The sequence below is a fragment of the Sorex fumeus genome, unplaced genomic scaffold (assembly GCF_029834395.1).
Source record: "Sorex fumeus unplaced genomic scaffold, SorFum_2.1 ptg000131l, whole genome shotgun sequence".
Taxonomy (NCBI): domain Eukaryota; kingdom Metazoa; phylum Chordata; class Mammalia; order Eulipotyphla; family Soricidae; genus Sorex; species Sorex fumeus.
The window spans coordinates 34,099,283-34,350,000 of NW_026606188.1; the positions used below are offsets into that span (position 1 = coordinate 34,099,283).

At 35.8% G+C, this 250,718-nt stretch overlaps 1 protein-coding gene and 1 pseudogene across 1 annotated transcript; both read right to left on the reverse strand.

Annotated features, from left to right (window-relative positions):
* Positions 1 to 20,732: 20,732 nt before the first annotated feature.
* LOC130046101 (protein SET-like) lies at positions 20,733 to 21,555 on the reverse strand (annotated as a pseudogene).
* Positions 21,556 to 34,691: 13,136 nt separating this feature from the next.
* Positions 34,692 to 242,965, reverse strand: COL11A1 (collagen type XI alpha 1 chain). The gene is made up of 67 exons (XM_056139025.1): positions 242,860 to 242,965; positions 219,167 to 219,334; positions 215,771 to 215,984; positions 210,939 to 211,101; positions 188,005 to 188,133; positions 181,893 to 182,009; positions 181,202 to 181,294; positions 179,081 to 179,326; positions 178,218 to 178,280; positions 175,810 to 175,851; positions 174,894 to 174,956; positions 172,634 to 172,708; positions 171,349 to 171,432; positions 170,303 to 170,359; positions 168,294 to 168,347; positions 164,930 to 164,983; positions 164,773 to 164,826; positions 164,549 to 164,602; positions 162,565 to 162,618; positions 162,402 to 162,446; positions 155,364 to 155,417; positions 154,866 to 154,910; positions 154,339 to 154,392; positions 153,856 to 153,900; positions 150,286 to 150,339; positions 149,061 to 149,105; positions 147,237 to 147,290; positions 147,112 to 147,156; positions 140,871 to 140,924; positions 138,828 to 138,935; positions 134,970 to 135,023; positions 128,672 to 128,725; positions 128,497 to 128,541; positions 128,337 to 128,390; positions 127,890 to 127,934; positions 125,808 to 125,861; positions 116,848 to 116,901; positions 113,198 to 113,251; positions 109,808 to 109,915; positions 108,788 to 108,877; positions 108,474 to 108,527; positions 92,155 to 92,262; positions 88,260 to 88,367; positions 87,355 to 87,408; positions 85,848 to 85,901; positions 85,265 to 85,372; positions 79,584 to 79,637; positions 77,883 to 77,936; positions 76,063 to 76,116; positions 65,726 to 65,779; positions 64,491 to 64,598; positions 64,175 to 64,228; positions 63,728 to 63,781; positions 62,332 to 62,385; positions 53,276 to 53,329; positions 53,041 to 53,148; positions 52,759 to 52,812; positions 47,937 to 47,990; positions 46,953 to 47,060; positions 46,406 to 46,459; positions 46,263 to 46,298; positions 46,116 to 46,169; positions 45,665 to 45,914; positions 42,570 to 42,682; positions 41,059 to 41,127; positions 37,459 to 37,692; positions 34,692 to 35,673 (listed from the first exon to the last, which is right to left on the reverse strand). The coding sequence occupies exons 1-67, from the start codon at positions 242,963 to 242,965 to the stop codon at positions 35,527 to 35,529; spliced, it is 5,412 nt and encodes a 1,803-aa protein (XP_055995000.1). The 3' UTR covers positions 34,692 to 35,526.
* Positions 242,966 to 250,718: the final 7,753 nt, after the last annotated feature.

Sequence of the window (250,718 nt, forward strand, 5' to 3'; positions counted from 1 at the left end):
TATTTGCTGTTTTATTGCTCTGGCCCCTTGCATGTAGGTTTTAATACATGAAAGTGATCCCTCCCTTAATCTATTTAAGTTTGGGTTTCTTTAAAAATATGAAAGGCTATTTAATTTTGTCCAATACTTTTCCTGCAGTTATAATATGATTATTTTTAATTGTTGACGCATGCATTATATCACAGTGCTTGACCTGTGCATAATGAACTATCCTTGATTACTGAAAATAATCACCTCTTCATTGTGCTTGGTTTTAATGTCATTCCTTTTATTAATATATTACAGATATTTGATTTCATATTTATCATTAATATTGCCTTGTATTTTTTCCTATAGCGTTTGATCTTGAAAGTAAGATAATACCAGCCATATCAAGTGAGTTTGTAATTTCTCTCTCTTAAATTTTGAAAGAGCTGAAAAATTATTCGTATTAATTCTTCTTTTAAAATGTGGTAGAATTAATCAGAGAAATTGGTCATTGACTTTTGTTTGTTTCAAGAATTTTCATTCCTAATTAAATCTGTTCTAAAATAACTGGTCACTCAGATATATCATTTCACTCTTCAATCATTGCATTCTGTTTCTAGGAATTTATTCATTTATTTTAGCTTATATTGTAGTGAACATATTATTGTAAACATATAATTTTGATAGTAGTGTCACTTTTCCTTGCATATGTATCCTTATAATTTCTCTTCTTTTGTTTATAAATATTATAGGCCTAGTTTTAAAAGTTCCATTGATACATATTTTAATTTTTTTTCCTTTTTGGGTTACACCCGGCGATGCACAGGAGTTACTCCTTGCTCATGCACTCAGGAATTACTCCTGGCGGTGTTCAGGGGACCATATGGGATGCTGGGAATCAAACCTGGGGCAGCCGGTTGCAAGGCGAACGCCCTACCCCCTATACTATTGCTCCAGCCCCCATATTTTAATTTTTATTTAAAAAAACTTTTAATTTTATTTTTCTTTTCAGTTATCTTTCTAGTTTTCATTTCATTTACTGCTGCTTGGATATTTGTTATTTTCTTCCTACAATTGACTTTTGGCTTAATTTGTTAGTATTTTTCTATTTATTTCCCTTTCTCTATTTCAACTAACAAGTTAGACTGTTAATTGAGCTGTTACTTTTCTTTTTTTTTTTCTAAGTGGAGGAAGTATTAAAAACTTAAAGTTCCACATAGAACTTATTTGCTACAAACTCAGCTTTTAGTTTGTTGTATTTTCATTCTCATTTGTTTCAAGATTTCTTTTTGGCAGGGGGAGAACACTTTAGAGATAAAATAAATTAGTTTAAAATGAGGACAATGGTAGAGGGAAGGTTATTCAGGTGGTGGAATCGGTGTTGGAACATCCAAAGTCAGTGTAGCAACTGCGTTATGAACAATTTCATAACCATTGTATTAAAATGAAGTAAAAAAAATAAAGTAAATAACTAAGGCAATAGTACTTATATATGTTATAATGTTTTATAAAATTCAAAGATTTCTTAATTGAAAGACACATGTGAAAATATTGATTAGACTTACTACACAGGATTTAATTAGATGGAAGTATATTAGGGTTCTAGATTTGATGTATTAAAGCTTATTGGGGCATAATTAAAATCTTCATTTTTACAAGAAAGAAAATAAAGTTCAGAAGTATAGACCGCATTTTGATTTTTATTTCCTTACAGTTATTTTTATGGTTTAGATTTCCTCACTTGAAGGGAATTTGTAATTCTGTTTGCAGCTGGCACCTGGAAAACTAATATCATACATCATTCTCTTCTGTTTTATAAACTGGAAAATGATACAGAAGAAAGAGATTCTCCACTCTAATTATGCGTGTAAAATTATTCCCAAGAATAAAGGGGATCATATTTTTAATTGCACAAACTAATATATTAAAAACTATTAAGACACAAGTTGTTCAGAATAGAGTTGCTTTATGTACACAATGTTCTAACACCCATCCCACCACAGTATGCTCTTCCCTCCACCAACGTCCCCAGGTTCTCTCCCACAAGCCTGTCTGCCCATCAGCCGATATAAAACAAATTAATTTTTTTAGAATGTTAAATTGAATTATTAGAGAATTGAGTTATAAAATGAATCAAGAAGTCAATTTGCTGTGAATAATTTCTATATAATCTTAGCCTATATAAAGAAAGAAATTCAAACCATTTAATGTAATATAATGCTTATTCTCATAAATATGTTTTTAACACTGGGCATCTTAAACATATTGCATTAAATTTTACCCTGTCCTTGAATCTTATAAAAATTATAATATCGGGGCTGGAATGATAGCACAGCGGGTAGGGCGTTTGCCTTGCACGCAGACAACATGACCGACCCAGGTTCAATTCCCAGCATCCCATATGGTCCCGCGAGCACCACCAGGAGTAATTCCTGAGTGCATAAGCCAGGAGTAACTCCTGAGCATCGCTGGTGTGACCCAAAAAGCAAAAAAAAAAAAATTATAATCTCTTCCCTGTCATAAATAGAACTTTCCTTTTAATTCCAAAAAAAAGGTGTGTGCAAGATTAGAATTCAAAGTGAAGAAAATAACGTGGTAATGCTATAAGGTAGCATAATATTTTTAAGCAAAAGAATAAGAAAGAAAGAAAGAAAGAAAGAAAGAAAGAAAGAAAGAAAGAAAGAAAGAAATTGGAGTTGGGTTTATAAACATGGATAAATATAACAGCAGAATATGGAGCAACTGCTAAAGTAAGACATATCACTTAACATCCACTGCTTGACTAGAACTTATTCTATAGCAAAAGTCCTTGATGTATTTTAAACAATTTTAAGAATTTTTGAAGTATATGTTGCACACACACACACACACACACACACACACACACATACACAATGTAGTCCAATGGCATCTGTTTGTTCTAGGAACACGAAGAGCCTGAATGATCTGTTTGAGGCTCTTCGTGTTCCTAGAATGAACAGACACTATTGGGCTACACTAGCACGCGACAAGGACAAATGGAGACATTACTGGCACCCGCACGAGCAAATCGATGATTAACGGGAAGTCAAGTGATCAAGTGACACACATACACATAGACACCAAAAAAAAAAAAACACAACGCAGCACAAAAAGAGAATAATCCAACTAGATCATTAGTAGTTATTGAGATGACACAGGGAGAAAAAAAAATGATTCAAGTAGGAGGATGATTTAGACAAGAATTACATATATTTATCAGAAGAGAGTGTACTGTTGGACTGACATAGTGGAGGCCTCCAGAGAAACAGGCCTGGTTATGTTGTGGGTCTCTGGGCTACTTAGGCAAGAGGTTTCTGCTTTCTATGCACTAGTTCATTTTGAGAAGTGAGTGAACAAGAGAGATACAACCAATTTGGAAAAAGACTAGGTCATATAAAAAAAAGATCCAATTATGTGAGGAAAGTAAGATGTATGTAAAATAATTTGAGTGAATTCAGGGGAAAGAGTGGCTAGGCAAATTCTAGAAATTGAGCAGCAGAATTGAGTTTCAATGGAGCTATGTGAGTAGGGACATCTTGGCTGATTGTTAGCACGTCAGACATTGCCACATGAGAATTGCGAGGCATCTTTTCAAATGGCTTATGTTAGAAATCTTAATTTAGTGCATGTAATCTTTCTAGGTTTCAAATGTAAATTTCTTCATTATGTAGTCAGTTTTAAATTCAAATTGTCCTTAAACACATACTACCTACTAAAATTTATGCTATGGATTGTGGCTTCAGGATGATTCAAATTCTTCAATGATATTGTCCTTGCAAAACTGTTCAAAGAAACAAATGTTTTCAGCGAAGCAGATTTATAAGCAAATGAATTGGAAATAAACATGGGTGCAGCAACAGGCTAAGATGAGCAAAAGAAATTGCCATACCAAAAAGTATGTATTCATTCTTAATTAATACATTAATTTATAATATACAAATGATTAATTTATAATGGATTAATGCTATTTATTTAATAATATAATTCATTGTATTGATTTATTCTTATGTATTATAGCAAGACTTCTTAATATTATACATGATTTTTAGTGTTTCTTATTTCAACTAATTTTAGTGAAGTGTGAATAAGTATTTTTTTCCCTTTATTTTATTTTATTTTTTTTAAGTTGTAGATTTACAATTTTTTGTGCTTTGGTTTCAATTATACAATGATCAGATACCCATCCCTCCACCAGTGCCCATTTTCCACCACCATGGATAATATCCCTCCCACCCCCATCCCCCCATCCCCCCTGTCTCTGTGGCAGGGAAATCCCCTGTGTTCTCTCTCTCCTTTTGGGTGTTGTGGTCTGCAAAAGAGGCATTGAGTGGCAAACATGTTCAGTCCATAGTCTACTTTCGACATGCATCTCCCCTCCTGGGAGGATCCTCCAAACATCCTTTATTTGGTGCTCCCTTCTCTATCTGAACAGCCCTTTCCTCTAGGATACCCGGCTGGCCTCTAAGTTATGGAGTAATCCTCCTGGTGCTGATCTCAGCTATTCTTGGGTATTAATCTCATACTTTGTTACTTTATATCCCCCAGATGAATGCAATCTTTCTATGTCTATCCCTCTCTTTCTGACTCATTTCGCTTAGCATGATACTTTCCATATTGTACCACTTGTATGTAAATTTCATGACTTCATCTTTTCTAACAGCTACATAGTACTCCATTGTGTAGATGTACCAAAGTTTCTTTAACCAGTCATCTGTTCTTGGGCATTCAGGTTTCTTCCAGTTTCTGGCTATTGTAAAGAGGGCTGCAATGAACAAACAAGTGCAGATGTCACTTCGACTATACATTTTTGCCTCTCTGGGATATATTCCCAGGAGTGGTATTGCTGGGTCAAATGGGAGCTCAATTTCTAATTTTTTGAGAATCGTCCATACTGTTTTCCAGAAGGGCTGAACCAGTGGACATTCCCACCAACAGTGAAGGAGTGTCCCTTTCTCGCCACATCCACGCCAGCATCGGTTGCTTTTGTTCTTTTGAATGTGGGCCAGTCTCTGAGGTGTGAGATGGTATCTCATTGTGGTTTTGATCTGCATCTCCCTGATGATTAATGATGTAGAGCATTTTCTCATGTGCTTTTTTGCCATTCGGATTTCTTCTTTGAGAAAGTTTCTGTTCATTTCATTGCCCCATTTTTGGATGGGGTTGGATGTTTTCTTCTTGTGGAGTTTAACCAGTATTTTGTATATCCTGGATATCAACCCCTTGTCAGATGTGTATTCGGTGAATATCCTTTCCCATTCTGTAGACTGTCTTTGTATTTTGGTCACTGTTTCTTTGGAGGTGCAGAAGCTTCTTAGTTTAAGATAGTCCCATTTATCTATCTCTGTTTTCACTTGCTCGGCCAGTGGCGTGGCATCTTTGAAGATACCATTAGCTTCAATGTCATGGAGGGTTTTGCCAACTTTACCTTCAATGTACCTTATGGTTTCTGGTCTGATGTTGAGGTCTTTAATCCATTTTGATCTTACTTTTGTACATGGTGTTAGGCAGAGTTCTGAGCCTATTTTTTTGCATGTAGCCGTCCAGTGATGCCAACACAATTTATTAAAGAGGCTTTCCTTACTCCACTTCACATTACTTGCACCTTTATCAAAGATTAGATGAGCATATGATTGAGGAGAGATGTCAGTGTATTCAACCCTGTTCCATTGGTCTGCAGTTCTGCCTTTGTTCCAGTACCATGCTGTTTTAATTATTACTGCTTTGTAGTACAGTTTGAAGTTCGGGAGGTTGATTCGTCCCATTTTCTTTTTCCTAAGAATTGATTTAGCTATTCGTGGGGGCTTATTGTTCCATATAAATTTCAAGAGTGTTTGCTCCATTTCTTTGAAGAATGTCATGGGTATCCTTATAGGGATTGCATTGAATTTATACAATGCTTTCGGTAGTATTGCCATTTTGACAATGTTAAGTCTCCCGACCCATGAGCAGGGGATATCTTTCCATTTCCTCATGTTCTCTTTTATTTCCAGAAGTGGCGTTTTGTAGTTTTCTTTGTACAGGTCCTTTACTTCCTTAGTTAAGCTGATTCCTAGGTACTTGATTTTCTGGGGCACAATTGTGAATGGGATTGTTTTTTTCATGTTGCTTTCTTCTCTCTCACTGTTTGCGTATAGGAAAGCCATGGACTTTTGGGTATTGATTTTATAACCTGCAACTTTACTATACGAGTCTATTGTTTCTAGGAGTTTTTTGGTGGAAGTTATTGGGTTCTCTAAGTAGAGTATCATATCATCTGCGAATAGTGAGAGCTTGATTTCTTCCTTTCCTACCTGAATGCCCTTAATATCTTTTTCCTGCCTAATCGCTATTGCAAGTACTTCCAGTACTATATTGAACAGCAGTGGAGAGAGTGGGCATCCCTGTCTCGTCCCTGATCTTAGAGGGAAGGCTCTCAGTTTTTCCCCATTGAGGATGATGCTTGCTGTAGGCTTGTGGTAGATGGCTTTAATTATGTTGAGGAAGGTCCCCTCTATACCCATTTTGGCTAGGGTTTTCATCATAAAGGGGTGCTGGATCTTATCAAATGCTTTCTCTGCATCTATTGATATAATCATATGCTTTTTATCTTTTCTTTTGTTGATATGGTGGATTATGTTGATTGATTTCCGAATGTTAAACCATCCTTGCATCCCTGGGATGAATCCTACTTGGTCATGGTGTATGATCTTTTTGATGAGTAGTTGGATTCTATTTGCTAGTAGTTTGTTGAGGATCTTTGCATCTGTGTTCATCAGGGATATCGGCCTGTAATTCTCTTTCTTTGTGGTATCTCTGTCTGCTTTTGGTATCAGTGTGATATTTGCTTCGTAGAAACTGTTTGGAAGTGTTTTTGATATTTCAATTTCGTGGAAAAGCTTAAAGAGCATTGGGAGTAAGTCTTTTTTAAAGATTTGGAAGAATTCACTAGTGAATCCATCCGGGCCAGGACTTTTGTGCTTGGGTAGACTTTTTATTACAAGTTCAATTTCCTTGATGGTGATAGGTCTGTTCAGGTATTCCAGGTCTTCTTGGTTCAGCCTTGGGAGTTTGTAGGAGTCTAGGAATTTATCCATTTCCTCGAGGTTTTGATGTTCCGTGGCATAAAGCTTCTCAAAGTACTCCCTGAGGATCCTCTGAATTTCTGTGGTTTCTGTTGTAATGACCCCCTTTTCATTTCTGATTCGGTTTATTAGGGTTTTCTGTCTCCCTTTCTTTGTGAGTTTTGCTAGAGGCTTATCGATCTTGTTAATTTTCTCGAAGAACCAGCTCTTGGTTTCATTGATCTTTCGGATTGTTTTTTGGGTTTCCATCTCGTTAATCTCTGCTCTGAGTTTTATTATTTCCTTTTTCCTGTTCGGGTTGTGCTCCTTTTTTTGGTCCTTCTCCAAGCTCTTAAGCTGTGAGGTTAGGTTACTTATGTGTGCTCGCTCCTCCTTCCTGAGGAATGCTTGTAGAGCTATAAACTTTCCTCTTAACACAGCCTTTGCTGTGTCCCATAAGTTTTGGTAACTCGTGTTCTCATTTTCATTCGTTTCTAGGAATCTTTTGATTTCCTCTTTGATTTCCTGTCTAATCCACTCGTTGTTCAATAGTGCACTGTTTAATTTCCAGGTGTTTGATTTAGTTTTCTGTTTTTGTGTGTGATTTACTTCTAATTTCAGCGCATTATGGTCTGAGAACATTGTTGATACAATCTCTACCTTCTTAATTTTATGGAGGCATGTTTTGTGGCACAGCATGTGGTCTATCTTGGAGAATGTTCCATGTACGCTTGAGAAGAATGTGTATTCAGCTTTTTGTGGATGAAGTGTCCTGTATATATCTACTAAGTCCCTTTCTTCCATTGTTTCCCTCAAATGAAGTATGTCCTTGCTAAGCTTGAGTCTGGTTGATCTATCAAGAGGTGACAAAGCAGTGTTGAAGTCTCCCACTAGTATTGTGTTGCTATTGATGTCTTTTTCCAAATCTATGAGTAGTTGTTTTAAGTACTTTGCTGGTCTCTCATTAGGTGCATATACATTTATTATTGTAAGTTCTTCCTGTTGTACAGATCCTCTGATCAATAAGAAATGGCCTTCACTGTCTCTTATGACCTTCCTCACTCTGAAATCGATGTGGTCTGATATAAGGATGGCTACCCCAGCTTTTTTATGGGAGCTGTTTGCCTGTAGGATTGTTTTCCAGCCTTTGACTCTGAGTCTGTGTTTGCTTTGACTATTGAGATGCGTTTCTTGCAGGCAGCAGAATGTTGGGTTCAATTTTCTAATCCATCCTGCCACTCTATGTCTTTTAATTGGTGCGTTTAGCCCATTGACATTGAGAGAGATTATTGTTATGGGATTTTGTCCCATTGTTCTGTTGAAATTTGGTGTATTTGAGGGGCCTTTCTTGCCTTAAAATAGCCCATTTAGTTGTTCTTGTAACCATGGTTTTGAGTCTATGAAGTTCCTGAGCTCTTGTTTGTCTGTGAAACTGTGTGTTGTTCCTTCTATTATGAATGAGAGTCTTGCTGGGAAAAGTATTTTGGGGGAGGCATTTATTTCATTGAGTTTTTTTACTATGTCCCACCACTGTTTTCGGGCCATGAGGGTTTCATCAGAAAAATCAGCTGTGAATTTTAAGGATGCTCCTTTGTAAGAGATTTCTTTCTTCGATCTTGCTGCTTTCAGAATTTTGTCTCTGTCTAAGGTTTTGGTCATTTTGATCAGAATGTGTCTTGGGGTATTTTTATTCGGATTTCTTCTAGCTGGTACCCTTCGGGCCTCCTGAATGTGGTCACAAGTTTTCTTCAGCTCTGGAAATGTTGTAGCAATGATGTCTTTGACAGTTTCTTCTTCATCGAGGTTTTCTTCCTGTCCCTCTGGGACTCCAATAATTCTTATGTTACCCCTCTTGGCTTCATCACAATCTTCTCTTGCCATCTGTTCCCGAATTGTGAGTCTCTTTTCCATTTTCTGCTCTTTTCTGGAGAGTCTCTGAACTTCATCTTCGAGCTCACTGATTCTGTTCTCAGCCGCTCTTACTCTGCTGCTGAGGCCTTCCACTGAGCTTTTCAATTCGCCTACGAGATTTTTCAGGTCTGACATTTCTGATTGCATTTTCCTCATTTCTGCCTTCAGATCCTCTTGTCTTCTATTGGCATTGCTTTCCATTGTTTCTTTTAATTCCCTAAGCATCCTAAGTAGCTCCCTTCTGAATTCCTTGTCAGAGAGGTTGTCTAACACTACAGTACTGTTGGTGTCATCTGGGCTAGACTCTTCAATGTGAATGTTTGGTGGGCTTTTGCGTTGCTTTACCATTGTGAGAGGTGTGGTTTAGTCCTTCACGTTCAGTGTTACTATTCTGCTTGATATGCAGTGTGAGTTAAGATAGGCTTATGAGTTATTGGCAACTGTGTTTCTAGTGGCTGAGCTAAAATAGAGAAGTTTCCATCTAAGAAGTTAGCTTATGGTTCGTATGGCATATGTAGTGAGAAAATATTTCGCGGCCGCGTCAGCGGCCGCGGCTCCGGAAAGAGTCCCTGGCACTGGGCGAGGAGTTGGGAATGTCTCCTGTTTGGAATTGGAGCCGTTCAGCTTTGTTGCCCAGAGCTGGGCCTCTGTGCCCGTCCCACGCAGATCAGGGGTTGAAAACCGGCTGTCTAGGGGCTGTTTCTAGCTGCGCGTGCCCAGAGAGGAACCCAGGCCCTTGGGGGCGGGCTGTACCTGTTGGAATTGGAGCCGTTCAGCTTTGTTGCCCAGAGCTGGGCCTCTGTGCCCGTCCTACGCAGATCAGGGGTTGAAAACCGGCTGTCTAGGGGCTGTTTCTAGCTGCGCGTGCCCAGAGAGGAACCCAGGCCCTTGGGGGCGGGCTGTACCTGTTGGAATTGGAGCCGTTCAGCTTTGTTGCCCAGAGCTGGGCCTCTGTGCCCGTCCCACGCAGATCAGGGGTTGAAAACTTGAATAAGTATTTTAAGACATATTTGATTGATGCAGCACATGCCCAGTCAGGACTACAGGCATTTAATAGTTCTGAGAGAGGTAGTAAGTTCCTTTGACCCACATAGTAAATGATTGAAGCAGATCAGAGATTATGAAATGCTATAAGTATATACTCTTTGTAAGCCTATTTCTGAGTAAGTAGCACTCTCTCCACACAAATTTCTAGTTTACATAGATGTAGGACTAGGGAAAATTTATTATGAGTGGAATATTTATGATTTTTTTCATGGAAGAAGGACTTTGGGATGATTTACTGGAGTCAAAGTACTGCCCACCAAAATTCTCGCCATATTTGGTCACTCCCAGGGGTTGTCATGGCATTATAAATTGTCATGACAATTTTAAATTGTCATGCCACAGGTGGGTGTGATTTATATTACCCAAACTCAGTATAATAAGAACTTTACCAAGAAATTTCTTGAGTCCAACCGTATAGTTCAAGACTTTGTCATTGTTCTCTCTTAGGCTATTAAACATCTAGGCGATATTAAATCTTCTAACAAGACATCATTTTGTTCGCATATTGAATAGGATAATTTCAAAGAATTGATGATCTCTGCCTAAGATAATATTTTTTATCTATGAAATCTTCTATAACTTTTATAACTCAGATCATTTGTAAGTCAGACTTACACCAGTCATTATGTTCAGTACTTAGACTATAGATAGAGTCACTGATTTCAGGTACATTGTATATTACAATGTAGATCCTATGCTGTCAGTAACCTCCTACAATTCTGTATCATTTCTTGCTAGCTGTTTCCCTGTCTTTCTTTTTTTTTTTCTTCCCGCTTCTTGGGTCACATCTTGCAATGCTCATGGGTTACTTCTGGCTCTGCATTCAGGAATTACTCCTGGATGTGCTCAGGGGACCATATGGGATGCTGGGAATTAAACCTGGTTCAGCCGCGTGCAAGGCAAATGCCCTACCCTCTGTGCTATCACTCCAGTTCCATGTTTCCCTGTGTTTGATTTAATCTCATGCTGTTTGTTCTTCATTGACCTAAAAATATCAAACACACTGATAAAATTTTCAATGAGAAAACAAGCAGTGATTGATCTAGAAATAAAATTAGAATTGACTAGGAACCACAAAAGTGGAAAAACAGGGATAGCTATTGCTCACAAGTAAGGCATGTCACATTCCATGACAGCTAAAATCTTGAATACTTAGAACGAAGTGATTAAAGTTGTTAAAGGATCTTTTTCACTACTAAAAGTTCAAGCACTGCCTAAATTAGATATGGGAAACTCCTAATGACATCAGTTAAAGATCAAGAAAAAGAAATGCATCTCTATGAGCACCATAAAACAAAAAATATTTGGGATATTAAAACTCAACTGAGATGCTGAATTCACTGCTACTTCTGTGTGGTTTAGTAGATTAAGGTGGTGCAAACCAAATAAATTTGGGAAATTTTGACTTAGATCATTGTTTGTATTCATAGTTTGTCTTCTACTAATGGAATTTTAAAGTATAGATAGGCAATTCTTATTTAAAACTTAACTTATTTAACATTGGATATGTTAAAACTGAGACTACGGGTTCCCAAGTGGCGAGATAGAGACATTAACTCGATAATGCAAAATAAGTAGGAGTTTTATTCCAGTATACTTGGGTCAATAAAGAGTTTCAATGAAATGGTATCATCCTGCCAAACTCCTCTCTTTATATCCATGATCACTTCCTTGTAGAATGGTGAGATCCTGGTGGAATATCCCTAATACAGCTCACAGAGTATCCTGATGTATTGAGTTTGAATGCCCTGATTGGCTACGGCTTCGATGACTGCTTCACTCTCAACAGAATCAAAGGCCTTCTTTAAATCAATGAACATTAGACAGAGAAGCATCTTGAACTCCCGAGAAACCTCAGTGAACTTGGTCGGATATGGTTGATCATGATGAATCCTTTTCGGAACCTGGCCTGCTCGCATGGTTGTCCTTCATCTAGTGTCCTACCAATCCTATTCAGGATGAATTGAGTGAACAGCCTGTAGATGACAGACAACAGGCAGATTGGGCAATATTGCCAATGTCATGGATGTCTCCCTTCTTGTACAGTAGAACAGTTCTGCTGATTTTCCACTGTAACAGAACATTGCATTCAGATAGGTAGCGTGTGAAGAGTCAAACCAGTGTATTGATGAGTACTGATGAGAGGTTCTTCAGGTGTTTGGGTCTGACCTTTTCTAGGCTGGGTACTGCTCACTTCTTTACAGACGAAATGGCATGTCGGATTTCAGAAGGGAGAACATTGGGAATGAAAAATCCATTCTGCACAATTTGGTATGTGGGCAGGTGGACGTGGCTATCAAAGAGATCCAAATAGAAGTCATGGATAATCTTCTCCATTGCCCATCTGGAAGATATGATAGGTCTATCAGGATATTGGAGGACAGTCATCTTGGACTTGTAGTTGGCTGGCAAAGGACGGGGGGCGTGGCTAATGCTTTTCCCAGCTTCTGCCTCATGAGCCAGCACTGCTGCTTTTCTCTCTTTAAGGTAGGTCTTCCTTTATTGCTTCTCTGCACTGATTTGCGAGCTCACAATGCAAGCTTGTGGTTGCCTGAGGCTTGTGCCCAGCCACATTGGCGAATGAGCTGTTTTTGGCTATCAAATACTCCATGGGTAGCTTGCTTAATAGGATAATTAGCATATCTCAGTAGGATATGTCACATAACTAAGGCATGAGATCGTTATAAATTTTACATTTTAATTTTTGTGTTTTATTACTTTTGGTGTCATATTTAGGAAAATTCAGGCTTAGATCTCACAAAGATTTTCTCCAAAAATTTTCCTACATAAATTTTGTAGTTTTATATAGGTAAAAAGGTAAAGGCCCTCCCATTGTTCGTTGATTTGCTCAAGTGGGCCCAGTAACGTCTCCATTGGAGACTTTTGTTGTTACTGTGTTTGGCATATCGAATACGTCACGGGGAGCTTGCCAGGCTCTGCAGTGCAGGGTAGTTTTATATAGATAGGACATTTCATGATGTTAGTTTCAATGATGTGTTTGGAGATTACTACAAAAGCAAGGGAAACATGACAGAAATAAACAAAGGGAATTTAGAGTGAACTAAAAAACTCCACAGTGAAAGAAGAAACAAAAAACTCACAACTTTTATTGAATGGGAGAAAATATTCACAAACCATAATTCTAATAAAATGCTAATAATGAGGTTATATAACAAATTCACAAAACTCATAAACAAAAAAGAGATCAGTGAAAAATGGGATTTTCTGAATAACACATTACCAAAGAATACAAAAATGGCTAATAAATATATTAAAAATTGTTATTACTATAGATGCCGTTGGATTCACCAGGTGATTTGTTAAGGGGGGTAGTGAGACAGCAGCTTGGAAAGGGAATCTGCTCCTTTCTCTCTATCTACCTCTGCCACCAGGCAACAGCTGGGGAAATCTAGGACTGATGAGTCAGTTGTGAGCCTTGCTCTCTGCAGGAAAGGAAAGTCTGTCCTAGACCTTACCCAATGCCTTTTGGATCCTCACCTTTCCCTCACAGAAAAGAATTTCTGGAGGAGAGGAACAGTGAAGTTAAAACAGATTTTAATTGGAAGTCTTGAGGAATGGGAGGGTGGGAAAGAGAGAGAACAAAAATAATACATTCAAGAGAGAACATAGAACATGGGCTTCTCCAGAGTAGAGAGGGAGCCCCAGTACACATCCCAGCAGTAGGTATGAAAGTATGAAAGTGTATGTATCAAGAGGGGAGATGTGGATGATACCTTCTCCACCACCTCATGTGCTGAGCAGCAACATATGGGCCCAGACAGCACATGGGCCCAGGCAGCATATATGTGCTTTCTTTGTTCATTTTGGCATTATATAGGGTTTCTTCCAAGCAGCACCGCATGGCATTTTCTACCTAGATAAGTGTCCATTGCTAGGGTGCTTGCTAAGGAATAGAGTTGGGAGTAGTGATGGTCTTCTTAGATAATTTGTTTCCAGGTTTTCATTCCTGCTAGAGCTTCTCTTGGGAGAGGCTAGAGGGGGTGGGGGGGATGGGGAGGTGTCTAACTTCTCTGGTTTGTGCTGCTGCCAGGTAAAGGTCTTATCAGGCTTTAGGTCATGTGTCTACAAGATGAATTTTTAGCAGCCTTAGGGCTAGTTGGTTTTATTACATCCCAAGTATCCATTGACATGGGTGTGGCCCTTTCTGCACCTGCCTGCCTCACTATCATGGAAGTGCAAATGGAAAATACAAGAAGTTATAACCTCACTCCTTCAGAATGGCCTGTATAAGAAAGACTGGAAACAAGTGATTGCACTGTGTGGAGAAAAAAACCCGAGTTCTTATTATTCAATATGAATGTGAACTAGTACAGAATCTGTGGAAGATGGTATGGAGATTTCTCAAAATATTAGAAATATCTACCGGGTGACTTGGGGCTCAGTGCAGATGTTTGACCTGGCACAGACCCTCCGCAATGGGGTCCTGCTCTGCCAGCTGCTCGACAACCTCTGGGCATACTCCATCAACCTCAAGGAGATCAACTTGAGGCTGCAGATGTCCCAGGTGCCGCCCAGAGATGCAGGCAGGTGCGTATTTGTCAGTGTGCAGATCATTACAACAAGACAGTCGACCAAAAGCTTGCATCTGGTAGACTGGGAACACCTGTAAAAGTGATTAGAGGTTGCCTCAAAAGCCTCCGTCCCTCTAGGAGAGCCAAGCAAGCTACCGAGAGTATCCCCCTGGACACTGCAGGGCCTGGCAAGATACCCATGGCGTATTCGATATGCCAAAAACAGTAACAATAACAGGTCTCATTCCCCTGACCTTGAAAGAACCTCCAATATGGCAGCATTGGGAATGTTAAGCAAGGAAAGACTTCAAAAATCTCAGGGCTGGGATGAATAGAGACGTTACTGGTGCCTGCTCAAGTAAATTGATGAACAACGGATGACAATGACAGTGATGATTTACCCCAGATAAATACTCTACAAAAAAAGAGTAAAACACAGATATAAAAAAAAAATCTGCACACCTACGTTCACTGTAGCAGTATTTATGATAGCCCAAATCTGGAAAATACTCTGGAAAATACTCTAACACAAAGTTGAGTAGATAAAAAAAAAAAAGATGTTGAATACATGTACAATGGAGTATTTCTCAACTTCAAGAAAAGATGAAATTTTTTTTTGATGACAGTGTAGATGGCCCTGAAAGGGAACATGCTAAGTAAAATCAAAGAGTGAAAGAAAAATATAGAGTGTTGTCACTTGTGGTAAATACAAAAACAAATCAAGGGAGCAGGCCAAGGCATAGGGAAATGAAACAGTGGGCAAGAGAGATAGTACCTCTGGTAAGGCACATGCCCTGCAGGTGGGTGACCCTTGGTCAATCCTTTGAACTCCAGTTGTTCTCTAGGACCCTACCCAGAGTGATCTCTGGGCTTAGAGATAAGGAGCTGTGGTAGAAAGATGATGGTACTTAATGGTAAGTGTGATGTATTAACACATATTTTTGAAAAAGTGAGAAATTGTATCCCTAGTGCATATACAGTGATGTAAAAATCAATATTGCCTCAATTAAAAGAAATAGAACAATGCAAAAATAAGTTATAATTTTAAGCCTTAAATTTAATCCACAATAAATGGTGATTGCTTTTTATAAAATGGGGAACAATTTTTGCCAGTGGAAGTCCATCTAGTTGCTTATTATTTGTAGATAGGTTATCATTTTTCTACTAAATATTTTCATACTTTTGCTTAACAAAATCACTAGGCTATATTTTTGAGTTTTATTGATCTCCACTGATCTATTTATCTGTTTTTCTCCCCCAAACATGACTATTGATTTGAGTTGTTCTAATTAAGTTTGAGAATCAGACAAGTAAATTTTCCTATATCACACACGTTTTTGGGCTGGAGTGATAGCACAGCGGGTAGGGCATTTGCCTTGCTCGCTGCTGCCCCAGGCGACCCGCATTCTATTCCTCCGCCCCTCCCAGAGAACCCTGAAAGCTACCGAGTGTATCTTGCCCGCATGGCAGAAAGTCTGGTAAGCTCCCAGTGACCTATTCCACTGTCATCTCATTATTCATTGATTTCCTCGAACAGGCACCAGTAATGTCTCCATTCGTCCTAGCCCTGAGATTTTAGCAAGTGCCACAGTGGAGGCTCTCCAGGGTCAGGGGAATGCGACCTATCATGGTTACTATTATTATAATGATACTTCAAGCCCCAAACACAATATCCACTTTCATTCTTATAGATTTTCTTTGCATTATGTCCCATATGTAGAGAAGTTGACAACCCAGAGGTATCCAGAGACATAGGCATAAAGAATCCACCATATCCCTGTTTTCTCTATCAAAATCTATAAATGGGGAACTCTAGTAAGTAAGAAATCATTAAAACAATAACTGCTTTACTCTACTCCAAACCGATTTTCCTAAATTCAGTGACAGCAGACATGTTTGGGTAAGAAACAAAAACTTCTATCATGATAAGGTTATAACAAGGATCCTCAATATACCTGTTAATACATTGTCACAGAAAACCAAATAGAATTTTCTTTTGTGTTGGCTAATGCTGTGCTTTTCCTATTGTTAGAGTGCTTGGATGCTTGTACTCAGGCAGTCAAAACTAAAAGCAGAGTATCACAAAATGGCTGAATTCAATAAAAAAATTTTTTTGAGGGGGAAAAAAGGAAAGGATAGGGAAACTGGGCTACAGAGTATTTTTAAGTTGATGTACCTCTTTTTTACAGTCTCTTCACTAGGGTTAGGGGTGAGCACTCTGCATTGGGTTTAAGACATACAAGATTGTAAAATAAAGGGGTTGGGAAAGAGAAGGATGTTTGAGGGGAGTTTTCTTCTGCATATCCTGGGCTCATTCTCTAGAACTTTTCTTTGGCGTCATTTTTCTTTCTGATATCATCCATTTTCTCTCCTTCCCCATATTGCACCATCACTCTAATCCTTGCCACCTCCCCTGTAGTTTTTCCCCAGTAAATTTATATTGTTGGGGCTGGAGCAATAGTACAGCAGGGAGGGTATTTGCCTTGCAAACAATCGAACCCGACCCAGGTTCTATTTCCAGAATCCCATATAGTCCCCCCAAGCACTACCAGGAGTAATTCGTGAGTGCAAAGCCAGGAATAACCCCTGTTCATTGTCGAGTGTGAACCAAATATCAAATAAATAAATAAATAAATAAATTTATATTGCTATATACACTTGACCTCAGTCATTAAGGGAAACCTGCCTTGATCTGTTCTCTTAGCTATCAACTATAGCTAGTAGTTGGCTCTATTTCCCTGAAATCCAAGTATTGTAACTTTCATTATCAGGAGTCAAGGTGAAAGATAGCATTATATAAGATAGATTTAATGGAGATTGTTATGAACTGAATGATTTTTCCCCACCCTCTAAAAGCTGCGAATTCTTAATATCTGCCTTGAACTTTTCTTTTTTGACTTTTGCTGTCACACCCCGTGATGCTCAGTGGTTAGTCCTGGGTCTACACTCAGCAATTAGTCCTGTTGGTTCTCAGTCGATCATATGGAATGCCTTACACGGTCTTAACACCTAAAGTGCTGGTATGGAGTTATGAAAGTAAGACTCTCATACTCTTAATGCCCCCAGAGGAAGAAACACGAGATAATCTTTTCTCTCTTGCCCTTTTCTGCAACCTCCTCTCTCTTTCTCTCACTCTCTCTCTCTCTCATATAAATGTACATTGAAGAGGGTATGTGTCAGGAAGAGGGCACTCACTTGTAATTAACTGTGGTGGCCACCCTGATCTCAAACATCTTTCCTTCAGAACTATGTGAAAATAATTTTCAATAGTCTACGTCAGGCAATCTCTTATATTTCTCATGTAGTCTATAAATCACTTGACTTTACTTTGACTGGTTGTTTGGGGGATTTTGGCTACCATACCCACTATATGGCCAGTTATCTCTCTTTTAGTCACATACTTTATGAGATCTGAGTTTTTTCTTTATACTGGATAATGAGCTTAATTTCTTTGAAGTTATTAAGATAGCTTTTAGCCTTTACTTTTTTCCTCCCTTTCTGTTCAAGGAACTCACTCTCTAATTGATATTTTCTAACCTCTAGCTTCTTTTTCCTCCCATTTGTTAAAAGTCTTAGTTTTTTTTTTTAATATTTGTAGTGAATCACCGTGAGGTACAGTTACAGACTTACAAACTTTCATGCTTGTTTCAGTCATACAATAATCGAGTACCCATTCCTCCACCACTGCCCATTCTCCACCACCAATGTTCCCAGTATCCCTCCCACCACCACTCCATCTCTCCCCTCTCCCACTTTTAAAGGTATATTCCCTATTACTCTCTCCTTTTGGGTATTATGGTTTGTAATACAGGTATTAAGTGGCCATCATGCTCTGTCTATACTCTACTTTCAGCACCCATTTCTCCTCCATATCAGGCCTTCCAAGCATCCTTTGTCTGGTGGCCACTTCTCTATTTGAGCTTCCTTTTCCCCCAGCATGTGTCAAGGTCTCAGTTGCTCCAGTACCAAGAAGGATCCGCCAACAAATGGAGAGAAGCAAAATGGAGATTAAGCAAAATGATAGAGATGAATTGGAGAACACAACAAGTGAGAGAAGGCTTGTGTCCCTGGAAAAGATGTAGTGGGCATTTACTTACATTTACTTTGTCAGATCCTTCCAATTTTCAACAGGAGCCAGAAATTAAAAGTTTTGTTTTTAATGCTTAGAACTAATTAAAGGGACTTAAAAATATGTATGTGAGCCAAAATTATTCAGGCCAACCAACACAGGTCTGAGGGCTGGTTTTGCCTCTTTGGTCTCTAATTTCAGACTTCCACTATAATCTTCTTAATGATTCTCCCAGGGGCACTAGGGCTATTATGCAAATAGTTCTGCTGGCTCATATTATTCTTCTTAGAAGGCTTTGACAATCAGGCCAAGCTAAAGCCCGCTTATGGTGGAATCATGTTTCATGTCTATTTTTTTCACCTCTATCTGGCAAACAGTTCCCCTCGTTTTACAGAATCACTGCCCAGTTGATTATTGGCAGCAGCGTTCTCTCAATAACAGAAGGGGGGAAACTGCCCATATTACTGTGTCCTGGGAAAGAAACTGTACTAAATGGTTTATGTTGCCACAAGTTGGTACACAGTTCTATAGTCACTCCTGCAATGGCATCCTAGGACATCTTTTATGCAGAATCAACAGACATCAATATTATTGTGATCTTAGGTGCTAGGATTTTATTTTATTTTGTTTTATTTATTCCATTGAACAATATTGAATTTTCGTCTCTCTGAGTAGGGTTGTGAGATGAAATCATCTGCAGGTGTTTTAAATTGTTCTCTGGGTAATTGTTTCTATTTCTGGTATCAGTTTATCATGTAAGTACTGCTTTTGGATTTTCAGTGTTGGTAGTCTATCGGCCTGTGTTTTTCTTCATTGCAGAAGTTAAAGCAAGTCTCTGGGCACGTCTTATTATTTGATTCCTGTTTCTAAGGTGCCAGGGCAGGGTCAGGAGCAGCCTACAGAGTCATTGCATGTTTCCCAGCAAACTTCAGAACTACACCAGAGAAACATCACAGAAAGTTTTTGAACCACAACAGAAAACACTGTGCTGTATTGAAAGAAGGAAGAATTTTAAAAGCCTTTCTAACCACATATTTAAAAAAAGCATTTAAGTTCTCAGTAATAGTTTGTCTTCCTCTGTCTCCCAAGTTTATGATAAAATTATTATCTTTTTAAATTATTTAAGTAATTCTATTTAAGTACTGTGATTTACAGATATTTTAATAATAAACTTTGGGGCATATAATCAGAATTTTAACATACTTTCTTTTGTTGTCATATAGGTAGAATGTGTTTGTGTATGTGTGTGTGTATACCTTTAGTTTTGTTGTAACAAAGCAACTTGTACATATTTTAAAGTTTAAAACTGAGCATCTTTCCAGTGAAACAAAAAGAAAATTTAAAAATAAAACAGAAACAAAATTACAACAGAGAATTCTCAGTTCCAAATAAAATCCTACAGTTTCTGCTGATTCCCTCATCAAGTGGCAGGGCTCAAATCATCCTTAGGAGAAAATTTTATTTTAAAAGTGTCATCTTAAACTGCGAGGACGTCAGTTAAACATCACAATTAAAGATGCCAAAGGAGAAGCCATGTTGTCAGAATGTCCACTTAGTCTACCTAAATACCTCGTTGTCAAAATGTCCACCTAGTCCACCTAAACACCTCAAACCCACCCTTTGGTGACCTTCTATAACCCCATATTTTAAAGATTTTTTTTTCTTTTTTTAAGAGAAAATTAACAGTTGTATGTTGGTAAATGCTAACTGTCTGTATTCACATGGAGACACAGTGTCACATCTGAGCCCAATATATAGAGAAAGAAGAAAAATAGAATTCTATGAACTACTACACAGAGGCCTAGCCCCTCCAGCTTCCAAAAGAGCTAAGGGTGCTAAGATATTTTCCCCCACAGTTTACAGTGGTGTGGATTCCATAAACTCTGTGTTGAGACGAGAAGTGATCAACATTCATTTGGAATAGAAATCAGTGGAGGGTCTTTCCCCCACTTAATTTTTGTCCAAGGTATTTCTCCAAGTTAAGTTGAGAATGCTGATGCAAATGAGAAAAAAAGAGACCTCAAAAACAGGGCGACTGAGAACAGGGAGTCAGGGATGGGGGGAGGGGGAGCAAATAAAAAAGATTTCAACTTGCTCCCAGGAACTGGAGAGAATTTAAAAAGATTGGGATCCACCAGTGTTCCATTAGTCATCTTCTCCTTCATCCTCCTCTCCTTCCTTCCCCTCATCATCTTCTTCATCTTCATCCCTTTATTCATCAATATCTTCCAATCCTTCTTTCTCCTCCTCCTCATCGTCATCTTTGTTTCGTTCCCCTTCTTCATTATCTCTGTCAGGAGCCAAGTAGGACTGCAATGGGTTTGGCCAGATGTTATTTTTAATGACTTCCCCGAGCTCAGTTTGCACCCACATCTGAATGGTCAGTGAACGCGGTGAGGAAGCTCTCATGTTCCTCGTGCTGTCTCTTCCTGCTGGCCTTGTTCTGTGTTTGATTTGAGCGTTTCGTCAAAACCTTTTCATATTTCCTTGAAGATGCATCACCACCTCATGCAGATGAAATTCTTTGGGGAAGACTTTATTTTCAAAGTAAGGGTTTTCATCAAAATAAAAATCTTTCTATAATCTGATTTAAAATGTTCAAATTCTGTCACTTCAACTCTTGTCAAATAACGCAGCGTCTCTTCGTCCTCCTCCTGAAACACCTCAGACACTTGTGGACGGTTGACAACCGGTTATTATACAAAAGTTAAAGATTTGGGCTATCAATTTCGACCTCTTCTGAAAAAAAATGATTGGTGAGGTTTGTTATTTTTCTGTTCTACTTTCAAAATCTCCTCACTGGCTTGCTCATTAATTCTATTTCATTTTGCACTTCATCAGTATGTTCAATAGCTTCCTGCTGCTATTTTTCTCCCTTGCACACTCTCAAAAAGTTCAAGACCCACTCTGCCTTGGATAGTAGTACCCCCGCACCCGTATCTTTATCTGTGGCAGTGTGGGCTGGCATCTGGGGGTCGGCTGAAAGGCAGACGGGGTGTGGGCATGTGGGCTGTGGAGTCGGTCGCTACATCGTAGACTATTTCAATACATTCTGTAGGCCCCATATTAAAAGTCACAGATATTCTCCTAGAAGTTCTTAAGAAGAATTAGGATTTCTGCTATAGGATATGTCTGCTTATATTTTACGTTATGATGAATAACCTATCATTACTATAATTTATCAACATCATCATTATTAATTTTGTATTTTCTTGCTTTATGGTATTCATCTAAATTCTCAGTGGAGAGGGTTCTATCTCTTTTACCACTGTAAACCCAGAAGAAGAAAAGTAAATGAATGTTTCCACTAAGCATATTTCATTTTTTACTTTTATATTTATATTTAATTTAAATTTCATACACTTCATTAATATTTAGCCTCTGATTTCTACTTCATGTTTTATAGTTGCAATGAGCAAATAGAGTCTCCTGCTTCCATCTTCATTTGTTTCTTCACATGTCTAAATGATATCATTTAGAGAATTTCAACTATGAGAATTTAGTTTAACTGGCCAATATTTAAATATTAAATATTAGCACACAAACAAAATTATTTATTTTATATATTTTTCTGACTTCAACTGTGAGTGTGGAAAGGTCGGACTACAGCTGAATCTTACAAAGACAATGTTTATGAGAAACAACTTTGTTCCTGACACTCAATTTGCTCTCAACGTAACGCCATCTCCGAATGTAACAGTTATGTGTACCTGGTCAAGAAGTCAACATGACAAATGACCTGGCACCTCAGTTGCGCAGGAGGAAGAGAGCGGCTTGGAATGCCTTCAAGAGCATCGAAGAAATAGCTAAGAAGACGAAGAACCTCCGGCTCTTTGATTCCACCATGCTGAGACCATTCTCCACACGCACGAAGGTACCGTCAGAGGAACAAAGGTATGTGGGTCCCGGGGCTGAGATTGCCAAGCCTGCTCGGATCGGGGCTGAGCATCCTCCACCCAGATTCTCCATCTTCCAGTAGGCAGTGGCCACACCCACCAACTGGCCCCTTGGCGTCGTGTAATCCCATCAACAGCCAAGACCCAGAGACTATAAAACCCAGCTCCCGGAAGTGCCCGGCTACATCTTATTATCCCATTCTTACTTTGGACAACCTGGCAGGCTACCGAATGTAACCTGTCCACATGGCAGAGTCTGGCAAACTCCCCATGGCGTACCCAATATGCCAAATACCAGTAACAATGATGGGTCTCATTCTCCTAACCCTGATAGAGCCTTGTATACGGCACTCTTTAAAATCTCAGGGCTAGGACGAAGGAGACATTACTGGAGCCTGCTCGAGGCAATCGACGAACAACAGGATGATCGTGATCGTGATCATTCTTCCTGCATTAACATACGCCTCAGAAACCTGGGCCCTACACAAACAGAATGAGAACGCTATTCGAGTCTCCCAAACAGGAATCAAAAGAGCTATGCTTGGAGTATAACGTTTCATTTGAGAGAAAGAATCCGAAATTGTGACCTCAATTGACGATCAAGAATCAGGAACGCTGTCTCGTTTGCCAAGGCATCAAAATTCAGATGGGCTGGACACGTAATGAGATTTAGAGATGACCGCTGGACTGAAGCTGTTACCGGCTGGATTCCACAGGACTTCAAAAGACCACATGGCCGCCCACCTACCACATGATCATACTTTTTCATCAAGATCATGAACGATTGGTTTGAGGCTCTTCTTGTTCTTAGAACAAACATATGCCATTGGGCTACACTAGCACGCGACAGGGACAAATGGAGACGTTACTGGTGCCTGCTCGAGCAACGGAAAGTCAAGTGATCAAGTGATATATTTTCTGATTTGGAAATTTTAATTTTCTAACAGTTTAGTAAATTTGTATGTTTTATGTATCAAACATAAAATTAGGGACTTATATTTATAGATCTTTCATTTACTGAATAATCAGAAACAGTTTGAAGTTGGGGAAGGTGATGCCACCCATCTTCTTTTTCCCAAGGATTGCTTTAGCTATTCATGAGGGTTTATTGTTCCATATCAATTTTAGGAGTGTTTTGTCTACTTTGCACCCATATGTTGATTGCAGCACTGTTCACAATAGCCAAAATCTGGAAACAACCTAAGTGTCCAAGAACAGACGACTGCTTAAAGAAACTTTGGTACATCTACACAATGGAATACTTTGCAGCTGTTAGGAAAGATGAAGTCATGAAATTTACGCATAAGTGTTTAGATATGGAGAGTATCATGTTAAGTGAAATGAGTCAGAAAGAGAGGTACAAATACAGAAGGATTGCACTCATTTGTGGAGTATAAAATAACATAATATGATACTGACACCCAAGGACAGTAGACACAAGGGCCAGGAAGATTGCTCCATGTCTGGAAGCCTGCCTCATGAACAGGAGAGAGGGGGAAGGAGAAGGCAGCTGGAATAGAGAAGGGATCAAGAAAATGAGGGTTGGAGGAATTGGTCAGGAGTGGAGATGTGTGCTGAAAGTAGATAAAGGACCAAACATGACAACCTCTCAGTATCTGTTTTGCAAACCATAATGACCAAAAGTAGAGAGTATTGGGAATATTGTCTGCCATGGAGGCAGTGGGAGGGTAGGAAAGGGGGTAGATACTGGGGATATTGGGATGGGGAATGTGCATTGGTGGAGGGTTGGGTGTTTGATCATTGTGTGTTGTAACTCAAACATGACAGCTTGTAACTATATCTCACGCTGATTCAATAAAATAAAAAAAATCAGAAACAAATTAAACAATCCTAATATTAGTTTCCTAGTGTTATTTCAACAAAAAATAGCAAACTGAGTGGATTAAGTAAAAAAATTTTGCAGTGACTCACAATTTCAGATAATTTGAGCCCAATATTCAGATGTTGGTTCCTCCTGAGAACAGAGGGAATGATCTATTACGAGTATCTTTCTGACTTCTAGACACCTAGCTCTCACTGTGAGTTTTCACAGTTTCTTGACTCCGTGAGTCTGTTGTGTGTACATATTACTTTGTATGAAGATGCCAGGCAAATGAGATTTGAGCCCACACTATTTCAAATACTTCATTTCAAAGTTATTAACTCTGTAATGAGTCTGTCTGCAAATAAGACCACATTCTGATGTACCAGGATTAAGGATTCGAACAACAGAATTTTGAGTATAAAATTTAACCCTTAGCAATACCCATCATATGATTAGGACTATTTATAGTTCTTAACGAATACATATTTTATACTTTGACTAGATCAAGTTAACACACAAATTAATTCTCAATAAAGATAATATATATAATACAAGAAACTGTATCTAACTGCTGAAATTACATAGAATCTATGTTTATATTGGGGGATATAGACTTTTCTACTCCATTTGGGATTTTCTGAGTTTGGTAGCAAATATCTGATAGATTAATAGCTAAAAAAATTGAGCATATGTAGAGACAATTTATATGAAGGTAAATTCTCAAGAAAAATATAGTTAAGGGTACCAGAGATAAACATCCTTGTGCCAAGTGGTCTGGGGCATCAAAAAGCGAGGAAAAATCTTCACATGACAAAGGAAGATTACTTCATGTTATCTTGAGCAAAGATAAGATTGTCAGATAGAGAAGAAATATTTACACCAGAATAATAATCTTCAAAGTATGTATATTTTAGGTCACAAAAATGAGGGCAGCGACTGCTTGTTTAAATAGACGAAGGTAAAGGAACAAGCTTCTTTTCAGACTCTAGGCTTTCTTATTCTTTGGTGGAGACTATTTTCTATTTCCTATTGATGTAGTGATGTGTTAATAATCTTGGCTAATAGAATGTGGCCTCGTTGACTTCAAGAAGGTTTGACTATGATCTCAAATAAATGGCTGTATATAATTTTTCTTTCTCTGTCTATCTCGGACTCCTTCTCTATACAGATAGAGTTATAATGTTATAACCTTTGTTATTTTACTCTAAAATATTTCTAAAGTAATTTTTAAGCCTGGCAGTGATAGCTTGGCTGAAGAATAAAAAATGATGCAAAGGAAATGAGTCAGAGAGAGAACTTTCTTGATTCCCAGACTAAGCGTATGTTTGCTGGCCTGTCTATCAGTGTATAAGTATAAGCAAGCATACCCTAACCTAACACAAGTCAAAACAGACTGTCATTTAATCCATAGACTCATGAGCCATAATGAAGCCTCTATATTTATAATATTAAGTTTTCTAGTTGATTGATAGGCAATGTTATTTTGTAGACAATACGTCAAAGTATGACACTTGAGTAATTCAAGGAAGATGAACCTGACAGCAATAGTAGTATTGATTGTAGTATTTGTGTGAGAAAAGTAGAGGTGGGAAATTACAATCAGGAGTATATGTTAGGACACTAATCTAGAAAAGAATTTTTATTAGGCTACCAGTTATTGCGTTATATAGCAAGGAGACATGAAAAGCATTTTGATATAATTTGAAAAAAAACATTTTCAATAAAAAATATGAGTGTAGGGAGAAATAAGAACATTGTTTTCTCTTACCAAACTTTATACTGTTACTGTCACTGTCCTCCCATTGCTCATCGATTTGCTGGAGCAGGCCCAGTAAAGTCTCCATTGTGACAATTGTTAATGTGTTTGGCATATTAAATACCTCACAGGTAGCTTGCCAGACTTTGCTGTGCGGGGAAGATACTCTTAATATCTTGCCGGGCTCTTCGAGAGGGGTGAGGGAATCGAACTCAGGTCGGTCATGCTGGCCGCTTGCAAGGCAAATGCCCTACCTGCTGTGCTACCACTCGAGGCCAAGCATTATACATGTACATATATATATATATATGTTCATATATATATTTGTGGGCTGGAGCAATAGCACAGCAGTAGGGCGTTTGCCTTGCATGCAGCCAACATGGCCGACCCGAGTTCGATTCCTCCGCCCCTCTCGGAGAGCCCGGCAAGCTACCGAGAGTATCTCACCTGCACGGCAAAGCCTGGCAAGCTCCCCGTGATGTATTCGATGGAGATGTTACTGGGCCCGCTCGAGCAAATCGATGAACAACAGGAGGACCGTGATATATATTTGTAACTTTTGTCATTTTACTCTAAAATATTTCTAAAGTAAATTTTTTGTGACTCAAATGAGAAAGCTCTTCAAGCTACTTAATGTTTGTCAAAATATGTATATCCATTTTTGGGTTTTAAGAATGGTAAATTGAAACACATTTTTATGTGTGATGGCTAAAATGTCACAATGAAAGCTCTTCACTTAGGATGATTTGTATAAAACATAAATATCAGGGACTGGAGTGATAGAACAGCGGGTAGGGCATTTGCCTTGCACGTGGCCTACCTGGATTCGATTCCCAGCATTCCTTATGGTCCCCCAAGCACTGCCAAGAGTAATTCCTGAGTGCAAATCCAGGAGTAACCCCTGTGCATCACCAGGTGTGTGTGACCCAAAAATAAAAATAAATAAATAAATATCAAATATATTCTGCTCCCAAGGATAGCAGCTTAGCTTTATGTTACAGTAAGAACTAAGAAATTGCAAAAGTAAATATTTTTTGATTAGTTTCATAACTTTCTACCAAACTCATGGTGCTTCATAATACCATTTTTTAAAAATCTAGACTAAATCCTTTCTATTCTTACTCAAAAGAATGGATCAAAGAGGGAAAGATCTTATGTTAAAGTATCTGCGCACAGTCCTATATACATAAAAACTGTGAAAACGTAGAAGTTAAGGCTACTTTTACTTTTGATTTTAGTGGTCAAGTATAAAAAAGAATAAAATTAATGAAAAAAATTCATAGTTGAATGCTCAACAGCTATGATACATGTTTGCTAAATACAGAGGAATAAAAATAGGCTATTCAAATAATTATTATCATTGATATACATAATGTAACTTTTTCAACAAACTGTTTTAAAATTATATTTTATTTATAAAAATCTTTCAGACAAATTATCCATTGAAACTGAACACATTAGATTATAGTTATTTTTATAATTTATTATAATTATTATATATAGTTCTATATAATATGTAGTTATAGTTATTATATATACTTATTATTTGATTAGGGTTAGAGTGATAGCCTAGGGTGTAGGGCATTTGCCTTCCACGAAGCCGACCTGACCAACCGGGTTCGATTCCTACACCCCTCTTGGAGAGACCAGTAAGCTACTGAGAGTATCTCTCCCGCACGGCAAAGCCTGGCAAGCTCTCTGTGACATATTCGATATGCCAAACACAATAACAAGTCTCACAATGGAGACGTTACTGGGCCCGCTTGAGCAAATCGATGAACAATGGGAGGACAGAGCTACAGTGCAGTGCATTATTTGATTATATATAATAATACATAATATATGTATATTATATATACATACTAATATATCCATAATATATTTTATAATATATAACATATAATATATTATAACATATACTATAGTATATATTTTATAATATGTTATACATGTATTTGTTACATATTAGGTAATATAATACAATTATAGTTATTATTTATTAGATTATGGTTATTATAGTTATTATTAGTTAATACTATTGAGTAATAGGCTGGAGAGTTAGTATAGTTGTTAAAACGCTTGGCTCTATCCAGAGCACCCCCTATTGTTCCCATATAAGCTCAGATCCCTGAGCACCACCTGGTGAGTCTCCAAACAAACAAAATTAGTGGCTGAAAAGGAGTCTATCTAGTTTAGCAAATACAATCTTTATCCAGTTCTTTTGTCTTTGTTATTCTCCCAGGACCTTTATCATTGATATATCAACCTTTTCTTTTGTTAAACAAATGTGTTGCTAAGGCAACTTGTAGTCTTCAAGATTCTAATGCTTTGGATGACAAAATGAGTGATTTTGATACAGACCAGTATTACTATGGATACAACACCAGCCCTGCTGTACCATCTCTCTTGCCCCCATTGAGTAAATTCTTTTATAAATTTTTTTCTTTTATAAATTGTTGTATAAATCAGTACACACCATGGTGGTGCTAAAATATATTTATAATTAAATGATCCTCCTGTTTTCTGGGATAAATGGCTCATGTTTCGATGATTTAGAACTACTTAACACCATATATAGCCAGGGATAGATTTTAGGGCTCGAACATACAGAGTATGCTCTACATCCGTGCCCCAGTCCTTTATGTCACCTTTTAAAAATGTTTAAATATGCACTTCAGAGCCTGGCAAGCTACCAGTGGAGTATTTAATATGCCAAAAACAGTAACAATAACAGGTCAGAGACAGGGTGGACCTGAAAGAGCCTCTTACTGCAGTGTTTGGAAAGGCAAGTAAGGACAGGCTCCTAAAATCTCAGGGCTGGGGCGAATGGATATGTTACTGGCGCCCACTTGAGTAAATCAATGAACAATGGGTGACAGTGATACAATGATATAGTGATGCTGATAAGAATTTTAATTAGTGCCCCAAGTTTTTAAAAGAAAACAGTATATAGCCACATCACTTTCTACCTTTAGACACTAATATATTTAGTGTATTATGTTGCTACTGTTTCTCTTCTTTTTCTCCCATGCTTCCACAGTAGTCATGCAGAAAACTCTACATAACCAGGTAATCATGTTCTCTAATGTGAATTCTATTTTTATATAGTCAAGTATTTTTAATCACATAAAAATACAGTTTAGGATTTTGTTTGTTTTTGGACCACCGCTGGCAGTGCTCTGGACTTACTCCTGACTCTGTGCTAAGGGATCACACCTATAGGGCTCGGGGAACCATCTGGGATGCTGGGGTTTGAACGCAAATCATCTGTGTGCAAGGCAAACACCCTATACACCATGCTATTGCTCCAACCCTCAGGTCAGGTTTTTAAATGCATTTAAACTTATAAAAAGATAGAGTGACAAATTTTATTCTTAAAACATGGTCAGTGGTTAGAAGCTTACCACAAGGGTGTGGGGCCAAAGGTCAGTTAGGATAGAGAAGGGACCAGTATGACAATAATTAGAAATGATCAATCTGGGCAAGAATAGAGTTGAAATTAGGGATATACATGATAACGTTTCAGTATCTGTGTTGCAAACCATAATGCCCAAAAGAGGTGGGGGGAGAGAGACAGACAGACAGACAGGACAGACAGGACAGACAGACAGAGACAGAGAAGTCCCTGCCATAGAGACAATCTGGGGGCAGGGAGGGTAACTGGGGACATTGATGGTGAGAAATGTACATTGATGAATAGATGGGTATTGGAATACTGTATGACTGAAATCTAATCATGAACAGCTTTGTAAGGGTCTGTGTCAGTGATTCAAGAAAATAAATAAATGCTAAAAATAATTAAAAAGTAAAAGCATTCCATTTACAAAAAAATGTTTTTCTTAAATAGGTAAGGTGACAAAGCCCATATTATTTGGTAATTTTTCTCATTGACCTTTTTACCATCTTAGCTTGTGGAATGTACAAATTAGTTTCTTAGTGGACTTTTTGGATTCTATTTAACTTGTTCGTATCACCCCGCATAGAATTAAATACAGAGAAGTGCATGTCATTTTAGGTAAATTTTTCTTGTGCCTTATAAATCCTGCGTGAGTCAAAATATAGCAGGCAAACATCTTAGTTTCACAAGACTGGAACTTGATGGTTAATAAAGCCAGATTTATTTTCTGTTAATTTAATTTTTTCTAGAGGTTTTTACTGGAATAAGATTAAGACACACGGCTTTCTTTCTCTCTTTCTTTCTTTCTTTCTTTCTTTCTTTCTTTCTTTCTTTCTGTAATTTTTACAAAAGGCAAATCTGTACATTGCAGTCAATACAAATCTTTTAAAAAACAAATCTAATTCCTTTGTGGTAACATAAAATAAGAATTAGTGTACTTGATGTAATTTTACGTAGAGTATTTGTAGGTAGCCATGCCATTATAGCATGTCATTACTGTTACATTATTCATTTCTAAAATAATTTTAATTTATACATTTGAAAGTAGAGTTAACAGTGGGTCTAAAACTCTTCTCACTGCTTTAACCCTCACCAATATTCACATAAATATTGACTGGTGGATTCACCTGATAAAACTAAATGAGTATCCTGCAAGGGCTGGTAAGATCAATTACTAAGTTAGGAAAGCTTTTAGAGGACATTTTTTGGACAAATAATTTAATTGCAAAAGCCTCAAATTTCTGACTGCACCAAAAAGTCTGTCTGAAATTTCCACTGCTCCTACTAATCATTACAAAATCAGAATAAAGATTCTGGGACTAACATGTGAGGAACCACAGACCTTCTCAGTCCATTCACTGTGTTGTTATTGTTTGGAGGGTCACACCCAAATGTTGCTGGGGGCCACTCAGGGAACCAAGAATGGTGGGGGATCAAAATCAGGACACTCACATGCATAGCATGTGATCATCCCATTGTGCCATTTATCTGGCTCTCAAATGTATTGTAAAAGAAGATTTATAACCTGTGTTTAATGAATATGGATTTCAGGATATTTATATTGTCCATTCTACTCTTCCTGTTTATTATTTGTGAGTCATTTGTAAAACTTGTGTTCTGTATCAACCAGTTCAATGTTTTGAACACAGTAATCATGCAATTTATATATGTATATATGCATCTCTATATATTTATATACTTTTTAATTTTTGATATAACTGAGATGAGGAAGCACCTGTGTCATAAATAGCTTTTTAGGAATGAATGTATGCTATGATAATGATAGCAGTAGTAAAAAAATCTAGAATAGCAGGAACTAGTTGTTTGGTGTGTATCTCTTAGCATATATCAGTATATTAGGTCATTAACTCACATAGTTTACAGTTATTTACTATGTGTAAGACTAATTACCTGAAGCTCATAAAACTAAAGCTTCAAAACATCTTTCCTTCTTTTTTATTTCTTCTTTTTTCCCCCCTCACTTGTTTGGGCTACACCCAGAGGTGCTCAGGGCTTACTTCTGGCTCTGGGCAGGGATCACTGCTGGCAGGCTCAGGAGTCATATAGCATACCAAGGATGGGACCCAAATCAGCCATGTGCAGGGGAAGCACACTACCCCCTATACTGTCTCTCCAGCCCCTTCAAGATATATTTATAAATGCCCTATATCTAGATCTTGCGAGAACCAACTCTCTCAAGGGGCCAGTATGACAGGCAAAATTGGTTTAAGTGAGATTCCTCAACAATGGTCAGGTAAGAACATATCTACTCATTTTTTGAGGGGATGAGCGTTTGCACCGCAGCCTGTGGTGCTCAGGCACTCTCCTGGCTCTGTACTCAAGGTGAATCCTGATGATACTCAGACTGTGGTGTCAGAGATTCAAGCTAGGTTTTTGGACACAGATGCATGCAAGGAATTTACTTTATATCCTGTCCTGTTTCTCTAACCCTTGCCAATTCCTTTTTTGACACTGTTCCTTATATTGAGTAATTTGGAGAGAGGCAGCAAGGAGATTTGGTTAGGGATTCACTTATTTGACCTTTCTGGAATATATTTACTTAGTGGAAAATTATTGTATGGCTTATAGGTAATATTTATGTATAATAAATATTAATAAAGCTGATATAGTATTTTAAGGTGAGTAAAAGTTACAAGGCCAGAGTTTGCTCTGTGTATGCATGTAACTTATGGTGCCCAGAACCTGATCTACTGGTAATGGAGAACTACGAAGATAGAGTCAGAATGCAGTGCAGAAAATTTTCACAGATTTATAGTGCTTTATGAAAAGAATGTAATAGAATTCTTACTTACTAAAAGTAAAGTATTTGAAATGCTGATGATAAAATGTGAAAATTTATTTATAATATGGACTTATTCTTATATAGCACATTGGAAAAGTTCTTTCTTAGAGAAAGTTAAATTACAAAACTTTCACAAAAAGAGGCCCCAGAGATTGCAAGAAAAATTTATAAAATAACTTAATAGGGTTTAAGATTTACTGTAGTATTTCAGAGAGAATAAAAGCACTGATACTTTCCTGATTTTGCTATGTCTTTGGTATGGTCCATTTTTGAATCATCATTTTAAAATTTACTCATTTTAAGTTGTAGTTATTACATATTGGTATTTTGAAAATTTGCATTATTCTCTTTGAAAAACAATGCAAAATTTAATGTCAATTTTGTTCTCCATATTGGCATACATTTTGCCTTTGTATCACATCTGTCAGTGCTCAGGGACTATTCCCAGCTATTCACATTTGGTGGTGCTCATGGGACCAAATAAATCTGGGGATCAACCCTTGGTCTCTCACATGCAAAACGTGCATTCCATTCCTCTGAGTCATCTCTTGGATCTTATCTCCATATGAATAACTTAACCAACTACAAGGGAACAACAAGAAAAAAACTCTGGTGTTATACCAAGGAACAGAAGCAAACACGAAAGGACTAGAAGATGATATGTACATAGTTATGTATGCACTCATTCTGTTTTGTACCAAAAGTGAATCTATTTTTTTTAAAATGAACAAATAAGACAGCTTCTCCACTGCAGGCTAATATATACAATATTCTTATTGATAAAAATTCACTAATGTTTGCAGAGGAATTATCATTATCATTATTATCAGTATTGCCTTTTGAGGCTACATCCAGCAATGATCACACTTACTGCTGGCTCTGAACTCAGGAATCACTCCTGGCAGTGGGCTGGGGATCATTTGGGAGGCTGGAGATTGAACCCTGGTAGACTGTGTGCGAGGCAAGTGCCATACCCACTGTACTATCTCTCCAAACTGAATTTTTGGCTTAAGGATCCCTCCTAGAAAAACAGTATGAGAGGCTAGTGATATGCAACAACAAGGAGAATGCTTGCCTTGATGAAGATGATGTGGATTTGATTCCCAGCATCAAATATGGTCTCCCAAGCTTTGCCAAGTGTGATTCCTAAGTGCAGAGTCAGGAGTAAGACCTGAGCATGACTTAAAAACCAAACAAGAAATGCTAAAACAAACCCCAAAGCCACACGATATGAGTTTATTTATGATTTAGAGAATGTATTGTTTTTGAGTGGGTGTGGGCTTGGGATTGGTGCTCAGTAGGTTAATCTTGGGTCCATGTTCAGCAGGGTCCCTGGGAGTGATCAGGGGAACATGTTAAGGTTTAAACCAGGGTCAGCTGGATGTGAAGCACCCATCTTAACTGCTGCTAACTCTCTGTTTCCAAAGACTGTGTCTCAAGTAACAAGTTCTGGAAATATTTCTGTTAAAATTATGAACATTTGAAAATATAAAATTTTAAGTATAAAATGTGTTTCAGAAATTTAAAGTATAATCAAACTTAATTTTAACAATGAGTAAATCATCAATAAATTGTCAACCTGTATTTATTGTATTTATTATTCTAGACATGTGACTAGTTTGAACAACATATCTATCAAAGATATCTCTCAAATAATATGATTATTTCAAAGTGTAAAACTGTTCTATTCTGGATGGTCAAATATCAAATTGAAAGCATTTTCTGCAATAAAGGATAATTTGAAAGCTACTTAAGAAAGAGAATGACCAATCCAGTTAAACAATGTTTGAGTTTATTTATATGATTCATATCTGCCTTCTTGAAAGGACATATACAAACTTGATTTCAAAATTAAAGAACTTTTGAATGACAAACGTTCACGTTTTACTGTCAATATTACAGGTACGCTCTTTTTTGGTGAATAATTATCAGTTGAAAATGTACCAGTTGGAATCTATAATCAAGTAATTTAACACTTCAAAAAAGAAATAAACATTCATTTTCAAATCTTACATATATTATTTAAATAGATACAAAGTTCAATTTAATAGTTTAAAATATTATTGTTATTCCCTGAAAAAAAATACCTTGGTCAAAATAAATGTTTTGATTATTTTTAAAATGTATGACTCTTTAAATAAGCACTGTTAGTAACAGTACACCATATATTATTTAGCAATGAAGGTACATCAAATAATGTATATAATATTTGTTGAAAGAAAAATGTATAATTTGTTGGGAAGTTGCAGGCAAAATATTTTAGGTTATTATAATATGCAACTTAGACTCAAATTCAAGGAGTTGGTTATTAAAATAAAAGATGAACAAATTCATAAATAATCCCTAAATTTCCATTTTTTAATATTAATCTGTATGACTGATGCATGCTGACAGTAACAAGGTATCATAAATTTAAATGGCTTCTCATATACAATTCCCTGTCCATTTATACAAGTATCCTGTTAAATCCTGGACTCCAAAAAGAAAACTTTGAGGTATAGCATTAAATATAACATAAAAATGCATGATATTTTTGGCTGAAGTTCAGCAAAGCTAAAGTCAGTTGAGAAGTGTTGACTGGGATGCTTCCAAAGTCTTCCAGATTTATGCCCTCTGAGAAATTTGTTGGAGACATCAAATAATTCAACTCTTCCACATCAATATATACAAAGGCGTTTTTTTATTAATCAAAGAAAGGGAATTAGAGTCATCAGAAATTATTTTTAATAATACATATATTTATTGCCATCATAGTTCTGCAAATTGTCATAAAATTAAAGTCAGATGAATTCAGAAACATGTGCAAGTTTGAGACATGGACACAAATAACAGCATGGAACTGTACATAAAATAATTACAATTTATTAAACACACTATTTTAGCACATCCATGATGGATGGAAATGAGCACCATATCTTTTATGAATATATATATATTTTTTGTTTTTTCTCTACAGCACCAAAGAAATCCAAATAGAAAAAAGGAGGGATTAAAACCTAGACTTCAAGAATTAGTTGTTTCCATTTCAGCCACACTATCTTATTTTTTTTCTTGATTTTCAAAGCTTTTATAATATCACAGAGCTCCCACGAGAGCATTGATATTTCCTAGTACATATATATATAAAGACTTATATATATGTATATATATGTAGCAAACTGTTTTCTATACCATTCTTATTTAAACCTTGCATGTGGCATAAAATGGATTGGTGGCACCAAAGTATATTTTCTGTTGAATTCATATTTTCTTTGTCCTAATCTCAGCCAAGAAAACAAACAGCACCAACTTCAAATCCAAACTTTTGATTTTGATCACCAAAGTCATTGATCATTACATCAACTATAGGTACTTGATCAATTTTTGGTGTGTTGATTTCAATCACAGTCTTTTCATATCCTTTTCTGGACTGTAAATGAAACAGAAAAATAAGTTAATCATTGATTTTTTAACATACTTTTTCTTTAACTTTCTTAATCCTTTAACTTTACCCTTAAGGGGTAAAGTTTTTACGGGATAAAGTTAACACATAAAGAGTAGAAAATCAAATTTATCTTTATGTGGTAACTGACACCTTTTATTTTTCTTGCTGTAATAATTTTAAATTTGAATTGATGGACATTACATTTCATATTTATATTTAATTCAATTAGTGCAATATTCTAATATATATACTGTCCAAGAGAAAAAGATACAACCTGATAGTTGAAATAAAAATTGATATTGTATAATATCCATAAATAAGCAATATATCTGCATGTATGTAAAGTTTTTTGTAAAATGTAAATATAGCATAAAAAATTTTAAAACTGGAGTTAAAATAAAAGCACCATTTATTAGTATAGGAAATAATTATGCATACTTTACAATTAGAAAACCCTTTTGAAACATTTATCTTTTAATTTGTTTTTCATGTTTTTGTATTTTGCTTGGAGGTCACACCCATTTGCAAAATATATGTTTCAGGTCTTTCATCTATCTCCCTAGCCCATGTTTGGTTTATTACCTTTTAAAGGTTTACTTGTGGTCTCTTTTACTGAAGGGATGAGTCAGTTTATCTGTAATTGTGATTTCTCCTTAATGGTTAACACTTTAGCCAAACAATGAGCATTCTTTGTGCTCTATGGATCACTTTTTTAAATGGAATTTTCTCTTGCTTGAATAAGATAGTTCCACAGGAAAAAAGGGTGCCTGAGACAATACAGCAGGGAAGGGCCTTGCCTACCCAGGTTCGAGCCTCAGCACTCTGAGAACACCAGAGTGATATCAGAATTCAGAACAGGGAGAAAGTCCTGAGCATTGTGGGTTTGCCCCCAAAACAAACAAACAAAAAAAGTAGAAATGATTGTGCTTCCTAATTTGGTCTAGTATAGTACCAATCAATGAGCAACACAACATATAGGAAAGAAAGATCCTCATGTTTCTGAGTTCTTTTCCAATAGTGATTCCCATCCTGTGGCCCTGGTCCTACTGGGGTTCCTGTAGTAGCATAATGTGTCCCCCAACTCACCCATTTACACAATTTTCACCTTTGGCCAACTTAAAATATCCTCAGAGCCCACAGGGTACTCTCTGGCCTTTGTTTGAGAAACAATGATCTGAGATATAAGTAATGATTACTTTAGCTGTAATGTGAGGAGGAACACGGAAAAATGTTTTTTTTTATTTAACTAGTTGCCATACTGTTTTAATGTCACATATAATTTCATAAAATAACGTGATCTAGAGTACCTTCTTTTAAGTATTTAAATATGTACTTATCTCTATATTTCCAGGTTTTTCTGAGTACTGGTGTGTGTGCGGGATGGAGTGAGGTTGGGTCTGTGTTCACAGTATTGATGGTTTCTAATATAAGACGTCTGAATATTCCAGTGGCTTTTGGTTTTTTGTTTGTTTGTTTGTTTGGTTAGTTGGTTATTGTATTTTGGGCTACACCCAGTGGTTCTCAGGAATTATTCTTGGTTCTGCACTCCTGGCCAGTATAGTGGACCATGTGGGATTTCGGAGATTGAACCCAGGTGTGCTGCATGCAAGACAAATGTCCTATCTTTCTGGTCCCTGAATATTTCCATTCAAGCATCCAACTTAGTAACAGAAGACATCTTTCTTGAGACCAATTGTATTCAGCACAAAATTGAGAATGGCCCTTGCCCCATGCACCTCTATTAACTCAGGCAATAGAGATGATACTTACAGCACAGCCATCATACAATGCTTTGATGTAAGGGTTGTTATCATAGGATATCTCCTCATCATTTGATCCCAAAAATCTAAGTGCTTTGTCATAACTTCCTGTTAACGCATCATACCAGGCTGCTGACTGATGACAGTTGTAGGTGAAATTTTGCCTTGCAGAGGCAGTCAGCAGTTTCAGGAATGTCATTTGCACCATATTAATAGAATTGCCTTCAATATCCAAGTATGAAAGCTGAGAATTAAAGAATAAAATGACATGTAAGGATTCTTTTCTTCTTTTATGTTACAAAAAAATAAAGTCAAAAGTAAGAATTTGTTATGGAGACAATGAAAGTAAAAAATAAAAAAGAAAGAAAAACACTAGTGAAAGTGAACTGTAATCCCAGAAGCAGGCAGATGAATCAACAATCCACTGAACTTGATGAAAATGTGCATTGAGTGTTAGAAGACTCAGATAGGAGTTTATAAAATCAGAATTGTTTTCCACCTGAATTAATGCATGTACCACTTACCTTCGATTAGACACTATTTCCTATGCTGTAGTTTCCTAACATTATAAAAATTACCAAAAAAAAGTACAGCTTCACAAAGTATTTCATTTTTTGATATTTTTCATTCTTTTAAAATCTATTTTGTTTGGTGTCGGAGTCTGTCAGGCAGTACTCAAGAGTCAGAGGGACTGAGTTTCCCTCTGATACTCATGACTGACTCAATGCTAAGGTTGGAGGATCTAAAGTTGTTTGGTTCCTGAGGTGCCAGGGTCTACCAGGGTCACTTTTGCAGTGCTAAGGGAACTCCAGGGTTATATCTGATGGTGCCACGTGGCCACATGGTGTCACAGTTTTAACATGGATCCCAGGGCTTGCACGGCATATGTCCCTGACCACTGAGATATCTCCCTAATTTGATCTTTGTTTATCTTTTAAAATAACAATGGAGGGGCTGGAGCAAGCACAGCAGGTAGGGCATTTGCCTTGCACTTGGCCGACCCGGGTTTGATTCCCAGCATCCCATATGGTCCCCTGAGCACCGCCAGGGGTGATTCCTGAGCGCAGAGCCAGGAATAACCCCTGTGCATCTCCAGATGTGACCCAAAAAACAAAAAAAAAATTTAAAAAATAACAAACAATGGTAACTGAAAATCAGTGAAATGCAAAGACTACTTTATGCTGTCTGATTTCATCTAGTTTTTTTGATCTTTTAAGAATATGCAAAGACTACTTTATGTTGTCTGATTTCATCTAATATTTTTAATCTTTTAAGAATATATATATATATATATATATATATATACTATTTGCCCAGATTTTTGTTTGGCTTATTTTTTTTTTTGAGTCTTAACTGGTGAAACTCATACAATATACAATAATGGCTGCATGCAAGGCAAGCACCAATCACCTTGACATAAGTAATATCTCTCAAGCCCTGGGTCAAACTTTATAGATATTTCTGCAATAATTTTTTTGTTGCCATATTTTTCTATGGTGTTTTCAATACTTTCATTTTCAGCACAGAACTGCCTATATGTTCATTTCTGGATGGTGAGGTTATTCATCTTTATATCACCTACTCTAAGAAAAATACAACTACAATGAAGTGACTGAGTCATCAAATTCATTATTCTGTACTTAAAGCAGGAAAAAGTACTAATTGAAATCTATTACAAATCATATATTCAATAAAATTTATAATTGTTTTATTGAACATAATTGAAATATGAGGAGACATGAAATATAAGGAAATTATAAGTATTAAATACCTAGATTTAAAATAATTAAGAACATCTTCCAAAATATAAATTGAGTCATTGTAAATACAGTTACTTATGATTTTCTCTTTTGAAATACATTTCATCTATATTTTCCTGATGAAGAGCACAGATGATAAGGATTATGATGAGATTGAAGGGAAAAAATTGGGGAGAAGATTCACTAAGGAAAGAAAAGAACAAAAAAGATAACTAAATATTCTGTGTATGTTTAGCACAGTGGTAGGGCGTTCGCCTTACAAGCGGCCAACATGGCCGACCCGAGTTCAATTCCTCCTCCCCTCTCGGAGAGCCCGGCAAGCTACTGAGAGTATTCGATATGCCAGACACAGTAACAACAAAGTCTCCAATGGAGACGTTACTGGGCCCGCTCGAGCAAATCGACGATCAACGGGAGGGCCTTTACCTTTACCTTTACCTGTGTATGTTTTTAGTGCATAGAGAAACAAATATGTAAAATGGGAGTCAGGGAGATGACTTAGTGATCAGGGACACATATATAGACCCAAGTTCAATATCGAGTTCTGCATGTCCCTCAAGCAGTATCAATGTTGTTCTGGAAGACTCACACATATCCAGGGGTAGCCCTGGAGACTCTCAATCCCATTCGGCTCCAGGATTACCATATCCCTGTGCCCAGAAATCAACCCATTTGATTCTGCCTCAATGGACCAAATATCATTAGATCTGGTCTATATATATATATATATATATATATATATATATATATATACCTCCAAGGAGCTTCTTTGAAGGTTTTCTTCTTTTAAAAAATGATGAAAAAAATGCAAGATGAATATTTGATATATAACTTGAAGATTGAAGTAAATAATTGTATCCAGTAGATAATTTTGCAAGAAGTTATTAAATAACATATTCAGATTTCTATAGAAAAAGTCATTCTATAAAGGGCCATTAATAGAAAATAATAGCTTTAAAAATAATATGAAAATTGAGTAATTATCTGGATAAGTGAGAAATTTTTATTTGAGTTTCTTTTTTTTTCATGAAGCAAGACAGTTTTTTATTGAAACTTACTTAGAAAGATGTGAGGAAAGAGAATGAGAGGAAGTACATGTTCAGGAGATAACAACCGCTTCTCCAGAGTGAAAAAAAACAAAGACATAGAGAACAAGAAAGGTAAGTAAGTGTTCAAGGGAGAACATGAGCATGAAGAACAAGCCTCATTTGAGTGATCTGATCAAAATTATTAACCACATATATTTTAAAATGTTTTTAAACCCAAACTTGGTTGTGGTATCTAATCATAAAATATCTAAAAATTAATTACAGTTAACTAACAATTGTACAGAGATATTAAAGCAAACTTGTGCTATAATTAAAATAAATGAACCAGCGAGTCAGTTCACATTATTTTCAAATGAAGCGATCAGTAAAACATTTCACATTCCAAAGTTCTAATTAAAATGGAGAACACAGAATACACGTAGGCTTCAAGAAAAAAACAAAATGATTATAGAGACAATAAATATATATAATGTTCTCTATACCTGACATTTATAACAATCTCATTTTTACTATGTCCCTTTCTAGTACTTCATGATATTCTTATTTCACTTGATCTATAATATATTAGTAACAATATATTTTAATTTATTTTGATTCAAACATTTTAGGCTTTTCTAAAAATGGAAATATTCTAAAAGATACAGATGGATCTTTTGTATGTGTATGGATACACACACATACTATTTTTGTTGATCCATTTATATATTTTTTAACTTATATATACATATATATATAAATCTGGGATACACTTCACTTATAAAGTTTAAGACAAACCACTTTATTATGAGGTAAATAACATACCAGTTTTCCTCTCTTAAATTCACTAAACCAGCTTCCCGGTTTCTCCTTTGGCCATGATGAAAGTCTTACCTAATACAAAAGAACAGGAAAATTAGAAAGTAAGCAATTATGGATTGCATTGTTTTTTTATCCACCAGTAATTTCCAGTTAGACTCCAGTGCCAAAGAGCTTTAAAATGGCACCAACGCTGGACTGTGCAGAATGAGATAAGAAGCAAAATTTGACACACATCCTTTGAATTCACATTTGCTGACAATTGATACAATTTCCCCCCTACTTTATTTTCTGCTCAAAAAGAAAAACAGCATGGTAAGTCGGGGGGAGGGGTGAACAGGGAGAGAAGTAGGTGATAACACTAGAAATTTTAGGTAGTTTTGTAAAAAGTGCACCCCCACTGCGGCAGGTGGATGCAATCCGCATTCTAGAGCCATGAGAAATCTTTAAGTCCTGAAAGTAGGGAACAAAAGCTAAGGATGGGAAAAAAGAAAAGACATTTACAGGAAGCAAATCTATTTCTTATTGGGAAGAATATTTGGAGCCTTTTATAGAATCCACATTATTGTCTCAATTTAAAATGATTAGTAAAATATAAGGGTATATAGGACCTAACTACAGGAATTTGAATCATCTGTGCAACTGAAAGCATTTTACATTTCTCCCAATTTTGTTTGGAGCAAAATGAACTTGGTTAGTCCCTCCTGCCTGCCAAAAATTAGCTGGGAAATTGCTGCTTTATTTTATTTCCCTATTATTTATACTTTACAATCTCAACTTCTCTCCCAAAGAGAGTAGCCAAACCCAAAGAATAGATTTTTGATATATTTTAAGAAATTACTTTCTTCCTATATGCACACCTCATTGACTAAAAATAATTGACTAAAAAGAACTGACTAAAAAAAGATGTAATTTATTAAAAGAACGAAAGTAAAAACAATACACTCCAACAATCAGATGTTGGAATTATAATCAATTATAATGTGTGAAAAATCCTTCCACACATTAGATGATAAGCAGTTAGTTTTAAAGAAAGAATGTCAAAATAGGTACTGCTAGGTAAAAACAAGACAGTGTTTAAGGAGTCGATAATCATTTAATAAATATTTAAGTTCAAGAATACTTTTATGGAAGAATGAATTCTTAGCAAAATTGCATATTTTCAGAATAATACACAGCTGTGAATTCTATCATATGGTAATTGCAAGGAAAAATACTATATATGCGCTAAAATTTGAGAATCAGCTGTGCTGTACCATGGAAAGCTAGAAATTTTAGAGAGCAAGCAGGTGCATAAAGGATTCATCTGGGTAAAAAAATAAAGGAGAGATGCATTTGTTAACTCTATGTATCACTTTGGTGACTTATTCATGTTTATGCAAATTAAATGCTCTAATTACACTGTAAGAAAAGCAGATAAATGAAAATATGACAGTATAATTTTACTGTTTAGTTCAATATTGCAAAAACATGGCAGGAACTGTCAACAGCCAACACCAAAACAGATTGGTACTTACTCCCTCAGATTTTTTGTCTGGATAAATGCAAGTCTCACCACCAGATGTGAAATTACAATAAACTTTGAAGGAATCTCCTGAGCAGCCTTGATTAGGGTCAATCCAATATTCACCTAAAAGTTTAAAAGAGTAATATACAAATTTCCATATTAAAATTGAATATATATACATAACACTTTTAGAACTAGAAATAAGGAAAAAGAATATTAATAGATCTTTCTTCACATGATGGGGGCATATATTTGAATAAAAAATGTGGTCATTTGCTTTCTACGTATCAAAGCTGGCAAATGCTCTTTTACACTCTGCATGGAAAAATTTTTCTTGTTTGTAGCATGCCTATTAGTTTTTAGGTTTTTAACATTTAATGTCATCTAATCAAAGACTGACATTCAATTTATTTATAAGCTACATGGATAATGAAATCAAATATATTCAACTTTTAATAATACACATATTCCACACTAAGTAATATAAGTATAATGATAAACACTTTTTTCTTGGTCTCTTTTCTAGAATCACAGATAATTTAGGGATAGTCTTTACTTATCCTCAAGGATCAGACTTCTGCATCACTTCACAAAAGGAAAAATATTTTAATAAATGTGCTCTTCCTTTCAATGGGATACTAAATACTTTATATAATATACACACATATACACACAGATACATATTTGTATAGTTTGCCCTTAAAGTAAAGTAAAGTAAAGGCCCTCCTGTTGATCATCGATTTGCTCGAGCGGGCCCAGTAAGGTCTCCATTGGAGACTTTGTTGTTACTGTGTTTGGCATATCGAATACGTCACGGGGAGCTTGTCAGGCTCTGCCTTGCGGGCGAGATACTCTCGGTAGCTTGCAGGGCTCTCCGAGAGGGGCGGAGGAATCGAACTTGGGTCGGCCATGTTGGCTGCGTGCAAGGCAAACGCCCTACCGCTGTGCTATCATTCCAAACCTCCATAGTTTGCCCTTAATGTCATTATATAAATACTACAGGAATCATTATCATATTTATGATCATAGTACTTAATTTGAGATTTTTTTTCTCTATGGGCCAAACCTGGTGATACTCAGGGCTTACTCATGGCTCTGCACTCAGGAATCACTCTGGCAATGCTCAGATCATATAGGATGCTAGAGATAAAACCTGATTCAGCCACAAGCATAGCAAGAGCCCTACATGCTGTACTATTGCTCAGACTTTTAAGTTTAGATGAAAAAATATGATTAGTGGGATAGAAAAATATAATTTTATTTTAAAATTATTTTTAAATTGAAGTCCATGGCTTATAATTCTATGAAAGTTCTTTGATCAACAATACAGAATTTAGTAATTATATATGAGAAAAGAATTGGTGAACATTGATACTGGTTACTTTGCTTTCCTCCTACCATCTTAATGCTGCCATTTCAAAAATTAATTTGAATTATGAAGAAGCACTGGTTAAAACTTTTAACATTTTTTAAATATTTAAAAATTGTCTTTAGTTTTTTTTTTGTGTGTGTGTGTATGTGTGTGTATGTTTTGGGGTCACCCCAGCATTGCTCAGGAGATATTTCTTGCTCTGTCATCAGGACTGACACCATATACAATTACAGGAATCAAACTGTGGTTGGCCAGTGCCTTACACCCTGTATTATTTCTCCTGAACTTTAACATTTAAAAAGAACTTACTGTTTATGTTAGTACTAGAATTCTTAAAAATTCCAATGCTAATCTGCTGTATTTTTCACGATTGCTCTACGTAATTAGGAAAAGACCCTAAAAATCAATAAACTTCTACTAGAATAAGTGAAATTAAAATACGATAGCACAGCGGGTAGGGCGTCTGCCTTGCACACAGCCAACATGGCCAACCCGAGTTCGATTCCTCCGTCCCTCTCAGAGAGCCCGGCAAGCTACCGAGAGTATTCGATATGCCAGACACAGTAACAACAAAGTCTCCAATGGAGACGTTACTGGGCCCGCTCGAGCAAATCGACGATCAACAGGAGGGCCTTTACCTTTACCTTTACTGAAAAATTCCTAGTTTCATCTTTCTTCTGCTAATGAAAATATATATGAAATAAAGTGAAATTATCAGGAAATATATACAAAGTTTTCTGAGTACAGAATATATAACTATTAATCACAGTCACTGTCCTCCTGTTGTTCATCAATTTGCTCGAGCGGGCCCAGTAACATCTCCAGTGTGAGACCTGTTGTAACTGTGTTTGGCATATAAATACATCACGGGTAGCTTGCCAGGCTTTGCCATGCAGGTGAGATACTCTCGGTAGCTTGCTGGGCTTCACGAAAGGAGCGAAGGAATTGAACTTGGGTCAGCCGGCAATCTACTGAGAGTATCTCGCCTGCACGGCAAAGTCTGGCAAGCTACCCGTGACGTATTTGATGTGCCAAACACAGTAACAAGTGTCACAACGGAGATGTTACTGGGCCTGCTCAAGCAAATCGGTAACTATTAATACTAACAAATTAATCTTATTTGTAGACTAAAAACATCATTTATTTAGCTACCTGAAATTTTAAATATTCTTTCAACAAGTTTCTAACATGGCACCTCAAATATGATTTAGAAATGATCTTTAATCATATTGAATTTATTTATCCCAGTCATATGTGGTACATGTATAAAACCTATTCTATAATTTCTATTGAAACATAAAATTCATTTGGATAAGGCTGAAAAGATAGTACAATGAGCAGCATGCTTGCCTCATATGCAACTGTCCCATGTTCAATCCCTGGCACCACGTATGGTCCCCCAACCCACCAGGAATGATCCCTGAATATTGTCGAATATGGAGCAAATACACTCACACACACACACACACACAACAGATTTGTGTTACCATATCAATCCAAAAGTGTTCCTGCCGTAATTGAATAAAGTCTCACTTAACAAACAGAGACTTTTCTAAGCAGATCTTGAATTATGCAGTGTAAATTACTTTTTATGTCTATAAGATCAGAATTAATAAGCAGTTAGTTTTATTTGGAGACTATATTAAACATTTAACTAGAATTAATGAGCTGACAAAGCATCTTAGTAACTTAGGAGCTGAGTACATTTGCTTTGTCATGTATTATTAACATACCATCTGGGAAGTCAGGATGACTTAGCTGCAGATCTTTGCAAGTCCGAGCAGGGTTGGTCTGAGTGCCCATTGGAAATTTCATATGTTCAATGTCTTGTTTCAGGGAATCGAGAGAACCAAATATTTCCTCCATTCCATCTGAGTAGTCAAGAATATTATCACTTGCATCTGCTTGCATGCTTTCAGCATGTCTTCTTGCTTTTTTTGGTGACAAAATTGGTAAAGGCTGAATGACTTCACCAGGTGGGCCCTGTAAAAAAGTGGATGGACACGTAATTGTTTCTATAGGCAAATTATTCCACAGATGCTAGTTATTACAGGCTATACCACTGTAAGAAGAACTTCTAAGTTAGCTTTTCCACACCACATCTTCAAAAAATAAATGAGATAGATTATAGATAGTCTCTAGATGCTAACTTCTGGGATATCTTGCTTGGTACCATGAACTTACAGGAGGCCCTGGGGGCCCAGGAAGACCACCGTCACCCTTCTGGCCAGCAGGTCCCTGTTAGAAAGGAAGGTCAAGATATAATAGAGGACAAAGGATTTCAGTAGGCTTGAAATGTTCAAAAGGCAAAAGGACACAAGAAGCACTTACAGTAGAACCTTTGTTACCCTTTGGACCTTGAGGACCCTAGAAAATGAATAAGCAAAAAGTGCAGATTAAAAGGAGGAAACTTTGTCTTAACTGTATTTGTAAGTTCTATACTACTTTATAAAATTACATTGTTTTTTACTTACTGGTAAACCCGGAGGACCAGGTGGACCTATGGGACCAGCAGGTCCTGGAATTCCCTGTAAAGAGAACCACATAATCAGTCTTCATTTGTGTGTTGTGTTTTAGCATAATAGCAAATTTTCCTTAGATTCAAAGAATATGTTACATGGCAGGATTATGTAATAGCCTACAATTTATATTGCAAATCAAAAACATAATTTAAGCAGAATTATCTAATTTTTTGTTGTGTTGCATTTTCTATTCTTTATGCAAATGTATGCATACATGTGTACATATATTTTGTATATATATTTATACTATTGCCACTTCATAATTATATGGATCAGGGAGTTACCAAATGTTCTGTGGTAAACTACTGCATTTTAAATGTTTTGATTTCTGACTTGTCTATAGACTTCAGGATTAATAAATTTCTCTTCGAAAACACCATTGACCTAAGGAGATTAGAATAAAGAGGTTCTAATCTGAGGCTCTGTCAATTTTAAAGGAGTGGGTACAAGGCATGTGTGTTTGTGTTGGGGGTGGGGGTGTCATTTATAGCTTACTCACCCCATCTCCCTTTGCTCCTGGAGATCCTTGAGTTCCAGGAAGTCCTCTGTCACCCTTTTCGCCTTGCTCTCCTGGAGGACCAATCAAGCCAATTAAACCAGGATGTCCCTTTAGAAGGCAGAGAAAAGAAGTGTTTAGCAAGATCTAAATTGTAACCATATTATTTATAAAATTACTTATTACTGTAACAAAATATTAAAGCAAGAAACTTAAGTAGGAATTTGAAGATAACCTTTCTGTATAAAATATAAGATCATCATGTATTTGCCCAAAGGGCCATCTATTGCATACATTCGTAGTTCATTTAAAAACAGTCGGAAGTATTATGAAGCATAATACATTCAAAAAGTATGATCTCCAGTGTTCTATCAGTTACAGGGAAAGTGCTCAATTAAAAAACCTACAATGACCATAGTAATACGGATAGAGAAATAAGTGAGCATCCATCATTTTAATAAGTTTCTAACTTGATATAAAAAGGTTTCTAACCTTAGAAAAAATTGCAATCTTTAAAAGATAATGAGACTTAAAATTTAAAAATAAACACACTTATAAAAAGAATGATTTGTAAATAAATGATTTTGCATTTGCAATTACTTTCATGCAGCTCAGCACATACTTTAAAAGATACAATTAAGAGATATTTGAATAATATTCTAGATTATTAAACATTTATGATTAAAGACATAAAATAGCATTTTATTACTTTCTTATCTATGGATAATTATTTGAGTCTAATAATATGCTTTCTCTATGTAGTTCATGTAAGGAGACACAGAAAATAATGACACTGAATTCTCATATAATTTTTACTATTGCTCTACATATTTTCCTGTCTCATCATGACAGCAAAGAATACAGATTTTTTTCTATAGTTAGAATGACTATGTTTTTCTTTATATATCCCTTTTAAATGATTTCAACTTTACAATTTCTTTCCTCTATTATTAACAAAATAGTAAAAATGTATTATTTTAATCTTACCTTTTCACCCTTGGATCCAGGATCTCCTTTGAGACCAGGCAAGCCAGGAGGTCCCTAAAAATGAGAAACATAAATACATAGAGTAGGCAGGAATTCAGAATAGTATTAATAGTCATACAACAAGTTTGATTTAGGTAATGTTACAGTTAAAATAATAACCACTATTTAGTTTTTGGATTCTAAGTATCTGTGTGTTTTTAAGACTTTGCAATTCATTATTTTATAATTTGTTATATAACATCAAATATGGTATAATAAATTTGATTAAATAAATATGAACTTATAAATGAAACAGGCCACATACAGTTTTTCAGTTAGGAAGACACAGTAAACTTTAATTATAATAATTTTAATAGGGGCATACATACGAATTATACATCCATTCAATTAAATATCTTGGTATTAGAGCAAAAGGTAACAATTTGTTCACCATTTATCTTCTGGCCCCTGAATCTTTATAACCAAATTTTGTTCTGATATGCTACAAAGAAGTCAGTTTTCTCACCACTTTCTCATAGTATAATCCACAATAGAAAAAAAAGAAGCTATTAAGATTTCTAATTGCTTGAGCTTAATGAGAAATACACTAGTCATTATTTGGAATGTTAATGTATTTTAAATAATTTTTATAAATATTATTCATGAAGGAATTAGAAGAAATGAGCATTAATTCCTCTAAGCTAATATTCCTTATGAAATTATGAATATATCTAAGGATGAATTTACCAAGCCAAATCAGTTTATCATTTTTTATGAGCTGCAGATAGAAACTGGTAAGGTTATGGAATGGTGGGAATTATAATTAATTTACTAAATCTGGAAGGTACTAAAAATATTGCCTCTGCATATAAAAATGGTTTTCCAAGTATCTCATTTTCTATATACCCTTTATAATATTATAAATTATACACTCCTAGGAAAATATATAATTCATAAGTAATAAATCTAAAATAAAAACAAGGATGGTACACTTTTAACTGTATAGGCTATACAACCATTGTGTACATTGTACAGTATATATACAACCATTGTATAGCCTAGACAATGCTGCAGGATAGTAAATATATACCTGCAATACTATAGTATATGCTTTTTACTGTTAGACTTTTAGTCACATTAAATTAAGAAGTTACTCATGATTGGGTTTCAGGCATACAATGTTTCAACACCAATCCTTTTACAAGGCCCACTTCTCTCCATCAAAACTCCAGACCCCAGTTTGGCTCTCACCCACCCGGTCTGTCTCTAGAAGAGGCACTTGTTTTTTGTTTTTTTGTTTTTTAAGTTTTTTATGTATGCTGCGGTTTGAAGTACTGTTACTGATAGGGTGTCATGGGTATCTTTACCACCTTTTGGCAGCCCCTCCTCTTCCTGGTTGAATATGTCTATTCCCCTGTAGATGTGATCCCCTCCCCTGTCCCACCCACCTCAGCCCTCCAAGCGGCATGTTTCCTAACGAAGATCAATTCATTCATGTTCCTTGTTGTCATTACCTTCGGAAAAATTTTTGCTTTGAGATGCATTTCAAAACCCCAATGATTGAAGTTAAAAGAAACTACGGTTCTTACTCTATTACGTATGTAAACTTTTGAAATAATGTTTAACACGATTAAAGGCAACGTTTTACTCTTTAGATCCGCTTAATCATGATGGATCTCAGTGCCAGAGACACATAGCTAGAGGGTAGCATTTTAAACAACTCTTAAGTGTAATTCATTATGCCATTCTAACTTTTTAATGCAGGCAAACACAGATTATTTGAAAAATAAAACCATCAGATATTTTGTTTGTCAGTTCATGAGGAGAATGTATGACAATACTGAGGTAAACTGATTTTGAGATAAGTCCTGAGCAATCTGTCAGTGACAGTGAAAGAAACATTATTAAAATGAAAGCAAACACTTAAAATAGATGTCAATCCTGCCTTCAGAAGCTTAAATATAGGGACAGAAAATGATCTCAACGGTTTAAGTGCATGCTTTGCAGGCAGGAGGCTAAGGTTTGCTCTCCAGCGCTGCATGAGTTTGGATGCAGTACCATGGACCCCCAAGCACTGAGTCAAGAGTAGCCCCTGGGTACTACCAGGTGTGGCCTCACCAAAATTAACTTAAAAATTTTCAGTCATGTTAACTTTTACTAAACAGCCGAAGATATAATGCAGCTTAATATATACCTTAGCTTTCAATCTTATTTCCATTCAATGTCTAAGTATCCAAAAATATTGATTTTGAGAAGTTTATAAGGATTTTTTTCTTCACTCTACTATTCTAGTTAATTTTCACCTTAGTGCTCATAGACGATTGTTCAATAACTAACCAAATTTGTAATTGACACTTTATTAGAAAGAATTGAAGTGTCCATGAGTAGCTGGAATGCTAATCTGGAATGCTAATTTGGAATGATCAAAGCAGAGAAAGTTACTGAATAGGAAAAAATGTACTCAAAAACTGAGGGATAGAAGAATTTCACAAGCTTTTTTCTTTTCTTCTTGTCTTCTTAATAGTAGAAATTACAAGCAGATGATTAAAGTGGAAAGAAAAGAGACCCAAGAGTCAGCTGAAGGATTTAAGTGATAAGCTGAAAATATTGCGTGACATACTTAAATCATCAGGACAGAATTATAGAAAATAGAACTTCACCAGGATTAATTTCAGGGATGAATGTAAACTTGTAGAAGTTATCAGACATCTATTATTTTCACCTTTCACATTTTACTCACATTTAAGTCTCATTCCTCCTTATTTTATAATTTTGCCTTACTCCTAACCAGGGAAAGATCTCACAGATAATATTCTCTAAGCAGATCTAATATCTCTTGTGTCACTGTCACTGTCCTCCCGTTGTCAATTGATTTGCTCGAGCGGGCCCCGTAACGTCTCCATTGTGACAATTGTTATTGTATTTGGCATATCGAATATGTCACGGGTAACTTGCCAGGCTTTGCTGTGCGGGCGAGATACTCTCGGTAGCTGCCGGGCTCTCCGAGAGGGGTGGAGAAATCGAACTCAGGTCGGCCATGTTGGTCGCTTGCAAGGCAAAAACGCCCTACCCGCTGTGCCACCGCTCCAGCCCATCTCCTGTGTAAATCTTTTTTAGTTCTTATTCTAGATTATAGCTGCTTCTGTAAACTTAACTATTTTCTGATATTTTCCATTTATTTTCATAATAAAAGACTTGGAAATAAGTTTATTGATAATGCATATGCATGAACAAGGTCAAAATAAACTTTTCACTAGGAATTAACTTAGTTTTCAAAAAATTATCACTGTTTTAAATTTAATAACTATTTGTTGCTATTACTGAAAACCAATGGTCTAAGTGCTTTATAATTGACTCATTCAATTAACATAAGAACCCCTGGGTGGAACATATGATTGCCCCCATTTAATTCACTTAAACTTCACAACATCCCATGAGTTGCATACTATTGATAATCTCATTTCACTGATGAGGATACTAAAGTTAAAAGAGAAATTAGGCAACTTTTCCAAAGTCATTTAGCAAGTTAGTAAGCAGAAGTTCTGGTTTTCAGAACATGGTTGGCTTGTGAGTTAATGATTATAATCACATATTCTTCTCACTCTGTTCAAAAATTGTCTGCTCAAAAAAATAGTGGAAAAGTATGTAAAGTGATATAAGAAGCATTCTAAAAATGATTTCTCTGCCCGCCATCACCTCATAAGGATTAAGGAGCATATTAATACAGATACCATAATCAAAATATGTGAGACTACATACAATATATTTACATTGTAAAAACTCAAATAAAATAAATAACTGAGAAAAAAGTGATGACTAAACTAGCCCTTTCTGAAGTTCTCATTTCACTTGTTTGAAAGGGTTTGACTCAATGAGCCCTTCACTCTGTAAGTTCTTATTCCCTAGAGAGTCACAAATAGAAGGTCTTGTAAGCAACAACAAGGTGTATGTCTGATGGTTTTATTTTCAATACTAGCTGAAGGAAATATTCAATATGATTTTGTTGTTTTTTTATTTCATCTGGAGAAAGGTCACAACACTTATTGGAAAATATGAAATACCAAAGAAAAATATCTTTAGGAAATTTTATTGTGACATTAAGGCAAAATCTTTTTTTTTTCCAGTCTCTCACTCTGTACAGTTAGGAGTTAAAAAAATATAAGGATATCCTGCTTTCACTAGGTCCCTGATCCCATACAAATTGAACAAGATGCAGATGTGATCATCTACTTGAAATGTGACTTTTATTCAGTTATCATAGGAAATAATTTATAAAATTATGTGGCATGCTATATGGATTTTGGAAAACTGTGACTTTATAAAGTCATTTGATTTAAACTCTAATGATTAAAAAGGGGAAAAATGAGGATTAGTATTTTAGTATTTTATATTTCAGTTTGTATGAATAAATAAGAATATGGTTTTTTTGGTAAAGGAATCACTCTATAGTCATGTTAATTTTATTCTTTTAAACAAAGAGTCAGGATACTATATGCGATTTCACATATTTGGGGAAACCATACCTTTTGGAGAAAGAACTGTAAACCATTACTAGCATTTTATTCAGAGTGAAAATATTTTAGCTGTTGTTTAAAGGTATTTTATTGAGGTAACATTAACTTACAAGTCTTTATATACTATTTAAAACCAGAGGACACTGGAGAGATCTTCAGATCAATGACAATCTTTTGGAAACAACTTGCCTTTTTCTAGTTAAACACATTTCCTATTGTACAAAACATAATAGATTTATAAGAAACATAGAGATGTTCTAGGTCTAGGTTTTAAACCTTATAGCTTTAGGGATACTTTCATTCTGAATAACAGAAAAGATGACACTCACCATGGGCCCAGGTGGTCCGTCTTGGCCAGCAGCTCCAGGGAGACCTTGCTCTCCCTATGGAAAACAAACACGCTGTTATTACTGGTGTCCACTCGAGCAAATCGATGAACAACTGGACAACAGTGCTACAGTGCTACACTTTTAGCCATTTCACAATATTTATAGACATTCTGTAATGTAGTTACACAATAATCTATGAAGTAAGCTTATGACAATATACGTATTTGTTCATATATACACAGTGCTACTTTCAGATCAGAGCCTTTTAGCAAAGACTCTTACCACAGGACCAGGGATGCCTCGAAGCCCTTCTGGACCAGGCTTTCCTGCAGGTCCCTGAGGACCAACTGGGCCAGTTTTTCCAACGGGACCTTCAGCACCTGCTTCACCCTGTAGAAGGCAAAATATGTGAACATGTGTCAGAAATACAGATACTTTATTTAAAAACTGAAATATATGTTCTTCAATATATGCATCAATTAGAAGAATATAATTACTCTAAAATAATTTTTTTTACCTTAGCACCCTTTTCGCCTTGTCTTCCCTCTGAACCTGTAGCTCCAGGCGGACCCTATAAATATAAAATTCCATTATAATATGTATCATGCATAAATGCAATGCCAGTGAAACCAATTTTAAACATCTCAAGTTGTCATAAATTCTAATAAGCTGTGGTATTATATAGTTTGGTGGAAACACAATGAGATAAAAATTTTATGAACAAATTTTCAGTTCAGTTGTATAAAAAATAGGTGAATCACAGATTGTCTGATTAGACCTGATATAATGGAAATATGGTATTACAATACACGGTAAATGATAAATATACATTTTGTTTCTGTTTTGTTTCAGGTCACACCACAGTGTGTTCTACGCTTATTCCAGGCTCTGCACACAGGGATCACTACTGGTTGTCTTCAAGGACCCATACACCATACTGGGCATCAAATCTGGGTTGGTCACATGCAAGGAAAAGCCTTAACTCCTGTATTATTTTTCCAGATAGGATTTTTAAAGAAATGTTGTTCACTAGCTACCCTGTGTTAAACAGCTATATTTTATTATGAGCATCAATAGGAAGTAATTGAGTATATCAAATTTTACTGTAATCTTTACATGTTATTTAATAGTGTCTCTTAATTTTAGATGTCGATTCTTATTTGCTCGAGCGGGCACCAGTAATGTCTCCATTGTGAGACTTGTTGTTACTGTTTTTGGCATATTGAATATGTCACGGGTAGCTTGCGAGGCTCTGCTGTGTGGGTGGAATGCTCTCGGTAGCTTGCTGGGCTCTCCAAGAAGTATGGAGGAATCGAACCTGGATCGGCCACTTGCAAGGCAAATGACCTATCCGCTCTGCTATCGCTCCAGCCCTGTTGATTGTTATAAGATTTGCACCAAAACATAGTATTTAAATGATTAATGGCCAACAAGCAGTATTTTCATTTTCTGGGGCCATATAATCCACATAAGTTGTATAAGAATGCCATCACTTTTAAAAACATTTTAAATAATTTTTAATAAAATCACTTTGACAGTATTAGCATGAAATTAAAGTCTTCATGTTCAAGAGGGCTGGAGCGATAGCACAGTGGGTAAGGCGTTTGCCTTGCAAGCGGCCAATATGGTCGACCCAAGTTCGATTCCTCCGCCCCTCTCGGAGAGCCCGGCAAGCTACCGAGAGTATCTCGCCTGCATGGCAAAGCCTGGCAAGCTACCCATGATGTATTCAATAGGCCAAACACAGTAACACAAGTCTCACGATGGAGATGTTACTGGGCCCGAGCAAATCGATGAAAAACAGAAGGACCGTGACCGTATGTTCAAGAAGCTTAAGAAAATATTCTGAGGTTTGCATTACACTTATATAACTGAATTGAAAGAATATTCTAATTCTAGTTCACCCTTGGACAAGGGGAGGTGTGGTAGGGATCAGGACCATGCTTTCCGCCAATTAAAAAAATACATATATCTTACACCCAGTCCTCCAGTATAAACAAACTGCCATTCCCGGGACTGAATTAACGAACATTTTCAGTGTGTTGAAACTGTGAATTTGGAAACTTAGATAGAAAAAAAGGTCCACTTGGAAAGGGAACTTGCTTAATTCAAACCCAGGTTGTTTAAGGGGCAATGGTATGTGAGTATATTTGCATATTCATATATACATGTAGACACAAAATTTCCTTTGTATAAGGGGTTTACCCTTTTCATTGTTTTAGCTCTGTTTTTTATAACAATTTTTTTATATTTCTAAACATGTTCAGCAAAAATTCTTTTGCTACAGAAATTAAAAAAAAGTCATGACAAATGTATAGGTTTTCTCAAAATATACAGCATATAAGCATCCAATTTGCTCGAGCAGCCCCAGTAATGTCTCCATCGAGAGGAATCCAACTCCGGTCGTCCATGTTGGCTGCATGCAAGGCAAACGCCCTACCGCTGTGCTATCGCTCTAGCCCAAGCATCCAATATGAACATGCAAATGTACTTTGCTACAGAAATTAAAAAAAAGTCATGACAAATGTATAGTTTTCTCAAAACATACAGTATAACAGCATCAAATATGAGCATGAAAATGTTGTGCTCACTAATATAAAATCTCTGGATTTAAGTCTTGGCTGTCACTGCGTGATCTTTGGCAAGTGTTTCAGTCTATTAGTACTTCCATTTAAATCTCTGCCAAAATGTAGGAATGACAGAAGCTACATCCCAGTATCCTCATGAGAATTAAATTACTTGATAAAAATAAATGGTTTCTTGCACTGCCTGAGGCATGGAAATACTGTATAACAATTTGACATTTGATATTTCAATCTCATTAAAATTATTAGATGGCATTATTCTTCATTGCAGTATATGTTTTATATGTACTTCATTGCATCTACACCTTTTGCCATATTATCAACCTAAGATAAGGTTAAAACATAGTATTTAAAAAGACATTTGTATATTTGTTTGTTTTTGGATAACATCTGTGCTTCTCAGAGGTTACTCCTGGCTTGGTCACTTCTGGAAATGTTTGGTGTAGCTTGTGGTGCCAGAATCTAAACAGGGATTTTTGCATAAAATTTAAGTAATTGTTAATTCAGAAGAACCTGAGCAATCTCTTCAACCTCAGAAAATGCTTTTTTGGCTATACCAACGGTGACTTTTCCTTTTACACTATTAAAAAACACAAAAAATATAGGTTTCATGTTCTCAATCCTACTATAACTAGAAAACTTAAATTGATAAAAGTATATGATGTATTATGGTCCTGTAATACAAAGTCAGAACTGGAAACCTGATATTCTGATTTATTTCTTATCCTTACATAGACATTATAAAAAATAAAACATGGAAATTATAAATCTTGTAAGCAACTGATATAGAAAAGGATGATTTACTTTATATGACCTACAATATTGAAATTACACAGAATCATCAAGTCAACATGACTGGGGAACTAACTTGGTCAGATCGGGGTGCTATTTCATATGTAGGATATAAGGAAACATAGTAAAGTGATAACAAATGTCTGAAAGAAATGGAAGTGAAGAGCAGGAGAACTGGTCCTTAGCAGAAAACTTAGCACTGGGTGGAGTGGGGGTAGGTCAGGGAAGAGACCACTGTGACAATGATAGAGGAAAATTACACTTTGTCAGGATTAAGTGCTGGAAGGAAATAAAGTGACATGCATGAAACCCTATTAGGAAACTGAAAACAGAAAAAAAGAAAAGAAAAGAAAAGAAAAGGAAAGAAAAGAAAAGAAAAGGAAAGAAAAGAAAAGGAAAGAAAAGAAAAGAAAGGAAAAGAAAAGAAAAGAAAACAGCACCTTTAGTGCCTTCTTCAGAGGGAGGCCAGTGGGTGGAGCTTGAGGAAAACTGGAGAGTAAATGAACACAGGTGAAAGGATTGGTGCGGAACACTGCATGGAACACTGCATGCCTGAAACTCAATTATGAATAACTTTGTAACATTGTAATTTATGGTGATTCTTATGGAGAATAAAGAGTGCTGTTGCCCACAGAATGATATGGTAGGCAAAGAGAAAGAGAAATTAGATGGCTACAGAAGGGCACAGAAAAGTATTTTGTCATGATACTGTTTCCTATTTTGTTGCTGTTTGGGGCCACATCTGCCAGCACCAGAGGCTATTCAGGGCTCTACGTATGTGGTATTTCTGGCATTGCTCTGGGACAATGCATGAGCAGGGCCAAATACAAGCAGTCGTCATGCAAAGCGTTTTCTCTAGCCCTTTGAGCCATCTTCCTAGCCATGAATTTCCTGACTTTTAATTTTTCTTAAATAAGACTTAAATTTCAATCTGATGTTAAAATTTTCCATACAAGTTAAGACACAGAAAAAAAACCCTTAATTATCTCTTTGAAATTGCATTCTTTTTCATCCAGACTTTTTGTTTTTCATTTGTTTACTTCTATTTCTGTTATGAATTATACTCAAAACCATCAGCTGAGACTGAGGTTGGAGGTTGGCGAAAATAGCGCAGTGTTGTTAATTGGTGAGAATAAGGTGAAATAGAAAGATGAGTTTCTATTTAAGATGCGATATCAATATTCTAATGGTGAATATTTAAGTTTATTTCATATTGTCTTTTAAAACCACATTAAAATGAGTATCAAACACTTCATAAATTCTGAGAGTTCTATGAATTTATCTCTGAGAGTCAATTAAGATATTATTCACAGTTATTTTCTCAATATCATCACTGTAACTTCACATATAACTAATAATTCACTGTGCCTCAGTCCAAGGTTACAAAATCTATGTGTTATATAGAGTCTTTTGAAGTAGCAACAATATGTTAATAATAACACATGCATTAAAATGCATCCTTTAAGTTTGATGTGATTAAGCAACAGGATTTTTGTATTGAAACCTAAGCTTTAAATATTCCATAGCACAAAACAATAAATTACTTTGATGTCTAAAATGTTAAAGTGAATAAACAACATTAATGAATAACATTTAAGGAACAAAAATTATGGAATCCAGCTGAACAAAAGGCTTTTTTTTTCCTCTTTGAAAGTTTCCCTTAAATTAGTGACATATAGGGTCCTAACCTCATTTGCATAGTTTTACATACACGATCTTCATCTTGATTTTTAAAAAGGCATTTCATCAGCTGTCTAAAAAAAGTAAGGAAAATAATGTTTCCACTTGAAAGGAGAAATGAAAATTCAGGTTTAAAGAGCCTAGAGAATTTTTAGCGCAAATAAACTACAAAAGAGTTACACAACTGATTCAAGTCAAGGATTACTGCATTCCAAAAAGGATATCTTGACTTTGATATTTCTCATGTTTCTGCATAAAAGGACGAAGACTTAAACTCCCTAACTACACCTGAACTTTCATATAATTAGATCATAGATCTGATTGGAAAATACTCATAAAGCATGATACTGATAAAATTTTAACAGAAGTATTCTGTTCCATGATGGTATTCCTTCATATGCACATGTGGTATATCTTTATATCATATTTTTACCTTACATTACTTAAATGCCTTTTGAGCTTACATTATATAATATCAACTGGAAAGTTTATGATTCTCTTTAATTTATATGGATTTTTGTTGTAAGATTTAAATCGTTTCAGTCAGCTCTTGCATTATTTTCAATAAATGGGAGAGAACAGTTTTTGCTTTAAAATCCTGTGCATTAAAATTTCATGGCTTGTTGGTACTAACTTAATAATCTTCTCATGCTTTCAGAAGATATTACAAACATATGGCAGTATATATGTGTACCGCAAATAACAACTTAATTTCCCCACTTGTTCGATAGTTGTTAGAATGGTATTTTCTCAGCACCACTGTCATCTTCAAAGTTCTAATCAATATTCTATTTGGAAGATTTGTTATTTGTTTGTAAGATTTATTCATGGATAAAGAAGCTATATATTTGAATACACTTCTAATCATTACCACTTCTGCTACAAGATAATGCAAAAAAAATTATTACTGGTTAGCTTTGGTTCCCTCCATGCAAAGAAACTAAATATAGTGGCAGTACTAATTTCTACAAAATATAAACAATGTTTACTAAAGACCATACCTGCTAATTGGATTAAAGGAAAATAAGAATAGAAGGAAATAACATATTTGATGGAAATTTGTGCAAATTATATATTTAATGCACAGACATATTCTTACTGTTTCCACAGAGGCATTTGGCTACTGCATCAGACACATTGCTGCCTATTGTCTGAACACAAAGGCTGCTGAAGAGAGAATTCTTCCATCAGTTTCAGCTCATAAAAATCACCCTATACCTGTAGGCTGAGGTGCTTTCTCTTTACCCACTGTGTAAAAAGACTGACCTTACACGTGGAATATATTTATCTGCCCAAATATTTCCTTCCTACTTACTCTATTAAACCACACTGTTTTAACTCACTACAGTTCGAAGTCACTGCTATTTTAAAAAAATTGATTTTATTAAAATATGTGTAGTCATTAGGAATTGAAATCATCCCTTCTTTGGCAAGTTATCATGAATTTCCTATATATTTCAATTATATATATATATATATATATATATATATATGTAAAGGTAAAGGCCCTCCCGTTGATCGTCGATTTGCTCGAGCGGGCCCAGTAACGTCTCCATTGGAGACTTTGTTGTTACTGTGTCTGGCATATCGAATACTCTCGGTAGCTTGCCGGGCTCTCCGAGAGGGGCGGAGGAATCGAACTCGGGTCGGCCATGTTGGCCGCTTGTAAGGCAAACGCCCTACCGCTGTGCTATCACTCCAGCCCTATATATATATATATATATATAGCACCCTTTTATACAAATATATACCATGGAATAAGGAACACAGTATGCATCAATTTTAACAAAATCACAGTATGTTCTATTCTAAAAGTGCACCATATTCTAAAAACTTTTGTGGGGTATAGGGGAATTTCTTCCAAGCAGTTGGTGAAGAGATGGGTATCACTATTGTCAATGACACTTCAGCTGAGTAATGTAGTATACTCCACAGTACTGAAGTGACCCCGCATAGCCAGGAGCTGAAACCAAGGACATTCTATTCTAGTCTTTGCTCTGGATCTTTAAGTTACCTACTCAGCCCTATCTTATGTAATTTTGTAAGTTGACAATGGACTATAAAAGTCTATGGAAAAAAGTAAAATTTAACAATAGACAAAATCAATAATCTTTTAAAATTATTATGGATTTAATTTTAATATTTTCAATTAAAAGTAGAAATGCCTGAGGTCTCAGAGGATAGTACAATTGGGCTAGAAAGATTACCTTGCATGCAGCTAACTTGGGTTCGATCCCCTTGAGCATCACCATGAGTGATCCCTGAGCTCAGAGTGAGAAGTAAAACCTGAGCATATTGAGGTGTGGCCTCAAACCCACCCAAAAGCAAAATAAAAAAGAAAATTTCTTATTTTTCTCTTCTACAGTATATTTCACAGCTTATCTTATTTCCAAATAATGTCACAATTTGAAACTTATTTTAACACCTTAATAAGAGCAGCCTTTAATTTGAATCCCTAATAAATTTGGACATCAATCTTGCTGCTTTACATTCAGATTTTATTAATTTAACTCAGTCCTCAATTCTAGTACTAAAGTTATTTATTACCTATCCATGTTACAAATACAAAATCTGAGACTCACAGATAAAATTATTTATATTCATGTCATATTTCTATGGAGCAAACAAAACTAACATTTGAAATCAAGCCTGCTTCATTTAACACAATAGCATATGAGATTTCTTCTGATATTAGGGTATTAAATGTTTAAGTTTACATTGTTTGAGATCTAAATAAATGTGTATTTTTCTTATTTTATTTCTTTTTTTTATTTTCAAAAAGCAAGGTTAAGCTGAAGCTTTTCACTATATCAACTTGATGGTTGACCAAAATTAAAAAGAGTGCAAGCTATTATTGCTGGTGTTAAATAAGAAAAAATTATAGTTTAATAGTAAGATTATCTGGAATAATCTTCTATACCATTAAAACTTTTTATCCTATTCTAGAATAGATATGATAATTAAGTCTGCCTGTTAATACATACCTTATGTAGGACACAACTTAACAAGCAGTGCTAAATAGCTTTCTGGTTAAATTTAATGATGCAGTGTTCTTCTTAAACAAGAAAATATAGATAATGAGGTTCAGTCAGGCTGACCTGAGGTGATTTTTGTGTTCTATCAAAATGGATGTAAATTGCTTTGTAAGCAATGCAAAGTCATCACCGTTCTCTCTCCATCAATAATTCATAGATACAAAATCTTCTAATATTGTTTCCAAAATGACTAGAATGGATTAAAAATAGCTCAGTGTGTTTGCATAAATCACTCCTTAAAATAAGAAAATAGAACATCATCAAATTTTGATGAGATTGTTATGTAATGTTTAGAAAGCAGAGATCTACTAAATAACTTAAAAAGATAATACTAAAGGAAACTATGAACAGGGAATGAGGCAGTTAAATATTATACCAGTTTCAACATATGCCTACATATCATTTGCAACTATAGCAACCCCAGAGAAATAACTTTTAATTTAAAAATTTTAATTTATTAATTTCTATATCACATATTTTAATATATATTGCCTTAATTTTAATTCTTTTTACCACCTATGCTTGAATACTAAACCACTTTTTATATCTTTTGGCATGTTATATAAATGAAGTTTATTACAATATGCTCCTCGGTTCTACTTTATATATTTATTTTTCTTCTTAAAAAGATGTGTGAGACATAGCTTTGACTCCAGCTGTCTGAAATATATTCTTTCAATGCCATATATGTTTTAGTTCATGAATATGTCTCATCACATTTCTTTTTTGTGAAATGAGCATTTACACGTATCTCTTTGGAAAGGTCTTTAAGTTATTATGTAGGTATGTTCCTAACATATTAGGGACATACCTACATAATAATATAGTGCCCACAGCACCTTTCACCTACATAACATGTTAGGGACATATCTACATAATAACTTATAGACCTTTCCAAAGAGACACAGAAATGGCGATACGTAAATAATTGTGATATGTTGAAGGGGTATGGTCCTAGATTACAACATAGTAAAAAAATCTTCACATTAAATTTAGTAGGCAACACAGGATGATTTTTCTAACCTCATCATACTAATTAGCTCACAATTGTTATGTATTGTCCTAATGCTCCTCTGAAGAAACCTTCTCCATTATTTAGCCATACCTATGTTTGTTAATACCTGTTTTTTAATTCTACACATACGTATGAGCTTTTGAAGCATTTCTGTCAAATATGTAGTTTTCACTAGTACTGGCCTTTAGATTCTTATTATCTCATGAGCTTAATTCAGAGAACCATCAGATTCATTTGCAACAGCCATTTATGCAGAGGGGATAACAGCACAGAGAAGTGGGAAACTCCATTTAATTGTGATACAGAGTTAAAGTGTGTCTGGTTCAGTGTTTTGCAAGTTACCCTATTTCTAGGATTTCTATTTTTCAGCATCATTGTAATATGCTGCCTATATACTATATAGGTCACACAAATTTACATACATGGTAAATAATTATGTTCAAATTTTAAAAAAGTAAAAACTTACTCTTTTCCCAGGGGGACCCGGTGGGCCAGCCTCACCAGATGGACCAGGAGGACCCTATAACATGCAGCAATTGTATTAAGAAATTGAATATTAATATAGTGCCCACAGCACCTTTCAAATTCTTCACTAAAGTAAACCTTGATTTTCATTTTCTTACATTGATCTTCCTTGGAAATTATCACTCCTATGCCAACTATCTGAATTTTCTCTACATATCTATTCCCAGAGTTGATATATTCATAGAAAATTTCTTCTTTGTTGGAAAAAGGATCAAATTACTTTTCTGTAAAACTGTTCTTTTTAAAGTTCTGATTTACCTCTAGTAAGTATCTAATAGACAACCTAGTTAACAAAGTTACGTGACTGATTATTCTATGAATATCACGTGTATTTATTAAACCAAAAATGTTGCCCATAAATTTCTTGATCAACACTAATATTTTTATGCCAAGAAATGAGAAACATTTTGGAAATTACTTGCAAATGTTGCATACATAGAATAAGCTTATATCCAGGTAAATATCCAGTTGGAGTAGCTCTTCCTGGAAGTTTGAATCCTGCTAAACTTAGTGTCCTCCATTACTTTCCCCCCAAATAATCACAAGTACCAGTACTATCCTAACTCTTTCAAAGTTCATTTAAAAATTTAAAACACTGTCTCTTCCATGCTGAATTTATTATGGTTAGCACTTGAAGTAATTCATGTTATGATAAGCTAAAAGCACTATTTAAGTTCTAACTTTCAGTCGCATTTCATCAAGTATGAGAGACTAACTTACTTGGATGTACATTACATATCTTTGGCTATTTAATGCCCAACTCTCCACAAATTTTTGTTAGAGGGAATACATTATAGTTTATATTTTCTTGACTGACATTTGACAAGTCCCAACTGCTGATCCATAAAATATTGTCACTATGAACACTCTTCTGTCTTAGATTTTAAAAATAACTTTATTTAACACAAATGGATGAGCAGTCAAATTTAAAAAAATATGGTCAAATTATTAACATACTATGACTCTACTTTTGTTGATACTGTGAATATCTTGCTTATTCCTTAAATCACAACAGGAAATGCTCCATAATTTTGGACTATAATTCAAATATTATTGGTACTTGTATTAGAGTAAAAATATATAAATACTGAGCTGTGAATTTGTTGTGTATAGTGGCCATACCTGGCTCTGTTCTGGGGTCACAGGGGTCGCACATAAAAACCAGAGGTGGGCATGAGGTACCTCAAATTGATTTTGTGATCCATGTGCTCTACCATATATGTTATATTCTCTTTTCATAGCTAAGCATTTCAATGACTAACCATGACTTACTGTTGCTGTAAATGTTCTCAAGACTTAAAAAAACAAAATGAAATACAAACAGTGCTCTTACTAACCGGCTGGCCAGGATCTCCATCTTCTCCTTTATCACCACCAACACCATCTTGACCCTATGATAAGCAATAAAACAAGAACCAGACATTTTTATTATCTCTCTGTATACGTCAAGGTCAGTGAGTGTGTTTCCATGAAAAAAAAATCATGTTTTGAGAAAGGATGTGCACTTAGAAAGACTAAAATGCAAGCAAAAAAACTGTAACTTTAACACTGCTAGTCATAAAGTTTCTATAACCCAACAAAATATGGAAAATTTAAGCAAATGATAGGAAAAATCACTGAAAATACTGAAAATTTCTCCAACTTTGTTGTGGCCGTAATTACAGTTTATTTTCCCTTTTTTTCTATTTAGGGGTCCACTTAACTAATTTTTTCCTGTAACTTATCAATAAGGACACTGGGGACATGTCACTAAAATAGTTTCTTGGCTTTTTTATGATACTTACTGCAGGGCCAGGCTCACCAGGGGGACCAGGATCTCCGGGGAAACCAACAGGACCCTGAAATAATGATATGAAATGAAAGATAAAGATGTAAAAAATCTTTTATAAAATCATGCTATGCTAAAATTGGAGATGAAAGCTGGGGTAAGACCAGGTGAGAATATTTCTTCTCTGCTGCTATACATACACATTTAAATTAAATCTTGGTACTGCCTAGGAATATATGAAACGATGAAAGATTTACTTCATCAGCTACCAACCAAAGTACTGTAGTACTACTGTTCCATGGCAAGTTTCTGACAGAAACAATCTCACTCACCGGGTTACCCTTAGGACCATCATCCCCTGGAGGTCCTTTAGCACCAGGGGGTCCAGCAGCCCCAGGAGGACCAGCTTCTCCTTTCTCTCCTCTTTCTCCTTTGGGACCCTACACAATGTAAGAAAAAGAACAAGTGATTTAAAAATCTTGAAGAGATTCAAAAGCCAAGAACAGTAGGATCAACAGTTATAGGGGGACTGTCCTGTTCATTGCAAAATATTTCATAAAATCCATGAAAAATACTAATTATAAATAGTTACCATTCTCCCAAGTGTGACAAGCAAGTATGCCTCCAGACATTATCAAACTATATTTCTGGAGATCAAATTAACTATCAGTCTAAAGCAATCTGAGCTTTAATATAATATTATCAAAATTAACAAATTTCTATTTTATGTAGCAGTATTATTTATTTTTGAAGAGACTCTACCAAAATCATACAATAAGCAGATTGTAGTTGTAATGCTCTAATAAATTATGACTTTTCCAATTTCTGGGATTTTATTTTTGGTTTGGGTTTTTCATTCATCCCTGAGAGTGCTCAGGACTGGCTCAGTGCCCAGGGATCATATGCCAGATGGGAGACCATATAGGGTTCCAGGGATCAACTCTAATCAGGTGCATGCTAGGCAAACATCTTAACCACTGTACCATCTCTCTAACCCAGATTTTTTTCAGTTTCTATGTAAAATAAAATATGCACAGTATCTCCAAAAATATCACCAGTAAAGTTTTATAATTATTCTTAAAGTGTTGGGGAGGGATTGAGAATAATTTAGCTAAATCTAGAATTTGCATGTTTTCAATGTGTATGTCTTAAATGCACCATGAGTACTTTCAGAGATCCTAGGCAGGCAGAGGATAGCTCAACAGGATGAGTATCCGCTCTGCATGCAGGAGGTCTAGGTTTGGTCCCCAGCAATTTGTGTATTTATCCCCAAGCATTGACATGGGCAATCTCCAATGACAGAGCCAGGAGAAATCTCTGAGTACCACCCGGCAGAGAATCAAAAACTCCCTAAAATAAAAATAGTAATTCTGGGAACTGTGAGATTGCTCAAAGGTCTGGAATGTGTCTGAATGCATATGACCAGGTGACTAAACTGGTAGGGAATATCGCCTTAGTATTCCTGGTACAGTGCTGGTGGCACGCAGCCCCACAGGAGAGCTCCACCAAAAAAGTTACTTCTGGACGGACTTACAACATTCCACATAAACAAGAAGACAGCACTTACACCAGTGCCTGCTTCACCAGGAGGCCCTGGGTTTCCAGCTTCTCCTGGTTCACCCTATAAAGAAAATCTTAAATCAGAACACAAAATGATATTTCACATTTGTAAAAATGGTCAACAGTGAGGCCATACCATGTTATATCAAGGCACTGAGAAACTTTACCAAAAGGAAGCACTCATAGATTACTGATATTGATCATTTTATTTTCCAAGTGAGAAGGCAGCATTTGAAAGGTTATATACATTTGAATGAGCAATTAATTAACAGTAATCATATTAACCCAGATTGCTACCAAACCACTCAAACCACATATGATCACGATCACAATCACGATCATCCTGTTCATCGATTGCCTCGAGCAGGCACCAGTAACGTCTCCTTCGCCCTAGCCCTGAGATTTTAAAGTGCCACATTCAAGGCTATTTCAGGGTTAGGAGAATGAGACCCATCATTATTACTGGCATTTGGCATATTGGGTACACCACGGGGAGTTTGCCAGACTCTGCCATGTGGGCAGGTTACATTCGGTAGCCTGCCAGATTGTCCAAAGTAAGAACGAGATAATAAGATGTCGTGTGGCCGCATTTGTGCTTCCGGGAGCTGGGTTTTATAGTCTCTGGGTCTTGGCCGTTGATAGGACTACACGGCACTGGAGTGGTGGACAGTTAGTGGGTGTGACCCCTGCCTACTGGAAGATGAAGGATCTGGGTGGAGGATGCTCAGCCCTGATCGGAGCAGGCTTGGAGATCTCAGCCCCAGGACCCACATGCCTTTGTTCCTCTGTTGGTACCTTCATGCATGTGGAGAGTGGTCTCAGCATGGTTGTGGCTGGTTCTGGAGGTCTTCAACTGTTGGGGCTCTGCGCAGGGCAGGGAGGGAAACTCAACCACCTCCCCTCCAAGGGGCCCCGGTGAGGACAGCCAGGCGCGGGAACAGGAGACTCATATGATATCTGTATATTTTCTCCCAACAAATTATATATTTGACTTTCATGTTAAAATTGTGTCAAGTAAATTATTTCAAGTATTGTTTTACTAAAATATAAATTCAGGGGTTGGAGCAGTAGCACAGCAGGTAGGGTATTTGCCTTGAATGCAGCTGACCCGGGTTTGATTCCCAGCATCACATATGGTCCTCCGAGCATGGCCAGGAGAATTCCTGACAACAGAACCAGAAGTAACCCTTGTGCATCGCCAGGTGTGATCCAAAAAGCAAAGAAAAAAATAAAATAAAATATAAATTCATTTATACTATGGCAAATAGCAGATTTCTTTTCTTTTTTTTTAAATTTTTTTTCTTTTTTGGTCACACTCAACAATGCTCAGAGGTTCCTTCCAGGCTGTGCACTCAGGAATTATTCCTGGAAGTGCTTAGGGGACCATATGGGATGCCAGAGATCGAACTCAGGTCAACCATGTGCAAGGTAGATGCCCTACCCACTGTACTATCACTCCAGCCCTAAATAGCAGATTTTTATTACTCATTGTTTTAATGGTCATAAATAGTTATCAGAAGAAAACATATAAGACTCTAAGATGTACAATATAATTTAATATTAAAATGGTTATTTTAAAATATTTCATATTCTATTTAATGTATGCATTTCTCTAAGCAATGGAACCATATATTCAAATAATTTTGTATATTATTACCATTAGGAGTATTCCTAACTTTAAAAAAGTAAAAGAGTCATGAAGTCAACTATCAAATGCAGCATTATAAGTATACCAAAAGGTTCCTTCATATTTTTTTGTTCCTTCATAATTCTAAAGGTGACATTACCTCAAAAATAGATAATCACTAATTTGAAAATCTAAGATTAAATTTTTCTGAGTTTGAAAGTAGTGTTTGAGTTCTAATTTTCTGGTTGCTTTTCATCAAGTATGTGAGACTGACTTATTTGGATATACATGTCTTTTCTGGTTGCTTTTCATCAAGTATGTGAGAGTGACTTATTTGGATATACATGTCTTTGGCTTATTAATGCCCAACTCTCTATAAATTTTTGTTGGAGGTAATATATTATGCCTTACATTTTCTTGACTGACATTTGACAAGTCCCAACTGTTGATTCATAAAATATTGCCACTATAAACACTCTTCAGATGCCACTATTCTAGTTTTTTAAAAATTAATAAAAAAATGCACTTTCAAACTTAATTCAAAGCCTACATTGATTAATTCATTACCTAGATATAATTACATTATGCTTATAAAACCACACTATATGTAATACTATATTTAGGATTATATATTAGCATTAATAAGCATTAAATACTATGTATCATCTATATATACATATATATGCATAAATATCAGTATTATTATAAATGTAATATCTTGCTTGACATCTCAAAAAAGTGATTGTCTTTGTTTTTTATCACAATTGATCACTTGATATCCCATAACTCATCGATTTGCTCTGCGGGAGTCATTAATTTCTCCATTCATCCCTGTCGTGTGCTTGTGTACCAACGGGTGTCTTCTCATTCTAGGAACATGTAGAGCCTCAAACTGATCATTCAGGGTTTTGACAAAGAAGTCTGACTACATCGTGGGTGGGTGGCCAAGCGATATTTTGATGTCCAGTGGAATACACTCAGTAATGGCTCTAGTCCAGCAGTTGTCTCCAAATCTCATTATGTGTCCAGCCCATCTGATTTTCAATGCCGTGGCAAACAAGACAGCATCCCTGATTCTTGAATGTTGATGGAGGTCGGAACTCTGGATTCTTTCTCTCGTTTGAGTGAAGCATGATACTCCAAGCATAGTTCTTTCAATTCCTCTTTGGGAGACCCAAATAGCTTTCTCATCCTGTTTTCATAGGTCCCAGGTGTCTGAGGTGTATGTTAATGCAGGAAGAACACTGGAATCATTGAGATGTGCACAGAGCCAGAGATTCTTCAACCTCTTAGCTATTCCTTTGATGCTCTTGAAGGCATTCCAAGCCACTCTCTTCCTCCTGTGCAACTCAGGTGCCAGGTCATTTGTCATGTTGACTTCTCGACCTAGGTATATATAACTGTTGCATTCGGAGATGGTGGTTCCGTTGAGAGCGAATGGAGCGTCAGGAAGGAGGCTGTTTCTCATAAACATTGTCTTCGTGAGATTCAGTTGTAGTCCGACCTTTCCACACTCACAGTCAAAGTTGACCAGCATTTGTGCTGCTTGGCTAATGTTTGGTGTTATTAGAACAATGTCATCAGCAAAGCGGAGGTGGTGTAGTTGCCTACCATCTATCTTCACTCCCATTACTTCCCATTCCAGTCGTCGCATAATGTTCTTGAGGGTGGCACTGAAGAAAGAGTTCCAGTGAAATGGTATCAACTTGCCAAACCCCTCTCTTGACATGTATGTTCAGTTCCTTGTAGAATGGTGAAATCATGGTAGTCAATCTGTAATAGAGTCATGGAGGATCCTGATGTATTGAGTTCGAATGCCCTGACTGGCTAGAGCTTCGATGACCGCTTTAGTCTCAACAGAATCAAAGGCCTTCTTTAAATCAATAAACGTTAGACAGAGCAGCAACTTGAATTCCTGAGAAACCTCAATGAGCTTGGTTATCGTGTGAATATGGTCGATCGTGCTGAATACTTTTTGGAAACCAGCTTGCTCGCATGGTTGTCCATCTAGTGTTCTGCAAATCCTATTCAGGATGACTCAAGTGAACAGCTTGTAGACAACAGACAATAGGCAGATAGGGCGATTGTTGCCAATGTTGTGGATGTATCCTTTCTTGTACAGTAGTACAGTCCTGCTGGTTTTTCATTGGGACGGAACCTTGCATTCAGACAGATAGCATGTAAAGAGCCAAGCCAGTGTACTGATGAATATTGACGGCAGGTTCTTCAGGTGTTCAGATCTGACCTTGTCTGGCCGGGTGTTATTTTCTCCTTTATGGACGAAATGGCATGTTGGATTTCAGAAGGGAGAACGTTGGGAATGACATATTCGTCCTGCAGTATTTGGTATGTGGACAGGTAGATATGACTATCGAAGAGATCCGAGTAGAAGTCATGGACAATCTTCTCCATTGCCCTTCTGGAAGATGTGAGAGATCCATCAGGACGTTGGAGGGCAGTCATCTTGATCTTGTATTTGGTGAAAGACAGGCGGGCGCTGTGAATGCTTTTCCTGGCTTCTGCTGCATCTATCAGCACTGCTGCTCTCTTCTCTTTGAGGTCTTCCTTTATTGCTTCTCTCCACTGCTTTGTAAGCTCCGACATTTGCTTGTTGTTGCCTGAGGGTTGCACCAAGCCAAGTTGGCGAATTAGCTTGATTGTTTTGGAAGACAGGTGTCTTTTTGTGGCTATTTCTCTCAGAGTTCCTCATACAATCATGAAAGTGCTAAACCAGTCAATCGTATTCCTTGCCAATGTTGTCAACAATGGCATCTTCCCATGTTGCCACAATAGTGCCAAAGAGTTCCCAGTTGGTGGTTGTTCTGGGAGTTCTCTTCTTAAACTTTGCAGCCCATTCTCCCCACTTGTGAAGTAGAATTTTGCATGAAGGAGACCGTTGTCCGATTCTGTTTGGAATTTTGCAAGAACAGCGATATAGGTCAGGCAAAACCATCGATTGAATATGATGTGGTCAATTTCACTGTGGAACCATCCACCGGGATAGTCCTATGTCCACATTTAGATTCGGCCTTCTGGAACTATGAGTTACCATGGATGGTCTTGGTCGACATGATGAACTCAGACAGTCTCTCACCCTGTTCGTTCCATTCTAGGCCATGGGTCCCAATGTGGAGTTCTTTGGCTGATCCTATCTTGGCATTAAAATCACTCACAGTGATCTTGTAGAAGGTGTGGTCTTCTTTATAGAACTTCTCCAGCTCCAAGTAGAACTTCTCAATTTCTCCTTCATCATAATTGGATGTTGGTGTGTACACAACGAAGATAGAAACTGCTGGCAGGGAGCCATATCTATTCATGTGTAATCGTCTGATTTGGGTCGTTAGGCATTTGAATGAATCAATGCTGATGACCAAGTTCGTGTTGACAAGGACACTGACACCACCTACGCCTCTTTTGTTGCATGTTCTGAGGAACAGTTCTTCTCCAGTGTCAAAAACGGCGTGATGTGATTGATGTCTTCTTATTTCTGTCACACCATTGATGTAGTACTTGATCTTTCATGCTTGTATCATCTTGTCCTCGATGGATGCATCCGATGCCAGCATACGTGCATTGAAAGTACAGACAGTCATTTATGTCTTTCTTCGTTTTGGCAGCCTGGTTCAGCCTTGAGATTTTATTAGCCTCTCCTTCCTCATCCTATTAATGCTGCTATATTAGTGGCTCTTTCAGGGTCAGGGGGATGAGACCCATTGTATTTACTGGTTTTGGCATATTGAATATGCCACATATAGCTTGCCAGGCTCTGCAGTGCAGGTGGGATATTCTCGGTAGTTTGCCAGGCTCTCCTAGAGCGATAGAGGCTTTTAGGGTGACCTCTAATCGTCCCTGCAATTGTTCCCATTGTTCAAACCATATTTGTACCCTATCAAATATGGTGCGATCTTCCAGAAAGATGGCTATTAAGTTTCTTATGAAGTGTTGCGCGGCCGCAAAGTATCCTGGAGTATGGTGGCGGCTGGGTCATGGAGGTAGTGGAGGTAGTGAGGTCTGCTGGTGAGGTATTTGTCTGGTACCAATAGGGTGGGTCTTCTGTGTGGAATCCCTGGATCCCAGGCAGTTGGTGGAAGCTGACAGGGCAGGGTAGGGTGGGGCTCCTGGTTTTAATCCCTTGGTCACCTGTGGTTGGTGAGAACAGGCAGGGGATCTCTGTTCCCTATGTTTCCCATAATTTTCTAGAAAATTCTTTAGTCTCTTAATTTTTTCAAATCTTGTGTTTATTTATTATAAAGTAATTCTAAATCCTCTTTCCACTAAACATATCTCTCTGGGGATTTATATATAAATTTGATAGCCTATTACACTCTCTCTCTATGTACACATATGTATAGAAGTATATATACGTATATATGTATATAAAAAGAGAAAGCTAATTTAGAAGTTCAACAAAACAAAAGAGTATACAAAGTACATAGGCTAAATTTTTAAATTTATAATTATCTGTTACTATTACTTTACATCAAGAAATACATTAAATGTAATATATTTAAGTAAATAAGTAAATTTAAGTATATTGCTTCATCTCAAAATCAGACACTAACAGATAATGAAAAAAAAGCTTTTCTTGACAAAATATTTCTTTACAAAACCACATTCTAATAGATCATACAAATAAATCAGTATGTTTTACATTCATTTTAACTTTCTTGAAGTTAAAGACATCAAATGATTTTTTAGAAATGTATTATTTGTATAACATATAAATTGTTTTTTATATCAAGATAAATAACATATATTGCCACCTGCGTAGATCTTACATTTATTAGGTATTAGATATTGCATTTATTTTGTTCACATCATAATGAAATTTCAGCTATCTCAATGGAAAAACATATATGACCTGTATTATGAAGTATTATTAAACTTTAAAAATAAAACTTCAGTAGTTTCACTCAAAGCACTTGCAGAATGTCTGCTTTTATGTATTACACAAATAAACAGTATGATACATTATGATCTCACTTAAATGAAAAATTGTAAGCAATCAATGTCATCAGAGCAGAGCACAAAATTGGTGGTAAAGAAAGTGAGGTGTGGGAAAAATTATAAGATATTTGTCAAAGAGTCAAAATTTTGGTACCTCAAGATGTATATGATCATAAATCTAATATACTTAATAATGCTGAACAGCATACTTAAAATTTGCAGAGAAGGTAGATATTGAGCGTTCTTACCATATGGTCAAATAAAGAAAACTATGTAAGATCATATAGCACTTTCCTCCCTTTGTTCGTTGATTTGCTCGAGCGGGCCCAGTAACATCTCCATTGTGAGACTTCCTGTTGCTGTGTTTGGCATATCAAATACGTCATGGGGAGCTTGCCATGCTTTCCAAGAGGGGCAGAGGAATCAAACCTGGGTCAGCCGGGGCGGGCCGATTGCAAGGCAAACACCCTACTGCTGTGCTATTGCTCCAGCCCAAGATCGTATAATTGTTCATTAACAAGAATGTAGAGATAATTTCACAATAAATAGAAACACTGAAACATCGAGCTACAGATCTTAAATATATGTAGTGTTTATTTGTCAACTGTGTTTCAGTAAAGCTTGGAGAAAAGAATAAGTAGCCTATTAATCATGTGGAAAATATTTTATTATGCATACATTATCCTGTGTGAGTCCACAGATATTAGAACTCAGGAGAAATAATTACATTTTAAAAACAAGTCTCTATATGTTTTGTTGTTCACTTTTATTTTTTAAATCAATATGCATTATGAAATAATCTAAATATTATTTTAATTTTTAATTAAAAATTTGAAATACAGGCAATGATAGAAAAGAAATGAGTTTAAATGATTAAAAGATAATCACTTAAAATTAAAAGATAAATTTAAAGATAATTTTCCTACAGACTTCATTTTGAGAGCAATGAATTAGTGTTCATTTTTCAATACAGATATGAAGATTACAATTTTTACATGTGTGGACAACATGAACAGAAATTATTGAAGGTAAAATAAATATTATCTAAAATATTTTTAAATCTTTTGAAAAAACAGAAATAAATCACAATATTACATTTTTATAAATGCAACATTGCTCATTACTATGGTATTTTTATTTTTTAATATTTTATAGGTAAAAGTTATCTTTCAATTATAATTAAGTCAAATGAAATTTATAAAAGTATACAATTCAATAGCATTTAGTACATTAAAAATTGTTTCCCCAAAAGAAAAGCCTTTACCTGGTAAGCACTTACTCCCTATTTCCTTGTACCTGTAATCCTTCAAAAATCTAATATGCTTTCTGAGTTTAAAGAAATATGATATTTTTAAAGAATAATAATTAATAAAATATATAAATTCTGAGAAGAGTACTGGCACATAAAAAGTGTTCAATCTTAAATTTAGTACCACATGTAACCATTTTATTCTACTGTAGAATACAATAGTTTTAGGTTAAAGTTATCTTCACGAAGGAACAAGAAATTACTGTGTATGCTTAAAGCCATAAAATGTATAAGTATTCTGACATATTTTGTTGTTTTGAAGAAATCACTGATATGAAATCACTTATGTGAAAAATCATTTTAACAAATATTTTGCATATAAAATAGGTTAAACATATTTAAGTAAAGTGCTATGTATGTCAAGAAAGACTAGCTTTCTTTTTTACTTAATTTTAACTTGTGATAAAATTTCAAAAGTAAAAACAAGCATTGATCCAGACTCAAAGCTGACATCAGTAATCTACAACATTACAACAAATTATATTTCTCTGTATCCCAGAGGGAAAAAAAAGTTTTGTTTGATTTCTTTATCACAAAAAAAGAATTTTATAGAGTAAAATTCAAAATATTTTAAATATAATTCTTATACTCAGGCCCCTCTCGGAGAGCCCGGCAAGCTACCGAAAGTATTTGATATGCCAGACACAGTAACAACAAAGTCTCCAATGGAGACGTTACTGAGCCCGCTCGAGCAAATCGACGATCAACGGGAGGGCCTTTACCTTTTACCTTTATACTCAGGTACATTTATTTTTGTAAGAAGTTAAATTATCAACATGATCTAGTGAATGAATCATTCTCTTAAGACCCAAAGTTTGGGGAGCTGTTATCAGATCTGCATTAAACAAAGAGAAACAGTATGCAAAGGGAGTTTCCCAAAACCCCAAACATCTGGCTTGTACATGTATCTTCAAGAGTAACAAAAAAAGGCATAAAAAGATGCAAGTGAAGTACTTTAAAAAATATTGCAACTACACCCCAAAGCTTTAGGAAACAAGTAATATAACCTTAAAAGAACCTTAAATATTTTAGAATTGCTAAGTGGCCAAAAGCGAAACAAGCAACTATTTCTCAGAACTATCTAGACAGCATTAATTTCAGGAGGAAGTTGTGCAAAGTGTGAGAAGAGAGGCATTTGGCTGACTTCTCCACTTCCCTAAAAGTGACATCATCAGTAGTCACCTTCATTATTCTTATTATGATGGCTATACTCAATCAAAAATATTCTTCCAAAATCACCTTTAATTCAACTGTCTCTGTTTATTAGAAATCTTAAAATTCCAAAGTGCACAAAAGTCCAAAACTAGACTTAAATGTAGTAAGAGTTAGAAAATTTTAGTAAGAATTAGATGAATTAGAAAAATTTCTAATTTAATAACCAAGAAACTAAATTGCGTAATCACATACAATTAATTATAGCCAAAATATACAAGTAGGTGATGAACAAAAACAAATAGAAAATATTGTATTTTGACACGATATTTTATAATTCTTTTTCTGAAAATGCTTTAATTTGGATAAGTAACTGAATTACAAGTTATGATATATAAAAACATTGGGATCTACATAATTATTTTTCAGGTAAGAATTTATTTCTAATATTATTAGATTATTTATTAGAAGAGTCAGGAAATTTCTACCCATTTCTTTCGTACATTTTATGGCGTAAAATTAAGTGTTCTTCCATCACGACAAAAAAAATTTGTTGCATTGTTTCTAAATAATGCAATATCAATTCTAATATTCTTCAAAATTCTATGGAGAAATGAGCATGAATGCATAAATAAGGTATGAGAAATAATTCTGTCATTTTCATAAAAGAAAGATCAGATCTTTAAAGTGAAATCATATTCATGAGAAAAGGAAGCTATTCTGAGCATAGATGTTGTGGCATATGCCAACTATTTTGAAATGTGTCAAAGGGAGGTCAGAGTATTATTAATGAAAATAAAACTCAATATATGACAAAATGAATGATTAATTTGTGTTCAATTTCAAAGATTCTCTTTTCCCTTTTAAATACCAACCAATCTCTTCTATTTCTAGTAATGAGTGTTATAGGGACATTTAATCTAGTCAGACATAAATGGTTTGAGTTGATCCTGACTTTTTTTCTAATAAAACACTTGGATAGAATTACTCAAATTCTCTAAACTTTACTTCTTGTTGCTTAAAATTTTCTAATTGTGTCATCAAGGTATGTTTACAACGATTAAAGACAAAATTCAGATTCATAATTTAGTACAATAACTTTCTATAACATATGGTATATTAAAATACTTTTACTTAAATATTTATATATGAGTAGATATGCTATTATTCATATTACTGTAAACTGTTTGTACTATTAAATGCATTTAAAATATTCTCTATATTTTTATAGAATTATATTAGCTCATATATTAGTGAAAACATGACCAAAGTCTTCAATTCTTTGCTTCAAGTATCACAACATTCTTACCTTTTCTCCAACGCCACCCACTGAGCCTATGGATCCTGGGGGCCCTTGTGGTCCCTGCAGTGTAGGTAGAAAAATAATTATTTCTATTCTATATCTTATATATTGTTATATCTTACAATACATAGCAAACAAATTTATAGTTTGTCTCAAAAATACGTGTGTGGCTTCCAAGTTACTTGAAGTATGACACAAAATGATGCATTTTATTTTGAGTCAAACTTGAGTCAAATTTCTATACACTATTAGTCAATGTCAATACACTAAATGATTTAATAATACTACAACAATCTTCAAATTCACCAGAAATCCAAAGATAAACAAGCTTTCCAGCTTTGGTCATGCTAATATAACAAAAACAATATCATTTATTTATTTGTACCCATTGATTGGGAGAGTTTTAGATGATGACTACAGATTTTTGTGGTGGAACAAATGATCATTCTAATCTATCGAAAAATACAAAGAATTCTTAGACTTTAAACGGTATTAAAATTTTAAAAGCTCAGATCTGGAAGTGGCTAAAACTATAGACATGACATGCATATGTGAAGCCTAGGTTTTGATCCTGAAATCCCTCCTGAACATTTCCAAGAGCACCTAACACCAAAAAAGTGGCCTCATACAATAGAGATGAAAGGAAGGGAAGGAAGAAAACGACAGAATGAATGAAGGAGGGAAGGCTGAACAGAAGGAAGAAGGGGATGGAGGGAGGATGAAAGGGAATAAGGGAGGGAGAGAAGAAGAAAGGGAAGAAGGGAGGAAGGAAGGAAGGAAGGAAGGAAGGAAGGAAGGAAGGAAGGAAGGAAGGGAGGGAGGGAGGGAGGGAGGGAGGGAGGGAGGACGGGAGGAAGGAAGGAATGGAAGGAAGGAAGGAAGGAAGGAAGGAAGGAAGGGAGGGAGGGAGGGAGGGAGGGAGGGAGGAAGGGAGGGAGGGAGAGAGAAAGGGAGAGAGGAAGGGAGAGTGGAAGGGAGAGAGAAAGGAAGGAAATCCTAAAAGTTTTAGTTTTATCTGCTCCTATATATTTCTGATCTGCCAGAATGTAGGTCAGGCAAAAGAAAAACAATAAAGACAAGAATAAAAGGCTTTTTTTCTGTGTGTTTAAGTGACAACAAAAATAGAGATAAAAATCAGAACCTTTAAATTCATTAAATGCAATAAGAATGTAATTATGGCACTGCATTTCAAAGTATATTAATACAGGAAAAGAACAGCACACCCCCACTTTTTTTTTCTTGGTTAAAGAAGATAATCTTTATGCAACTGAGAGTAAATATCTATCGGGTAAGAGTCGAGCATATCATGTTTTTTATTACTCTAACACACTTCATAAACTTAAAATATTCAATGAAAAGCTTTAGATAAAAATACCGATGACAGATTCATATATAATGTATTATTTTAGTATAGACTTAGGTTAGTACATATTCAATATGCACCATAGTTTATGTCATCATTAGAAATAAGCGTTAAACTTGAACTAGTTCACTAATTATTATTTGAACTATTGTTATTTGCAAGGTACAGTCTTAGACATGATGGATTTAACAATTTATTGTAGACTATGTAATACTTCTCATCTACAAATAAATATATTTTGAATGTGAACTACAAAAAATGTATTTTAATGTCATTTAATTTTATATAAAGAATATTTTTGTGTAAAATAAAATGCAGTAAGCTGATGCTTCTTGATCTGTTCTCTGCTTCAAAAATTAAATACTAGTAATAGATCTCCATTGTATCTAGTTAATATTTGCCATTAAATTAAACCACAGTATAATTACTTCAACGTATTATATGTCTATTTTATAGTTCTTACATCGGCTCCATTTGGACCTTGAGGACCTCTTGGGCCTGGAGGACCAGGCGGACCCTGCAAGAAATGAATGTTAAGATTTACAAAACTGGGATTTCAATGCAGTTGGATATTTTATTTTGTAATTATGAAAACTAAATTTCTTCAGTAAAATTATAGAAAATGAACTACATCTGGTTTATAAGTGATTATTTCTGTATACAACTTAACAAGTGGTTATTTAACATGTTGACTGTGGGAAAATTTGAACCTTAGAAAAAGGATCTGATTGAATGTAGAAAAGTCCAGGTAGTGAGGTTTAGCTCAATTAGGTAGAGTACAGGTTTCGCATGATCTAAGGCACTGAATGGGCTGCCTGAGCATTACATGGAGTGATGTGACCTTCAGTATCATTGTGTGGGTCCCGCAATTAACAATCATAATTAAAAAACTAGGAAAGCCTATTGGTACTTTTGTAAAATGAATCATTATGCAACTAGTAATGCTTCAGATAGAACAGGTTGTGCCAGAGCATAAAGGTAATGCAAATTTCTTTGCCATACTCTGCTTTTCTCTGCCTGACCTTTTTTCTCCCCACATTCCACTTCCTTCCCCTTTTCTTATCTTTTTTGTTTTTTATTTCCATTTTGGGATTTGGGCCACACCCTGTAGTGTTCAGAGATTACTCCTGCCCCTGTGTTCAAGGATGACTCCTTGGGCGGGGGCGGGGGGCAGCTTAGTCGACCATATGGGGGACTGTGGATTGAACCTGGGTTGGCCTTGTGCAAGACAAGAGCTGTACATGCTGTATTATTTATCCAGCCCCTGATTTTTTTCAGTTGTAAGAATAGTTTCTTATTTGAAGAGCATTAAAAATCTAACACAGTGGTTAAAAAAAGAGAAAATATTTACTCTGAAGAAAGTTGAGGACAATGCTTAGTGAAAAGAAGGATCAATAGGGAAATGTGCTAATTACATTTCATTATAGATTTCAATTACCCGGCAAGTTGTTTTCTTATCTAATATACTGCTTAATAAACACATGTATTTAAATTTTCAGTTAATCTTTGAGAATTAAATTTAGAACAGGAAGCCAAATCAATAATTACAAATAATTATGACACAGAACTCTAATTAAGAAAGAAATCCTTATATTCCTTATTAAATTAAAACTTTGTCTTAAAAGAAAAGTTTATTTTTAATATTTTGCTAATCCAACTAGCAAATTATAAAATTCTCGACAGCTGTAATTTGGTTGTACCTGGTCCAAGTAAAAATCCCAAGCTAAAGATAAAAAGATTTTATATATTTATATTTATGCAAATATGTATATATACACCACACAGTATTTATAGTTTATATTTATATATAAATATCTGTTTACACTGGGCATGTGCATGTCTATACATTGTATACTATATATTACATGACATATTATATATTCCTGAATGTATACATGAGTAATTGTAGGCATAGAAGTAAAAATGTGCATCATAATATTTAAAGCCAATTTTTTCTGTACACATCTATACTATTCCAAAGTGAGAGAGAAAAATATGACAGCTAATATAGATGACAAAAGATATTTCAACTATGTGTTCAGATTACATAAGAAAAAGGGGAGCTAATGTTTGAAAATTCATAGACTTTAGGACAACTTTAAAAATGCATCAATGATGTAGACACAAATAATATCCAAGCAAGAACTAAAACACAGAAACTTACCATAGGACCAACATCACCATTTTCACCTTTTTCACCAGGTGGGCCTGGAAGACCCTAAGAAAATTTAATTGGATAAATGAGCATAAATATATAATTTTATCTGAGGATATAAGAATGCAACATTATGTGTTCCAGTTTTTATAATCAGTAGATAAGACTGTTATGAATACTTTCTTTTGGTTATCTACTCCAAGACAGGAAAATATTCATTCCAAAGACATATGCACACCATTTTTCATTGCAGCACTCAGTACAATAGCTAAGATTTGAAATCAACCTAGATTTCCAACAGCAGATTTGTGGGTCATGAAGATATTTTATATATATACACAATACTACCCAGCTGTAAGGGATGATGAAATTATGCAATTTATTGCAACATCAATGGAACTTGAAGATATCATATTAAATAAAGTCAGCCAAAAGAAGGACAAACACTGGATGATATAACTTACATAAGGTATTTAGAGAAACTAGATGAAGAAATGCAATGGTTTAAAGGGTGAATGCCTAGATCACTCATGGTCCCAGAGTGTAAGAAGGAAAAAAGAAAGAGACAGAGTGAAATGGCAGGGGAGAAGAGGTGAGAACAATGGGGGCAGGGGTCACCGAGATTCAGGTACATTGGTGGTGTTAAGGAATGATAGTGCTAAATATCCAAACCAGTGTCAACAACACTGAAATCATGCCACCCAAATTTAATAATCAAATTCAAAAGATGTCTGCCAAGATGGCAACCTAGGGCTGTGATGGGGTGGTAGGAGAGGGAACCTGAGAAAAATGGTGGAGGAAAGCTAAAACTAGTTGGTGAGATTGTTGAGATTGGTGATGAAACACGGTGTGTAAAAAAATTATAAATAACTTTGTAACTCAGTTCTTTAATAATATAGAATTTGGGAGAAAAGGATTTTCTGAAAAATATTGCAATTTTGAGTTACTTTAGAAGAGCGTAGTCTGTAAGGTTTCATATTTAAATACCAGATTGTCAAAATTCTTTTGAAAATGATATTCCAATATATTTCCAAATTATAAGGTGTTATGTATAGCTGATCTGTTTATCCACTTCAATCTTATAAATCCACAAGTGTCAGGAATTTATTGAGGGAAAACCTCTGTCTTCTCAAATTTATTCTTCAATCTAATTATAGTATAAACTGCTTTGGGAAAGATTCTCTTACGAAAAAAAACAAAACAATAAAGGAGCCTCCTAGCAACTTCTACATGACTATATATATCCAAGGGAAAATTATTTTACTCTATCTTGATCTTCTTGATCCTCACCAAAAATGACTTGATATTCCCACCAAAAATGACTTGATAATGCTTTCATATCACAATACTTTGCATGTGTTTGAATTGTATACCTATTGCCATGAGCTACTTTTAGATTTCGGTTTTTAAGTTCTCAGTATTTTACCTTTTGTGACTAGCAGAGAATTCAGTAAGAACCAGGTTTACAATACAATGCTGACTGAATGAAAATTTATTTTTTTAAATTTTTATTAGTGAAACACCGTGAGGTACAGTTGTAGACTTACAAATTTTTGTGCTTGGGTTTCAATTATACAATGATCAAATACCTATCCCTCCACCAGTGCCCATTTTCCACCACCACAGATCCCAGTATCCCTCCCACCCCCCATCCCCCCGCCCCACCCTGCCTCCATGGCAGGGCATTCTCTTTTCTTCTCTCCTTTTGGGCATTGTGGTCCACAAAAGAGGCACTGAGTGGCAATCATGTTTGGTCTATAGTCTATTTTCAGCATGTTCTCCCGTCCTGGGTGGATCCTCCCAACACCTTTTATTTGGTGCTCCCTTCTCTGGCGTTCGCCTTACAAGCGGCCAACATGGCCGACCCGAGTTCGATTCCTCCGCCCCTCTCGGAGAGCCTGGCAAGCTACCGAGAGTATTCGATATGCCAGACACAGTAACAACAAAGTCTCCAATGGAGACGTTACTGGGCCCGCTCGAGCAAATCGACGATCAACGGGAGGGCCTTTACCTTTACCTTACCTTTACCCTTCTCTATCTGAGCTGCCCTTTCCCCTAGCATGTGTGGCTTGTCTCCAAGCCATGGAGTAAATCTCCTGGTACTAATCTCGGCTATTCTTGGGTATTAGTTTCCTATTTTGTTACTTTATATTCCTCAGATGAATGCAATCTTTCTATGTCTATCCCTCTCTTTTTGACTGAATGACGAATTTATAAATTTTAAGAAAATAAATAAAAGGAAGTACAAAACAAAACAAAAGGCTATTTATAACACTATGATGACTAAATTTTTCAATTACTCTAATTGCTCATTCATAAAATATAGTACTACCATGTATATACACGATGTAATATAACTCAATTATGTGCAAAGATAAATCATTCAGTTTGCTGTAACTTGGATGGAACTGGAGAGTCATGGTAAGTGAAGTGAGTCAGGAAGAAACTAACAGCCAATGATCTCACTATCTTAGGGAGTTTAAGGAAATAAAGCAACGGGTTAAGAAATTTCCACTGGACACCGTTCTAAAATATGGTCAGAAAAAAATGTTTCCTAAGGGCAGTGGGGGGAATGGAGATGGGAGTGGCGATCTTAAGCTAACTGTGGAGGGATCCAGACGATCTGATGGTGAGCAGTTGTAGCAGCAAAGGGTATAAAACAATAATTCTGGTTCAATAGTTTAAAAATAAGAAATTTAATTGCCAAAGTTCACAACTTAGGAGATTTTAATTCACTGATGGAGGACATGGATTAAAATTCTTTGACATGCATACTTATTTCAAAGCAGTTAAAACAAAAATTTCATTTAATTATATTTTCGTAAGTAGTAAACCTTAAAATTTTTGTTATAAATTTAAATCAACAATAAACTGTAAATCAACAATTAAACTCCTATAATGATCAGGTTTATGTCTCCTTTTATTATAAAATGCATTTGATTTTGAATACCTAAATTGAATAGCACAGGAATAAAAGTTTATAGATTTCTTGTTTCTCTAAGTAAGCCCAGCTGTGTAATTTTTTCTTTATGTATTTCATTGTTCTTAATATTAGCTAAAGAGGAAATTGTCAGTAGAAAAAAGGTGATATTTATTTTTAGTGATTTCTGAGGATAGTTTGAGTTGATTAAAACATTCTCAGTATTAAAATTAAATAAGATATCATGATCAACTTCTCTTGTTGCAGTTAAATAGTTAAATAGTTAAATAGTTAAAGAGCATGTTAAATAGCACTCTAGTGTCAATCAGTTTTTAATGTTCCTAACTTTCTCCCAGGGAGTAATTTATACATAGGGAGGTTCTGTTTTAAGATCTTTCAATTTAAAATATCTTTCCACTTATGTTATGAGTTCAATAATAAATTTAAGTAAAGAAATCCCATTTTATATTTACCTCTCAGATCAAGACAAACAGTAAATACTAAATTGAAAAACAAAGTCATTTAAAAAGGGTATATTATTATTATTGTTGTTTATCATAATTGCTGACAAATTTTCTGCCAAGAACACCGAATTAAAAGAAATAGATGTAATTGCGAACATTTTAATTATATTAGCATTTTTTCAGATTCCAGATTTAAAGAACTAGCTGTGGGCAAATTTCATCAATTTTTTAATGAACTAAAACCTTGACTCATCCTCATTGGGGCAAATTTCTTACACTGTGGAGATAGAGATAATCTGAATTTAATATTTTATAAATGTAAGCTACAAGATATTTTCTTTAATCCTGAGAATTAAATTTGAAATTACAACCTCTTAAAATTCAGGGTAACTGATTAAATAGGAAAAAAATGATAGGTAATATTGAGATACAGCAAATATAGAAAATATTATTTAATACTCAGAGATGTGTTTATCAAACATACTGATATGGTACTTATGATTTCTTATTTATTTTTGCCTAGTAAATATAAAAAATACAAATACTAAAGTACCTCTAGTAAAATAATTATTTTGGCATTAAAATAAAAGTGGAAAATTATAGGCTCCTGTTCAGTAGCAGATATAATAATTTTCATAATTCTCTAAATTAGATATTGGTATTAAAATAAATACTTTCACTTTATTAAAAGAAAACTAAAATTAAAATAAAACAATTTAGCCTCTATTTGCTTTGCTGAAACTTAATAAATTTTAAATACAGCTAAATTCCAAAGTATAATATGTAAGTATAGTAATTAAGATTGTATTTAACCATCTGTAAAATTGGTAATGTTACATAGAGTATTCTCAACAATGTCTTTAAAACAAAATTTAATGACCTCTTCTGAAATCACTGAGAAGATATGGACTAAGTAATTGGAAAAAGAAAGTCCAGTATTTTCCAAATGTGTAGAGAGTAGGAAACATGACACAGGAGGGTGGAGAAACAGAACAGATATTTGTTGTGCAATGTTTTGCTTGAATCCAGTTGTAAGAAATGTTGGAATAAAATTTTACTAGCTGATGATATGTTTTAACATAATACTGATACTTTTAAATTGCTTCAAAACATAAATTATAACTCAAAAGTAATAAGAAGTATTATTATGTTAATGGTACTATAGCCTCTATAAATAATTAAAACTTTCAAATTTTAATACTTAGATATTAGTTTAAATGCAAATATTACTTTAAATTTAAATATCACTTTAAATAATTCAATTTAGTACTTAAAAGTCATTTAAATACACTGTAGCAGTCACCATCCTGAGACTTGTTACTGTGTTTGGCATACCAAATACGTCACAGGTAGCTCGCCAGGTTTTATCCTGTGGCAAGATACTCTAGGTAGCTTGTCGGGCTCTTCGAGAGGGATGGAGGAATCGAACCCGGGTAGTCCAGTTGTCCTTGTGCAGGCAAACGCCCTACCCACTCCTGCCCAAATATTGTGAACTGCTTTAAGTAAAGTAAGTAAATAAAGGCCCTCCTGTTGATCATCGATTTGCTCGAGCGGGCCCAGTAACGTCTCCTTTGGAAACTTTGTTGTTACTGTGTTTGGCATATCCAATACGTCAAGGGGAGCTTGCCAGGCTCTGCCGTGTGGGCGAGATACTCTCGGTAGCTTGCCGGGCTCTCCGAGAGGGGCGGAGGAATCGAACTCGGGTCGGCCATGTTGGCTGCGTGCAAGGCAAACGCCCTACCGCTGTGCTATCTCTCCAGCCACTTTATAAATAAATAACAAATAAATAAGTGAACTACTTTATAAATAAATAACACAAACATTTAAATAACCCTAAGATATTTGGAATAATTGACTCTTAATAACTTATGTTTGTATTATAAAATTTGTTGTTTGTAATATTTTTAGTTGCTACTGACTTTTTATTATATCTCAGAATGTTTTTAATTTTTTCTAGTCATCTGAACTAATTTTCTGAGCATGCAACCTGTAAGAAAACCTTTTTTAACTTGTTGATTACTTTTCTTTAATAAAATGAGAATAAAGAAAGGAAGTATAACATCTAAGGTAGGGCTAATGTACTGTAGAAACTGGAACTAGGGCAGATGCTGTTTCAGAAAAACTAATAATAATTGGTAAAATGCACTGGAGTTCAGGTCTATGTTTAAGTAAAACACTCATTAAGGTTAAACATTGTACCTAAGCTCCTTATAGAATTAATGAAAATGTGTTTGCTTTCAGCCAACAGCCAACTCACAGTGAAATATAATGGCAGTATGTATTATATAATGCCAAGAGCATCTTACCTGAAGACCTATGGGGCCAGGTGGGCCTGGGAAGCCTCTGGCGCCCTCATCACCTTTCTGACCAAACATCCCCTGCTGTCCTCTGGGACCTGGCTCACCATCTCCTCCCTACAAAAGACCATGGAAGTGATGACAAATTAGAAAAATCAAGACTCTGATTAAAACTTATCATAAACATTTTAAATTTAATCACTTGGTCTATTTCCGAATAACTATGTGCAAACATGTTTAAATTTGTCTCTGTTTAAAGCACACCATTGTTTGTGTTGCTTACATTCTTTATTTCTAGAAGATGATTAACTTAGAAATTATCATGCATAACAAGTTAAATAAAAGCTGTTAACATAGGGGGGTAGAGGAGTGAATACTTGGAATTTACTATAAATTAAATGCTTCCCAACGGAAACTGACAATATTTTTCTTTATAACGATAGGTTGGGATTGCTATATTAAATAGCCTAAATGTGATTGCACCTTAAGCACACACAGTTGTCACCACATGATATAAATGATTACATGACAGTTCATACATTTTCTGAGGGGATTATAAGGAGTTAAGACTTGAACCAAGAAGCATACTTACTGCAATTCCCGGGGCACCAACGGGTCCTTGAAGTCCGGGAGGACCAGGAGGACCCTGTAGTGAGGGAAAAATCAGCAATATTGAAACTGAAGCTAGAAAAGCCTCAGTTTATTAAACATCTCTATAGATCTTTGGGGGAGAAAAAAGAAAATCTTTTGTATTTATTGTACTCAGCTACTATTCATTTTACTCCGAAAAGAAATTGCATAATTGCAACAAATTTAAATGGAAATTACTCATAGCATTCTCATCTGTAATGTTCCAAATAGGTTAACATAAATCAGGTCAAAGTTGAAAAATTGAAAATTTCAAAATATCACATTTTTTTAAGAAATGTGTCTCGCCTATTTGTGGGCAAAGAACACATAATATACTTATACACTATCTTCTCATTACCTTTAGTATCGAGGATAATCTCATCACACAGAATGTATAATATAAACATCTAGAATTTAATTTATATATAACACATGAGAACCCACATCAGATGTCCCACAATTGCTATTTTTAATAAAAGATTTCAAGTCATGAGGAGTCATAATACATACTTTTTTTGTTATATTCAACAATTCTTAGTAGACTATGGGCAGACTGATTTGTCAAAGGGTCATAACATATGAATTTTAGTTCAGTGATACAAGCCAGACAGTTCAGTTCTTGGGCTCATTCATGCTCCAGAGTTACCAACACTACCCTAGGAGGTGTTCAGGGGACCATGTGCTAACAGAGTTTGAACCTAGGGATTCAATCCCAGAGATTACACATGCCAGGCATAGCACAGCACTTGTGCTATATCCCTGCCCTCATAAATATGTTTCTTATACAATTTTGCTACTACTACAGTAATGACTGAAAAAGCATTATGAATGCAAATTCAAAATATAAACCAAATACAATACAAAACAAAGTGGTCACTGATATGGGTTGTCCTTTATGTTGGGAAGAATGCATCAAGTAAATGGTCCAAGGACAGTAGCATAGCTGAGTTTTTTCAGGGTTCCATCAGGTTAAGATTCTATAACAGAAACACTACAACAAATTTGAACTAATGATAAAAAGTGATGGAGTATAAATTAACTAGTGCCTTAGTTTCATTTAGGCTTCTAGGTTTGGAACTATTATATAATTTAAGTCATAACTTTTAAAAGAGACTTGACTGCAATTTAACTGAATCCCAAAATAAACAGTAATTACAAAGATAATATGTTATTCATATATAATATTTGGATAGGTAAAAATTAGGAAATTATTATGAAAAAAATATCACTGGAGCTGTGTAGATATCTTAAGGGGCTGGAAGTGATCTTCAGCAATATGTGGTCCCAAGCACCAATGGGAGCTACTCCAATTAAGAGTCCCAAGAAATCCAAAAGCATCATTAAGTGATACCCCAACAATCACCCCATGATAAATATACATCTTGGTTAAAAGTAAAAGGAGTTACATGAATGAAAATATAAAATGGAATAAACGAAGAGGAAATTTCTCAATTAAAAAAAAAACTCACATTTTCTCCTTTGTCACCTTTGCTGCCTTTTTGCCCTGGTTGACCAATTTCACCCTGTGAAATATTTGAGTTAAAATTTAGCTCCATTGGGGCATAACTACTATTGCATTATCATCCTGTACTCCTATTATTGACAATTAAGTACAGTGTAATCACAATCCAACTTTTATTGTCCTTTTGAATTTTTAGTCTGAGTTCTTACAAATTCTCACATTCTAGTACTGTAAAACAAACATATAGATGAAAAAAATTAACTTAATGCTTGAAGGATGTACAACTGTGTATGAAATGTTAAGCACTATAAATTGATAATGGAAATACTCATACATAAAAATTACAATCTATGCAATTGATAATTATCTTAGCTCCTCGATTCCAAAGTGCTAAAATACTGAATAATGTCAGTGTTCTGATTCCAATTTTTGATATAGTATTTTATAGGAATATTAGAATATATTCAATGCAGCACAGCAGTTAATATTCAGAATTAAGAGCTTAGGCTACTTACATACATGTTAATAAATATAGAAAAAATAATTATTGAATACATATGGAGCTCATTCTTGCCCAATTCTGGTACTATTCAGATATAATGATTCAATGTGTGTGTATGGTTAATTAATCAAATTTAAGAAACAATTTTTTTAAATAAATAAGCATGTTGACAACTACATTTTATTTCTTTCTTTGGCCTTAAATTTTTTTCTGATTGGACTTTATATGCTAGTTCAGAAAAAGAAATTAATAGAGTACAAAATTCAGAAGACAAATAATTTCCTATAACTTTGAAAAAGATATCTTTTGATTTGGCATCTAATCTTTACAAATATTAAAACCAGGTTTTTGTGGAAAAAATCAATTTTTCATCAGGCTCCTGACATGAGAAGAAAAAGTAAAACACCAGCCTTGTCTCCATCTTCTCCAGGGGAACCAGCTGGTCCAGCAGGCCCAGGGAGACCCACAGGACCTTGTATTCCATCTCTACCAGCTGGGCCTTGAGGACCTTTTTCTCCCTGTAATGAAAATCCAGCACAGGATTATTTTGCTGTAGGGAATTTGTAAGTTAGTAGCTTATCATAATTTTAACCGTAACCACAATGTTCATTCACACCCTTGCTTCCTATTCAACCAGAAATTGTTTAATGTTAATAGGAAAAAATCTTTTCAAGGCCCAGGTGGTCACATCAAAGACTATCATATTCTTCCTTGAGTAAGAATGCTACAATTTATAAACCTCAGACTATTTAAGATTCAATGTAATTTTTCTGTCAAAGGTATAATTTTCTAGTTAAATTCTACATAGACATATACAATATATAGGATGTATATATATATATATATACATATATATATATATATATATATAGCCAATATAGGATCACCCAAAGATAATCTAATGTTGCTTTATATAAATTCAGTGGGAAGCTTCTGAGAGAAGTCGCACTGTGAACATTAGGGCTAAAATGTCAAAACAATTTTTGCTGATACTCCCAATTTTACAATATTCTAAATGTGTAAACTTTTTATATTTTTAACTATGTGTTCTGGATTGTCCTAGTTTTTGCTTCTTTGTTTAGGGTTGACACTGTCTGGTGTTCAGGGCTTACTCTTGTCTCTGTGCTCTGGATCACTCTTAGTGGCCTGAGGGACCATTATGTACTGCCATGGATGAAACACAGGCCACCTGCCTGCAAAGCAAGAAACTTACCCACCATATGTCTCTCCAGCCTATAGATTGCACTAAATTTCTATTTTAATTAATTGATGCTTTTATTAATTAATTTTCAGTTTTAAATATCACCTATACCATGCTTTTAAAATACTGCCTTGATAATGAGGACAGTCTCTTTTTTTATTAAAATTATATTTCAGAATTTAAAATAAGTAACCACATATTAAAGTGGTATTAGCTTTACCAAAGTATGTTCTGTTTATGTAAAATAAAATTCTGCATTTTTTATCCTATTATATAAGCTGAAGAAATTCACTATTAGCTCTTGACTTTGTTTTAATTTGTAAATTCCCAATTTATCACCGCCTCCAGACTATTTACAATGGCAAAGTTTTATTTGTTTTATCTATTGAATATATTTTTACTTCACCTTATCTCTCTACCACTAAAACCTTATCCCCCAAATTTCAGAAGCCTATTTATGAACTAATCAATCAACCCCCTGTCTATCTACTTCAATTCTTTCTTAAATTCAATCTATCCTCCATGCTAAAATCAGAGAGCCAACCTGATCATTCTACCAACATTCTTCAGTTTACTTATTTACCATCCTAAAGATAAAGACCAAGATTTAGCATACTCTTTCATTATCTGGCCTTAACTGCCATCCCAGTGACTACTAGATTCCCCTGGCCTTTGTTATCTTCATTCCAGAACTCTAGAATTATTATTATTATTATTATTATTACTATTAGCTTGGGAGTGGGGCACACCTATAGCGTTCAGGGCTTATATCTGGCTCGACACTCAGAAATTACTCCTCGCGGGGCTAGAGGGACCATATGGAATTCTGGAGATCAAAGTTGTATGGTTCTAGTGCAAGGCAAGCACCCAGAATGTTGAGAAGAGGATCCTTACCTACTTAATTTCTGCTCATTTTTTATATTTCATCATTAATATCCTGTCTAAGGTAAGATCTCTGGTACAGCTCTGATATACATAGCCATACAGTAGTGCATTTTTTTTCATAACACTAACTGGAGAATGGTGATTTAACATGCATTCAAATGATTTTCACTTATTATCTAATTTCATAAATATATAATAAATTTTGTTAGGATCAAACTAAGCCTCTTCTAGAATTCCAATGTATCCCTTGGATCTGTGATCCAAAGGAAAAACATTTGTTCAGTTAATTAATGATGAGGGATATGATGAAATATCTATAAAGCAATTTTAATTTCTTGACTCTGATTTATTATTTTCCTGGGCTCCACATAAATTTATTTTTAAAACTATGTCATAATTATCAAATAAACATAGAATTGACCTTAACATAAAATCAAAAATTAAAATACTTTTAACCTACCTTTACATATGAAAGTACTATGATATTCAAAGTTAGTTTCACTATATTAGACACATGAACTGATTCAAATACTTCTACTTTATTAGGATCACCTTAGTAAGTGGAATTAAAAACTTAATCATTTAATATAAGAGTGCTATAAATAAAATTGATTCTCCTAACTCTTTCATATCCATTTTATGCTATTCTCTTTTTATAGACCAATTTTTTTCAAGATTACTACCCGATAGAGTATACAACACTTGAATTCTTGTCGGTGAGAAAATAACTGGGTGAGCAGAAAAGTATATTTTCTTTTCTGAGACATAACTTTACCATCATCAACAAAAAACAGGCCCCAGAGTTAGTTCCTACATGCATTTCTGTCAAATTTTCTCATTTGTCTCAGAAAATTATTCCCTTCTGATCACTTTCAGTACTTAGCTGAGTTTGACTTGAATCAATATTGCTTCTTCCAAAGTGTCTGGCTAGCACAGTCAGTAATCATGATACACTTAATTAGTTCTTAGAAAAATCATAATAGTTAACTCTGTTAAATCCCAGCATTGAGGAACAGGGATAGCACAGGGGTTGAGGCAGCAAGTCCTGAGCACATAGGCTAGGGTAGGTCTCCCTCACTGACTGCCTTCACACTTAGGCACTTTTTGTGACCTGGAACTCGCCTAGCACTGCTGGGCATTACTGGGGACACCTGATAAACAGTACTGAAGACCAAACGGTACTATGTCTCTGGGGTTCGAGCACTGCACCCAGAGGAGAATGGGCCCTGGTCACTTTAGTACTGACTGGGAGACCCACTTCCTGAGGAAAAAAAAAAACAGAGAAACAAGCATTCAACTTTATCTTTACAGAATCCTTTAATGTGCATCAAATTGCTAAGTCTAAGTGGTTAACAATTATTTTGAAGGTGAAAGACTTAAACTTGACTATATGCATCAAGACTTACGTGTATGATAAAATGTTGAACTCATTGCTAGGGGTATTATGGTCAGCAATAGTTATCTACATTTACTAAATGCATTTGTGTTTTACTTTTAGAAAATAACCGAGTGATTTTATCATCTCCCGAGCATTTCCAGGAAGGATCTCTGAGCACAAAGCCAGCAGTAGATCCTAAGTAATGCTGTGTGGGGCCAAAACCCTTACCCTCACAAACAAGGAGAAAGAAATAAAATGCAGAAACAAAAAAATATTCATTTTGACAAAATTCAAAACTACTACATGGAATATATTTCAAATTATATAAATGAAATGAGAAATCTATTAGAAGATAAATGAATTACAAGATGAAATGATTCATCAGATGTTTTCCACTTATTCACTGTGAATCCGAACTCAACTTACATGAGAAATAAAATCATTTTCTTTAAGTTTCATTTGCACACAGCAGAAATGGGTGAAAGTAAGAGTGTATTATACAAGTGAAAGTTCAATCTTTTCTACTATGGGACAGTGAGGTATAGTTTTAATCAAAACTTCAATTTTACGTTTTAAAAGGAGAAAAATAAGAGACCTTTTACATTAATAATATCTAGCTCCTTCACAGATATTATGGTTTTATAAAGTATGGAAAAATGTCATCTCATTTAATTGAATTTGAAATTTTCTCTATTAAAAGTACTAAGAAAGGTATGTTTATATGCCAGACACATATGCAGAGAGAATGCATTGAAGTATGAAGAGCTAATATCCTTGAAAAAAAAAGTAATAACTTGTGCAAGGTAGCAGTAAAATACATATTCTCCTTGAAATTACTTACAGGGGCACCTTTCTCTCCAGCAGGACCAGGAGGACCCTGGGGTCCTGGACGGCCTGGCAAACCAATTGGACCAGCGGTACCTGCTGACCCGCGTTCTCCTGGTGAGCCCTAATGCATGTGAAAAAGAATATTTAGTTATTAATGATGGAAAAATTGAACTAGCTTAAGAGTCACTTAGCAGAATCTTATGGTCCAATAAGCAGTGCAAAAGTTACTTTTTTGTTAAAAGATATCAAACAGGAGAGTTTTTATTAATTATTAATGTGTAGTCTTAATATTAAGCATATATTGATGTGAGGAAGCATATGCCAAATAAAAAATTATTTCAACATTGCAAAGCTGTTTCATAGTATATTGATGCTTAACATTAATTTTTTCTCGTTTCTAAATTAGTTGCATATAAAAAACCCTTTATATGCAAATACAATATGTTACATCCTACACAATTTTCTTTCTATATTATTAAGGTTTGATATATTTTCAGATGAATATCTCAAAATGATTTCTGGACTTTGCATCAAATTCTAAATCACAATTTCAAAGTTCAAAAATGAGTTAATTAAATGTCATTGCACATGTGGATATATATTTGTGTGTGTGTGTATGTATATATATACACACACATATAAGTAAAGTTTGGCAATTATATCCCTAAATTTGAACTCTTTCCAAGTAAATAAGTTATTCAATTTATCTTTAAGAATTGTAGGAACATATGGCTTTTCTTTTGAGAAATTACCTAATGCCAACTTCAAAAAAGATGTTACATATTTTTAGATGATTTGCTTTACAGAAAGTTAACATGTGAAAATTTAAAAACCCGTGGTATTAATTCTACCTTCATTGTAACTTCAGAAAGCGTTATACAAATCAAGTGAAAAATGTATTTGTTTACCATGTTGAGTAAAACATAAATATAATCAATTTGTTATTTTAATGCTATTTAAAAAACTGTACAATGATGTAATAGATTATATTCATATGTGAATAATTAAATTATGACTCAACACTACTGCATGACTAAATTGTGGAATATTAACAATATTATTAGTTTCTTCTAACTTGTTAAAAAACTCAGGAGAAAGTATTTATAGAAACTGAAACACACATTTTTTTACTTTCTATTATAGTCCCCATATGGAGATAATGCATTCTATAATACAAATTATTAAATCTGTTCTAAATTATAATTTTACTAGCTAATGATTACATGTTGATATCAGAACAGTAAAAATAATGTTATTTATATAATTTTTGTAATTTACAAATCAATCATTTATTTTGGTATTTTATTCTTGAAAATGAGGTTGGTGATACATTTGCAGCATGCTAGTTTTAAATATAAGGCAACTGTGGATCAAAATGATTAACCATACATCAAATAACCGTAAATGTAGTTCAGAGAAATCCTGAGCAAATTTTCTTCTTGTGCTTTCTATAAAGTTTCTTAGTCTTTTCTCAAATGAAGATATAAAAGATTACCAAAGACTATCTTTGAGATTAGTGCCTATACAACTTTTTAAGGATATTCATAGATTTCAAAAGAATAATTACTACTTATTTTTCTGACTTTAAGTGGGTAAATTTGTGATACAATGAGCACTTTTTTACTTGGATATATATCCAAATTTTAAATAAACATTATGATAAGGAATATATTTGCATTTATATTGAATAATCAGAACGAAAATATAAAAACAATGTTTTGTCAATTATGGTGATATTAAATAGATAAAATATCTTGGAGAAATTAAAAACAGAGAAAACATAAATTTTGAACCACCACCACCACCACTCTCCTTCCGTCGTTCATCAATTTGCTCTAGTGGGCCCAGTAACGTCTCCATTGTGAGACTTGTTACTATGTTTGGCATATCAAATACATCACGGGTAGCTTGCCAGGCTTTGCTGTGCAGGCGAGATACTCTCAGTAGCTTGCTGGGCTCTCCGAGAGGGGCAGAGGAATCGAACCTGGGCCAACCAGGTTGGCCGCATGCAAGGCAAACGCCTTGCCTGCTGTGCTAAAATGCATTTTAACTATAAACTGTTATTTTACAACAATTTCACCAATTGTTCCTGATATTGCATTGCAAGTAGTCAAAAGTTGACTAAAAACTGAATAGTGACCAATCACACATCTCACATACATAAATAGTTATAAGGGGAAAATGCAGTTAGTATTTGCTATGTAATTAACATCTATCATGTAGAGAAATGTCCTTTTTAATATACATTTAGCACTGTGATAAATCAATTACAAGTGATGCAATTGCCTATTCAGGTGGCAGAAGTTGGACAAATGATTCCAGAGGCCAGTTCAGAAAAAAAAAAAAAACCTAAAGGCAACTCCGCCATGGTGAAGGAAGATTATAAGAGAAGCAAAGAGGTGAACAATAATCCCGGGGGCAGGGGGAGAATACGCATTATCAATGAAATGCAAATGAGGGAAAATGAGATAAAATGACAATAAGATATCACCTCACAACCGTGATTATGTTCTTCATCAACAAGGCCAGCAACAATTGGTGCTGGAGAAGATGTGAATATGAGAACACTATTGGCTAGAATATTCATTGGTTTAGCATGGATAGCAAATAGTATAAAGCTCGCCTCCTCCAGATGGAATCCCGGTGACCATGAGCCTCTACAAGCATAGCTCGAGTATGCGGGAGCCATACTTGGACTTTTACTCCAAACTGCCGGGACTTCCCAGGCTCCCAGGTAACCTCTGATTCCAGAAGTCATGCCCACAACCCGCCCCCCAGCGCCATCTTTACAGCACACAGCCACAGAGAAGAAAGGCCACTGGGCGGCTCCACAGCTCTCGGAGAATGCACCAGGTCCCCCAAAAAAGCCAAGATCACCAGGAAGTCCCAGATGGGGTAGGTGCCGCATCCCGCCTCCTCTAGATGGAACCCTGATGACCATGCCTCTAGAAGCATAGCTCGAGTATGCGGGAACCAGGACTTTTACTCCAAACTGCGCGGTGATCTCCCTATATACAAAGTGATCAATGGAAAGTAAATCATCCAACGTTTCTCCCTGAAAATCAGGCTTAACTCTTATACAAACCACAATACCTAATAGGAGAGAGAGAACAAAAGGGAATGCCCTGCCACAGAGGCAGGGTGGGATGGGGGGGTGGGAGGGATACTGGGATCTGTGGTGGTGGGAAATGGTCACTGGTGGAGGGATGGGTATTCAAATTAAATAAATTAATTTAAAAAAGTATAAAGCTTTTTCAAAATATTAAAAGTAAGTTTTCCATATGGTCCAATATTTCCACTCCTAAATAAATATCCAAAAATATAAGAGTATGGATATGAAAAGATATGCATACTAATGTTCAGTGCTAAATTTGCAAGAAGCAAGAAACGAAAACAATCCAAGTGCCTAGGGACTGTTAGATGAATAAAAATATAGTGCATATTCACAATGAAATAGTATTCAAGTATAAGATAAAATCTTGCCTGGAGGTACTCATGTTATGCTAAGTGAAATAAGAAGAAAGATAAATATCAGATGATCTATTATGTTTGATATGAAGAAATTAAGCAAGGGCACATAGAGTCAAAGGAAAAATAACCCTCTAGTCTCTGTACAGAACTGAGTTATCAGAGAAGAAAAGAGAGAAAGGGAGGGAGATTGAAGATAAAAGCAGGCAGTGAACTGTGTGAGACATATTGGTACAATGAAGATTCCTGTGGTCTGGAAATATACTTAGGAGAGATGTGAATTTGTATCCCAAAAACTTGTGCTGTCTTATAAACCAGTGTTCCTTAAATAAAAACATCTTTCCTAAGGGTACAGTTCTGCAAGTGTTTAATTTTTGAGAAATACAGCTCTAAAAGTGAAAGAAATTTAAATATCTGAGTAGGAGTTCAGAATGCAAATGATACAAGAGTTAGGGCAAGAGGCGGAAGGGGGGAGGTGAAGAGAAAGGAAACGAAACAGAGGTGAGAAAAATAAGAAAGAAAAAGAAAATGAAGAGAAAGAAGGTTAAAATGTGTGTGTATATATATATATATATATATATATATATATATACATGTATATATATAGCCTATAGGGGGAAAAGCCGACAGAAAATTTTCAGTAATAAAAGTAGTCTCTTTTTGGCAACAGAAATATGTCAGTAGAAAATGATATATAGAGTGATTAAAATCATTCTGTGTTATTCAAGTTAACACAAACACCCCTGCAGCTAAATCTCCAATTCTCTGAGAAGCTAACTTATTGAAGATCAATGTCCACACAAGGTTACTGTAGTACAGTTTTGTTTTAACATTTTACTTGTAAAATCTTGGGGAAAGATCACTGCCTGTTATCAAATGTAAATTAAACACCCAGTGTTGAGATGTTTTATTTGTAATTGACTTCACAAAAACAGAATTTGGATTTAGATTGGACAACTTTAAGAAAACACAATTTAGATTTAGATTTGTCAGATCATATTATTGTTTATTTAATATTATTTTAGATTTTCTCTTTAACGTTTTTTTGCCCCAGTGGTAGTGCTCCAGGATTACTCCTGCGTCTGTGCTAAGGTATCAGTCCTCAGAGAGAGCTCAGGAAACCATATGGGTTACTGAGATCAAACCCAGGATGATCAAATGCCCCACAAGCATCTCAACCAGTGTAACTCTCTGGCTCCTAAAATGAGAAAAATTTAAAGAATTGACTGTAATCCTTTTTTACCTTTGTTGAAATATTCATTCTGTATCATTCATTTAGTCATTTTAAAAGTCATCTACATTAGTCTCTGTCCATAATCAGACACAAGTTTAAGCAAAGGTAAACCTTACTTTTGAGAATCTTTCAGCACTTATGTCATGATGGATGTCATGAATCTTTCATCAGGTTCCATCAGTGATTATTATCATTATCATTATCATTATTAGTTCTGAGTCACACCCAGAAGAACTTAGAAATTGCTCCCACCTCAGTGCTCATGGTTTTCTTTAGGTGGTGCAGGTCTCAGTGAAGAGGCAGGGCCTGTGACGGAATCATATCAAACCTCCTGAGTGTAGAGTTTGCAATCAACCTGCTGAGCTCTCCACCTATAATTTTCTTTTTTTGGGGGGTCACACGGGTGATGCTCAGGGGTTACTCCTCACTCTGCACTCAGGGATTACTCCCAGAGATGTTCGGAGATCATATGGGATGCTGATCAAACCCGGGTCAGCAGCATTAAAGGCTACGGTGATAGCATAGCGGATTGGGCATTTGCCTTGCACGCGGCTGACCTGGGTTCAATTCCTACATCCCTCTTAGAGAGCCAGGCAGGCTACCAAGAGTATCCCACCCACAAGGCAGAGTATCCCACCCACAAGGCAGAGCCTGGCAAGTTCCCCATGGCATATTCGATATGCCAAAAACAAGTTTCACAATGGAGACGTTACTGGTGCCTGCTCAAGTAAATCAACGAACAACTGAACAACAGCGCTACAGTGCTACCTTGCCCACTGTACTATCACTCTGGGTTCTCCAACTCTAAATTTAAAAGTTAAGTATTTCATTGCTATGTGCGGAAAATTCTAAAAAAGTCTAATGCATCTTTTTGAAAATCGATTAATCATCCACAAAACAGTCTCTCTACATACACTAGTAATTCCTTTGCTTCATCTTTTAATAAGGTGAAGTGAAATTAATATCATTTTAAAGTAATTTATCTCACATTTATCTCTAATACAATATTCCTCCTTTTCAGCCATTTGTTTATACTAACTTCTGATTTGGAAAGTCTTTGGTTATTTGCTCTACTATTAAATTTCCGGTCATTGCTTAGGTCCAGGATAACAACCACCTTTCAAAAACATTATACTATTCTAAAGGATTTAAAACATGAATCATCCTTCTAAACAATCCTTATGGTCTGTATTACTCTATGTTTTCTACATTACTTTCTGAGTGAATTCCTGTTTAAATTGTCATACTTAAATTTATCCTGTTGATATCTCTATGGTTTTCTAATATAAACCATTATTGCATACGTTAAGTAATGGTAACATAAATAACAGTAATAAAAATGAAGACAATACAATTAGGCTTGCACTGTTTTTCCCTTTGTGTGTGTATGTGTGTTATTTTTTTTCATTATTGTTGTTTTTTTGGGACAGCTGGTAGTGCTCAAGAATCAGAATCCCATAGTGGGGATCAATGGTCTATATGTGTTGCTGGATTAAACCTGAGTATAGGTATGTACTGCAGGTTGACTTTAGGTTGACCTTGCGACCACTCACTACTTTCGGTCTAGCTTGCGACCACTCACTATTTTCGGGCTGGAGCGATAGCACAGCGGTAAGGCGTTTGCTTTGCACGCAGCCAACATGGCTGACCCGAGTTCGATTCCTCCGCCCCTCTCGGAGAGCCCAGCAAGCTACCGAGAGGATCTCGCCCGCACGGCAGAGCCTGGCAAGCTCCCCGTGACGTATTCGATATGCCAAACACAGTAACAACGAAGTCTCCAATGGAGACGTTACTGGGCCGCTCGAGCAAATCGATGAACAACGGGAGGGCCTTTACCTTTACCTTTATGGTGTGTGCAAAGCAAGAACTTCACCTGCTCCTGGTCTTTCTGTAAAATATGTGTATATTGTTTAGTTCTAAAGGTATAAATATTAAGTCAACAGAAATACTCCAAATTTACAAGAGAAAAAGTATCAATTGAATATATACCTTCCCTAAAAAAAAATCTGTATTATGGGAGTACATATTTCTCTAACTGGAGATATTGTGAATAACATGAAAATAACTCGTGCCTTTTACATGAGAAAAAATGTGCTCATTAACTAACAGTAAAATATTTTTACCATTTTAGATTAATTAAGCAAATATTTTCATGTATTTCAAATTGAGAAAGCATGCTGATTTAAATCAGAGACAATATGCATATGTTGTAGATATTACAATTTTTGCTTCAAAAAATTTTATAGTACAAAAATATTGTACTACAAAGCCCAACTATTCTAATCTCTCCCTCGGAGCATTCATATGACTAAGATTCATATTGTCATCTTGCTTGTGCAAACTGCATTCAAATTAATAATAAAACATATTAGTTTCCTGTAGTTAAAATATTACTCAAGATCTTGTCATAGTTCATTAGCTTTGAAATGGCAAAAGAAAACAAGAAAAGACTTTTTGATATACACTTATGCCCCAAAGTACAACAGCAATTTCTATTTCTGTCAGTTTTTCAAATATTTTATAAGACTACATACTTTTAATAACAGCATGTTCTGCAATGATTCTATTTTAAACATATATAAATGAAAGTGAAAATCTCTGATGGTATGCACCAATGAAGAAAATGTTATTAAAAACTCGCAAATTTCATTTAAACACTCCCAGGCCAATTTTCGTAGAATAAACCTTATGAATCCTTTAGTCCCAACTGAATCACTGAAGAGGACCCATTTAAAGAAAAATTAAAATTCAAGCCCAGTATATAAAAAAAGTCCCATTACACATTTCAAAAAATATAGTGAGATTTTTCTCTCAGATCCAAAACGCATTATGGTTGATATTAACCCTTGGAGAAATTTACATTGCAACTCCATTTTCTTTTCTATAAAGAGTAGACATTTATACCTAGAAAAATCACTACATTGTTGTAAAACATGATAGAGAAGAACAGAGAGAAAACTTATACTTATCAGAAAAATAATTTCATCTAAATCTAATATGGTTGTATTTAAACATAGGCTAAATGGATAATAATCATCTGTGCAAGGCAGGTTTTTTAAAATGTGTTTCCATCACTTTGAGTTGATATGAGCACAGAGCAGACCTTAAATGAAGGTGTGAGATGAATGCATGATCTACTATTTTCAACAATGAAGCAATGAACCGTCATTGTACCAAACTGATTAACTTCTCCAGGGGTTCACTTGTTAATAACACGTGGAGAAGAATTAATTGTTATATATATTTTTATCATCTGTAATGTGGTTACACATCAAAAGCTCTTGAACAACACTGGATTAAAATTAAAATGCAACAGATGTTAGAGAATTATATATATATATATGTATATAAACTGCTACATTTCAAAAACATACAAGCAATCTAAAGTAACTGTAGAAGTGAAACTTTATAGATTAGAAAAACAAACGTCCAAGAGATTATCTGGTATAACTGAAGTCATACTGTTAAAAAATGTGAGCCTTTTCCCCCACAAAACTATTTTACTCCTAGCTCATACTATATATTTATTGCAATATCAATAAATTGTGCATCAAAAATTATTAGCTAGGAGCTGGAGAGATAGTCCAGTGGGCAGTGTGCTTTTCACTTTAACTTGGCGATCTCACGTTTGAGCCCTGATACCACTTATGGTTCCCTGAGTACTGCCAGATGTGATCCCTGCGTGTAGTAACTGAGTCAAACCCTGAGCACTGCCAGTGTGGCCCCAAACCCAAACCAAACCCAAATAAAAATGATTAGCTAGAAAGAACTCACAGAAAGAGGGACTACAAAGTATCAAACATTTTTAGTTACTACTCTATAAGAAATGACATGCTAGTTAAAAGGCAATTATATTAGTTAAATAACATGAATATTCCATATGCCAAACACAGTAACAAGTCTCACAATGGAGACGTTACTGGGCCTGCTCAAGCAAACTGATGAACAAAGGGAAGACAGTGCTATAGTGCTACATAATGACCATCGCTTGTTTTCATATGAACAACGGACATTTACTTGTTTTTGTTTTTAAACTTTTATTTTTTTTTGCTACCAAGCGTATCCTGCCCGCATATATGCCTGACTGGGAACACCTGTAAAAGGTGATTAGAAGCTGCCCCCAAAGCCTCCATTCCTCTCAGAGAGCCTGGCAAGCTACCAAGAGAATCCCACCTGCACGGCAGAGCCTGGCAAGCTACCTGTGGCGTACTCGATATGTCAAAAACGCTAACAATAATGATTCTAATTCCCCTGACCCTGAAAGAGCCCCCAATATGCCATCAGGCTACACTAGCATGTGACAGGGATGAATGGAGATGTTACTGGCGCCCGCTCGAGCAAATCGATGAACAAGGGGATGACAGTGATAGTGATTTATTTTTTATTATTTTAATTTACTGGTCTTATTTTACTTTACTAAATATTAGGTTTGGGAGTCATACCTGGCATACTCAGGGATCATTCCTGGCAGTGCTCAGGGGAGTATATATGGCCCTAGTGATAAAACCAGGGTTGCCCGGATGCATACCCTGCCTGCTTCACTATCTTTTCGATCATTTTCCCACTTTGATGAGTGAGGAATTCACCCATCTCTTTACATTTAATTTTCTAACTTTAATCTTTTCCTTTGGCTTGTCCTCAAAACCTTACAATGTACAAGATATAAGAAAAAACATGGTTGTATTGTTTATGGGGGACAATGTAATAGAGGCAAACTCTCCAACTGTCTTCATAAATGAAAACAGCAAGAAAAATATTTACTATGTCATATTTAATGGGTATAGTGTATTCCGAGGATCTTTTATATAATGCAAACAAAAGTGGTAAGCAGGGAAATCTCTCAAGATACAGTTAAAAGTCAATCAAATAGAGTGAACAGAAGCATCAATTCGAAAGTAATTCTTAAGAGTTAAAGCTAGGAAAGAGGGCCATAAAAGTTTTCTGTCTCTTTAAGAATAGTTTAAATATTTGTTACAACTAGTATGAGATAATTATGTGCATACTTAAGATAAAATACAGATACATATCAAGAATTACCAAAATTTAAAGCATAAATTTGAATGATGAAAACAAAGTCCTGCAATATTGCAATCTTTGTCATGGATTCCAACACCACTGCTCTATATATGGTTCATCTTAGACAAAATGATAGCAGTACACAAGATCTTGCTGGGTTTTAACCAAAAAAATGTGCTTGTAATGTATGTAACTCAATTACTCAGCAGATCTCACATCTCTTTAACGTATACACCCTTGCTGAGGAAAACAAAAATAAAAGTCAAAATGAAAAGAATGTTCGGGGCTGGAGTGATAGCACAGCGGGTAGGGCATTTGCCTTGCATGCAGCCAACATGACCGACACAGGTTCAATTCCCAGCACCCCATATGGTCCCCTGAGCACCGCCAGGAGCAATTCCTGAGTGCATGAGCCAGGAGTAACCCCTGAGCATTGCCGGGTGTGCCCCAAAGAGCAAAAAAAAAAAGATAAAAAATGAAGAGAATGTTCTCTGAAATAACATATGAGGGAAAATAGGAATAGAAATTGTGATAGATAACTAAACTCCTAGTAAAGCAATGACAACATGAAAAATAATAGAAAAAGTGAGGATAGCAGGAGATAGTTCTAAAATCAGTTGAGCAGAGGTTACTACAACGGGTATGATGTGTGCTTTGGATGCACAGAACCATAGCTCCCATATTCACTTATCAAGTTCCACAAGGCTGCTTGGCCAAAAATTGACAGAAGTAGACACAGAGCTCCCCAAGAAGCACCATTACCTCCAAAGAGGCATAGGCATAAACAGGAAAAGGTTAAAGACACTGTGTACTATTGTCAAAGACAAGAATTTTCCTGTAAGCAGCATATATCGGTCCTCCCCGATCAACTTTCTCTATATTAACTCCAAGAAATGTGACTTATCCTTAGCCAGTGAGGTATTACAAACCATTCTATTACATTTGCTTTTAATCTCCTCGATTTTAGAGAAATAGTTATTGAAGTCATTCCACTTCAGGAAAAAATATGAGGAGAGATTTGTTCTGCATAAAATATTTGTATAGATTCTTTTTATAAGCAACTTGTGAGAAAAATGCTGCGGCACTGTCTTTCTCCTTTGCTATTCAGTCCCATGATGCCCAAGTCTTGTGTGCATGCATCAAGATATCCACTTAGTGTGTAAACCTCCTGAGAGCAGAAAAATGGTCTGTGCTTCGACTGGTATTTCTTACCAGCTCTCACATACAACACCACACAGCCAATGAACATTTGGTTTCTGCCAGATTTTAAAAAGACTTAAGTCATAACACCTGTAGGGATAATTTTGTTTGTCCTGTGAAGAAGCATTAAGACATTTCTCAGTAAACATTTACTTCTAATAGAAAAAACAAACTATAGAGAACTATGATTTTTAAAATATCAGTTCTTTGTCAAAAGGATTAAAGGAGATGAGAACTTCAAGATAAAATTGAGCTTATAGGAAACCTTGCTTTTCAGAGATAAAACAGATTTTTATTTATTATTCCTATCCCAACATGTTCCTTCCGGCAAAAAAATATTGTTTTCACTTTGTACTTTGTCCCACTTTATTTAACACCTCAGATAGCATTTTTTGTGTTACTTTGTCTATTTTGTAAGTTTTGTGTAATTCTGGCAGAAAATGTGCATTTATTTAATGAATCTACACAGATTTAGTTGAATAAATTGTTTGGTACATTCAGATACTTAGTAATTTTTCCACAAGGAAAATATTACCTTATAGGATATATACATAAGAAATAGTGATGATTTTGTTGATACTGAGAGAATTTATAAGCAATTAGTAATTAACAATTAAAAATTGCATGCTATAGTGAAGGTTTTCTCCTTATTTAAAGTCATAATGTATTTTTATGCTATGAAATCAACTAAATAATGATCATGTCCAACATTTTAAAATGTTAGGAACTAAAAAATATATGATAGATGATACTGAAGTACCTTCAAGTATTTTTTAATAGTAAGCTATCTTACAAATTTATAAACTATTCAAAGTCAGATATTGAATTATAGTTGGATTTAGGCTTAACATTGGGTTGTTCTTTCTCCTCCTACAGAGAATTTAGGTTAACTGAATTACACCCATTCTAGTGCTCCTGGGGGGCTCATCCAATTCCATCAGGGTACTTCCAACCTTCTTTATTTATCTTTAAGCTCTCCTTTGTGTTCTTATTCCCCTGTTAGTCACAAATATCTCCTAATCAGACATGGCAATTTGCAAAGTCAAACCTTCTTATGGCTCTGGATTTTGTGCATGAAGTGAAATAAAATCACCCGTTAGGATGAGTCCAGAGCGACCATTTTAATCTTACTCTAGGGTATAGATGAAAAGCTTATTTAAATGGATTACCAGTAAAGGAGAAAGCAATGTGCCCCAAGACAGAATGCTACCCTGGGGCAGATCTCCTAGAAGGAATCTAGAGTGCTGAACCCCTAGGTGAAATTCCATCCCTGAGTGGATCTCCTAGAATTTCCCCTGAAGTAGGGGCTTTACATTGTTCATTGTTTATGTTAATGTTCAACCACAGCTATGTGTAATTGTTGCCCCCTCCCAATTCATAACAATATCTCTATAATAATCTTGATTGATCCGAATAAAGTGCAACTGGTTACCAGTCTGTGGACTGTTCCTTCGTTCATCGACCAGGTCATCAGCCTGAAAGCATCAGGTGACAGTGACTCAGACAACTGGCACCAGAACAGGGACACCTCAGAATTCAGACAGCTGGTGCCTAAACAGGCATGCCTCAGACAATCAAGAATTATTTTCTGTATAAGAGGGAAGGATGTAGGACTGGAGCGATAGCAGAGTGGATAGGGCATTTGCCTTGCATGCGGCTGACCCGGGTTTGATTCCTAGCATCCCATATGGTACCATGAGCACTGCCAGGAGTAATTCCTGAGTGCATGAGCCAGGAGTAAACCCTGAGCATATCCAGGTATGACCCAAAGCAAAAGAAAAAAAAAGAAGAAAAAAGGTGCCTTAGTTACAAGAATGCACAGGTGTAGCCTCCAAGACACAAAAATAAGCCCTCCAAAACTAAAAACAAATTAAATATTTTTCTGGCAATAACAAGAAGTGTCTTCTAAGACTATTCATAACAACATTAAAAAAGTCATCTTCCATATCCTTGAGCAGTTCCCTTTGATTGACACAACTCTACATGTTCCTTTAAGTAGAAGCCAGTGATATCACTGTGCAATCTAGCAGAGATCTATAAAATTTCTTCTACAGGGTACCACGGAAACATAATATAAACACATTTTTAAATATAGATTATGGAATAAGAAAGTGACATAAGCTTAAGGACATACAGGTGGATGCTATGTATCATTTTGGATGTTTCAAAATATATGAAAAATATAATGCATAGTGCATATTTGTAACCTGTACAAACTTAAAAGTGTGGCAAGTTAGAATTGCTAATTGGTAAAAATCTTCCTTAATTCTATCCCATCAACTTTCAGGAAGGACTTTCATTTGCTGATGTCTGTAGAATTAGATATAAAAATTTATTATAAAAATATGACTTTATTTTGAATAAACTCAACATACGTGGCACACTTCAATTAGCCACTTATGAAAGTCTTTTGAAAGCTTTGAATCATTCAAAGTTTGGGTTTTGTGTGAAGGCTGTGCTTCTTATTTTGACCAATAAAACTATGTGAGGTCCTCAGATACAAGCTTGAGACGATTCGTTCTCTTCTCAATGTTAATATTCAATCTTAGTAAAAAGTCTTATTACTCCTAGTCTGTTACATCTGCATTGCTGAGTTTCCATGGCCTTAGTCTTTTGTTTTATTCTTATGACACTGTCATTAAATTATAAACAGATTAAATCACTCTTTTCTCTTATTGAATACAAATGCATTAAAATTTTTCCATGACATTTTAATTTAAAAGATTTTGATTTTATTTTTACTCCACTTGTTTCAAACACTTCAAGTCTTAAAATTACTTTAAATTATCAGTTTAGAGTTTCAGCATATATTGTATTATATTTTGGCTTTGGCTTTGCATCTTCTAAGTCTGTAACAGAGCATCTGCAACCTAGCATGAACATCAAGTTTTAGTCTTTCTTTTAAGGTGCTCTATTTTGGTAAGACATAGCCCCTAAATAATTGTCAACTTCTTCCTAGAAACATATATACGCTCTCACATGATTTCCATAATCCTCAGCACATTATTTATAATGCCGCGTCCAGCCCACTGAGGGGACACTTCTGTTTAATTTTCTTCTCGTTCACCATCACAGAATTAACATTTTTGTTTGTCATAAAGCATTTTATCACTCACTGCCTTTTAATGCTGTTTATTTTATATTGGTTTTCTTTTCAAAATTATCTACTTTTAGATTCTCTTTCATGGAGCCAGATTGCTCCAGGGAAACAGATTGTGATTACCAAACAATAATTGAAAACATAGTATTAATTTTATTTTTAATTATATTTTGTATGAATTTTCTATATGTAATCACATACTGTCATTAATACTTTCCTACAATGTATCTTCTGGACCCTACAAATACATTAATTTCAACTGTTCATGCACCCTGAATAGTTGGTTTGGGTAGTAAAAATGACTTTAAACAATTTAATCTTTGTAGCATGATTCAAGTGGCAAAAATAAAATAATAATTGATTTTTTAAAAATCTTGAAACAAAAACACTACACTTTCTAATTTAAAAGTGAGTGGCATGTATTTTACTATATTATTTACATTCTATACTAAGACAAATAAAAGGAGGGAATTGTTTTTATTCTGCTAATGTTGCCATCACTAAATTCTAAGGAATTTTGAAAAAGTTCTGCATAATATTATATAAAAGGGCAGTAAAAAATTAGTAAAATATACCTTCATTTAAAGAAGTAGTCATGAGATATTCAGACTTAATTAGGTGGCATTTGCATAGTCTACAAATTAATTGTAATACTAATAATTCATAGATTAGCTTCCTTGTTCCAACTTTTAGTAATAGTATACATGCTTTCTCTCCAATATTAGAATGTACAATAAACTGAAAAATTTAAATAAGACGGTAACTGTGTGTCAAGCAGTATGATGTGAAAGTAAGTAATGTAAATCAAGGAACCTGTAATTATAGTCAGCTAACATATATTCCTTTCTACTTTTTAAAAAATAAAACATAACAAAAATCACTAAGGTTAAAGATATTTCAGTAATAAAATAAATGGATGTCAACCGTTGAAGATGAATTGATGGGGAGTTGACATTTAAGCTTGATCTCTATGGATGAATAAAATTTCTGTCAGGCAGAAAAAGGGTAAAATGAGACTTCCTGGAAGAAGGGAAATAAAATATATTTTTTCAGCTATAAAAGTTCATGGTAGTTTGAGAATCCAGAAATGCATTAGATTCAGCAAAATTTTAAGGTAGACTTTAAAGGAAATAAGACTATGGTAATTGGGGCCAAATTATGAAGATGATTTTGCCATGACAGGCACTTTGATTTCTGAAGACTCTGAAGGCAAAGTTCTGAAGGCCAATGGATAATAATTATGAACTATGGATATTATTCAGGGTACGCAACTATAACACTATAATCTGTAATTCTAAAATTGATAGAAGAGAGTAAGTAAACGGAGTTAAGGTACTCAGTTAAGACATACTTCACAGAGAGAGAAATAAAGAAAATGAATCAATTAAAGAAATTGATTTGTAGGTGGAACAAGCAGGACATCAAAATGCTGAATAAGGAAATTCATAGAGATTTACAGCATGTTAAGCTTTTTAGATAGGGTCAAACAGACTGAGAAGAGACTACTAAAGTTGGCAGTTTGCTGTCACAAGTAACTTTTCAGAGCACAGGTAAGAGGAGATGCAAATTTATGAAAAAAAAAAAAAGAAGGTTGCATTCAATTGCTTTCAAAAGGACTGGTATGCATCTTTTTTTCTAGCTGTTTGGGTCATACCCAGCATTGCACAGGGGTTACTCCTGGCTCATGCACTCAGGAATTACTCCTGGTGGTGCTCAGGGAACCATATGGGATGTTGGGAATCGAACCCAGGTCACCACATGCAAGGCAAATGCCCTACCAGCTGTGCTATAGCTCCACACCCCTGATGTGCATCTTAAGGAAAGAAAGTGAGGTAAAAATATGATGTTCACGCATTTGTCAATTATTTCATGAGGTTATAATAAATGTGAAACTGTCTGGATAATATATAAAAGTAATATATGCCTTTCATGACATTTTTCATTATGAAAGATAAATATATGTCCTTCATGATATATTTTAAAAGCATTGGCAAAATTAAAATCTCAAAAAAAAATTAAAATCTCAGAAAGTACTAAGAATTAGACAAATAACCATGTTTTTCCTTGCTGTTCTGAGGCAGTTTCTTTTACCTGCTGGCAAAGGCAGTCAACTAAATACTTTCAATCATCTGAAATCTTCTGTTTCTGTACTCATTAGTTCATGCAATTAGTGGAGGCGAGGTACTGACTGATTTGATTGACATGTGTTTATTTTCTCTTGCATACACGGTGGGATCACAGCGTGAGAGTAATGAAAGAGGAGCTATAATTTGCACCCATGGACAGCAAGGTTGTTTATTATAATCATACTTACAATTGGACCTGGTGGGCCCTGGGGACCTTCTCCTCCTTTTAGTCCTGCGGCACCCTAAGAAAAGTGAAAGAATGAAGTGAATTAACATGAGCTTAACATAAACTAGAGATATATGACTGATAAAATGAGAATATTAGGAATTGCTTTCAATGCTTATATAGTATTTTATATACTGTGAGAATATGTTATATACATGTTTCCATATGTTCATGTAAATACACGTGAATTTTTAGTTAAATCTGAGAAAACTTCAATTAGCATTTACACTTCAATAAGCAACTCCACTCACATGTTTGACCTATTTGTCTTTATACCTGAGCTCCTGGAAGTCCTCTTTCACCTGGAAAACCACGCAGTCCAGCTGGTCCGTCTTTCCCTGAGACACCTTGAGGACCAGGGTCACCCTAAGGCAGACAGCGTACATCACAATCATTTCTATAAATACCCAGAAACAGTGATCATCTCCAACTTAATGCAAATAAACCTGAGTATTATTTCATAATGAGAATATTATACAAAATGCCATTAAAAAAGACCCACTAACTCCTATTTTAGAACATACTTAACATGGGAGGTTTATTACTAGGAGGGGAAGATATGACCAGAAAATGAGCAGCGGTCCGAGATAAAAATTTCTATGCGTATAGGATATGTGGAAAACAATCCTGTCAAACATTGTGCTCTTCTCCAGTCCCTTTATTTCACCATAGTTTATGTTAGCACAGCAGGTAGGGAGTTTAACTTGCACAAGGTCGACCCAGGTTCGATTCCTCCATCCCTCTCAGAGAGCCCGGAAAGCTACCGAAAGTCTCCCACCTGCATGGAAGAGACTTGCAAACTCCCCGTGACATATTTGATATGTCAAAAACAGTAACAAGTCTCACAATGGAGAGGTTACTGGTGCCCACTCGAGCAGGTCAATGAACAACAGGAAGACAGTGCTATAGTGCTACAGTGCATATTTTAAAGCTAAGGAATATTTCTCACCCACTCCCTTGGTTAAGAGAATATTTAAGGAGATCCATGTGCTAGCTTCTCAGTCCTTCTCTTTCTATATCAAAAACAATTACTACTGAATTCAGTAATCTTGTCTCCTTTATATATATACATATATATATATGTATACATATACATATATATATACACACACACACACATATGGGGTCTGGTCTCATGTTATTGTTCATTCATGCCTGGTAGTATACTAAACTGAACATTCTACTATTATGTCTCTGATATCCATTTAAATTCTATGGCAACGCTTAGAAAATTTAAGGACAAATGGTGAGAACCTATAGCATAAAGAAAATGAAAATTCTGTGGCTATGTAATACCTTTGCACCTTCTTTTCCTGCAGCACCGGGAAGACCTTGCTCTCCAGGAGGACCAGGAGGACCAGGATGTCCACGTTCACCTATTGGACCTGTCTCCCCAGTGGGCCCCTAAATTAGAAAAGCCAAATTTAATTAAATTCTTATTTTAAAATCCTTGGTAAAGATAACACAAACTCTAAATTAATATCACTCCTTTTTGATAAGAACTTATCATTCTCATTTATTTTCATAATGTCCTAGAAAATAATTCATATAAAGCACTGAAAATAGAACAGTTTGTAGGATTCTATAGTCTCAGAATCTGAAAACAAGAGATATAACTTAAAGTTCAAAGATATTTCTTTTTCTTTTGCATCAGAACTGCTTCAGTAGTGAGTCTAGTCAAATATTGATTTTTTTGAGGATTAACTAATTTTGTCCCATTTTTTAAGTTTTCATATAATATTTCAGAGGTGTTCAGAAGTGAAAGATGCATTGGCTCTACATTGATAGCTACTTGATGAATCACTACATGATAAAAAGCTTACGTCTACTGGCTCCCAAATGGCAATAGTGGTTCTCCTTGGAATTTCCATGATTGGAGACCTCCCTACTGTTAATCTATATTCATTTGACAAAGTCTACAACATGTGGCAGAGGAATCCTGAAAGCCATGAGTTTGGGCTGGCAGTTCCTCCCAGCCAAAGCTTATAACAAATAGCTTGCTGTCTTAAATTGCTGCAAATGCCAAAGTGAAAAATGTCAGGTCATTTATGTGTCCCTTGAGTAGTGCTGTTTTGTGGCGGTAGAGTTTAATGAGCTTTCAAGTGTAAATAGAGAATAGTGACCAGTTGCTCTCTATCTCCACTTAGAACAGAGCAAAATGAAGGGTCTGAATTAAATATGAACATTTTTTCTGAATAAAAGAAAAACTTTTGAGATGTGTAGGGCATTAAGCAATAGAAAGTGTTACTGAAGCTGTTTATTGAATATCACTCCTTTTTTTCTGCAAACACACAATTAATTTTTAATACTTGAAAGAACATATTTACCCTAAATTTTGGTGTGCATACTTCAGCTTTTTTTCTTTAACTATGCAGTATTGAAACTTCCAAATCTATTGCTTATGTATAAGCATTTCTCCACAAGGTTTTTTTTCATAAATACCTAATCACTAGAATTTCAAAACTTATGGAATCTAAAACTGATAATAATTTAATGGTCATTGCCACCAACATAAAAGAGAGCAGTGGTTCACATGAAAAAACAAAGAAACAAATATCAAATGCTGCAATCTTATGTGTTTGAATAAGTCATTTCAATAACTCACAACTTTTGAAAAATATAGGAATATTTGTCTTTAATTATTAACAACTGCATATAGATTGCAAAATGAATGACTTCCCTTTGTCCTAATATTAAAGTATAGTTAAAATGGAAAGAGACAACTGAAGTTTCTTTCTTTAAGGGATCTTGAAAGCAGGAGACCCAAAATACAACAGCCAAACTTAAAAATATGCCTGTCCAGAAGGCAGGCTGAGATGGACGGAGGGAACCTGGGGACACTGGTGGAGGAAAGTTGTCACTGGCAGTGGGATTGGTGCTGGGATATTATATGCCTGCAGCTCAACTATTGTAACTTGGAAAATCGTGGAAACTTAACAACAAAGAATTTCAGGTATTTATCTTCACTAAATAAAACGTGAAAAGGGTCATTCAAGAAAAGTAGTTCATTCAATTAGCATGCATACAAGATTTACCTGCTACTTTTAAGTTATAAAGTAGAAAGACAAAACACAAGCCATGTGTGGGGCAAGAACAATAGTTACAGTGGGTCAAGCATTTGCCTTGCTTGTGGCTGACCCTGGTTCAATCCCCCTCTCATTTATATAGTGCCTCCACAAAGCCAGGAGTAATTCCTGAGCGCATAGCCAGGAGTGACCCCATAGCATCACCAGGTATAGCCCTCAAACAAAACACAAACAAGAAAACAAAAAAAAAATTAAAGTCAAGTGTGTCTGTATTAGGCAGAAATTTTCAAAAGATGGGAGATCTTTCTTGAAATTTTCATTAAAGCTCTATGATGTTAAACATAGTAACATTTGAAAGGGATCCAGATATTCATGGCCTTATTGCATTAAGTATTTATTTATAATGAAGTAAAAAACTAAAACCATTCTTTTAGTTTTTTCAGGGAAAGTGGTTCTGAAGTTTCTTTAAATGAATAAAAAATTTTTTCATAGAACTTATTTACAGCGTATTTTAAAATTAAAACTGTTAAGTTGGTTAAAAGGAGATCCTTATTGTTAAAAAGTATGCAGCATATATGCATGCTAAAATTTCTTTATAAAGTAGCAAATGACATTTCCATTAATTCATGAATAATCGTCAAATAAAATAATCAACCACTCCAAGAATTCTTTATATTATTCTATTGCATATATTGCATATATTGCATATATTTCAGGAAGAAAGAATACTGTTTTGTTTTTGTGTATATGTGTATATGACAGAGAGGGAAAGAGACAAAAAGAAATATGGCAAGGGAAAAGAAAGGAGGGGGAGAGAGAGTTCTAACGTTAAGAACTAATCAAACTGAAAAAATAATATTTAAAGTAATTATATGATCAAAGTACTAATTCAATTGTTCTTATACTTTTACTATGCTTTGTTATCAAGAGGTAAAATTACAATTAAATAACCCTATTCTATTCATTCAATATATTTTCACATATAAAAATATTGTTTTCTATTTTTAAGAATTATTCCCTATTGATATTTAACTATAGTTGATATTAACACTGTAATTCAAGAAAACATACCAATATTAGAGACTGCCATCTGTCAGAAAAATTGTTGCCCTTTTTATATGCTCTATTTATTAGTATATTAATTACAAAAGTCATGATCAGTAATACAAAATTCATAAGAAAATGTGTTTATTTACAAATATTATAATTTTGAGTCATAGACTAAGTATTACAAATATTATAATTTTATGAGTCATAGTGTAACCATTAAATTTCTAATATACATTCATCTTTTAAATTTAATTTATTCTAAAATAATTGTTGGAGTCTACTAAAGATCAATGCCAAGCTATTTGATACATCATATTTGGTGTTTGCAAGACAGAGACAGAGTCAAGAATTTATGTTATTTTATTGGAAATTTTAAAATTCATTTTAATTTTTAAATTTTATCATTTTCATTTATGCATACAGATAACTGAAATATCACTTTATCATAGCAATGTATTGTGAAAGTTTACTTGGTACAAGATAATTAAATCTATGTTTTATAAATGAAATACAAAATGCATCTTGTTGAATCAATTAAAATGGACAGAGTTTACGTAGCACAAAAAAGATGAAAATATAAATGAAAAAGTAAGGAAAATAAACATTGTACCTGTGGTCCAACAACACCGCCTGGCCCAGGAGGACCTGTCTTGCCTTGAAATCCCTAAAAAAAGAAAGCATTATCTGTAAAAAAATCATACATAACTGACAGCACAAACAAAACTTTTATGAAATAATTGTATAGTACCTGAAAATAAAGCAATCTGTTGAATGCATAGCTTATATTGTTCAAGTATGAGTTATTTTATTTGTTTTCTAGCAAATTCAATTTTTCGGTCTGGAGCAATAGCATAGCGGTAGGGTGTTTGCCTTGTGCACAGCTGGCCCATTCGAGCTGGGTTCAAATCCTCCGCCCCTCTCAGAGAGCCCACAAGCTACCGAGAGTCTCTTGCCTGCACGGCAAAGCCTGGCAAGCTCCCCGTGATGTATTCAATATGCAAAATACAGTAACAACGAGTTTCACAATGAAGACATTACTGGGCCTGCTCAAGCAAATCAATGAACAATGGGAGGACAGTGACAGTGAAATTTTCAATTTATCTTTTTTGTTTTGGGGTGACACCTAGAGGTGTTCAGGGCTTTAACCATAAGCCCCTGTACTACCTCTCTATAGCCCCACAAGTTTTCTTATTTTAAGCATTCAATGTGGAGATGGAAATACAATTCTGAGTCTTAAAAAGGAATGTATTTTACAAAGTTCTTTTTCTAGTAACTATAAGAACAATACCAGCACACAAAAATGATACTGAATTTAGTGATTAAAATCAATAGATAATATGCTGGAGCAATAGCACAGCGGGTAGGGCGTTCGCCTTACAAGCGACCAACATGGCCGACCCGAGTTCGATTCCTCCGCCCCTCTCGGAGAGCCCGGCAAGCTACCGAGAGTATTCGATATGCCAGACACAGTAACAACAAAGTCTCCAATGGAGACGTTACTGGGCCCGCTCGAGCAAATCGACGATCAACGGGAGGGCCTTTACCTTTTACCTTTACCAGTGAAAATTTTGCAAACCAGTCTTGTACTAATATATTCTAAGGGAAAAAAGAAAAGTTTGGATTATACTGACCTTAATGGATTATGTATTTGAGAGTAGTTAGAGAGAATATTGCCTTTATGTCTGCTTGTACTAAGTCAATATGTATGTAAATATTTAATAAACTGGGAATAGGCATGTTATAAATCAACTCCATAATAGAAACTTTCAATATTAACTCATGAGTTTATTTGCTATTTAATTTAGAAAACCTTAAATTATACTTTCCAAATTTCTTGAAGAAAATTAATTTTACACAAGAACAATATAAAATATTTTGTTTGCTTCCAAAACATTAGTTTTTATCTTCATCATCTCTAAGGGGACTAAATTAACTTAAGATCAAATCAGAATTTGTCACTGTGTTTCTGAGACAAATTTGAATTGTTTCTGTGTAATATAAAATATTTCTACATTTTCTAATAGTTTTAACAAAATTTGATATAAGATGTTATAGTAAACCATCAATTCTTTAATTTATGATTGGAAATAAATCTCAAATATGCCAGAAATAGTAAAATAGGGATGATTCGCATCATCATTTACTATAATGTGCTCAGATGTGCTCAGGGCTTATTCCTAGCTTGGTACTCAAGGATGACTCCTGAGGCCATGCCAGAGATAGAACCTGGGTTGGCAATGTGAAAGGGTAAACACCTTACTTGATATACTATTTTTATGATGTCCCACAGGATGACTCTTTTATAAGATATCTTTCAAATATCAGTAGGTAAGGAATTAGTTGACAAGTTTCATGACTAGAGGGCAATTTATTATTGGTTGTAGATGCATATTTAAAATCAGGAAGTAGTATTTCAAAATATGCTTCTAGGTTTTGTCTGTGAGACACTACTAAAAGAGATCATCCTCCTAGAATCATTAATTATTTAGTCTGCTGTTTTACTCTTCATTAAAATTGAAATATTTCTATCTCTATACATGTACTTCTATTTATCTATCTGTTGCTTTGTTCATACTTCGGTGGCTTTTGAAAGAAACAGAAAGTCTTGATCAAGTCCAAAACTAAAGGGATTTTAAATAGCAATTCTCTAGGTAGCTCTTTCTCAAAAGACATTTTGATAATTTTCTAGTTATTCCCAAGAAACCAGGCAATGTCTTAGTTAAAATTGATTGGGTGCAATTTTGAATGAAAATGCATTTGTGATTTGAAAGTGTGAATTCTACTATAGAGATTTCATTTAATGCTCCTTCTGCAGATGTCATACCCAAGAGGAAACCCAAACAATTTTACCCTTTGTTCTCACTAAATTATTCTTGATTCTGCTTTTGAAATCTAAGACTTTGAAGTTTTCAATCTGACTAAAACTAAGAAGTTCTTACATTGAAAACTGTCACTTGATAAGCGAACAGGAAATGGGTTGCTGTTGATAGACAGTCTCATGCAGGAAATTTGCATGTCTTCAGATTTGTTATTGTGTACTGGGATGTAACTCCAAAAATGCCTTTATGTTTGACAGAATGCCATCAAATGACGAAAGTCACTCACGGAAATAGGGTCTGTGCTCTGACTTACTTTCTTTCAATTTTTGTTTTTATTTTTGGTCCACATCTGGCTGTGCTTGGAGTTTACTTCTGGCTCTGTGCTCAGGGGTCATGCAGAATAGGACTCAGGGGACCAAATGGAGCACCAGGATTTGAACCTGCATTGGCAGTGTGAAAATGCATGCAGCCTACCCACTCTACCGTTTCAGATATTCTGTACTTCTTTAAAATCAGTTATGGAGAAATTAATCAATAGTGAAAACAAAAAATTGATTCTAAGGAAACAAGCTGATCCATGATGATTTCTGATAAGACAGACAATTTACTGGAAAGAGTACACATTTGGCTTTGTAACTGTGGCAGAATAAGTGAACAAACCCAGCAGTATCTTAAATCATACAAAAGCATATCTTTTTGTTTATATATATGTCGTCTTTGTTACCCAGTGATGCTCAGGGCTTATTCCTAGCTCTGTGCACAGGGATCACTGGTGGTGATTTCAGGAAACCATATGTAGAACCAGGTATCAAATTGGGATCAGCCTGTGCAAGTAAGAACCTTACCTGCTCTACTAACTCTCTGGTACAGATGCCAGATAATTGTTAGACATACAAATTGTTCAATTAGTGCTTATTTACAATTAGCTTGCAATTAAAAATCTACTTTTTAATACTTGAGGCAAGAAAATCCATTTGACATAGTTCTAGGACAAATATTATCTGAAGTCTTCAATGTTGGCACATATTTCATGTTAGCTCTAGATAGAAGAACCTGTTCTCTGCATAGCTTCTGATATTTTCTTTAGCTACTGGAAGAGTGATTAGTTGAATTAAACGTGTTTATAAAAAAAAAGACATGAAAGAAAAGTCAACGTTAACAATCCTGATGTGTGTAAAATACTTTTCCTCCATCAGCTTATCCCTAAAGCTATGATTGACAATAAATGAATTAGCAACCAAATTGATAGCCAAATCAAGTAATATCTTGTATCCTTAAGTTTACTGATTTTCATACAACTGTAGTTCTAATTTTGGGTTTAAACATGTTTTAATTAAAGCTTCTATGAAATTGACCTCTCCATTAGCCTGGAAACTGAGGTAGGTTAATGGAGCAACTTTTGTATAGAAATAGAAAATTTTAGAAGATTAGGGATACTTACTGTTTCTCCACGTTGCCCAGGATGACCCGGCAGTCCATCCTTTCCAGGTGGTCCCTGAATTTAAATACAATAAGTTATTTGCTATAGATATTTTGGTTATTTTATAGCCTATATTCAATTTGTCAATTTTCTTTTATTTTCTTCAGATATTACATTTTTGGCTTACATTGAATTTATATACATATGTTGCAGTATAGGTATATATAAATATGTATATAGCTACATATATTTATTCATACACATGCTCTTATAATGTATATGGGAGAGAGGTGCAGGCTCAATTTCAAAGTCATGAATACCAATTTTTCAATAGACTGTATTAACCAACTTTTTGTTTGTTTGCTTTTGGCCCACAACTGGCAATTCTAAGAGCTTACTCCTGACTCTGTGCTCAGGGATCAATCCTGGTGGATGAGAGAGAACATATGGGGTGAGCAGATCTAACCTTGTTCAGCCTCATGCCCTACCCACTGTACTATTGTTCGACCCCTTAAATAACTTTTTTTTTTTTTAATGAATCACCACGGGGCTGGAGCCATAGCACACTGGTAGGGTGTTCGCGTTGCATGCAGCCAGCCCAGCTGAGCTGAGTTTGATTCCTCTGCCCCTCTCAGAGAGCCGGCAAGTTACTGAGAGTATCTTTCCCACACCATAAAGCCTGGCAAGCTACCTGTGATGTATTTGATATGTCAAACACAGTAACAGAAGTCTCACAATGAAGACGTTACTGGGCCCACTCAAGAAAATCGATGAACAACGGGAGGGCAGTGCAGTGCTACAGAATCACCGCGAGGTACAGTTACAGACTTACAAATTTTAGTGCTTACATTTCAGTCATTCAACGATCGAGTACCCATCCCTCCACCAGTGCCCATTCCCCACCATCAATGTTCCCAGTATCCATCCCACCACCCCCACTTCATTATCCCTACGCGCTGTGACAGGCACATTCCCTTTTAGTCTCTCTCCTTTTGGGTGTTGTAGTTTGCAAGATAGGCATTAAGTGGTCATCATATTCGGTCTATAGTCTACCTTAAATAACTTCTTTAAAATAAAGTTTATCAAGCACAGTAGAGCAATCTACTATGTTATATATATGTATATATATGCAAATCTATTTTCAAATATCAATCATGTTTCTATTTATTCGATATGCTAAAAACAGTAGCAACAAGTCTCACATCATTCTATAGTTTGATCTATATTTGTCTATTATGATATTAATATACCTGATTAATGCTATTTTATAAGTATAACAGATCAAAACTGCACAGCTCATGGATCAGAGAGATGGAACAGTGAGTCGGGTGTTTGCCTCACATATGGCCAACCAAGTTCTATCTCTGGCATCCCATATGGTTCCCTGAGCACTGCTAAGAGTGATTCCTGAGCTCAGAGCCCTGAGCAATGCTGGATGAGGCTCAACCCCCCAACCTTCCAAAAAATTACACAATTCTGTTCTGGACATTTAAATAATTTCATTAGATTCTTTAAAAAGCATGCTAATAAAATTTATATCTGTACTGTTGTATCTGATATGCTAGTCCTTCATTACTTAAAAATGAATATTCCTCTTTCTTTTGGTAATTTGTTCCTAATTCAGTACCTGTGTATCAGGATTTAGATAACAGAGAAAAAGGGTGTCCTCTAGTGGTGGTCTGAGTTTTTGACAATAATGTAAACAAACTACAAACTATTCCAGACAAAAGTCACTTCACATCTCAGTTGCGCCAAGTAAAGGAAACAGGACCTATCCTCAATTTTAGAAGTTATCAATTTTTCCAGACTGTTTTCTTAAGTGTCCTCTTGGATGCACAGTATTTATTGAACGCTGGAGAACAATATACTATGCTGTCACTTTCTATAAAGTATGCTGTTTATGTTATGATTGATTGAAGAAATAAATGAAGTGATTGTTAAGTACTTAAATCTGTGAAGATCTGGGGTTTTCGGTATTTAATAGAAATGGATTGCTTCTATAAATGACCTCATGGCTCATTTATTTTGCTAGTAAATATTAAGTATCAGGTTTAAATTTCAAAGTATGTTTTAATAGGTAGGGGCAGAAATAATCTCCCTTTCCTAGATTAAGAAAAGTAATAATTTCAGTAGTCATTTTAATGATAACAGGGATATCTTACTATATGCCAATTATTTATAGAAGTGTATTTATTAAATCAAATGTTTTTGCAAATCTATTTTCAAATATAAATTGCTTCTATTTATTCGATATGCCAAAAACAGTAACAAGTCTCACAATGGAGATGTTACTGGTACCCACTCAAGCAAATCAATGAACAACGTGAGCACGGTGTTACAGTGCTTGAAAAAATTGGTTTTGTTTCAAAACAGATCTGCTTTTTTAGATAACAGTTTATTCTTAGTAAAGAGTTCTCTATGTTGACCAACGCATGGTGTCCATCACTAGTTTTGATTACCAATTTCATCATTATTGGCATAAGAGTTGCCAGGTAAACTACCAGTTCTAATTTTTAGCTGTTTCTTAGAATAGTTTATAAGATCTTTGCTTGCTCAATGATATATTCATGCTTTCCATGATCATCTCATCTCAAAGTTATAAAAACTGAAATGTTTTCAATTAAAGGCTCATTACATTTCTGGATGTCATTTAACTAATTTATCTTTCAAACATTTATACCATATATCTATCTCTCATCAATTTAGGGATCATGCACATCAACTGTTAGTGACTTCATTTCAATATAGTATTTCAAAGCAGTAACTAAAGGCAATTATGTGCTTTATCACTATTCTGATATATCAGATAATAATGCACAGTAAATTGGGTGTGACAGTCTAAGTTTTAAATAAAAACATAGAGGATGACACATAAAGAATAATAATTGTCAGTTGAACTTTTTCTTTATACAATAAAAAGCACATCAAATTATATTTATTGCCATCAGCATAAGGCAATTATATATTTTTAAAGAAATCTATAAATCAGTTTAAAATATTTCACTTTTAAGAATTACACATTTAATGAAAAATATTCCAATTCCTTATAAATAAAGACCTTAGATATGAATATCATACGAATGAATACAACTCGATTGTCAATGGTTTTCATAGTCTAATGGAGCACATATCATCTTATTTTTATTAAGTATGTATTAATTTAGGATTAATGTTAAACATTTAATCCTAAATAACATTAAAGATTTCACACTACCATTTAATAAAATAAAGCACATTAATTACTAGACAGTTTCACTTTATTGGTTTTAAAAACTGTCCCTTTGATATAGCTGAAGTGCAGTAGCAACAAACTCACCTAAAGGGTATTCATAGGCAATCTATAAAGTCAGACATACATGTTAAGAATGAATTTTCACTTCTCATTGGCATTGAATTTTTACTTTTCCTGTTGCACTAATTGTCTTTTAAACTAGTTGTGCTAGAAATCTTAATTATATCAAGTGAAAAAAAATTAAATGGGGTTAGTATATGCTAGCATTGACATAAAATAGACTATTTGTGTGTGTGTGTGTGTGTGTGTGTGTGCACGCACGTGCGCCCACGCGCAAGCCGTGGTTCAACCACACATATATGTCACATGTGTTTATACATGTGAATATATATTCTTAAATAAGTCATAGCTAACACTGATTTTAAATTATTTAAAACATTATATAATTTCTTAGTTTACACTATTGTAATTCTGTCTCTAAACACTACATCATGATTACCACCAAAAGTCCTGTTTATATTCTTCACCACAAATTGACCCCACTTTCCCACACCTAATCTTGTTCATTCCTGATTACAACAGAAATGAACTTAATAATTTGCAAAAGAGCTTGCTTCTATCCATACGCTCAGATCTTTTTCTTTTTATATAAAGGAAACAAAAACATTTATTTCCTTAATTTTATAAGACTATATGCCAAGGAAATGATAAGTATTTTCATTTTATGCTCTAATGTCCCACTTGTCAGAGAAACAGAGTATTATAATAATTTTGTTAACAGTGAAAGCAATGTTCTCTAACAGTGTCATATCTCCTCAACTAGCCTGCATGTTTCCAAGTGCAGGCATTTATTATAGTCTTAATAGCTAGAGGAAACAAAAAGCATGAATGATCAATGATTCAAAACTTGTTGAAAGAGAGAATGGACTGTAAACAGGTCTGAGAAAAATGGGTGAAACGGTTTTTGTTGGCAATAAAATTACATTACCTGAAGAAACAATTCTTAACAGTATGTACAAATTTATAAATGTTGTGATAATATTTATGTTATGCAATCACTGAATATTTCTGCTAAACAATATGAAAATGATCAATGCACATATCTTCAAGATACTTGAGAAAACTTTGTTTATAATTAAATTTTATAGTTCTATTGGGGAATATTTTACATTCATTATTGTGTATGTTTAAGCTACAGAATGATGGTTAGTTTTGCATATATTGTAAAATGATAAATGGTTACACTCAACATAAACTTTTTAACTAAAATCATTTTTAAACTGTGCTATCATTTCTTGGTATGTGAAATTCTACATGACAATATTATATAATCTAAATATTAATTATGAAATTTAAAATTCTTCTTTTATGTAAGACTATATTAACTTTAGTTATGTAAAATAAAAAGTTGGACTACAAATTTTTTGAAATATTGTCATATAAAGCTTAATAAAAAATTCTTCTATAAAAAACAGCTGCTTTGGAGGCTAGAGTTATAGTACAGTGGGTAGGGTGCTTGCCTTGCATATGGTCAATCTGAGTTCAATCCCTAGCAGCTCATTTGGTAGCTGAGAACTGCCAAGCATAATCCCTGACCCACAGAGCTAGAGTAAGCCCTGAGCACAGCCAGGTGTGACCCCCAAACCAAAACAAACAAAAAAACAAAATACCATAAATGCTGCTTCTATAAAAAGTAAATACTTTCTCAGTGATTCACTTCAAAATCAGTTTAAAACACTAAGGGTAAAAAATATAACACTATTTCCCTAAATAAAAATATCCAGTATATGAATAAATCTACTAGCAATGATTTATTAGAAATCATTTAGTTGTATTACAATAGAGAAAGCATTTGCATTTGAATCTCAAAATATTTGCTAAGAATCTTTAGGTTTAATTTTCTTGAAAGTACATCAAATTCAGATAAGTAAGTTTTACTTTTCACCAAATTAAAAAAAAAATCACCCAAAGTATGACCTAGGGACAAGCAACATTGTTGTTTTGGTGGGCTAGTAATGGGTTTTTCAATATCCACCACACATCTAGTAAACAAAAATCCATTCTAAAAGCAATATGAGAATGACTTGCACATATTAGAATAACTACAATATTAAATTATTTGGGTATATATAAATATATGTATGCATATTAGTTTGAGTGGTATTGTCTAGTTGAGACTTCATAGAACAAAGGTTCACAGACTTTCCCAAGCATTAGAACTTCCTGGGGAGTAGTTCAAATGCTGACTGCACCCACTACTAGAATTTTGATCACATAAGTGAAGTAGGGCCAAAATTTTGTATTTCTAACAAATTCCAAATGCTATGAGTATAATGCTTAGGGATCCACACTTAGAATTCCCTTAGAGAAGTGACTGCTCTGGTTTGAATGTTTATCTTCTCAAATAAAAAAAAAAACCTTGAAATTCTAATCTCAAAAGAAAATGCTATGAGTTGGGGCCCTTAGGATACTTATTAAATCATAAGTCATCTTTTCATGAGAGGGATAGTTTCAAAAGAAGCTTAGTTAGATTTATAGTACATTATGTCAATGAAAAGTCTCTGACTTCTAACATGCTATTCAAGCTGGCATCCTGTTCATGGACTTACTGACTAAAAAATAAAAAAATTTCTGTCACTGGGGCTGGAGCGATAGCACAGAGGGTATAGTATTTGCTTTGCATGTGGCCAACCCAGGTTTGACCCTGATTCAATTCCCAGAATCCCATATGGTCCTATGAGCACCGCCAGGAGTAATTCCAGAGTGCAGCGCCAGGAATAACCTCTGAGCATCGCCATGCGTGACCCAAAAAAAAAAAACAAAAAAATTCTTTTGCTTCTGATCCTAAAGTCTGTGGTAATTTGTTAGGCATAGATACTGGGTAAATTAATTCTAGTTCTAATATGTAGCTTAATATGTTTCCAAAGCAAAGCAAAGAAATTGAAAATAACAGTATTAAAAATGTCCATATGACTGAGAATGAAAGAATTGTAATTAACTGTATGAAGATATTTGGTAAAGATATTTATTTTTTTGCACTAAATACTTTGAATAAATATGATTTATATCAAATCATAGCTTTCTAAACACTTTTAATAAGTGGAATTATTAAAACGGATTACATTTTCTCAAGGGCTGGAGCTATAGCACAGTGGTAGGGCATTTGCCTTACAAGTGGCCAACATGGCCGACCCGAGTTTGATTCCTCCACCCCTCTCGGAGAGCCCGGCAAGCTACCGAGAATATCTCACCTGCACGGCAGAACCTGGCAAGCTACCCATGATGTATTCAGTATGCCAAACACAGTTACAATAAGTCTCATGATGGAGACATTACTGGGCCTACTCAAGCAAATTGATGAACAACGGAAGGACCGTGACCATGACCGATTTTCTCAAAAGTATGCATTATAGATAAAACAGTAGCTCTGTAGCACTGTAGCACTGTCCTCCTCTTGTTCATTTGATTTGTTTGAGTGGGCACCAGTAATGTCTCACAACAAGTTGTGAGACTTGCTGTTACTGTTTTTGTCATACTGAATACGTCAAAGGGTAGCAACAGTAAAAACAAATAAATTACAATGCAAAGTACTTAATGTAAGAACAATGAAAAGTGCTTAGAAAAAATAGAAATATATATTGCCTTTTGGGTTACACTGGCAATGAACAGGGGTTACTCCTGGCTCATACACTCAGGAATTACTTCTGGTGGTGCTCAAGGGACCATACGGGATGCTGAGAATTGAACCCGGGTTGGCCGCATGCAAAGCAAATGCCTGACCAGCTGTGCTATTGCTCCAGCCCCCAGAAAGATATATTTTGATAAAAATATTAACACATGTAGGATGAAAAGATAGTACAGCAAATATGGTATTTGCCTTATGCTGAACAGGTTTGATCCCCAACACCTCATAGGTTCCCTAAGCCCCACCTGGAATTATTCCTGAGCATAGAGGCAGGAGCAAGCCCTGAGCACCATTGGTTGTTGATCGAAAACAAAATAAACACACACACACACACACACACACACACACACACACAGAGTCACTGTCACTGTCCTCCCATTGTTCATCGATTTGCTCGAGCGGGCCCAGTAATGTCTTCATTGTGACAATTCTTACTGTGTTTGGCATATTGAATATGTCATGGGTAGCTTGCCAGACTTTGTCCTGTGGGCAAGATACTCTCAGTAGCTTGCCGGACTCTTTGAGAGGGCGGAGGAATCGAACTCTGGTCTGCCATGTTGGCCGCTTGCAAGGCAAATGCCCTACCCGCTGTGCTATCGCTTCATCCCCCCATATATATAATACATATATAATATATAAATAATATATGTAGAACATAGAAGACTAAATGAAATTCAGATACACTGATTATTTTATTTTGTTTTATTTTGTTTGGTGATCTCATCTGATGGTACTCAGGGCTTTTCTCTGGCCATTCACCCAAGAATCATTCTGAGGATCATGCCTGAGTAGGGGGGGGCACTATAAGGGGTGCCAGGGATCAAAACTGGGTCAGGCACATTCAGGACAAGTTTCCCACTCACTCTCCTGTCTCTCTGGCCCTCAAACATATTTATTATTAACATACCCATCATAGTACATGAGCAACTGAAAGAAGAATATTCATACTACTCTAATCTGTTTGAAACCTTGAAAAAATATTTTACTGTTTAGAATATATCATTCTGAAACTATATATCCTTTGGCAGTATTTTGCAAAGTTAACTGAAATTTTATTCTTAAAAAAAACTGTTTTTACAGAGGCAGGGTGGGATGGGGGGTCTGGGGGGTGGGAGTGATGCTGGGACCCGTGGTGGTGGAGGATGGGCGCTGGTCAAGGAATGGGTACTTGATCATTGTATGACTGAAACCCAAGCACAAAAATTTGTAAGTCTATAATTGTACCTCATGGTGTTTCACTAATTAAAAAAAACATAAAAAATTGTTAGCGATAGCACAGCGGGTAGGGCGTCTGCCTTGCACGCAGCCAACATGGCCGACCCGAGTTCGATTCCTCCGCCCCTCTCGGAGAGCCCGGCAAGCTACCGAGAGTATCTCGCCCACACTGCAGAGCCTGGCAAGCTCCACGTGACGTATTCGATATGCCAGACACAGTAACAACAAAGTCTCCAATGGAGACGTTACTGGGCCCGCTCGAGCAAATCGAGGATCAACGGGAGGGCCTTTACTTTTAAACCGCCTTAAGATAAACAGTTCCAAAGTTGGTCTTGATTGGGTTTCAGTCACATAGTGTTCCGACAACCATACTTTCACTACTGTACATTTCCCAAAATCCCTCCCAGAGTGCCTCACACTTTCTTCCCTCCATCTCTCCTTCCCTCCCTCCATCTCTCTTCCCCCTTTCCTCCACCCCTTTTGGTCATCTTGGTCTGCACTACAAGTTCTATAAGGTTGTCACATATATCTCTTTGCCTAATTTCAGCACTCAACTCTTGTCCATAGTGATCATTTCCAGTTGTCATTGTCATTGTGGTCCTTTCTCTATCCTAACTGCCCTCTCCTACCTCCCCCCACTACTGACAAGCTTCCAACCATGGGCAACTTCTATTGACCTTGTGTAATAGTCTCATATTGTGCTTTTTTATACCCCACAAATGAGTGCAACCATTCTTATACTAATTGTATAAATATTTATATATGAATACCATTTGTATAATGTAGACTTTTCAAGTTTTTAAAACACTGTCAGAAAAAAATCAAGGGAAAGAAAACTATATAACTTACAGGAGGGCCTTTTGGTCCAGGGAATCCAACTGGCCCCTGAGGTCCTTGAGGTCCCTAAATATAAAAAGCAGTGGAGAAATTAAAAAAGTAAACCTTATGGGCATATTTTTATATAATAAATTTTCTTTCAAAGACCATATATCTTCTAAAACAGAATAATCTGTGCCAATCTAAAACAAAAAGAATGATTCTTTACACTAATCAATAGCATATCACTTCAATAGGCTGATTAAAGAATACAGTAAACATTTAGAATTCATACTAAAAGTGAAGAGAGCATATGTAAATCAAGAAGTTACAGAGATAATCTACTTTTAACATGGATTAAAAACATAGGAGATTATTTCAAGCCTATGACCACTCAAAATTAATTGTAAATTGACTCTATAAATATTCTGACTCTGGTAAAATAGAACTAAGCAGAAAAGTAGGCAATCTGGAGAAGACCAGAAAGGATGTTTTCAACTAATTTCTGAATTTAAAAATAAACATTTTTTAAAGTGTTATGATTTCATTTTACTAATTTACATCTTCATTTGATGATGAAACAAAAATAACTCTATTAACTCACTAATATGAGTTTAATGACAATGAGAACATTTATAAAATTTTTTTCTTGATGTTTAAATGTCATTCAATATGTATCGTAGTATGTATGCATATATTCATATATATGTAATGTTATATATGTATTATAAGAATCTTACTCATCCCTTAATTATTTCTCATATAAAATTCAAGTTTAACTTGACATGAAATTTACTAATTTGTTTTGTTTCACTAATTCTGATCATTTTACCACTAAAAAAGTACTAAGTCCCTATTCACAGATATCTATGATGTAAAAATGATGGTTCTGACACCACAAATAAACTCACCGTCAAAGTATTTTCACAATTCTTAACATACTATTGGGTCACACTACTGTGCTACAAAATAAAACATAATATCATCCAAAGTGTATTCACATATTAAGCCTTCATCTTGAGATTTTTGTATTGCATACAAAAAACATTTAAAGAGAAAAGATGTACCCTAAAAACAAAATCTCAAATTCTTTGATGATTTGTGAGATGGTTCATCTCCTGTTTAATTACCAAATATTGTAAATTATTTTATCTGTCTTCTGGTTAAGATGATTATGAACATGAAATATTTGATGAAATGGGTAGGGTGAATTTAATTTGGGGATAATTCATCAAGAGTGAGAAATTGAGGAAATTTAATTGAATCACGTATGAATCAAAGCAATGAAAAACTGTGTTAAATATTTATTCCTATATCTTATACAATGACATTCTAATCATAAGAAGACATATTTTTAAATTACTTATTCCAGTTTTATTATATTTACTTCACAGTGTGTTTCTGTATTTCTCTTTGAAAAACCTCTAGTGTAAAGACCACATAAAATTTAAAATAAATATATTAATGTGATTGCTAATATTAAACACTACTGTAGAATATTAAGAAGTGTTTCTAATGTATTTGAGAGAACTACAGATATTAATATTAAAGATTTCTCAAGAGCTTTAAAAAGTCTGGCGACAAAAAGAGCTGTATTTTGCCAAAAAGGAGGAAGTATGCTTGCTCATCTGTATTTAGCTTTACTTTATATGAGCTGAAAATCAATTCACTAAATAGTTTTTCTCTTTACTGGAAGAGATGTTTTATCTTGATTTGAATGTATATTGATTGTGACTTAATGGCTACTGGTAGCTTGCATTTCTCCAGCATAACACTGCTGCCAGCTCCATGGACTAAAATGAATACCAATAGGAAAGCAAAGGGAGTGAAGAAGGCACAGATATTACAGGCATATTTAAAAGAAAAAATATATATGTTTTCAGTTCAAATATATTTTGAGGCCACTGGCCCTTCTCTTATTTTGCACCAAAATTAATCGGTGATAAAGTAAGTAAGCTGAGTGATTAGAGAACTGATTAGATAGAAAATTAGAACTTTAATTATATGTTGAGGATATCATTCCATATTTATTTGTAGATACAATGTACATTTAGCCCCACATGTAAATATTCACTATTCATCTTTACTTTGTATTATGTGGTGTGTCATACTTACTCTTTCACCTGGAGGACCAGGAGGACCATCACCACCCGAGGTGCCCTAGCAAAACAAAAAAGAAAAAAGAAAAAGAAAGAAAATTGAAAGGAAGAGAGGGGCTGAAAGGGATATTAGGCATGAAACCCTATTGTCAACTTATACTATAAGTTACATTGTCAAAAGTTATTTAAAAAAAATAGAATTGTCATAAAGGCAGGAAGGTAGGTAGGAGATAAATTTGGAGGTGGGGGGCCGGATATCAGTGGAGGAAACTAGACACGAGGGAAGGGATAAGTGTTGAAATGTTATATACCTGAAACCCAATCATAAAAAAATTTGTAATTTACGGTGACTTAATTTTTAAAAAAGTAAATAAAAAATCAGTTTTTATTTCATCTTCTAGGTTCCATCCTTGGGAAAATGACTAGATTTTTCCAGACCTAATGGAACATATGCGGCCAGTACCTTTGGACCAGGTTTCCCTGTAGGACCTCTCGCTCCTCTTGAACCTCGCGGACCCTGCATTTGAGACAAGAGGTTACAGTGATCAAATGCTGAACAAGTACAAAAATACAAAGTTTTTATGTTTGAAGAAATTAGCTTGAATTTTAAAATGAACACCCACCGTTGGACCACGCTGACCCCGAGGACCTGGCTTGCCAGCGATGCCCTAGCAAAGAGAGTGCAAACAGTTTTCAGTACACTGAAGGCAATGAAGAATAGTGAATTAGGGGCTTAGGAATGAGTACTCATGAGTGTTTATATTAGATAACCCAGAACTATTGACGTGTATATCATACCCGAGCACCTTTCTCTCCATTAGCACCAGGAAACCCAGGAAATCCAGTAGACCCCTACAAAGATAAAATGGTGAGCAAGGAACATATTAACAATTTTAGGTATAGACTGAAAACTTTTGAAAAATATTGATTCTCACAACTGGAAATATTTATTAAATCAAAAATCAACTTTAACACCTGCCTTCTTGATGCATTTGGAAAATGAACTTACAGTGACATCTGAATTCCTTGGAAGCATTGAAAGTATAAGTTTAAAATATTTTAGTTTGAAGTTAATATATAACATTTCTCATATTGAAATTAAAAGTAAAAAAACTTTTATATAAAATAAATTATTTGACATAGATTACACAAATTGTTTAAACTCTAGATGATTCCATTCGTTCACAAGCCTGAATAGTCAAATCTTAAAATAAGAATTTTTAACATTGTTTTCTAAATTAACATTACTATATTTCTATGCTTATTTATCTGTAGATAAATATTTTTAAACATTTAGATCCAGATTAAGTCAAAACTTTTCTTTTTCTCCTTGTTGTTTTAATGTAGTTAATGTAGCTCAGAGTTAAATTCATACAGTTCTGCACTAACATACTTGAATTCCAAAGACATAAATTCAAAACAGGTTTTTACACATAAGTAATTGGGTAAAATACTTATCCTATTCAAAAAAATTTTTTTTTTCTGTAAAACAGGGGCAGTAGACTTATACATATAATTTTATTATATTTTTATTGAGGGCTGAATGTCACCCCTTACTACTACACCTGGTCATTCTAAGAAGCAATCTATGGGCAGTGCTCAGGGAACCATATGGTTCCAGGAACAGAACTGGAATTGACTTTGTGCAGGCAAATACCACAGCCCTAGTACCATCTCTCCAGCCCTTAGAGGTAATTTTAAATGAAGATGAGGTATAAAATGATAATGATACACCACAGGAAAAAATATTTTAATAAACTAATTGTTATAAAATTCTCACATACAGCCACATTGTTATATGTTACAATGCCCACTAACTGAATTCTCCCCCGTTTTCTCCTGCATATGTCCAGATTTTCTAAGGTTCAGAGTTTCCTTTGTCCATAACCACTTGGTTTGTCTTTTTTCCTCATCTTGTTGACTATGATATGACTATGATATTCTGGTAGTGGAAGAACTCTTCCAAGTACTCAATTTTCTTAATTATATCACTGCATGGATAAAACACATAATTATGCAAAATACTAAGCAAAGAGTAGCTACCATTCAAATTTTAAATATTCCTTGTGCATTAAGGAAAACATCAAGGCCTCTGTGACATGAATCTACCACCTGCAATTTTAATGCATTCTTATGGTTTGAACTAGTCTCAAGCAACATTTGTCCTAATGATAAATTGATTCAGTATATCATAATAATCTGGAGTGATTGCTAAAAATATGGATGTCAATTCCCACTACAGACTTACTGAAATAAGCTCTCAGCAGTGGGGTCCAGGAACTTACATTTTTACCAGTTTTTGCATGGGATGAATATTTGACTGATGATATAAATTTATATTTCCTTCACAGATCAAGAAAATTCTATTTGCATTAGAAAGTTTTGCCTGAAAATTCCCCGCCTTATCAAAGTCAGGATGGGTGACCTCTCTCCCACTTTCCACTATTTCTGGAAGCCCCAGCAGCCACATCCACATCCCACGGCCAGCCCTACATAAATTCATCCACTGGTTCTATTCCAGAGACTCATAAATAAATCTCAGATGAGATCAACTAGCTGCAAAAATTTCTCAGATACCCAATCCCAGCTAACACTTCTGAAGCAATCTCAGTAGTTTGTGTGTGGTGGGGGGAGTCCAAGTTCCTGCCCTACCAAAGCCCTGAGTGCCACAATCACACACCAAGGGCTGCTGCCATGCCTCCAGTTGGACTGCCCAGTTAAATATTCTGGATTTTCTGGAGCAGTATCTCCAAACTTTGCAACACTAACATCCCACTAGGAGCATACCAGGCTGAATAGGAAGAGAATCTGTAAATCAGCTAATCTTGACTAACAAAAACATTAACACAAAAGACTTAGCTTGCAACAACAGCTTAGTAAACTCTCAGAAAAGGCCCTAATATCCCCACGGCAAGATACAATAATTTTCACCAATTTCCTTCTACTGAAGCAGTCTTTTTCTAATAGATTTTTCTATTAGTTATTTAATAGTAACAAGCAATATAAAATAAAATGTTGTGGGCTTGCCCAGGGGCAGGGGAAATGGAGACAATGGTGAATGTGTTTAAATAAAGTTTAAAAAAAAGAAAAGAAAAAAGAAAAACTGTATTTTTACCAATCTCTAAAAATATTTTAATGTATAGTTATAGAGAAAACTATGGACTGGAGTGATAGCACAGAGGGTAGTAGGGTGTTTGCCTTGTACATGCCGACCCAGATTCGATTCCTTCGTACCTCTCGAAGACCCTGGCAAGCTACCGAGAGTATCTCACCTGCATGGCAGAGCCTGGAAAGCTCCCCATGGCGTATTCAATATGCCAAAAACAGTAACAAGTCGTCTCACAATGGAGGTATTACTGGTGCCCGCTTGAGCAAATCTATGAACAGCGGGAGGAAAGTGCTACAGTGCTACAGAGAAAAATATGATCTGAAGACAACTTAAGACACAATATGCAAATAGTGGGGAATAATATAAAATTATCACTTAATCACTTAATCACTTAATCCCCGTTATTCATCGATTTATTCGAGCGGGTGCCAGTAACGTCTCCATTCATCCCGGTTGCGTGTTAGTGTAGCCCAATGGTATCTGTTCGTTTTAGGAACATGTAGAGCCTCAAACCGATCATTTAGGGTCTTGACGAAGAAGTCTGACCATCTTATATTTTCAATATATATATTTTAAATTTTTTAAATTGCATATCCTCTTTCCCTGCAGAGAAATATTATTAGATTATAATTGTTATTACTGGAGGAATTTGACAAGTATAATCCAAATGGAAAATAATTATTTACATCAAATTTATTTTGAGAACAAGTACTTATTTCTGTCCTAAATAGAATAGCTAACTATTCACATTTATAAAAATCCAATTCAACTAAATTGTTCTTATCATCAATTTTATTTTTATTAATTTGGGAGCTGGGATCTCAACAAGTACTAATGTGGTGTGGGTGCCACTCCCTGCTTTTCTCAGACCCTTTGTGTTGATCCCTTGCTTCAGTGTTTTGGCCAATAACATACTGCTGTGGCTTAGGCAACGTGCGCTGAGGAACACTTAATAAACACCTAAACTCACAGTAGAGAAAACTGTGTCATTCAAGTTATAGGAAATATTTCAGCTTTTAAATCAAAACATCATACAATTTCTAGTCAACTTAGTAATAAGAACAAGGACCCTTGAAGTTATATAAGGATAATTGAGGTTTTCAGGTAACACAGTGAATGTCGTTAGTTACTCATAATACTAAAGGAAGTGTTTGACACTTAAAAGAAGGTTAGCCAGTGGCCAAAGCAATAGTAGAGTGGGTAGGGCCTTTGCATTGCACAGAGTCTACCGGGGTTCCATTCCCAGCATCCCATATGGTCCTCCAAAGTGCCAGGAGTGAGTGATTCCTGCATGCAGGGTTAGGGCTAATGGCAAAGTGCTGCCAGGTGTGGCCCCACAAATGAAAAAAAGAAAAAAAAAAGTTAACCAGAAAACAGAGCAATGTATCAAGAATAAAATTTAAAATATAAAGCTGTTATCTTTTTTTGTTGTTGTTGTTGCTTTTTGGGTCACACCTGGCGATGCACTGGGGTTACTCCTGGCTCTGCACTCAGGAAGTATCCCTGGTGGTGCTCAGGGGGCCACATGTGATGCTGGGAACTGAACCCAGGTCGGCCGCTTGCAAGGCAAAGGCCTACCCCCTCTGCTATCGCTCTAGCCCTAAAGCTGTTATCTTGTGTCTAACATATACTCAGAAATATTTAATTATCTTGCATATTTTACAAATCATATATGGAATAAACCTTATTTTTAAAAATGTAAAGGCACATTTGCTTCTGTAATTTTTGTAAAGCAGAGAAATATGTATTTTCAGAAATTCAATAAATATTTTTAAGATAAACTATGTGAAGAGCCTAAAACCTTGCCTTCTATAATAATAAGTGACACTAATGAACATACTTCACACTAGTAAGTAGAAAGAATATTTTTCCCCTAAAAGATTAAGCTAAGACACATCTGTAAGTACATAGTGGATATTACTTAATAATCAGGATTTATCCATTATAAAATTTAACAATTCAAACAGGGTTAGACCATTAGTTAATCTCATATGTATATGATAAAAATTGATGTATTAATACTGATAATCAACTTTTATTTAAAAATTCACTTAACCACTTTGATATGACTACTCATTACTTCAAATACAATCTTAACATTTTATTATTAATTTAGAGAAAAATTAGTATATTACAGTATTTTTAAAAGCATTTGTTGTTATATTGTTATATTCATATGTATAATTAAAATAGTCAAAAATTGGATTTAAATAGCATAATGTATTAAAAGATGACTCCTGACCCCCAAGAAAAAAGATACATAAAATCTCAGAACCCTTTAAAGTGACTGGATCTGGAGAACAGAAAGATCTTTTTTACTGTATTAATGATGTTGAAATGAGATGCTTGAATCCAATGTCATGTGACTTTAAACACGGAGAAACCCACACACTCAAAAGATCATGCCTACCGAGGCCACCAGTTGCCCCCCACTAGCGGCTCTCCAGCACGGCCACGTCTCCAGTGCACAGAAACCAATTTCTTAACTATCTGACTTTCAGTAGAAATACTTCCAGGTTCAATAAGTAAAATAGCAGAAATCCAAAACCAACATTTAATTCTTGAACCCAGCTGTAGAAAGCAAATCACTTCACAATGCTTTTTCAGCATGTCTGATTTGTGGGGGGGGTAAACTCTAAATAATAGTGGTGAATCTTTTATTGAAACAATGAATCTAATCAAAGCAGATAGAGTGTTAACTAGAATTCATCTGCCCCACAGTCACTGGGAGGGGTGGGGGGGTGGGGTTTTATTGGGGTTCTTCATGGTAAAAAATAAGTTTTGGTAAAGGGAAATGTGTTTGATATTTGCATGACTGAGACCTAAACCTGAAAGCTTTGTAACCTTTCCCACGGTGATTCAATAAAGAAATAAAATAAATAAATAAATAAATAAAATAAAAATTAAAAAAAAAAAAGATCATGCAAGAAAGGAGCAGAGATTACAGTTGGCAGACAACCCCTGGGCATGTGAAAGGTACAAAGCCTGGCCGCTGACTCTGACTCTTGATTGACTTGTTTGTTTTTGTTAGTTTTCATCCTACCCTGCAGTGCTCAGGGGACGTCTACACGCCTGAATGTGTTGTGTGTGGAGAGGAGAGGGCATATGCAGTGCCTAGGACTGAACCCAAGCCTCACACATGGCAAACCTGTTCCCCACTTAGGCACTGCCATCTTAGTCTCCAAATACTTCACTGGAGACACCTGACTTTCAGGATTGTGAAAGTAACTTTGCACAGTCTAGAGGATTTATTATAGTAGCTTTAGTAAACACAAACTGAGGGAATAAGGGAGAAGGAGATTTCACTGTGTGAAAGACCCAATTCTAATTTTTTCATTTTCACATGGCAGTTCAAACCCATAGGATACTTGAAATAAAATCCAAAACTACTATCAATAACCCACTTTGTAGACCTATAGCATCACCTCTGCACAGTCCCTATTCCAATTATGAGGAAGTACTGACTGTAAATTCTTTACTAAAGCACTTTGTTTCCTAAAGCACTACACTCTTTAATAATGGAGGTTGTGTTCCCCACATTCAATGTGCTCCAAACAAAATGACTTATTCCTCTATAACTATATATATATATATATATATATATATATATATATTCATATGTGTATTAGTTTGCAGGCTATACTTGACAATCTCATGGATCAATCCTGTCAGTGCTCCAGCAACCATACATGGTGCTGGGAATCAAACCTAGAGTAAGTGCTTCACCAGGGCACTTCCGGCACCAATTAAATATTTTATTTTTATTTTTTTGTGAGGGGAATACAACTAGAGTTTACTCCTGATTTCAAGCTCAGGGATTGCTCTTAGAGGTGCTTGAGGAAATCATCCAGGATGATGGGGTCAAAGCTGGATGGGCATGAAAGGCAGCCTGCAAAGCAGCCTCAAGCTCCTAAATTCTCAACAAAATGATTGATTTTAAGTTTGTTCACAAATGTTAAATTATAAAACTGCAGCTAAATACTTTACCTTTGGACCTTGTCTACCAGGATATCCTGGCAATCCTGGAACGCCAAGCTTCCCCTAAAGCAAAAATTGGGGGGGAAAAAAATAGTTGAATTTAGTATGAACCACATCTTTATACACTTAAAGGGATCATTTTAAAGTTCCTGTTATACTTGTTTTCATTATATTTTTTCATTTGAATAGTAAACAATGTGGCTTTGGATGTAATTCTAATGCTATGGTGTTGCCTAGTTGAGAATGTCATTCTTCAGAGTCAAAGAATCTTGAGCTACAGCTAAATTTTTTGCCCTTCATTTGGAACTCTACAGCATGATTTAAGAAAAATTCTAAGATTTTTAGCATTAAAAATAGTTTTATTAATGACAGGAAAGACATAATTATTACCATAGTGAGATCCCAATACAAAATAAAAGTTAATGCAATATATTTTAATAACAAAGTTGAAAATGTATTTAAGTAAAGAGACTAGGCATTATATTAATTGTATTAAATGATTTTGATTTCTTTACTTACATAGGTTAAAGTCATATAGTAATCAGTCATTATAAATTGACTTTCATTTATTTATTTTCTGAAAATTCCATTTGCCTTTCCCTAAAGTTTTCTTAGAGCAAGGAATATGAAATAAATTTGTTGCATGCTGCTGAGGTGATAGGATGGGATTGAGAAGGAAACTGGGGACAATGGCAGAGGGCAGAAGGGAAGGCCATTCTGGTGGTGGGATTGGTGTTGAATACTGTATCCCTGAAACAACAATATTTTGAATAACTTTAAAAATATTGGGATAAGTGGTGGTAGAAAATGGGCATTTGTGGAGGGATGGGTGTTCAATCATTGTATAACTGAAACCCAAGCACAAAAATTTGTAAGTCTACAACTGTATCTCATGGTGTTTCACTAATAAAAATTTTTAAAAATTGGTGTTTTAATAAATATACATTTTAGAAATTCCAAATGATTAACATTTTTGATATTTCATTTCTTAGATTAAATGTCAATTTAACAATAGAAGCTATTTAATTGTTCCTCATTGTATATACTTAGAGCAATTATGCTAAAAAATCTGACCTAAATTTTAAAGAGCTTATTTTATTCAAATATCTGATAAATCTGGATTAATAGATCAAACTTTGAGAGAACTACACCCAAATTATACACACAAATACACACATATCAGTTTGTGGGTCACACACAGTAGTGCTCATAAAATACTCCTGCATCCGTGTTCTGAATTTGCTCCTGACTGTGCTCAGTGAACCATATTTTGTGCTTGGTTTTATATCTGGACCTCCTGCTATAAAGTATGCATTCAGGTTAATGACTATGCACAAAAAACATCTAACCAAACATTAAATAAGTAGAAGGATGGAGAAAAAAGTAAATAAATTACAATTGTGATATTTTACTATGAGTACATCATATCATTTTCTCTGTCCATTTAAACAAATTAAGAATAAAAAACCAAGCTCAAATTGCTACGTAAAATATTCTATGATCAGCAGCATTTTATAAATAAGTTAATATTTTACTAGGTAAAGCAAGGCAAGAAGTTAGAACTATAGTTTTTGACCTTGCGATAGTTTGAGATAAGGCACTGTCTGATTCAAGATCAACAAGCAGTCTTCAGATGGGAAATATGCAAACAAGCCCTAAGATGCATACTGATAATGATGTCCCCTTGGATATATTAAGTTATCATACCTTTTTTTATGCCACTGATTTCAAGGTTAATGAAATTCTTTAATTACAATCAAAAAGCTTTTGAGTTCCATGGTAATTACTACATTTGAATGTATATTCTAATTTATTTTCGAATCATTTATAATATGTCCAATTAGAATACTTGTTTTTATTTTCAGTGCATGATTGATGACTTCAGTCAAGGGAATAATTCTAATAAAATGCGAAAGATGTGGGACTGTGGTGTAGTTTCGACTCTTGATACCTGAGTATAGATGACTGGGACCATTTATACAGAATACAATATGGTAAGGTTAAGAAGATGGGCAAGTACCCAGAGTCTCTTTAACTATTGGCAAGTAAGCACTTCAGCTGAACTATTTAAGCTGTCAGTCTTTATCCCCTACCCTCAAGTTTTCTTTCATTGCTTAAATACAAAGACATTACTCATGAGTCAGCCAAAACAAACACAAACCAAACCAAAATTCCTGGAGTGTCTCTACATCAGACAACACATAAATGCACACAGAAATGTCTTCTTAGAATTTTTTCTACTAACAAAAATTTATTATTCCTATATGATGTATGCCGCTGAGACAAGAGAGTAACGAGGAATTAAATTTAATTGAATAGCATAAAACTCTCTTATTTTATGGAATGGGCGGGCTGGAGCGATAGCACAGCGGGTAGGGCGTTTGCCTTACACGCGGCCAACATGGCCGACCCGAGTTTGATTCCTCCGCCCCTCTCGGAGAGCCCGGCAAGCTACCGAGAGTATTTGATATGCCAGACACAGTAACAACAAAGTCTCCAATGGAGACGTTACTGGGCCCGCTCGAGCAAATCGACGATCAACGGGAGGGCCTTTATCTTTTTATCTTATTTTATGGAATAATGGTTTGTTCATTACAGAAAATTGTCCACATTTTAAAATAGAATAAAAATAAGGTTTTACTCTGACTATTACTTATATTTTCCTCTAGTACATGCTGAGAACATACTTATCATAGATGCTTTAATTTTTTCTTTAACATAATTGTAAATTCTTTGATCATTAATATATAATCACTTTATGATATGCTAATGATATCATTTCTAATATTTTTACATACTTCCTGTAGCCCTGAGACTATGAAAACTAAGAAAATTAGAATTTCAGATGGATGTTCAAAAACACAATAATGCCCTCACTACCACATATTACAATAAAAACCTCTTGTAGAGGACTCTGAATATCAATACTTGTAAAATAAATTGTCTTTGAAAATACTTGTGTAGGTGAAAAGTCAGAAACCTTTTGTAAAGATAATTCTATTTATTTTAAGACAATACAGAAATCATCTTTCACTGATATTTTTTAATTCCTCATTAATTATACCTCGAGCGGGCCCAGTAACGTCTCCATTGGAGACTTTGTTGTTACTGTGTCTGGCATATCGAATACTCTCGGTAGCTTGCCGGGCTCTCCGAGAGGGGCGGAGGAATCGAACTCGGGTCGGCCATGTTGGCCGCTTGTAAGGCGAACGCCCTACCGATAGCACAGCGGGTAGGGCGTTTGCCTTACAAGCGGCCAACATGGCCGACCCGAGTTCGATTCCTCCGCCCCTCCCGGAGAGCCCGGCAAGCTACCGAGAGTATTCGATATGCCAGACACAGTAACAACAAAGTCTCCAATGGAGACGTTACTGGGCCCGCTCGAGCAAATCGACGATCAACGGGAGGGCCTTTATCTATCTTTATCTTAATTATACCTAAATTCTAAGTTTCTAATTTGGTAAAATGTTACCTATGGCTTGACCCAGAGGAATGAAGATAGAAATGATATATAGTCTCACCTTCTGATTTGTCTGTGATAGTATATAGATATGCTTTACATAGATTGAATTCCTGGGATTCTAATTTGGATAATTAAAGTACCTTAAAATGATGATGAAATCACATGTAAAAGAGAACCTGTTGGGACTGGAGCGATAGTACAGCAGGTAGAGTGTTTGTCTTGCATGCCTCCAATCCAGGTTTGATTCCCAGCATCTCATATGGTTCCCTGAGCACTGCCAGGAGTAATTCCTGAGTGCAAGAGCCAGGAGTAACCCCTGTGCATCGCTGGGTGTGACCTTCCCCCCAACCAAAAAGAGAGAGAACCTGTAAACTTCAAGCTCCGTAAACTTAGAGCCCACTGACCTTCTCTCCTGCTTGACCAGAAGGACCAGGATCTCCAGATGGACCTGCCCGACCTTTGGGGCCTTCAGGACCGTCTTCTCCTCTTGGACCTAACTGACCAACTTCTCCCTGAAAGAAAGTGTAACAAAATTCTTGTAATTTAGATTACTTAGGAGATTGAGTGATTAGAGTCTATCAAAACACTCCTTATTCAACCTTTGGTTTGTGGACTTATGTTTTATTTATAGCAAAGATACTTGAAGGTGTTGGACTTCATCATATTTCCATGCACAAAGCAACTGCATATATACAACCTGACACCTGGAGACCTGCATAAACCAGTTGGTACAATGTAGCTTATTAAATTAATACATCTGTGTTTCAGTAAGACAAAAGGAGAAGAAAAAGGCATCAGGATCCTTTTGCAAAAAAAGTTCCAAAAGACAGAATATGCTATCCCCAATTCACTACCTGAGAATAAGAATTTTTTGAGCTGAAGCCAATTGAGAAGAATATATAAGACAAGTTCTCTCTCCCATGCTTATTTCCATTCAAATATAAAAATCAATTCACGATATTTCTCCTTTTCTTTCTACTTATAGAACAAAATTTAATCACTGGAAACATCTGGACTTATTACCCCACAGTCTGCAATTGACCCTGAGAAATCTGCACAACAAAATTCACTAACTGGCTTTAATTGAGATTCTTTTCTCACATACCTATCTTCACACAATTTGTAGCACTACAAACTCAGCATCTTACTCTTTTGTATCTATCATTTCTCTTAAAAACTGTTCCTTTGCTAAAGTATTCAAGTTCGATCTTTCCTTTAAATTACTTATCATTGAATCGTCCCCTGTGTAAATTTGATGCAGGCACCAGTAAACTTTTCATAAGTCTTTTCTCTTAGGTTGTCCTTTGTCGATCTAATTTTACAGGACTTGAGTGAAGTAAAGGTAAAGGTAAAAAAGGTAAAGGCCTTCCCGTTGATCGTCAATTTGCTCGAGCGGGCCCAGTAACGTCTCCATTGGAGACTTTGTTGTTACTGTGTCTGGCATATCGAATACTTTCAGTAGCTTGCCGGGCTCTCCGAGAGGGGCGGAGGAATCGAACTCGGGTCGGCCATGTTGGCCGCTTGTAAGGCGAACGCCCTACCCGCTGTGCTATCGCTCCTCCTTACTGTTCATAATTGAGGTTTGTTTGTAAGAGTGCAAATGTTTATACGTTTTAGGGGTCCAGTGTGACTGCACACACTCAAAATCAAATTGCCAATATCAATATCCCTCTACTGCTCTCCCCATATACTTGCTGCCTAAGCCATATTGCCAATACCCTTAGTAACCTTGGTTCAAAAGCAACTTTCAGAAATCACTGTTTGGGATGTAAGGCATATGTCTCCGTTTTAGATTTGATTTTCAATTTTAAGGTAGCTGAAACTATTATGTGTAAGTTATTGCTCAGAATTTAGACGCTGACTTTCTATGCCCTTAGGGAAACATTCTGTAGTACACGTACATTTCTGTTTAAATTTAGTGTGTTCTATTAGTAGTTAGAAAATATTTTTTATAATAAACATTTTGATCTATTATAAGTAACTCACATTTTTGTTGAATTTATAAACATTCATTACCATGAAATAAAATGTACCTTTTAAGCAATCAGCACTTAAAGATCAACATATAATTACAATTTGTGAATGTTACAGATATGCATTTTCTAGGAAGCATAATTTACTATATGTGGGCAAAATCTAGAATAATCTCATCAATTATTTCTTGTAAGCAATTTCATAATTATTTTGGAAAATGTCTATAAATGATAAAACTATATTTATGTGCATAAGTATATATATATTATGGGAATATGACAACTTAGTAAAACATACACAAAACATCTGAGATCACATTATGCCCACAAAAATGATACACCTAATATGAAAACTGAAGAGAAGTTTCAAGTAACATAAATTTTTCTTTAATGTTTGATAAACTTAATTATAACAATACATACACATCACAAAGAGAAATGCATTCCCTAAATTAAATTATCTTTTCCACTTACTCTGTCACCTTTAAGCCCCATGTCTCCTTTGAATCCTGGAAAACCATCTTCACCCTAAAATTTTGAAGTAATAAAGCATATTCAATGAACTGCTTGATGAGTCTACATTACAGTTGTATAGACTACAAGTACAGGCAATTAGAAAAAAAATCTTGAGAAGTATTAGTCCTTGTTCTGAAAATTGTCTCTCTCTGCTCTTACTTTTAATCTCCCAAACCCTCCATTTTCTATAATTATGTTCATTAGTTAATCTAGGGTCTTTTTAAAATTGTTCATTAAATCTTCTCTATGAATTGAGGAAAGAAACATTTTAAATAATATGTACTTTATGTCTTTGAAATAATTAAAGGTAAACATTCAAATGATTATGATTCAACTTTGGATTATAATTACTTTAGAATACCCAATAAAATATTTACCTATGATTTACTAATTTATGCCTAGGTATTTTATAGCACAAGATTTTGTGATCTGTCCTTTAAATAACTAGTTTTAGTTCAACATATTCTCTACATACAATCTTTTTCCAGGTGAGATAAGAAAATTAATGTAAATGTAAAGAGAGATTGTTGACTGTCAAAATGTGCAGAGTGATGCTGGAAAGTGGTGTCCTTTAGAAAGTGAGGAGATACTTTGACTAAAATATTTCCAACCATTGTTACTGAAAGAGGCTTTTAAAATCAGTTTTGTGAATGAGTGATTTCTAGATGTTAAAAAAAAACGGTGCAAACTCCTAAAAATAACCAATTTTGATATTAATAGAAATAGCTGAGTAATCATCCTGTTTAGGAAGAATAATCAGAGCGCTTTGAGATTTGGTTTGCTTGGTTTTTGCTATATAAAAATGAATGAAAAACATCTGTGTTGGGGCCGGAGCAATAGCACAGCGGGTAGGGCGTTTGCCTTATACATGGCAAACCCAGGTTTTTATCTCCGACATCCCATATAGTCCCCGGAGCATCACCGGGAGTGATTCCTGAGTGCAGAGCCAGGAGTGACCCCTGAGAATCCCTGGGTGTGACCCAAAAGCAGAAAAAGAGAAATCTGTGTTTTGTTCTGATAAAGTAGAATAGTAATTAGGCTAAGAGTGTAGGGTGGATGAAGCTGGCGTATGGGTGTTGGTAAGCAGGCAAAAATTTAAGTACAGACTGGAAAGGAACAATTCATATCTTAAATAGTAGTTAAGGAATAAAGATGTCTTACAGAGATTGTAGACCAGACATTTCTGGCCAAATATGAGAATAAAGATATGAATATTGGCAATATACTTCTGCAACCCGCTGCCAAAATGACTGCTATAAATATAAATTGTTTATGTAATTTTCTGCTTGAAAATACCTTCGTGCTTCCCCAGTGCAAATGATGAATATATAATGACATCTTTGCTCCTCTTTCCACTACAATTTCTCCTGTAGCTTCTTTTCTTTGATTCTGAGTCTCTTTGAGTCTCTAGCATCAGGCGACTGAATCCAGAAGACCTCAGTTATCTATAATCTATCTGTATCTGCTTGCATCAGTTACAATTCTGCGTGTGTGTGTGTCTGTCTGTCTGTCTCTTTCTCTGTCTCTTTCTCTCCTCTCTCTGTCTCTCTCTTGTCTCTGTCTCTGTCTCTGTCTCTGTCTCTCTCTCTCTCTCTCTCTCTCTCTCTCTCTCTCTCACATACACACACACAGGAGAATTTTTTCACATCTTCTGTTTGGCAGTACTTAACTCTTCTTTCAAGGGTTACATTATGATTCCTCTTTGAAATTCTAAACAGCTTTAATTTATCTCCCTGAAAATAAACTCGGCCCTGTGTACATCCCCTGAACACATATTATTGCTAAAATATGTCATCCTATACTTAGTAGGTGATAAGGATTTTTACTATGGAGTAGAAGACACAAATCATGCCTAATTAACTTTTGGGTTTCCCCTCAATAATGATATTCAACAAAGAATGACTACATGTGTATTTTGAAGTTACTCATGCTTCAAACTAAGACTGACAGGGAATATAAGTTCCAGAAAATATCAAGTAATTACCAATAGATCACATGACACCTAAATATGAAAAAAGAATACTATTTTGTTAAGCCTAAGAATCCTATAGGTATAGAAGTTTCCTTTAGATAACCACATGGCACTTTTAACATTCTGTATATCAAGTTGCCTTGATAAAAAAAGGTTTCTCTCTATCTTGAAAATAAATGGGCAATACTAGAGGCTTAAAAGCTGAAAATGACCACTTAACTTTCTATTGACTCTTGTCTTCATTACCTTGTCTCTTGAGAAAAAGCTAATTACATAGTTGCCAGGTTTAGTTTAAAGAATACTGCACTCTCAGTCTGAAAATCAGTAACAGTGTTTAGGATATATTTCCAAGCAAAAGCTTCTTCTGATTTCTTGCTGTTGTTATTTGTTTTCTTTTGTTTTTTAAGGAGATAATTTCAGGGACCTTGGTGCTATACCTGTCAAACCTTTATTTCTAGTACATCCACAATTAAAAAACAGATGACTCAAATTGCTTAGTATTTCACTTCATTATTCTTATAATAAATGACACTTTTTGAACAGATGGCACTATCACTGTCCAGTACTAAATGACTATCAGGTTTGACTTATTCTTTAAAAAATAAACTGTTTCAGAAGATGGATAAAAGAGAAATTTTCCTTTACTCCTGGTTTATTAGTCTATACTACAGGAGGGTTAAAGGACCAATCAGAATGTAAATAATGAATAGTGGTAATCCTAATTGCTATTTCACCTTTAATCACTAATTAATTTCATACATAAAATAAAAAACAGTTTAAACTTCCTTATTAGATAAATGTTTGATTTTATATAAGCTCAGAAAATAAAACAAAGATTAAAATTCATTAGTAATCAGTGCTTCTTGACTTTGAAAACAGAATTATTATGAGAATAAAATTTCCATTACTGTTTATACAAAATTTCTCTAACTATACAGAAGTTGTACACCTAGATTAAATGAGCATGAGAAGAAATAACAAGTGAGTAAAACAACTACCTTGGATAATCTTTAGCACAATGCCCTAATTTATAAACTTAGAATAAAACTCAAGGGAAGTAAGTAACTTTGTCTTATTTTACACATCTAGTTCCATTCCTCCACCCCTCTCAGAGAGGCCAGCAAGCTACCGAGAGTATCTCACCTGCACAGCAAAGTCTAGCAAGCTACCTGTGACATATTTGATATTCCAAAAACAGTAACAAAAAGTCTCACAATTTGTTGTAAGATGCTACCAGTGCCCGCTTGAGCAAATCGATGAACAACAGGAGGACAGTGACGGTTCTAACTAGAACTAGAATCAAAATTTAGATGTTTGTTTTATTTTGATTAAGCTATCACTGACTCAGGAGTCATTCCCGTCTCTGCTCACAGCTCACTCCTTGCATTACTCAGGGGACCATACTTAGTGCAGGGATAGAACCCTGATGGCACGTACATAAGAGAAGCAATTTCCTCACTGTACTATCTTCTAACATATAACTTTATTTCCAATTTTTAGAATATTCTCTTTCTAGATACCTCCTTCTTTTGAGAACATACACTTTGAGGAATCATATCTTCTTTTCCAATATACAAGCAATACACATGTTACTACTTTTATTTTTTAAATTTTATTGTTGTTTTATCTGTTTGTTTATGCTATAGCATAAGTTCTCTATAAGTTCTCTGAGCTTACTCTAGGTTCTGTACTCAGGGATCATTCCTGGTGGGGATCAGGGAACCATACAGGTTGCCGGACTGGCAATGTGTAAGGCAAGCACCCTATCTGCTGTACTATTGCTATGGCCCCTGCTTTCATTCTACCATGACTAATCTTTTTAAAAAAGGTCACAAAATTTCTGTACCCTAATCAAACACCTCTCTTGTTGACATTCCCTTCCCCATTCATCTTTAACAGATACTATTCCATAGAAATAAACATTTGAGTTGATATTTATAAGTCTAAACAAAATAAAAATCTGAACTGGCATGATATTTTGAATGTAATCAACCTGCATATAATTAGAAGTTTAACAATCATCTGAAACATCACTGCACTCCTTTGTCAACTCAGAAAAACACTATGCTCTCAAGTGTATCTGTGATTTTCAGGGCAAATAGTGAATCTCATCAAAGGAGCTGAGTTAATTAAAAGTGCATGACATTTTTCATACAGTGAATCTGACTATATTGTGGCATAACTTGACAACACCTCAGTATGATAAATAAATGTAAAAGGATGTAATAAGGTCATTTCTTCCTGTTACCCTACCTTCATTGGTATCACATCAAGTTACTTTTGGTAAAATTGTAACTATGTACATAACACTATCCTCAAAATCAAAATTAGCATTTTATACATACCTTACTTGCCCGCACGGCAAAGCCTGGCAAGCTACCTGTGATGTATTCGATATGCCAAAACACAGTAACAACTGTCACAATGGAGACACTACTGGGTCCGCTCAAGCAAATCGATGAACAACGGGAGGACAGTGACAGTGATAGTGACATACTTTACCAAACCTGGCAGCATATTTTACTTAAACTCTTGTTTCTACCAGGGACTTTCAAGCAGTGCTAAGGGAACGTAGAGGCTGTTCCTGGCAATATTCAATGTGTTTGTTTAGACTGTAGAAGTTAACACTTGATTGAGCCCAACAATGAGATATTGCTCAGTTCCACTGGGACTGTGGGTGACCAGAGTACTCTGGGACCCAGGCAGTGCCTGGCATTGAACTCAGGGACCCACAAGTCCTTCCACCCTTTGATTTAACTCCCTGACCCACAAACCCTGTTCTTTCAATAATATTTCAGTAAGAATTAATATAGTACTAGGTCAGAGAGATAGTATAGCAGATATGGCACTTGCCTTGCATGTGGCTGCCTAGATTTCATCTCCAGTACCCCATGTGGTTTCCTGAATCCACCAATAATGATCTTGAGTACAGAGCCAGTTGTAAGCTCTGAGTAAGACCAAGTGCGCAGTCCCCACCCCTCCCACCTATAAAAGAAAAACAAAAAAACCTAGTACTGGTTTTTAATAGGTAAAGGTAAAGGTAAAGGCCCTCCCGTTGATCGTTGATTTGCTCGAGCGGGCCCAGTAACGTCTCCATTGGAGACTTTGTTGTTACTGTGTCTGGCATATCGAATACTCTCGGTAGCTTGCCGGGCTCTCCGAGAGGGGCGGAGGAATCGAACTCGGGTTGGCCATGTTGGCCGCTTGTAAGGCGAACGCCCTACCCGCTGTGCTATCGCTCCAGCCCATCGATTAATTAAGTTCTGATATATATATATATATAATACTTATAGATGCATATGAACATACTTTTTGAATTTTACCACAATCATTTAAATATTAGGGAATTCTCCATTTATTTTAGGTATTCATATTCAAAATTTCCAATTTCATTTTCTCTGTCCAAAGACAATCTATATCTTCTATTAAAGATTCTACAGTCTCTCATCCACTCTTGTCTGGTTTCAATCTTCATTTTCTTTTTTGTAATCCCATTACTGTGTATGCCTAGAAATATTACATTGTAAAACTTCCTTTTTCCTTCAATTGATAAAAATATGGCTGTAGTTAATATTTTGCACTTAATTTCAGTTTATGTTTTGGGGATATTGTAGTAAGAAAATTCATTATTCTCTATTTCATACAACTATAATGTTCCTACCACCTACAGAAAGTTCATTCATGATGTAAACCCAGTGATTTACAAAAGCTAATGCAACAAATGTAACAAAAAAGAAATATGTGATTAATTATATTATGACAGGCCTTTGTTTCTGCCCCATAATTTTGTTCTCACACAAACTATAAAAATTAAAAAACTAAATTTTTCAGGATACAACAGAGACTTGCATTTCCTGGAATATAAGTAACCACTCAGTACGTTTATGAAATAAAACATCGATTAATTCACACTGTCATTGTCCTCCCATTGTTCATCGATTTGCTCAAGTGGGCCCAGTAACGTCTCCATTGTAACAATTTGTTACTGTGTTTGGCATATTGAATACATTACGGGTAGCTTGCCAGGCTTTGCCTTGTGGGCGAGATACTTTCAGTAGCTTGCGGGCTCTTTGACAGGGGCAGAGGAATTGAACTCGGGTCGGCCATGTTGGTTACTTGCAAGGCAAACCCCCTACCCGCTGTGCTATTGCTCCAGCCCATCGATTAATTAAGTTCTGATATATATATATATATATATATAATACTTATAGATGCATATGAACATACCTTTTCACCTTTAGAGCCCTTGAGACCTCTGACACCGTCTGCTCCCTATGGAATAAATTCAAAGGATTAAATAACTATAATATTTAAAAATTAAATTAGATATATAAACATAACAGAATATTCACCTTTACTCCTCGGGGACCGGGGTAGCCAATAGGTCCCTGTGGACCAGGAGGACCCTGGAAAAGACACATCATCAGTTAAATATATAATCCATTGAAAGGGTTACTAATTCACAGACAGTAGTTTTACTGAATAGTATACAGATACATTTTTTTCTAGAACTAGTAAAGATTTCTGGCTCAATTCAGAAATGATGAATAAAGCATATTATCCCTTACTCAAAATTGGGAAGTGGACACTAGTGAAGAGAATGGGTTTGGTACACCACCTGAAACTCAATAATGAATAACTTTGTAATTTTTTGATTTATAGTGATTAAATGATTTTTTTAAAATTTTAAGAACATTATTGTGCTAAATGTGTTATTAAAACTGTGTAAAATGTATCTGGAACAGAAAACTAGGTTAACCAAAGGACTAAAATGTTTCTTGAAAATATGAATTTTAAGTAATAGATTTACATGTCCTTTTACTAAGAATCCAAACAAACTCTCCTAAACAAAACAACCTCCTCCCAACCAGTGCTCTGTAATACCACGGGGTTTTCTTAGAGTATTCATAGCTAAATCAGTTGGTGCTTCAATGTGAGGAGCCAAAGATGCAGAATTGTTCAGGTTCTGAGGTCTGGAGATGCCCTAGCAGTGCCTTGAGATCTTTCAAGTTTATACCTTCAGGTGTTTCAGGCACATAAAGTGCAAGGGATTGATTGAACTGGAATTGGCTGCACTCAGGCGTGCAATTTTAACCCTGTAATATCTATCCAGTCCTAATTCCCTCTTCTTTGAAGGCTATCAGGAAGCAAAAGTAAAGATAAAATTGGAATGACACAAGCAGTTTAATGATACTAATTCTTGTTCAATTTCATCATCATTTCTTCCATATAAGCAGAATGTGCATTCTGGTTTGAGACTATTAATTTGAATACAGAGAACATAACCTAATGCGTTAAATTGCTAACATAAAATCAAGACACATCTTAGTGTACTATTTAAAAAAGCATCTGTAGACTGGTTAAAGAAACTTTGGTACATTTACACAATGGAGTACTATGTAGCTGTTAGAAAAAAATGAAGTCATGAAATTTACATACAAGTGGTACTACATGGAAAGTATCATGTTAAGTATCATCTGACTCTGAAATGAGTCAGAAAGAGCATGATAGACACAAAAAGATTGCATTCATCTGGGGAACATAAAGTAACAAAATAGGAGACCAGCACCCAAGAGTGGCCGAGATTGGTACCAGGAATTTTGCTCCATGACTTGGAGGCCAGCCACACGTGCTGGGGGAAAGGGAAGCTCAGATAGAGAAGGGGACACCAAGTAAAGGGTTTTGGGAGGATCCTCCCTGGATGGGAGAAGCATGCTGAAAGTAGACTATAGACCAAACATGATTGCCACTCAATGCCTCTCTTGCAGACCACAGAACCCAAAAGGAGAGAGAGAAGCAAAAGGGAATGCCCTGACACAGAGGCAGGGTGGGATGGGGAAGATGGGGGGTGGGAGGGATACTGGAAACCCTGGTGGTGGAAAATTAGCACTAGTGGAGGGATGGGTACTTGATCATTGTATAACTGAAACCCAAGCACAAAAATTTGAAAGTCTATAACTGTACCTCATGGTGTTTCACTAAAAAAAAAAAAATCTGTATTTGATTTATATTTAAATGATAGAAGAGCTGTCAGAGAGTTAAGGACCTTTACAGATAGAGGTAAATATATTCTGGTACTCAATTTTTAATATTCCTATCTTAGAGATTACCAAAACAAGGCATTTTTTCAAAGATGTAAGGTAACAAGACATGTAAGCAGCTACTTTTTAACACACCAGAGCACCCTTTTCTCCAGACTGTCCTTCTTTTCCAGGATGGCCCTGTATTAAAACAAAAACAAAATTAAAAATCAGATAGTAAGAGGCAATAATTAGCAGTTTATTTTTGAGGGGAAGAGGCTTGAGTCACACCTAGTAGTGTTTGAGGGCTAGTCCTGACTGTGCAGAAGTTACTTCTAGAAAAGCTTAAGGGACCCTGTGGTACTGGAGAGGGAACTGGGTTAGAAACATTCAGGCAAGGAAGTTTCTTAACCTGTTCTACCTCTCTCTGACCCAATATTAACAGTCATTCATAATACTTGAAATGTTCCTCTTTTTAAAATCTTTTGAGGTTTTTCTTAATTTTCACAGTAAATTGAACATTTTGCAAAAATGTCATTTTAGATAACACTCAAAATTGACATTCAAAATGCTAATACATCTGTTAATACAGCAAAAACAAATACCAATAGTACTAACACACTACTGAGAATTAGAACTCCATCAGAACTATACTAAAAATAGTTTTGTACACCAGGTCTCAAAAATGGGAGAAAGAAATTTGAAAAGAAAAAACAACCTGACAACACATAATGTTTTGGTTTTTTTGTTGTTGTTGTTTTCTTTTCTTTTTGACAGTTGCTGCTGAACGGTGCGCAGGGCAGTATCTGTCAGCACTCTGGGGATTGGGGATCAGAGTCACTCACAGTGACCTGGAAACTCCAAACAATTCTTGGGAATAATACATTTATTACACTACTTACTAACACATTATAGCATATGCTAAATATTATATATCGAAATAAAAGAGGAAGTTCAAGAAAGCTGGGGGTTTTTCAAGAAGATGACAGACATTTAGAAAGGCAAAATTTCATCGACTCTCCAGAAACATACTCGAAAGAAAGAAAGGATGGAAAGATACATCCCAAGAAAAGAAACAAACTTAAGGAAAACAATAGAAATGTTCAGTGCATAATTAGAAGAAAATCAATAAGCTGGTTTGTCAGGAGATGAAGGATCATGAAGAAATATAGATTCTAGCCTAGATCACCAGAATGAGTTTGTACAAACACTGTTGAAAGTTTATTAAAAATTTTGCAATATGAAAGCAATGTGATAAAATTATATTTGAGAGAGACAACAAACATTATTACCACAATTTTCTCTTATCACTGGTATATCTTTTAAACGTAAAATTCATATGTAGAGAAGATAATATATAGGAACAGAAAATATTACATACAGGAGGTCCATCAGCACCTGGAAGTCCAGCAAGACCTGATTTGCCCTGTGGTCCCTAATCAAATAGAGAAAAATAAATATTTTAAAAACTAGACATAATGCAAAGTTTAACTCTATTTTTAGGCATATACTACTAATAAAATTCTTATATCACTCTTTTATCTTTAAACAACAAATATCACAGTGACATATAAGTATATATAAATGCAATCTATATAGATAAAGCCACATTTATTAGAAGACAAATATATTTGCGGTATTTTAGAAAATTTCATATATATTTTTAAAATAGGAAACAGATTATTACATATCTCAAAAACATGAGATATCAGCATATTTAGCTCCAATATGCATTACTTAAATTTTAATAATATAAGCTTGCACATTAAGAAGAAAAGAGAAACAATACAGCTCAGAAATATATTGATTTATATAATTGATGAGGTAAATGTTGGATATCACCATCATTGCAGTAATGATACAATATCATAATGTACAAATTAATATGAAACACCAATAGCAATTAAAACATATTCAAATGAGTTATAGTGTTGTCATTTGTAGAAAAGACAGAAAAAGAAATGCATTATTTTGATGTCACAAGATATAACATGGAATAGGAAATCATACAAATTTCAACACCTATTATTCTTGCTGATCAGGTTACCAACCAGAATGTAGAAACAATGTAAATAACTAGGATATACCGTAAGTGTAACTGCTGAATACTGTTTAGGGTCTTTTTTTCCCCCTTATTTATTTTCCTTGGTGGGAAGAATAGTACATTCAGGACTGCTAAGGGATCATGCCTGGAGGAGCTTGGCAACCGTATTGGATTTTAAGGATCAAATTCATGTCAGTCACAGACAAAGATAGCACCAGACTCACTTGAGTATGGCTCTAGCCTCCTGTTTAGAGACTTTCTATTTTGAGTGCACTGAAAAAAAAATCATGTGTATTTAAAATTGATAGAATAAAATTTTACAAAAATTCCACATTCAAATCTTTAAGGAACTCAAAAATATTATGTAAAATATAAAAATAAAGCAATTCTGGTATTGTAACTGGATAATTACATCTCATTTAGAGTATTCAAAAGTTTTAATTCCCTTAACTCTTAAGCCAAATTCTGCCATTAAAATATTATGTTTTAACTACTATAAAACAACAAGTATTTTTAAACTTTAATGTTTTCTTTAATCATGTTTTATTTTATCATTTCTGAAAGGAGTAACTTTGTATTATACTATAATATGCATTTTAGGAATCATTCACAACTAACCTGTTAATTAACTAAGTTAATTAATCAACTAAGATCACCATTGAAAATTTAATTGTCTCCTTTACCATATACTTGTCCCCTTTGTCCTTTTCATACTCTCTATCTGCCTTGTAAGCATAAATTGGTCTGATAGTACAAAGGTTCATTTTTGTTTTATTTATTTCTTTTCTGTATTTGAGTGAAATCAATGATGCATGTCTTTCTCCTTGCAGCTTATTTCACTAAAAATAAAACCATCTAAGTCCATATGTGTTGATAAAATGGTAGAAAATAATTTTATTTCTGAAAGTATTTCATTCAATATAAATATGTACCATAGTGTTATTCATTTATTACTCAGCAGACAAGAGATTATCCCAATTTGGGGGGGGAGGTGTGAGGGTTGTGACACACTTGGTAATATTTAAAGGTTGCTCCTGACTCTGCACCAAGGAATTATTCCTGGAAATACTTGGGGAATTATATGGGATGCCAGGAATTGAGCTGGTAGGTCACACGCAAGGCAAGCACCCTACCTGCTGTACTTTATCTCCCACCCCAGCGTTCCAATTTTTGACTATTAGAAATAAAGCTGCAATAAAATGATCTGAAAGTAGGAGAACTAGTTGTATATATATATATATATATATATATATATATATATATATGTATGATGCATGCATACATTATATGCATATGTACATATATAACTTGTTTGTTTTAGAGGGGAATCTCCATACTCCTTTACATAATAGCTGTACCAGTCTACATCCTCACCAACAATAGATAAAGATATTCTTCCCTCCACATCCTCTTCAACATCTGCTATTTCTTATTTTGAATAATAGTCCTCTTCAGCAGCATGATACTGCAATGCTGCTTCAATTTGAATTTTCCATGTAATAAGAGATGAATATCTATTTATGTGCTTATTGGTCATCTGTATGTTTTTTGAAGACCTAATAACTCAAATCCTATCCGCTTTTAAAATTTTGCTGTTGGGGTTTATCGTTGTTATCAATTGTTTGCATAATCTAGATACTTAACCTTGTAAGGTATTTTATGTGCAAATATCCCCTTCAATACACTGAATTTTCATTTTGATGCATTTTTATCATGTGAAATATGTATTCTATTCTTATCTGCTCATTTTCTCTGAGTTTATAAGTGTCAGTATTTACTTAGAGGTACAATGTTACCATACCACACCACAACACAGTTACTAGAGAAGTTCAACATTCTTCTAACACTGTTTTTGATTATACTTATTCTAGTTTCTTCCCATGTTGAAGTAAAGTCCTGGAATGTTGGTTTTTAAGTCAGCTAATTTGGTTTATTTTTTGTTCTTTTGTGTTTGGAGCCATGGGTTACTACCACCTCTGCACTCAAGAATCACTTCTGGTGGTGCTCAGGGAACCATATGGGATGACAGGATCAGACACAGATTGGCCACATGCAATGCTGTACTATCTGCTGTACTATCTCTGCAGTTCCTCAAATGTATTCTTAGGCAGATATCAAAAAGTATGCCGCATATTTTTATCTATATGGTATATGCATATGGTTTCACTTATAGTTGTTTTGTATATGAAATCAAATAGTTTAATCATGCTACAAATCTGTAAGTTTACTGAAACTGACCAATAAAGTTAAAATGAAATTTTATAGCATAAAATTGAACCTCAGTAAGTCTGTCTTTTAAAAAACTGTATCTTCATAGAAATCAACAAATGAAAGAAAAGGATATTAAAAAAGAACTAGCTAACAATGCATAGTAATTGTAAGAAACAAGAATGATTGCTTTAGGAATCTGGTAGAGGAGATAAAAAAGACACCTTCTTAATTAAAGATTCATTCTTGTTTTGATCCAGATATTGAGTTATTAACAAGGATATTACTTGCCATTTATACATAAAATGTGTGGCAACGATAATTTCAAATTTTTCTCTTAATCAGATCTTGCTGGGAACCTTTTATCACAGCAAACTTAATTACATTTTTTAAACAATGAGAAATAAAATTAGAATCAAAATAAAGAGAAAACATTAATTCATACCATTACATTTCTGAAATTAATACATCTGAGAATGTTATATCTGGAAGTTATTCAAGTGCAAACTGAAAACTTTTATCAGTTACATATTAGAGAGGTATGAATGATTTAACATAAAGTACTCAAGTGGTTTAAGTCAAGTTTAATTTCATGTGTACTAAGTCATCTTATCATATCAAAAGCAGAGGTAGGCCTTAGCATATCTAAGGTAGACAACTCAAACTTTTCACTGTCAATATTAGAGCAGAACAACTTACCTTCTCACCAGGAGGACCAATTGGACCTTGAGGACCAGGAAGACCCTATTTTAAAACAAATTTTCCATATGTCAGAAATAATATCAGGGAGATGCACATTTATAATCATAAATTATGACAACTTTATTTCACATGAAATAATTCAGGGAAACATCCATAAAGCTCCCATATTCCATAGAAGATCCGGAACACTGTAAAGAGTTTCACAGACTGCTCTTTTGCTATGGGACTATAATCCGATTCTTTGCAGAACTCTACATTATTAGCTCTGACATTTCACGAGAACTGAATGATAAATTTTTAAAAATCTGGGAATAAAGGGGCTTCCAAATTTTATTTTTTTAAATGAGAAAAAAAACCCTCATGACTTTTACACTATAAACATTTTAGTCTTACTTGGCAAACTCAATGGCTATTAGTTTTAATACAGAAAGATACCATCACAGCCCATTATTTCAAGGAATTGTGATGGCACAGACTTACTTGAGGTCCGGGGTTTCCCTGCTGCCCTGGAGGTCCAGGCTCCCCTTGAGGACCCTGTTAGAGACAAATATGTAGAACCTTTTACAGAACTATTTCACATAATGTGTTTTGTATTTTATTATTAGTTCAACATCACCCTTAAACCAGTTCTCATTCCAGGAGAGCTTACAAAATACTAATATTTTTATTACAAAATGCTAATACTCGTATTACAATTATTAGAAGTAATGAGTAGTTAGTAACACTACTACAAAATTACTAATTACTAGTTAGTTATTATTTACTAGTATATCATTATTAATTTGGTAATACTATTACAAAATACTAATCCAACAAAATAATATTAGCATTAATTTACATTATTTTAAAATATTAGCCACAAAAGTGGTTTGTTAGAACTCAGATTTCAGAAGTTATTTACTTTTAGAAAATTCTAGACTTTTATTTTATTATTTGAAATTAGCCACAGAAGTAATTTGTTCGGACTCAAACTTCAGAAGCTATTTACTTTAGAAAATTCTACAAACCATGTTTCCTTTTGGTCCTGGGGGGCCATCTATACCGGCAATGCCCTTCAAAGAAGAAAAGAAAACAATGTTTACAAGCTGTGAAGCTGCAAAAGAAACACTAAAGGCTAATCTAATAGCATATCTCTACTAAACCTGATATCAAAAAATCAAGTAATTTAGGATTTAATGGCAAGATCTAGAATCTTCTATCCATGTTCACATTTAAGACATTAATGAACATTTCATCGAAGACAGTAATATTTATCAATGTTGTTGGTATTTTTCAGTTTTTATTGAGAATCTGACATAAATACTAAAATACAGGTAAATTTAAAATATGTGAAAGTAGGTAATAGTTAAGAAGTGCTCGGATAAAGTGATTAGTAGGATCATTAAGTATTAAAATGGAACAACTCTGTGAAATCTAGCTCTCAGCTAAAGGCTCTATGGCCTCCAGTCTTTAAAGCCAGTTAACAACCTTTTTTTTAGAAAATCTAAATTTTCTGCAATACATACAGGTTGTCCTGTGGGTCCTGGTGTTCCTCTGGGTCCCAGCAAACCTCTTGGACCCTATAAGGAAAGAGAAAGAATATATCCTTTCAACAAATACCTTCAAAAATATCTGTAAATTCCTCTATAAAAAACTTTTATGCAAAATTAAAAAAAATAGGGGGTGGGTGTCAGAGAGAAAGCACAGCAGGCAGAGAGCTTGCCATGCTGTGCAACAGACACTGTTTTGAATCCTGTGATCCTATATGGTCTCCTGAGTTCGCCAGGAATAAAGCTGGAGAAATACATGCATCACAATAAATAAATATATAAATATAATATAGCTCTACATGTCTCAACAGACTGAGATGCTGTTTAAAATAGCATTTATCAAAAGATTCCTGGAAACAAAAAAAAAAAATGAAGACTTGAGTTACCAGAATTTATGGGACACAGCAAAAGCTGTGTTAAGAGGAAAGTTTATAGCTCTATAAGAATTCCTCAGGAAGGAAATGCAAGCCCACGTAAGTAAACTCACCTCACAGCTTAAGAACTTGGAGAATGACCAACAAAAGGAGCCCAACCCAAGCAGAAAGAAGGAACTAATAAAACTCAGAGCAGAAATTAAAAGATGGAAACCCAAAAAACAATCCGAAAGATCAATGAAACCAAGAGCTAATTCTTTGAGAATATAAACAAGATCTATAAACATCTAGCAAAAAAATCACAAAGAAATGGAGAAAGAAAACTGTAATAAACTGAATCAGAAACAAAAAAGGGGACATCACAACAGAAACTACAGAAATTCAAAAGGTGCTCAGAGATTACTTTGAGAATCTTTATGCCATGAAAGAAGAAAATTTCAAGGGCATGGAAAATCTCCTGGATTCCTATAGCCTCCTGAGGCTGAACCAAGAAGACCTTGAATACCTGAACAGACCTATCATCATCAAGCAAATTGAAATGTTAATAAAAAGTCTCCCCAAACACAAAAGCCCTGGCCCAGATGGATTCACTAAAGAATTTTTCCAAATCTTTAAAGAGAACTTACTCCAAATCCTCTTTAAGCTTTCAGAAACACTTCCAAACAGTTTCTATGAAGCAAATATCACCCTGATACCAAAAGCAGACAGAGATAACACAAAGAAAGAGAATTATGGGTAGATATCTATCCCTGATGAACACAGATGCAAAGATCCTCAACAAAATCCTAGCAAACAGAATCCAACAACTCATCAAAAAGATCATAAGCATGAACAAGCAGGATTCATCCCGGGGATACAAGGATGGTATAACGTTCACAAGTAAATCAACATAATCCATCACATCAATAAAAGAAATAATAAAAACCATATGATCATATCAATAGATACAGAGAGCACATTTAACAAGATCCAGCACCATTTATAATGCAAACTCTGAGTGAAACGGGCACTGAAGGAACTTTCCTCAAGATAGTCAAAGACATCTACCACAAGCCCATGGCAAGCATCATTCTCAATAGGGAGAACTAAAACCCTTCCCTCTAAGATTGGGCACAAGACAACGTTGCCCACTCTTGCCAATTCTATTCAATATAGTACTGGCCAGCAGTTAGGTAAGAAAAAAATATCAAGGGCATACAGATAGGAAAGGAAGAAGTCAAGCTATCATTATTTGCAGACAATATGACACTATACTTAGAAAACCCTAAAGACTCTACAGAAAAGCTCCTAGAAACAATAGGTTTGTATAGTAAAGTGGGAGGATACAAAATCAACACCCAAAATTCCATGACTGTTCTCTATACAAAAAATGAAAAAGAAAGAGGCATTAAAAAACCAATCCCATTCACAATAGTACCTCAGAAAATCAAGTACCTCAGAATCAGCTTAAAGAGGTGAAGGAAATATACAAAATAAATTAAAGAGGTGAAGGAACTATATAAAATAAATTACAAAATACTACTTCTAGAAATAAAAGAGAACACTAGGAAATGGAGACACATCTCCTGATCATGGATAGGGAGGATCAACATTATCAAAATGGCAATACTCCCCAAGGACTATCAAGATTTAGTGTGGTCCTATCAGGATACCCATGATATTTTTCAAAGAAATGGACAAAACACTCATGAAATTCATATGAAACAATAAACCCCCATGAATAGTTGAATCAATTCTTGAGAAAAAGAAGATGGGTGGCATCACCTTCTCAAACTTCAAACTGTGCTACAAAGCAGTAGTAATTAAAACAGCATGGTATTGGGCTAGAAACAGATTTGCAGACCGATGGAACAGAGCTGAATATTCTGTCAGACTCTCAAATATATGACCACTTAATCTTTGACAAAGGAGCAAGAAATGTGAAGTGGAACAAAGAAAGACTCATCAAAAAGTTGTGCTGGGAAAACTGGATAGCCACCTGCAAAGTAAATGAACCCAGACCTAGTCTAACACCAGGCACAAAAGTCAGATCAAAGTGGATTAAACACCTCAATATCAGACATTAATTCATAAGATATATGGAGGGAAATGTAGGCAGAACCCTCCATGACACTGAAGCTAAAAGCGTCTTTAAGGATGAAACACCACTGACCAAGCAAGTGGAAAAAAACATAAACAAATGAGACTACATTAAACTAAGAATCTTCTGCACCTCAAAAGAAACAGTGACCAAAATACAGAGAAAGTCCACAGAATGGGAAAGAATTTACCCAGTAACCATGTGATGAGGGATTAATACCCAGGAGATATAGAAGACACTGGTAGAATTGTACAAGAAAAAAACCCCAACCCCATAAAAAGAATGGGGGAAAGAAGTAAACAGAAGGGGCTGGAGTGATACCACAGCGGGTAGGGCGTTTGCCTTGCATGCGGCCGACCCAGGTTCGATTCCCAGCATCCCATATGGTCCCCCAGGCACTGTCAGGAGTTATTCCTGAGTGCAGGGCCAGGAGTAACCCCTGTCATCGCCGGGTGTGACCCAAAAAGAAAAAAAAAGTAAACAGAAGCTTCCTCAAAAAAAGAAATACAAATGGCTAAAACACACATGAAAAAAATGTTCCACATCGCTAACCATCAGGGAGATGCAAATCAAAACAAGAATGATATATCATTTCACACCACAGAGACTGGCACACATACAAAAGAAAAAAGTAATCAGTGCTGGCGTGGATGTAGGAAAAAAAGGGACGCCCTTTTGTTGTTGCTGGGAATGCGGACGGGTCCAGCTTTTCTGAAAAACAATATGGACAGTCCTTCAAAAACTAGAAATTGAGCTTCCATGTGACCCCACAATACTACTTTTGGGAATATATCCTGAGGGTACAAAAAAGCACAGTAGAGGGGCTGGAGCAATAGCACAGCGGGTAGGGTGTTTGCCTTGCACACAGCCAACATGGCCGACACAGGTTTGATTTCCAGCATCCCATATGGTCCCCCAAGCACTGCCAGGCAATTCCTGAGTGCATGAGCCAGGAGTAACCGCTGAGCATCGCTGGGTGTCTCTCAAAAAGCAAAAAAAAAAAAAAAAAAAAAAAAAAAAAGCACAGTAGAAATGACACCTATATATTCATTGCAACACTGTTCACAATAGCCAGAATCTGGAAACAACCCAAGTGCCTGAGAACAGACAACTGCTTAAAGAATGTTTGGTACATCTACACAATGGAATATTATGCAGCTGTTAGGAGAGATGTAGTCATGAAATTTGCTTATAAGTGGATGGACATAGCAAGAATCATTCTAAGTGAAGTGAGCCAAAAGAGAGGGACAGACAGACATAGAAGAACTGCACTCATTTGTGGAATGAAATAAAATAACATCATAAGAGATGGTCACCCAAGGATAGCAGAAACAAGGACCAGGAATATTGCTTCATAGTTGGAAGCCTGCCTCATGAGCTAGGGGAGAAGGCAGCTGAAATAAAGAAGGAATCACTAAGTCCATGATGGTTGGAAGATTCGTTCGGCATGGGAGATGTGTGCTGAAAGTAGATAAAGGACCATACATGATGGCCTCTTGGTGTCTGTAATGCAGACTATAATACCCAAGAGTAGATATAGAGAATATGGAGGAATCGTCTGCCATGGAGGCAGAAGGAAGGTATGAAAGGGGGATATACTGGGGACACTGGTGGTAGAGAGTGTGCACTGGTGGAGGGATGGGTGTTTGATCACTGAATGATTGAAACTCAAACATGAAAGCTTGTAAGTGTATCTCCTGGTGATTCAATAATAAAATAAAAAAATAAAAAACAGCATTTATTGTTTGTTTGCTTGTTTGTTTTGACCACACCTGGCAGCTCTCTGGGGTTACTCCTGGCTCTGCTCTAAGGGATCACTCCTGGTGGTGATCGGGGATGCCATGAATGGAACTGGGTTGGCCACATGAAGGAAAGTGTACTATCTTTCCTATCTTTCCATTGTACTATCATCTGGCCCCGCAAGTACCATTTTTATGTAATACAAATAGCTAGTTTTTTATGTCATCTTAAAATGATGGTAATGCTGGATATTATTAAGTCTTAATATTCAGTTGCATATATTCATATATTCAGTGATAGCACAGCAGGGTAGGGTGTTTGCCTCGCATGCGGCCGACCCAGCTGATCCAAGTGCTATTCCTCCCCGCCTCTCGGAGAGCCTGGCAAGCTACTGAGATTATCTCACCTGCATGACAAAGCCTGGCAAGCTACCTGTGACTTATTTAATATGCAAAACACAGTAACACCAAGCCTCACAAAGGAGATGTTACTGGGCTACTCGAGCAAACTGATGAACAATGGGAGGACAGTGCTATAGTGCTAATATTCAGTTAGACAAACTATGCAAATAGAAGAGACCTTATTCTCACTTGTATACATACTTATTTCACGAGGTAAATTCCACCATGAGAGAAATTCATTGCAGTGTAATAGAAAAAAAAAGGCACTGTAGCACTGTAGCACTGTCCTCCTGTTGTTCGATCAAGCACCAGCAACGTCTCCATTGTGAGACTTGTTGTTACTGTTTTTGGCATATCGAGGATGCCATGGGGAGTTTGCCAAGCTCTGCTGTGCAGGCGGGATACTTTCAGTAGCTTGCCGGTCTCTCTGAGAGGAGAGGAAGAATCAAACCCAGGTCAGCTGCGTGCAAGACAAACACCCTACCCTCTATTCTATTGCTCCAGTCCAGTGCCAATATACGTGGAAAAATACCCAAAGCAAACAACAACAACAAAACACCCAAACTGGGGTATAACAATTATGCAGTGCAATATAGTATAGTATTTGTACTTAACAATACAGTATGCCATGTTGAAGATTTCCCTTACTGTAATACTGGTAAATTGTGAATATTCTACGAGCAGAAATTAGAACAAGAGTGGACTTCTAAATATTCTGTATTCTGACTTCTAAATACAATCGAGAGTGTTTTGAGCCGAGAGCCCCAGAACTCTGGGACTCTGGAAGCTTAATCTGACACGTCTCTGATGTGGCTGCTGGTGACCACGACACGTCCACTCTCACCAAGGATGACCAACAGCCCCATTACCCCAACTGCAGGGGGCAGTGGTCACGGGAGCACAAGAGCCATGCAGACTGCCCACCCAAGGTGGAAATCCACTTTGTTCACTCCAGAACAGTCTTGGCTGTGCAGAGAAGTCAGTAACTGTCATTATTACAAAGAAAAAAGCACCCATGTTTCGGGTCCCTTGGACCCAGGCAGCCTCCAGTTACCTGGTGGTCATCTAGCTAGCTCCACAGGGCTGGCTTGGCCTTGAGGATCTCAGAGATGAGGTAGAGAGCCCCACAGATGAAGCTATATATATAAATAACAGAAACCCACTTTCTATTTTTGGGGGAATCACTCCTGGCAGTGACCAGGGCCTTATACGTATTATAGGTAATCAAACCAGTGAATGTGTGCAAAGCAAAGGTCGTTGCCCCGGGCTGTAGCAATAGCACAGTGGGCAGGCCATTTGCCTTGCACGCAGCTGACCCAGGTTCAGTTCCCAGCATCCTGAGCACCTCCAGGAGTAATTCCTGAGTGCATGAGCCAGGAGTAACACACATGCATTGCCAGGCGTAACCCAAAAAACAAACAAACAAACAAAAAGAAAAGGTCCTTGCCCCTAAGTTAGTTCTAACCCTTAGTTTCACTTTTGTCTTGCACTTTTTCCATTCAGATATTTACCACTGTCATATATGTTTTCATTTTGACATTTTCTAATTGGTTCTTGGTAATTAATAACAATACTTTTTCCTTTTTTTTCTTTTCTTTTTTGGGCTGTATCTAGCTGTGCTCAGGCCTCCTATCTGATTCTTTGCTCAGGACCACTTTGGTAGTACCTGGAGTTTACATATAATGTTAGGAACTAAACTGGGGTCAACCATGTCCAAAGCAAGTGCCTTAAACCCTGTATCATCGCTCTGACTCTACAGAAATGTAGCCATATACTTCAGATACTAAAAAATTACTATTTACACATAATCAATGCTCTTTCTTCTGACCTCCCAGATTTAATCCTTTCCCTCTTCTTTTCCACTTTTAGAAAGGCAATACAATAATCACCTTCTCATATTTATTTGGGCTATAATGACTTGAGTAGACAGCTCTATTAAGTGGCAAAGTGATACTAAAATTAGGAGTCCTGTAGCTAAGATTTTTGTAAACCAGTTTTTAGTCTCCTCATTAGTAAAACCAATGGAAATGAAAGATAATATCCGGCACTTTTCATTCTTCTATCAGACATCAGTGCCTAATTTTCTGTGTTAATAAGAATCATTTATCCTAAACCCACACATAGATGGTATAAATATTGTTGATATTTTGAATAAAATAAAATAAATAGAAAAAATAGATAAAATTTGGGGTTCTAGTATGTATGCTATAATTCTCATTTTTAACTCAACTGTCTGAGTGTTTCTCTACAACGAAAGATCTCAATGAATTATTTTAAATTTTTTTAAAACTTGTTTCTGTAGGTAAGACTGCAGTAGACACCTGAATTTATAATAAAATTTATAGGTGAAGCAACAATCACTATTTCTCCAAAACATGGTCTTATTTATTTTCTTTTTTAAAAAAAGGAAGTTGCTTACAGCTTCACCTGGAAGACCTCTTGGTCCAATTTCTCCATCTTCTCCCTGTCATTGATAAAATAATGAAAGAGTGATGAAATCAGATGGAATGTTATTTCATTATGGTTGTGATCAGTTGTAGTTTTACATGGTTTTTAATATAAGTGAAAGAAGTTTAATATACCCTCTTTCCATCATCACCAGGCAAACCAGGAGGACCTTGAGGACCACGTTCACCCTACAAAAGAAATACAAATATGATTGCATGTGAAATAAAACCTAAGTTTTTAAGTTCTATCCTACGTATGTCCTTAATATATAACAGAACACTTGGCAGAAAAAACTTGCACTTTATTTGTTCTCCTAAGAGTATAAACTTATACTATAGTTATTGTTATGCATTAGTGTATGAAGAAAAGTATAGCATATAAGCAGAAGTCATTACACTACACTTCTGAAATTTTATAACATGGTAAAAAATGATATAACAATAAAAAGGTACTAAACACTTTAACAAAATGTCTAAAGCAACTCTCAGGTATTTAATCATTATAAGGTAAATGGTTTAGAGAACCATTTGGCTGATTCTTTGAAATATAACCTTTGGTAGTTTTAATTAATTTAATACTTTTCTCCTTCTAAAATATATGAAAGCCCATGAAAGCCTAACTCTGGAAGATTAAGGGAATTCTTATTTATAAAAATAATTTATAAATAATTATTTATAAAAATATTTATATTTACAGTGAATTTTGGTGAACACATATTAAATATGTTGCTATCTGTGGGGTTTCAGTATTTTTCTTTAATTTATGAGATTTATGGGGGAATGGACCACAGTTGGCAGTACTCGGAGATCACTTGTGACAGTGCTCTGAGTATCATATGCAGTGCTGAGGATCACACCTGAGTCAAATACATGCCTTGTTTCCCATAAAATTTATATGGCCCTAGTTTATTTTTTATTTTTTTGTTCCACTTTTAGAAAACCTCCTAAAGTTTGTCTTATCTTATTCTTCTTTTATGAAAAGAGAAATGTAAATATCCAAAGGTAACCTTTATTTAGTGTATGGACTTCCTTTTTGTTCGATAGCCTACTAAAATTAACCACTGAATCACTACTCAGCATGGTTTGTTTAATCTTAACAAATGTAAATCAAAACTCACATTATCACAAAGAAATTTTTTCCTAAATCAGTTACCAAAAACACAGTGTCCAGAGTATTATCATATTGATAAGAAACTACCCTCTCTTTTGAGCATATTTCCATGAATAGAATAGAAACATTAGTAAATTATATATATAAATTATAGATGAAAAGTTAAATCTCTACAGTTTTCTTTTATAAATATATTTCTAATGTACATAAGCGTTCAACCTCATGTAACAGTTGCATACAAAGAGCATTTTTATTTATTTATTTTTATTTTTTTATTAGTGAAACACCATGAGGTACAGTTATAGACTTACAAATTTTTGTGCTTGGGTTTCAGTTATACAATGATCAAGTACCCATCCCTCCACCAGTGCCCATCCTCCACCACCACAGGTCCCATCATCTTTCCCATCCCCCTTCCCCCCCATCCCACTCTGCCTCTGTGTCAGGGCATTCCCTTTTGTTCTCTCTCTCTCCTTTTGGGTCCTGTGGTTTGCAAGAGAGGCATTGAGTGGCAATCATGTTTGGTCTACAATCTACTTTCAGCATGCTTCTCCCACCCTGGGAGGATCCTCCCAACATCCTTTATTTGGTGTTCTCTTCTCTATCTGAGCTTTTTAATGCCTAAAAACAAGTTACATCATTACTAAATTGTATTTCATTTAAGATCTCGAAACAACTTACATTGTGAGATATCACATGTATAATTTCTTTTTTCTTCAACCTATTATTATCTTTTATAATTGCTAATATCCACAAATAATTAAAATAATTCTCCTCAGACTTCATATATTCTTGTTTGTTTTGCTCTGGGGGAGTGCACACCTGGAAGTGCTCAGGAATTACTCCTGGGAGTGCTCAGGAGACCCATATCGAATGTCGCAATTAAAACCAAGGTTGTGTACTCTCTCTAACCCAGATTTACTAAAGTCTATAATTTCAAGATATTTCACAAAATTCCCATTACCTATGTATATAGATGTAAAAAAGTAATGCAGTGACAACACTTACTCGGTGGCCTTTATCACCTGGCAGACCTGGAAGCCCATCAAAGCCTCGATCTCCCTGTAAAATCATCATTGCCATTAGCATCGCCCATCACCACCACCAATATACCCAGAGCCTGATTCATTTACTATTATATGAATGTGAAATACTCTGTTACAGCAAGAAATTTTATGTTTAAGGTTAAACTGGCTTACTAGTTCTGAATTTAAAATGTATAAACTCCTGACCTTGGCCCCAGGTTCTCCTGGCATGCCTCTTCCTCCATCAGCACCTGGACGACCCTAATAAAACCAAGAATATTATGAGTAAAGGGCACAAAGTGAAAGAAACAGTAATGCTAGGAAGTTCAGATGCTCTCAAAATACACAAAGAAAGCAAGCATACCCTTTTTCCAGGCTTTCCAGTCAGACCAGGTGGTCCTTGAACACCACGAGGGCCCTATATCAAAATATTATAATTAATTCATTTTATAGAATGTTCAATAAAAAGTCACACTAGGATAGTTCCCAGTATTTATATACTCTTAGCTTTAATCATTTCATTGCAATAATATTTTTATATCAAGGTTGAATAAAATACGGGAAAATTTACTCTGAATAGTTTCTGGGGAAAAAAAACTAATTTTTCCTTTAAAAACATTTTTAAAGGTATTTTTAAAATTTAATAAAAATGCATGCAAAAAAATAATTAATATTTTAGAATTTAAAACTATAAAATTCCAGTGATTTTGATTAAATAATTATATTTAATTCTCAAAATCACTGGAATTTTATATTTTTGTCAATTGAAAATTCTATTATTCTCATTTCCTAGAGCCCTGTCTTCACCTGTTCTTTCAATGTTTGAAGATATTTCCTTAGGTATGTATTCACTGCAGTTAACTACTACAGCTTCAAACTAAATACGTATTTTCTCCATTATATTCCTATACTTGGGCATAACGCCTTATACATCTTTCACTATCACTGTCCTTCCGTTGTTCATCAGTTTGCTCGAGCGGGCCCAGTAACGTCTCCAATGTGAGACTTCTTGTTACTGTGTTTGGCATATTGAATATTCTCAGTAGATTGCCAGGCTTTCTGAGAGGGGTGGAAGAATCGAACCCGGCTCGGCCAGGCTGGCTGCGCGCAAGGCAAACGCCCTACCACTGTGCTATCACTCCAGCCAATGCCTTGTACATGTAATATTTAATTATGAAAGCTTCAGGATAACCACGCATTTTCTCCATTATATTCCAAAGCTTGAACATAATACCTGTATATGTTTCTTCCAAAAATTTACATAATGCAAGAAAATGATGTGGCTACTCCAAACTATTGACTGGAAATATAAAATGTCAGATAAAATGTTCAAAAGAGTCAATATTTTTCTTTCTCAAAGAAATGTTATATAATGTCAGAGCTTTATGGAACTTGATGCACATATTTTAAAGAAAATACGGTAATACAGTTACTGATGATAAAATTGATCCAGTGTAAAAATTTTATATGTGTGTGTGTGTGTGTGTGTGTGTGTGTGTGTGTGTGTGTGTGTTTGAGGGTCAAACCCAGCAGGACTTACTCCTAGCTCTGTACTAGCAATAACTCCTTGTGGAGGTAGCAGTGATGTTCTGGGGTGCTGGAGACTAAACCCGGGTCCACCACAGGCTTACCCGCTGTACTATCTCTCTGGCCTCATGAAACATTATATGTAAGTATGCACCTTTCAAAGTTAATTTAATCAGTGTGTAAGTATATAATAAATGTGAAAGGAAGGTAACATACACTTGAAATTTCAAGGTAAAGGTAAAGGCCCTCCCGTTGATCGTCGATTTGCTCGAGCGGGCCCAGTAACGTCTCCATTGGAGACTTTGCTGTTACTGTGTCTGGCATATCGAATACTCTCGGTAGCTTGCCGGGCTCTCCGAGAGGGGTGGAGGAATCGAACTCGGATCGGCCATGTTGGCCGCTTGTAAGGCAAACGCCCTACCCGCTGTGCTATCGCTCCAGCCCTGAAATTTCAAATGATTTGAAATACTACTGTAAAATTTTAACTATAGAAATGAAAAGTCAATATCCAGGTGTCTGGAGAGAGTACAGTGGGTAAACTGCTTGCCTTGTGTATGGCTGTCCTGGATTCGATCTCCAAAATCCCATACAGCCCCCCAAGCATCACCAGCATTCCTAGGACAGAGTCACGGAGCATCACCTGGTATGTCTCTCCACCAAATAAATTAAAACAATCGCCCGCACGGCAGAGTCTGGCAAGCTCCCCGTGACGTATTCGATATGCCAAACACAGTAACAACAAAGTCTCCAATGGAGATGTTACTGGGCCCGCTCGAGCAAATCGATGAACAACGGGAGGGCCTTTAAATTTTAAATTTAAATTAATGTTTAACAGAGTATAACTTCAGGGTTAGAGTTTCAGCTCAGTGGTAGAGAGCACTGGAGGACCTAGGAATGATCCTGAGCCCCACCAAGATTGAAAAATATATTTTAAAAAAATATGTAAAATTTTCTTAGAAAATTAAGTGTCATGAGAAAATCCTACCATGCACCCTGATGGAAAGCAAAGATGGTAATAATGGGCAAATCTTGTATTTTAAACTAAACTGTTTTTGTTTAGTGCTACTTCTTTTAACTTGGAGTTAAGCAAAATCACAATATCTGTAAAATCTGCAATAGCACATTTTTTCAGATTCATCTATTTTTATAGGGGCTGGAGTGATAGCACAGTGGGTAGGGCGTTTGCCTTGCATGTGGCCGACCCAGGTTCAATTCCCAGCATCCCATATGGTTCCCCCAGCACTTCCAGGAATAATTCCTGATTGCAGAGCCAGGAATAACCCCTGAGCATCGCTGGGAGGGACCCAAAAAGCAAATAAATAAATAAATAAATAAAGATAAATAAAAGAGATAAGTTTGAATAAGTAAAAGGTCACATACTATAAATGATTCAACTTCTTAGACTATCACACATTATGTGTCAATATTTTCTGCAATTCTCAGTTCAATTGTAAATATTTGCATATCTTTGGACAATATTAATGAAGCAAGAAACAGAAGTTACTCACATTCATAATGACCGAAATATCCTTCTCATTTTCTACAAAATGTTAATATTAGCATCTCTTATGTTTATAAATATAATGCCTTTGAAATGCTAAATTTCCTCTCTATATAATAAACATCAAGATATGAGATAGGGCCACTATTAGAGCAATTATGATAGTTTGCACTGCTTAAGTTTGTCAAAATCCCTTGCCACATAAATATTCTACATGACATATACTATCAAGTCTCTGCCTGTTCTAGCTTATTATCTTCTTTAAATACTGTTCAAGTTAATCAAACTGCCATTACTGGAAATCAACTTTTACAGATTTTTCCATGGAAGGAGGAAGTCTGAATTTAAAAGTCACTGTCACTCTGTCCTCCCATTGTTCATCGATTTGCTCAAGCGGGCACCAGTAACGTACCCATTGTGACACTTGTTACTGTGTTTGGCATAACAAATACGTCATGGGTAGCTTGCCAGGCTTTGCCGTGTGGGCGAGATACTCTCGGTAGCTTGCCGGGCTCTCCGAGAGGTGTGGAGGAATGGAACCTGGGATGGCCAGATTGGCTGCATGTAAGGCAAACACCCTACCTGCTGTGCTATCGCTCCAACCCATAATGCAAGTAACATTTTTACTCATAAACTAGACTGCAGATTCTCTACCAGATAAAATTAGATATATAAAATAAGAGAATTAGATTGTTTTTACCTGAGGACCTGGATCACCACTCTCACCTTTGGCCCCAGAAGAACCTGGCCCTCCCTGTAGAGAAAAAGTAAGGATATAATCATTTCTTATCAAATTTTTCTAATAGTTTTTAATTCTATCATTTTGACTTGAAATAAACATCATTAAAACATATTTTGTATAGCTAATGTTTTATTAATATCGTATTTTCCAGTTTTGATTAAAATGTCTCTCTTCTCAAACTATTTTGTTCCAATGGGTAATATGTGTTAATTTATATTATGTACCAAATACACAAAAGCTAACCTCATCAATCATACTAAAATTGCCTCTTGTTTCTTGCAACCATAAAAACATTTATAATGATGTGTGAGCCATTATGTACCATGATACCTCTGTGCATTACCAAAAGTAACATATTCAAGTGAATTACAGATATGGAATCCATTTGTTCTGAAAGGTCATGGCAAATGATACTGCCTATGTATCTAGAAATTTATCTTAAATTCCCAAACTGAGTTCTACAGCCACAAAATGTCAAGAATAAGTATTATCACTACCATTTAGTGATCATGAAACAATATCAAAGCATTGTTGCAAATGAATTTGTTTCATCCCCACCTGAGCAGACACAGGTTTTTAGGACAAAAACCACTTATATACATTTGTATAATTCATAAATTGCAACTAAAATCTGGGGTATTAACTGGAAAGATATAAAACCACTTTGGAAAGGTACGATGAATTCTAGAAACAAATGAGACCTGTCGTCTCCCTAAAAAGCTTTAGAGAATTAAAACAGCACAGTGTTGTTACTTCTGGCTAAGAGGTGCAGACTCTGTATGCTTAAGAAATTTCTGAATTATTTAAATTAATGCATATTTGATCAGATAATGCAGTGCAGGGAAGCACAAAGATTAAAATCTTGCTGTCGCCTTAAAATGTTAGCTATCTAGAGCCTCCTGGTGGTTCTAAAGCAAAATAACTATTAATATAAGTCTCAAGAAATAAGACAAGTCAAGCAACATGAATATTTTCATCTTGAAAATTACTGGAGTGATTACATTCAAGCTTTTAATTAAGGATTCCTGCAACTATGTTACTTTAAGATAAAAAGTGGAACTCATTATAATCATGAAACTGAACACCATTACAGTACAGTCATTTATTTTAATTTACTATATTATCTTCTGAATGTATGCATTACTGGCAACAGATTTTAATTATTTTGCAAAAACTTACTCTAAAAATTATCTTGCAAGAATTGACAATAAAGATTTCTATTTGTCTAAAAAAGCAACTGGAAAAACAATTGAAAAATCATTTTTGTCCAAAATATTTAATATAGATTGTGTTTATGTAAATTTTCATGCATGAAATGTTTTTAGATCACGCAATTATATAATGATTTGATTTTCCTTGGACAGCAAACAAAAGAAATAGCAAGAAGAAATATTTTAGTTTCTAATTTTAATATTAAAGGGAGTTAAGATTTTTTCTAACTATATAATTTCTCTACCAACTGAAGTATTGACTACTGGCAGCAACCTGCAATTTAAACAGTTTCCCACCTGCACCAAAAATTGTGGAATATTGTGCCATGCTGTTAGATGAAAGAAAGACCAATAACAAATATTCTCACTCATGTGTGGTATATAAAAAAATAAGAGAATAGACAATGTTAAATTAAAATAAATCCTAAGTAAAACACTGACCACGGCACTGAGGTTAGAAGAAAAGTGTATGTGTCAGATATTTGGTTCAAGCGTACATTACTTGACTTGCACAAATATTTGATCTCCAGCACCAACAAAAATAAATAAATAAATGGTTAACTTTTCATTAAAACCTTTCATCAAAATTTACTGGAATTAATTGAAATAAACTGTTAAAATGTAAATCAAACATAAATAGATAGGAATAGCATGTTTTCCCATTTTACCAATCAATGGCATGCACAATGTCAAGCAAATTCATTGAAATCAACTAAAGGAGAACTGAAACATGTATGATCCTATAAGTTAACATACCACTGGACCCGGTCTTCCAGTTAAACCCATTGGTCCAGGTGGACCTCTCAGAGCAATCTAGAAAATAGAACATATCATAATTAGGAATGTCCTACTGAACAAATTTTTTAAAATAAGCATCCATTTGCACAAACTACCCAACACAGGTATAAAGCTCCTTGCTAGAAAGAGTGCCCAATATCTGAAGAATTGCACGATTCTAAAACAAGACCTTTAAAAGTGTTTTCTAAACTTTTGCATCTTATATATAGTCTATACCATCTATTATTAACTCATCAGTACTCTTTGAAAAAAAGAAACTCTGAGTGTTAGGTATTGTACGTCACTGACAGAATTATATATGAAAATACTGTAAGTTGGGGATGGAGTGATAGCACAGTGGGTAGGGCGTTTGCCTTCAACGCGGGAAATGTGGGTTCTATTCCCAACATCCCATATGGTCCCGCCAGGAATAATTCCTGAGTGCAGAGCGGAGTAACCCTTTGGGGGGTCGCAGTGTGTGACCCCCCAAAAAAAACCAAAAGAAAATACTGTAAGTTAATTTTTTAAAAAAGATCTATTTTTATCTTAATTCAACACACTATTTAAAAAACAATAATCAATAGTTTTGTTCATAACACTTAATATATGTAATGTAAACAGTAATTAACTCCATACACACATTCACATACATATACCCACAAAGCTAAATATGCAAAAACAAAGGCATGCAAACACACACAAACATACTCACACAATACTCATAATATGGATAAATACAAGTTAATGGAATGCATGTGTTGGAACGATAGCACAGCAGTTAGAGTGTTTGCTTGCACACAGTCGACCCAGTTCGATTCCTCTGTTCCTCTCGGAGAGCCCGGTAAGCTACCAAAGAGTATCCTGCCTGCACAGAAGAGCCTGACAAGCTCCCCGTGGCATATTCAATATGCCAAAAACAGTAACAACAAGTCTCACAATTGAGACATTACTGGTGCCTGCTCGAGCAAAACAATGAACAACGGGAGGACAGTGCTACAGTGGAATGCATGTTTATCCTTTCTTACCCGAGCCTGCTGAAGAATTGCCTGGGCCTGAGCCTCCTGAGCAGAGATAGTCGGTCCTTTGGAACTATCACCACCATAACGGAACTAATAATATAAAGATATTCAAAATTTTTAGTCTTCATCAAGTAGACATCTTAATATCTAGTGAAAATCACTTAAATAATAGGATTTTACAAAAGACTAAGGTAACTGCAACATATCAAGAATTATTTTTATTGACGTTTTACCCATTTGGAAGTTCTCTAGGCTTCATTTTACCATTTGTAGAAGAGACTAAAGAATCCTTTCCAATTTTAAACATTCTGCCACTTAAAACTCTTGAATATCCATAGCATATTTTTATCTGAAAATTATACATGTTCTATAAACTCATATATAAAATTTCTAAATATTCTGATCAAGAAATTGGAAGGAATTTTTTACAAATACAGAAAAGTTTTTGATGTATATTTGTCTTATTTATGTATTCTTACTAGAAAACCACTCCACTATTCACATCACCACAAAATTCTAAGATTCCTTTTAAACTTAAACTCAAAAGTCAACAAGATTAAATTTTTCACTATATGTAATTGTCATTTAAAACTGTATTACACTTAAAGGAGACTCATCATTTTCAGAGAATTGAAGCAATTTTATAAAGGGATTTTATGGTTAAGAAAAAATTAGAAATAAATGATTATAATTTTTTATTTAAAAATATCACTTATAATATAAATGGTTTCAATATTATATGTTGAATATGTTAAATAGCCATGAAATACACATTAATCCTGTGTCTAGATAAAGCATTTAATTGAGGGGGAAAGCCTCTATGATCTATTATAAAAAGTGTAACCAAATCATAAAACATCAATTGTTAAACTTATTTTTTACTGGGATTTTATTAAATAAAATTCTCCTCGGGCTGGAGCGATAACACAGCGGTAGGGAGTTTGCCTTGCACGCAGCCAACATGGCCGACCCGAGTTCGAGTCCTCTGCCCCTCTCGGAGAGCCCGGCAAGCTACCGAGAGTATCTCGCCCGCATGGCAGAGCCTGGCAAGCTCCCTGCGACGTATTCGATATGCCAAACACAGTAACAACAAAGTCTCCAATGGAGACGTTACTGGGCCCGCTCAAGCAAATCGATGATCAACGGGAGGGCCTTTACTTACTAAAATTCTCCTTAATTTTGTAAGACAGCTTAATTTGAAAAATCTCAGTTTCATACAGTGGTTTTTACTTGATTGTTCTGTCAATAGTGGTCATCAGTGTTTTCAACAATAATTATCAGAAAAACATACCGGTAACATTAACATGGTACCAGGAGGACCAGGTAGACCATCAGCCCCAGGTAAGCCAGGACGACCTGGGGGACCCTAGGAAATGAAATACAATTATCAAAATATATTAGTTAATAAAATGTTTCAAAATAGAGTAATCTTTTTTTTTCTTTTTTTTTTCCCTTTATTGTATTTTATTTTTTTTTTAAAGTTGTAGATTTACAATTTTTTGTGCTTTGGTTTCAATTATACAATGATCAGATACCCATCCCTCCACCAGTGCCCATTTTCCACCACCATGGATAATATCCCTCCCACCCCCATCCCCCCATCCCCCCTGTCTCTGTGGCAGGGCAATCCCCTGTGTTCTCTCTCTCCTTTTGGGTGTTGTGGTCTGCAAAAGAGGCATTGAGTGGCAAACATGTTCAGTCCATAGTCTACTTTCCACATGCATCTCCCCTCCTGGGAGGATCCTCCAAACATCCTTTATTTGGTGCTCCCTTCTCTATCTGAACTGCCCTTTCCTCTAGGATACCCGGCTGGCCTCTAAGTTATGGAGTAATCCTCCTGGTGCTGATCTCAGTTATTCTTGGGTATTAATCTCATACTTTGTTACTTTATATCCCCCAGATGAATGCAATCTTTCTATGTCTATCCCTCTCTTTCTGACTCATTTCGCTTAGCATGATACTTTCCATATTGTACCACTTGTATGTAAATTTCATGACTTCATCTTTTCTAAGAGCTACATAGTACTCCATTGTGTAGATGTACCAAAGTTTCTTTAACCAGTCATCTGTTCTTGGGCACTCAGGTTTCTTCCAGTTTCTGGCTATTGTAAAGAGTGCTGCAATGAACAAACAAGTGCAGATGTCACTTCGACTATACATTTTTGCCTCTCTGGGATATATTCCCAGGAGTGGTATTGCTGGGTCAAATGGGAGCTCAATTTCTAATTTTTTGAGAATCGTCCATACTGTTTTCCAGAAGGGCTGAACCAGTGGACATTCCCACCAACAGTGAAGGAGTGTCCCTTTCTCGCCACATCCACGCCAGCATCGGTTGCTTTTGTTCTCAAAATAGAGTAATCTTTTAAAATTGATTTAACATCAGCTAATTTTCATTTGTCTTCTTTTCTTGCTCCATCTCCTTTAGTAAGAGATCTGAAGTTTTATGTATGATGTATTTCATCACACTAATTTTATACCACATTAATAATACAAAAAGAGTTCATTGGCTACTCAAGGATGAAGGGGAAAATAGGGGGAAAGAATTTTATAAGAATTGTTTGAGGGGCCGGAGAGATAGCATAGGGGGTAGGGCATTTGTCTTGCATGCGGCCGACCAGGGTTTGATTCCCAGCATCCCATATGGTTCCCTGAGCACCTCCAGGAGTAACTCATGAGTGCAGACCCAGGAGTAACCCCATGTGCATCGCCAGGTGTGACCCAAAAAGCAAAAAAAAAAGAGTTTGAAGACACTTACTCAAATGCTTAATCATACCATTTAAGTCTCTTTTATCAAGTTACTTTATCTTCAAATTATAATTCATTTTTATTAGCTCATTCTATCAGCATCTACTTAAGGATGTTTCTGAAAAGGATATCTAGATTAAATAGACTAATTTAATCTAATATAATGGGTTAACACCAAATTGTTTAGAAATAAAATTGGGTTACCTGTTAGATTTACAAATGCATTGTTCTTTTAAAATAATTCAATCATCATGAATTACATAGTTACAGAAATATTGATGATTGAGTTTTAGGTGTACATTATTCCAAATGAATCCTTTCACCAGTGTCCACTACCCTCCTTCAACGTCTCCAGTTTCCCTCCCACATCCCAGTCTGCCTCTGTGGCAGGCACTTTTCCTGTCAGGGATTGCCCTAGTGCTGTTCCTTTCCTTAACTGCCCCAGTAGCAAGCCTCCTATGAATACCAAATGAATTCTTTATCTCCACTTTTTAAATGGCTACAAAAGGGTCAGAGTATACCTTGGGTTAGCCAGGTTCAATCCCAGGCAACACATGCTCCCCAAGCTCCCCCCAGAAGTGATCCTTGAGAGCAGAACCAAGAGCAGGCTCTGTGCAGTGCTGGTTGTGACCCAAAAATTAAAACATTTTTTTCAAACATCTAGAAAATTTAGCCCAAAAGTTGTATTACAATGAATTCACAGACTGCTTTCTCCCACAGTGAGGACAACAAAGTATACTTGTAGAACAAACTTTCATGTTATCATCAATTTTTTACCTTTCCTTAAGAGCAGCTGCTTCACTTACCCTCTCTCCAGGGTCACCAGGGGGTCCAGTGGGGCCCTGCAGACCAGGAGGACCCATATGACCCTGCAGAAAAATGAAGCGATGATCTGCGTTAAATGCCAAGCGGTGTCAGTATTCAGGCAAGTCAATCCAACTAAAGTCATAGAGCTCACTTATATCTCATGACATACACATTCCTTTCATACAATGGACTACTTATATATCTGGGAAAAGACAACTTATAGAGACCACTGTGTAGTTAGCTAAACTCTAGCTTCACAGAGTAGCTCCTAATAGGAACACACAAACCAAAACCGAAAAGAAAAGCAGAACATGCCAAGGTAATTTCCATGCAGTTCTTCCCCAAGTTTTACAACTGCCTTAAAAATATCAAGGCAGAATTGAAAGTGTAGAAATCCTTTAGCGAGCGAGATTTATATAGTTCTGTACCACAAGAATTAAATTAGTCTCTCAAAGATGGACAATGTATTGATTCATTTATTTTATTGGTTCTGGGATAGAATAACATCAGGACCATACAGATACAGAGAAACAATCCATCACCAACTTAAGCTCGATAATTTCTGACAAAATCAAATCATTGCAACTACCTGAACAAACACATTTATTGACAATGGAAGTTAATAACTACTCCATGAAGTAGTAAAGATCAAACCATGCCACTGAATATATGTAGGCAGATAAATTAAAATAATTTAGAGGGCACACTGACATCAAATCACCAAAACGATATGAAATAATAATTTACTTTAGTGAATTTAAAAGAGTGTGTGAATAGGTGAATTATAAAGTAAATTAAAGCCATGAGATGTGGCAATAGATAATTTATCAATAACTTAAATCTTAATATAATCTAATACAATATAATAGAAATTTTAGGATTAATTTTGAAAACGATCATAAAACATTTACATACCACTGGTCCTGCTGGTCCTGGTGGTCCTTCTACAAGCATACCCTGTAACAAAAGATGGTCAAGAGTCATTCCCAGGAAAATTTAACCCCTAAAAGCTTTTATCTACATGTCTTTAATACATATTACATCATTGCATTTTAAGAGGTTAATTTTCAAAGGCCAGAGAGATGATACAAAGGGAAGGTTTCTTGCCTTCTATATCAAACCGGTTCAATATCTACTACTCCATATGGATCCCTGATCACCACCAGGAGTAATCCCTAAGTGCAGAGCCAGAAAAAAAGCCCTAAAATCCTCTGGGTAGAGCACCCAAAACCAAAAGATGAAAGTAAAACAAAGAACTTACTTCTACCATACAAAACTAATCGCAAACATTTTTGAATGAGTAGGGAGGAAATTCAAAGTATAAAAGTGACAGTATAGAAGTCCCTGTATATAGAAGTGGAGCAATAGCACAGAGGTAGGGCTTTTGCCTTGCGCGCAGCCTGCCCGGCTGAGCTACGTTCGATTCCTCCGCCCTTCTCGGAGAGCCTGGCAAGCTACCGAGAGTATCTTGCCCACATGGCAAAGCCTAGCAAGCTATCCGTGACGTATTCGATATGCCAAGCACAGTAACAGCAAGTCTCAAAATGGAGACGCTACTGGGCTCACTCAAGCAAATCGATGAACAACGGGAGGACAGTATAAAATTCAAAGTATAGAAGTCACTTCACAAAATCTATAGCACTGTAGCACTGTCCTCCCATTGTTCATCGATTTGCTTGAGTGGGCCCAGTAACCTCTCCATTGTGAAACTTGTTACTGTGTTGGGCATATCGAATGCGCCACGGGTAGCTTTCCAGGCTCTGCCATGCGGGCAAGTTACTCTTTGTAGCTTGCCGGGTTCTCTGAGAGGGGCGGAAGAATCGAACCCAGGCCAGCTGCGTGCAAGGCAAATGCCCTATCTGCTGTTCTATCCATGAAGTAATAATTAAAAAATACTCCGGTAAGTATTACATGAAGTGTATGACAAGTACTCCCAAGAAGGGCATAAAATAGACATTCAAACATTTTTTTCTAGCCCTCTAGGATGGTGTCAGACACAGAGCAGGGACTTAAATATCTGTATATGAATGGGAGAATGGTGTGACATCTATCCAATATAATTTAAAAAAAGATGAAAAGTCTCAGAAAAAGAATAGGAGATATATATGAGAAAAGCACTCAAGTAAGCAAATGAATATTAATGTAATTAACAATACTCTGCTGGGGAATGCTGAAAAATGTTTTATTTAAAAGTGATTGCAATTTTTTTTTATGTAAAAATATTTCTAAAGCCACTGGAAGGCATGTGGCAGGGTTACTTATATTTGACTTCTTTTCTTTCACTAAGTAATACGGATCAAACTCAGGACCTCCGACACACAAGGGAAGGGCTATATGGCTTAGCTATTTCCCCAATTCCTTTGTCAATTTTTAGAATACTGAAATAGATTGCCAGGCTGCAAAAGCTTTGCTAAGTCTTTATCTTTTGAAAGCTTTTATAAGTCTTTATTATTATTATCTTTTATTATTATATTTTAGTTTTTAATATACTCGTAATTTCTGAAATGATTCTCATTACCTGCATTACCTGAAGCAAATAGTTACTTTATATCTAATTTAATTATTTTTATAAGTTTCTATTAAGAAAGAAAATAATAATACTACCTTTCCATTAGGAATTCTCTGCTTGAGTAGTAATGACATTAGCTTTATTTTTTAAACACTTCTTCTGAAGTAAATCAGAACTATTTATTTCTCAGAGTCAGAAATAGAAAACTTTATTGGAAAATAGAAGAGGAATAAACTCCACATGAGGACCAAATTCCAGAGATTTATCTTTGATGAAAAAAATTAAGTTTATTTCTGTTCTATTTTTTTCAGTGCCTACTCTTCACAAACACCAGGCAGACAATTGAGCTATAATCCCTGTTTCAAAAGTGAATTTTAAAAAGAATATTTTCAGTTTATTACATAAAAAATTAGACATAAAGAAAGAACTCTGCTATGTTATTTTTAAAATTTAATATCACAGAAACTGTAGAAAAATTTCTGGATTAGAAACTGTAAAATTTTAAGTATTAAATAGATCAACTGCCAAACATACGAGCCTTAGAAGAGTCACTGATACAAAGTTCTACTAGAAAAAATATTCACATTTTATATTCTTATTTTGCTTCATGAAATGTCTTCTCAGACTAGATTTACAAACTCACTTGTGACATCAAATTATTAAATTTTGCATTCTAATCTTAATTTTGATGTACATAACTACGCAATTTTTATAATAATGTATACAACATACACAACTATGTAAGATGATAATGGCCCTTAATATCAGCTGAACAACTACATCAACCTTAAAATTAATTCACAGCAGTACTTACAGGTTCCACTACTGCTGGTTCTCCTTTCTGTCCCTTTTCTCCGTAAGCACCATGTCCATTTATCTGTGAAATTAAAAATTTGAATAGCATGTCTTTAAGTAAATAAGGTAATTAATATTTCAAAAGAAAATTAGTCACCCGGGTACATTTATCATTATCTTATAATAAGTGTTTTAGTTGAAAGTTATCAAGTTTCAAGTATTTAAAATACCAAAAGGAAAGTATAATGAACATCAATAGCAGTGAATGTGACTAATTATTTCTTAAAATAATAAATACAAAGATATTTATAGCCCTCAATTAGTACCCCAAGGCATTAAATAAAAGATCATAATTAAATATTGTCTAAATAAACAAAATTACATTTGCTCAAAACTATGAGAATACATGCTTTAAACAATATAATACAATGATTATAATTTAGGAATACACCAATGTTTCTTGGTATCCATATACAAAATTACTAGAACCATGACCAATGTGCTCTCAAGTCTTAAACACTGCCTGTTCATATAGCCTGGTCTTCTTCCCTAAACCCTCCACACTATTAGGGAATCGCTTCTGTCTCCTAGTGCCAAAGATTTGTCAATAACCATATTTTAATCTTATCAATGAAAAATTGGATGCAACTCTGCTTAAGATTATATGTTCACATAGATTGCTTTATGCCTTAGTACAGCCAGAGACACAAATGTTGAAGATTCCCATAAAAAAGACTCTATCAGAGTGTCCTGATACTGGTGTTTATAATTTAATTAAGAACAAAGTCTATATCTAAATAAAACATGAAAAAACATCAAGATAAGCATAAAAATATTCCGAAAGTAAGACATACAATGACACGGAGCGTAATACTGACTTACGCTTGTTTCTGTGAAATCAGTTTCTGCTGGAACACCTGGACCAAATTCTTCATTAGTGGGACTTGTTGGCTTATCTTCATATTCATAAAAGTCATATTCACCTAAATCTCCATCTACTAGCAGATCAGAGTCCCTGCCGTCTATTCCTTTGTTTTCATATAGTGTATCCTCGGAATTTTTCCTCTGGGAACCATAATCCTCTCCAGTTAGATATTCTTCCGTAAATACCTCTTCAATTGGATTTGGCTATTAATTTAAGTTGCAAGGAAGTGGAGAAGATGAAGTTTACTGTTAGTAAAGCAAGTTAAGCATTTGCATTTTCAGTTTGATGGCATGTGAAAAAAAGCAATTTTAGTGGTGCTCAAGCAAGTTTGTGGATGGAAAGACAGTCTTTATTATCCTGGAAAGAAATTTGTTTGTACATTGGCATGTACAAATAAATATTGCTTTCAAAGAACTTTTATTAATATACTGCAAACATCCACATGGAGTAAATCATGTGTATTTGCTTCTCACACTGGGAGAAAAACAAAGCTTTAGTAAATCTTTATATTTACTTTCTGGTTTAATACATTCTGATGTGGTTAAAGTTTTCCTTAATGTTCACATCTCACAGAAGATGATTATAAAATATGATTGCCATCAGATGTGCTATGTAGGCTGATTTTCAATTCCAAAGTCGTATTTAAATGTCAATATTTATCATTAAAATATTCATCATTGCAACTTAGATATATCATTGCAATGTTTATGCAGAATATAAAGAATGTAGGAAACTTTACATAAGAGCACCTTAAAATTTTTAAAAAATATTGTCTTCAAAATTTAATGTAATAAAAGAGTGTATCGTTATACAATTTTATAAAAAGCTGAACACAAACAAAAGCAAATCATTATATCACTAATACTTCTTTGAAATATAGAAAAAGAAGTACCTATAAATTTCTTTGTTGTAAGTAATTCTATAATGAGAGTATAAATCTAAATCATATTAAGTATGCAGCTTTGGCCATAATATGGTTTTGATGAGGTTCAAATGAAATAATCTTTCTTGCTATTTTGTTATTTCACTTTTTCTTTTTAATTCAAAGCACTGCAACCAGGGTTCATACAAGCACGACATGTGCTTTACTACTGTCATATGCTAAATCGTATTATTTCATTTTAAATAACTTTTTTTCTATCCCATAGTAAATCTAGATGGTTTTGATATTGAGATTTTATATTTTGATGTTGAATAAATTAGCTATATTGCACAAGATGATGTGAATTATTACCTTAGCCATTTTTACAGTAAAATGTTCAATACTGCTTTTTAAAACAAAGAGCATATACCACTTATTGGGAGTGCAGTATATTAAGATAACCTTAGCACTAAACGGAAAACTGGATGAATTTTGGTAAAAAAAATGATGAATGTTTTAAAATGATTGATTTGTAATTTGCTTCATTGGGGACCATGCTATATAATATTTCTAGTAACTGAATTTTAAGATATTCAGTAAATTCAAACTGAATTTTTTCAAGAATGTAGCATAATGTAAAATTCAAACACAATTTAATTTCTACCTACATGTCATTTACATTTACATAAAAAAAGTTTGAAATATATTATTTTAACCATAACTAATATTATACTCCTGAATAAATAAACATCAAGAGCTATCTAAATGTAGCTTAGACTACATTTTCTCAGAATGTGTGCTTTCCTAATTAATGCTCACTGGACAAATGAAATAAAATCTAATTGTATCATTTGATGATACAATTCTCACTTCAAAGGATTTTCTTCCTCATAAAAGGATCATGTTGTGAGTAGCCTTTGTCACAACATGTTGAGGAGCTTGCTCAATCCCAGAAGCAATCAAGAGGTAATTAGCAGTCAATTCAGCTTGATCAACTTCGCATTTGCATGAAGCAAAGACTCATGCAAATCTGAATTGACACTGATTTTAAAAGAACTGGTTTTACTGTTAAGGAATCACCAGTGTTTCTCAGAACCCAACAAAAGGGAAAAAAAAATCAGTTTTTTTCAGAGATTATAGATTCTTCCATAGTGAAGTTTACCAGGAAATATAAAACATATTTCAATAGACTGTGACTTCATACTATCTATATTACCTCATTTGATCCAGAGACACGCCTAGGAGCTTCTGTTTGGTAACTTCCCATCGTTCCATAGTTGTAGTCTTGAAAATCATCAACGATATTTGCCTAGCAACATATTAAAAGAAAATACTTTTGGAAAATATAAAATAATCCCGAATGTATGAAAATGATGATTGACTTGGATCATCAGATTAGCCAAATGAGTATTTTTCTAATTGGGTTAGGACTATGGCTCATCATCAGAGATCTTCCAACTTGTATAGGAGAGATCTTGATTGCTTTTACTTTTCTACCTTTACCCCTAGTTTGGCTTTTGCTGTTGCTCGATAACTTTTCTTCTTCTTGGAAGCCATTTTGTCAGAATTAGGGGGTGTAAACTTTTTGGACTTTTCCTTTGAGTTACTGGCCACTGTCCTCATCTTCTTTTTGAATTTGGGTTTCTTTTTCTGTAAAGTGTAGTGAAAGATGGAATTGGAAACATAAATAAAAATAGAAAGGAAAATAAAGAGCATGGAGGAAAGGAAGACTATGCAAAGCAACATGAGTATCATTCCTTCAGGATTGCTACTGCCAAATAAAAATCAGTTAAAGATTCATAGAAATCAGGTGAGCAAAAGGTTTAGAAGCCTGAAAAAGGTGGGCTTAGGAACCATGTAACGACAAACAGCAGGGACATCACATACATAGTCCTCTTTATTTTTACCTCCGTCTGTGCTATTGTCTCCTCAGTTACAGGGGGTCTCTCAGTTATACTCTCAGCCTCTTTATATTCTGCTTCCCCATACTCATAGTCATATTCCATTATATCCTCAGGAGCATACTACATTGCAAAGGAAAAAATACCAGGCGATTTTGTTAGTGGCAGGTAATACAATGAACCGAGAGGAATTCATCTTAACGTTTACCTAGAGTAAACCTTAAGAGACAAGGAATAAATGTTATTTAAGTGTTATTTTGTATTACAACAAGTATTATATAGTCTTACACATAGTATACTAATATAGCAAATGAAAAGGCAGGTTTTCTAAGGGCAGAAAGTAATTAAGACTTAAGAAAATAAAAGTTCTGAATATGAATTCAAACTTTTAATTATTGAATATTAATTAAAGGAACAGCTATGCATTTGCACATAGTTGTTAAATATTCGTGTTAGGTTTATTTTTTTTTGTAAAAATGTATAGACAAGTTTTCTCTAAAAGAATTATACTGTAATTACAATGAGATCCTCATCTCATTAATTTACATATTTAGGAATAAAAATATATAGAAAAGTTTTAAAAGCATGGTAAAGGTAAAGGTAAAGGCCCTCCCGTTGATCGTCGATTTGCTCGAGCGGGCCCAGTAATGTCTCCATTGGAGACTTCGTTGTTACTGTGTCTGGCATATCGAATACTCTCGGTAGCTTGCCGGGCTCTCCGAGAGGGGTGGAGGAATCGAACCCGGGTCGGCCATGTTGGCTGCTTGTAAGGCGAACGCCCTACCGTTGTGCTATCGCTCCAGCATGAAAGGATATTTATTTTATGGTATAAAGGGATGAGGAGTGAAAGGAATACAGGAATATGAAATGAGTCTATATCCCACAATACTAAAAACAAGTGAAAAATTAAAGTTTAAAATGAAATTTTAAAATACCAGAAATCTCTAAGTTTCTCGTTACTAAAGATTAAAATGAACACAGAATACTTGTGAAACATTAAAAGGATTAAAATTATGCATATTAATAACTAATAAAATGTCCTTTATTTTATAGAAATTAATTTTTAAAAATACCTTACTGCAAAAAGTGAGTATTCGACTCAGATATAGTAAATTGCTTAAGCTAACTTCACATAGGAAAATAGTACCATATTCTAGATTATTCTCTTAAAAGAAAATAAAAATTATGTTTCTCACTTTGTACAATATAGTGTAACATTAAATGATGTGTTCGCCTTCAAAGTCAATCAAATATCAAATATTTCATCTGAAGATTACTAATGCTGGGAAATAAATTAATATTTCATTATGTAAGAAATATTAAAAATAAACAGGGATTAAATAACATCAGAGCATGTGAGTTCCAAGTGAGATCCCACAGATTTTGAGGATTCTTCCACTGTGAAGCAGAACTGAAGTCATCATTAAGAGAGAATTTTATTGAAAAAAGTGTTATCTTAAACTGTAAAGATGTCTGTCATATATCACAATTAAATATGCTAAAGAAAAATACAAGTTGTCAAAAACTTTAATGCTAAAGACAAACTTTTAGGAGGTTTTAAGCATGCATTTGTTAAGCTTTCAATTATGTCACAAATGTATCTCTGCTGGCATTTCAAACAATCTTTCCACCGGCCATCAAAATAATCGTCAACCAGAACACTCAGCAGTGTGTGATCACTGTGCCTTTGCTATTAGTTACAGAAATGCAAATGAGTGATTATTTCACAAAAACCTGTGATGGGTCAAATACAAAATTTATCCTAAGATATTACTGCACATGTGGTCCATAATAAAACATCCTTACTAGAATAAATATTTCTAGATGGATCAACTGATCATATTGAAATAAGAACATAAACATGGCTTTAGTGTTCTTTAGTGTCAAAAGTTCAGTTTAAATTAATTGGAAAATGTTAATTATTGTCTCTCTCCAGGATGTATAAATTATCAAAGAATGTGCATTTGAATACTTTAACAAAGCGTTATGATAACTAAAGTTTTCTATTATTTAATAAAATTTAAAAATTCGATTTGCTCGAGCGGGCCCAGTAACGTCTCCATTGGAGACTTTGTTGTTACTGTGTCTGGCATATCGAATACTCTAGGTAGCTTGCTGGGCTCTCCGAGAGGGGCGGAGGAATCGAACTCGGGTCGGCCATGTTGGCTGCGTGCAAGGCAGATGCCCTACCCGCTGTGCTATCGCTCCAGCCTTAAAAATTCATGTTTAAATAAAAATTGTAATTTTTTTATATTCTAAGTAATGTCTATTTTAATTAGCCTCTTCATAGAGCATATGATGCATTGGAAAATTCTGTATAATAATAATCCTGATGAATCATATAACTCTGAAGTGATTTCTGACATATTGGTGAAATTTTGAAATAAGTCCTATAGTTTTGATATTGTAGGTTTTCATCATTTATTTTGAAAAAGTTTTAATAAAATTTACATCTGGCATGTAGGTGAAGATTGTGTTTTCCAAAGCTTGACTCTTCTTGAGCACTGTGTAGAGCACATTCCTCAAGTAAATTTGTATGATTATATTTAATGTTTAAATTGTAAATGTTTTTTGCCTTTATTAGCAAGATAAAGTGCCAATCATATATAGGGAAATTTATGCCAGCAGTATTATAACATCATTAACTGAAATAATAAATTAAAAATGAAACAGACATACATAGAGATGGAATATTATTCAATAAGTAATTTTCAGCAGCTATGGTTGCCTATGTTTCTATGGAAATAATAAAATTCTAAAATTTACCAGTACCATCTGAAAGTAAAACATGACAATCAAAGTCAACAAAGATCTGGCAGTTGATGTTATGTTTTTGGTTATAAAATTTAAAAAATCTCTAGATTCATGAACACCTAAAATGAATTGCAAGAAAATATAAATTAAATAAAAGTATAAAATCAGAGATGTTGACCTGGGAGATATTACAGGGTTCAACACATCTTGCATGCACCTGATGCTTGTTGAATCCCAGATGCCATGTGTCCTTCAAGCAGAGCTGGGAGCAGCCCAAAGGTCCCTGTGCCCTGCTGGGATGCCTTGATTTTCTCCAACACAGTAGGGCCTAAGCAGCATCCACCTTCAATCCCTATCATTCAACCTTCCGGTATGACTGAGAATCACCAAAGCGGCCTGGGCCCCTGAAGTCCACTTGAAAGTTCCACTGCCACCCCTACAAAATTAGCCATATCTGAGTGGAAAACAAGCTCTGCCAAGATTCAATTTCCAAAACGACAGGGTCCTTTGAGCTCCTCTGTAGAGAAATACACCTGGTGGCATTCCACTGTAGTGTGACCAGGTGTGGCACCAAAACAAAACAAAATTAAAATCAAAGATATCTATCAATCTATTTTAATGAATAGATAGATATCTGTACCAAAGCACCAATTAACTTTATACCATGTTTTATGCTGTAGGAGGAAACCTTTTCTAGGTTCAATAATTGTTTCATCTGTTTGGACTCATTCCAAATGGAGACCAAACAAACTGGCTCCGGTTGTTGCCTGCTGGTAGAAACTGCGTGCACCCCGTCTCAGGCACAAGAGCACTTTTTTATTTTTCTTGAAGCTATTCACATGTCAGTGAAAATAATCATTATATATATTTTTTATTTACACAACATTCCCCTTGGAATAGTGCTAAATACAATTAGGGCTTTGTTGGTCTGTGAAGATTTATATCTTATTCATGGAACTGATTCACCCTGCCTACTACTGAATGTTGAGTATACCTTAAAAGTAAGTAAAAAAGAGAAAACTAGTTGAAATCTATCAGATACATATACATGAAAGACATAATATTAGGTAATGAATTCAAATTTGATCTCTGAATAACCTAGCATAAATGCTAGTATATGAGAATAGATCTACATCCAAAAAATGGCAAAAATGTTGTGCTTACTTAATCACGGTCACGGTCACGGTCCTCCCGTTGTTCATCAATTTGCTTGAGCGGGCCCAGTAACGTCTCCATCGGGAGACTTGCTGTTACTGTGTTGGCATATCAAATACATCACAGGTAGCTTGCCAGGCTCTGCCCTGCGAGCTAGATACTCTTAGTAGCTTGCCGGGCTCTCCGAGAGGGGCGGAGGAATCGAACTCGGGTTGGTGCGTGCAAGGCGAACGCCCTACTGCTGTGCTATTGCTCTGCCTTGCTTACTTAATATGATAGGAAAATACTAGCAATAGTATAAAATTATTATCTTGGGGGAAAAAAACAGTACAGAGATTGAGCCACAGCTGGATACAGCTGTCCCCAGTTCAATCCCTCGCACATGGCTCCTGCAGGATCACTAGGTTTACCCCTCGAGACCTGAAGAATTGTAGGGATGACCTAGGTAATCCCCAAGTCATTGACAGTTGCAGTTAGGTTGGCCTGCATTATGGGTATCCTTGTATTGAGCCACCAGCAAGACTGAGATAAGAATTGCTGGTCTTGATGACCACCTCTTAACTGCATGGAAGTCCCCACTTGCCAAATAAAATAGTCATCTTATAACTGAGGGGTCACTGCAAGTAAGAGTTAGGGAAAGTAATGAGAATAAGGAAAGATACAAGAAAAAATTTTAATAGCTCATTCTTTTAAAAAGAACTGTACAATAATATATAACACAGAAACTTAACATTATTTATTTATATGATGTAGATGTCAGGTATGTATCAATTAACAAACATAACAGGACTATATAACTATAAAATATATAGAAACATTGATATTACATGTCTATAACTATACATGTATAAGAAGGACTACATAAGTATTACATCACCCCAGATGTTTTCATATAGTTCTTATTAAAGCATTATGATATTTTTCTAATCATATGTTTCAGTAAAAAAGGAATAAAACAACTAAGTTTGGCATTGTAGAGAATATTACCTAGACATTTCAGCAACTAAAATAGAAAAGAAACTTATTTTTCAGTGTAATTAAGAAATGTCTAATTTTAATTTGATTTAAAATAATGCAGTTTATCTAACAATCTTAAACCATATAAATAAAAGACCTCAAAGTTTATATATTAAGAGTGCAAACCTTTATTCCTCCAAATACCAGAGCCATATCTGTTGCTTAAAAGAACAAGACTTAACTTCCTTGAAACAGGAGCAAGTAAACCTCATTAGTCTTGAATATACATATTAAATATTATAAATACTATCTGTAATTGAGACTTCTAAAACAAGCACAAGTTCCCAACTAATTTATCTTTCCTTTATTTTGTTTGCCAGATTCTTTTTTTTTTTTTTTTTTTTTTTTTTTTTTTTTTAACTTTTTTTTTTTTCCCTTTATTTTATTTTATTTTTTTTAAAGTTGTAGATTTACAATTTTTTGTGCTTTGGTTTCAATTATACAATGATCAGATACCCATCCCTCCACCAGTGCCCATTTTCCACCACCATGGATAATATCCCTCCCACCCCCATCCCCCCATCCCCCCGTCTCTGTGGCAGGGCAATCCCCTGTGTTCTCTCTCTCCTTTTGGGTGTTGTGGTCTGCAAAAGAGGCATTGAGTGTGTTTGCCAGATTCTTAAGACTATCATTTGTAAAAGTTTAATATTAAGTTACAGAAAAATATCAGCACAAAAATCTCATCATGCCTTAGAAAATGTGAAAATAATAATGATACATTTCAAGTATGTAAATGGTAAAATCCAAACTGGATTCACAAGCAAGAAAAACAATAAATTAAAATTAAGAATCTCAATCTGTTCTATATTAAAAAATGAAACTCAAAAGGGAGGACATAGTAGAGAATAAAAAAAAATAGAAATAGGCTGGAGAGATAACACAGCTGGCAAGGCGCACACCTTGTCCGTGCACAACCCAAGTTCGATCCCCAACACCTCATGTAATTCTCAAGACCCCCTAGGCGATGATGGTGTATTTCGCAGAATCCAACCCTGTTTGTAGGTTATGCACAAGTTTTCTTAAAGAGAAGGAAAAAAATAAAAACAAAAATCTTCGTGGGGATCATTTCTGTCACAAAACATAAACACAAGATGAAAGGCAAATTATCATTTAATTAAAATGAAATAAATGGAAGTCTCCAAACTGTAAAGGCCACTGGAGTGAGGAAGCCCTCCCTGATCTTATTTCTCACCTCGTCAGTCTGAGGTTCTTGTGCCTGAGAGGCCTTGGGTGCCGAGGAGTCACAGTCTGGGCTGTAGTGCTCACAGTAGTCATAAGCAGCTCTGGGGTCCCCTGTGATCAGTAACTGCTGGATGTCTCCCTGCCGAAAGACACGAATTCTGTCAGCAGAATGAATAAACTTGTACCTCTAACAAGATTTATATGAGGCAAAATGGGGCTTGTGTGAAGTATTCAAAGAAGAAAAGAAATTTAAATACATTTCAATGTCTAAATTACCTTATGGAATTGACATAGAAACACCTATTTTCCAAAAACTGCTCTAGATAATAAGATAATAAACCATTATTCCATTCTATTTTGTATTCAGGAAATATATATATGTATATATCTGTTTTGTATATGTATGTATATATCTGCTTTATTTTCTGAATCTTGATTTTTACTTTATTCACAGTTAAAATAAAGAAAAGTTAAAATAATTAACATAGATCAGTGAATGAATTTACACTCATAAAGGCAATGGGTTTCTGCTATTTAATCTGAATGAATTGGCTGAAACTGATTCATTGATAGATTTATAAAGAAATATTCATATAAGTGTAGATCAAATTGAGGATGTGGCTCAATAGTGAATATTTGCTTCACCTGTATAAGGCCCTGAGTTATACCTGGTACAGCAGTAATCTCCCAGCACTGCCTCAAACAAAAAACAAACAACAAACAAAACAAACAAAAATGCAAATTTGGGCCAGAAAGATAGTACAGTCAATAAAGTGCTTGCCTCACATGCACCTCTGTTTAATCCCTGAAACCACCTGGAGTCTTGCCAGGAGTGAGTGATTTTTGTTTTCATTTTCTTTTTTTTTATTTTATGTTTAGAAAGTTGTTCACAATATTTGCTTACGTTTAATATTCATACACCAATCCCACTACCTAACACCCTCCCACCACCACTATATTTCAAATGTTTCCATACCAAAAACCAAACCCTGCCCTTGGAACATTTCAGCAGATTATTCATAACAGCAGTACAATATAAATTATTTCGGTTCTGCTCAGGAGTAATTCATGAGACAGGAGTAAACCCTGAATACAGTTAGGTGCGCCAAAAACAACCAAACAGAAAAAAAATAACTATCACTCCAGCCAGCTAATAATAGTATGGCTATCAAAAGATTTGCAATTTCATGAGATTATGGAAATGTAAACATGTAAAAAAGAGGAAATATTCTGCTCTTGAAGTAATCTATTTCCACATGGATCTTAAATACACACACACAACTATTGTGTCCTTTTATATCTCATATAACTGACATATATAGTACATATATAACTGATATACATAACACCTAAATAACATGATATAACTGACATGTATACTCTTATACCTGTTCTAATAACTGGTATGTGAAATGACTGATAAATCTAAAGAAAATTCTACTTGCAAATATGAAAATTCTACTCTAGATTTAAGAAAATTCCAAATTCTAAGCTTAAAATACAGCAAATTCTATATTTTTATTTAGAAAAAAAGAGAGGACCGAACTATACATTAAAATTTACTTAGGAATATGTATTACTTTAATTAAAATAAACATTAGAATAACTAATAGTAGCACTGTAGCACTGTTCTCCTGCTGTTCATCAATTTGCTAGCTTGGGCACCAGTAAAGTTTCACAACAAATTGTGAGACTTGTTATTACTGTTTTTGTCATATCAAATACATCACAGGTAGCTTGCCAGGCTTTGACATGCGGGCAAGATACTCTTGGTAGCTTGCTGGGGAATCTAAGAGGGACAGAGGAATCAAAGCCAGGTCGGACAAGTGCAAGGCAAATGCCCTACCTGCTGTGCTATTGCTCCAGTCAGCTAATAATAGTATGGCTACCAAAGATTTGTAATTTCATGAGATTATGGAAATGCAAACATGTAAGAAAAAGAGGAAATGTTCTGCTCTTGAAGTAATCTATTTCCACATGGATCTAATTAACATAAAACTATTTTGATAAAAATCTGTGGTCATGACCATGTTAATTTATAGATGTATTCTTGTCATTGCAGGGCTGGAGCGATAGCACAGCGGGTAGGACGTTTGCCTTACACGCGGCCAACATGGCCGACCCGAGTTCGATTCCTCTGCCCCTCTCAGAGAGCCCGGCAAGCTACCGAGAGTATTCGATATGCCAGACACAGTAACAACAAAGTCTCCAATGGAGACGTTACTGGGCCCGCTCGAGTAAATCGACGATCAACGGGAGGGCCTTTACCTTTACCTTTACCTATCTTGTCATTACAGTGTCAGAGCTAATATCCATTTGACTGGGAGAGGCAAGTCCTCTAAGTTTTAGCATTGAGTCTGAGTAAAGAAGAGCATCTTGGTTTGAATAATTACAATTTTTTGGCAGTTTTTTTACATATTATTAACAGAATTTAATACCAAATAAAGTATAGGCATTATTTTTTTTAAAAAAGGCCTGTGTTGTGACATTACACATAGGAGATTATACAAAGTACCAGTTTAAAACATACAAAACTCTTTTCCTCAAAAGCATTTTACAGTGATATACTTTAGTCTGACTTTCACTGAGGCAATTTTAGATTAACAAAGGCATTTGTAAAGAGAAATGAATTGCAGATACTTAGATGAAAAAAGTCATCAAAATTTTCACAGAAGGGGCAAAATTGCAAGTAAAATTGATCATAGGAAAAAAGACCTCTTCCTTCAATGGTCTTAAAAATCAAAAATTTAATTGATTTTACTATATAACTTTATTAATAATGGAGGTGCAATAATTTAGTGTATATTACCATAAGCTTTAACACATAACTATCTAATTTACATTTAAAATAAATTTTTAAAATCATATTTTATACAAATACTTTGTCATTTATGGTTGTAAATCATGTCTATAGCATGTATTTGCATACATATAGTATAAGTTTATTGCAGGAAGAGAATGTATAAAAATCAAATAGAAATTGTCTTTTAAAGCTGAAATCAGAAAATAGTCTAATGCCTTAAAGCCAGCATCAATGTGTCAAAGTTAACTGTTTGCACTTTCATGTTTGACTCCTGATTCTATGTATGAGACTAGGCACTGTTAGGTTGTTGCTCTAACATCTAACAACTGGCAATGGCCTTAAGACATTAGACCATGCTCAACACACAGCCTATCAAATTCCAGAACATGAGCAAAGGAAAACTCTTATCAGATTTACTGCTCAATTACATGTGATCAAATAGTATGACCTGCGCATGTGCATTAGAGAGGAAAGATCACAGAAAGACAGAGATCATTCCGTATCACCCAAACAGCTAACACAAAGGCTGGCTCAATATTGAACTGTAAGTATTCAAATAATTGAATATTTTAGAGTATCTCACAAATGTCAGTTTAGCAAATACGGACTGTAATAATACCACAGACATTTTTGTTTTATTTTAGGGGTCACACTTAGCTGTTCTCAGGGCTCATCCCTGGCTCTGCACACAGGGATCATTCTGGAAGAGTCTTTGGGTGACCAGATGGGGTTCTGGGGACCGAACCAGGTTTGGCTGTGTACAAGGCATGTGCCTTATCAGCTGTACTTTCAGGCCCAGTCCCAAAGACTTTTAATACCAGTCTGAATCTTAAATCACTAAACTGTTTAATATTAGGTAGAATATTACTTACAATTTTAGAAAAATACTGGTCATAGTAATATCTGGAAAAGAAAACTCTAAGTATCCATCGCCTACATATTTCACTAAATTGCAGGCCTTTTTTTAGAGTGAGGAATTTAATCTCCCCTGACACTGAAGTAAATCACACAGCTGAAATTTTGTTCTAGAAAATGAAACCTCCAAATTCCCTAGAGCACATTCTTGTCTCCATTAACTTGAAACATGTGGGTGAACTGAATCCCACAAATGATTGAGTAACTTTTTCAGGACTGTGAACAATGAAGTAAATTGAGCGTTATATTTAACAAAATTTTATTTGACAACATCAGGGACTAGGATGTGGAATCACTAAGATCAGGCATCTCATTGGGCTACAAATGTAAATTAAGTTAGCAGGAAAAGAAATGAATCACAGGACACAGTGTTGAGATGTTAGAAAAACATCTGCAAGACTTGGAGACTATCTGGAAGTTGATGATGGAGTAGGATGGGAATAGAAGGCGAGTTGGGCAAAAAAGGCCTTGGAGAGGAGTGGAGAGATGTCCTGTAGTTTCTGAAGTGAACAATAGTAGAATGGAAAAGTCATTTACTCAGTTAAGAAAAATACTGAAGGAGAAACCTAGGGGATCAACTCTTAAGAAATAATGACTACTTTCAGAATAACTTGTTTTCCATTTATAAAACTTTCTTATTCAATTTGTAATGCTTCCTCTTCTCTGCCTACAGAGAGGCAGGTTATATTAACAAAACCAAAGTAAGTTATCAAAACTCAATAAAAATGACACTGTATGACTGAAACATAATCATAAACAACTTTGTAAGGTTTTATGTCACAGTGATTCAATTAAAAAAAATCAACTTAAAATGCTTCTTTAAACTTATAGCCTACTCTGCTATTGTAAGCCATCTGTATCATCCTTTTTTTCCCCACTTGTAGTATAAGGGGAAAAAAACTTGCTAAATTTTTCTAGATTTAATGTTATGGGTGGAAATTCATAGTTTAAGTCTCATTCTCAGAAATTAGGGCCTATAAAGATATAATTAAAGTTATCTGAAGTTATTAGGGGTATCCAAATCCAAAATGACTGGTCTCTTTGTAAGAGAAAATTAGGACTCAGACATAATAAAAGACAGACATGGGGAAAATATGCACAACTAGAAGCCAAGATGAAAGACCTCAGAACAATCAAGCATGGAAACACCTAGATCTAAAACTAGTCACTAGTTTGAAAAAACATGTTTGTATTGCTAAAACTTTGTGATGCTTTGTGACAGAAGACCAAATAATACAGACAGACAATACAGATTGAAAACTAATACAGATTGATAATTACTAACTTTTTAAATGTAAATTACTTATGTGCTGATTTTTTAAGTCAAGAAGAACTCTTTTAAAATATCCTTAGCACTTAAAAATAGGAGTAATATCTGACTCTGCATAAATCTGGTATTAAGTACATATTAGAGCAATATTAGATTATTTAACCTAGCAAAAGGAATAGTAATCAGGGGTTAGAATATACCCACTAGTATCAGTCTATGAAAATCAGACACTGAGAGTTCTAAGCCTGGGAAGAGAGTTTCATTATATAAAATACAGAATATAAAAGGCACATATTTCCTTAGTATTTACTATATTTCAATTATGGGAAAGAGCACAATTGGCAGAGCAGGGGTGCATAAGGGGTGTGGCATACTTCTATTTTTGAAAATCAAAAGAAAGATCCACAAATGATATAATAACACAGTTTCTAGATTTACTTTTAAATATATAAGTTATTTTTTGTTGGATCCAAATCCCAATTACCCACACCTTTCTCTCCATGTATGACGAACAAATCTGACCCCCATAACCCACATTCAGCAGACTATTTTGCAATCCCTGGAACCCTGTATAGTCTTCCAAACCCCACCAGGAATGGTCACCGAGCACAGAACTGATAGTAATCCTGTAGCACAGCAGAGGCTGGCTCCATTCCTTTTTCCAATTTTTAAAAAGTAAAAGCATTGTGGCAACCTTATTACATTGCCCCTATTGAAAAGCTAAATTCTGCAGGAATTCAGTTTTGAAAAGTTCCATATTGCAATTTCTATTGCTAGGAACCTTGGCTCTAAGAGACATATCCTTAACAACAGGTTTGGAATCCAAGGTGTACACACACACACACACACACACACACACACACACACACACACACACACACGTGCATGCCTCTAAAATCACCTGACTAGAATTTTGTTTTCTAGTTAACACAGAATAAACTTTCAGAGAACATAAGAAGAAAAAGACTCCTGGTTTAAGGCACTAATATAATATTTGGATCTTCTTTTTATGTAGTTACTAAGCTCATGTCTTTAAATAATCAATAGATATTGTCAGAAATGTTCAGTCTCTACCTGTAATTAATCTACCAGTAAAGTATTAAATTAAACACAGGCTAATATGGACTTTGTGAAAGTAAGAAATTTACTCTTGTGTTCTCTTGTTTCCACAGTTTCTGGAAAAAAATTTTTGCACAAAGTTGGTATGTACTACACATTTGTTCAAAAGATGGATCTCTGGGTAACTAATTTATTCAACATTATGAGACTTTGTTTCAACCCTAACAAATTAATCATATTTGCCTTTTATTTTCTAGAAACCCTGAAAATGAACATATAATCCATTTTAAACTGCAAAATAGCCATAAATAAGATGTAATTATTTGTTAAAGAAGTGTTAAGGGTGTTAAAGAAGATCACAGTTTGAATATCAAATTTATAAATGTCTTTATATCTGTGAAATTTAAGAAAGGCTGCTGGAAAATAAATTCCAAAAAATGTTCTATTTCAAGAAACCCAAAACCACTTTTCTATAAGTAAATTCCATCACAAAAGATACAATAGAAGAAAAATATCCATGTAAGCATTTTCCAGAATTACAGCCCTCTAAACAGCAACAGCTTTAAAAAATTACACAATATTTTAACAAGATAATTTCTAGATACCACAATATATGTCATATATGACATCAGAACTGTTGAATATCCACCTAAGGGGGAAAAAACAATGTATTTTAAATATGGCAGAAAATTCTCAAGTAGCAACTATCATTTTCAGAAGATTAATTGAAAAATCAATGTTTCCTGTCTACTCAGACATTTGTATCTGCCAAGACATTAACTATTAGAAAAGCTCTGTTCAAACATTCCATATGGTTAATGTGTCTTTCTCAACTATTTTGTGTGGTAAAGGAAAGCTGCCAAAATGCTCTGAATTTTAGTTTAATTGAAAAGTGCATCAGAGATCACATCTGAACCATAATTCAAAGGAAAGAATGAGGGAAACCACAAAATTACAGACATCACTGTTGCCCACACAGCCTTTTTATTGCATAGTATCACCCAAAACAGCTTAAGAAATCAGTTTTTAGAAAATGAGCAGTGTTCTAAAGTTACTTGACTGTACTTCTAATTCCACTATTTTCTAAGTATTTCAGAAAAAAAGTTTTACAAAGACTACCATAAAAGGTATACTTTTGTCATATGCTTTCAAACAGAGATTTTTTAAAAAAATACTAGCCACACACAGGAATGGTGGAGGAACCTCAGGACCACCCCTGTGTGTGTAGGTCTGGTCGTTCTGTGTTCTGGCTGATTCTTTGGGAATCCAATTGTTCTGAGACTGAACTTGAAAAACTCCCCCATGCCAAACATTAGCTCCACCCCATATTCATGACTCACTAACAAAGATTTTTAGTGAAAATTAATTATTGCTATAATTTTATTCTACCACCATCCCCCCCAAAAAAATCTAGTACAGTAAAAAATATTTTTTACAAAGGGAACTAATTTTCCTTTTAGTTTTTTATTTGCCTCAGAAGATCTAGGAATAAGAAATAACAGGAAAAAGAAATAACTTTAATAATAGGAATTAAGAAATAACTTTAAAGCATGTTAATTTGCTAATGCCAAGGAATTTTTTCCAGCACTTTCCTACACATTGAATAGAACACAACTTAGATGTACATTCCAAAAGGGAGGACAGAAAAATTGAACATGGCAGGAAATAATAATTGTTGTAAAGACTAAAAATTTGACAAGGGAGATGAAAAAGCAGGCTGTTTTCTTACAATGTATAGTCATGAAGAATTTCACAAATGAAGAAGACACTGAGATGGAGATACCCAGGGGATCTTGATGGAGAAGGAAATGCAGAATTACAGGGGAGCTCCACCAAACAAAAACACTAGTAGATGCTCAGGTACGAGGACTTTGGCACTTTGCATGGGCAGGTGATCCCAGAGAAGCTTGCAGAATCCAGAGAAACTCTAAAGAGTACTCTACACAAAATGAATCCTTACTGGAAGATCACGAGAAAGAGAAATATTCACTCATCATTCACTCATTCATTCTTTTTTTATTATTATTAGTGAAGCACCATGAGGTACAGTTGTAGATTTACAAATCCTTTTGCCTCAGTTTCGGTCATACATTGATCAAATACCCATCCCTCCACCAGTGCCCATTTCCCCCCACCCCCCCTCCCACCCTGCCTCTGTGGCAGGGAATTCCCCTTTGTTCTCTCTCTCCTTTTGGGTGTTGTGGTCTGCAAAAGAGGCATTGAGTGGCAATCATGTTCAGTCCATAGTCTACTTTCAACATGCATTTCCCCTTCTGGGAGGATCCTCCAAACACCTTTCATTTGGTGTTCCCTTCTCTATCTGAACTGCCCTTTCCCCTAGAATATCCGGCTGGCCTCTAAGTTATGGAGTAATCCTCCTGGTGTTGATCTCAGCTATTCTTAGGTATTGATCTCATATTTTGTTGCTTTATATCCCCCAGATGAATGCAATTTTTCTATGTCTATCCCTCTCTTTCTGACTCATTTCACTTAGCATGATACTTTCCATATTGTACCACTTGTATGTAAATTTCATGACTTCATCTTTTCTAAGAGCTACATAGTACTCCATTGTGTAGATGTACCAGAGTTTCTTTAACCAGTCATCTGTTCTTGGGCACTCAGGTTTCTTCCAGTTTCTGGCTATTGTAAAGAGTGCTGCAATGAACAAACAAGTGCAGATGTCACTTCGACTACACATTTTTGCCTCTCTGGGGTATATTCCCAGGAGTGGTATCGCTGGGTCAAATGGGAGCTCAATTTCTAATTTTTTGAGAAACGTCCATACTGTTTTCCAAAAGGGCTGAACTAGTCGACATTCCCACCAACAGTGAAGGAGTGTCCCTTTCTCGACACATCCGCGCCAGCATCGGTTGCTTTTGTTCTTTTGAATGTGGGCCAGTCTCTGAGGTGTGAGATGGTATCTCATTGTGGTTTTGATCTGCATCTCCCTGATGATTAATGATGTAGAGCATTTTCTCATGTGCTTTTTTGCCATTCGGATTTCTTCTTTGAGAAAGTTTCTGTTCATTTCATTGCCCCAGTTTTTGATGGGGTTGGATGTTTTCTTCTTGTGGAGTTCCACCAGTATTTTGTATATCCTTGTTATCAACCCCTTGTCAGATGTGTATTCGGTGAATATCCTTTCCCATTCTGTAGACTGCCTTTGTATTTTGGTCACTGTTTCTTTGGAGGTGCAGAAGCTTCTTAGTTTAAGATAGTCCCATTTATCTATCTCTGTTTTTACTTGCTCGGCCAGTGGTGTGGCATCTTGGAAAGTACCATTAGCCTCAATGTCATGGAGGGTTTTGCCAACTTTGTCTTCAATGTACCTTACACTCATTCATTCTTTTCAACAAATGCAGTATGAGAGGAACAGTCCATTCACCTAAACTATGGGCTTGATGATAAATTTACAGACAAGAAAACAAACAGAAAAAAGAGGCAGATACACAGTGTTAAATGTTGTCTGTCGTTATAATTATTAGTATTTTCTGATCCTTGGTTAATTGTAAGAGCCTATCAATTAGCCTTTCTGGTTTCTCGAGAAACTAACACTGTGTATCTGCCTCTTTTTAGAACTTTATATGCACTCTCCTCCCATTGTTCATCAATTTGCTTGAGCAGGCACCAGTAATATCTCCATTGTGACACTTGTTAGATAGTTACAAGCTTTCATGTTTGTGTTACTTTCACACAACGATCAAACACCCATCCCTCCACCAGTGCACATTCCCCACCACCAATATCCTCGGTATATCCCCGCTTTACCACCCCCCCCCCGCCTCAATGGCAGACATGATTCCCCATAATCTCTCTCTACCTTTGGGCATTATGGTTTGCAATGCAGAACCTGAGAGGTTATCATGTTTGGTCCTTTATCTACTTTCTGCACACATCTCCCATCCCGACTGATTCCTCCAGCCATCTTTTTCTTAGTGATCCCTTCTCTATTCCAGCTGCCTTCTCCCCCTTGCTCATGAGGCAGGCTTCCAGCTATGGAGCAATATATCTGTCCCTTGTATCTACTATCCTTATATGTCAGCCTCATGTTATGCTGTTTTTTTTTTTCCCCTTTATTTTATTTTATTTTTTTTAAAGTTGTAGATTTACAATTTTTTGCGCTTTGATTTCAATTATACAATGATCAGATACCCATCCCTCCACCAGTGCCCATTTTCCACCACCATGGATAATATCCCTCCCACCCCCATCCCCCCATCCCCCCGTCTCTGTGGCAGGGCAATCCCCTGTGTTCTCTCTCTCCTTTTGGGTGTTGTGGTCTGCAAAAGAGGCATTGAGTGGCAAACATGTTCAGTCCATAGTCTACTTTCGACATGCATCTCCCCTCCTGGGAGGATCCTCCAAACATCCTTTATTTGGTGCTCCCTTCTCTATCTGAATAGCCCTTTCCTCTAGGATACCCGGCTGGCCTCTAAGTTATGGAGTAATCCTCCTGGTGCTGATCTCAGCTATTCTTGGGTATTAATCTCATACTTTGTTACTTTATATCCCCCAGATGAATGCAATCTTTCTATGTCTATCCCTCTCTTTCTGACTCATTTCGCTTAGCATGATACTTTCCATGTTGTACCACTTGTATGTAAATTTCATGACTTCATCTTTTCTAAGAGCTACATAGTACTCCATTGTGTAGATGTACCAAAGTTTCTTTAACCAGTCATCTGTTCTTGGGCATTCAGGTTTCTTCCAGTTTCTGGCTATTGTAAAGAGGGCTGCAATGAACAAACAAGTGCAGATGTCACTTCGACTATACATTTTTGCCTCTCTGGGATATATTCCCAGGAGTGGTATTGCTGGGTCAAATGGGAGCTCAATTTCTAATTTTTTGAGAATCGTTCATACTGTTTTCCAGAAGGGCTGAACCAGTGGACATTCCCACCAACAGTGAAGGAGTGTCCCTTTCTCGCCACATCCACGCCAGCATCGGTTGCTTTTGTTCTTTTGAATTTGGGCCAGTCTCTGAGGTGTGAGATGGTATCTCATTGTGGTTTTGATCTGCATCTCCCTGATGATTAATGATGTAGAGCATTTTCTCATGTGCTTTTTTGCCATTCGGATTTCTTCTTTGAGAAAGTTTCTGTTCATTTCATTGCCCCATTTTTGGATGGGGTTGGATGTTTTCTTCTTGTGGAGTTTAACCAGTATTTTGTATATCCTGGATATCAACCCCTTGTCAGATGTGTATTCGGTGAATATCCTTTCCCATTCTGTAGACTGTCTTTGTATTTTGGTCACTGTTTCTTTGGAGGTGCAGAAGCTTCTTAGTTTAAGATAGTCCCATTTATCTATCTCTGTTTTCACTTGCTCGGCCAGTGGCGTGGCATCTTTGAAGATACCATTAGCTTCAATGTCATGGAGGGTTTTGCCAACTTTATCTTCAATGTACCTTATGGTTTCTGGTCTGATGTTGAGGTCTTTAATCCATTTTGATCTTACTTTTGAGTGCAGTCCTTCTATATCTGTCCCTCTCTCTCTGACTCATTTCACTTAGCCTGATACTCTCCATATCCATCCATTTATAAGTAAAGTTCATGACTTCATGTCTCCTGACCACTTCATAGTATTTCATTGTGTAGATGTACCAAAGTTTCTTTAACTAGTCATCTGTTCTAGGGCACTTGGTTTTTTTTCCAGATTTTGGCTATTGTGAACAGTGTTGCAATGAACATAAAGGTACAGATGTCATTTCTACTGTGCTTTTTTGCATCCTCGGGCTATATTCCCAGAAGTGGTATTGCGGGGTCATATGGAAGCTCAATTTCTAGTTTTTTGAAGGACTGTCCATGTTGTTTTCCAGAAAGGCTGTACTAGTGGGCATTCCAAGGGTGGGATACTCTTGATAGCTTGCCAGGCTCTCCAAGAGGGATGGAGGAATCAAACCCGGGTGAACCATGTGCAAGGTAAACGCTCTGTCTGCTGTGCTATCACTCCAGCCCAGAAATTTATATAATCATTTTAAACACAAACTAGGTTGTTCCCTAAACAGCTGTTTTTAAATAAAAATATTTATACTAAAAATATTTAATTAAAATGTTTCTTAACTAAAAATATTAAAATAAATACTTAAATATATAACCCTTCACATTATTTTTAACTCCTTTGATCTAAGAATCATTTCATATCATTACAAAAACCAAGAAAAAGCAGAAAGATGAAAGGTGGCCGGATAAGGTAAATTTTTTGTTGGTTTGATTTGGGGCTACACCTGGTGTGCTTAGGGCTTCTGCCTGTTTCTGTGCTCAGGGATCTCTACTGTTGTGGCTCAGGTGATGATATGTGTTGCCAAAGTTTGACCCAGGTGCAAGACTAGCCACTGTACTATCTCTCCTGTCCTAGTGAAGTTACTTTATTATAAAATAATATTTTTATAAAATAACTAATAAGGTTATTTTATACAGGAAAATCTGAGTCCTTTTAGACTGCCAAGAGTCTTATAAAAAGTAAACAATTTATAATTAAAAAAAATTAAAGCAGTATAGGACAGTTTTGAACATTAGCTAAAATTCCAAACAGTTCATGTTTGCAAGCATCAACTATTTATTATCTTTGAAACATCTAAAGTGTAAGTTCTCTTCTCCCTTGCCCCACATTCCCAATGTTCCTCAAAATCATCACTCCATGGCTTCATTCAATCCTACATCTAGAACCATCTTCCATTTCTTCCTGTCCTTTTCTTTACTCTGGAAACTATGTTTGAAATAATATTTTGATATATCATGCTTTTTCCTCCACTAGTCATTTCTTCTTCACTGGCGCACGCGCACATACACACACACACACACACACACACACAGAGAGAGAGGGAGAGGAAGAGAGAGAAAGAGAGAGAGAGAGAGAGAGAGAGAGAGAGAGAGAGATTTTGGGAGGCATTGGAATGGTAGACCCAGAGAAATATCTCAAAGGGCTGAGGTATACACTTCGTATCCAGAGACGCAGATCCAATCCCCCATAGTGCACAGTCCCCAGAGCACGCCCTACACTGAACCCTGGGCACCTAAGAATGCTCCTGAGCATCCCAGATGTGACTCTCCTCAAAAGTAAAATTCCTGTGTGTTTGCAAAACTTTTGTTGGTCAATAGTTTAAAATTACCTTCTGCAATAATGTGCTAAAGGTTGCCTGCAAAGATACTTAAATGCCTCCAAGCCACTCATCTCCTAAATACCTGAAACCAAACTTGAGAACTGCTATGCTCATTCCCAATCTGCCTTGTTTCTACATGTCATCATATTTAAATATCTTCTGTTTTCATGGGTTTATGCAAATTTGTTACCCGCTTGAACATTTCTATAGCATTGTAGCACTGTCCTCCCGTTGTTCATCGATTTGCTCGAGTGGGCACCAGTAACGTCTCCATTGTGAGACTTGTAGTTACTGCTTTTGGCATATCAAATACGTCATAGGTAGCTTGCCAGGTTTTGCTGTGTGGGCGGGATCCCCTCAGTAGTTTGCCGGGCTCTCAGAGAGGGTTGGAGGAATCGAACCTGGGTCAGCCTTGTGCAAGGCAAATGCCCTACCTGCTGAGCTATCGCTCCAGCTCAAACATTTCTATAAATTTCTTATATTCCAATTATATCTTAATACAATCATTCGCATATGTGTACCAATTAAGCACAATACTTGGCATGTAATATTTATTGTGAACTTAAGGGAATAATATTGATAAGTATCTAACTTCCAAGCACAGGAGAGCCCTGATGCTTCATTTCGATACCACTAAGGAAATTTTACCATATAGAGGCACAGCATTCGCTCATATATTAAACCTTTTCTGCAGATATTTCCATGGTGCCAAACTGTGCTGATGATGCTGCCAGATATCTTAAAGGAATATAAATTTTGCCTTCAATTTTACTTGGATTAGGTTTGAACCTTAACATCACCAGTGTTTTACATCATGTTTGGTAGCCAGAATTTCTTCTCTTCAAACTCCAGATTACATGCTGAAATTTATAAGGTATTTTGATGTATCACTATGTTTTTAACCAGAAACATAAATTTTAACAATTATTCCAGAAAATGTTTAGAGAAATTAAATACAAAACAGTTACATTCCCAAATGCATATGATAATCAAAGTTTTAAGGGCATAAATAAAATTAAATAATCATAGTAAACTTAAAATAGCCCTTTTTTATATTTTGCTGTTAGTCTTACTTTGACAAAGTAATATAATCACTGAACATGACATTTTATTTTTATCTTTCACTACAGAAGATTAAAATAGCAAAATCTAAGATGTATTATTCAAATTCAAATCTAACTGATATTAATTATAGTCACTGTTTTAACATAACTTCAGAAATGAACAATCTTAGGTTTTTTTTCAATAAATAAAAAACAAAGTAGAAAAAGAAAATCACAATCAAAATTCCGGAAGTTGAGGCTGGACAAATATTACAGGGATTAAGGTATGGGTGTTGACCCCAGTTTGATCCCCAGCAAGTGTTCTCAAATTCCCCTGAGTATAGCCAAGAGAGCTGCCTAAGCACAGACCTGGGAATTAGCCCTGAGCACCACTGTGTGTGGCCCAAAAATAAACAAACTTTAGACTTTATTTTATAAATAATGACAAACAATTTTTAAATTGCTAAGAACTGACCCAGAATAGACAATTCTCTATTGAAAGATAAAAACAGGAACTGAGAATTTGGCTGAATGGGTTGGGCACATACTTTGCATACAGAGATCTCAGTTCCATCCCCAACACTGCATAATCTCCTGTGTATTGTCCAGAGTAACCTCTGAACACTGAGTTTGGAGAAGCCACTAAATACTGCCAGATACAACTCCTAAGCAAAAGAAATTAAAGTCTGAAGACTGATGTTACAAAGCTTAAGATTTACATTAAAGCTATTTTATTCTGGGCTGGAGCAATAGTACTGCAGGTAGGGTGTTTGCCTTGCACACGGCTGACCAGGGTTTGATTCCCAACATCCCATATGGTCCCCTGAGCATCACCAGGAGTGATTCCCGAGTGCAGAGCCAGGAGTAACCCCTGTGCATAGCTGGGTGTGAGCCCCCGACCAAAAAAACTTAAAGCTATATTATTCAGGGTCTGGAAAGACAATGTAGAAGATAGAGTGCTTACCTTGCATGAAACAGACCCAGTGTTGATCCCTGGCACCCCTATGGTCCCCCAAGCCCCTTCAGGAGTGATCTCTGAGTGCAAAGCCAAGAGCAAGCCCTGAGCACAGCCAGGTGTGGCCCACCCCATCCACAATAAATAAATAAGATAAAATTATACTAATCAAGACAGAATTCAATCAATAAATTAATGAATATGATAGAATAGAGTCAGAAATATGTCATAAACAGAAGTTGTGCTTTCACAATAAAATGGTCAACACAATGAAGCAAGAATAATCTCTAGAACAAATAATGTTGGACCCATCAGACATCCATATGCAGAAATAAAAATCAAAACATAATTTGATTCTTCACAAATTTGAAAAACTCATTATAATAATTGTCTCAAAATGGACCACAGACCTAAATATACAACGCAAAACTATAAAACTATAAAAAAAAAGGTTAGTGAAGTGAAACCTAGATTCTTGGTTACAAGAATACAATGATGCCTTTTCAGATATAATATGAAATACGTTATACATAAAAAATGAAAACTTAAAATTAATTAAAGTGAAAAATTTCTAGGTTAAAGAAATGGCTCAATGAGCTGAATGCATGTTTTGCATAAAAGAGACCTACATTTGATCCCCAGTACAACATGGTTCCTTAAACACTAACAGGAACAATGCCAAACAAGAACCAGTGGTAGTCCTCAAGAGCTGCTAGGTTTGGCCCAAAGGAAAGAAAACAAAAATCATGGGGCTGGAGAGATAGTACAGAAGGTGAGGCTCTTGCTTTGCCTTTGTTTGGTGAGGGGTTCGATCCCCCGGCATCCCATATGATCCCTCTAGCATGACCAGGAGTGATTCCTGAGTGCAGAGCCTCAGCACTATTGTATACAGCTCAAAAACAGAGACAAAAGATGAAAAAAACTATGAGAATCAATAATGAAAAACTGAGAAGATTTGAAAACACTTGAAAAGGACATCTGTTAAAATTTGATAATATACAAAGAAACCTTAAAGTATAAGTAAAGGAAATAGGTAAAGTAATCTGAGCAAAATTTTGGCAAAATATCTTAGCAAACAATTCATCAAAAATGATACAGATATTTAACAAAATATATGAAAAACTTTTTGCCATTTTAATGCATTGGAGAAACATAAATTAAATAGCAGTAAAATAATACAACACACCTATAAGGAGTGGTGGAACTCAGGAACAGAGACATATAAAATGTTTATGAGTATGTGGAACAATAGAAATATTCATTCACTATTGGTGAAAGTCCAGAATGGAACATCAACTTTGGAAAATAACATCATTTTGGTGAGATTTTTGTAGAACTATACACATTAGTATCATATTCACCAGCAGCCATGGTTCTGTTATTTAGAAGCACGAAATAACAGAAAGGATGAAATTTTTATATTTAATATCTTAATATTTAAAGTGACTATGCATAACTGTCAAAATTTGAACAAGTGAAAAAAAACACTTCCTGGATCAGAAAATATAGAGGAGGGGGGGGGAATGTTATCTTGTGTAAATCCTGAATACCACCTGGACCTCCTTCTAAACATCACCAGTTATATTCTGGTTTCTCCTGGCCTTGCTGGGTTGCCAAGATGGTCTCAAGCATTTCAATCTGCCCAATCAATGTCATTTAGGCCCTTGCACTGAATTGATGACCCAGTTGGGTAGGTATCCCACCCTTCCCTGAGCTCTGCTTGTGTTTGTTTGGTTTTTGCTTTGAGGCTACACCTTCTTGTGCATAAGGCTTACTCCTGTCTCTGTGCTCCATGATCAGTACTGATGATGCTAAGGGGAAACGATGCAGTGCTGGGGATTGTATCTGGGTAGGCTATGTTCAAGACAAGCATGCTGTACTATCTCCCCAGCCCCTGGGCTCCACTTGGAGGCCCAAGTGGCTGAAAATGAATAGGAGTACAAAGGGGATTCACAAAGCAGTAAAACTATTTCATACAATGCTACATTGGTTTGGGACCTGAGAGATAGTAGAGGAGCTTCATTACAGTATTTGCCTTACACCCGACTCACTAAGATTCAATCCCTAGCATTCCATTGGTTCCCCTGAGCACCAGCAGAGATAATTCCTGAGTACAGAGCCAGTGACAACCCTTGAGCATCGCTGGCTGTGTTTTCAAAACTACAAAAACAACAGCTATTACTACTACATCCATCAATATGTTATTGCATATTTATCAAATCACAAAATATGCAAAATAAAGATAGGATGCAAATGGAAGCAGTAAAGTTTTGCTTAAATTATATCCTGGTGGGTGATACCAATAGAAAGGTGGGCAGTTTGTGTGTTTGTAAAGGGGCTCTGTAAAATCTCTATGCACGTTTTTATTTTTGTTCTTGTTTCTGTTCTGGAGTCACACCCAGTGATAGTTACGAGTTACTCTTGACTCTTCACTCAGGAATTACTCCTGTGATGTTTGTGGACTATATAAGATCCCCAGTATGGAATTTGTGTCAGCCACGTGCAAGGCAAACACCCTGCCCACTGTGCTATTTCTTCAGACACTCTGCACAATTTTTATGATCCTACAATTATACGATAGGTTTGATAGTGTATAATACAAATGGCAATAAACAAATGCCAATTCTAAGTTTACCCAGTTAAATTATCATAGATACTAAAAGTTATGATTCTTTTTTATAAAGCAAAGAGATACACACATAAAAATAATGAAAATATGAAAACACCTACAAGGAAATAGAAACAAAAGGAATCAAAGCCACCTAAGTTCTTTTAAAAACATGTAATTTCTGATGTAAAATAGTCAATGAACTGAAAAAAACAGTTAAATTCAAGTAAAGCCATGTTTCATAACTCATAAAGGCTATTGGATACCAAATATAAAGGAAACTTCTTAATAATATCTCAGGAAATATGAATAGATAGGGTTAATGATTTAGAGTGAATTTTATATCAAAAATCATGGAGACCAGAAGCCTTTAGACTGATGAGAAATGTTTAAAATACTGACAAATTATCTTCAACAATGAGAGATTAATAGAAATATTCACCATTGGCTAAATTTAAAAGTTTTTTTGTTTAAAAATATGTATGGCTGCTTAAGATTATTATTTCTGATTGAATGTCCAATAGAGGTAGATATGATCATTAAAAAAGTTGACAAAGAAGGAAGAAATGATTATTCTGACGCATGTTTATTTGAACGTAAAACAGACATCACAATATAGAGTACTACCAGAGATAAAGAGGAGCAATTAATGAAGAAATAAAATGATAAGCAGAAAAGCATAACAAAGCAACTGATAAAACAAGATAAAAATATAAAAGAGAGCGTGTCTACCTGTCAATTATAAAATTTAATATCCAACAGTTTCGTCATGTACTTTTCATTGTTCTTTTTCTTTTTCGTTGTTGGGGGGTAGGGGTGAATCACAAGGAGATCTTAGGATTCCCAAGCCACTCCCAGTGATATCAGCTAAAAGCCAGTACAAAGTTAGGGCTAAGGATGTGGTGCCTCTCAAGCCCTGCAGTGTAGGGACCTTTGGGCCCTTCAAGCCATGCTTAGGAAGCACCAGGGCCACATCCGGTGGCACTCAGTAATATTCAGGGGTCCATGTAGTGCTGGGAATCTAATAAGACTTAAGTGCATGTTTGGACACCAACCTCCTGAGCTAATTCTCAGGTCCACATGATGTTTTGTTGTTGTTGTTGTTGTGGTTATGGTTGTTGTTGTTTTCAAATGGCACACACTAGCCATGAAACAATTGTCAAAATAAGTGATGGGATTCTATCAATTTTATCTTCAGAAGACATCATTATTAACTTAAATACTAAAATTAATAAGCCATGTATGAGAAATTTTTACCCAGATATTCAGCAACTCATTTTTATGTAATTCATAGCTAGAAAAAAAAAATCAAAGGGGCTGGCGGAGATCCCAAAGGACTGGAGTGCATGGCTTAAATCCATGAAACTCAGTTTGATCCCCAGCATAGCATAGAGTCTCCTATGTACTGCTGCAGAGTATGGTCCTGGGACCCCCACACCACAAGGTCAATGGAGCACTGGGCCCATGCACTGAATCTACAAGTCCAGCATACTTGGCCAAGTATGTAGGAAGTGGTTCTCTGCCTTCTCAGCACCACCAATCAGCCTTTCCCACAAGAAAATTTTTTAAAGTTACAAAATACTTTAAAATAAAAAAAATAAAGGGATGTAGCTTAAGGAATAATGTATGATTAACTTTTTATGCTTGGGAAAAGTAGTTCTAAAATAATGCTTTTCCATTTGAAAGCAGCAGAATTAACATGCTTTTCATGTAACCATGGAACGTTCTCAATGGTATATTTTATAATGGGACACAAACAAGTCTCAATAATTCAAGAAGATTGAAATCACACCAAGCATCTTTCTGAACATAATTACATACACCCAGACATCAACAGCAAAAGAAAGTAGGAATTTAGTCGAAGATATGAGCAGCTTAAAGAATATTCTAGCCAATAATTAATTGGATCAACAAGAAATCAAAAAAGGAACAAAAAAAAGCTTGAGAAAAATGAAAATACAAACACTGTATCAAAATCACTGGGGCTCAGGGCTGGAGTGATAGCACAGCGGGTGGGGCGTTTGCCTTGCATGCAGCCAACATGGCCAACCCGAGTTCGATTCTCAGAATCCCATATGGTCCCTCGAGCACCGCCAGGAGTGATTCCTGAGTGCGTGAGCCAGGAGTAACCCCTGACCATCGCCGGGTGTGACCCAAAAAGAAAAAAAAATCACTGGGGCTCAAATAACAAAAAAAAAATAAATAAATAAAACAAAATAAAGTCATTGGAACTCAGCAAAGCTGCACATACACGGGAGAGTTCCAGCAATATGGTCCCATTTCAAGAAACAATAAAAGACTCAGAAAGCAATATAATGTTACATAAATGAACTAAAAGAAATAAAGACTAAAGTAAAAAGAATAACATAAAAAAATCAGAGTGGAAATAGAGACCAGAGAGTAAAAAAAAAAATCTTCAATGAAACTAAGAGCTTGTTTTTTAAAAACAAAACCAAAATTGACAAGGTATTGAGATTAAAAGAGAAAAAACAGTTCACATAAATTCAGAAATTAAAGAAGTTTTAATAGATACCAAAGAAATGCACACTAGTATCAGAGAATGCGAAGAATAAGCAACTTGAAAGAAATAAAAAATTCCTAGAATCATAAAACCTTCCAAGAATGAATTGGGAAGCAGAAAATTTAAACAGGTCAATTACTAGAAAGGCAAATGAAACAGTAATAAAAGTTCTGTAAAACAGAAGTCCAGATCGAAATAAATTCACATTCAAAGAATAAACATCCTCCCTTTAAAACTCTTCCAAAATATCAAGGGAGGAAGTGCCTCTTAGTTTTTTATTGCAGTGTACCTGTCTCCCTCCCTGAAGGACCCTAATCCTTCCTTGCACCCCGGCCCCAACTCAGTTGCGTGGAAAAGTTCCCCAGTTATGTTGCCTTTGTATGTTTGTTTGCTACCTTGCTGTGTATCTTTAAGTCCCTCATATCACAGAGACTATTCTATTTTTCAGACAATTTTGTAATGAAACACTGTGAGATACACACTTACAAAGTTGTTCATGACTGGGTTTCAGTTATAGTTACACAGTGTTCCAACACTGGTCACTTTACCAGTGTACATTTCTCACCAACAATGTCCCCAGTTTCCCTCCCTCCACTTCCATCCCAATCTGCCTCAGAGTAAGTGGCAGTCTCTCTCTCTCTCTCTCTCTCTCTCTCTCTCTCTCTCTCTCTCTCTCTCTCTCTCTCCTCTCTCTCTCTCTCTCTCTCTCTCTCTCTCTCTCTCTCTCTCTCTCTCTTCCCTCTCCCTCTTCCTCTTCCTGAGCCAAAAGTTCATGTAAGACTCTCAAGATGCAGCTAGTGAAAACAGGGTCTTATTGGAAACTGTCCCAATAAAAAGTAAGGGTGGACTTCACCATGTATACAAACAATTAATTTTTTTCTAAGGAAACAAAAACATAAATTGGAGAAAATCTCTTCAATATATGTTGTTGATAAAATTGGAAAGCCACATTAGAAAGAATGGAACTGGATCACTAGTTTTTAAGTCATAAATAAAAATTTATTTAAAGTGGTGTAAAGACTTGAACGCAAAACCTGGAGGTCCCTGATCACTCAGTGGATGTTATACAGATGAGCTCTGAGGACTGCTAAGGTAGGCCTGTGACAAACCAAGGTGATCCAATGCATGAAAGTCTTTCAACTAAGGTATAAATAGTCAATGTAAAAACAAACATTGCACTTTACCTCACATCATATGTAAACAAACATGACCTTACCTAAATAATAAAACTATCACATGGATGATGGTAGAAGATAATCTTAATAATCTTAAAGTAGGCAAAGGTCTCTCAGAACACAAAGGTATAAAACTTAATGAGAGTATTTACAAACTAAAGGTAAAGGTAAAGGTAAAGGTAAAGGCCCTCCCGTTGATCGTCGATTTGCTCGAGCGGGCCCAGTAACGTCTCCATTGGAGACTTTGTTGTTACTGTGTCTGGCATATCCAACACTCTCGGTAGCTTGGCTCTCCGAGAGGAGCGGAAGAATCGAACTCGGGTCGGCCATGTTGGCCGCTTGTAAGGCGAACGCCTTACCCGCTGTGCTATCGCTCCAGCCCATTTACAAACTAAACACTGTCAAAATAAAACATTCAAGCTTTGAAAGACATATATTTAAACATTATATAGGCAACGTAGTGTTTACATATTAGCACTGCACTGTAGCACTGTCCTCCCATTGTTCATCAATTTGCTGGAGTGGGCCCAGTAATGTCTCCATTGTGAGACTTGTTATTGGTTAGTAGAGAAAGTAAAATGCAAATAGAATGCAAAAAAAGAGTAAGCTAAAGCATTACAAATTTAATTACATTAAATGTGTGCCCTAGGTTATATATATTTGCTAATGCAATATTTTAGCTTAGAGTCTGAATGTTATTGTTCTTTTCATGAAAAAATCACACATCTGTATATGATCTACATACATAGATCTCTATTAACCTGTAACAATAAATCACATATAAAGCTTTACACTTTTCATTTTGAAAAACAATTTACTCAGAAATTGTCTAAAATTAATCACCAGAGCAATAATTAATGTCTCTGGGTGCAACTTTTCATGGGATCAAGGGGTCAGGTCTGTTTGTTGAATTGATAATTAACTAAATAAAAATTAAAACATGAGATTTTAAAGCACGTCCAGTGATTTAAGATTAAAAAGAGCATGATTTTCATAGTTACATCATAATTAGGAGGCAGCCTTATCACAATGTGCAAATAATTTACAAGGAATTTTATTATCCAAAGTTCATCTTTTACAATATGATCTCTGTATTACCTTAGAAACATTCACAAAGAACAGAGAAAAGCAGACTATCTAATTCGTACCTTTCTCTAAATTGATCTCCCAGAGAAGGAAGTGAAGAAAATGTTCTTTCTTCCATAGAAAACAATGCAAAGCTCTAAAGGAAAGCCATGCGCCTTTCCCAGGAGAATACCATGCCTGTGTTCAAATCAGCCAATCTCTTTCAATGATTCCCAGGCATTACAGGACTATTGTCTAGGCATTCTCTCCCCCAACAATAGAAAACATCACCATTACACCCAATGGGGAAGAAAGTAGGTCACCTTTCCGTTTTTGTTTTATAACTTACACTGATTGTTAACGCTCATCTTATTTCATCTGATTCAAAAATGTCCTGCTTAAAATAAGTTTTTATTTATTTTTACCTCGAAAACTTCTTCATCCAAAATCCTTGTGCCAAAAACTGTGATTCCATTGGTGTCAACGATTGCCCTCTCACTTCTGCCAAGTGGTTTTGTGGATTTCTTCTTACAATCAACAATCATTGTTACTGTTTTCTTTTCCACACTGATTGCTACTCGGTGCCACCTTAAATGAGTCAAACATATTTTTTTTTAAGCTTCAGAAATGCCATAGGGCAGGGATTATTCACACTGGTATACAAAGTATGTTAAATTTAAATGCCAAGTGAACTCTAACAAATGCAGATTTACCTATCAATCAGTGTCTCCAGTTACCCCAAAACAGTGCAATGTTCAGAAAACACACAAGCCATGTAAGAGGACAACAATTTTGACAGTCTTTGCTGAAAAGAATTGTCTGTTCTTTGCTTCCTGTTGTTTTTTGTAACAATAGCTTGGTCTCAGCCTCCCCTGAGGAGGGTATCTGACAGAGATTTAGCATGTAAGATATTGGGTAAGTGATAGTTTCTATGTGTGCAAATGCTATCTTCCAAAGTGGAATTCCACTATTAAAAAATTTTGCTCTAGGCCATCTTTACAGCACACAGCAACAAAGAACACCGCTGGAGGGCACCACAGTTCCCGGAGAATGCTCCAGGTCCCAAACAGAGACGATCTTATCAGGAGGTCCCAAATGGGGTAGGTGCCGCATCCCGCCTTCTCCAGATGGAATCCCGGTGACCACGAATCTCTACAAGCATAGCTCGGGCACGCTGGAACCAGGACATTTTTTCCAAACCACGAGGCCGCATACACAAAGTGATCAATGGAAAGTAAATCATCCAACCAACGTTTCTACCTGAAAATCAAGCTTAACTCTTTTGCAAACCACAACACCCAAAAGGAGAGAGAGAATCAAGGGGAATGCCCTGCCACAGAAGCAGGGTGGGAAGGGAGGTATGGGGGAAGGGAAGGATACTGGGATCCATGGTGGTGGAAAATGGGCACTGGTGGAGGGATGGGTATTCTAAATAAAAAAATAATAATTAAATAAATAAATAATTAAATAAAATTTTGCTCTAGAGATCCCCTGAGATTGACTACAATAGATTGCGCTACTAATTCAATGACTCCTCCATCTGGAGCCAGAGAACTTTCTAATTTTAAAATACAATGTGCCTCTCTGTCTTTCTTCCCATTTATTTCAAGTGCTTTCATTTTCTTTTTCTGCTTTAATTTCAAGACAGTTATAGATCACTACTATGGACAGGATCCAAGAATGAGCCACACTATCTCTCCTTTTTCTAGGGTTGGCAGGAAGTGGGTACGCTGGAAAAAAAATAAAGCTAGTCAAACCACATGTGGAATGAAATTCAAATTCATTCTGCTAGCTGCTATTAGCTCGGGGCAGTGATGACAGACTTCAGGAAGAGACTTGTAGCCTTCTGGAAACATACAAACCAAATAATATTGTAAAATGTTGGGGTTTATAAACAATATCGGGTGTTAATATAAACTACCAAAATAAAGGACACAAAGATTGTGCAAGCATCTCTGATTTATATATGTGTACATTTTAATGAAAAAGTACTAAATTAATATTCCAGAAGTGTGTAGATCTAGATCCAAAATACAAAGGAACCAAAAGTTTCAGCCACCTTTTTAATATGTCTATTTCATGTGACTTGGCATGGTTACTTATGAGGATCAAGTATTTTCCATATAGCCTTATTTAGTCTTTGGTCTTTCCATAGCCATTCAAATAGCATAAGCATATGTTTGGTTTTAACTGAGCAAAGATTTATATATGGAGCAGCTTAATATTGTTAGGGTAAAATTACACATATTTCTGCTAAGAACCTTGTGTCTTAACTTAAACATTCTCATTTTTATTGTAAATGCTTTTCACTAACAGCAAATAAAAATATTTTAATTTGTTAAAAGCTCATTCAAACTTTATATATGATTTTCACTGAATTAATAGAAGATATGAAAACAACACTAGGACAAAAGCATATTACCTGTAAGATACTAACAATGCTAAATTGAAATTTTGTTTGATTTTATATTGTCTGGGGGCCACTCCTACTGTGTTTAGCACACATATTTCTAGTTTTGTGCTCAGGGATCACACCTGAGCAGTCTTGGGGACCACCAAGAGTGCTGAGGATCAAAACTGAGTTGGCCAAGAGCAGATAAGTGCCACACCCACTGTACTCCATCTCCAGCTAAACACTTAGTTAATGAAGTACTTCTTTTTTTTTTCTTATACTATGCATTCGTTTCTGAACATACCATCTGTCTTCCCTTTTCTTTTTTTTTTTCAAATACTCCCAGTAGTGCTAGGTGCCTCTCCTGGCTCTGTGTTCAGAACTCACTGGCTGTTGTGTTTTAAGGAAGGATATTTCTTGAGGTTCTAATATTTGCATCTAGAATGCAAAGCATGCATTTAGTATGTTGTGCTCTCTCGCCTCCTTTAGCTTTATATTTAGAATTGAATATCCCCCAAGTTTGTTAAACTTTCTCTCTCACTTAATTTATACTACTATTGAGTGTTTCTCCCCATCTTTTTATTAAAAATCTACATTAGATTAAGTCTCTGTCTTGCTAAAAACCATAGGATTCTCACCCATGAGAATCAAAGCTGAATTTCTTCCTCTGCTTTCTTCCGTCCTGTCCAATATTGAGCTTTCTGACTTCCAAAATCAATGCTACACTGCTCTCTTAATTGTTTCTTCAGTTTCCTGTACCTGCTTTAGTTTTCCAGGAATATTTACTCTCCTGTCTATAGCAATAGCACAGTGGGTAGGGCGTTTGCCTTGCACACAGCCAACATGGCCGACCCGAGTTCAATTCCTCTGCCCCTCTCGGAGAGCCCGGCAAACTACTGAGAGTATCTCGCCCGCATGCCAAAGCCTGGCAAGCTACCCGTGACATATTCAATATGCCAAACACAGTAACAAGTGTCACAATGGAGATGTTACTGGGCCCGCTCGAGCAAATCCATGAACAATGGGAGGAGAGTGACAGTGATTTACTCTCTCCATATCCTCACATAGGTCCTTTATCACTTGCAACATGTCTTTACTCAAAACCACCATACAGAACGATAAACGCCCTATTTCGGGGGGAGGAGGGAAGCTGGGCAACATCCACCTGGCGGTACTCAGGACTTAATACTTACTCTTACTCTATGTTCTGTGATCACTCCTGGTGGTGCATGAGGGACCAATTTAGTATGGAACTAGTGTCAGCTGTGTGCAAGGCAATCTCCTTAACTCCTATATTATCTCTCCAGTTTCATACACTCTTATTATAATGCATTGTCTAAAAGTGTATTTCTAAGTTCTCTTTTATTTTTGGCTTTTTGGGGGCAATGTTCAGTGGTTACTTCTGCACTCAGGAATTACTTCTGATACAGTGTTCAGGGGACGATATGGGATGCTGGGGATAGAAACCAGGTTGGCTAAGCAAACGCACTACTCACTGTACTATCGCTCTGCCTTGCTTTTTCTCCCTCCGTCCCCACTGTATGTCCTAAATTCTTGCACTTATATACATTCATCAATACAAAGATTATCACTGTTCACATTACCAAGGAAAATAATGTAAATTACTAGTAAACCTAGTTTTCCCAGACATCAAAACTTGTATATTTCTCCATGGTAGTAATACAAATACAATGAGAACAGATTTTTTTCATCTGCATTACAATAGCTATCGTGTTTCATATATAACCAAATGCCACATTTTGGATAAAGCTATATTCAGGAAATATATGATAGCCAATGAAGTACCAAGTAAACTTTCCAAACATTTAGTCATATACAGCCATTTCCTAAGAGAAACATGATAGTCACAACACAGAATTCAGAATCCAGTATGGTTTCCAAGAGAGTGTTGTGCCTTCTGGTGATTTCAAATCCCATCTTGGCATTTTCCACAGTTATTATCTGCCTTTGCCACGTGCCAAACATATGGCTCCCGGCAAGTCACTTAAAAACTCTGTATCTCAGTTTCTTGTCTGTCAAATGGGCTTTATTCAAAGATTTGTATAAATGTAAATTAGCTAATTATGTGTCGATTTTGCATAGTCTATAGTACCCAGCCAATACTATAGAAGGCTTTCTTGGGTTGTCAACACTAATATAATTTCTAATAAATAAGTCACAAAGACTTACTCTTCTGCTCGAAAACTTTACAGTAACTTTCCACTTCATTCAGAGAACACAAAATGCTTACAGCCATGAACAATGTACTTTATTATTTAGCCTCCCACTGCTTTTCCATCTTTAGCCCCATCCCACACTCTACTCTGGCCCCACTGGCACCCTTGACACTATCTAAACCAATCACACAGTGGGATCTAGGAATATATAGTTGCTTCTTCTCTTCCAATAACAGTATATTTTAACCGTGTCAACACAGCCTCTGCTCCACCCCCTTCATATGTTGCTTTCAAATGAAATTCTATTCTTTTTTTTCACTTTTTGATCACATCTGGTGATGCACAGTGGTTACTTCTGAGTTCATGCACTCAGAAATTAGTCCTGACGGTTCTCGGGGGACCATATGGGATGCTGGGAATTTAACCCATGTGGTCCGCGTTCAAAGCAAATACCCTACCCGTTGTGCTATTGCTCCAGCCCCAAACTTTTCTCTATTCTTGTTAAAATTGTAGCCCCTACTATCTCCCACCTAATTAACACTCTATTTCTCTCACTTTTTAATGAATAATGTGTGACTGACTAGTAATTTTGCATTTTATTATTTATTGCCTTTTTTATAAGCTGTGTAGAGATTACAATTTTATTTTATTAATTTCTCCAATGTGACTAAATAATTCTATTACTTACTTCCCATCTGCAATATTAACAGTTCTGAAGAGGGGGTAATCTTCTGGGGCTGGTTTTCCAGTGTGGTCTTCATAAAGGAAAACAGGTGATCTCCCAACCTCAACACCAATTTGTTGAATACCATGCTCATTGTAGATAGATAAAAGGAAAGACTGAATTCCTTTCTTGGGTTTTACTGTAAATAATATTGAAAAATCTTCTGGAAAAGTTCCTCCTGGAAAGAGAAAACCCATAAAATCAGAAATGCCAATTTTCCAAATTACTCCTGGATCACAATTTTTTTTCAACTTTCTGTGTGGCTTCAACTAAGTTGCTTTATTTCAAGCAATAACAATCCATATTTATAAACAATTGGGAAGACTTCTATTAAGCATTCTCTGAAATAATAATCCAAGGAACACTCACACTTTAAAAGCACTCACAAAATTACAGTTATTGGACTGGGAGACAGGCCAGTGGCCAAGGGGTACATACCTAACAAGAATAGTGAGTTTAATCCTGGGCACTTTATGAACCAGTCCCTGAGAACTCTGCAGCCTTACCTCCCCCATCCACCCCACCTACCCCAGCCCACCATCAGCTGAGCAACACTGCATCATTAGTCTTGAGCATTTAACTACCTGGCACAGCAAGCCAATTATTGCCCAGTGAAGCCCCCAGGTCCCCTCTCACAACAGCCCCCTCTCTATAAATGGGAGAAGACAAAGCAAAGTTATCATCTGAAATTGAATTCAAATTTAGGAAACTAAATCATAGAAACAATACTATACTACACACATTGTTAGATATACAAACTAAAATGTGTGCATTTCTGCCAGGAGTGATTCCTGAGTGCAAAGCCAGGAGTAACCCCTGTGCATCTCCCAGTGTGACCCAAAAAGCCAAAAAAAAAAGTGTGCATTTAAAAATTCTTTATACTTTTGTTTCAAAAATGAATTTATCAATAAAACATTACCCACAGGTCATAAAATTTGTTTATTACAGAAAATAAATATTCTATATATAGATTTTCAGTTTGCCAGTCATTCAATTATATTTATAAAAATGAATAGAATAGAAACAAATGCCATTAGTTATTTTATTCATGACAAAGAAGAATGCTATTAAAGTTTCCCATAAATGGGACCGGCATTTTCCTAGATTATTTGTATTTGTTTTATGGTGGGGGCATATGCAGGGGCTTTCCTAGCTATATTCTGGAACCCAGCAAGTGATGCTTGGCCCTGCTGTGTGGGCCTGAAGGTTCAGTGTCTTGCCAACGATGCAGTGCTTCTTTCCCTGGCTGCCCAGGGGGCATAAGGATCACTCTGGTGGTGCTCAAGGGTCATCCTGGCTACCCAATGATGCTCAGAATGCCTATGCAATTCTAGGGATTAAATTCAGGGTTTCTGCATATAGGGCAAAAAATGTGGTCTAGCTGGAGCGATAGCACAGCGGGTAGGGCATTTGCCTTGCACGCGGCTGACCTGGGTTCAATTCCCAGCATCCCATATGGTCCCCTGAGCACCGTCAGGGGTAATTCCTGAGTGTAGAGCCAGGAGTAACCCCTGTGCACTGCCAGGTGTGACCCAAAAAGCAAAAAAAAAAAAAAAATAAGAAATGAAGCCTATAGTGCCAGTTCTCCAGGCCCTAGTTTTGCTTATTTAATATATGACCATATAATGGACACTGAAATTTTTAACAGTAAATGTGTTATTGGTCATTTTTATTATTGTCATTATTGATAGAAATTTTATACTTAAAAACATAAATAAACTTGTGTAAGGAAGATATGATATCTCTAAGAAGGTGTCCCTTCGTATCTTGAAATGCTCATCGTTAGAATAATACGCTAAAATCAGAAGTTGTGAGAAGAGGAAGAACCTTTGATAAATTGATTCTGTTAACTAGCAAGAAGGGCAATCACGGAGTCCTACTTTGTATTGTTTTGGTATGAGTCAAATGAAAGAAATGACTAAGTACTGTCTCCTTCATGCAAAATATGCCCTCAGCCTCTTGAGCTATCTTTCCAACTCAGAATATTTTATTTCTGATATTTACAGTATAGATAAATACAAAGCAATTAAATAATAAATTGTTTCTAAATTGGTCTCAGGGTACAAAAAAGGAACCCTAGTGATAGAAAATATATTAAACATGCAACACATAAATTATGGATCAGATTATTTGCTACATGTAATTTGAAAAAATCAAAACACCCAATGCTTAATTTCCTTTTCTATGAAATGAGGATCAGAAAACTCAAATTGCAAATCAACTAATAAAAATAAGTGATTAACAAGTCAACTATGTGAAGTCGAGCAGCCCAAGTACTGTCTAATATGCTTAGAAAAGATGATGCTCAAACAGTTCCATTTCACCACTGATCCTCTTTTACTATATTGCTATGATTTACTGTTACTGTTACCATGTAACATAGTATTACCATGATTTTTAGATAAATAGCATTTTTAGGTGAATTAGCACTTTAGGTCAAAGAAAATGTTTACTATGTTTTTTAACTATTTTTTTCAATATCCTTGTAAAAAACCTTCTAGGTAGACTAGGTAGACTTACAAAATCCCTAGTCCCAAATCTTTCAATACCTTCTGAATTAGTTATTATGTGATGTCACTGACCATTGATGGGATTACAAAGACTATAAAACCCTGCTCCCGGAAGTGCGTGGCCGCAATATCTCATCTTCTACTTACTCTGGAGAACCTGGGAGGCCACTAAAAGTATCCTGCCCACATGGCAGAGTCTGGCAAACTCCCCGTGGTGTATTCAATATGCCAAAAACCAGTAACAGTTATAGGTCTCATTCTCCTGACCCTGAAAGAGCCTTGAATGTGGCACTTTTTAAAATCTCAGGGGTAGGACAAAGGAGACGTTACTGGGGCCTGCTCGAGGCAATCGATGAACAACAGGAAGACAGTGATGTCATTATAGTGGATTTAAATATAAGTCACAATGATCCATTTCATAAAATCTATAAAGCATTTCTTTCAAAATTTACATAAATTTATATAAATTTTAGAAAATCACCCATTGTGTTTAAATTCATGCTCATTGAATCAGTGTGAACTATAATTAGGACAAAGTAGCCAGGCTCAAGATCATGAATGATTTTTACATGAACATATAAAAAATAAGATTAACATTATCTAAAACTTTATCATCTTAAAATAAAATAATGAATTGTTAAATATTTAATTAAAAGAACTTATAATTATCTAAATTAAAAACTCAATGATCAAATTATTATTTTCACAAAGTCTAAAGTGGCAATTATATATTATATATAAAATAATTATATTTCTACAAAACAGTAGTGCATTAAATAGGATAATAAAAATAAATAGCAGTAGTTAGCAGAATAGTGGTAGTAACATCAGAGTAAAAAGTAAAACATACCTGAAAATAATTGTTTTGTTGGGGCACTGATTTGTGCTAACTTTGAAACTCTGTAAGCAGTATCAGAACCTTTTGAATTCTTTCTGTTTGTGCAAAATCCTGTTGTTTTTGTTATTCCCTCTGGAGAATTGTGGAAATCTAGAGCTTTTAGTACATCAACTGGAGGAGCTGAAAAATAAATTGAAAAATAAAAAAAACTGAACTAATAATACATAAATTAGTATCTAAACAATGGAATAGTTTGCCATACCACTTTTCAAATCTATTTATTGCATGATACATGTCGATAATATTAGGTTGGAGGACTGAATGGGACTGAAAGTAAAATACAAACCAGAATATCCCTAAATAAATCAGTATCAAAACAGGAGTAAGATATCACCTCATGCCTAAGGATGGCACATGTCCAAAAGTCTGAAAAAAAAAACATTGTTGGTGAGACTGTGGTGAAAAAAGAAACACTCATCTACTGTTGGTCAGGAATATCATCTGATTTATCCTTTATGGAAAGCAATATGGAAATCTATTAAAAATAGAAAAGGAATAGAACTACATACATTACCTAGTGATACTACTTCTTGGCCTCTACCCTCAAAACACAAAAAATATTTATTTGAAAGGTTTTCTGCACTCCTATGCTCATTGCCGCACTGAGTGCAATAGCTAAGATATGGAAATAACCAAATCTCAACAACAGATATGTGAATCAAGAAGTGGCCTACATATAGTAAATGAAGTATTATGCTGCTTTGAGAAAGAACAAGATCATGCAATATGCAGCAACATGGGTGGAAGTAGAGGATATCAGGCTGAGTGAAGTCAAAGTAAAGGAACAGAAACAGAAATATCTCTCTCATATGAAGAATTTAAAGGTACACAGCAAGGTAGCAACAAAGGTCCAAAGGCAACATAACGGGAGAACTGACACAAAATCAGGGAACTGGGGTGGGTTGAGAGGTAGGTGGTATTGGGATCCTTGGCAAAGAGAGGATACACTGGTGATGGGTATGGTCTTAGAATTATGTACGTGAAAAATAATACTACAGGATCTCAATATTTTTCAATTTTAAAAATCTTAAATTCAGAATAAAATGAAGCTTTTATATAGTTATGTTATATATATTATTCATATAAAATATTTATAATATACATATGCACATTTGTACATTATAGGTAAGTATATAATGTTTAAGTACATATGTATTTGTAGATGAGCATATACATATGTATATTTTTATATCTGGAATTTAATATAACCTACATATGAATTTACAGACATTCCTTTCCATCTCAATTACATTTTGTTAATTCATGAATTATTCCAAATAATGGCATTACTTGCATGCGGCCAATCCGAGTTCGATTCCTCTGCCCCTTTCGGAGAGCCCAGCAAGCTACTGAGAGTATATCTTCCGCATGGCAAAGCTTAGCAAGCTACCCGACATGTATTCAATATGCTAAAAACCGTAACAAGTCTCACAATTTGTTGTGAGACATTACTGGTGCCCACTCGAGTAAATTGATGAATAGTGGGAGCACAGTGCTACAGTGCTACAAAGAGCTAGAAATAAGTTTTGAGCACAGCTGGATATGGACACAAAACAAATACAATAATATATAAGCATTATGTAGAAAACTATATAAATTTGCCATGCACAGTTATTGTATACAATATATCTGTTCTATAATATATATTTATTTATAAATATATAATATATACAAATGTACTATATAAAACATAATATACATGCACTGCATTTCTCTGGAGTGCTCTATTTTACTAGTTATTCACAAGGGATATATAAATATATATAATTTTTTTATATATGTATGAATACGGCAAAGCCTGGCAAGTTCCCTGTGACATATTTGATATGCCAAAAACAGTAACAAATCTCACAATGGAGACATTACTGGTGTCTGTTCAAGTCAATCGATGAACAATGGGAGGACAGTGTTACAGTGCTATGTATGAATAACTACATTTATATATCTAATTTATTAATATTTCACTCTATATTTGTCAGAGTGGCCACTAAGACATTTTTGTTTTATGATATAGATGCAATGTCCCATGATATGAATAACTGAGTCCTATTTTTATACAGCATAGAGTCTCTAACACAGAACTATTTGTTGAGGGAAAGCACAAATTTCCTATATACAATTCTTTCCAGTTCTCTCCTACAGCTGCAAAGTGGTCACTGTAAAATAAGCTTGGAATAATAAACTTTTCCATGGTAAATGTGATCCTTTTGGCTAAGTATGATGGTTTAAACAGCTCTTACAATTCAAATTGAACTATGTGAGTTGGAATATAACTTAAATATCATGCAAAGATAATTACTGGAAGTGTACATACATTCAATGTAATTATTTTTAAAATGTGGTAAGATGTACATAAAACTTTGTAATTCATCTGCTTCAAAATATCCAATTTGGTAGCATAATTAAACTTAGAATTTTGTACAACAATCACTATCTCCAAAAGGCTTAACTATATTTAAACATAAAATATGTAATGGTTAGGCAGTAGCTCCTCACTCTCCTCCCCTTCCCAAATCCCATCAACTCCTAATGTTTAATGTTTTCCTAGAAATTGAATCATGGGATATTCCTCAAAATTCCAAAACATGGAAACACGATATGACCAAGCTGACTTACTCATAGATAGATATGTATTCAAAGAACCAAAAGTCCATAATTAAGTACTGTATGACAATATTCAAAGAAGAATTTTCAGAGTCTAATCATGGAAACAACCCAAGGTTCCATCAGTACAGAGCATATTTTTTAAATGCAGTCAGGGGCCAGAGAAATAGCACAGTGAGTAAGGTGCTAGCCTTGCACACATCCAACCTAAATTTGATCTTTGGTACCACACATGGTCCCTTGAGCCTTGTCAAGAATGACCCTGTGTGCATGGTCAGGAGAAAGCCCTAAGTACATCTGAGTGTGCACCTCCCCCCCAATAAAAGAATAAAGTGATAAATGGTAGAAGATGGGTGAAACTTTAAACAAAACAGACAAGAATGACAAACATATTTGACCAACAAAGTCTCTGTCCCATAATGAAATATATTGTTAAATTACTGAGCAAGTGAAAACACAAATCGTGAGGTCTAATAAACTAGAAAAACAGACTAGAGTATATATGATTGTATTTTCTTTTTTAAAAAAATTAAAATATGCATAATAGTCATAGATTGGTAAATGTATCACCATGTATTCATGAAACATATTCCTTACCTCACAGATAGTATAATCACTGAAGCACTATATATGCCTCAATAATTATGCTGGAGGAAGATTCTACATTTAGTTTTATACTATTTTTGTTTTTATGGATACAAAACTTTTCAGTTCAGAAGGAGAAATCACTTATATCTGAACATGAAAGCTAATACTATTGATTTTCAAAATTTCAATTGTTGGTTTCATAGCATATACTTTCTATCAATTTTTACATTAATTTTGCAAATTTTCTTATTAAATCGCTGGATAAACAGTTACAAAGTTGTCCATTATTGGGTTTCAGTAATACAATGTTTCATCACCCATCCCTTAAGCAGTGTAAGTTTCACATTCTTGTGCCATACATTAAGTGCTTCTAGAAGGTCCTGATAAAGATGAAAATAAGACTAATTAGAAATACCATTCTGACAACTAGTCATATGTCACAAAGCAGAAAGTGTTCTTTAACAGAGTTGCTCTTAGAAAGTTATAGCTTAACAATTTCTTTAAAAAATAACAGTACTAAATGTATGAACAAATTATTATAAATGAAAATCTGTATACTGTGTTGTGATTATTCCCACAGGTGATTAAACTTTAGGAATATTGACAAACACCTAAAAATAAAGTTTGATTTCATTTTCTAGTTACAGTACAACAAATGTACCTTAATGATAATGATCCTGTCTGTTTATTTCATTGAGCTATTGAATGAAAATAAACATAATATTCAGTCTACACTGTTCTAAAGTATTAAAATACAAATATTTTGTAGAAATAAGATATTTTAAGGAATCATTAAATCTATCAATTATAGTATTCATTTTTATTAATTTTGGGCTGTACCTTGCAGGTATATAAATAAGGGTTGATTCCTGGCTCTGTGCTCAGGTATCACTCCTGGTGGTGTTCTGAGGAGTAATTGTGGTGCCAGGGATCCAACCAGGGTCCACTGAGGGAAATGCAAAATTGTCTTAACAGTATTAGTACTATCACTAATACCGCTCCACCTCTAGTGATACTCTTTAGTTAACTTTTGGGATATTTAAGGGAATAATAATGGCCTTCAAGCACATTTTTGGCATTTTTGTCAATTGGTGGGTGCTTATGAGACTATCTGAGGTGCCACAATTGACCAATGATCAAAGCAAGGTTGGGAGCTATGCAAGGGAAACATCTTTCCTGAATTACCAATGTCCAAACACCTAATGTGTGACAGTCATTAGACTAGTTTCTTCACAGGTATAAACTCATAAACTTTCCAGGGCATGTTGTTCAGTATAGATGAAAAAATGAAAATTGAGAGAATAGTAAAAGGTACTCCTAAAGTTTGTCAAACATCTCGTCTAGATTCTTTCCACTTTACCACCCCATTGCTATATCCCATTAAATAAAAATGCTGAATAAAGAAATTTAGCACAATTATAAACATACTAAAATTATCTTGAGTCAATTTGAATCTTGATGCTTTATTTTCTTTAGGTTAACAGACTATAAATTATTCAAAAGGAGATTGTTTCTAGAAGCTACAACATCTTAGCTGGTTCCTTTAACTTATTTTCTTGTTCTTCAGCTATTAGCAAAACCATGTCTGAATACGGTAAAAACTCAGGGTTAAAATTAAACATAACCATGAAGTCTGTAATTCTTCTGTGAAGAAATTTGTGTGGCCCCATTGTTAGGGCAGCAGCTATACATGGGAAATTAAATAAGGTGAACCACAACTTTCTCTCCAAACTATCACTTTACAGCATGATGTTTTTCAATAACACTGATTTAGCCACATTTATTCCTTTCTTCTTTGAAACTAGTGTGATAAAACATATTTCCTCTACAGAATTTAAAGTAAGGGATCTATTTTTAAAGTGTCACAAAATTCTTTGAATGGACACATAATATGAAATAATAATTCACTCTTCAAAGAACAACTTCAAAGAGGGACATATAATTAAGATTTCAACTTAAAAGGCATATCACATTACAAAAACTGTAAAAGTCTCCCAGTACCAAAGTCTTAAAGTATTGTTTTCCATTGAAGTAAAGTAAACAATAACCACTTGGAAATTCAGCCTGTTAGTGATCTCACACTAATTCAAATTTTATCTTATAGATATTTTGGTTTTTGTATACAAATGCACAGACACTAACACCCATGAAGACTAGTCTTTGTATTTTATTAACTCAGTGACATAAGTGTTTAAAGATTAAAAGCAGTAATTTACTCTGGTTTAACTCAATGGTGCTTTATTGAAGTGAAAACTCCATATTCAAATCAATTCTTAACTTCCCATTAGTATTTTAATTATTTCCATATCAACAAACTCCAAGGTGCAGGTCATAAGTAACATTTAAGATGATTCAAACTCAGTGTAGTATTTTTTCAAGACTATTTGTCTGCCTTTTATTGCATACCTTTACTATTGAACAGAGAATAAGATTTGAGAGGCAAAAGTATTACCATAATAATAATACCATCTATTTTAATGCCTATTCGCATCAATGTGCATACCCTTAAGAGTGCTTCCAAAAATCTATGCCTCAGGATACTTAGCTGCTTAAATTCCTTCAGAGAACCACACTAACTTTTGATAGTATCCACATACTTTGCTTGAAAACTGTTGAGAGGCCCGATGTGCCCAGGTATCTTCTCAATTCCATCTCTCTTACCTCTCCATTCTTTGCTTTCATGACTTCCAATTCCTTCCTCATTCTGTTCTCTGGTCATCCTGAACTCTGCCTCTAAGCCTTTATAAATACTACTTCTATCCGGAATACTCACCTCTACCACATCCGAGGAACAAGTAGGATATAAGTAGCATGAAAGTATTCTCGATCTCCCAAAGCTGGTCTAGATTTGCCCACCTCTATTTCAGCACTTTTTATAAATTTAAATATTTGCCTATACTTGATTTCCACCCACAAGCTAGAATATTTATGTACACACAAAAATAGAGACTCTCTCTCTCCCCCTGCCCCCTCCTTCCCTCCCTGCCTCTCTTTCTTTCTCTCTCTCTCTCAGTCTCTCTCTCTCTCACACACACGCAGACACACACATATTTCCTACAACACCACATAAATGCAGAATGATATAAAAAAACTGGTTGATGATTAAACAGATATAACATATATAGACACTGCATGTATTCAAGCCTAGTTCAGTTCCTGACATTACACTTGCTCCCCTAAGCACAACCAGGAGTCACTACTGAACACACCGACAAGAATAAACTCTGAGAACCCATGGATATGGGCCTACTCCCCGATGTATATAGAAACATAGATATAGATAGTTATATATAGATGAGATACACACAGCTTTGTCTAAAATGCATAGGCTTTTTAAAAATAAAATACTTTGAGAAATTAAAAAATGTTTTTAATTATACTTGTTCGTCTCTTGAATAACCCTGTCCATTTACTGATTAGTTTGTCTGCAGCTATCACCTTGTCTCTCCCTTTGTTTCAGTGGCAAATGAATCAAAGTTCTATTACCTCACAAGACTTTGACTGTTAAGTCTCTAATTCCACCTCTAAACATCTTCACACATTTCTGTAACAAGTATGTAATAAAAGCACTAAGACATAGAATTGAAGAATCTAAGCCAAAATCCACCTCTATCACTTAGAACCAATGTGATCACAATACAATACATAATTGCTTTATACTTCAGTCTCACTTTCATAAATATATATTTTTAAAAACCCATTTCACTAAAAGACCTTTATGAAGACTGAGCTGCTATCTGTAGCAATATCTTAGAATGAATAGGGAAATCTAGTCTTATGGGTGAAGATTATTTGGCTGTTTCAGTACACAAAATAGGAATTATTTTATATATGCATATATGTAAATATATGAATAGCTATGCAAGACTATATATGTGTAAATAAATCTGCACATGCATATTTAGGATAAAATAGTTCTGCTTAGGGTGTTTGATCATTATGTGATTGTGACACCAACATGAAAGCTTGTAACTTTCTCAAGGTGATTCAATAAAATTAAAAAAAAGTTCTGTTTAAAGAAATATGAGGGAGGGAGAAAGAAATGATCAAAAGAGATCACAAGCTTGCTTTATAACTCTTAAAGTGAAATATACATAACTGTTCTGTAACAGAGAACTATAGGAATTGCAAATTTCTGCATCTCTAAATAAAATCTTTACTGTCACATAGGCCACCCATTTACTTATATATTTCCCACTGCTGCTTTGAACTACAATCACAGAACTACAACCTGTGACAAAGTCAATAATGGCTAAGATATCTACTATGCACTACCTTTAATCTAAGTTCAAGAGATGAATAAAGTTAATCAACGAAGAGGAGAGCAATCAAAACATAGAATATGCTAGCATAGACACAAGAAAGAACAGATCTGAGGCCAGTTCGAGGAAATAGAAGTTATCAATCTTGACTGACATCACTATTCAATAACATTCCTGGATCCGGCACTGAAGATACATTACAGCCGGTAAGGCTGTATACACAACTGACACTGGTTGTATCCCTGACATTTAATACTGTTCCCCAAGCATCACCAGAAATGATTTCTGAGCTCAGAGTCAAGAGTATCACCAGGTTATCTCCCAAAGCAAAATAATAATATGATTTTTTCTGGATACATCTTTTTTGAGGAGTGGAAGGGGTTGCAGGAGGTTGGGCCACATCCAAAGGTATACAGGTCTTATTCCCATCACTAAATTTAGGAATATTCTTATCAGGGATCGGGGACACCATATGGAGTTCTGAGGAAAAAAACCCAGGCAAGTTAGTGCCCGACCCACTGCACTATTACTCCAGTTCAATACAATATGATTTTTGAAGACTTAAAAAAAATCTTACCTACACCATTAGTTCACTGCCATAGTTCCAAGTGAATCATGTATCCTACTCTTATACCTTCCCCAACCTCAAATTCCTTCATATTCTACGATGCCCTGTATTGTTTATATTGGGGATTTCTATTTCTATCTTACTTCAATTAAAGTCAAATTATTGTATTTTCAGCTCCCACTGGCATTAAACTCTTCTGAATAGCTTAAAAGATGTATACACTAGGGCTGGATAATATGGGAACTAAGTCTTGCGTGCAGTCAAGATGCCATTCTATTCCTCGGACCACATAGAGTTTCCCTAAAAACAGCCAGAAATGATCCCTGAGTCAGGTATAAGTCTCAAAACACATCCAGGTTTGGTCCAACCATCTCACACACTGCCAAAAATTACATCAATAAAATAAAGTTTTGGGTCCTATCCCAAACCAATGATGAGAATAATTGGATGGAGCCCAGAGACATATGAATATATATATATTTTTTTAAATTACCAGAGGAAGTTGAAATATGATGAATGAAGACCTAGTCTACCTACCTTTTCACTTGAACCTAAGCATAACTTCCTTCAGGAAAGCCTTAATTATCCCTCCCAGGCTATCTAAGCCCACTCATGTGCACTCAAGTGACCTATTTTCCTTTTGGATCACTCTACAATCTTTGTTTACTATATAAAATCACTAATTTGCACTTTATGCTATAAGTCTTCAGTCACAATGCGTGTCTAAATAAAAGTAAAGTAAGTAAAGGCCCTCCCGTTGATCATCGATTTGCTGGAACGGGCCCAGTAACGTCTCCATTGGAGACTTTGTTGTTACTGTGTCTGGCATATCGAATACTCTCAGTAGCTTGCCGGGCTCTCCGAGAGGGACAGAGGAATCGAACTCGGGTCGGCCATGTTGGCTGCGTGCAAGGCAGACGCCCTACCCGCTGTGCTATCGCTCCAGCATGTCTAAATAATACTCAGAATTTACCTATTGCATACTCATACCCTCTTGAAGAGCACTGCAAGCTACCGAGAGTATCTGGCCCGCATGGCAGAGCCTGGAAGGCTACCCGTGAAATATTCAATATGCCAAAAAGAGTAACAACAAGTCTCACAATAGAGACATTACTGGTGCCCACTTAAGCAAATTGATGAACAATAGTGCTACATACTCATACAGTCTCTACTTCTCCCTTCCTTTCTCCCCCTTCCACTTCCCACCTCCTAATCTTGTAATTTACTATCCCTGTCTCCTTGATAGGTTTAAACCCTTTGACACTGCACATTAGAAGAATTAGTGTTCCTCATTATATGCCACTATGGAGTGCCACATGGCACATAACAATAAATACATACATTTAAAGAATGAATGAAAAATTCAAAGCAGAGGTATCTTCCCCTGAGAAGAAAAGAAAAGATGGGTCAAAGTACAGTTTAGCAGTAGCTTTCCAAGTCTGGTCTTTTCCACTGTTTGATTCAGATATGGCATGAACACAGGTTTAAAGTGACTATTTCTTTTCTCTTCCTTTGTCATTTTTGAGGGCCACACCTGGGGGTGTTCAGTTTCACTCCTGGCTCTGACTCAGGGAACCATATGCAATGGCAGGGACCAAACTGAGAGAGCCATACACAAGTGACTTACCGACTTGTACTATCTCTTCAGCCTTAACAAGGCCTTCTAAAGTAGAGGCTGTCCCCCTTTCTGGGGAATCACTTGTTTTGTACCCCACATCACAAATCCATATATGAAGCATATCATTATGGAATGAAATGAAATTAACATCGAAAAAATTGTAGACTCTCTCCTATATGGTCAGTAAAGGCTTTGATGCTCTAGACGAGCATTTGAAAATCCATGAATGCCTTTGGTTACAGGACTGTAGAATGCTGGGTTGATGAAAGAAAGAGACACAATTATTTAATGTTATTTAACTACTGCTAACAAATGTCTATGTCAAAACCACAAGTGTTCTTTAGTAAAGAACCTGCAATATAGGTTATGACATGTAAATGGCATTAATTCAGCTTTCTGGCTTTAACACTGTTAGTTTGTACTGTATGTTCTTATGTTATTCTAGGTACATACACCCCAAGAGGTTTCCTGGAATTTACATAGTTTAAGCACAAATCAAACAAATCTCAACTCCACATTTATGTGCTCATTGCTCTACTATCTCTCTATAGTACAAATTATCAGTATTATACTGATATTAGCACAGCGGGTAGGGCGTTCGCCTTACAAGCGGCCAACATGGCCGACCCGAGTTCGATTCCTTCGCCCCTCTCGGAGAGCCCGGCAAGCTACCGAGAGTATTCGATATGCCAGACACAGTAACAACAAAGTCTCCAATGGAGACGTTACTGGGCCCGCTCGAGCAAATCGACGATCAACGGGAGGGCCTTTACCTTTACCTATACTGATATTACTAGCATATATTCTTTTAATTGTTTTCATTACATTGAATAAAAAGTATAACTTTTGCTCAAAGCCTAACTTGAGTTACTTATAGAAATATTTTAGAACAAGGGATGTGACTCAGAGGTAGAACATTTGCTTTTAATTATTGAGTCCCCAGGGAAAATATTTAACAGCACAAAAAATTAAATTAAATTAAAAAATTAATATTTTATTGACATTAATTTCTTATTCATTTAAAATAAAATATAGCCAATACCAGCCTTATTGCATAATCTGACAAAATGATTAAAAATACTGAAAAAATTTTTACAAATTTAAAATGGCATAAAACTTTCTAAATCATTATGAGTTACAAATAGTAGCATCAGAAGCCAAATAAATTTCTTTTGTATTAACACAACCCTTTTGTGTAGCTGGAGCGATAGCACAGCGGGTAGGGCGTTCGCCTTACAAGCAGCCAACATGGCCGACCCGAGTTCGATTCCTCCGTCTCTCTCGGAGAGCCCGGCAAGTTACCGAGAGTTTTCGATATGCCAGACACAGTAACAACAAAGTCTCCAATGGAGACGTTACTGGACCCGCTCGAGCAAATCGACGATCAACGGGAGGGCCTTTACCTTTACCTTTACCTTTGTGTAGCTGAAATCACCATGCTTTTTGTCTGTAATCTATAATTGTAGTCTAAAAAAGTAAAAATGGGAGAAATTGTTTGGACAACACTAGTCAATTGGAATATAGGTATAGGGTTTATACTAAGACTCCTAGACATCAAAAATATTCTCTAACACTATAAGGTTCATCTTTCCCCAAGGGGTTCTATATAAACAAAGGTTATATTTAAAGTTTATATTTAAATAATTTATTTGTATGTAGAAAAGTACATAGACAAAATAAATACAAACATATGAATGTACAAGTATTTTATGGATATCTTAAAAACAATAAAATTTGATATTGAAAGAAAGAATTCCATCAAATTTCAAATATTAATTAAAAGAATATAAAATAACAGACAAGGGTACAGACTTTTAAAACTTCCACTACAGAAAATAGAAGCCAAATTATCAAATGTAGATAAACTTCTTAAAAATTAATGAAAATAATATCTTTAAGAAATTAGTGGTGGCACAGTGAAATTAAAATTGGAAAGTCAGATAAAACATACAGTAACATATTCTGAAAAACAAATAGAAGAAGTATGACTCTTCTCAAAATTGATTGTGTTCCTATCCCAGAATTGACTGCTGACTCTAAGTATGAATCATTTTGAGATCAAAGGAAATTCTAGATTTAGCATTGATTAGAAAAAAAATAAATTTAGTATAAATAGAGTAAAATGTAATATTTCTCAGTAATTTATATCTTTTAATTGCTTTCTAAGCCTTAGCTGTGAAAATCTTCCATCTATATTCTATGTAACACCAGCCCTACATCACTGACTTATTAAACCAATACGTACAAACTCCCATTATCGTTTCTACACAAGCATAACATTTCAAAACAACAGGATGAGGAACAGAAAGGTATCTCAAAAGATTGGAGCACATGCTTTGCATGTAGGAGCCCCAGGATTGGTAAAAACAATCCAAACTCCTCCCCAGAATGATCCCCAGATTGACCACTGAGTTGGAGTATAGTCCCCTGAGCAACATTTGGTATGGATCTACAACAATAAATGCCATGAATGGAATGAATTCATGATGTCCATAAAATAGTTCATTATATTAAAGGCCCTCCTGTTGATCATCGATTTGCTCGAGCGGGCCCAGTAACGTCTCCATTGTGAGACTTTGTTGTTACTGTGTCTGGCATATCGAATACGTCACGGGGAGCTTGCCAGGCTCTGCCGCGCGGGCGAGATACTCTTGGTAGCTTGCCGGGCTCTCCGAGAGGGGTGGAGGAATCGAACTCGGGTCGGCCATGTTGGCTGCGTGCAAGGCAAACGCCCTACCGCTGTGCTATCTCTCCTATATACATATATATAATCTACATTGAGTCATATAAAATAAAAATCCATGGAAGTCATTTGAAAAATATAACCTAGAAACTACCCAAATAATTTAAAGTTACATTTATACTTCAAAATTATGCAATTCTACAACTTTATAGACTTCAATGACATCTTGATCCCTTAATTTTAAAAAGTATAATATTTTACATAAGGCTCTTCATTACTATGAAAATAATTGCTAAATATAGGGAAGGGAGAAGAGGCATGGGGATTAAAATCACGAAAGAGGGGACTGGAACTCATACCTAACATGCAGAGGGCGCGAGCCCCATCAGCACACGGTCCACCCAGCACCACTGGGAGTCTGAAGCACCACATCACTAAGCATGGACAGCGCCCTAGGACTAGGCGTCCCCCACTTACTGAATCTTTTACAATATAGCATTCCGAGCAAAAAGAATAGGAAGTGTAAGACTATAAGATAGAAGTTTGCCTAAAATGTTGAAAAAGTCTTCAATAAAGGAAATAACCAAGGCCTTACCAATATGGTCAGAGGATGGAAGGTGAGGGCATATAGCAAACATGTTGCGTAGGTCCTGTACAATCTTCAGCAGATCAGATTCGATTGGAAAGTGAAAAGGAAAGAAATATCATGATTCAACTATTTTTTTTTTATACCATGATGTCATTTGTGAAAAGATTATAGGGAAACTGCAGTGGACTTAGAGAGCAGAGAGAACTACAATCTCCCTCAGTGAAAAAAAAGTTCTTAATATTTTTACATTTTGTTTTTTTAAACTTAGAATCATAGGTCATATTTCAGAAATATTTTGAAGACAAAAAAGACAGGTGTTGCTGAGAAACTTATGGGTGTATGAGAATAAAGCAAGAGTAATAAATGTCATTAGAAATGGTTGAATAGTCAGTTAAACATTTGGGTCCAGTGTTTAGGGGAACTGTCTGGGCTATAGATAGAAACTTCTCAGGTGACAGCCCATAAATGTTATTTAAAACTATAATTAAAGGCATAAATTATTTTAAACTATTATTTTACTTAACTGCTTGCTACATAAGTCTTGACTTATAAAATGCTTATAAGTGCTTTTTTTCCCTCTCAAATAATCAAAATCAAGTAGGAGGCTGAGTAGATGAAGGGTTTTGAGCCACACCCTGTGGTGCTTAGGACTTAGTCAAGAATAACTCCTAGAAGGCTTGGGGAACCATCTTGATGTTGCAAATTAGAACCTGAGTCAGATGTGTGCAGGACAACAATTCTAAACTCTGTACTATCACTCCTGCTCTGATATTTTGGCTTAGTATATCGATCTTGAGAAACAAAAATCACTGCTTAGAATTTATACTCTAACAAGCTACAATTTGAGTAATAATAGAAACAATAAAATACATACATAAAGCTTAGAACTGCTGGTTTATTTCTTTGTTAGAGAATTGATCTTAATAATTGTGTTCACTCGTTTGTTTAACATGAGGCTCATAAATTAGGAAAACCATTCAGGTAGCTTTCAAACTTATAATGGCCACAGTTCTATATCAAGTGTGACTTCAATATTCTAATTATCATTGGGAACCCTAGATGACTTTACGTGGGCATAGTTAAGCAAGAAATGCATCATGACAAACTCCTAGATTCCATACAAAATCTTCTCAATGAAAATTCCCAGGTACAGAACTGGAAATGGTTGTGATATTGAACCATGAATGTGTGTCCTAGTCCTCTTGGCTTTTTTTGGAAACTGCTTGTGAGTTCATTTATTAATTCAGTAAATAGTTATTAGCTATTACAATCCTTCAGTTATACGATCCAATGCATACATAACATTCATCCTTACTTTTGACTTAGTTATTTAGTGGTAAGTACTAAAATTCATGATAATTACACTATGTTTTAAGATCTTGCACAAGGTCTACTACTCCAGCCCTCTTGATTAGCAAGTTATTTCTAGAGGAGAAAATATTATTTATATATTAGATTTAGGTTAAAGCATTGATAAGTAGTTTGGGAGAGTATTCAGCAAGGGATGACAACTTATTTGCAGGCAAAAGAAACTGACATTTAAGAATATCACAAAAATAGCAATATTCTGTTAAATATAATTCTGTAAACACTAGCAATACTGTGTGTAACAGCTTTAAATCATTTTAAGGAATGAGTATAGAATAAGAAAAAAAGGGTGATAATTACTACTAATAACATGATGTAAGAAATTCATTTTATACTACTCCAAATTATCTATACCTTAACCATGTTACTGTTTTCTGGACATTATAATTAATAACCTAAATATGAACTACTGCACATTTTGCCATTACTGTATCACTTTATCACTGACATCCTGTTGCTCATCGATTTGCTTGAGTGGGCACCATTCGTAACGTCACCATTCATCCCAGCCCTGAGATTTTAGCAGCCTTTCCTTACTCATCCTTCCCAATGGTGCCATACTGGAGACTATTTCAGGGTCAGTGTAATGAGACCTGTTATTGTTACTGTTTTTGGCATATAGAATATGCCACAGGGAGCTTGCTAGGTTCTGCCATGAGGGCGGGATACTCTCGGTAGCTCGCTGAGCTCTCCAAGAGGGACATTTTGCCATAATGCTGATTATTGATAACTGAAAAGAAAAAAAACTATAGTTATTATACCTCAGCAACTCCTAGAAGACTAACATATAAATGAATAATCTTCTAAAATAATTAATTAATGGTCAGTGAATCTTTTCAAAACACAGTTTTCAATTCCATTCATCCAACTGATTACATTCCAAACAAAGTGGAATAACTAAGTCTGATACTTTATATGGTAAATAATAAGTATATTTTCCATAAGTCAGGCTCCAAAAGAAAATAAGATATTTTATTCTTAGAAATGAACCTTGAGTAGAACAATCAGATATTTGTATGTGTCCTTCCTGTTTAGTGAGAGGAAACTAACCATAATCTGAACCTTAAAAAAATCAACAGATAAAAGCTGTCACCATCTCCTTAAAATAATCCAATTCACATTTGATGACTTCCAGCAACTTCCGTTTGGTTTCCCATTGTAATCAGGGCTTAGACTTGTTCCTAAAATGCCAACTGTGATACAGCCTCCACTTGGGAATGTCAGCGTAGAAACAAGTTGGTTTTATTGTGGTACAATTGTATGATTTGTGCGTTTATGTTAGGCCTCAGAGATTATTATTAAAAGTCAGAGAGATCTATAGAAGCATTAGCATATACAACAAGGCAAGCACAGACAAATGACCAAAACCACGAATTCTGGTGTGAGATGGTCTGGTTTAAGTCCTAGGTCTTCCACTCCTATACAACCTCAGAGATATAAACAGTTTTCCTATTTTTCAATTTCCTCATGACAAAAATGAAGATTTTCTTTTCTATTCTTTTCTTTTCTTTTTTTTAATTGAATCACCTTGAGAAACAGTTACAAAGCTTTCATGTTTGAGTTTCAGTCATGCAATGATCCAACACCAATCCCTCCACCAATGCACATTTTTCACCACCAATATCCCCAGTATCCCCCCTTTCCACCCCTACCCCTGCCTCTATGGCAGACAATTTCCCCTATTTTCTCTCTCTCTCTCTCTCTCTCTCTCTCTCTCTCTCTCTCTCTCTCTCTCTCTCTCTGTCTCCTTTTGGGCATTATGGTTTGCATTGAGGAGCTATTACATTTGGTCCTTTATCTACTTTCAGCACACATCTTCCATCCCCAACAATCCTTCCAACCATCATTGACTTATTGATCCCTTCTCTTTCCAGCTGCCTTCTCCCTCAGCTCATGAAGCAGGCTTCCAACTGTGGAGCAATATTCCTGGCCCTTGTCTCTATTGTCCTTGGGTGTCCGTCTCATATTATGTTACTTTATATTCCACAAATGAATGCAGTCCTTCTATGTCTGTCCCTCTCTTTCTGACTCATTTCACTTAGCATAATACTCTCCATGCCCATCCATTTGTAAGCAAATTTTATGACTTCATCTTTCCTAACAGCTGCATAGAATTCCAATGTGTAGATGTACCAAAGTTTCTTTAATGAGTTGCCTGTTCTCAGGCACTGGGTTGTTGTCAGATTCTGGATATTGTGAACACTGCTGCAATGAACATACAGGTACAGATGTCATTTCTACTGTGCTTTTTGTACGCTCGGGATATATTCCCAGAAGTGGTATTGCAGGATCATATGAGCGATAGCACAGCGGTTAGGGCGTTCGCCTTACAAGTGGCCAACATGGCCCGGCCCGAGTTCGATTCCTCCGCCCCTCTCAGAGAGCCCGGCAAGCTACCGAGAGTATTCGATATGCCAGACACAGTAACAACAAAGTCTCCAATGGAGACGTTACTGGGCCCGCTCGAGCAAATCGACGATCAACGGGAGGGCCTTTACCTTTACCTTTATAAAAGCACAATTTCTAGTTTTTGAAGGAAATACCATATTGTTTTCCAAAAAGGCTGGACCAGTCAGCATTCCTACCAACAATGAAAAAAGAGTCCCTTTCTCCCTACATCCGCACCAAAAAACAAAGATTTTTTAGCATTCACTCACTCTCAGAGCAATGTTAGAAAGCAATGAAATTCTACTTGGAAAGTTATTACGATAGAAATGAGTGCATAAGAAGCATACATTCAGTATTAATGCTTAGTATTTTCTCTGCTGAAGACAGGAACTAATCCTGAGGTATGAGAAGGTGAATACAAAAGATGAATACAAAAGTGGTAAATCTTTAGGAGGAAAAAATAGTGTGCTCAAAGATAAGGGGAAATATGGGAAAGAAGTTTATGAAACAGTGCTGAAATTAAAGGAAAATAGGAGTGAGATTTTCGAAGGTTGTTCTGAGCCTGAGAAGGGCCATACCCTGAAGTGCACTCCATAGCATGCTAAGCCAAGTGGCAGCAAAGGAGTAAGTTGTTCTCCACATTAGACTCTTATCTAAAGAGAGAGAAGTCAACGAAAACACTTCTCTAATGCCTAGTACTCTTTTTTCTATGCAGTTCTAAGAGCCCAAAGTAAAAATAACGCACTAGAGCTTTTGATGAGCTTTGCCAAGAGTTGCAATTGCTGCACTTTCTGGCAATCATTCTTTTGGGAAGGTGTATGTGAAACTTTGAGTGAGGACGGGAAGCCAACCAACTCATAGAGTCTAAGGTTCCTTCCTTTAAGCCCGGATGTGAGTTTACCAGTCAGACAGAGGAAGGAAGCTTCCAGTGACACTCTATGCGCTAAGGTCTATGAATAGGGACCTTCATTTGTCAGTACAGTACACGGCCACTCGAGAGCAATTAAATTTGGTTAAAATAAGAAAGAAATGCTTTTTAAGGAAAAAAAAGAGAAGGTTTGAGAGGATTGCAAAAGTTGATTGTGCTAAAGCACTTTTACACAGGTTTGTTTTAGTTCTCAATTGTCAAGTCGTATTTAAGCAGGTCTTTTACTCTGAAATATGATAACCTTTCTTTTCTCTGAGTTCTTTCTCCTAAATTAATAGCACTGTCTCTAATTCCATGCGCAGCAAGCAAAGAGTTTATTTTACCAGATAACAGTAGGCCTGGTGATCAGCCAATGTCTAAAGAATCACTAGCCAACTCAGTAGTAGGCCAAAGACTGCAACCGATAAATAGATATTACTCACTAAATCACTTTAAAATTGACTTTAATTTACTCTTTGAGTAGGTATTATACATGGTGCATTCTGACACACAAATGAAAACGAAAAAGAAACGTCTTACCTATAAATACAAAATCATATTGAAGTTTAGAAAGGAGAAATAGATATATACTGGGTGCATCATAATGTATAAGACCATTTAAGTAAAAATAAAACTGTAGATTTTAAATTAAACTTCAAAAGCCATCAGAAGAATTAGGGAAATCAGCTTCATAGTAAATCTATGCTGAAAAAGACATTTATTGTTTACTCTACAATGGCAGAATTTAGAGAACACTAAAAGTTTTATAGTACCTACCTAAAGCTCTTTCTTCTCTGCAAAGGAAAAAACTTCAGTGGTCAAAATAAAAGAGGAAAAGAACTTTGTTTCCTCTAACCATTCCCAGATCAGGTCATATTTCTCCAGCATTAAGTGAGGGAAGTAGTTGAGTAAAAGCTGAAATGCAGATCCGTTCTCAGTCCCACTCTGAAGTTGCCTTGAATTCCTAATGACTACACTGACTACCCTTATTATTTTTCCAAAGGTAGAGAGGAAAGGTCTATTCGGAATACACTAGATTTCTGGCTTTTAATATTTAAATATAAATCATTGAAAAGTATATAAAATGATGCACAGGGCTCAGTTTTATAAAACTCCATGTTCTTTCTAAATTGTTGAGTTCATCATGCACATTATGAATTGATGGCTTTACATATTCTTCAAGGCTCTAAGGTCTTTTGCTGCTTTCCCTAAAGACATGGGGCCTCATCCATTGGTAGAAATACCAGTACTTGAACACTGGAGTTCTAGAAATAAAGGTAGAAACCTAAAAAATGTTTTTTTCTTTATCAAAATTCTACTGTGGATATATCATAGGCACTGGCAATTTGATCAATATTACAGTCATTCCTAAAGAGTATTTCTCTAAAATATAACTGCCCAGGGGCTGGAGTGATAGAACAGCTGGTAGGGCATTTGCCTTGCACATGACCGGCCTGGGTTCAATACCCAGCATCCCATATGGTCCCCTGAGCACCACCAGGAGTAATTCCTGAGTGCAGAGTCAGGAGTAACCCAGGTGCATTGCAAGGTGTGACCCAAAAAGAAAAAAATAAAATAAAATAAAATAAAAAAATAAAATATAACTGCCCATCTAGTTTTAGAGGTTATGTAGTTTCAAAGGCCTTGGAAATCCAAAAGAAGAAATTTCATTAGAAATTGCACTGATATGTGCTTTCTTTTTTTTCAGTCAACCAGTTTTGGAAAAACATCATCTGTTAAATCAATAGCCCATAGCAACAAACAGTTCATTAACTGACTTGTTAGTAAAAATTGTATAATTATATATCAAAATCACTAATCTTATCAACGTATAATCACACTAAAAAGATATTTGACTTAATTTTAAATAAATATATAGTTTTCTTAGTTTCCTAAAATTTTAAAATTTGCCATATCTCCACTGACAACTTTACATAGGATTTTTTAAAAACTATGTTCTTAATCGATCAGTTAATGTATACAAATATATTTTGGATGCTACAAGCTTTATAATTTGATATATTATAGAATCACATCATTATGTATGTTAATAATAAATAAAATGATCCTTTTTCAAGCTCACAAAATTGAATAAGTTTAAAATTTATTTTAGCTGTTTCCTATTGAATTTTCTTTGAATTAGAACTTTTACACTTATTTCATCTTCTCACTAATATAAACACCAGCACATCCATATTTCAATTACATTTTGCAATTTCATAAGGATTCATGTTAATAACTATAAAATATATTTAGCACTATTACAGACCTTTATCCTACTCATTCAAAAACTTTGAATATTGTAAAATTTTTATGTTTTATGTGAAATACTAGTAATATTTCTGAACATTAGCTTCCTCATTAGTACAGAAAAGTGAAGCAATTTTTAAAATAAACCCTTCTTATATTCTTGTATTCTCTTTAAAAAGTCACAACTAAACACTTCTTTTAAAACATTCAGTTTTTTGATACATACTTTCAAGAATATTGATTTTAATTCACTTTTTTAATGAATTAGAACTTGCATTAACTAAAAGGAGTGAGACCTGTATCTCAGAAATTAAGATAAATTTAGAAAAAAAATGACTTCTTAGATTTATTTTATGCCATCATATTTACATCCCCAAAAGTTCATGCTTGCTTCTCAATATTTTAGGGATCTTACTGAAATTTGTGCCATCATAGTCACAAAAGTAGCAAACATGAAACCTGAAAACTTAAATCATCACATTAAGTTATAAATAAACTTAATTTTAAAATTAATAGATAACTGTGGGTATAGATCTATAATTAGCTGAATGTGTCCATAAGTAACTTACTTAAACTGATGCCATCTGTATAAAATGTGCAAGGAGAAGTTCCACTTAAACCTATTTTTATTGTTTTTTATTTTTAAAAAAATTCATGAAAACAATTATCTTGGAAAATACTACTCTTGTTATCAAAGCATATTTGACCTTTAAAAAGTTTCTGATTAAATATCCAAAAAGAAAAACCGGATTTCTTTGCGTATTAGGACTAGTACAGACTTAGAAGCCAGCACCATTTTACCTGCTGATCCCGGGCACTCAAAACAACACTCCAGCAAGACAAACCAAACCACCAACGCTTTGAAAGTTCCTCATAAAATTCATCAAACTTTAGAAAGAGATAGTATTAGCTTCCACAACAAAATCTCAATATCATTTTAATTATTAAAATGATTTGATTATATATTTTCCTTTAGTATATATTATAACAGCCTTTAACAAACTGAAAAAAATCATATACCTTATCATAATTACATTGTAATCATAAATTCTAGGTGAAGTCCTATAGATATTAAGCAACAATTGACATAGACATCTGTGTATTTCTGATATAAAACATTTACACTGGCCACAGGGAAATGTAAGTCTATTTTTCACATTCTGATTTATAAAGTTTGGATTTATCGTGTAAAATAATTAATCTATGAGCAAGTCTAAAATTTCTTCTAACACATTCACTCCAAGAACTTCCTCTTTAAGGCTAGATGGCTCAGCACCCCAACTACAGTTTTCTTCAGAGTCTAATTTTATTATTAATCATGAACCTTTTAGGACTTTAATATTTTTAATCCAGTAAGTACAGATTTGGGATGAAAATAGGCTCTCTGCCTGAATCTTTGGGGTTAGCAAATGTTAATCCCAATGCAGCACAATAAAATAATTAATGATGTATGATGCTAGTATTTAATATGTTTAGTTAAAAACAAAAATCTTTTTCATTATAATATCATTGAAAATCTAAAGGCTGTTATAAAAACTGGGTTGTTATTGGTACCATCATTTCCCTTCTAGGTATTAATACGTAATGTTTCCTTTTGAAAACTTATTCATAGCAAGAAGACTAGAAGAGATGGTTTAAGTAAATATACTGGCCCCCAATAGGCTAAGGCCCCTCAAAACTTGGATAAATACCAAATCTTAAAATACAAAAGTTTAAGTTAAAATACAAAAGTTTAACATCTGTCAAGACTGTTCATCAGAAATTATAACAGAAACAAAATATAATTCTCACATTTTTCCATTTTGTGCATCATTTGGTTTTCCAATAACACAGAAGGATTTTCCACTCATCATTTAGTTGATGTGGCAGTGAGATGTTTTTTTAAAAGTGTGTGGGCAGAATCATGGATTGAAAAGTAAAAATCATGCATTATAAGGGTATAATTCTACTAATTTCTAAAGATAGATCTTTAAGGAAAGTCCAAAGTGGAAAAGAAACATAAATATCTGTGGTGAAATAATTCCTGGACACCTTCCACAAATGCCTTCAGAAATTATCTATTATCCATTAAAGAATGTCTTCTACGTTTTTAATAAGTAGATGCTGCTAATAGCTTTTTTTCGTATAACTGTGACCAATCAAAAAAAAAAAAAAAAGAAACAGTTCACAAACTCACTGCATTAAGAGTGATATTGAGGCAGGCTTAAAGGGGCTTTCTTTGCTAAGGCAGATGCTTGAATTTCAAATAATAAAAAAAGCCAGCAGAGGGCAGAACTGCTGACAGAACTGACCAACCCAGAAGGTGACCAGGTACCAAAGACAAAAATGCAAACTTTAGAGGGATTCTACTCTCAAAGACTCTACTAATTTCTCTCCATACAGAAACAAATGAATCTACGACGTTAAGCATAAGGCACTGCAAAATTCAAAGACTGCAGTCCCAACGAGGGACTCACTGCTGTCAGCAGGAAAAGTCACACCAAGAAACACTCCACCTCTGCTCACGGCTTGGTAAACTGAACACCACTATGAAGAAACAGAACTGGCTACCGGAGGGAGGCCTGCAGGAGCGCTAAGTCCCAGAAGGGAGAGCTCAGATCTTGGCATCTACCGAGCTGGACTCGGGTTTCTGCTAGAGCCTGAGCCTTGGGGGTTGACAATTTCATTTCCCTCTGCCAATGCTCGCCACCCTCCTTTCTGCTCCCCACCTCTCTGCGCACCCCTGACAAAACCTGCTTTTTTCTATTCCCAGCTCCTGGAGCTCGCTGAGCTCCCGCCAGCAGTGTCTACACCACCTAACGGACCGCTCCAGCCAGATGCCTTTGGGGGAAGGGGAGGGGAAGGGGTGGGAAGAAGCAGAGGGGGAGGAGAGAAGTCGCTCTCCCTCTCTGGGTACTGACAGAACCGCAGTCTTCCCTGCAGGTCTGGCCAGTGGATATTTGGTGGTGCCACGTAGGAACTTTTCCTTACCTCTCTCCTCCCTCCCCACCGCCCCTTCCCTTCCAGTCCCAGTTCCTCCGCCCCTACCCCATTTGCTGGGCGAGTTTCATCATTCTCCAAAGAGAACTGCACGTCCAACCTGCAAGAAGGAGGAGGTGGGGGCCGGCGTGTGGATGAAGGTTCTGAAATTCGGAGCACTGTGCGCTTCCTCTCTTCAGCCCTTATAATTTCTTATAATCTGCCAGAACGTTTACTCACTTAAAATCGCCACAGCGCGCGCGCGCACACACACACACACACACACATACACACACACACACACAGTGTTCTCAGTCTTCTGGAGTCAACCCCCTCCCTCCAATCTTCTCTCAAATCCCTTAAAAGTAAAACCGCTTGTTTCCCACTTTGTTCTAGACAAAGCACTTTATCAAGGTTCATTTTATACCCTCTCTATATTTTCTCCTCAGTTCACCTCTTAAAAGGTACTTTCATTAGTTTGAATCTGGAGAAACCAGAAGATGTGGGCAAGGAAAGAGCCAAGGACTGGGTCTCAAACAAAAGCTGGGGGCAACCGCCCCTGTGTCCATTTGTTCCACTTTTCAAAGACCCTTAATTTGTTTTAAGCAGGCTCAGTGCTTGACAGATTTTTTTTTTCCCCCTGCTACCTCCTCTCTTATTCCTGTCCCGCCTACAACCATCTCCAGGTCGGTCAGTCTCCACTTCCAACCCGGTGGCAACAACAATCTGGATTTTATTTAAGAGAATTGGGGAAGGGTCGCGGGGGGGGGGGGGGAGGTGGCAAGGAGGGGGAGGTGCACAGAATGAGCAAAACTAAAGACAACCCCCCACCTCCCCAAATCCCTTTTCTCCCCCCCCTTACCTCCTCTGACCCCTCTGGTCTGCATGAGGACCGCCAACGCTAAGGCTGTGATGGTGAAATCCCAGAGCCACCGTTTCGTTTTCCACCTCGAGGACCACCGCTCCATCTCCGAGCCCCACGCTCACCAGCGCCAACTCAACCCACGGAGCTGCCACTGCAAACTTCGTCCCTGGCACAGTCTCGTCGGGGGAATCTCTGCTACACAGCCATGGCAGCGGGAGAGGTGGAGAAAAGTCAAAGGGCTTTTTTTTTTCCCTTTCCAAGGCGATGCTTTGCTTCCTTCCTGTCTCACGCCCCCTCCTCTCCCACTCCCGGGGTCCCGCCGCAAGGACCCTCCGGTGCGTCCCTGCTGCGGCCCAGCCTTCAGACTGAAGGCAAATGAGGGGCTTCAACCAAAAATCTGAGCGCACCGCGAGCCCCACAAGGCTTCATGCCGTCAGTGGGCCGGACTGGAGGTTCTGGGCAGCCCCCTCCTCCGCCCACTCCCCTGCGCGCCCCCCTTACCTCGGGCTAGGCGGCCCCGGCAGCGGAGGGTCCGACCCAATCACGCGCCTCCTGGGCAGCCCCGAGCCCGCCCCGCGCCGCCTGGGCCCGGCTCGCAGGACACCCGGCAAGCCCAGCCCACCGGCCACCACCCCCATCGCCCCTCGGCGCAGCTCCCTCCTCTCCAAACCCCACAAGGAATGGGAGGGAGCGCGGGCGACGCGTGCTTGGCTCCAGCACTTTGGGAATGAAAGGAATTGCAGGAGAGCCCGGGAGCCCACAGAGTTTTCAAGGAGCTTCTGTGTTCAATAAAAACGGCTACTTGTCCCGGGGCACCGGTCTGGGAGCCTCGCATCGGGCGGCAGGGGGAGGGGCGGAGCCCCGGGCCGGCCAGGCCACCTCGCCGGAGTTAGGGGCTGGCAGCTGTAACCTTATCCTGGTGCAAAAATCTGATTCTTAGAGCAGAAGTGCAACCTGTGGACTCCATGGTCTGTCTGCACCTAAAAGGTGTTATTTGCTTCTTTAGTTGGTTGGTTGGTTGGTTGACTTTTTCTTTGTTTTTGATGATTCTGAAAACCCGGAGTGAAAGAAAGGGACTAAGGGGGATGGAGGACTGGCCAGAGGTCAAAAGCAGTGGCCATACAGGGAAATTCACCTCTGAGGTCTGAAACTGACAGGCTTGGCTCTTACATGTTTCAGCTCTGCCCTAGCTTCATCCACAGGTTTCACTCTTAAAAGCTCAACTGTACTCTGAGGCAATAGGAGAAGGAGATGTATGGGAGCTGACCTGAAGGGGTGAGTAATTGAATTTTCCAGCTGATTCCGCCCTGATCTTGGATAAGGGAGGGAAAAAACAAGGAAAACAACTAACAGATCTTCAAGCCACACTTGTCCAAGAAGTCCTTGGAGCTGAAATCCTACTTACTACTTACTCCACAGTGAGAGCAAGGAAGGCAGGAAGGGTTTCTAAATTATTTCTACTTACCCATTCGTAATCTGTTTAAACGTGGAAAATATATTCTTTGCTCGTTTTTTCCACATTTAAACTATTCCCTTCAATTGGCTTCTTTGTGCTCCTTAATATTTCCTAAACTGTCTTTCTCAATTCTTTTTCTGCAAGAGCCCAGAAAGGTATAATTGCACATTGGGCACTCAATAGAGGTAATTTTCTTTATCGTCTTTTTTTGTTTGTTTTGTTTTCTGTTTGTTTGTTTGGCTTTGGGGCCACACTTGGCAGTACACAGGGGTTTTCCCTAACTGCGCTCAGACAACTTGGGGAACTAGATGGGGGGGAAAGGGGTAAGTCCTGGGGACCTAACCTGGGTCAGCTTGGTGCAAGGCAAGTGCCCCACCGGCTGTACTATCTCTCTGACCCCTCAATAAAGATGTGTTTAATGAATGAATGCATCTTCCTGTTGACATGGTTGATAGTTTTTTCCAGGATCTATGCTAAATATATCATCAGATGATTTAATGTCCTCAAGTAAGTTCAAAAGACACATATCCACCAAACTCTAAGAATCAAAGATTTTCTATTATTAAAATATATTTCCTGGACCATCAAGTTACACTGATTTAGTTTTTTATATGTGATATAAGAGTTGAGGGAAGGTGTTCAGGGTTCAGAGTGAGATCCAGGATGGAAGTGTTTAACTTTCAGATATAAAGATGGAAAACAATAAAAAAGGCAATTAAAGAATACCTTGAGCACAATTATCACTCTGTGACAAAGAACCATTCCCACACCAACAAGTTCACTTCTTATCAGTTTTTAGAAGACTGTATATTGGGCATGCACATTGGAGTATGGCTGAAAAACAAAGAAAAAAAAAGACCTCATATTAGTAATGATTACAGAAGGGCTGGAGTGATAGATAGCACAGCGGTAGGGCGTTCGCCTTACAAGCGGCCAACATGGCCAACCCGAGTTCGATTCCTCCGCCCCTCTCAGAGAGCCCAGCAAGCTACCGAGAGTATTCGATATGCCAGACACAGTAACAACAAAGTCTCCAATGGAGACGTTACTGGGCCCGCTCGAGCAAATCGACGATCAACGGGAGGGCCTTTACCTTTACCTTTACCTTTTACAGAAGAGCATTTGGAATGCCTTGAGTTTTCAGTTCCTTGGATTCAGAAAAATAGTCCCCAAAGAACTTTTCAAGTGACAACCTCAAGTTGTTAATATGATTAAATATACTATGCTTTTATATGAAGTGTATAATTACATACTGAGAATCTTATCTTACAGTCGAAACATAGGTCAACTTATCTCTATCATCCTTCATCCTTCCTTTTCTCACAAACGGAAAAATTGTTCATAAATTTAGATTATTTTTCCTATCTTTAGTGTGCGTGCGTGTGTGTGTGTGTGTGTGTGTGTGTGTGTGTGTGTGTGTGTGTTCTGTTTGGGGGGCACATCCAGTTGCACTCAGGGCTTATTCCTGGCTCTGCAGAGATCATACCTGGCAGCCTCAGGGGACCATATGTGATGCCAGGGCTCAAACTCAAGTCAGCAACATGCAAAGGAAGAACTTTACCCTCTGTAATTTTGCTTCAGCCCCATAAATTCAATTTCTTACATATAGAATTCATTTTTTTCTGTCAATTCTTTGTATAGTTTTTAATTTATTCTCTAGACCTTCTCATTTTAGTGAAAGCAATACAAATTCTAGAAAAATACGCATGTTAAACTGTAAAACTCTGTTTTAATCAATTCAATAGCTAGAGAGAACTTAGCTCTAGAGCCAAGCATAGATTTGCTGGAACTCCTGATATGCAGTAGCATAAAGAAGTGCTGTTCCAACCTGGTTTTCAGTAGCTCTAAGACTTAACTGGGAGCTCTGTGACTCTGACACTGTTCCACAAAGTGAGAAATGATGCAGGCACTCACCTTCTGGTCACAGTTCAGTCTTCACTTTGGTGAAACATCCTTTCAGGCAGGGTCTTTGGTGAATAGAATTATTAGTACTTTCTGCTGTCTGGAGTCCTCTCATATCAGTGCCAAGCTAAGCATAGTCTGGGTCTGAATTAAAGTCCTGTAGTAAAATTAAGTTGATTCATATAAAGGAATAATGAGAATGGAAAGATAATATAGCAGACTTGGCATTTTGTCCTGCATGCGATCCACCCTGTTTTGATCCCTGGTTTGCCCCCTGTGTGATTCCCCAAGTCCTGCAAGATCATTGCTCAAGTGATCTCTGAGCACAGAGCCAGGAATAATACATGAGCACCAATAAGTGTGACCCCAAAGCAAACAAGCAAAAAATATGTTAAATAAAAATAAAAGGTGTAATGAATTAGGCCTTAACCTCTCTAACTTGTAGTGAGCAGAGCACTTTCCTTGCAGGAGACTGAACTTGATTTGATACCAACATTACACAGGACCTCCCAGCCTGCCAGGAATTATCTCTGAATGCAGGGCCAGGAGTAAACCCTGAGTACTATTGGATGAGCCCCGAAGGTCCTTGAAAATAAAATTAAAACGAAACAAGGAAAACAGCTATGGGGACTATCTCTAAAAGTTAATAATCCAGCATCTATATGACTCAGAATTTTCACTTCTTGGTATCTAAACCAAGAGTCCAAAACTACTCAGAAAAGACATTTTCACTTTTATTTTCATTGCAACTCTATCCACAAAATCAGGTAGCGAGAGGATAGATAAGTTCCTACGTTCCCTCGCGTATGTCACAAGATCATCACCACAATGAATAAATACTGTGGCATCCTTACTTAAAAAAATTACATCTGAATTCAGAGGACTTAAAATTTAGGCTGATTTCCATCATACAATAGATTCTGCTGATGAAAATTGTGATTTATTGGAATATTGAAGAGCAAACTCAAGTGTAACAGCTCACGCTAAATAAAAAGAATATAGTAAAATCAAATCTACTGAATCCCAAACAAGACTGTTACTTTCTACAATCTTCAGAAATATCTTATAATAATACATAATCATAGAAAGCTATCAGATTTATTTTTCTTGAGAATTTCCCTAGTGGATATCCTTCTCAGCTGTATCTCACCCATAGATTTTTTTTAAATATCTTTTTAATTGTGAAGGCAAAGGGGACTGGAGTGGACTGGACTACATAAAACTAGGAAACTTTTGCACATGTAAAATACTGTGTATGTACCAAAACAAAAAGGCAGCATACTGAATAGGAGCGATAGCACAGTGGGTAGGGCGTCTGCCTTGCACGCAGCCAACATGGCCGACCTGAGTTCGATTCCTCTGCCCCTCTCGGAGAGCCCGGCAAGCTACCGAGAGTATTCGATATGCCAGACACAGTAACAACAAAGTCTCCAATGGAGACGTTACTGGGCCTGCTTGAGAAAATCGATGATCAATGGGAGGGCCTTTACTTTTACTGAATAGGAGAAAAAAATTAACATGATATATCCAATGATGGATTGATATTAAAAATACCCAAAAGACAGGGCTGGAGTGATAGCACAGTGAGTAGGGCATTTGCCTTGCAAGCAGCCAACCCAGGTTCGATTCCCAGTATGGTCCCCCAAGCACTGCCAGGACTGACTCATTAGTGCAGAGCCAGGAGTAACCCCTGTGCATCACCTGGTGAGACCCAAAATGCAAAAAAAAAAAAAAAAAGACACATATATCTCAATAGCAATAGCAAAAAGAGACTAAAAGATTAACATAGGCTTTGTATAGATTCTTCTCCAATGAATATAGACAGAGGCATATGAAAAGAGGTTCATCACCCTTACTATTGGGGAAATGCAAATCAAAACAACAAAATACTGCCTCAGAACTGTGAGAACAGCTATTAGCCCAAGGCTAAGAAGAAACAACATTATTGAAAAAGAATGTGGAGAGAAGGGAATCCTATATTCTATTGATACAAGCTTTATGGACAAAATATAGAATTCTCAAAAAACTGAAGAAGGAAATGCTATGCATTCCAGTTATGCCACTGTTGGGAATTTAACTGAAAAGTACAAAAGCACTCATTCAAACAAATATATCCATTTCCTTGTATATTGCATTGTTGTTTACAGTGGACAATATATAAAAATCACTGTCACTGTCATCCTGTTGTTCATCGATTTCCTGGAGCGGGTGCCAGGAACGTCCTGTCACACTCTAGTGTAGCCGGATGGCATATTGGGGGCTCTTTCAGGGTCAGAAGAATGAGGACCATCATTGTTACTGGTTTTGGCATATTGAGTATGCCACGGGTAGCCTGCCAGGCTCTGCTGTGTGGACGGGATACTCTCAGTAGCTTGCTGGCTCCCCAAGAAGAATGGAGGCTTTTGTGGCAGCCCCAATCACCTTTATAGGTATTCCCAGTCAGGTATACTTCGATAGCCTGCTGAGTTCTCTGAGAGCAAGAACTAGACAATAAGAGGTCTCATGGCCTCGAATCCAGCTGCAGGTTTCTGGGAGCTTGATTTTATAGTCTCTGGATCTTGACCATTGGTGGAATTACATGGAAGTTGGTGGATGTGACTTTTTAGCTACTGGAAGATGGTGGGTCTGGGTGGAAGAGGCCCAGTCCCAATCTGAGCAGGCTTGGAGATTTCCTGGATTCCGTACACCTGGGTTCCTCTGCTGGTTTCTTCATGCATGAGACTTGCCTGAGCATGTGTAGAGTGGTCTTAGCATGGCTGTGGCTGGGTTCCGGAGGTCTTCAGCTGCGGGGGCTCTGCTGTATATAAAAATAACCAAAGTATTAATCGACTCATAATAAATAAAGATGTATAAAGTGTATATGTACACACACTACATGTATATATATTTATATATATTACATATATATAATAAAATACCATTTATCTATAAAAAGAGATGAAATCTAGTCATTAGTAACAACACAGATGAACCAACAGTGAGATAAATGCATCATCATATGATTTCACTAAATGGTACATAAGGAAAAACATATAAAGAGAAAACATATATAAAGAAATGAACTTAAGACAACATACAGCCAAAGAGAAGGACCACATGGAGGGCGGGAACCACAGATCCCAGAGGGAAAAAAAAAAACAGGTTTCAAAAAGAGCCGAGATCACCGGGAAGTCCCAGATGGGGTAGGTACCGCATCCCGCCTCCCCCAGATGGAACCCCGGTGACCAACCAGAAGCCTCTACAAGCACAGCTCGAGTATGCGGGAACTAGGACTTTTTCTCAAAACCACGTGGCTGCGTAGACATCTCTCTATATGCAAGTGATCAATGGGAAGTAAACCACCCAACCTTTCTCCCTGAAAATCAGAGTTAAGTTTGGAGCACGGCCACAGCCCCAGAAACACAAGGACTTAATGCAGAACCCAGCAGCTTGGAGCAGAAAAGTGAACGGACTATGAGTTAATCCAGGCCATCATGTCTGCCCGGAGGGGAAAGGGTGTTGTCCCATTCGCCCTCTCTTCTCTGGAAAGAAAGATGGCGCCCGCATGGGAGCCTTGTGGACAGAAGGTATGAGCTGGGGGTGTGGGGGCGACTAAAACCTCATGGGAAGGGGGGCATTCCGGTCCGTCCTTCACGCCCTACCGAGGCCACCAGTTGCCCCCCACGAGCAGCTCTCCAGCACGGCCACAGCCCCAGAAGCACAAGGACTTAATGCAGAACCCAGCAGCTTGGAGCAGAAAAGTGAAAGGACTATGCGTTAATCCAGGCCATCAAGTCTGCCAGAGGGGAAAGGGTGTTGCTCCCTTCCGCCCTCCTCCCTCTGGAAAGAAAGATGGCGGCCACATGGGAGCCTTGTGGACAGCAGGTATGAGCCGGGGGTGTGGGGGCGACTAAAACCTCATGGGAAGGGGGGCGTTCCGGTCCATCCTTTATGCCCTACCGAGGCCACCAGTTGCCCCCCACGAGCGGCTCTTCAGCACGGCCACGACTCCAGAGCACAGAAACCAATTTCTTAACTATCTGACTTTCAGTAGAAATACTTCCAGGGTCAATAAGTAAAATAGCAGAAATCCAAAACCAACATTTAATTCTTGAACCTAGCTGTAGAAAGCAAATCACTTCACAACGCTTTTTCAGCATATCTGATTGGGGGGGCGGTAAACTCTAAATAATAGTGTTGAATCTTTTATTGAAACAGTGAATCTAATCAAAGCAGATAGAGTGTTAACTAGAATTCATCTGCCTCACAGGGACTGGGAGGGGTGGGGGGTGGGGTTTTATTGGGGTTCTTCATGGTAAAAAATAAGTATTGGTAAAGGGAAATGTGTTTGATATTTGCATGACTGAGACCTAAACCTGAAAGCTTTGTAACCTTTCCCACAGTGATTCAATAAATAAATTAAAAAAAAAGTGAACTTAAGAACGAAAATTATCTTTTTGGCTATTAAACTAATTAGTGCTTACCAGAATTGAGAGATGGTGGCTGGAGCGATAGCACA

Excerpts from the sequence above, each read along its gene's own strand:
- COL11A1 (XM_056139025.1), bottom strand. The coding sequence starts at position 242,965 with ATGGAGCGGTGGTCCTCGAGGTGGAAAACGAAACGGTGGCTCTGGGAT. Across the intron at positions 181,295-181,892 it reads AGACAATAGCACAGACGGAG|GCAAATATCGTTGATGATTT; the intron begins GTAAAAATAAAG and ends ATATGTTGCTAG. Across the intron at positions 64,229-64,490 it reads ATGGTCCTAAGGGTAACCCG|GGTCCTGTTGGTTTCCCCGG; the intron begins GTGAGTGAGATT and ends TCATTATTTCAG.